At 37.5% G+C, this 211481-nt stretch overlaps 9 protein-coding genes and 3 long non-coding RNA genes across 16 annotated transcripts; 6 read left to right on the forward strand and 6 right to left on the reverse strand.

The window, feature by feature from the left end:
- Window positions 1–310: 310 nt before the first annotated feature.
- On the reverse strand, window positions 311–24171 carry LOC139980247 (uncharacterized). Of its 4 annotated transcripts, XR_011797482.1 has the most exons (12): window positions 23774–23873; window positions 22961–23064; window positions 21759–21859; window positions 21029–21119; window positions 20335–20423; window positions 10960–11033; window positions 10019–10105; window positions 9047–9093; window positions 6964–7047; window positions 5496–5651; window positions 2885–4233; window positions 311–2594 (listed from the first exon to the last, which is right to left on the reverse strand). XR_011797482.1 is itself a non-coding variant. In XM_071991789.1 (11 exons), the coding sequence occupies exons 2-11, from the start codon at window positions 23045–23047 to the stop codon at window positions 3424–3426; spliced, it is 1626 nt and encodes a 541-aa protein (XP_071847890.1). In that variant the 5' UTR covers window positions 23048–23064; window positions 23898–24171; the 3' UTR covers window positions 311–3423. The 4 variants fall into 4 exon arrangements, 3 of the variants coding, with proteins under 3 accessions (XP_071847890.1, XP_071847888.1, XP_071847889.1); XM_071991789.1 differs by lacking the exon at window positions 23774–23873 and adding an exon at window positions 23898–24171 and having other exon boundaries at window positions 311–4233; XM_071991787.1 differs by having other exon boundaries at window positions 311–4233.
- Window positions 11374–15429, forward strand: LOC139980265 (uncharacterized). The gene is made up of 3 exons (XR_011797491.1): window positions 11374–13378; window positions 13979–14204; window positions 14742–15429. It is a non-coding gene; the product is annotated as an uncharacterized lncRNA (long non-coding RNA).
- Window positions 24172–29491: 5320 nt separating the features above from the next.
- Window positions 29492–36818, forward strand: LOC139980252 (ribose-phosphate pyrophosphokinase 1). Its single transcript, XM_071991798.1, has 7 exons — window positions 29492–29898; window positions 30639–30822; window positions 31404–31502; window positions 32210–32334; window positions 32482–32655; window positions 33148–33310; window positions 33509–36818. Exons 1-7 carry the CDS (start codon window positions 29654–29656, stop codon window positions 33599–33601), a joined length of 1083 nt encoding a protein of 360 aa, XP_071847899.1. The 5' UTR covers window positions 29492–29653; the 3' UTR covers window positions 33602–36818.
- Window positions 36819–37673: 855 nt separating this feature from the next.
- On the reverse strand, window positions 37674–46187 carry LOC139980255 (coagulation factor IX-like). Of its 2 annotated transcripts, none has more exons than XM_071991802.1 (5): window positions 46007–46187; window positions 44570–44670; window positions 43307–43441; window positions 42265–42381; window positions 37674–41166 (listed from the first exon to the last, which is right to left on the reverse strand). In XM_071991802.1, exons 2-5 carry the CDS (start codon window positions 44631–44633, stop codon window positions 41096–41098), a joined length of 387 nt encoding a protein of 128 aa, XP_071847903.1. In that variant the 5' UTR covers window positions 44634–44670; window positions 46007–46187; the 3' UTR covers window positions 37674–41095. The 2 variants fall into 2 exon arrangements, with proteins under 2 accessions (XP_071847903.1, XP_071847902.1); XM_071991801.1 differs by having other exon boundaries at window positions 44570–44655; window positions 46007–46182.
- Window positions 46188–46448: 261 nt separating this feature from the next.
- LOC139980258 (uncharacterized) lies at window positions 46449–50293 on the forward strand. The gene is made up of 3 exons (XR_011797483.1): window positions 46449–46614; window positions 48205–48392; window positions 49152–50293. It is a non-coding gene; the product is annotated as an uncharacterized lncRNA (long non-coding RNA).
- Window positions 50292–56159, reverse strand: LOC139980257 (small ubiquitin-related modifier 3-like). The gene is made up of 5 exons (XM_071991803.1): window positions 56036–56159; window positions 54562–54609; window positions 53988–54065; window positions 52691–52762; window positions 50292–51764 (listed from the first exon to the last, which is right to left on the reverse strand). The coding sequence occupies exons 1-5, from the start codon at window positions 56051–56053 to the stop codon at window positions 51705–51707; spliced, it is 276 nt and encodes a 91-aa protein (XP_071847904.1). The 5' UTR covers window positions 56054–56159; the 3' UTR covers window positions 50292–51704.
- Window positions 56160–59496: 3337 nt separating this feature from the next.
- LOC139980245 (complement C3-like) lies at window positions 59497–122863 on the reverse strand. Its single transcript, XM_071991783.1, has 38 exons — window positions 122706–122863; window positions 108100–108272; window positions 104144–104359; window positions 99746–99798; window positions 97791–97946; window positions 97351–97393; window positions 96382–96466; window positions 95854–95953; window positions 95326–95556; window positions 94584–94799; window positions 93367–93513; window positions 92774–92842; window positions 91477–91662; window positions 89353–89523; window positions 88911–88985; window positions 88648–88705; window positions 87610–87666; window positions 86173–86494; window positions 85616–85841; window positions 80900–81109; window positions 80478–80577; window positions 79378–79479; window positions 78547–78735; window positions 76714–76789; window positions 75930–76089; window positions 75491–75571; window positions 74278–74443; window positions 72783–72991; window positions 72111–72263; window positions 71707–71775; window positions 70140–70318; window positions 69106–69193; window positions 67341–67524; window positions 66357–66443; window positions 63931–64008; window positions 62368–62451; window positions 61213–61363; window positions 59497–60166 (listed from the first exon to the last, which is right to left on the reverse strand). Exons 1-38 carry the CDS (start codon window positions 122765–122767, stop codon window positions 60061–60063), a joined length of 5118 nt encoding a protein of 1705 aa, XP_071847884.1. The 5' UTR covers window positions 122768–122863; the 3' UTR covers window positions 59497–60060.
- LOC139980249 (uncharacterized) lies at window positions 81245–84858 on the forward strand. Its single transcript, XM_071991793.1, has 2 exons — window positions 81245–84626; window positions 84758–84858. Exon 1 carries the CDS (start codon window positions 81354–81356, stop codon window positions 82893–82895), a length of 1542 nt encoding a protein of 513 aa, XP_071847894.1. The 5' UTR covers window positions 81245–81353; the 3' UTR covers window positions 82896–84626; window positions 84758–84858.
- LOC139979982 (uncharacterized) lies at window positions 113862–122171 on the forward strand. Its single transcript, XM_071991288.1, has 7 exons — window positions 113862–114577; window positions 116231–116340; window positions 116817–116967; window positions 117825–118006; window positions 118933–119077; window positions 119498–119622; window positions 120146–122171. Exons 1-7 carry the CDS (start codon window positions 114508–114510, stop codon window positions 120464–120466), a joined length of 1104 nt encoding a protein of 367 aa, XP_071847389.1. The 5' UTR covers window positions 113862–114507; the 3' UTR covers window positions 120467–122171.
- Window positions 122864–128116: 5253 nt separating the features above from the next.
- On the reverse strand, window positions 128117–130007 carry LOC139979671 (uncharacterized). The gene is made up of 3 exons (XR_011797255.1): window positions 129441–130007; window positions 128843–128907; window positions 128117–128270 (listed from the first exon to the last, which is right to left on the reverse strand). It is a non-coding gene; the product is annotated as an uncharacterized lncRNA (long non-coding RNA).
- A 6752-nt stretch (window positions 130008–136759) lies between these two features.
- On the forward strand, window positions 136760–145472 carry LOC139980120 (uncharacterized). The gene is made up of 7 exons (XM_071991509.1): window positions 136760–136934; window positions 138703–138798; window positions 141927–142003; window positions 142541–142621; window positions 143053–143241; window positions 144628–144720; window positions 145215–145472. Exons 3-7 carry the CDS (start codon window positions 141965–141967, stop codon window positions 145332–145334), a joined length of 522 nt encoding a protein of 173 aa, XP_071847610.1. The 5' UTR covers window positions 136760–136934; window positions 138703–138798; window positions 141927–141964; the 3' UTR covers window positions 145335–145472.
- A 6660-nt stretch (window positions 145473–152132) lies between these two features.
- LOC139980244 (A.superbus venom factor 1-like) lies at window positions 152133–209831 on the reverse strand. The gene is made up of 38 exons (XM_071991782.1): window positions 209676–209831; window positions 205232–205404; window positions 201841–202056; window positions 200962–201014; window positions 199382–199537; window positions 195665–195707; window positions 194691–194775; window positions 194157–194256; window positions 193629–193859; window positions 192878–193093; window positions 191440–191589; window positions 190811–190879; window positions 189970–190155; window positions 189029–189199; window positions 188574–188648; window positions 188315–188372; window positions 187093–187149; window positions 184995–185316; window positions 184442–184667; window positions 182812–183021; window positions 182391–182490; window positions 181195–181296; window positions 177273–177461; window positions 175405–175480; window positions 174620–174779; window positions 174195–174275; window positions 172984–173149; window positions 170919–171127; window positions 170238–170390; window positions 169835–169903; window positions 168632–168786; window positions 167855–167942; window positions 165704–165887; window positions 164226–164312; window positions 162076–162153; window positions 159105–159188; window positions 153915–154065; window positions 152133–152861 (listed from the first exon to the last, which is right to left on the reverse strand). The coding sequence occupies exons 1-38, from the start codon at window positions 209735–209737 to the stop codon at window positions 152756–152758; spliced, it is 5097 nt and encodes a 1698-aa protein (XP_071847883.1). The 5' UTR covers window positions 209738–209831; the 3' UTR covers window positions 152133–152755.
- Window positions 209832–211481: the final 1650 nt, after the last annotated feature.

Below are 211481 nucleotides of genomic sequence, written 5' to 3' on the forward strand. Positions count from 1 at the left end.
ACAGGCTGATGAATACTATTTCCCAATCAAAAAAGGTCATACGAGAAACGAACCTGGGCACGGAAAAATCAAGTCGAACGACTGATCCACTATCAACCCCACTATCAATCCACTATCAACCCCTTGCATCGAGACTGTAACAGTGTGATCATCGACAGGTGTGTATCACGGTTCCCCTACATGGGGAACATAACAGTACGCTGTAATCCACTAGGGATCGACTTGTGACATCTTAATTGAAGGTAATTTACAGCCTTATAAGATATATTTGCCTGTGCTGCACGTTAAATAAATATACCAACATTTTGTGTATTTCAGACATTTGTGAAAACTGTCCCTTTAATTTGAGCACAAACAACAACAGTTTTCATGCAATAAACAAGTGCATTCATATCAAGGGCAATATTTCTAAGACTCTACTTGATAAATTAGACACATTATGTGTATACGTAGGCAAATATATCACCTTAAGAGAATATCACCCACAAACGTTTGGGTAACGCTTTCACTAAGACTATGCAAATTTACAGTATCCTTAAGTAAAAGAAATGATACAAGACGGTAATAAAGGATAATTCCAGATTCACACAAATGGGTGTCAAGTTATTAAACCCATAATTAAAATACATTTTATTCTTAATTAACATTATGCAATTAGAAGTGCGTTCAACTGTTATTCTACGTACGACGGCTAGTACGGTACTTTTACGTTCATGTCCTGTTATTTTACAGAACGGGGAATGAACGTTAACTGCGATGAATTATGCACATGATAAATAACGTTTCGCGTAGCACTTTTACACTGTGTAAACGGCGTGCCAAGTAGTCTTACGTGAACATTTTACCTTTTTTAACAATGCACACCTCTCTTTCGTAAAATATTTGATACTCCTTAACCCGTCCATAAAGGTTCAAAGTAAATCGGGGTGAATGGGAACCCCTCCCGCACCCTTTGAAATTCTGTGCACTGTCATTGTCTTGTTGAGTGTGGAATATGCTCCAGTGAACTCGAAATTCCGTATTCAGTGCGCAAGTCAATGGAGAAATTAATTGTGGAACGACCCAAAATTGTTTTTTTTAAACAAAGCATGTCACACTTTAGCCTTGGTAACCTATGAATGAACTTGGACAGTGACGATGCAGTACCAACAGATCAGGACAAGACTTGTCCTCACCAAATTTGGCTATATAGGCCCAATGCTCTATTGACTTGAATCAAGTTTTGTTCCTATCTACTCATAACAGTCCCTTACCAATGTAGTTCATTCCCATATTCAATAAAGTTTCGCTCCATCAAGTTAAATATGGAAAGTCTTATCCGCTCGCCTCCCTTTCCCTTCCCCATCTTATTCCCCTTCTCCCTCCCCCCTGCTACCCCTCTCAAAAATGTGTGGAATCATCAACAGTTTTGCATGCCATGAAAATGGGGTTTATTCAACTTTGAGCTACGAGGTACGGAAAAAGAGAAAGTAATAATTAGTTTAAAGTGATTGAAGACATCATTTATTAGACAACATGATGCAAGTTGAAAGGAAATGTCAAAACTCCTGTCAAAACACAAAATAATACTCTCATGAAATAGATTATGACTATGAAACAGGTTTGTAGACATCATCCCAGGCAGCAGCAAACAGATTGTAGATATTTCATTGAGCAATTGTGAGATTAATGACTGCTGTAAAAACAGCTCTCAGAGGTATTCAGTGAATGAGGTATTGTGTAAGCAAGGCTTTAGCCAACCAACAGCTAGACAGTGAGTGTTGGGACAGTAAACAAGGAATACTAACAACAAATTCACCTTTTGCAATATTCAGACAGTCAAGCATTCTGCTTTTCTCCCTTATCGACCCTTCACACCCCATCCACCCTTCCCACCCAAGCCACCCTTCACACCCTCCTTCCTCATAAGCAAGTTTCTAAATAAACATCATGTTTGCATCACACATATTGACACATTTATAGGAAGACAGAAGAAAACTGTGTTGTTTGTTATTGGTTGTGATGAAAGTAAGATACAAACTGAATAACAGTTAGTTTACACGTATATAGATGCATGGGAAATGGATTCATCAACTTGAAAAGCTGCCACCAATTTTCACACTCAGTGCAGTGAATCAAATCAAAACAAAAATCTTTGTCATCCATGTCCTAAACACAAATGCCAGCTACACACTCTAACTGTTTCTCCAATGCCAATGCCGCTGCAAAAGCCTTGGAGACTTCCTTTGCTTTAACTTACAGAGGTCAAAGTTCCACAAATCTTAGTATAACCCCAACCCCTCACCCTCCCCTTCAAAATATGCTAAATCATCCCTTGCACACTACTGAGGACAAAGCTGTTCCTGTCATTCTCGCACACCACTGAGGGCAAAGCTGTTCCTGTCCTCCTTGCACACTAGTGATCACGAACCTGTTCCTGTCCTCCTTGCACACTACTGAGGACAAAGCAGTTCCTGTCCTCCTTGCACTAGTACCGAGCTGTTCCTGTCCTTCTTGCACACTAGTGAGGACGAAGCTGTTCCTGTCCTCCTTGCACACTACTGAGGACAAAGCAGTTTCTGTCCTCCTTGCACACTACTGAGGGAAAGCTGTTCCTGTCCTCCTTGCACTAGTACAAAGCTGTTCCTGTCCTCCTTGCATACTAGTGAGGACAAAACTGCTCCTGTCCTCCTCGCACAATACTGAGGACAAAGCTGTTCCTGTCCTCATTGAACACTACTTAGGACAAAGCTGTTCCTGTCCTCCTAACAAACCAGTGAGGACAAAGCTGTGCCTGTCCTCCTCGCACACTACTGAGGACAAAGCTGTTCCTGTCCTCCTTGAACACTACTAAGGACAAAGCTGTTCTTGTCCTCCTAACAAACTAGTGAGGACAAAGCTGTGCCTGTCCTCCTTGCACACTACTGGGGGCAAAGCTGTTCCTGTCCTCCTTGCACTAGTACAAAGCTGTTCCTGTCCTCCTTGCATACTAGTGAGGACAAAACTGCTCCTGTCCTCCTCACACACTATGAGGACAAAGCTGTTCCGGTCCTCCTAACAAACTAGTGAGGATAAAGCTGTGCCTGTCCTCCTCGTACACTACTGAGGACAAAGCTGTTCCTGTCCTCCTTGAACACTACTAAGGACAAAGCTGTTCCTGTCCTTCTAACAAACTAGTGAGGACAAAGCTGTGCATGTCCTCCTTGCACACTACAGAGGACAAAGCTGTTACTTTCCTCCTTGCACATTACTGAGGACAAAGCTTTTCCTGTCCTCCTTGCACACTACTGAGGACAAAGCTGTTCCTGTCCTCCTTGCACACTACTGAGGACAAAGCTGTTACTTTCCTCCTTGCAAACTACTGAGAACAAGACTGTTCCTGTCCTCCTTGCACACTAGTGAGGAAATCACCATTGTTATATCTTGAGGATTGTTTCATCATCTTCATCTCCATCTTTTAACGTCGTCCACCTCTTCCCCTGGCTTTGACAGTTTGACGCATGCGGTCTCTGTCGAACCAGGTTCTTCGGTTACTCTAACAACTGTCACTCCAAAGTTCCAATCCGGTGATGATTGGTCCACGGAACTATTGCAAAGACTCTCATCTGAAGTGGTTACTTCCATCTGCATAAGTCCAGAATCAAAAGAACTGTCAACTTCCTTACGACCAGTTCCCTCGGAACGGTCACTTTCCCAGGGCACGATAACATTACAGTTGATCTCGTCTCTTGCAGAAGCGTTTTGCTCCAAGAATTTCGAAGCTCTTTGACTAATGACATCCCAAACATGATTTGTATCTGCTTCCAGCTCTGTTACCACTTTTATCACTTCTGTCTGCGTACTGCCAGAGGGTTGACAAATGTTTATATGATCTCTCATTTCAACTGCCATCCTTTCACTGTCTGGCGTTTTATCGGAAACGGTACCTTTAGTTTGGTGTTTACTATCCCTTGTACAGCAACTAGTTATTTCGCAACTATCTCTTGAGTTTGAATTTGGAATCGAACTCTTATCTTCCACTGAATCGCAGGAGTTATCCTTGGACGAAGAACTCTTTTCAAAACCAGAACTTTTCAAAGTCGTCTTTCCAGAATCATTCCCGAGTAAATTATCTAGTTCAGTGTTTGGTGTAGTATCGAGGACAGTTTCTTCAAGTACATTTGCGGAAGGTCCCAAATTCGCAGCAGGTCTTCGTCGTGTAGCTGCATCTGGAAACCCACTTAGACGAGATGCAAGAGATCTTTTCCTCTTTGGCTAAAAGAGGAAAACAAGGAAGAAAAAAAGTATTAAAATAATTCCTGTAATCAAAATCATATTAATATTTAAATATATTATACCTATCTTCATACTATCATATATTTCAAACCAACTTCTGAACCTAGAAAAACCCCATAAGGCATTGCATTTGTTTAACATCAGTTTCGTGGCAGGCAGGACACCAATTCCAGGTATGTTACACCCTCATTTAAATGCTGCCATTTGTCACTGAGCCAGTAAATCAAACACTATTGTTACACCTTTTTGCTAGTTTCTGCTTAGTTTTCACTTATGTGAGAAGTACATCATTTAGCATTAATGGTCTAGATAGGTTACCCACAGGCCCATGCAGCCACACTAACTTTCAATCCAGGCTACAACAGACTGGCCAACAATCTTGTACTAACTTCACCCAGGTGTATAAATGGGGACTTGCGAGGTGACTTGTAAATATAGTTGCGTGCGCCGGTTTGTGGCTGTACCCTATTGGAAGTCACCCATGGGACACGTGGCTGTGGTGCACGATGTTGCCCCAGGAGAGATTGTTTGAACTGTGCACACTTTGGTGTGAAGATGTGACAAGTTACCAATGACCAGGGTAAAGTACAAGCGCATAGAGCTTTTGGATTATGCGCTATATAAATAACGGGGTAATAGTAATAATAATATTTATATTAACAATATTTGGATTCCTATGGCCTTAGGCTTGAACGCCCAGCTACTAGCTAACTTTACACATTGCTCCATTTAGGTGTACAGTGCTATTATTTGTTCAGTCTAGCAATTTGCTACAAACCAATCTTTTCCTCTGGCCTTCGTAGAAACTTGATGAAGAACTTGTAACCTCTTTATCTATTTTGAAAATCTTTTTAAACAGATTAAATGACATGCTGGCAGTTTTACAGCAAACTTACTCCTGACTATAAATATACTTGTGTAAAAGTAAGGTGGCCTGACATTTCGATCCTAGCAGGATCTTCTTCAAAGGCTAAATGACAAGTAACAGTAACAGAAGGGACAAAAACATGCACAGAATACAGACAGGTTAATGAGCATGGTGAACACAAAGAGATAGATGTAAGGGGATTAGTAGACGAAGTGTGAAGAAAGAAAGAAACCAGCAGGGGAAGAGGAGAGGTAGGAGATAAACAGTGGAGGGACAAAGAGAGGATTAAGGGAAGGGGGAATACAAAGACAGAAAGGTGTGGAGGAAAATGGGTTGGAAGAGAGCTCTCTTCCACAAGCTGTGTTCAACTTACATTGGACGGTGGCTTGCAGTACCCAGGTTCATGCACAACTTTGTGCTTCACTAGGGACACCTTGTTAGCAAAGGTCTTCACACATCCTTCATGAGAGCAAGCAAATGGACGGGCACCCTGATGGTAATTATTCACATGTTGTTGAAGATATGCAACCTAAATGAACAAAGAAAATGTCAAATTAATTTACACTAATTAATTAAACTCCATACGAGCTCATTTTTTTGAATTCTTTTTTGAAAGTTTTCAAACAAACATTGCTTGATACTGTAGCACTTCTAGTTTAAGTCAAATGTCAGGTATTTTTCTTTCAAAACAAATCCATTATTTTGCCTGATCAGGTGTCAACAACTGAATTACATTCAGCATGGTGTCTGCACAGTAAAGTGAAGATTCCTGCTGTTGAATGTAAGCTATTAATGTAGAAACATCCCTCTTTGACAATGGATGAACCAAATAGATTATTACTACAACACTAAACAGTTTGAAAGAAACAAACCCTTGTATATGACCTCTGGCGGTCCACATAGGGACACTCAAACACCTCCCTCTGCACTCTTTGACAATGAATGAACCAATAGATTATTACTACAACACTAAACAGTTTTGAAAGAAACAAACCCTTGTGTATGACCTCTGGCAGTCCCCATAGGGACACTCAAACACCTCCCTCTGCACTCTTTGACAATGAATGAACCAAATAGATTATTACTACAACACTAAACAGTTTTGAAAGAAACAAACCCTTGTGTATGACCTCTGGCAGTCCCCATAGGGACACTCAAACACCTCCCTCTGCACTCTTTGACAATGGATGAACCAAATAGATTATTACTACAACACTAAACAGTTTGAAAGAAACAAACCCTTGTATATGACCTCTGGCAGTCCCCATAGGGACACTCAAACACCTCTCTCTGCACTATTGTAATGGATGAACCAAATAGATTATTACTACAACACTAAACATTTTGAAAGAAACAACCCCTTGTATATGACCTCTGGCGGTCCCCATAGGGACACTCAAACACCTCCCTCTGCACTCTTTGACAATGGATGAACCAAATAGATTATTACTACAACACTAAACAGTTTGAAAGGAACAACCCCTTGTATATGACCTCTGGCAGTCCCCATAGGGACACTCAAACACCTCCCTCTGCACTATTGTAATGGATGAACCAAATAGATTATTACTACAACACTAAACATTTTGAAAGAAACAACCCCATGTATATGACCTCTAGCAGTCCCTATAAGGACACTCAAACACCTCTCTGTGCACTATTGTAATGGATGAACCAATACATTATTACTACAACACTAAACAGTTTGAAAGAAACAAACCCTTGTATATGACCTCTAGCAGTCCCCATAGGGACACTCAAACACCTCTCTCTGCACTCTTTGACAATGGATGAACCAATAGATTATTACTACAACACTAAACAGTTTGAAAGAAACAAACCCTTGTATATGACCTCTGGCAGTCCCCATAAGGACACTCAAACACCTCCCTCTGCGTATTGTGAACTTTTGAATGACTCTTCAGCTGAGAAGTAAAAAGAGATTAAGAGAACATGGAAATTAAAATATGCTCAATTTTTAAAAACAATTTCGAACAAATTAAAAATTAAAAATTAAATTTTTTCTATAAACAAAGTTACGCATCCATGTCCTTATTGCCTTGGAAGGTTAAGAATGTTCAATTTCCTTGTATGACACAACGGAACAACTAAACAAACATTGGTTTTGTACTGTAGTCTAGTAAAGTAGAAATGCTTTCTATAAAATTGAATATTTATACAACTGTGGAAGAAACTAGTCTCTACCATATCAGGGCTCTACAAATCCTATGTGCCGAGTGCCTTAACCCCTTACTACTGTATGTGGGCTACCTATTAAACTTCGGGCCCAAAAGCCAATTGTGCTACCAAAGATTCAATTTACTAACTTCCTTCACCATGTGGAGAAGTCAATTTCACTAGTTAGTCCAAGACTGCTTTGTACAAGTGTACACAGCAAAATTAATTGAACATTCCCACTGACACATCACACATGTCTAGCACTTGCCAAATTTATTGGCAATGATCCTTGAAAGTTCTTACACAATCAACAACTTTGTAAACAGCGCATATTCAGACATTCAAACAAAATACCTGTCACTAACAACAAAACAATAACCTTGTGACAAACTGAGGAAACTTGTGGAAAACTGTTTGATAAAGACACTGCAGCCTACTACTAACATGCACAGTGCTTCTCAGCTCCAGTGAGAATAAAAATTCCAACATGTGGGAAAACCCCTAGTAAATCACTCCAAAATATTGCATATTATTTCAAGAACTGCAAGGAACATCTTGGATGTAGCTTTGATTCCTTAAAACCATCAATGAATGATCAAACGATTGTACTGTGAGATTCAAGTTTGTGTATTGTAATTTGTTGCGGCTGTGGTTACGAAATATTTCAAACACAAAGCACTTGCTATTTTGACTAAGCTTATATGTCAGTATAGAAGGCATATGGTAGGATAGAACATTTTATGTCACTAGTATTAGTTAAATTCTTAGTAAGGATACCCAATATCTTTTCTACATGAAATCAGTTTTGTTTATCACATGATGTCTTTTTTTTACCATTTCTGCCAAGTATTTTGCAAAATAAAACAAAACTTTTAGCCAACTGACAATGTCAGGCACACTTACTTTTACACATGTATTTTCTAACTCTGTTTCATTAAAGTTTTCCATGACTTTCAACCTAAGTGTTAACTTCTTAAAGTGTTGAATGCAGTTAGTCAAAGAAAGCAACAAATCATACAACAGAAAATAAGGGAAGGAATAGGCTAGTAATTTTCCAAATACTTTACATGCAGAAAGTTTCATTCATATCAATTTGGTGCGGAATTTGATCGTTCACTTCCTGATGTGAAAAGCAAACTGTGATATTGCATTGTGTTTCTATGGGTACAAAGATGCAACAAGGTTTACAAATTTGTCATGGGCTCTCTCAGAAAGTAATTGGACCAGGGACGTAGCCAGAAGAGGAGGAAGGGGGAGCTATGGGAGCGATCACTCCCCCCTTTGAGTACACCGAAAAATAAATTTAAAAGCAGGAAATATCAATAAAGCCCTCTTTTCAGACTGAAGGAAGCTAAGGGATCCTTCTCAATCTTTCCCCTGAAAGTTTGTCTGCTATGTAATACATTACTCTTACTATTGTTTATTTCCTGCAACGTGTGAGGCATTTTGGGCAAAAATTTTCTTTATAAATCATAACACTCTGTTAAGTGTAATAATGCACCCTTTTAAAGTTATGCTCCCCCCCCCCCCTTCAAATTTCTGGCTAAGTCCCAGTATCAGGCTACCACAAACTCAGGACACAAAACCCAATGGACTCCGACTTTATAAAAAAAAAAATGGCAAGCACTGCATATGACATCACATACTATTGTGCAAGCTGCAATCTTCTCTCAAAACCAATTTTTTACCTCAAAAAATGATACAGTCAACCTTGAATGTTAAGCCATCTTCAGAGAATATTCTTACCTTAGAGTTTGTTTTGAAAACTTTCCCACATTTTTCACAAGGGAAATCTGAAAATAGAAAGAAAAGAAGTATATAAAACTGAAATATATAAAACTGAATACCAATAGTACTAAGAAGCATGGCTCATGGAAACCCCCGAGTCGAGAAGCATTTACACACTGATGGGGCCACTCCAGCGTTGCCATAGAGGGCGCTGGCCTACGGTTTTTAATCTGCATAGTCCGTACTGCATGGTTACATATCTGTGAATCATAGCGAGTCATGATCTTTTGAAGATTGCTCTTAAGCATGTGAACATGCTGGAGCACCTTGCATACAGTAGCACTGGGTGCTTGACTAAGTTCAAGGTTGTGCTGTTTGATCAAGCAAGAAACACAAGTTAATAATGTGCTTTAATAAACCAATTAGTTTGGATTGAAGCTTACCCTATCCCTACACCCTCCCCTCCTCTACCACCCAAGATATGGCTGCAGAGCTGCAAAAAGTATTACATGAAAAGAGAATTTCACCAGACAAGTTATTCAAACCGCATTGCCAGAGGATTTTATTCTCTATTTGTAGCAAAATTTCATCAACTTCCACGCAAACAGCTGCCGCAAAGGAAAAAGGCTTTATATATGTTTTTATGTTTGCACACTTAGTCAAAAGTTCTGCCAACCAACTAACTATTCCTAAAAATGGACATTGTGCTTCATCAAACTAAGACAATTTGCTAGGGTTTTCCTACTCAAAAATAATAGTGATTTGATAATAATTTTATGAAAGCCCAAAGTGGAAAAATTACAAAATGTTTGACTTAGACTTAGTACAAAACCTGATACAAATCTTGACAACCCAATACAATAAGTTTATTACATATCAAGTTCATAAAGGGAGTTAGTATAGGATAGCATCAAGAACTTTTTTCAAAAAGAATTTAATTAAAATGCTTGGTTAAGACAATTTATACCACTGTTTAATGAAAGTACTTACTTCTGTTATGGATTTCTGCTTTGTGCTTTCTCATCTGGCTCCACTTAAACACTAAGGTTTCACATCCAGGTACTTCACAGGTATACCCTGCAGGACGATTTCAATTTGTGTAATAAAAATAATGATAACTTAATATTTAATGGCCTGGCAAGCATGTGCATGTGTGAAAGCTGAAGATCTTATACAGTTTTCACACACTGCACATTGGGTGCTTCATCTATGGAGATTTGTATACAGTATACAGAGATGTGCCCAGGATTTCCTGAGTGCTGGGTATACTGATCGCCGTCCTTGGGGAGAGGTTTAAGGGGAGGGGGGGCCCCCTTTGAAGGTGCTCAGATGCCAAATGCTGGCACTTGTGTAGCTTTTTAAGCACATACACTAGTACTAGTTTTGCTAACAATTTACATTTTAAAAATTTGTTTAGTGAAATATATTACGTACCTGGTAAAAGTTATTAGTTTGTTTCAAAGAGATTTTACAAGGGACCGATTGAGAGCCGTAAGTAATGTTTCTAGCATGCGTAACTGATGCATTATTAGTCTGTTTAACTTTGGCATAGGCAAGGCCCAATTTAAGTTGAATATATTGTTAGGAATGTCCGGATTTTAGATGAAAATAGTCATGGGCGGGATTCACGATTTTTAAGACAGTTCTGAGCGGATATCTTTTAGTGCTGGGCGGGGGCCGCCCAGTATGGGCACATCCCTGCACAAACATTGTTGACATTTGTACCAAAGACATAACTACAATTGATTTTTATAGTTAAAGGATGCTTGTAAGATAATACAGATAAGTCTCCTGTTGTTCTCTCTCTCTTATCCAACCAGATTGTAGCTAAAGCTTTGGCATTTTCCTTTCTACAAACAAGGCCAAACTTGGAAAGGATGGAGAACATGGAGAATTCTCATTCAACATTGTTCAAATATGAGCAAACAAACCTTCATGCGTTTTCTTGTGAGCTTTCAGTTTACTTGGTACGGGAAATGCTCTACCACATCCTTCATAATCACACCTGCAAGAAAAAGATAATATGTAACAAAACATGTCCAAAGACACAACTGTCATATTTAAGGAATGGACACATTGCTGCCACTATGCAAAGAAACATGGCAAGTGTTGTGCCATCATAGAACCTTAGTAGTTTTGATTATTTCTGACAGACCAAAACTTAATGAAACCCTGCCAAAGTGGTTGCAAATTCTATGTAAGTTATCAATTATATTCCTGTAGAGAGTTTGTATAGTTAACAAAAGACATGTTAGCTCGACACCCAGTGGTCACCCATTCAGTCAGAGGGGGCGGATGCCCACCCCCCCCCCCCCCCCCCCCCGACAGACTAAAATGGACTGCTGGTGCCCTTTTCAGCTTTTTACCACTTATTCGCGTTTTTACAACTTATTCGCGTTTATTGACTTTTTTATTGCACTCTCAAATACCTATTGGCATTTGTCACATTTTGTTGGTGTAATTTTCTGACAAATGGGGATGACACCTATTTATTCTTCGTTTATCTGCAAATTAGCAAGGCCAGGAAAGGGTCATTTTAGGCGATCTAGGGAGTACCTTTACTTAAAAAATTGTTGTACGCTCCGCGCCAACCTGTGGTGGCGCTCCGCTTAGATAGTGTCCAAAGTGCCCCTACAGACCATTCTCGCCCCCCGTGACCAATACCACTAGCTCCGCCACTGTCGACACCAACAAGACTTTAGGGTGATACAGAGTGATACAGAAGACATACTGCACTGCAGTCGATGTGCTCACAGCAACCTTTTTGAGGTCATTGATTTTTTAAATGCAATCTGATTCTTAAAACTACTCACAATGTGCATCTATGTGAAAAAACAACAAGGAAAGTCTTGGTAAGGACATGATCCCAATGAGTTACCTCAGGGACACAATTAAATAAGCCCTGCATTTCTCTCAACTGAATTATCCAACCCTTAATGGGTGGCAATCCCTACATGGCCCTTTTTCTAACTGCTGAGACTGCAAGTCAAAAACAACAGAATCTTGGATGTCCTGAAAACAGGGATCACTCCCCAGTTTTATTTGATATAACCCAGAAAAGGGCCAGGTAGAGATTTCAAGATAAAACAGTTTTGATGTCCTTATGCCTAAGTGAACAATGGAAAATGGTAAAGAGGCACAGAAACTTTTGGCTAGAATTATTCGAACCCAGTGACCTCCTGGGTCAAGCCCTGTATTCTACCAACTGAGCTATCCAGTCCTTATTGGGTGCCAATCTTTATGTGTATAGCTACTTTTTGGCTGGGGTTGGCCACAGTACAAGTAAGTACCTTGTATTGACAACCCAAACTCAAATACAGCTGGAAAGTGTGGAGGTGAGTATAAAATATTTGATATACCAACAAACAGAGCATTCTTCTATTAAAGTTCTTCTATAATCTCTAGGTACTTGGAGGATAATGCAATTTCATGAAAGGTCTAATGTGATCTACAACCGTATTTGTAAACAAATGAGATTTTCAAATAGAGCAGAGTCAATTATTGAGGTTAAGGAAAACCTAAACACCTCAATCAAGAAAACTACTGCAAGCACTACCACACTCAGTTACTGTTAAAGGTCAAGTGACACATAGACTTGACTTTACATAATATTAAACTTAACAATTCTTACATTAAGAAAAACCCAACACCGCGATTTTTTCCCGTCTCCAAAGGGGTAGAAATCGGTAAAAAGTACTATTACGTAATAGATTCAGTGACGTCACGGGGGGGGGGGGGGGGGGAGCGCAGAAGAGTGCAAACTGTATATGTTCTGCGCAGTGCATTGGGTATGTAGAAATATCAAACATCTCGAAAATATTACCTTTTTCAGCAGTCTGTTACAAGAAAGTTAAGATTTGGATTAAGATGAAAAATCACAAATTGATACATAAGACATCGAACAAAACATCTTAATGACATCTTTTTGCATAAATTCCTTGCATTTTCTTCCTATCAAGCAACATAAACTCTGCAAAAATCGGCTAGATTGACTCGTTCAGGGAAAGTCGAAAACAAATGACGTCATTTGTTTACCAAGTCGAAAGTGCATGATATCGTCGCATGGAACTGCTTATTGCTACCACATACAGTTTCTATACACGCACTGTTGTACGCATATATACACAGCACAGCATACACAGCATAGCTTATACATATCGCGAAGTGGCTGCCGGTGGCATTGACACACAGTATTGAGATAGCAATTGATAGCGAAGAAGGCAGGGAAATGGAGGACATGGTCGACGATCGTGGGGAAGTTTTTCCCTACATGTTCGAACCGGAGACCAGCGAAGAGGAAGCGGGATCGGACAGCGATGTCGAAATTGATCGTCTTGACGGAACACAATGGTAACGTTACGCCTAGTGTACTATACTGTATATAGGATAGTTGTGTTACTAGTTAGGCCTAGAACCGATAAATGTTCCTAACTTTGCTCATACTCTTAGCTAGCCAATTTGTTATGGGGCAGCAAAATTAACATGAGAGTGGGGTCGAGTTAAGTTAAGGAAGTTACTACTTTCCTTAAAAGTTGTGGCAGCACATGCCCCAGGAACATTTCACACTAACATATTTCATTTGGTTAGTAGATTGAATCAGCCAACTGGAAGAGTGCACAACAAATTCGGGGGTGGTCTATTATTATATTCCTAGCATTTGTAGTGGCAAATTAGTGAAGTTACCACAAATCAGGGAAAGGGTGGGGGTGGGAGAAGGTGGCACCTGACACCAGCTTTTCGTCATTTCCGCTTAAGCTAATTTCATAACCAGATTTTCTCAATTGTCTAGGGAATGGATTCCGAAGTGGGAAAAAAAGAGTTGGAAACGAGGCATCATCGGCCTGTTTTTTTTCCTATTTTGACATGTTAGTATGCCCCAATAATTGAGGCCGGTATGAAGTCATTGAAAATTTGCTCTTTAGCATTTGAACTGGTTTGCATTGTTTACAGGTGTCATTGTGGCCAGTGTGCAGCTGTGATGCCTACACCAAGGGAGTGTAGATGCTGCAGGGAAATAGAAAAAGTAAGGAATGTGATGGATGAAGGTGCTGCATGCATCACCTTACACCCAGGTTTGAAGCTGTGTGCCTGAACCCATGAGTGCAACAGACAGCCTACTACTGTACATGTACCGTCAACAGTACGGATGCCGTGCACAGGAAAATAGCATCCATGAGTAAGTAGAGAATACATTATATTTGTTGTATACCTTTATTCATTGCTCTGACCTGCTGTTGAATGATGTAACAATACAGAGGGTGTGCTTGTATTCATAGTTTAGTTTTGTTGTGAAGGGAATTACATTAAGATATAGATTAGATCAAGAAAATGTGTGCACCATGTTCAAAACCTGCTTCTGATTAGGACATTTTGTGCAAAAACAAAAACTGGTGCAATGTCCTTGAGGTTAACCCTTATCATGCTGACTGACATAGTAGTCATTTACACTGAGCCACGGAACCAAATGCCACACAAAAACTGTCCACCATGCTTGGGCATGATCCATTTACAAATTTTAGTCACCGAGATTCAATGATCAGTTTGTGTAAATTGCATAGCTAGGCCTAAAACTTTAGGGGAGGCAGATTTAGGGGCCAATATAAATTCTGGAAATCATGTGGAGATTTATTTTAAAATTGACGTCCCCAGATGGCTACCAAGCTTTTGTGTGTCTTCATCTTTCATAGCTGGTTTTCATATGATTATTTTACAGGAAATACAGACACACAGCATACAGACAACTTGTACGGATGTGCTGGCAGTTTTTAGGGAAGGAGGTTTGTGTTGTTCTCCCATCCTGTTCAGTAAGGAGGATTCGAGCAGCTTTTCCATCTGAACAGTATGAATGGTTTAAATTACCAAGACTGTGAGAATGTGGACTTTGTATGCCAAGTCAAACTATCATTTCTGCAAAGTTTAATGAAACAGGGTTCGGTCCTGTCTGTTTTGTGGCTGAATGGTGAACATTTTGGAATTCCAGGATACATTTTTCTGGTTCATGGTATTAACTACAATCTTGGATGAAATTTTACTTTTTCAAGTTTGGGAAGTACATAACAGTAATAAATAATAAAAACTCAAGTTAATTTTTTGTATGTATTCTCTCTTGTAACAAAAAAGCTGTAACTTCTAGTAGCCTGCCAACAAAATCTGGATGATTGAAATCTCAAATATACTAGGTTAAAATAGAAGAACAGTTTGAATAAAGTAGCCTAAACCACTATGTCAATGGGATCTGGAGAGCTTAGGCTTTCATTTTAATAAAAGTGTAATGAAAATCAATCTGAAATTGTTCATTAATCCATGGAATATCAAGGTTACTTGATCATAAATGAGACAAAAAAAATCACATTTTATCCCATGCAGGGAACAAACAGCAAATTTCTGTCAATTCATTTTGAACTTTTGTTTAAATATAATGTTATCATTTAGTTAGTTACAATGGAAACCAGATGTAAGTAAAACTTTAATGTAAGACTTTAGCAACTTCCCTAAAGGCTGGTAGCAACCTGTTAATTAACACTGCTCTGCAGCTGTGCCAAAACATCATGTGAACAGACAATTCACAGAGTCGATTGCTCCCCACTACAATGAAACAAAATTAGAAATTGGGAGGCCATCAACCACTTCAGCAAAGCTTTTGAAATCTGCTTCGGTGTTGTTTTATGGCATCCTCATTGTTGGGATGAACATAGGAGCTTGCAAGTGGTGGTGGCTCTTTTCTGACAGGAACAGGACACTCCTCTCCCAGAGTTCCACTTCTGCAGAAGTTGTGCAAGCAGTCAAAAAGTTCCCATATGTAATCTGTAGAATAGTAAAGATATGAAGAATAATATAATAATAGTTCACAAAAACATACCATTTAGATAGAGGCATTCCAATCACTCCATTTCGGTCAATAGTCATGGCACAATGCACAGTTGTCAGTCAAGTCTTTGGATGCCCAACTAAGGCGACAGCTGATACACCTCGATCGGTGTGGATACATGGGTCAGGTTTTACCTGACAACTTGTGCCTGAACAATTCCAATATATTTTTTACTGATTACAACAAAAACCCTACACCTGTTTGTGCACCTAATATTATGGATTATGTAATCTTCAGCAGGATGTGTGGTCATTGTCTCAGTAGCTTAACCACTGTTTATGTAGTAAAGTAAACATGGGGACAGAGTAACATCCTGTCCCATCCACTTGTAATCCATGGTAAAAGAGTGTATAGGATGCAACTTTCACCATTTGTATTCAGTAGCAGATATCCAGCCAAGTGAAGATATAATATACTCTGTTAAATCCAACTACTTGTTTGTGCCTTTATTTCTTGTTCACATACAGCTGTGACAACTCTACCAGATACTGCATGTATATGCTAATTGAAGAAAAGACTGATGGCCTCACCACACATTCCAGACTGCCCCACAGTGTTGGTGTCAAAATTAATAATGATCCTCTTTCCAGAAAGTGATAGCACCAATTGATTTGCCAGACTAATCTACTATCAATCTTGAAAATTACCTTGAAGCATCATCTTTGTCATGTTCAGATTCATCAGATGAGTGAACTGATGGAGTGTAGTCCGGACTACCTGGCGGTTTTTCGGTGTATCCCGATGAGGATGCCACAGCAGCAGACGGACCATCATCGCCACTGTGAGATGGCCCTGGTTGCATTGATGGTGTTCTTGTCTCTGTTGGTCCAGTCAGCAACTTCAATGGTGGTAGGGGGACCAGTGAACACTGGACTTCTACATTCACTGAAAATTAGAATAAACGCTTATTATACCACACACATACAGTAGGCTGCTCTTGGACAGGGGTCAGCTGCCTAGATGGTTCACTTATCTTTTCTCAAGGAGAGCATATCCTCCTACTTTATGTGGCTGCAAAAATATGGGCCACTCACACCATGAGCATTGCAAATGACGAACAGCTTGGTTTCATATAGTATAACTACAATCTCCCTTCTCTCATGAACTATAGATGTAGCCTATATATTTTCCTGTGAAGCCATCAGGTATAGCCTCCTCAACCACTCTCGTCAGGCAGGCGGATATGATGGATAAAATACAATGTATGTTATCCCCTAGTCAGCCTGCCCTGATGTGCAGTTTTAGTTGCTGTTTTGCTTTCAACAAGTACTGTACTGTTTCTAAAATTTTGGCCCCTGTACTTACTTCTGCTATAGAATACTCTATAGATGTATGAAAGTTTTCCATTCTTCCTTGTATTACCCTAGCTTACACTTCTCCACATTTCCACCCCACCCCCCCCATCCATCACTCTATTCATAGGCGTACGGGACCATTTCAGTTTGGGGGGGCAGAACTTTTTGTGCCCGAAAGTTCCCGTGACACTATCTAAGCGGAGCGCCACCATCGGTTGGCGCATAGCGTACAAGAAAATTTTTGGCACACAATGCCTCTCAGATTGCCGGAAACGGCACTTCTAAGGCCTTGCAAGTTGCATCTAAACATTCTTTATTTTATAATCTCACGTTTTAGAAATTTACACTTCCCCAAAAATTTGGTAAATTAGAAGAAGAAAAAATGGTAAAATCACTTTGAAGGGGAAAAATGGGACAGTATATTTTTTAAGCTCCTATTTAGTTACCTTATTTATTATTTTAACACAGTACTCAGCTACCTCCAGAAAAACATACATTGTTCAACGACAGGTAGGCGGGATAATGTCGCTGTGTCGGGTGAGACTGCAATTTGTCTCACAAAAAAGTATAAAATATAACAAAGAATACGATAAACCTGTACTTCTAGGCTTGTATGCACTCCCCCCCCCCCACCATCCATGAAAAAGAAAATGTTTCTTATATACACTCATGTTGGGGATGTCCAGGTCAAGGGCGGCAGAAGCACTTTTAATCTGGGGGGGGGGGGCACCGACATCAAAGGGCACTTTGCAGAAATTCGATTAGACTGATGCAGCCTTATATTTAGAACCCTTTATAACTCTTATTGTATTATCTTATTTGTGTATACACATCACTCCATCAATGCCCCCCCCCCCCAAAGGAAAATATGCATACTAGCACTGCAATATCCAATGCGCAAATTGGGAAACAAGGAACAAGTTTTCTTTTGAGACAAAATGTGGTGAAATCATGCTAGTTGCTAATGTAGGAATCTTCCGAATTAGAGTTTTTTCTTGTTAATATCTTAACAAATTTTTTCCATTCGAAATAGCTTTGAGTTTGACCCACAGAAATTCATTAAAAGTCACAGGCTTAGCCAAGATTTGCAAAGTTGTATGCATGACTATCTGAGCGGAGCGCCACCATCGGTTGGCGCGGAGCGTACTAGAAAATTGTTGGTTTTACAAACCCCTCAGATGGCCGGAAACGGCCCTTCCCGAGTGTTCATTCTGGTTCCCTGGCCTCTTGCTAACTTGAGGCACCTCAATTTTTATGTAGAAAAAAGGCACAGTTTTAACCTGCTCCAGTGCTCCCTGTGCCCTCCCCCCCGGTTCCGCCGCCCTTGGTCCAGGTATACAATTGACTAGTTAGAAAAAAATGATCGTGCAAAAAACGTGGTAGCCCAGATGTACTGCGCCAACGGTGGTGTTACACGGAAATATTCGGGCATCATGATGCTAAATAAAGAAAATCATGGAATTGTCGCGCAAAAATTTGAAAAAGATTCGGGCAAGCTACTGCATATTTATATATATATATATATTTATATATATATATATAAATATATCCAGAGGACAAGAAATTCGGGCAAAAGTCCTGAAAAATTCGGGCAGCCTAAGAGGAGAAAAAAAAATATATATTTTTTTTTTCTCCTTTTCGGCTGCCCGAATTTTTCAAGCCTTTTGCCCGAATTTCTTGTCCTCTGGAAATTTGGGGGGGCAGTCTGCCCCCCTGCCCCCCGCCTCGTACGCCTATGACTCTATTTATGCCTATTTATGGGGACCTTTTGGGCGTAATACTGCTGCCTCCTTTTTGTCTGGTAGCTTGCCCCCCATATACATGCCTTGATGTTTTGCTAGTGGAGATTCCTTGTATCCCGTTCAAAACTGACTACTTAAATCTTTAATGCCTGTCACCACCCTCCCCTCACCCATTTCCCAACTGTTTTTCGGTAATTACAAGCACATGTATAAGATGATGCTACCTTTAGATGGAGATGTATTCTGCAGAATCCTGCCTTTGTATTTTTACTGCAGTTGGTTGGGGAACAGCTTGTAGTGAAAATTGGGAAAGAAAATAACAAGGAAGTTATGAAAGTTCATTTAAGAAAGCAGTTTGATTTTTTTGAAAGCATGTGCACCTGTCACAAGCGTTTCCTCTTGTAACAAAAATTGCAGCCCTACCACCAAAAATGGCAAAATATAAGGATGTCATTTACTGTGCAACATATGTGCTATGACTCTGAGTATGAAGATAGAAGGGAGCACATTATTGGGCAAAATGACATGTAAACATCTGATGCTTGTCATTCTGGATTCTTCATGATGTACCACTGATCAAATGCTTCAGTAAGCCCTAGCCTACGCCTAACTTTATCGTCGCCATACCTTATTTAGGGCCTAACTAACTGAACGAAATTATAAGAATTAGCCTACTGTAAGTTAGTAATAATACTAAGTTAGTCCTTGTAGTAGGCCTAGGCCAGAAAATACGCTTACTCTTTTCCGATCCAGCTTCGCAACTACTGGTCTACTTGTTTCTATATCTCCTCGAGATTTGAAGATACTTTCTCCAAATAGAGAAGGAACGGCATTGTCTTGTAGACGACGAGCTGTTGGTGTTCCAAATCCAAGTTGCGCGGAAAGGCGATAGGAAACGAAACTTTAACTAGTGAAGTGCGCACTGCACACATAAGATTCGCTCGAAGGTCCAAGCCAATCTTTCTTAGGCAGCTAGGCTGGCTGAGTGCACTGGTACTAAGGTATCGCTGTATACAGTGTTTGACGAACAGGAAACTTTCTTGTACTGTTGTGCACCCATTCTCATATGATATTTTGTTTACTGTCCGTGACATATTGTTTACGGCTTTGATCTCTGTTAGCATATTAGGCCTACTTAGTTTTGGTAACATTGGCGGTTCCCCCGTGACGTCATTATCTTACGGAATTAGCTTGGTTATTAACTTACTTAAAACAGCAAAGAAACAATAGTGGAGCTCCAAATTTGGAGTATAGGGTTTTGATATGGAGCTTCTCAATTTGTGCAAGTTTGAAGGGAATCTATTACGTGTCACTTGACCTTTAAGAAGTAAAGACACAAAGCATGATCTGTAGCTGTGATATAGAAAGCAAGTTACAGGTGATCAGCATCTGGATACTTACATGTGAGGCAGAGTACCAGAGTGTTGGCAGGTATGGTACTTCAACTGATGATGCTTCTTAAATGCTTTCCCACAATCTGGCCAAGTACACTGTTAAATAACACAAACAGGGTTGAACAGGGTTACAGATACGTAGCAACTACTGTAACTGGTTGCTAATGGGTAACCCGAGTAAGTATCCTGTTCTGTCCACGTGAAATTTATGATGACGGTAGCCGGATCTTCAAATCGACACAAAGTTTGGATAATCTCGATCACGCTGTGCAGATGTACTGTTAGAAACTTTCTATGTCACCTTGTTACAACTTTTAATACAAAAAGGAGAGCAAAATGATACCTGCCTTGGAATTGTTGGCAGCTGCTATACCTCATCATGTATTACCTGCATGCGATAAACCATATACTGTGCAGTGCTTGTGTAGTCACATCTGACTGTGATAGGCTGTTACTACTTACGTTATGGTATTCTTAGATACAAGCACATTGAAAACATTTCACAATCAAGTCAATTTCTTATTATTATTGGCATCTATTTTTTTTATTGTAATTATTTTCATAACAAATATAAGAATACTGTAAATGAAAATTTCATGGTTGCTTGTGTCATTATTTGACTTTAATCTTTAGACGAACTTTGATATCCATCGAAACTTGGAGGAAATCTACACATTTTGACCAAATGCAGAGATATGTACCTTAAACTGCCTCTCCTGGTGAACCCTTTTCACATGTCGTTTCAAGCTTTCATTGGCAGCAAACTGCATCGTACAACCTTCTTCCTGACATCTGAAAATAAAAAGTGTTAAAAAATTTAGTTTAAGTGGCTGTTTACAGTAACACATAGCTTTACTAAATCTCTATTACAAATTACGTTTGATAAAGGATATTTGGACCAAACTGTCACTTTTGGCTTCTGAGATAGAGACACATGTGTGATGGAAATCTAACCATCCCCTAACCCCCCACCACCACCACCACCCACCACCACCAAACCAACAGATAAGACACATGTTAAAGCATGATATTTAACACTTGAAGCAACCACTTCCTTGGTGGAATTATCAATCACAAGCATCTTTATCATTTATGGTCAAGATTAATGCTCAAGGCTGGTTCGCTGCCCCATTAATTTTTGACCACCTGACTCTACTTGAGAATAAAGGCAAAAACCACAGACCTTCTTGGATATTTTTTAATTGTTAGACTTAAATGTCAACTTTAAACTTTTAAGTTTGATATTATTCTCAAACATTTTTCCAATATTTTAAACTTCATTCATAATTTTATTTGTTAGACTTAGTAACAAATTTTTTACTTTCAATTCTAAATGACTCATGTCAGTAATTTAGGAACTTTGTGGAATAAACCTCTTTCTAAAAACCTGAGTGACAAGCCACCTCAAACCAGAAAATTTCTTGAACTTACTCAAAGTCCTTAGAGGCTGAATGGCTCTTCATATGTCTTTGAAGATGACTTTTTCTACTAAAGCTCTTGTAACAATCTTCAACTGTACAGGCAAATGGTTTCTTTAATAAAGAAATAATAACACAAAGAGAAAAAGCTTTAGTAGGATCCTCAGACATATTAGGCAAAATTACTCAAAACAGTCTGTATTTTTGTAGTCTTTCTTAGTACATTACCAACAAATCAGTTCAACATATTACTGAAAACCTCTCAAAGTACTCAGGTCCTTTCTCATCCTCGTGTAGGTATTTCCATACTCATGCTCGGAACTTGGTACTCATACTCATAGCAAGCAAATTTCAAGAACTTGTTTTATTGTAGTTTTGTACTCGCTCTCGTTCTCATGCTGTTGCATTCACACCACGATACATCTAATATAAAGGTGCACAACATTTTCTTTTACATCTATCAGGACATGTGTCCCAACTTGCAACTTGCAACAGACATGTCCTGCTCGAAATTATACTTTTGGCCAGTTAGTATCACTTCTGAGATTAAATGATAGGAATATAATAAACTTTAAAAACCATGTAGAACTTTGTAAAAAGAATTTTTGCAATGTTACTTAAGGTGTTGCCTCATGAATAATTGCACAGCACATTTAATTAAATGATCTTACCATTTAGGGTTCTATAATAGCAGGCATTAGGAAACTGTTGAATCATATGCTCGACAACCATGTTGTCATTTCTGCTAGCAATGTAGAAATAACCGGTTGGTTGATGCCTGTTGTATTATGTTATGTATCACTCTTAATTGTTACAGTTGCTTTTAGCATTACTGCCCTCTATTTATAAGAACTAAATTTCTGTAACAATCAAAAGCGATATATTTGTCATAATACAACATTGCCAACTTCCAACAGCACCAATGTGTTATTGAAACATTCAATTTCAATTTCTAAAAGCTTATAGGTGGTGTATTATCTTTTGATATCTGTCTTACAACCAAGATTTCATCACATTCCACAGGTCTAGTACAAAAGCAGTGTTAAAATAGAAAAAAGGAAAGACATTTGCGTATAAATCGAACAAGCACAACAAAGAAACAATGTTTGATATGAAAAAATTCTTAATCTATAGCAAAAGAAACCTAAAAACATCTCATGTTCCGTTAACATCTTACTACAGTTTTAGCTTTTGTTAGCTTTGAATTATACTCACCTCTCCAGTGTGTTTGACCATATGTTCCACCAAACGCCATCTTTTCTTGAATGTAGCAACGCATTCTTCATGCGAACACGAAAACATCTTCTTTATGGAGTCTTCTACCGTTAAGGAAAAAGTGGGGGAAAATTCAGAGACATGCATAATGTTTGAAGGTTGTGTAGCTATGCTTATGTAATTGGTCAAAATTGTAGACATGAAAATGGTTGCTAAACATCAGAGCTCAACTAGCTGCAGCTAGTGGGGAGTAACTATAGAATCCCACCACTATCGGAACACATCTATTGAAAATGAGGCTCAGTGACGCCACTAGCCTTTGGTTTTATTTTATTATTTTATTTTGAAAACGACAGGCAGCATGTATGGAGATTATGTTGACTGTATGTAGGCCTACAGATATACTACAAAAATATATCAAATTCTACTGAGCCTCCATCCTGATGTGACGAATTCACAGGTTGTGATAGAACATAGTTTATCTTATGTCTGCCACACAGCCACTGTACCTTCAAAGGGAAAGTGAGGTTTCAGATAGGTTGGTTCTACTTTGTATCACATTGTGGGTTCCATTATGGAGCACATAATACTTTGTACTTGAAAATTATACTCATTGTTGAATGATTATCTCCAATATCCTATGTAGGCCCTAACGCTCATCTATGGTAGCTTTTGCAAGTGTAATACCACCCTGTAATTTGTGAATCTAGCTTTATTGGGCTAGGCTAGCCTAGGCCCTACATTTTAATGTTTTCAAAAAATAAATAAAATATGATGTGCACGTTGTCCTGCTTTTTAGTCACGGCAACTTACTAGATGACCGCAACTCAGTCGCATCGCTTCTACTTGTCGTGTATGATTCGCGTCCCTCTCTTGTAATCTTAAAATTAAGGAACATTCATACGGTAGGTGGATAGAACTATCGAAATTCACTTACGCGTAATGTTCAATAAACGTTAGGATAATAGGTTGATATGATACGTTAGCTTCGGCCTAGCCTGTACTTGGCAGTTGCACGAAATACATGTAGTTGCTATTTTCTGCGTAGGTTTTTCTGTTGTATGACCACTTTCTAACTTTATTTTAGTGCCCACCGATCTTTGCGACTCTTTATTTTTGGCTAGTTTTCATCCTTTCCGAACGATCTGGGATTAGGATAAGTATCAATGTATCTCGATGGTTCAATGTGTAACTGTCAATCCAGTAGCTAGGCTTAGTATACCGGTGTGAAGTTAGATACTTATTCCCCCGTTCCTCGTTCGACATTCGCGAATGAGTAACTGCTACCGATTCAGTTACGTATTCGACAATGGTATCGACGTAACACCTCTGGCATGACGAAAGCTTTCTTACAAGATGTTCAACATTTGGTCGTGGAAAGAGGTTAATCTATGGTTCATATACTCTAATGAATATTTAGAAGGATACCGTAATGCATCTTTTCCTGTCCGAATAGTTCTTGACCAACTAAAATGACCACTACTTCATCAGTTTCTAAATTAATGTAACGGGACCTGAAAAAAATCACTCTAGGCCATAATCAAACTAGCACGCCTTGGACCACCTAACCAATGGGTCATAGGAATTCTTAACACATTGTAGAAGTATACCATAATGCGTCTTGACCGGTCCAAAGCGTGCTTGACCAATTAAAATGACCACTAAATCAACAATTTTTTAAATAAATGTAACAGGAACTGAAATAAAAACATTTGGGCCCTAATCAAAACCAGCACGCCTTGGATCACCCAACCAATGGGTCGTATGAACTCTTAAGTCATTGTAGAAGGGCACCACAATGCGTCTTGCCCCGTCCAAAGAGGGCTTGACCATTTTAAATAACCACTAAATCATTTACTTCTTTCATGAGTGCAACAGGACCATAATAATAATAAAAATAATAATAATACACAGTTCTTATAAAGCGCAAATACACACTTAAGTCTCAGTGCGCTGATTATTATTAACCCCTGGTCATTGGTAACTTGTCACACCCACACACCAAAGTGTGCACAATTCAGTCAATCTCTCCTGGGACACGACAGTGCACCACAACCACGTGTCCCCCGGGGGACTTCCCATAGGGTGCAGCCACAACCTTAGCTAAGAGTCTTTGGACCGGGCAAGACACATTATGTTACCCTTCTACAATGTCCTTAGACTTCCTATGATCCATTGGTTGGGCGGTCCAAGGCTTGCTGGTTTTGATTAGGGCCCAAATGTTTTTATTTCAGTTCCCGTTACATTTATATAAAAAAAATGTTGATTTAATGGTCATTTTAATTGGTCAAGCACTCTTTAGACCGGGCAAGACGCATTATGGTACTCTTCTACAATGCGTTAAGAATTCATATGACCCATTGGTAAGGTGGTCCAAGGCGTGCTAGTCTTGATTAGGGCCTAAAGTATTTTTGTTACATTAATTTAAGAACTGATGAAGTACTGGTCATTTTAGTTGGTCAAGAACTATTTGGACCGGGCAAGATGCATTATGGTACCCTTCTACATAGTCATTAGAGTTCATATGACCCATGGCCATTGATAAACCCCTTTCCACGACCAAATGTTGAACATCTTGTAAGAAATAAAAGGACCATTGTCGAATACGTAACTGAATAGGTAGCTCAGTTACTCATTCGCGAATATCGAACGAGGAACGGGGAATAAGTATCTAACTTCACACCGGTGCCAAGTAGTAGTATTGAAATAGTTATTTTGCATTCTATGTTACTATTGCCACAGTATATGACACAAGCAAAATACTGGACACAACACACCTGATGAAACTGCCAACGCACGTGCGCGCTGGCAAATAGAGCAACGGTATCGATCGTTAGGTGAACAGGTTTTCCCATAGCTACGGAAACGTAAAGGAATATTACATTGATGACCACTGACCAGGAGTTCCAATACATAACCGGTTTGTATAGTTAGGACTACTCATCAAACGTGTAAAAAATGCAAAACACCTTTGCTTTGCTACTCTGTCTTGTGCGTAATGAATTGCAACTGGTCAAAATGATCCGTTTTCTACAGATGGTAGGCGCAAGGGGTGGAAAAGGTGGGTAGATGGGGAGGGGGTTGAGGAGACGTCGCCAGAGCAACACCAAATGTCCTACTCCCCATCGGACGGTAACTGACAGTATGTGGCACTTGCAAGATGTCCATGATATTTACAAATTACAGTTTGAGTAAAAACAACACAATAACAAATTTCTTTTACTGCAACTGTTCCCTTTCCATTTGACTTTTGAACTGAATGCATTATTCATTCATACATCAGTAGCTGCAGGGGGTAGGAAGCTTCCAAAACGTGGGGGTGGGGGGCACGACATCAGAGGGGCACTTTCTCATTCAATAACCACCACTCGACGCATATTATAAACCATTACACACCGGCCATATCACTAAAATATATATGATGTGTTAGTATGCTATCAATACTTCTTTTTGAGATTGTTTATTTTTAACCGTACGGCTACAAAAAGATATGGGATGAAATTTTTTAAATAGCATGTACAGACTTAAAATAAATAATTAAAATTTACAAAGGCTGAAGATATCCAAAAGACAGTTCTTCATCAAGGGGCACATTTTATTTGCCTGTAGGGCACATTTTGCAATTTTTCAAGTGTGGGGGCACGTGCCCCAGTGCCCCCCGGCTCCTACCCCCTGAGTAGCTGCATAACTAAACGCCTTCAAAAATGAATATGTCTCCATCTGCAAACTTCGTTGAAAGTCAACCAAAGGGATCCTCTTAAACTTTGCATGGATCTTCATCTGTAATAAGAATTAATGGGTTCCGGGGGTCACAAATTAGCGGCCCTGCAAAAATCATGATAAGTGATGGCAATTTAGTCCAAACTATATCATGGCCTTATAGAGACAAACAAAGGCAGCGGCACAACCACGTATACTTCTGATCCCCCAACCCCGCCATTGCCATGACAGACAAAGTTGAATCTGAGTACCCTCATTTTTAACAACACTAATTGCACCACTCTCCCGGACGACACAACATATCGCATTCCTCTAATACACTGTAGGCCTGCTGCTTGAAACATGCATGGTATGCAGCGGGACGGGATTTGGAAGTGGAAAGTGGGGGGGGGGGGGACATACATATGGATGATATGGTGGTCTAAGGGGTAGAGGTCCCCCTCTCATTTGAGCAACTTTTGGCTTTTTTAAAGTCCCTAGAGATGTGATATGGTGCAATATTTATTGTTTATTTCCCAGTACTAGTTGAATATTTGAAAATGTTATTATACTACCTGCATAAAAGTGTTGCCAGATCAAACGAAATATTAATCGACATAAAAAGTAGCAAATTATTTAACACAATAGGTCATTCTTCTATAGCCTGTGTACGTAATGATATTATAAATAAGTATAAATGTATCTCAGAGTTGTCAGCAGTGGCGTAGGAAGGTACTTCTGAGTGGGGGGGGGGGCTGAAGATTGGTGGCCGGCCTGGGGGAGGGGTCTAAGGCGAGGGGGTGTCCCCCTCCCCTGTGGAATTTTTTGCATTTCCAGGTGGCCTCAGATGCAATTTGGTGCAATATATAGCACACTTCAACACCCACTCCATTTTGTAAACTTAATTTTGTATTTTCACCTGGCCTTAGATGCAATTTGGTGCTCCAAATGAGATTTTTTTTCTCATTTGGAAATGAAAAAGGGGTTTTCTGACTTGCGAAGCGGGGGGCGGAATGATACTTCCGCCCCTCCACATTTTTCACTGGGGGGGGGGGCTGGCGCCCCCCAGCCCCCCGGTTCCTACGCCCTTGGTTGTCAGTATTACCGTGTAATAGCCAACCAAATTACTGACCGAAAGTTAGATAAAATGCCAACTCAAGTTCTTGGTGAAAATGGGGCGGGGGGGGGGAGCAAATGCCCCCCTTGTCGCCCCATTATCTGGCAGATGATGGTATGTAGTGGAAAGTGGAAGGTGGAAGGGGCGAGTTATTATAGGGAAAATATACCCCAGCTGCCATCTCTTCCATGAATGACTAATCCTATTATTCCTATACGTATGCAAAGGTTTTGGATCAATTTTGAATTTTCCATATTATTTTGAACAGCCGGATTCTGCCATTAAGTTTAATTGTAATTAAAGGATGTGAAAAGTCGTTCTCAAAATAATTGGAGAATGACAAATAGCACGTTGCTGCTGTAAAAAGAAACCTATAAAAGAAGATGGAAGGATCAGAATGTTTGAACATATTTGAATCAATGAATATATAAGTGTTGCATCTTCCTACGGCGTAGTTCACGTTACATTCACTTCGACATTAACAGGGACTTTGGAACTCAGTGAATGTAAGTATATTGGTGGATCGGCCTAGTACCGATTGACTGGTTCGAAACCGGCAAGACACTGGTTACGAGGCGTCAGGGGTGCCGACAGCCTGAGGTAGAGAAGCTGAAGGTGTCGATGAACGCGAATATGCTCCTTACATCGGAGATTTCAACTCCGCCACCTGTTTTCAGGTCCCTGCTGGCGCAGGTCGTGGCCGGATTATTGAGCCGGTAGAACTTTATGCACCCCCACCCCTCCCCTGGTGACAGTGCGCCTATAGGACTGGCTGTTCAAGTGTCATGATGTACAGTAAGCGGAACCTTTGGGAGCCATGGGAGGGGGGGGGGGGTATGAAAACATTGCCACAACTCATTGAAAAGTGAAACACATTTCATTTCCCATCCACGTCGATGTGCATGTTGTAATTTTTAGCAGGTCCAGACTTTGATAAGGACTGCGGCATGACCCATAGTAATATTAAGGGCAAAATTGGTTTTCTTCAACTACCGGGTGTGGTGCTGCAATCGCCTGACATTAGTCGAGCTACACCGCACTGAACACTGGTGTGACTCCTGCTCACCTCCCACCCCTATCTCGAACCTGTATCATTAATCGGCCCAAAACATGGGACCAAACTGGTTTAACCAAATTTCAATACTCAAGACTGGGATCGAACCGGATGATATCGGTGCTCGAATCACGGTCACAAATTTCGACAATTAGCTCATGCTTTCCATAACAATAGGCCCGAACACGTTTCTCCTTCAAAACCTCTCAATTAGTGCCCCCCAAAAATAGTTATAATACACCCAAAAGTTGCCACATTATTGGGGAAAAGACATCTAGTCCGGCTGTTGTTATTGCACCGCGCCGTGTATGAAATGTTGATGCATTTCCCGCCATTAGGTCAGAATCAAATACCGCGCCAACTGGAAAGCAGCGTTTCCTGTCGATAAATGGCAGAAGATGGGACTTCCCAATAGTAGGGACAATTATGACATTTACGCAAATTGTCCAGACTGCTAGCAGGTTAAATAAATAGCATTATTTATATTGCATAAAATATTATTTCATTGTAATTCGATTAATAATTATTCATATATAAGAACTATTTCACCAAAAATCGTTGCCGTTTCGTATTACTAATGAAGCGTACACCCTGTGTTGAATTTGAAACCTTACTTTATAACTTGTGACCCTTCACCCTTGCATTTTTCGTGAGCGCATCACACACTTTCTTCAACTACCGAGAAATCTACCCATCGTGACTAATAATATAACTAGTATAAGGTAGGCCCCATGGCTACGTGCCATACAACGAGTTAACAAAGTCAAGCTCAGAAAATAAGCCTGCTGGTGATTATTCAAGAATCGCTAAAGAACATCTTTTAATGAAAACTGCTCGTGCATCATCAATATTAGGTACTGAAGAAAAGATTGGCACCAGAAGCGTTAAATCAGAAGACTCACTAGCAACTTTCACAACAAGTGATTCAGCACGTGTACAGGCAAAAATGCCAAATATAAAAATATTTGCAGGATCGTCCCACCAAGAGTTGGCAAACAAAATTGCTGATCGTCTCGGTATCGAACTCGGTAAAGTTGTTACCAAAAAGTTCAGCAATCAAGAAACATGGTGAGTGATCGCGCAACTGACACTACATTAGGGTTAACGGTATACCTAAGGGTAACAGTAGGCCTGCCTACGTTGTTACAACATTACTATATTAGTTGTACAGTGTTACTGTAGTGTTAGGCTCTGCTTTGTTAATGTCTTCGGCGGTCATACTAATTAGCGTCAACAGGCCCATTTTAAGTTTAAAATACCATCAAATACAATGTATGTAATCATAGTGTATCTGGAAACACGTTTAAAACTGACTGAAACCATCGTGCATACATTTTTTTCACGGGAAAAAATGTTTTTCCGTTCACGGAGTTATGCCTTATGCTTCAGTCCTATAGTCGTACTTAGTTAGGCTGCATAACACAACTATCAATATGCAATGCATGCTGAGTTACCCTGACTGCATCCCTCTAGTACTAGTATTACTATTAGATGTAGACATAAATGAATTGGCTAAACCATGATTAGTTGTCTTCCACTCTGTGATTGTTGAGTGTCATACGATCATGTTCAGCTGGGCAGCCTGAAACTGCATTAATTTTTATAGTGATAATGCCAGAATTTAAATTAAAATTAATAGGCTATTGCATGTTTATTTTCCTTTGCATTTTATAAGAGAGGGTTAGAATAGCTCCTACAACTGTCATTTACAAGTGGTTATGAATGGACATTTCATGACAAAAAAATAAAGCAGATGGGATAAAATTAGTGAACGACTTTGATTTTCCCTTTTACTGATATTTTAACAGTGTGGAGATCGGCGAAAGTGTCAGAGGGGAAGATGTCTACATAATTCAAAGTGGATGTGGAGATATCAATGACAATTTGATGGAATTACTTATCATGATTAATGCCTGCAAGATAGCATCAGCATCTCGTGTCACAGCGGTTATTCCTCTCTTTCCATATGCAAGACAAGACAAGAAAGACAAGGTAACTGACTGCACATGTATCTGCAGTCTATTCTATTCAGCCTATTCTGTATCTGCAGCCACTTATTCTATTCAGCCTATTCTGTATCTGAGAGCGTGGTGGCCAATTGACTAGGCGTTGGACTCGTGATCCAAGGATTGCTGGTTCGATTCCTGCCAAGTTCATTACGTTGTGTCCTTGGGCAAGATGCTTTATCTCACTTGCCTCTCTTCACCCAGGGGTTAAATGGGTACCTGTGAGGTAACTTGTCATTGGGCGACGTATATAACTGCTGCCGACTGTAGGGATTGTCTCTGGGACAGGTTATCATTGACCAGGGGTAATATAATGTCTGAAAAGCGCTTTGAGACGTATCGCTGGTATAAAGCACTATATACTGTAAAAAGCAAATATTATATATTGTTATCTGCAGCCACTTATTCTATTCCTGCCAGTGCTAGTAAGCCTATCCTAATTCTCATCTCACTCTCCCATTTCCATTTCATTCACCCTTTCCACACATTTCTTTTTTTGTTTTTCTTGTTGTGTCCACACTGTTAAATAAACATTTCAACGTTTGTTTTTTTTTGTCCATGATGCAGAGCAGAGCACCAATTTCGGCTAAACTCGTGGCCAACATGCTTTCAGTAGCTGGAGCTGATCACATAATAACAATGGATCTTCATGCATCACAAATACAGGTATTTTGATTTGATTGACTTTTGAAGTTGTCATGAATTGATGTAGCAGTCTCTGTTACAGTAGTTTCCAGTATGCACAGTGGAGAAAAGCAAGAAGTTATGCTACAGTCACATAAATAGTGACATATGTGCATGGTTTTACTCGGGGCTGTGTTTCTATCGGGGAATCATTTAGAGGTCAACACTGTACAGGTTTTGAATGCATGGTGGTACAGACAACTCTCCTTCCGTTTTATTTTTAATCAAACAAATAAAAATCAATTGTTATGTAAATGCCATTGAAACTAGGGGATCCAGGAGGGGGGAACTGTTATGGCACTGGGCCGCTCTTTGTTCAAGTCTATTTTTCGCTAAGTATAATGAAACAAAGAGATAACACTTTTCTTGATTTAATAGTTTTCAGGGCCCTCTTCCTGGAAACCCTCTTGTCAGGCCTGACTGGAATGTGTTTGTGAAAGTGAATTTTTTGGGTCACTATTACAAATCTTATGACTGAGATAATATTGAGATTAATGGGACTTTTGAGAGATCAGTTTCTTGCCTATTTTATGGATATTTGAAGTTTTTGCAAAGAAGAGGGGAAACTCGGAGCCAACCTTCCCCCGAGGCCGTCAGTTACAAAATGGCCTATTTGTGTTTATGCTTCCAGTTATTCATACCTTTAGTGTGACATCTTACCTTTCCTCTCTGGTTTCTGTTATGTTCAGGGTTTCTTTGATATTCCGGTCGACAACTTGTTTGCAGAACCTGCTGTCCTGAAGTGGATTCAGGATAACATTCCAGAATGGAAAAACAGTATCATTGTTTCTCCAGATGCAGGTGGAGCAAAAAGGTAACTTTCAAATCATCTTTCAAATAGATGATCCAGTCTCAAAGTTTGCAATCAGTAAAGCAGCAAACCTTTCTGTTCTGTTCTCATCATTTTAAATAAAAATAATTCAAATAATATTTTTTTGCATTTAATTCTTTTTTTATTAAGGGTGACATCCATTGCAGACCGACTCAATGTCGATTTCGCTATGATCCATAAGGAGCGAAAGAAGGCTAACGAAATCGCCTCGATGGTGCTGGTGGGAGATGTCAAAGACAAAACTGCTATCCTGGTAGACGATATGGCAGACACCTGTGGTACAATGTGCTGTGCTGCAAACAAGTGAGTACCAAACATGCATGCTGTGGTCAGATTTCTAGAGACTCACGTTGCGTTGAAGTCCCTACCACCCGCTCTCTCCAATCCTCAAATCAGCTACTGCTCCATGTACCTAAGTGGAAGCTCAAGGCATTTGGTCAAAGATCGTTTCCTAATGCCGCTGCTACTCTTTGGAACTCACTTCCACTGCACATCAAGTCGGCACCCAACGTTAACAGACTCAAAAACAGACAAAAAACTTATCTATTTTTGACTGCCTTCCCTGAGCACTAGCACCACTTAGCATTGGTTTTCCTCTGGATATTGGCGCTATATAAATTTGCATTTATTATTAATATTATTATTAAGTCTCAGACATCAAATGGTTTAAGTGGCATTGCAATGTCTTGTTCCAAACATGAAGCAATGACATCACTGACTTGGTACTGTGTTCATTTTGCAAGAATGACTTAGTTTCTACAAGTAACAATGTTTTGGTATTCATTCCATTCCCAGATTAAAGGAAGCGGGTGCCGTAAAGATCTATGCTATTTTAACGCACGGTATCTTCTCTGGTCCAGCCATCTCTCGTATCGAGAATGCCTGTTTTGAGTCTGTGGTTGTGACGAATACTATACCCCAGGAAAAGAATGTGAACGAAGCGAGAGGAAAGATCTCTGTGAGTATTTAAGGCGACGGTTTTTACTCTGGTGTGTGTGAAAACGCAAGTTTTCTGCCTTTTTTAAGTGTCAGTTTGTGAAAGTTCATTTCCTAGTGCTAATACCACTGTGTACTGTCTACAGATATCATGCTTGAAAGTGCTCATACTGACTGAATGAACAGTGTCTAACCTTCATTCATCTCTATTTCTTTCAAGGTGATTGACATCTCCATGATACTAGCTGAGGCTATCCGACGAACACATAATGGCGAGTCAGTGTCGTATCTCTTCAGCCACGTACCATTGTGATGTCACTGCAGAAATCTTCACTGGTTTTTACTTGTTATTGTCACGTGAGAAAAATACCATTGAGGTAACCATTGCATGGTTTCGAGTAAAACTCTTCCTGACACAACTTTTGCCTGAATGTCTGCTTCTTGGGAATTGATCTAAGTTGTTAAACCAATCAGGTGTTATCAGAGGTTGGAACAATGTTGTTCGACTTGACTGCATTGGTACATAATATGTCATTAACATGTTGAATGTTTGCCAGTCACTTCTAATGTTTGGATTTATAGAATATTGAAACACGGATCATTCTATTGACATGAACGGAGGTCATTGATGTACCCAAAACAAAAAACAAAAAACCAGAAGAAGAAAGTGAGCTTAAATGAGGGTAATAGCAGTAACACAATTCATGACATGCTTTCACAACTTTTGTTTTGCCTGATGCTCAGCAAGTTTAGAAGAATGTCACTTTATGTGAGCTTTATTTGTACACGATTATGCAGACTAAAATGACTTGAAAGCTTGCTTTGTTTGTGAAGCGTATTCCTGCAGCCAATTGACTGCTTTCAATTTGTATAGAAAGTTATGTCAATGGTGGCCCAAGCTTCAGCTATGCTGGTTTATGATCTAGATTATTTATAATTATTTAGATTATAAACTCCCTGTCACTCAAAGATGATCCACGGTGAGTGTAATGATATGCCAGGCATGTAAAGATGGTAATTACAGTTCACTTATTTTCACTCCAGTATTTTCGCTCCAAAAAATTCTGTTTAAAACCACATTGGGAACTGAGTCTCAGAATGTGTTCAGATGCCATGCTAAAAGTAATTTGCCGGTATGTTTTGTCAGAGGCAACTAAAAGTTTTGAAAAAACCAATATAACTGTACCCTTCATTTTGAAAAGTAGTGCTATAATTTGTTGAAAGCCATGTATGTTCTAAAAACAATTTTGTAAAACATGCAACTTTGGGGTATGTACTATCTTGGGGAGAATTAATGGTATGAAGGTCACATTGATTAAGCAAAATTTGTTACATAACAAACCCCAATAATCTCAGCTACATAAGAAACAGGTCGACAGCATGTACACAAACAAGAGACAGACAAAATACAATGGATTAACATAAAACATTAAGATCTAGACTGCAGGACTAACTTCAACACTGTAGCTGTCCTGAAGACATCACATACTTTATGTGACATCACGTTCCAGATTTCACATACTTTTTCACTCTCTTATAAAGAAGAACCAATCAATTGATGCTTCCAAACACTCCAGGCAAGACACAACATTTGCAATGTGAAATGATTAAGCATACAGTAGTCTCATCTGTTAACTGCAAACAATTTAAAATTATAATCCAATTGAAATCATGCTTGTCTGGCCATGATAATATGGTATGTTTCCACAAGCTATGAACTTTTGATTAACTAAAGATATCTAGAAAATGTACAGAGGACATGTTCAAAAGGTGAATCCAAAATATTGTCAGTTATAATGATGTCCTCAGGGGCTTTTTAAATGATTGCATGTGTTTTGCATAACCCATCAATTAGCTATCACTTAGCATTACAGTGTGCCTTCACTCTATTGGTAAGGATAAATGCTTTAGTATGCTAAATGTGAGGATGATAAATGTGAGGGTTGATGCTTTGTAAGTTTCGATGGCAACGAGAAGCAAGACAGTTTCTTCATTCACAAATGACATTCAATACCTTTTTTTTTTTTAAGTTTCAGGTGGAAAATATTGCATAGCATTTCTTAAAGCATTGTGTATCAGCCTTCATAATTCATGTAGCTTTTGGGATGGAAGTGATTGCAACTTTACTGAAACTAGTACTGTGGAGTACTGGTGTAATTTATATAATGTAGTCTAGTGACCTTGGATGCTTTTTTTTTTGGTGTCATCCAAAACTATCCTTGCAGCGGTCTGATGTGCAACAGTGTACTGTAGAAACTGCAGAAGCACAGTTTGCCTTTATCTTGTCGATCAACTGACCTCAATACTAGCACAATGTCTTTAAGAAAGTTCCAGGTTTTCAGAGAGACAGCTAGTCAGATGTGTTTAGTGCCTCCAGCTGTAGCCTGCTGCCATTTACTTTTTTTCACAGATTGAGTATTCTGTTTGGAAAAGTTTTGGTTTCAAAATTTGTCAAGAGTTACAACCATGGTTAGACACTTGTATTGATTAATCATGCTTGTATTGTTGACGTGATGGCAATATAATTTTTCATTTTCAGTGTCAATTGTTCGAATAAAAAGTAAGTGGCCTATGCCCCCCTCCCCCCCCAAAAAAAAACAGAGGCTGAGATGTAGCATTTACCAATGGAATTGACAGGATTCTTGTTGTGAACCCATTCTATTATTTTCCCTCCTTCTTCTTTGCTTACTCTTTGCTCAAATTTCTGAAATTTTCTGATTTTTGCTCTTACCAAGAAATGGTGATTAATCTTCCATTCTACTCACTAAGTCCAGAAAGTGCAGTATTTTAAAAAGAAGTAAACAGAATTTCTCCAGGCTCTGTAAGATAAATAATAATTGCAGGAGTATTTGGTACAAGCTTTCTCTCTTCAAGTAACTCCATATCTACTACGTAATATCTTCCAGTTTGTAGAGAATATCCATGCCGACTGAGCTTGACACTATTACGCCGTACTAACATGGTCAGTGCATGGATTTTATGCAACACCGCTATGAATGTTGTACATTCGATTGGCTTTGCACTAGGATTATCGCCCAAGTAGGAAGGGGTCTGGCTGGATGGATGGCCAAAGAGGTAACCTAAAGCCACTGTACATTATCAATTGCTTACAGTTTGTATATATATTAAATATTGCCACCTTTTACTGCACAAATCTAAACACTTTTTTGACTGGAGTCCATGGTAAGGGTAATGAGTTTTACAAAGTGGCAAGTAATCCAGATGAGTTTTAGTATTTCATATCAATTTATGCTATCATCATCTCATTTTGGGAGAGAGGGGGGAGGGGGTTGGAAATGTGTATTTATCATTATTTCAGCGATTTATCCAACAGCATGTCTGATTGAAATGCTTGATATTCCTGAGAATTTATCTTTGTCACTAAAGACTGAAAAAGCTTTGGCTTATCTTGTTTTTTGTTGTTTATGTTGATACCGACTGACTTGTGATAATTCACATGACTATATTGTGCAGTACAAATTTCAAGCTTTTTTTTTTACAATGAATAAATTTCTTCATTAAATGTGGAATATTTGTCTGGTATCTGTTTTTTCCTGTTGCGTTTGCTGGGAAGGTGATCCTTTGGTTAGAAACAACAATTACAACCTCCCCCCCCCCGCATAGAACTATCAAATGCAATTGCTTATACAGAGTTGCTAGGATATTAATGACACTGTAATACAAAGAAACTGATAATTTAGCTACAAATTTATATACTGAAATGATGACCGTATGTTGTCTGAGCAAAACAAAACCTGATTTAAACAAGTGATCAGCATAGCTTGGATTGTGGGGAATGATTGACACCAAGAAGAGTGCTGTTCAAGGCCAAGACTGCAGAAGAAGTTTACAGGAACAATATTGAACAATTGCCTTGCAATCTTGTAGCATTAAGCCTTTCTTCAAAACATTTAATCATTAAAACAGTTTAAATCCTGATGTAAGGAGATGGAGGGGATTAGGGTGTTGTTTGGTGCCCAGGCTTATTTTCGAGGGGTGCAAATGAAAAGAAAAACTTGTCATTTTGTTATATTATTTATATTTTCCAAACTATGAGGCAATGATATAAAAGCCATGCTGTTCCAGCTGGTACACTCTGCCTTAATCTGATGTTATGCAGCTATGGGCATATCCTAATAGTGGGCTGAAAACGTTTTGATGGGTTGTGGTATTTTTCCAAATGTCAAATAATTAATCTAGGAGCTTGCTGAATGCTGACATAGCCCAAGCTAGCTTTCATGCATTTGGAGCATTCATTATGAGGGGTGGGGTCTGATAGGATGTAGCTCAGTCCACATGGAGGTTTCTGTGTGGTGGGCCTAAAAGTTATTGCAGTGCATTGCCCTGATCTAGAATTGTAATGCAAAAAAAAGTGAAGAGAACTGTTTGTTACAAAATGTTATATTTTTATACTGCTTACATGGTTAAGTACACAAAGTCTACAAATAATTGTTTTTACGCATGAATTTAAGTAAGTACTAATGTGTTACCATACATAAATAAATTAGTTTACTAAATGGAGACAACCCTACTGAAATAAGCATAAAAATTCTTAATACTTGAAGATTAATAATAGTTATAGCACCAAGTAATGACTTTGGTAGTAGCACACTTTCAGGACACTGGATCTGTTAAAATTCAGTATTTCAGTTGCATAGTTGTGTTGGCTTGAAAAAAATGACTACTGTGGACAAATACAGTTGATTTGTATAACATGCTGACCACTTTGCTAGTGGACAATAGTCTGATATGTCATTGTTACTATGTCAAAAGAGAACCAGTAATATCATATTTTTTCCCCTATCTTGTAATAAATTTGTTGTTGCAGTAATTCCTTTCTAAACTAAAAAAACATTTCCCCCCAAAAAACTTGACCATTTTGTGATGAATTACCAGATAAGTTATTCCCTGGATCATGACAAATACCCCAAGTGAGGCAGCAGAACTCACAACAGAATAGATTCACAGAATGATGTAGCCAAGATGATTAGACAACAGGTACCCATGTGAATAATTGACAATTACAGTAAAATACCTTTATGTTTAGAAGACATGCACCAAAATAACATAAAAAGTCTCACAACTTGTCTGTAAATTTGTTTTTAGGCTATACAAATAAGCACCTTTTGTTAACAATTCCATGTAACACCCAGTGACAAAATTTCAAAAGAATTACCCAAGAGATCTGGCAGTACAAACAAAAAATACCATGTTGCCATCGAACATAATTGTAGTACACATGTTAATATTATACAAAATATGAAAATAACAACAAATGAGTACTTTTGAGTACTTTTCATAGCATCTGTCTTTCCTACTCCTATTTATCCATGACATCCCTTTCAAGAATTGCATAACATCTGAAAGGTTGTGGAAGTAACACAGCATTCTTATTTATCAAATTCTTCCACAAAATATTGATTTCATCAAACATTGGAAATGGAGGGGAAAATCTATATTTCTGTGCTGCTAATGTAGTAGTCACCTTTAATACTTGAGCTTTTTAACCACTGGAAGTACCAAAAAAATATCATTTTCCACAGGAAACAGAGAACTCACATCAACAGACAAACAACCTGGTAATATCTCGATGCAATGTACCTTCAATAACATCACAAAGAACCAGAATGACAGTTGGCTTTGTGATTCCTTGCAATAAAATTTGCTCAAATTACCAAACAACCATCTGACCAATGTAGGTAATATCCAGCTTTCCAGCTCTTATTTGTAGCACTTCTTTATGCTGGACTTCATACAAATTCACTGGTAAGGATTTTACAGTAAATGGAGAAAATGGCCAATATTTTCCACAAGTTGAGATAACCTGTTGACCTCTTGAAGCTCAGAGCATGAAAATGATAAGGGCTTGTGTGAGCATGTTAAAGCAAGATTGCTTCTTTGAAGTAGACTTCATTTCCTGGATATATGGAAGTTTTGTTGGAGACTTATTGAGGCCCTTCACTAAACTGAACTTGACCAATATATGTTTAATAGAAGAAAATTATAGCATAAGAGAAATTTACAGGTTAATTGTAGCTTTAATTTTGAATCACCTTGTTTAAAGGGTTTCCAGACTTTAAAACCTGTTGACCTTTGACCTCCACCAATTTCAATAGTTCTTGCATTCAACAAGCTGAACATATGAAGTTCAAGAAAGATCATTGTACTTTTTGAGTTACCGTATCGACAATATATTCAGACTTTTGACTTAAATGTTGACCCCAGATGACCTTATACCTCCACCAACTTCAATAGGGTTCCTCTACTCAATATGGGACATCAACATGCCAAACATAAGATTCATATCGTGTTTTCAATGTTTCCAGTCTGACCTCGAGTGACCTAGTAAGACCTTTGATCCCAGCCAAAAGCAATATCAGCTGAGAACTCACAGTGTTACATGTACGTGCCAAGTTTATAGTCCTTCCTACTTGTAATATTGAGTTATCGTATTTACAAGATTTTCACAGTTGACCTCTGGTGACCTAGTATGAAGTTTTATCCCAGCCAAAACAATACAACTGACAACTCAATATGGTGCATCTACATACAAAGTTTGAAGTCCATCCAACTTAAGAATATTGAGTTACCATGTTTATGAGCCAAAGCATCACAGACACACAGCAAAATGACAGTAATGATTCCTTTTGCCCTAAGCAGGAATCACAAACTGATTTTAAATTTATTTTGACATTAGGTGGGCTATTTTTAAATATGTCATTTCTAGAAGAATCATTAAAAATGTTTCAAGCATGCTGCTTCGAGATATGTCATCGATTGTTTGTTCCATCAATATGCCAAAAGTCATCTACATTAATCTTATCTCTCCTCACAATAATATGCTGCTTTAAAAGTCACAGGGTTATATAGTAGCTTCTGGCACAAAACAGTGTAATGGGAGCATAGTCAGAGGTGCTATTACATGTACTCCCATAAAATCATGACTTATGTGAAATTAAGAGATCTCCTGATCTCTAACTTGAAACATAAAAGATTGAAGGGTGTGAAGACTCGCGCAAAAAGAAACGTCTAATGCCAGTAATCTGACCTAGTTTTGAATGAGGTGTAACATAAGTGTTAGACACCACCATCGATCCCAGAAAATACACACACAGCTTGCTACTGTCGGTAATTAGACGCTAGTGTACAGTCAGTACATACAGGTGCGGTAAATACCCACAACAGTGTACATAGCAGTGATGGACATCTCAGGTCCAGCTAAAGATAACAAGGTATCACGTTTCATTACTGTTTGCATTTTGTAGTGACAAGAGAAAACCTTCACTTGCAAGCAATGGAAAGTTAACTTTTTCACAGGGCGGCACAAGGTTTGGGGCGAGTCTTCAATGCCTTTAAGGAGATTATGGCAGTGATCGTGGAAAGTATGTATTACAGCAAACAAGTATTAACTATATCTCGCAATGCACTTAACAGAGTGGTCATATAAGATTGCTACAGTCACAAGGAGACAAAAGGCAGCATATAGTAGTTTATGTAGGAATAAATATTAAGAAAATGTAAAAATAAATGTATGAGAAAAATTATGTTGTACTAGAACTTTACATTTCCATCATGTTATATCATATAACATTGACATGTTAAGAAATCCGACAGGTTTGAGCACACTTGTTTTTCAGGCACTACGGTGAACTGTAAATAGTAAAATAATAAATAGAAATATGCATAGTATTGGCTAAGCTAGAAATTAAGTTACTTAAACAATGGTCATTATCCAAACAAGGACAGGAAGCATCTCCATCCTGCTCACCGGGATATTGCTTCCTTTCTCACAGAGTTTAGAGGATAATTAAACTTTCACACAAGCTTTTCCCAGGTTCCACTTTTCACTTGGGATGGATGTCAAATCTGCAGGGCATTCTGTCAAATCAAAGGAATCATTTGAAACTGATTAGAAAGACTACTTTAGAAAAAAAATTGTATGAGATATCACAAGTGATTGGGGCCAAGTTTACTGTGGATGGATGATATTTGGGGTGGGAGTAAGGGGTGGTGGAGACTTCTCCAAATGCTGAGCTCACAAACCCTCCAAAGTGGACAGGCAACTGCTCAAACTTTTGAAACCAACAGTCAACAGGAACAACCACAAAAAACAGTGCTAAAGCTTATCACTTCCCAGGTAGCTGCACTAGACATGATATGTGAGTGTAGTTAGGTCTAATGTGACAGATAATCAAAGAGTAAAGCATATATTTCTAGAGTACCTTTCGTTCGTGAATGGAAACTTGAGCATTTGCTTCTTTAATTCTAAATATATCTGTCCGCCAGAAACTGACTGGGGTAACTGCATGATACCCTCAAAGAATCCTCTGCTGTCTGAAGCCTTTGTCGTTCAGTATCAATCATTGATAACATCCATGTGACACCTTTCATGTACTATGTTTGTTATTTCATTTTGAGAATCTTTTTCTTTCAATAAAGGGGTACAGCATTTGTGCCACTTATTTTCAAACTAGTCTTTTTTATTTCTTTCATTGTTGCTTAAACACATAATAATTAAAGGAAATTTTACCGTCATTAAAACAAGCAGTCCTTCATATCTAAAAATTAAAAATAAATTCACCAACCCAAGAAAGTTCTACAGGTCTGATCATGTTTCTATTCCAGTAAACCCTTAAATCCAGGATATGATAATCTAAATTCATAGTGCATAGGATACCGTAAATACTGTGAAATGTTGACCAAGTTTGCTACACAGTTTCAAGCATGACAGAATGTAGAATCACAGTGCTGAGCCTGTACTTTCAGTACTTTATGACATAGTATAAACAAAATTCAGACACCTTAAAATGATTATGAAACCTTTCATTTACATATATGTAAATGACTCCCTGCCATTTGTATCTAATGATCCAGTTTTAATTTCTCCAAAACTTGACATCACCTACTGTATACTAAATACAGTAGGTGAAACAACATGCAACAAAACACATATATACAGGCTGTATGTATTCTTACCAATTTCACAGTGCCTTCCATAGTAACCAGTTCCACAACACTTACATTCATAATGGTGTTCCTTTGCTTGTGAGCAAACACCATTATTCAGACATGGGTTATTCTTGCACACATCACCTAAAGTTTTGGCATAAGAAAAACATAGGTTACAAGGTTAATAGGAATAAAAAAATCCAGAAAGCCAGTTGGCTTTGTGATTCCTTGCCATGTAATTTGCTCAAAATTCCACATATATTGCTAATTGATCAAGTGAGTTAAATTTTTCCACTAGCAAAGTTCAGAGATTTCTGTCTATTATTTGCAGCACTCACTTGTGAGCATCAACCAAGAAGTTCACTGGTTAGAATTTTACAGTATAGAATTTTTATTCCAAAAATGTTTCAATATCCTGAAAGAACAGTCTTCCTAGGTGAAATATAGACAGATGATGTATGAGAAAATGAACACTTTCTATTGCCAATTTGGAGCTAGCGAATCAGCTCTGCCACCAACCATCCCTTTAATTGTTGTTATTAATGAATGAGAGTTACATTACACTGGTTATTGGCTACAGTATACATTGTGAAATATTTTCACAAGTTACTGCTGAACTTCACAGAAAAGATTGAAGTCGGATCCACATACCAAGTATGAAGTTACTCCTTGAGTTACCTTGTTTACGACCAAGTTTCACATACACACACATACACACACACAGGCTATCACCAATGGGTGTGATGCCTTTCACCTCTGAAAAGGAATCAAAAGCAGCACCCATTTAACAAATCTCCTGTGGTTACATCTGGTTTTGATCACAAATGGAACTATTTTGTGATAATTTATAGAGGCCACTTGATATTCCTTAGAAGGTGCATACAGTACCCATTGACATAGCATTAACACTGTTATATGCTTATATACTAGGAATGAAGATATGGATAAAGTGCACCATTCCCATGTCCAGTTGCTTCAATTTAAACTCACCCCAACTATATTCCCCTGACCACCTCCTTCTGCATACCAAAAGAAGAAAAACCATGTATTTAGTATACATGTTGCTTACCATAGACAGCATCTAGACATTCCTCCATTGTGTTATACTGATAAGGAGTTTCACATCCTTGACTCTCTGTACAAGAGCACTGTTTGTCTTCCAGTGTGCACCCCTTCCAGATGGTAGTATCACATGATGCAGTGGCTGTATATCAAAAGAAATTTAAGTACACATCAAGTAGTTTTAAAATACAGTATACTGTACAGTATATACTCCTACTAGAAAGAACCTGAAATGATCACAATTGAAAAGCCAACAGACAGATCGATTTAAATAGTATTCTCGTAGAACAGAAAGCACCAGCGTTAGTACTGTACCATTCATTATCAATTTAATACTATTATAATTACTTGTCATTTAATGCCTCCATTAGAAATTTTCCTATTTAATACAAGAACCATTTAATCCATATAAAATTAGAAACACTAACATGCATTACATTTTTGGGGGGATTGAAAAGTTTAAACAAATCTTCTGTGTTAAATTGAGGGCAACCCAAATAAATACTGTCCCTGTAACATGGGTTCATCATGTCATTAAAAATGCTGTTTCATAACTGTTCTGTGAGTGTCACTGTACAAAGTGTAAAATTAACAGAAACATATCTGGAATAGAATGCAGAGTAGTGTTCATCCATCCAACTTATGCAATTTTCACTCAGTTCATGCAAGCTCAGCTGCTTGATTGAAATAAACAAGTTGATATTTACAGAACCTGGACAAATATTTTTTGGTCCCCACTCGTCTGATTGTCTGAGACTACCAAATTTCAGTGGATACAATCAACTCTGCTTGGACGGTCGTCTGGCAGAGGGCTACAGTACTGTAGTTAATGGCATAAACTTCAGTATGCATTTTTACTTTAAATACTAAATACCCCTAAATACTGTAGGTAATTAAGCAATAAATTGGCAATAACGTTGCATCACTTTGTAGGTTCTGAAATAAAACTAGTGGTAGGCCCAAAGATGATGTTCTATTCACCAAATTGACATATCTCTTCTGCTGTATGTACAGTATGTATGTATAGTCGTCATTCTTTAATATTTGGCTACATTGTTGCGGGCAACCAAACTGTGCTGCTCGTATTCATGACCAAGAAGTATGACCCAGTTGTCCAAGTGACAACCAGAAAAAAATCCTTAAAACTTTGTCATGCATGAGTACACTCCATTTCTGATAACTGCTACAAACACAGTTCAGCTTGAAAACAATTGCAAAACTTTTTATTACAGATTGGTAACAGTAAACTGGACTAACAAGATGATCTTACCTCGATGTATACAAACTAGCACAAACATCAAAATTGCGCAGGCTAGGAGGGTGAAACGGGTCATACTGAATCCAAGGTGGGATTTGCTGAGAAAGAAGATACTGTCTTTAAATTATAGTCGAATAAAAGTTAGATCTTCAATGAATATCTTTGGAAGATACTAGATTTAATATAATTTAAAAGGGCTGGCAAGTAAATATTGCATGATAGAATGGCCAACAGGAGTACAAAATACAATTTTGCTTAAATATCCATGGGGTTTCCTAATATATTTAACACTACCTACTGCAAACCATTGCTACTTTTCAACCCAATACTCAATCAATAATAAAAAGACAGCATAGCACTGTTGACTGTACTTGAAAGGAACGCAAAGAAATTGGTCCAGCTGAGACTAGCGTGCATTCAATTTTTAACTGTTGAATAAGAACCAACACGTTTCGGAAGACTTTTCTGCTCGACACCAGTCCCCAGCTGTGGACGAACACTGTCACATTTCAATTTTAAGGAAATATACTGCTGCATCGATGTTAAAGATATACTGCAGTAAATATCTTCTTTGATGTAACTTATTGTTACAACCAAGATTCAAATTCTTCAAAGTTCCAATATCATGAAGTAGGCTACGTATATTATGGAAACTAAAGATGGATGTTTTGATTGCATGGCACTATTTTTGTTGGTTCAAAGGATCCGTGTGCTTAACAACCTATTCTTCATTGTAAAATCCTGCCTCCACAACTTTCAAAATCAGGTGAGCTCTCCCTCCTCTGCAGGTTATGAAATTTGTCAGTGTTTGCATTATTGCATTTTAAATGCCCCCATCTTCTCCAATTATCTGGTGTTGAGATGTCACTTTGACAAAAATTGAAGTAGGTACTTAAAAAAACCTGTTAACTTTTCTCACATTTCCGACTCTCTCTTTTACAAACATCTTTCTGGTTCACTGCAATACCATGGCCAATACACCAAGGGCGGTACATAAAAAGTCATACAACTTTACAAGCTAACCATACATACCCAACAACATAGGCCACCCAGGCAAAACATAATCATTACTTACTGGCTATTCTGCTTTGACTTCTATCATTACGCTGAGTGTCAAAAAAAATGGCAACAAAGTACCAGTTTGGGCATTTAAAGCTACATAAGAAATCAAATCGCCGGTAGGCCTAAATATTTCAACACCAAACTAATTTCCTAACGCCCTAGCTTACTACCGTAGTCTAGTTTATAGGGTTATCATTACAATTTACACTACAGTATTGTACGTAGGCCTACAGACACGGCCTTCAAGTTCTGGTTTAGTGACATTAGTGTTTTGCCTATTTCAGTCTTTACAAAACGACAATTAGCAAAGGTTAGACAATTGTTTCTATCATTAATTTCAATGATTCTGAACGTCACTTTATGATGACTGCAGAATTGTTTACTTACGTTTGGTCGGTATAAACAACGTAGGTCTTTGCCCTACAGTAGGTGACGTTTATCAAGTGAGTGTGGCACTAGCGCTAAAGTAACAACCGAAACCGCTAGATGAAGGTGGTACAGGACGATTCCCAGTACATGTCATAGGCACCGTGATGTTCTAGCCAGTTTTCACACACACGTACACCTTAACAAGTTATGTTGCTAGTGACCTTGCTCAGGTTATTTTGCCCCCAGCAAATTGTTCAATAGGTCAGAAGTATTTCATGCTTTTTAAAAATTACATGATACTACCTGGCAAAACAGGACTAATATTATTGTAAATGAAAAGTAAGAAGTCTATAATAATAGTATGATAATATAGAGTATAATAATTTTTGTTCCGATAAAAACTAGTGAACTTTAAAGTCTAAGATTGTACCATTTTTAATAAAGGGACTTGGTCTACTATTCTTGTCCATTGTGCAACTTGTTTAGGAAGCAATGCAGACGACTGACCTTGGCCTCCGATCCCGCTAGCAGCTAATTAACATCATCTGTTAGTAGTACTAATTCTTACTTATAGACATACGCATACTGGCTACAACATCACCGTTGGCTGCGAGTAGTAAATTTAGGTGAATTATGGAGCTTTTTTTTTTTAATAGCTTGTGCATTTTGTAACGTTGCAAGTCAGTACAAAAATAGCGATCAGCCTACAGTAACGTAGCGTAAATAATAGTGTTGTTTAAGCAAATTAAAGGCCTAGGCTATACTTTGGTAAGCTATGTCAAGATTGTCAATCTAGTTCAGCGCCTATAGCCCAATAGCATGAAAGGCGAGACCTAAAAATAAAAATGAAAAGCCTGCATTCTCTATCAGTGCTTACTCAAAAATTTAGTCAAGTGTCGTCAGTTCTACTTCTAAGTTCTTGGTTCAATGGGCCAAGGTTTAACCTAACTGTGAGCAGTGAACTGACTAGGCTTGGGTGACGCCTAAAAGTGGAGTGGCTCTAGGAGTTTGTGAGCCTGAGTTTTATCACAACTCCTTGGTTATGCAACAAAGTTGACATCTATATAAACAGTCAGTTCATTATGCAGATTTGACTTTAAAGGTCTGCTGTATAGACCCAAACTATAGCACGCTATCAATCATGGTAAAGTTTCTTGAGATTACGTAACCGACCTGCCTTGGTCGAAAAACGACCCCATTTTACCAATTATTCTGCAACTCCTGGCACTTTTTTTCAAAGAGCCTAATGGTGTAAAAAAGCTACGCATGCTAATTATAAAGCCTGAGGTTGATTTACGACCTTGACAGGTCGATTACATAATCACAAAACTTTCCTAGCTATAGCGTGCTATAATTGGAGCCAATAGAGCAGATCTTTAAGGCCTGCATAGCCTAGTACACTGGGCCTAATTGTGAAAGTTAAGTTTATAACGATTCATACCTTTCACCAATATTATATGGTATATAATTCAAAATTTCCCATGCAGTTTTCATGGTCATAAATGAATGATCATTGACCTAACAATCAGACACTTTTGGGATACGACAGAAAGCTACATTTACCCACACAGCCTGCAGCGTTTAAGAACAAACTGATTTGGTTTGCAAAACGGTTTGTTATGCTCGCCATAGGAAGGATGCAACATAACGCAAAATCACAATATTTTTTAAACAAGGTGGAACTTTCATAAGTAGTGATCCACATGAAAAGAATGAAACCCTCATTTTGTCATTTCTTTTTCTAAGTGCTTAGGCTTTTTCATGTCAACTAATCAATAAATCAATGATGGCATATTCTAGCATTTGTTCAACTATCCACCATTCTTGAATCTCTGATTTAAATTGCCTAGAATGGCCCGTAAAGAGATTCACAAAGAAGTTGAAACATAACGTACATATGTACCCTACACCAGGAGGGCAATTGAAATCAGAAACAAATGTAAACAGTACACATGTCTTGAGGAGTGCTAGTTACACCTACAGCTCCCAACGAATTTGGAGTGTGATTTTTAACATACAGTATTTTGAGATTCTAAATGACAAGACCAGACACTTTAACTTGGCACAAGTAGGGTGAGTAATTAGCTCAGGACTGTCAATAAATTATGAAAGATAAGGACTCTTGCAAGTCTTAAATCATTCTGGGAAGTTGGAGCATGAAAGCATAGAGTTCTTTTTTTTCTTTCATGTATCATGTTTCCCTTGATTTACTGTAGAGGCCCTCGTTGATCACTTCTGAAGCAAGGGTATTTCAAGAAGAGTATCTTACAGTTCAACGTGAAGATGTTTAGCGTCAAGCAACCCGAGAAAGCAGGTGGAGATCCGGATCTAGCAAAGCAGATGCAATGGGAAACAATTAAAAATGTTCTGCTTTTTGCAGGAATTGTTGTTACACTCAGACTAAGTAAGAAAGATTTTTATATTCATGAGAATACCCTTACCCAATGAAGGGCTCTCCTTCCATACAAGACAAACTTCCTCAGATTCTCTCTATGGTAAAAATTGTTCAAATTTTTTATTTCTGTAAAATTATCTGAAGGTGAAGAGACATTGTGCCATGGTGATTGACAGTGTGGCTCTTTGCAAAGTATGTCTAATTGGCTTCCATTTCAAAGTTGCATCAAGCATTCACGTATAGTGCAATATTCTGCTTGCTACACCACTAGAAGCTGAGCAAGAGTTAGATTGTTGGGAGCCAAGGGACAGGTGATTATGGGGCCTTTTCAGCATAAGCTTTTGACAATTTAACAAATAGAAATGACATCTTGTACACAGGTATTCAGATTGCAAGGAGACATTTAAACAGTAGTACTAGTTAATAGTATGATATGTCATATCGCCAATCTTTCTCAGATGGCAATTATTTCATTTAAAAAAATGTGGGTGCTGTAAGCCTGCCCTCAATATATCATATCAACCTTGTAGTGCTTCACTTGATTTTTAAGGCCTGCTGTAGTAAAACTGCAATTTTGTAATTAAGGGTAAGAACCCAACAGCCCACGTGTCAGCGCTCAAGAGACGGAAAAAAAGTTGAGGGCGATTACGGATTACCACTCGGTAGTTTTCATAGTTATTAGGTGTGATCAAGTAATGTCTGCAAATGACAGTCCTATTTAACAGGATCATTGCATAGATTTCATGTTTTGTTTCATTGTTTTCATAGCTCCCATTGTTTTGGAAAAGATGAAGTCTTAACATCAGCACAAGCAAGGTACCCTGGGGTTTCTGCTGGATGTAGCTTCCTATTGGAGCACCAGATTGTTGGATGTATAGCTAGGGCATGACCCTTGCAATGGGACATGCCAAGAGAGAAGAAATGGGCTTTGATTTATCGTTAATAAAATATATACTTGAGAGTAATTGGGTAACTTATTCAGGGACAAAGAAGAATGTGAAAGCTTCAGGAGCATGTTTAATCTTCATACATTAAGGAACATTCTTCCGACTTGTATCACAGCCCTGGACTGTTTGAAGCACTGTTTCCAGTGATTCCCAGCTATTATGTGTGAAAGAACCAATGCCAAACTACTTGTTTAGAACTAAGGTTGATAGCGGTATTGTTTATCTGTTGTAATGGAAACGGCAATAAAGTAGCACCGCTGAACAAAATTGTTCCGGGAGCAAATTCCCGTATATACCCATCAAACATTCTTGAACTTTGTATAGTAGCCTGTATTATTTGATGCATTATTTCTAGTAATATCTTGAAACCTTAGGAATCAAATGATATACACTAACCGGAGGAATACGGCATTTTTTGAGTTTTGAATTAGAGTCTATTCTTTTCTATTTTTGGGATGACATGGGGGAGGTAAGTTCTCTTTTTCCAATTGTCATTCTTTTCAACAAGTAAGCGGTGGCTTTTTCATTGTATCAAAAGTACAGTGATGTAAAACCTATCAATCCTTATGAGTAATAACACCAAGTAAATAGGGAAAATGATAGTGGAAGTTAGATGTTGTCACAAGAGATTGTAATATATTGTATGCATGATATTGCAGATCAGCTAATACAATGAGACAATTGGTGTTCACACATATTTGAAGATAAGCTGTTAACATTTAAAGATGCAACAAGATCTATTGCAGACCTCTACAACTGAACCAGGGGTTGCATACATTTCACGATCATTAAATTTAATGTAATATTATGACTGTTTGAATGAATATCTACATCATGCTCTTTTCTCAGTTTGGCTGGGAAGACTTCATCAAATAGTACCGTACAATGTAATGCGCTGCTCATTTATCAAGAACCGTGTTTTATACTTTTGTATGCAATGGAGGATAAACAATTCATCGTGTATGTGAAGTGTCAAGTTTATTTTTTGTCCATTTCACATCTTTGTTAAATGCTTTACTTACACAATGATACAAAGGGTCTCATCAGCTTCACAGGAAAATTATACGGATCATACATATCATCTTTTACATTCCTTAGGGAGTACCACATACCACAAAATATTTCTGCTCTCGATATCCACAACGTTTCCATATGACTAAACGTTAGTTTGTAAAGTTACATTTTGGCACAAACACAAGGATTGTTTATCCTTAAAAATGAATTGTTAGTTGTAAAGCAAAGAATTTAGCACTGGTTTTCAAGCTGCTGCAGCAGAAGTAGTAATTTTCATTCCAATCATCTGCCAGGATTTTTATTTTAGAAATAGGAGGATTCACAGAGAAATATGGAGGACTTATTCTCTGTACAACTGACAAAGATATACTAACATAAAGAAAATGACAAGTAGAAATATTTACATTAAGATGGGCTATTATTAACCCAAGCTGTATAGGCTATCCTTCAAATACCAGACCAGCATGCCATTCCCTGCAGCAAGTGACCCCATAACACATTAAATGAGAACTACACATATAACAGCCACCTAAAGATGAGACGTAGGGTACCATGCCTACCTACATACAGAGAAATATTTTCTTTTTTCTTAATTGATTTATTTTATCAATCATTTGTTTTGTACTAACAATGTTCACATAACTATGATGGATGAAGTTAGAACTAGATCCTTGGTGAAAATCAGGTCAATCCATTTACTTTTCATACGGTAAATTCCTTTTTTTGTACCACAGATTTTGCTTTTTGTTAGGTTTGCATTGTGTTTCCTTGGATCAATCAACACACTACTACTCACTATGAAGAAAGAACACTCATAACTTGTTTTCTCCCAATCCCCTGTAGTCTTCGGTTAAAACTCAATAGCACTTTTCAACACGCAAAACCACACTGCCGTTCCTTCCCACAGAGCAAATCATTTGACTAATAATTCCTAACAATTGCATATTATAAAATGCAAACTGGTACCATATTTCATGTATAAAATGTTACAACATTGATGGGTCTTATTGCAAGTGCAAATAAAGCCTTTTCCCTGAGAATTACATCTCGCATTCTATTTGAGCTCTCTCTGCTGTGTGCCACCTGCAACAAGTATTACCATAAAAGTACAATATAACTCGTCATTGTGATAACTTCTTGCCTTAAAATGTCAAACCATTCCAAGTTAAAGGAAGTAGTGAAATACCTTTGATTAAACCAAGAACACAATTTAAAAATCTAACAGAACAAAACTCGCAGTAGTATTGTGATCGTTATCTGATGTTTCCATTAATCTGAGTGCTGTTGAGATGCAAACAAGATTCCAGCCGGCATAATGTACATATCAAGGAATAAAGGCAAGCTAGTTAATCTGTCTGTCTCATTGTCCCCCTGTCTGTTGTTGAAATACTTCAATCTGGTCCATATCTTCCATGTCCAGCTAAAATTGAAAAAATATTGAGAGTTAGATGATTTTCATGATTTAATTTTAACCTTCAGAAATACATGTGTGGCAATTCCCAAGGGAGGTTGAATTGCTGGGTGGGAAGTGGTGGAGTCGTATGGTACCACAGAAAACGTATAATTCATCATCCAAACAGGTGGTTACCTGGCAACATCGAGTTGAAATCATTCCTTTTAGAACATACTGCAGAAACCAGGTCACTAATGTTAAGTTACAATAAGAACATTCTTCTTACTCTCAAGTTTGACCTGTTCTGGAATTGAGACTTTCAAATGGCACAGGGCATATAGATGGACAAGGCATGCTGGGAGGAAGCCCCCCTACGTCATATCATTAGGATCAAAGGGTAAATTGACATATCAAAGGAAACGTGCGGTACTGTTTGGGTTGTTCGAACAGCAAATTTGATTGTCCCATAGAGTAAGTCAAAATAAAAAAGCTCCCCCTTTGGTGGATCATAGGCCTAATATATTTCTTATAGTCAAGGAGGGTGATATTAATTTATCATTTTACTTATTTGGGGATATTGAGTCACAAATCAGAATACAATGTCAACAAGCAGTCGTTCAATCGACCACCACAAAGCTGACTGTGGTTGTCCAAACAGAAATTCGGATGACTTCAAACATTTTCCTGCCATGGCATAACTTCCTGTTATTTCTTACAATATGTAAGTTGCCAAAACTAAATTGAGCCCCTGTGGTGTCAGTCTAAAGAAAAATTCACACCAAGTGTTTTAGTCAACCACACACATTTTGTATAAACTAGCTATTTCTAAAAACAAAAATATCCCACAGAGTTAAAGAAGATGGATATATCTTAATACAGAACACTTAAAGATTAAAAAGATACAAAGAAAACAAACAAAAAGGGGGGGGGGGAGGAGGAGGGGAAATACCTACCACCTGTGGCGTGTCCTCATCAAGGATGTTTGATCCATCATACCTAAACCTTAGAGTGTCAATGGCTCCGCCCTGAAAGTTCAATGAAAAATATTTCATAGCCTTTTATTTTGTACCTTTGATGATAACCAAAATCTACAAATACATTGGTTTCTTTAAATGCTCTGGAGAGTGCCTTTGTGAGTGCCTTTGTGAGGAGGGAATACTACAGAAGTGTCAACAACAGTGTTATAGTACTCAATGCTGCCCAATTAGTATGGTTGATCTTCATTTTTTCCCCCTCAAAAAGTACTGGATTTCACAACATGTCATAAACAGAAATATATGCCCGGTCAGAAAAGAAATGGCTGCAAGACTAATTGCAAACTGACCTTGATTTGACCCTCAGAGTTACCCCGATAACATGTCCGCTATTTGTTAGGTTTGATTCCCATAAGCAATGTAATATTCAAATCATGGGTACAGTTAGTCTGACAGTGCAAAAACTTGTGTAAGTTTTGGTGGTTCAGTGTACCATTCACAGAGGCTATCATACTTGTTTGCATGGGGGAAGAAAAAAATTAAGACTTGAAAATTACTGCAAAGTATTTCTATAGGTTGGCAGCCCTGATAAATGGGTACCACAAAAGGTCAAACATACAGCAGCTGTACAGTAAAAAAAAATCCCAAAAGATGGATCTGCATCTTATTGGACAAAGTGGGGACCATAGAACTAAGTAATATGGCAGGGCTTGAAGAATTCAATGTGCTGGGTCCCTTAGGTTAATTCTTCCAGTATTCGAGTTATACCCATTTTGCCAGCTAGCTTCCTTCGAAGACATTTCTTGCTAACATTTTGAACGGTGTCTTTGGCATGAACAACACTGGTACGCTATGCATGCAGGAAAAGACAGTAAAGTACTTATTGTTGAAAGAAAAAAAAATTGATCAGAAAGCACCCCATGCAATTTTCAATGGACAATCAGGTAAAAAACGTTAAAATACTATATTTATTACAAATGAGAAAGGGGAACACCCTTGGAGATGATATTTGCTTAAAAATGTGGGTAACAAATTCTACTGTCCACATATATGCATTTGTTGTGAGCACTTGCAAAATGTATTGGGTTAACATGGCTCATGACAAAGCCCTGACAGGCTCCTCTGAAAAATATCGTCAAGTACTGGAGCAGACTATACCAGCCTTGAATACAGGCCCTTACTCAGTCTCTTGGTGAGATCCAGGTCAAATGTCTGTGGCCAAAGCCTGCAGACTCTAATTTGGCTAGGTAGACTAAAAACATTCCTGCTTTCATACCTGCTTATCACAGTAGGCTTTCTTCAGCTTCCTCAAGGGTGTTGACCTTTTGATTTTAAATTGAACGGTTGAACCTTCCTGCAAGAAAAAATATGTAAGATGGTGTTGGTAAACTAACAACATCCACTCGTACACAGGAAATTCTACTGTATAGTATACATTAGTGATGGGAACAGGTACCAGGGGACCGACCGAAAAGAAATTACTAACCAGTACACAGTAGTACATAGTGCAAGTATGATATCGTGGAGTCGTACTTTAAAGGTGCCAAAACTGTCTTGTAAGAAATTGTAAATTGTCTTGCATCAAATTGCTTAATTTGAGCAATTAAATACAAGTATATCCCCACAAATGCTTCAAGGAATTCAATCACTCAAATCCCATTTTCACGAGTGCTGTGGTTGATGTCATTACCTCATGATGTCAGCTTTGCATAAGTTGTATTAGATATAGCTAAATAATAACTGAAATGAGTCAAACGTTGGAATGATCAGCAGGCAAAAGGTTTGACAAGCTACAGTAAATGATGTTATGTTATTACATGTCTTTAATACAAAGAAAGATTGATACTCACAGAACCAACTACTCTCAGGGTGATGTGTTCTGATTCATCTTTCACATCCTACAGACAAAAAAAAAAAATTGGAGAAAGTAACATTTTTGACAAAAAAGTCAGAAAATATTATATACCCAGGTTATATACACCTAGCTCAGGTATGATAAATTGCAGTGCGGTATGAGTGCCATAACTATTGGTTCACAAAATATATTGTCATACTAGATCTAAAATTCATCACAGGGCAATGCTTAGGGCTATACAAAGACAAAAAATGATATGACCGAAAGGACTGGACCCCATTTTCCACTAAACAATTCCTTTAAAAGTTGAAGCGTTGGGCGTTATTTGTTATGTCATTTCTGTGTGCTGTGTACCGGTGTCAGTCCATTAGAATCCGAAGATCATTAAAGGGCTCGAGTAGTGAGAGATGGTTAAGGAACTAGTCTGTAGGTTACTTTACATTAAGTACTTTAAAAAGGAGAGAAAACACTTCATGTCAGATACAAAAAAAACAAAAAGAAAGAAAAAATTAGTATTACTCTAAAACGGAGAGACAATACTCCATTACTCTTTCGGCCATGGCGGAAAGGTACATTTAAGGTATGGATTTGACCTTGGTGTACAGGAATGTATCAGAGAAGCTTTCTCTGATAAGGATAGTATACACTTCTTCAAATGTGACATTTCGCTGGATAGCCTGAATTGTAGTTAAGACAATATTGGGGAGTTGATGCACTATACAGGTTGATTGAATAGTTTGAATTGTAAGTTCATAAGTGTCGATACATGATTGTCTTCAAATAAATAATAGTTAGTTGAATAAATCAAATTAAATAAGGCTGATAGTTTATTAAAAAGTCCGATTCTGATTGTAGGTTTAAATGGCTGATTTTGTGGATTTTTCGGGGCTTGGTATAGTTCATATACAAATTAATGGCGGAATGGCACATTTTCTATGGCGAAAAGAGCACATTTTCTATGGCGGAAAGTACCGATGGAGGAATGACACGTCCCCCGCCTATAGTAGTACAGGTAAAATAGTTGTAAATTGCTCAATCATTGATGGTATGTGCCTACTATCGTGAATTCATTTAGGCCTACTTTACTATGTCTGTTTCTAGATCATAACCTTGCGTTTGGAGAAAATTCATTTCAGTTCAACTTATATTTCCGAAAGGCATGGAATCGAGGTTATTGTTTTGGAAATGCTTATTTCGATTCGCGAATTTCGGATCGCTGCTGTGTGCATGTTGTAACGCTAGGCCTGTGTTCCTACCGTTGGGCATGTTCGAGCCCAACGGCCGGTTATAGGCTTCCTAGCCTAGGCCTATATCATTGTGACTAATCGGTTAGGCCTAGCCTAACTTTTGTTAGCTTTGTTTACGAGGAACAATAAAAATATTGTTCTCGATGTTTGGTGTAGGAGTTAGACTCATATATCACATTGGGTGGTTAACTCCTCAACAGCACATGCATGGTGATACATTACCTTTTTCTGCTCAGACATTTTGACAGGATAGATGAAATAAACGCCGGCGGTTGGTTGACTGCGTGCTGACTTCCCGCACTTCGTCTTCAGGGCATACACTAACAAGTATCAATGCCGCTTCACATGCCATAGGTCGGATCCGATCTTCGCGGTGCTAGAGTATGGCGCGCCGTATGTATTACTTTATTTATGTTGTCGTCGCGGAGACTTAGGTAGTCATATTGAAGTGATCTGGATAAATCCATGTAGATTAGATTCATAGCATAAAACGCGAAATGTCATGTCAGATGCATGCTCTCTAATACGAATATGTAAGAAAAACGATAATCCAAGTTCAACGATGATATTCCAAGTTTTTCGAGCGACGATACAGGTTTATCGTTGAGGAACCTGGATTTTCGACCTGTATTACAAGTTAGGTTTAGCGGTTGATGCTACAGATTTTGGGACCGATAATCCAAGGTTTTCCATTGATAATGCAAATTTATATGGACGATAAACCTTCTTTCTTTCTTTTTTCCTAACGACAATCCAGATTTATCGTTTTTGTTGAAAACCTGAGAGATAAATTTATTGGTATATATATCCGGGTTTTTCGACCGAAAATCGGTTTATCACCAGATAATCTTAGATTATCAGTCGAAAGCCTGGATTTTTGACGAAAACCTGGATTTTCGATGAAAAGCTGGATTATCGGCAAATACCGTTATTAACATCGTAATCCTGAAATATTCGAGATATTCCAGGTTCATGGGTTGGTAATCAGGGGTTTAAACTGAAAACCGGGAACATTCATTATTAGGCATTTGGCTTGCCATATGAGTATCAAGCGTAATAGCTGTTCCTTCCATGGGATTCGTGATTCACATTTAAAAGGAAAGGGGACTGGGGTTGCGAATGAATTAGTTAGAATTCGTGCCCAGGCTATATATTGGGTGACTTATCCTTAAAAGTATCACAAATATACATCATGACACAAACACACTTACACACGCATGAGAGCCAAAAATACGCGACGCATCGTCAAATTGATAATAGAAATTTTTGTATATTTCTGCAACAAACAACTGGTGAACATTAAACTATAACTATACCAAATCAGCAGTTAACGAGCATATTGCGCTTAAGTATCATCCCGGCCTGCATACCATTAACTGTGACTCACAGTTAATGGCCCGTTAGCTGCTCAAGTTAAACATGCACCTTACATATTTTGCGCGAAAATCGTCTCGAAAGTTACCAAATTTAGCAAAAGGAGGAACGTTTTCGTCAGCAGAATGGCTTATTATCTAACGATAAGTCATATAAACGTGATATGTATTACATATGCATTGTTCATGCATAAAGGTCACGTCGGGCTGCCTCAGTACTGCGCAATAAGTGTTAATTTTCGGGATTACTGACCACCCCTTACACTGTTCCAGTGTGCGAACGCCGTTTGATGCACACATCAGTCGCACATGTTCGGTTAATAGGTTTATAGGCTCCAGTTTGGCGACTACGGTTTGTCCTTAAGTTGCAAAATGGTTTCCGTTTGCTCCTTGAATCTCAAACATCGGTTGTTAAAACTTCTACCCAAATATGCTAGGTAACTCACACAATATTTGTCAGCCATATATAGTCCTGTTTTACTGCCTCATGATTTATCTAATCTCACAATCATATCGAGGTAATAAACGGATGATTTGGATTCACGAAGAGCAATGAAAAAGGCGGCAATATGTTTGATATCAATTCACCTAAATATTTGATTATACAATTTCACATGTAGTTTAGGCCACCTTGCTTAAAGTCTCTTAGTGAACCATTCACCTCGCAGTAGCTGTTGTATAGTGAAATCGTTATGACGATCTATTGTTTCATATCAAAGATTTATATGGTTAATGTTTATTTCCAGTTGCCATCGGAATTTGATTATGCGTAATATATCAATCAGAAACTAACATTGAAATATGTCATATTACTTCAGAGGTCTTTCTTAATTGTTTCATTGCAAGACGTTAGGTAAATAACACACCTCGTATTATGTTGACAAACTCCGGTGCAATTTTACTGTTTTAAAAACTTTCCTGCATTTAAATACAGAATTTGCCCCTACTTGATACTACAAGTCATAGTTTTACTTAATCAACATGATTAAAGTTAATCCAAACCCCTCTTTAATCGCATTCACCCTAGTTAATCCTTTCAATAATGTTTAGAGAACAAGTTACAAAACTGGTTTAAAAGGTGAGTTTTGATGTTGATCTATTTCCCCATATTAACCTGTCAGCCCATTCACTAGCTGTTGTGAGTTTCGTCTCAGATGACGTGGATTCAGCATTTAGTTGAAAATGTATACTTTTAAAGTAAATCTTATTTGTAAATATGTGAAATAATTAAGTATTTTTGTTAATTACTTAATGAGATGTCTTCTTTGTCGTCTATATGTAGACCTGATTCGTTTTAAGAGCCATCTAAAATAACAAAGACGCCTTTATATCATGAAAAGTTCATATTCGCGTATTTATTGTATTGTTATATAAGTCGGCACATCTTAAATGTTTCTATATTCTTCGTCAACTTGCATTCTCAAAGAAGATTTTTAGTACATATTCTTATATTTAGTACATGATCATAGAACCATCCCCTAAGAGCGTATGTGCCCAAATGCTAAAGGATAGTTGCGACATATTGCTAATAATTTAAGTAAAGTGTAGCATAAGTTAATCTTCGTTAGCCGAAATAAAGATAAACTTCATATTGAAAAAGAAATGCGCTTCGTAAGAACACCAAAACATGCATACTTTGGTCTCGTTCTGCCAACACATACTTTCAATTGGTCGTTCTGCGTTCAAACGGATAGGTACAGAGTACGTCAAAACAACGGATGCTCCTCTTGCAGTTTTTTTTTTTTGGAAGATATTACTCTGTTAAAATTCTTTTAATAATTGAAGTTAACTTCTGTAGTAATTAACGCGTCACATTCAGTTTTTAGATACGAAATCCGGCAGAGAGAAACAGATCGCTTAAATTGTTTAGGAAATGAAAACTTTTTAAAGATTCTTTTGAAGTCTTATTGTAACCTTATTGTGTATTGGACTTTTATACAGTACATATAGGTTGTTATAGAGAACGTGTATGTGTATACTTTTATGTAATATCTGGTGCGTTTGTTAATGCAGTATGCATGCGTAAAGCTTAACCAGCTCGCTTTCAAGTATATAAGGGTAGAATTAACAGGAAAGCTACCAACTCATGTTAATCAGCATTCTTGAAGCATTCAGTGTAAGGCATACAGAATTTGCTATCTGCAGGTTAATTGTGACGAATGACGAGGAAAGATATGAGGATTGAGGCTTTCGGGGCGTTTGGGCCTTGATAGATACGGGGAAAGGAAATGTCGGTTCCTGCCTGGAATCATGGAAATTTATATTTACCCCTTTTGCAGTTTGTTTGGAAAAAAAGAAGCTCATAGAAAATAGTTTTGAGAAACATTACTTTATTGTCAAAGACAAAGCTATATAACTATAGCACTGTTCATGAGATGTTTAGCTACCCACTCTACTACCACTTACACATTTAAAAAAGCTCGATTAATTAGTTTTCAAAAAATCATCGAATATCTACTTCAAACTAATAACTAGAAATATAGATTTCCACCTTCCGGTTGCAGTTTGCAATCTCGCTCATTGGTCCCAAAGTGATACATATCCTTAATTGACCTTACCTCTCTTGATATATCCTATTCATGGGATCAAACAAACGACAAAACGACACATTGATTTATAGCATGGCGACATTAGACTTAAAACAAAACTGCAGATTATTTATTGAAAGCAACTCTCCGTTCTCTTGTTATAAGAGGAAAAGAAATACAATGAAATCTAGGAGAAGTTGTAAGACGTGCTACCCGGCTAAGTTTAACTCTAAAATTATGGATAAAAGTGATTGGAAAATAGATACCAATACGAGCTGCCACATATTCTCTAACTAATTTTAATTCCACGTTGCTGCTTCAGGAGTTAAAATTCAACGCTTTTCAATTAGTTGCAGCCACTGTTTCCATCGCGGATAGGTATTCGGACTTCCCTGTTATATTTTTTTCTCCAACGTGTCATAATTGAATTGTTGTCAATGACGTAGCGATACCTACAGATTAATAAAAACAGAGGTTTAGACGGTTGATGGTAGTATAATGAGATGTTGTGATACTGGACCTAAGCATTTGTAATTTACACCCAATAAGTAGTGATTACCATCCACAAAGTATACATTATACTTTGTTGCAGTGATTAAGGATTATACTATAGCTAGCAAGGAAGCGTCTGGCAGACAACGCTTACATTTCTAACCAATAAGTGAGCTGTTGGTGTTAAAAATAGCTGCAGACATGTTCGGGTAATTTTATTTCTTTTGAAACTAAGGGAAAGTTTTCTCTTCATGATATCAAAATCTCATGTCTTATTGAAGTAAAGCACGTAAAGATATAGCAAGGATACACTGAAAAAGAGGCATTTGCGTACCAGCATTGAAGACCACACTGTATTCATATTATTCGTGGTGATTCCGGGAACAAGGCAATTTTCCTATGTGTGATATAACTGTTAGTCGAAATGTTACTATCACAAGCATTATATATAGTCATGACTTATTTCACAGAGTATCCCAGTAGTAGGAAGTACGACATGTACTTGTTATCTTATTATCACATATGAAGATTTTGTTTTAAACACTAGACATTGTTGATGGTTACTTATTTCCACCAGACAAACTGTATACTTTACTCAAATACATTTATCACATGCTTATATCTTTTCTTCTAAAATGTTAGCGGGTTTTACTTGAAATGTTTCAACGAAAAGTTCACAATTAGACATCATAAATTCAACAGACAGACAAGATTAAGTAGTATATATGGTATTTCCCTAATGTTGCGGTCCATTACTAAAGTAACAATAATAAACTTTCAATTTATACCAGTATTTTGCCCTTACCTGTCTATTTGCAAGAAAAGTAGCTACAATATGCTGTTAAGCGACATGTCTTCGCAAATGTGTAAAACAAATTCAGTTTGTCAACGGACAACCCATCTAATGAAATTCAAAGTTCGCCTCTTGTCATCGTTATATATATGTTACAGTATTACGTAACATAACATATCATGTAATGCTTCGTTGGAATCTACATACACTCACCCTTTAACCGCACCATTCCCGTCTGGCTTTGTATACTCCAATGTATTACTGCCAATTAACAAGTACTGCCTAATTCTTATATCGGGACAACGACAAGCTCTGCTGAGCCAGAACTCACGAGAGTCATGGATATGGACATCTCTTTCATCACCTATGGAATCGAAAGAAAGGCTTGTAATTAGATATCATTTTCTGTGGAATACTGGAAACATCATACGAATGGCAGCATTAGTTAAAACCCTTGATGGTTGAAATGTATAAATGTCTTCAAATATATACAGAAAGTTAAGCTGGCGCACGTATTGGACATCATGAGATATCGCAGAATTAATTTCAAAAAATTGTGTTGATTCTGTGCAACTTCGATACTGTTATAAAACTAAAATCAGACAAATCATAAATCGTACCAAAATCAGACAATTTCGATAGCAATGAGTGTAGCAAGTCAACACATGGGCTGCGATCGTTTATAACATCTGGTTTTTGGTTCCTGTGCGATTAAAGTCTTCTTTTTAATCTTTTGTGCTTATTTAATTTTCTTGGTTTCCATTTAAGGCTATTGTTGTCAAGACCACAACTATACTCACTGCAACGTGGAATTGATTTCAATGCTAACTTCTGGCTGCAGATTCAAGTTTACAGATTGCTTTGGTATCTGTCGGTTGTTTCGCACAGTATTTCTATAATAGTCGTTGCTTACTATTACAGAGGACCATCCAACATACAACGAAGTTAATACGTTGAATGGCAGCAATTAGTAACCAAATTATACCAGCAAGTCTAGTTTTGAACTGTACAAATTGGGTTACCACCACTAGCATTTTATAACACAATATAGCATTTAAATATTGTTGTAGTAATGTTGAATTTCCTCCATAAATCCGTCTGCAAATGTCTTTTTAATACTGCATAAACATTCAAATTATTAATTGTCGGCACAGCGAGTGGTAAGTCATAGCCTTTATACTTTCTGGTTTATTTTCAAGTAATTCAATGTTTGAATAATGCTGTGTCCAAAAATGTCAAGGCAACGAAAGTTTCTCTTTCGAATGTAACTTAATTAGTGCTATCTAAAAGATGTTCATTTGGTGAACGAAACTATATATTTCGTACTATTTTTAACGTATATTTCCTCCATTTGTCATTTGTCATTACCTCTCTTAATTGGATCCAAAATAGTTGCGTTGACGACTTTGTATCCGTCTTCCTCTCGTATGTTCGTAACCTGCAAATAGTACACTAAACGAAGAACAACAAAAGACATCGAAATATTATGAAAAAATATCTTGGACATGTTTTGAATAGACTGCAGGATAAACAAACACTATGGTACTGTGATAATTTTCAATATTTTCTGTATACAGTCAAAACGCTAATAATTTCTAGTCAAACTCAAGTGTGCGCTACCATGCTATTTGTTGCATCATCACTACTTGCAAGCATCGAACTAAAGGATAAACTTGAGACAGAATTTTAGTATGGATGGTTGATAATCCAACAAGAAATGCAATAATTTCAACGGCTGGTGTTAATGTTATCGGTTTTCAAGAAGTTCACTTTTAAAATATTTTGAAATGACCAGAATATATAAGTCGCACATTCTGATGACTCAACCACTATAGAAGTTATGTATCTGAGACCATATCTCCTTGAAAAATTAAGTCGTACATTCTGATGACTCAACCTCTATAACAGTAATGTATCTGAGATCCTAATTTCCTTGAAAAATTTAGTCGTACATTCTGATGACTCAACCACTATAGCAGTTATGTATCTGAGACCATATCTCCTTGAAAAATTAAGTCGCACATGCTGATGACTCAACCTCTATAGCAGTAATGTATCTGAGATCCTAATTTCTTTGACAAGTTAAGTCGTTCATTCTGATGACTCAACCACTATAGCAGTAATGTATCTGAGATCCTAATTTCCTTGATATATTAGGTCGTACATTCTGATGACTCAACCACTATAGCAGTTATGTATCTGAGACCATATCTCCTTGAAAAATTAAGTCGTACATTCTGATGACTCAACCACTATAGCAGTAATGGAGCTGGGACCATATCTCCTTGACAAATAACCTGTGAGTATCTTCTCGCTCACTGTAAGGTGCTAGTGAGAAGTTGCTCACTGTCATACTCATGAGAAGTTGCCCACTGCCTCAATGCTTTCTACTAATTAGGGATTTCGATTACTCACTGTTGGAACAAAAGAATTTACTCGGGAGGAATCTTCATTTTCTCACTTGCTCATAGTTGTGCAGTTGAGTTTGTGTTGAATACTCAGACTGCTCACTCTTTAGTAATGTCAGTTAATCTAGTTGGTCACTATGCATTTAGCAAATTCGATTAATGGTAAGGTATTGCGGCCCGTTTGCAGACTCGTTCCTCGCGTATATATCTCTCACTGGTCCAACCATTAAAGGTATCTCCACTCTTTTCTGGTTTCTCACATGCGCTGTGTTGAAACTGTTGACTTTCGGCGAGCGTTGCAATACCAACGACCACTTAGAGATTGTTTTTATTAGTAAATGATGATAATGAATAGGATATATTATTATTTTGAAATGAAAATTCATATCAGATGTTTAATACTGCTGTGTAGCCCATGGCCAATGTCGATGCTGTGAGGATTGCACACAACGTCTTCAGTGATGATGACAATTAAGGCACATTTGTGACAGATGAAAAGATCTTATGTCAAAATATACTTTACCATATGTTTGAGCACTAACACAGGCAGCGATTAATAGTTCACCAGTATCCGGACTATCAAAACAAGGAGGGCATTCACCTTGAAAGAAGATAGAAAAAGGTGATGTAAACACACGTATTCCCAAAGAACGGTTCCGTGCCAAGTTCGCTTCATACTTAGTGAATGAATTCACTCCAAGAAAAGACTGATCACTCCGAACACTTTCAATCGATTTCTCACATGTTTGCAGTTAAGAGTTTATTTTATATTCATAAAGACATATCAAAACTGAAGAAGTTAACTCATAAACATCTGTGCAGAAGTATTACTTTACTTTACTTCGATCATTTCAAATGTTTAGCTTTGATGACAGAATGATATTCTTATCACTCTTCATTTGCAAAGCTTTAAGAATTAGAATAATCTTGTTGGTTCAATTGATCGATTCAGCTCTAAAGGAGGCATTAGCTGATGTTAAAGAATGACCTTATGCCTAGAATGACCTAAGAATGACCTTAGGCAGAATTTAAAAGACTCGAAATGTTATAGTCAAAGACAAATTATTATATGTTACATTTAATGCTGAAACTTTGCAATACTCCTTTAATGGTATATATATGATGACTTCAGCTCCTCAGTCCGCACTGTAAGCATAACTTTTAATATTTACCCATTGCTTTAAAAATTAGAAAAATATTCTAGATTTCTAATGTACCATGAATACGCTTTTTGTGTCCATATGGATGTTTTCATTTTGAATCTTGTGTTGCATCTGAGGTACTAAATACGACACAATGGTCGCTGTGTTACACTAAGTAGTCCATGCTCATTAAATTGATGAATTCAGATGTTTAAATGGTCATTATATATATATATATATATATATATATATATATATATATATATATATATATATATATATGTTGATACTAGATGAGACTAGTGGAACACTAGTAGTTGTAACTCGGAGTTTCACGCGTTATAGCGATCTTCAGACAACTGGGTGTGTAGTCCTGCTCCCCCCCTGCCTCGTTACTTCCGGGCACTATTCGAAAAGAGAAGGCGAGATTCGCCGGTGTCCTTCCACGCACAAAAACTTGGAACCTCAATAAATTCCGGCTAAGGATTTCCTTAGTCTGCTGAAGCACCTTCGGGTGGAAGCGTAATACGAGGTGTATCCTATCATTATCTTGAAGCTACCAGTTGTCTGAAGATCGTTATAACGCGTGAAACTCCGAGTTACAACTACTAGTGTTCCACTAGTCTCATCTAGTATCAACATATATTCCACTCTGTCCAATGGACATAGAGCACTCTGCGCCAAGATAGACGCCAACCTACTCTCTCTCTCCACCTCTCTCCACCTCTCTCTCTCTCTCTCTCTCTCTCTCTCTCTCTCTCTCTCTCTATATATATATATATATATATATATATATATTTGTGTGTATATGTGTGTGTGATGGTGTAGACATTCATGTGGACGGATAGAACTATTTTGTAACGGTCTACAAGATTTGTTTTGTAGCTGGGTCATCCTTCAAAGGAGAATACTCCTCCTGAGAAATGGAGTAGTTTGCTTTCTTATTGCACTACTGAAAATCTGTTTTGAGATAACCAAGTTAAGAACGTCTGTGTGGTCTGATTTGCATTGTCATGCCATGTTGTGGATTATAGCCCCAATATTGTCTCTTTGCTTGTAGGTATACCATAGATAATACAATGGAAGTATGTACATCTCGTAATTAATCTACCAACTATGTTAATGACTTGAATTGTATTTCTTCAGGTAGATATAAAAGAGATCGTGGTACATTTTAATGAAGCACACTGTTCCAGGTTTCCTTATGTTTTAATGTGGTTGCGTTACAAGTCATGATAAAAAGAAGTGTGACAAACTGTAGTCTAATGAAATGTTTTTATTACGGGATAAACATTTACTCCGAGAAGGTATCTTTGCCTAGGTACTAAACTGATGTGGTGATGGTGCAGGGCTTTCCGCGAGAACTCTATTCGAGACAACCCCGCTCCCCCTTTCCCCCTTCCGTGCCCGCCTCCATCATAACAGATGCAACCGGAGATATAACCCCTGAATGATGCAATAATAAAACATATTTGATTATATTTTAAACTGTAAGAGATTATGACTATAATATATATGATTATAATGATTGAACGGTTTGCATCAGGATAGTGCCGATTAAACTGAGCCAATTAGAAGCACAATGGACCATTCATAGAATCGATTTACCTCCCTACAACCGGAATAATTATTCACTAGTGTAGAAAATGACGTGGGAATGGCTTTAACCTGCCGGTTAGGATAGTCAGTTGATCCCATGAGGATGTTTTATAGGCCTACTGTCACACGAGGGGTACAAACCTGACTTTTACATCACACATGAAATAAATTTCTATCAGCTCAGCCTTTATGACATGGATCGACTTACTTGAAATACAAGTACATTCGTCATCGTTACACAGCGTCTGTACAACATTTGAACCTTCCCCTGTATAGAATTGTATGCACTCCTCATCTATAAAAGAACAGATTGAAATGATCATAAAGAAAAACAATTGTGAAAACTCACTTCGAAACTAATGTGTGATATTTAAATATGCCTATATGATATGAACTACATGCTGTTAATTGTTGACATAAGCTGCCAGTTTGAGCATGATTAAACGTTAAATAGCGAAGATGCTTTTCGCAGGCTATGTAACTGAACAAATCATGATCATTATTCAATGCTATAGCCCAATTCAAGTCCTATATAAGACTCTCAGACGTCTGAATAATTTGTGTAACAGCTGCAATGGACATTGCAAAGGTACACCTGTGATATCATCAGATACGATGTGGAGTAATGATATGAGGCATCCTGTCTCTTAGAAGGGGGACATCTCCTCACTGACAACCATTCAGTCCAGATATGGGTATCCCTGGGCAATTTATGACCCGAGAGCAATAAAATTAAAGAAATACTAAGGGGTTTACGAGGCGAACCCCGGAGCTCTGCAGAGACGCTGCTAGAAATCATCGCAGCGTGCACAGAACTGAAAACATACGTGCAAAAGCTATGTGCACAACTAACGCTACATACAGCCTATTACGTAACAATCCATAAATATGCATAGGGTGCAAACCACAAAATTTGACTTCACTACAGTATTCTTGGAGTATAATATTGAAAAGTTGGGAAGTGCATGGATAGAAAGCTTAAAAGACCATGTAAGGTTATATGCAAATGTGAACTCGAAAACTTATGCCTGGCAAGTTGTGGCAACCGTATACATGTATAACGATTTAATACATTGGCATTGTATTCCATGTGTAGCCTAGTGTAGATACGAGGAACAGAAGCAATTTACAGATACGTTTAACTTAAAATCAGGAAAATCATCACGCTTTATAAGAATTATTAGTTACTAACCTGGATCGTAATAGTCATACACTGTAACAGCTGCGTGATGAATGTTGGTGACGTTGAATGCACACTCAGCCAGAAATTCAAAGCTTATAGAGCCTTCGCGTTGTATGGGAAAGTATTTAGTATAGAAAATAACTGAACGGTCTGACAATTCATATCTTGCGACAAAGCTATTGTCTTCTACGACCTGTAATTGGTTAAAAAGTTGCATGGATGAAGTTAACATTTAACTCAAGATAATGCGATCACGTGTTATAGCTGTATCAATAAATACTTACACAAAAACTTATAATAATAATTATTACAGAGATAATATTAGTATCACGAAAGAAATTATTTACGAGTGCTAGCCTGAAAATTGGTGTATGTATTACACGAAAGAAATAATTGGCAAAATATTAACCACTTGTGCAGATATGTGATTTGATTCATAAAAGTATTATCACATTTTCAAATATAGCAATCATGATTTAAAACAAAAACAAATATAGACATGCCACTCAATAACTTAAACTAGAGCCGTTCCAGAGTAGCTGTCCATGAGTTGCAGCAATTTGTCAATGAGTTGAAGTTCGTTTGATAACTTATTGGAAAAGATGGAATGTTTATGGTATGACTATAGGCAGTCATATGTCCTAGATCGACAATATCGTTAAATGTACGAGAAATCGATTTCTGATGAGTTGCGCACAACTGACAGTTTCCGTTTTCTCGTTTCATTCAAGTTCTATGATTATGATTTGACGAAATCGGCATATGTCAAATTAAATTGACACCTGACATTTTCTAGCAACTGTTTAAGAGGACTCTATCACATGTCATCCCCATTACGCTTTAGATTGGAAGAAACTGCCATATGTACGAGAAATTGACATATGTCAAATAAAATTTACATTTGTTTATTTCTCGCGCTCTTAATGGAGAACGCTTGTCACATCTCAATGTGTAACTTTCTTGACTGGATGTAAACTGTCATTAGTGACAGAATTAGACATGTATCGAATAAACTTGGCATTTGTCAGTTTCTCGATGTCTCATTTGGAGGATACATAATTCCTCTACGTCGATTTCAGAACTAATGGCACTCTATAGGAAAACCATAAACGTTGATACATGTTCCATATTCAATGATACTCCAAATAATATCTTATCTGTATTATATCAGCTGGGTGCGTTTCGCAACTTGATTCATCTTTATATTCCACTCCTCACCAGATTAACTCAATAACTAATACAATTTTGCATACAAGCAATGTGATTTATCTCAAGCTTCAAACTGTTTTCGCAATGATCAATAACAACGCACATCGAACAAAGACATGCTAATGTGTACCATTCGTAGGCCTAAAGGTTATCTTAACATGTGTTTGTTGTCGATATTTTTAAACCCTTGTCATGCAGAAAGAAATTGAAACGTAAACTATCATGAGTATAGTCACTGCTCCAGAAACTATAGTTCAAAGACGGTAAACGTTTTAAAATTGTAGGTTTTGTGATTTATTCATATTTCTGTAGTTTGAGGAAACTGCCAAGGATGTTCTTAAAACAGGCTTGTCTAAATATGGACTACGGTATACTCTCACTATTAATGAGATGTTTTAAACATATACGCTGGTAAAAACATAGCTACCTCGTTCATGCAGTCATTAATCAAACAATGATATCAATACTACTGACGCATACTGAACTTCATGCCTCCGAAGAAAATATTACAAATATAAATTGACATTGGTTGATTTTGTCACAACGAGTAAATGATCAACATTACCGTATTGCAGCTGTCCTTATCTGGAACAAAACCCGTGAAGAGTCCAAAATCTATAATACCCATGCTGGTGTTGGTGTCGCCCAAATAGCTACAAAAATCAGAACGTGCAGGTTTATGAACGATTTAGTTGGAGGAAGTAACTTGTTTATAATTAACACCGCTATGCACAGAAACAATAGAGATTTGCAATGTGTCAAATTTGGTCCAAGTGATGTCGGATTGGATAGTATAGGCTAACTACTAATTTTATCAACAAAATGAGCCTTAACCGAACAAATCATTTGTCTCTCAACAAAGACACCTAATGCTTTGAATTCTTACCATTCGAGAAACGGGATAACATTCTACTAATTGCAATGTGAATTAAATATTCCCAAACAACTAAAAACGTAGTTTTCTATTCCACAACCATCATGTACAATTTTATCGTTTCTTCATGTGCCATTCAAAAGTTATTTTTACCTAGCATTGTATGTCAAGTTGTTATATTCGTGTCCGATATACCTCTCATTTTAAATATATATTTGGGAGGCTTTCCTTTCACAGAAATCAACTCGAATATTCTTCAGTGAAACTCGTTAGCATGTTTTAAGAGAGTAATGACGTCAATTTCACAAGGAAATATGTATATATATACAGGGATGTGCCCAGGATTTCCTGAGTGCCGGGTATACTGATCACCGTCCTTTAGTCGATTTTTGAATGTGCTCAGATGCCAAATGCTGGCACTTGTGTAGCTTTACATAAATGTATATAAATATAAATATATATATATATATATATATATATATATATACATATATTTATATCTATATTTTTTTTGTTAATATATATATTTAAATATGTTAACATATATATTTATATACATTTATATAAAGCTACACTATATATATATATATATATATATATATATATATATATATAAATATATATATATATATATATATATATATATATATATATATATATATATATATTTATATTTTATATTTTTTTTATTTATTTATTGAAATATGAATATGTCAATGACTTACGAAACTTCAATGTTAATTAAAAGCTTGTCGCCCACATTGTATCGTATTTCTTCATCGGGGTCTTGATCCGGGTTTTCATCGGGGGCTTGATCCTTTTTAATTCTCCTGGTAGAGATGACCATATCAAATGGACACAGTTCTCTTCTATCGTTGCTATTTTCGTTGTATTTCACTTCGACCTATAGTGGAATATATTTGTTGATAATCAATCCAACACGCACAATAATATCATATTCACCAAGGAAGACAGTCGTTTGGATGAACAAAGAATGATGCCTTAAGCTACAATAGAAAATCTTTGAGGCTTTCCATCATCGCCGTCATATCGTTCCTAACAGAGCCGTATAGATACAGCTCTAGATAATTTTGAGCGTAATTATACTATATGCAGATCATTTAAAAAGCGCTGTAACATATGATACCTTAACCTTTGTGAAGGTTGTGAAAATATGCTTGAAAAGATGTCGTATTCAATACTTAAGAGAAAACTCGTAAGTTTCAAGTCCAGTATTTTCAACTTCACTGAAGCTCAAAGCTTAAACTAAGTTTGGCGGAAGTGATTGAAATGCCATTAAGAAGCTCTGTGGTTGGTTGACCATTAAGAAGCTCTGTGGTTGGTTGACGACCAGAAAAGTGAAACAAACGAACGAAATCAGTCTCGGGAAACTAGAAAGGGCTGATATGACAGAGCCCTATGTTACTTAAAGACGTGACTGGAGATCCCACGGTTTGAACAAAAGCGAAAAACATAAACAACATGTTACGTAATACGAAGCACACCTATACATACAGAACCTGAGAGCCTGCAAAACGACATATCGTCTTTATATGAAGTTGACGAAATTATAGCAAGTTTTCTACCAACCAAGTTATCACCAACTGTGATTTGGAGCCCCATTTCAATTCGATAGTAGATGATAGAACATGGTCCAAAGAAGTGGAAACAAATAATATAGCTGCAACATTCATTTGTACGTATACATTATATTTGATGCGACGCTGTCTTCTCTCTATTGCAAAATATAAGTTTTATCTTAAAATTACCGTCAAGTGTGAAGTTTATTAGAATAGATTACTTGTATCATACGATGATGTATAACCTCCACTCGGACCAATCTAATTTAACGTGCTAAAATACTTTCCAAAAATATATTTGCCAACGTTAACCTCCAAATGTGATGTTTACACAGTGTATTTTCACGCCACAGCATGCTCTGGTGTTCAAAATGACGTGATATGTACTTTACACATAACTAGTAACATAGTGCAAGTCATTCCATTGTATCTCAGGCTAATGCAATTAATATTTTTTTCGGGATTGGTTAAATCTGATAGGTTGGCACTTCTCTCATAATCCGTGAACATTTGTGTCTTGTTAATGAAGAAATCCAATTTATGATTTGGTTGCTGAACTCAGTCTTGTTCACAATTTAACTATCCTAAATTTGATTAAAAAAATTCTGCAAAGCTTACCTCTGAAATTTGTCTATTTGTTTACAATGTCGATTTATGTTTAGGCTGTTCGTTATAGTAGAGATACAAGTTAAAAATGAAATTCTTGCCGTACATTTAATGTTCCAGTTCCCTCTCCTTGCGTTTTCACCAAAAGTCGGTCTCTAATGTTCTCTTTCGTTACCTAAAAATAAATCAAGACAATCAGTTATTACAATTAACATTGATCTGAACTGTATATCCTGATTTCCCCGATATATATATATATATATATACATATATACATATATATATATATATATATATATATATATATATATATATATATATATATATATATATACACATACACACACACACACACATATATATATATATATATATATATATATATATTTGGTTGGGTGGTTTCTACCTTGGCGTATCGTGCTCTTTATACATGTGTGTGTGTGTTAGATGTACGAATTCCGTAAATGTGATTAAATATAGACCAATATAAAACACTAATAACATATATACCTCTACTGTCTTCTGAAGTAAGGTGTCTTCATTTTCCAACCGAAATATTGTCTTGAAGCCACTCGCACTTGATATGTTGCAGTGAAGGTTCAAGTCATCTTCTACGTTGAAGGGTGAAAACTCCGAAAGAGATTGCAGGGCGATGACCGTGTCCTGGAAAATAATCAGATGAATTTGATCATTAAATCCTGGCATTATGGAACGCTCAATGTACATGTTTAGTATTATCAACAGCAAATGGACAGACATTAGTTTGGGATCGACAAGACTCGTTATTTCGTTTACTTCACAAAACGTTTATTTTTGCTGTATTTTCACAAGTCGTCGAAAGTTTGTCGTAACAAGTCACAATTTCGATAAAACACTGAAAATTTATAGCTTGCTACGTCACTTCCGTGTAAATGTCTGCATGTTTTCAACACAACCCAAACATTCAGTCAAGCCATTCCTCTTAGTTTAACCTATATGTGTTGCCTATAAGAATGAGCTCTGTCGTGGTATGAACCGTATCGAGACCAATTGCTAACCAGCTGTGCCTTTTTGCAGGAAAAGAAAAGGCCACGTTAAGAAAATTTCCAGTAAATGTGATAAACTCAGTGAAAGTGATGAAAAAACGGAATAATTGGGAGGTTTCCAGTTAAAATATGGGAATTCTTGAATCGCTCATCTTACTTGTGTAGAAACAAATCCTCCACCATAATTTTGTTGCGTCGATAACCAGTTTGCAATTTCTGCAGCATATGTGATTTCATGAAGTTTGATCTGTGCCAAGAGAGCGTACCCGGTCGTCTCGACGGAAAGAGCTGAAGGACCGCGTTGAATCCAGAGTGGTCGCCCATCTTGTTGCTGGTTGCCTACACCCCAGGCACGAGAATTCGTAACTTATAGAAATATAGGTCGAAAAGAAGAAGACAAATTATTGTATGCCTCATAATTTGCAGGTTTCAAATCCACCAACACACTGTTATTACGCATGGAATAAAAAGCGTGACAGAGCGTTCTACAGGCACTTCTAATGTTCATCACACATTTTTTCTTATTGAGAGAGGTGTGGGGGGAGGCGTCTTATTTTTACAAAGGTACTGTCTTATAATACAGCAATAACTTGCATTATTAGGTTCATCATCACACGATGCCATTATGTCTTATTATGAATAATCTATACTGACAAACGTGTACAATTTATTAAAAGTATCAAAAAGATCTATCTATTTATTTATTCATTCTTATACCATTCATTGTTTTCTAAAAGTATGTAGCTGTCGTGACGGATGCTCCCGCTGATGATAAGAATATCTTCGCAGTATAGATGTATCTTTGTATTGATCTAGTTTAATTAAGTAAAAGTACTTGGTCGAGATATTCACGAAACGTTAATGCCGTTTACAGTGTCTAAGTTCTTATTGTCAGGAAATAGTAATACTACCTCTTTGATGTTCCTGAAACACTCCATCGAGAGACCGTACAGCCCCTTTAAATATTTATCTGGGTTGAGGATTCAGTTTTCCCACGAGAAGTTTTAACTATCTTATTGAATCATGTTACAGGGCCTTTTTCCTAAATAGATCCGATGTCTGTGGAACATTCGAGAAGGCTCCTCTGACGTGGTAGGGGATAATTTCCATAAAAAGGGTGGACTTCCAAACTCCCAACCAATCAGGGCAGATCAGTGCTTTATCCACTGATTTTTATATCGTTAGTTAAATGCAAGATGGGCAGGTTATCAGCTACCTTCTGATTATGCGCAGTGGGATTTTCGGTGGAAGTGTTTTATAAAAGGCGGCATGGTCTCGCAAGTTCGTCACTTTGAGTTGCATAATTGACGGAGTCAGATCATTGTATTTTTGTTTTTATTTTGCCGGCAAACTAATCATTTTATTAATTAGAGAAGAGAATCGACAGGGAAGAAAGTATAACGAATCACTAATCTAATCCTATCTTGTCAACTTGTTTTTTGTGAGAACTGTCATTGTTTTCTCAGGATTTACCGGCTACGTTGAACAAAGCACATTCCAACCTTTAAATGAGAAGGTGTGAGCATGATAACCGTTCGGAAATTTTGAATTCACATATTTACAAGAACATGAATTAGACTGTATTCCACATTATTATAATGTTCTCTGCTGCTCACAAATTATTTTTCCTTTTCTTATAATTGCTATCTTACCTGGATCGTGGACGGAGTGAGATCTTAGCTTAATATTGGCATCTGCACTCCTGTAACTATTCATTAGAGATAAGGCATAGGTCACCACAGCAATTACATATGGTCGTTGAAGTCCATCAAGTTGACTCTCCAAGAAAGAAATGGCGCCGTTCTTAGCAGCTGGGTACTAAAATATATAAGGAAAACCAACAAGTAAACTATGTTTAACTTGTTAAGATTTCCTTATTTTTTACGGTACTATAGCGTTACGGCATTTGTATAGTTACACCGTTACATAATATATTGATAAATATCACCATTAACTACCGAAAACACCAACAATTTTAAAATAGTTAACCACACGCGTTTTCGGTCATTTTCGTACGTGCTCAAGTTTGGCAAAGTCTGAAGCTTTGCCGCCTATAACTTTTGCGTTTTTCCGAACATTAGTGCACTGAAGGCATACAGAGACTAATATTTTGCATTTGCTGTCAGGAAATAGATACTACGCCTATTCATATATATCATTCAAAGACTAGTTGAATACGCTGGTTGTGGTTCGCCAGCATCGGTTTGAACAGAAGTTAGCATTCGTCGAAACAATCGTCTCGTAAGGATCTCAAAGTCTTCGCAGGGCGCTACCAGAAGATCTATACAGACCAACCCTTACGTTGATCCTTAGTATTATAGTAAGGTACATTTCATGGTATAACTTAAACGTATCCTGTAGCTATAAGCTTAAGTTAAGTGTTAAAGTTTTAACCCCTGCAATTAGAATTGTACAGATTGATGAAAGATGGTGATTGAATGAGAATTATATTTGATCGATACATTCCATTCCATTTATTGTCTTCCTGGATACGTAAAGTATTTGCAGACTTTTTTCTGTTGTCATTCCGTAACAGTAAAGAGGAAAGCACTATCCGATTATCCACAGAGGTGGAAGTTTCAGGAATAAATAAAACTACACTAACACGTTGGGCCCATCATCTATTTCAGCTCTGAATTTGACGACCGTTACTAGCTACACAGTATGAGTATCTGGCATGTGATATTGCATGAAGTATCATAGAGTATGATCCCAGTTTATTGATGTTTAGTACACCCTGAGAATACCAACGTAAACCAAATCATCAATCAAAAGAAAAAAGTCAACATTAATAATGTCTACTACAGTTAATAAAGCATAGTCAATTCTTGTTTTGTTTAAGATCATATAAAATGATGTACTCACCGCCTCACCACATGTAGACCTACATTCAGCCATAGTGATTAAAGTGAAGGCAGTCATAGCAGTGTCACCCTCAATTCCGCCCTCAATTCCGCCCTGAAAAATCGACAACAAACAGAGAATGTTTATAGTCCATAGGTGGCTCAGGTTTTAAACGCTCAACAAAGAAACTTTATTCTCTACTCCAATTATGTTTCACAGCTACAAATACTTGAAATCAATTTAACTCAATAGGGGTCTTACATATCAAAAATGACATCAATAACTGTTTGGGCAAAACGCCAATTTTTCCACTGTGAAAATGAATAATCTAGATTTCATGTACCGCTTCTCAGAATGTAACTATATATTTTCATTTTTATGCAGTTTTTATCTTAATGATTAATATGATGAAATAAACATCTAAAATGGTTGTATGATGAACCATTCGTTATATACTAACCGTCATTTGTTTGTTGACAACTGCTTCTCCTTCATAGAAAGCACCATGAGCATATTGTCTATTGTTCACAATCCAGCTAATGCCACTACATGGAACCATGGCATCAACCGCAGTTAGTTCTGAGGCTTGACAAAATACCTTAGCCACGAAAGCGGTCAACCTGTATAAATCAAGTCGCGACAAAGTAAATGATCTCTTTATCAGTGTATAATTGGGGCCTTCATGATTACAGCAATGGGGTACCATGCATGGTTGGTCAGCTGGTATACAAATTTCAAAACGAAATATACAAGAGAATAACGTGCCTTCCGAATTGATGTCTTTTGTGTGTGTGTGTCTGTGTTTGAGAGAGATTATTCAAAGGAAATAGAGACAGATTGAAAACAAACAGCTTATCACTTGGAACAATGAAGTCACTCTTACATTTTGAATTTGGTACTCGGTTAATAACTTAATGAAATCAGAACAGAATACTTTGCAACTACATTATCAATGGATCCAATGGTAGCCTATAGATTAAAAAGTTCAGAAATTTGGGCTAATTGGTTTGTTTTTTTTCTTTTCTAAAGTGTTAACCACTTCAAAAAACAATATCAGACACCAGACATATTTGAAAAGGAGCGTCTGGATAGACATTACTTAATTTACATTACGTAATCGATATGACTTAATTTGCGTAAAATCACGAGTCATCAACGAAAATCTCGACAACAAGGGATCTAATTCTAATTTTCTTGGCAATTAGAGGTCAGTTCCTGAAAGAATAACGCAATATTACACGCACCATGTGCTACCCAGTTCTCCACGATACGCTGTAAACGACCCATCTGCTCTGCGATATTTTGTTTCTCCAACTATACCTACAGGAAAAGCCAAGGAAATTATACGTTATAACAAACATTATCGATAGGAGTGCACACAGTTATGGGTAGAGAATGTCACTCTTAACCGAATGAACACAAAACATAACAAGTAAACATTTGATGCTAAGGATAGAGAGTTGCACTATTAAACATAATACTACAACAGAATGACTATGGAGTAACAGAATGACCAAAAACCTTCAGGTCACTAGTTCTAATCCAGTTCTACCGCCCCCACCCACGCCAATTTTTTATTTTTTATTACCAATCGATTTTTTTTTTTTGGTTTCGATGATATTCGTAACCATATGCATTCATGATGGCGTTTGCGTGTGTAAGTGTGTGTGCGTTTGTGACGCCCAGCTTGTAAACATGATATCTCAAGAAGTAAAGGTCAAACAAATTTCATATTTGATGTATAAAAGTACCACATTGAGTACAAGAAGCCTATTGTTTGTGGTGGAGGTCAAACGTCATTTGGGGTCACCAGGGGTCAAATTGTGAAAACCTTGTAATCACTATATCTCAATACTCCGACCTCTAATTTAGTGTGTACCACATTGAGTTAAAGAAGCCTATTGTTTTTGCTGGAGGTCATTGGGGTCATCAGAGGTCAAATCGTGTAACCCTTGTAAAAATGTACAACCTCATTATACATTACATCAGATTCATGAGGAAAACTGCTCATGTTACATCGTCGAAACCAAAATGCATTTTTGCGTTCTGGTCTATTTTATATTTATATATATATATATATATATATATATATATATATATATATATATATATATATATATATATATATTTGGATAAGATCATGTTTTCTGGTTCCTTTAAACTCTGGGGAACAAAATAATGACAACATGACTTAGGAAAAGTTAACCCTCTTCACAAACTTCAAACTTGTATAAAATATACGTGTTTGCTGACGAATTTCGAAAAACAAACTTCCGGAGTAGATTCCATGTTTCTTATTCTAAATGTACTCTGACCTAGTGGGTTAAATGGGGAAAAGCTGTCGCAATCGAAAGTAAGAAATTTATTTTCTATTGCCCTTATGAACGATTTACATTAAACTCACTGCTACCACCCATTTCATTACACAAATGTAAAAAAGAAAAAATAGTCCACACATGCGGCCCGATCAAAATTTTAACGCAGTCCTATATCCTTTTATCCATTTTTACAATTCCACAGAGGAAACGTCTGAAAACACCTGATCATTCATTGCAATGGAAGGTAATGACACAGTTTCGCAAGCTACATCGGAAAGACCGAGAGAAAGATACAAAAGCAGGGACCTAAGACAGGCTAGCTACGAAAGTAAAAGTAAGCCTAGGCCAACGGTCGTAAATATAACAGAGAGATTTGTTTGGCGCATGATCTGTTGGGCAGGGCTTTCAAATTTTGATTGAAGTTTGTAGAATCTACGGACTCTAAGAATAAGGAATATTAATATGAACATTGCATAGAACGGTGTCATTTTTAATGAACTTTTAGTGCAGTAGGCTGGAAAGGTCAAAATTTAAATTTGGCAACACATACTGAGACTTTAATTTCTGCATTAGACCTAACACCGTCATCATGATGTATCGGTCACTTTCCCAAGGCAAGGCGACTGGAATTGAGAATATATCATTGTACAGGGCATTTTTTCAGTAGTTGTAAACTTGTTCTTTTATGGGGCAACATAAAATTGATTGTACGGTAAAGACATAGCAAAATGAGAATATTCAAACGTTTTCCAAACAAACCAAACTTAATATTGTCCAGAGCAGTGCCGTCGATTTGTTCATTTCCTGAATATGTCGCTAGAAGGTATTTTAGGACGTAAACATTAGGAGCCAGTTTAACCATTGTCTGTTCTCCACAACCAGTTGGCAGATGGATCAAACGTCCCAGACCAGTCACAACGGTTGTCACAGCGGGTCCAAGAGGAGAACCTTGTGCATTAATTTTAAAGCAAGAGTACGATAAGCAATCTAAATATGTTATTTATATGTTATTATTATGATATGTTATTTATACGAGCTCTAAACAGTACAGAGTCCATTTATTTAAAGCAACCGCTCAATGTTTCTTCGAATTTACATCTCTTGTATATATATATATATATATATATATATATATATATATATATATATATATATATATATATATATATGTATATATATATATATATATATATATATATATATATATATATATATATATATATATATATATATATATATATATATATATATGATACTCAAATTTGGAACGATGCCTATAGAAAAAAATCTCCCCATTTGTGTTGTCACTCAAATCAGGTCTCACAGTACTTAATCTTTACGTTGTCTTTGTATATACATTTTCATGTGATTTGCCATTGTAACGGTTCAAACTAAAAACTTAAAACTTAACATATTGAGAGAGACTTAATCAATTACACCTTTCTATACTTTGTACTTTGAGATCAGCGATTAACCCGTCGATTATACTGATGATCCACTGAAAGTCAGCTGTCTGAAGAACAATAGCCATGAGGAACTATGAGACATTAAGTTAATAAATGCGTAAGTAATACGTGATTCTATCCTTACCTGTTATACTAATATGACATGACTCTGTTCCTGGCACAACTGTTGGAGGCAAGGCTATATCAAGACAGCTTAACTGGGCTGCATTTTCCGCGTCCCATATACCTGTATCAGGGAAGAAGAATGGGGAAAATCTAACACTTAAGAACTGTTTCATTATTTCTTAAGTTTCTTCCTATAAGTTTCTTCAACTCCTTGATTAGCATGACCTTTTTTTTGTCAAGTTTTAGATACATAATACAATCAGAATCAGGTACAAGGGGAGCTTTGAGGCTCAACAGTTCCTTGTTTTTTTTCTTCTTTGTTTTCTTGGATTAGTTGTAATTGTATAAGTATCTATATGTACTTTCACGGCACGGAAATATTCAGTTTAGTGTTTCTGAAGCTACATTGTTTGCTTCAAATGTGCAAACTAAATCAACTCTTTCATGGCAACGTCACAATATTTATTATATCACTCATTAACTCATTAACATTTTAGAAAGAATGTGATATTCGTTATAAGTGGTTAGATCATTACTTTGTATATTGCTGTAAACATGGCTATGTTAAAAGCTGTTTAATAATTTATTTTACTCCATTCAGCATATTGAGATGAGACAATTCAAAACATTAGCTTGCATTGTTCATATCACATAGATACTTACACAATTATAACTTGTGGATAAGACTAAGGCTTAAATATTGATAAAAGTCTATCCTTAGTATACGCATACTCACATAAACTTATAATGGTATGCGCCAAACGTTATGGTTACATCAATACCGCTCCAACATTTGCTTCACCCCTTCCCATACATGAAGTGATCCTCGATTCAAGGATACAATCCTGGAAAATTGGAGTTGTGATTCCGACGCAGTTATTACCGTTGCGTTTTCCTCTTTGTCAATCACAATTTTGTCTTTTTATTGATAATATAGTCAATTTAATCTCAATCGCTTGCAATGTATTTAACTCGAAATAATCAATTTTCGAACTTGCTTCTCTAAGTCAACTATTGTGGAAGAGGTTCTGTTATATACATATTTATACACGTTCTTGATATTAATCTATGGCTCGAGCCATAAGTAAGGAATGTGATTTTTTTTTTTAATATTCTTACAAGTTTCAGTCTCTCGAATATCTCTTCGCCTACGATTTCGTTCGACTCCTTGAGGATTCAGTTTCACTGAATGATGAAACGTTCTTTCGATTCCCTCAGCCTAATGGAATGAAATTGCATTGAAGCAATGAAGTGTTAAAGAAGTTCACAAATACGATTATAAGCAGAAAATACACTCTCCCTATTACTCTCGGCCCTTTCGCCTTGAGAGGGCCGAGAGTATCATGCACGCCATTTAGAAGCAATCCCCAATGTCATACCATGTTGGACGCGTAGTATTTTGGGAGCTTTATGCTTCACAAAGTAGTAACTTACATGCTATCGCATTGCCGGACCCGTACTCACTTTAATGCGTGATATTGGACTTCAATTATTCATCCTTTAATTGCCTTAATTTGAAGAAATATTAAGAAAAAACTCACGATGACGTTAAGTTTCTTTCTAACGCCGTCACTGCCTTTGGTGCTCCCAATACCTACGGTGATAGGCCATTCTCCAATTTTAACTCCAATCACAACGTAGGTGACAGTGAAGGTATCTCTGGGTTTAACCGTGAATTCCTTCTTAGCTGAGAAAACGTTAGGTGTGCCCTCAGAACAAATTTCTGGTGGTGTTTTTAGAACCATTTCTACCTGCCATGAGAAATAATACTTCTTTATAATAGTAACACATTTACCAATATCGGACATTTTGTTATACATGGTACACCAAAACTGCTGCATAATCAGAAATAGCTTCTTTTTTCAACAGAAACAGAAGAAAAAAAAAACGGCTAGCTATAATAAAGTGACAACGCAAGATCATTATGCTTCTTGTTCCTGGTTTCTGCAAATATCCCTTGCTTTAATATTCTTTTCTTTCTGTAAATAATGTAGCATGTACAGAGGACCTGTACATTACATTCCACATCATGCAGTTATTCGACCGGAAAAGAAGTCCACTCCTGTACGCATTGTGTTTAATTCTTCGAACAGGTACAACGGCGAGTGCCTCAACGATTACTGGTTCAAAGGCCCAGACCTCCTCAACAACCTTCATGGCGTCATCATCAGGTTCCGAGAAGACCCAGTAGCGATTTGCGGAGATATCAGTAAGATGTATCACCAGGTACTTATCCCGGAGGTGGATCAGCACGTACATAGGTTCCTTTGGCGTGATATGGATGACACAAGAAACCCGGATACTTTCATCAAGACAGTACTGACGTTCGGGGACAAGCCGGCCCCCGCAATGGCTTTCGCAGCCTTACGAATGACCGCAAAGGAGAACGCAGACATGTATCCAACTGCAGCCAAAGTCATCAACCACGACACGTACATGGATGATGTGTGTACTTCGGTGAAGACGAGCGAGGAGGGTGCAGAGCTGATCCATAGCCTGAACAACGTTCTGGACACCGGTGGATTCAAGATAAAGGGATGGATGTCAAACAGAGAGGTGAACGGAACGAGCACCAGTGCAGAGACGGTGAAGCTTCTAGGAAATACAACGGAAGAGAAGGTGCTAGGGGTAAAGTGGAATCCCAACAAAGACACGCTCGCGGTTAAGGTTAAGTTAAAGCAGACAGTTAGTGATAACATCACCAAGAGGAAGGCATTAGGTGCCATCTCACGAGTGTACGACCCGATTGGATTTGTAGCTCCGGTAATTGTCAAGCTTAAAATGGAAATGCAAGAACTGTGGAAAGCCGGTGTTGACTGGGATGACGATCTCTCTCCGGACATACAAGAAAACTGGAAGCATCTGTTCAGCGAACTGGAGAAAATCAATAATGTCACAATTGAACGATGCCTGACTCCACATAATGCGAGTGAGGAAGCTAGCCTGATGGTATTTTGCGATGCCTCCGAAAAGGCTTTTGGAGCTTGCGCATATCTCAGATGGAGATTAAATAACGACACGTTTGAGACTAGATTCGTGGCGGGAAAATTACGAGTCGCCCCTTTGAAGAAACTAACTGTACCACGGCTGGAATTGCAGGCGGCAATATTGGCTGCCCGCTTGGGACTGTCGATAACTGAAGAAATGTCTCTTACCTGTCATGAGAAGATGTACCTAACAGACAGCCCGATCGTCCTGGGTTGGATTAGAAAGCCCGCCGGGAGTTTCAAACAGTTCGTTGCAGCACGGGTTCAGGAGATCCAAAGCAAGACGAAGACTGAAGAATGGGGTCATGTTCCAGGAAAACTGAATCCCGCAGATGACATATCCAGAGGTGTGACAGCTGAAAATCTCAGTGCACGATGGCTGCATGGACCCTCGTTTCTGAAGCTACCAAAGAGCGAGTGGCCAAGTGAGAGTCTCAAGGAAGTAAAGGATGAAGGAGAAGAGAAACAAACCAAGATCTGTGGGCAAATTGACGTCGAGGCAACACACACACCAGTCGACATCACAAACTGCAAGACTTGTAAAGCCTGACTGAAGTCTACCGAAGGAAGGTCTATGATGAAGAGATACCAGCTCTGGATGCCGATAAAGAACAGGATGTAGAACTTCTGTTATTGCGAAGAATCCAGAAGGATTGCTTCGAAGAAGAGTTTGTACTGCTGAAAGGTGGGAAGAACGTGCCCAGTGGAAGTCGTCTGTCGAACCTCAATCCAGAGTTTGACCAGGAGTCGCAGCATATAAGAGTTGGTGGCAGACTCAGGAGAGCCAACAATTTAGATATTGACACTCACCCTGTTCCCTTAGACCCGAGTCACCATATCACTAAGCTGTTAGTTAGAAAGATAGATGCGGAGGTCTTTAACCATAGTGCCGGTGTTGAGCAAGTCTTTGCATACATGCGGCGCCAGTACTGGATCTTGAAAGGACGCAGTTCAATCAAGTCAGAGCTCAGAAAATGCACAGAATGCCAGCGCTGGAGGAAGAAGCCTGAGATGCCAGTTATGGCAGATCTGCCAGAGGCAAGACTCCGCATAGAAAAAACCTGCATTTCATTCGACTGGCATGGACTGCTTCGGTCCCTATACGATCAAAATTGGACGCCGTCAAGAAAAACGATGGGGACTGATCTTCAAGTGTATGACCACCAGAGCCGTTCATCTAGAGATTGTAGCAAGCATGGATGCTGACGCCTTCCTGATGGCGTTCAGAAGGTTTGCAGAACGACGAGGCTCTCCGAAAGAATAGTTCTGTGATTGTGGCACTAACTTCATAGGAGCTGAGAGAGAGTTAAGGGAATGTTTCAGAGATATGAGTGGGGAATTACAGGAGAAGTTGGCAGAACGACAGGTTAAGTTTCATTTTAACCCACCCAGTGCACCGCATTTTGGAGGGACCTGGGAGAGGGAGGTAAAGTCAATCAAGAATGCTCTAAAGTGTTGTCTCAAAGAACGAGTAGTACCGGAGGCAGTCCTTCAAACAGTGTTGGTGGAAGTTGAAGGTCTGATAAACTCAAAACCATTGGGCTATGCGTCGTCAGATATTGCAGATACAGATCCAATAACACCAAACATGTTGTTGATGGGGCGGCGAGACCCTATGTCTCCCCCTGTTGTGATCAATCCAAAGGAGGAAATCAGAAGTAGGAAACAGTTGAAGCACTGTCAGGTCATAGTTGATATTTTTTGGAGGAAATTTGTCACCGAATACCTGCCAGCCCTGCAGGTTAGATCAAAGTGGGTGACGGACACACCAAACTTGGAACGGCAGAATAAGGTACTGGTAATAGTCAACCAGGTCCCAAGAGGTGAATGACTAATTGGGGAAGTGGTAGAGGTCTATCCAAGTCAGGATGGAAAAGTCAGGGTTGCTGACGTTTCTGTCAATAATAAGATATATAAGCGGCCAGTGGCAAAGCTCATAAAACTACAGAAGTTTGTTGATTGAGACATCTCAGGGTGATGTTCTGTTTCTTCCTTATTCTTATTTACTAAGTAATGAGTTTCCCTCATTAAAGGGGGGAGTGTAAGATTAGAGCCATCTTCTTTATTTGCGAATTGCGCCACCACTTCACTTGGCAACGCTGATTTAACAAAACTTGCTGTTCGTTTGCCCAAGTAAAGCGAAAAACCGTTATGATTTCGCTCTGTTCTGCTAACCTGTATTTTAACTGAAACATCTGATGAACTGCTTCATGAATGATTCGTACTTACTCCTGCTAACCTGGCTTACCTGTAAATGAGGACAGCAGTCGCCGGCAAAGTGGTAAGTGTCTCCACCATTCTGAGAACGCTTCGAACAAACGATTATATGACATATAGACTTACACTTGAGTATTACGTATAATTATCATACCAGTCACTTATTATATTTTATTGTTTCATGTTTTACCATAGATTCGAATGAGACTACCAGAGAATAGATTCATACGAACTTTATAGCTGCTGCTGTCCTACTGTACTTATTTCTGTGTCGTCTGACCCTTTCTTACATACATGGAAATTTTTTAATTAAAAAAAAATATATCCAATAATTTGAGATTGAAATACCTGTCATGAGTTTGTAGTTAGAACAAGATCAAGGGCGGCGGAAGCACTTTTAATCTGGGGGGGGGGGGGGTACCGATATCAAAGGGCACTTTGCAGAAATTCGATTGGACTGATGTAGCCTGATATTTAGTACCCTTTATAACTCTTATCGTATTATCTTATTTGCATATACACATCAATCCATCAACGCCTCCTCCCCCCCCCACCCTCTCAAGAAAAATATGCATACTAGCACTGCAATATCCAATGTGAAAATTGGGAAACAAGGAACAAGTTTTCTATTGAGACAAATGAGGTGAAATCATGCTAGTTGCTAATGTAGGAATCTTCCGAATCAGAGTTGATTTCTTGTTAATATCTTAACAAATTGTTTCATATTCGAAATAGCTTTGAGTTTGACTCACATAAATTCATTAAAAGTCAGGGGCGTAGCCAGGATTTGCAAAGTTGTATGCACGACTATCTGAGCGGAGCGCCACCATCGGTTGGCGCGGAGCGTACAAGAAAAATTTTGGTTTTACAAACCCCTCAGATGGCCGGAAACGGCCCTTCCCGAGTGTTCATTCTGGTTCCCTGGCCTCTTGCTAACTTGAGACACCTCAATTTTTATGTAGAAAAAGGGCACAATTTTTAACCCTGAGGAAAAGTGGGGGGCACGTGCCCCCTGTGCCCCCCCGGTTCCGCCGCCCTTGTACAAGATCTTACCTTCACTTCATCTCCGCCATAGTTAAACACGACTGCTTGGATTTCCACGTGTTCATTTCTTTTCACAGAATACGGTAGTAGCAATTGAATGAAAAGATCAGAAGACACCACCAGCTCTGTTGGTTCAATGACGCACATTGGGAAATTCTCATGAAGACCAAACGCTTGAATGGACCATGTAGTTATACTTCCAGGTAGGGTGTACTCCCTATAAACTGGTTCGTCACTGTTGGGGAAAGGATTGTATATGCACGTTATCATCGCTTTTGTGTAAGGAAATTTCTCTCTTATAAAGAAACAACAAAAAGAGAAAACGGGACGATTAAACGGTTCCTGTTTTTGATTTGCAGGACATATGAAATATTTTCGATCGACTAATGTCGAATATAACATAACCTGTAATTTTGCTAACCATACATGTTAACGTAGAGTTACACTATGGTTAAACAGATAGAAATCATTCAAGCAATATCCAGCATCGCATGTTTCTAATTTTCTCATGTAAACCATCCAAATTTAGTACTCAATAATGCTACACGAAGTAGATTCAGACTTACGAGTCGACGTGAACCAAGTCAAAGGCCCATGACTCTGGAAAATCGAATCGAACTGACCCATCATCGAACGGATCAATATCAGCAAAAGCTGCAAAATCGAAACCAATATTTCGCTCACGGGATTCGTCACTCTCAGCCTTCTTACAGCAGGCGATAAAAATTCTAGTTAACTCATCGCCGACATCTTCTGTCATCTCAGGAAATCTTTTCCTAGCAAGTCGCTGGAATCTTTCCGACGTCTCATTACATGAGCCACTTCCAAGGCGTCGATGTCCTCTTGAGCAGGCAAATATCTTTCTTTCGTCGTTGTCAAATTCTTCAACTGTATGTTTGGATGAAATTCAACCAGAGCAAAGAATATCTAGAGGTTATTATTTTCACAGGATTAGAGACTACGCATCTTGACTTCGTGTTTATTTAAAGTGTAGCTTAGAACCACTTTCATTTCTCAATAGTGAGTGCTGTATGTTTGTCCCCCTGTATGACATATCCAACACCCCGCCCCTTTACTCTTTTACATTATACCCTTATCCCATCGTTGTTGTTCAAAACATGTAGTCATGTTTGCATGATTCAGTGACTTCATGTCTAAAAGCCTTACTGACTGCTCTGCTGAAGAGGAGCACACTGGTCCATTTGTAGTCTTTAGTGGTCTTTAGAACAAGATAATATAAGGCCTTGTTTGATGAGCGTCATAAGTTACTCCTAGGTTATCTTAAGTATTCGGCGAGAGAAAGGTGTTAGTTGACCGTGCTTTTCCCTTCCCTTCCGAGATTCCATTACAAGGAATCCAGCAAATAATGTTTGCTTTAGTCTTCCTTTAAATGTTGAAAGTAATCTGAGTTATTTCATGCTCTGTATAATCTCTAGTGAATAAAGTTACACCTGTCTATATTTCATAATCACTGTGTGTCGCCAGTGTAAAGTTAGCTCTTGTCTGGTAGTGTGGGGTGGGGTTTAGTTTCTCTTTGTTTCGAAATTGTTTAAGACGCCTCAGTTCGTAAGCAACTTTACCATTCACCAAGACACTTCAAACTGCCATACATCTTCAGTATAGAGACAAACCAGAAGATTAATAGAAACTGATCATATTAATTTCTAGACAGTAGGCTACTTAGATACCAAGAGTTGTTAGATACCTTGTGCTCTGAGGGACTGGTCGATGCTCTGTGGTAAACGACACAGTTAGGCAATTCTGTTTAGGAGAGGCTTGTATATAGACGCCGGCACCCTTACACATGGTTCTGCCATCCATGTTATGTACACCCCCCCTCCCCTCCCCGTTCACACACCCGCCCGTCCAGTGGATGTCACTCAACCGACTGATGAATTACTTGCGCGCGGCCGACCGTGGGCTCGCTTCTTCATGTAGTGGCAGATTATAAGTGAAAGTGTGTATAAGGAATATACACAAAGATACAAATTCAATAAACTCACGTAATTCTTCAAGGGACCGTCTTCTACGGCTGTTGGCATCAGCTACACAGTGAATACCTATCAATATCAAATTAAGTTTTATAGTTGTAAATATTATTTACTGGTTTCGATCCTCTGAACTGACAAAGTGTTCATAGCCTACGGTTGATTAGTGTGTGCGCATATATTGCAGGAGGCCCAGGTTCGAATCCCGAAGGAGGCTGGAAGGTTTTTATTGTTCTCTGTTTTTCGACCCATTACCGTTTTAAATATGTAGGCCTATATATTCTTTTGCCTTGTTCGATTTTATCCAATTTCATTAGAGATAGTTCTGTTCAAAGTATCTCTTTCGAGATCAGGCTGCAGCATTCACTAATGATTTCATGTTGGTAAGCATTATGAATTTTTTCTAAAGAATATGTCACCACAACAGAACTAGCATTGTTGGATACAGATAGCAAAAGCATACAGTGGAATTATAATCTTCCTTACTGAAATATATATATATATATATATATATATATATATATATATATACGGATGTGTCCACGCTGGGCGTCACTGGGCGGCCGCGCCCAGCAGTAGAAAGTACCGCCCAGCACTGTCCTAAAAATCGTCAGGATTTTAGATGAAAATAGTGCTGGACGGGATTCACGATTTTTAGGACAGTGCTTGGCGGTACTTTCTAGTGATGGGCGCGGCCGCCCAGTGCAGCCCAGCGTGGACACATCCCTGTATATATATATATATATATATATATATATATATATATATATATATATATATATATATATATAAATGAAAATCGTAATGAGTTGGAAAATCAAGAACAGTGAAAAAACTTTCAGCCTCCACCGGGATTCGAACCACGGGCCTCCCGTATATATATATATATATATATATATATAAATATATATGTGTGTGTGTATATATCATTATCATCATCATCACCATGATCCTTACTATTGTTAATGTTGACATAATGTTTCATTTCAGATATTAACGATAGTGATTTTAAACATGCATGCAGTGAAGTTTCAAGTTAAAAGTTTCTCAGACCTTCTCGATCACCGACGTTGAGTGATCCACCACTGGCAATTACTGTTACACCAGCATTCTGTAATAACAAATAACACAGGGAGTATATTCCTAGCAAACATTTGAAAAGCATGTTCATAGTTAGTTCAATATTAAACCTCCGAACTAGGACGGACAAGTCAACAATGAGTTTGGAATCCTGCCGTATGTGGTTTAGGAATCAGTTACTAGTTTAACGAAATTGCCTTTTTTGTTTATAATAAGTCAATTTTTCCTTCCAATACCTTGAAAATGTGTTCGGAGGTCCTTCCACCACCTGGACCGCATCCAGTGTCTTGTGCGTCCATTGTTGAAAACATCTAAATGAAAATATGAAACATTTTGGGATAAATCTTGACTGTAATTATCTCATCATCGTTTCTCTTAACCTTCTCTATCCTCCCTATACAAGCATTGATATTTTGTAAATGGTTGATAATTGCAGCGTATTATGGCCCTCTCAGTAACCAGACCAACGGTTTTTATTTTTGGAGAAACGATTGGGGGATCACCACATGGTTAAGTGATCGGAAAATCGGTTGTCAGGCTAAACGAGATAAAACGGTCTATATATTTCATACATAACCAACCTCTAAATAACGTATAGAGCTTTTTATTGTGTATCAGACTATGTAAAGTATAACCTTTAGTTTCCTAATTGCCAAATAGTCTTCCTACAATCGTTACCTTTTTACTAGTTAGCATGTGAAAATCTCTCAAAAGGAGGACTGCTTTATCTACGGCGATCAATGATACATCGGTACCAGGTTTAGCAGTTATCCGAAAATGGACTAGATTATTCGGTTCCGCGGCTTCTTGAATAGATCTTCTGTCAATATCCACAAGTCCTACGGTGACCTGTATTGAGAAAAATGTTGTGAAATATTTATGCATCAGAATATTGGTATCAGTAATCTTAACATTATACATATCTGTTCTGATAACATCACAAAGAAAGAAATGTTATGTTTTATTCTAGCCTGCATGGACGTCGCTAAGCCGTTCGACAACTGGGTAGTGGCGGTGGGGAGGGGGGGGGGTGTTGGCACGAAACATCTGTGTTGGTCATGTCCATGTCTCTCGCAATTTTAAATAACCCCTACTCCTAGCTCAGACACAATGGATTTGATAAAAAATCGACATACGTCGAATTATATTGTCATACGTCGGTTTTCGTGCTATGATTAAATTATATATGCATATTCATAAACCCCAGAATCCAAACACCCAGTTCATACGTTTCGGCAAGCTTAGTGGCGATTAGACATGTATGTTATTACATAGACCAACTACCTAGAAATGTATGAGAAACACATGTAGAAATGAATGTAGAAATCACATGTCATTCACGATATATTGTCGCTACAAGTCAAGCATCATATGGCATCTCTCTCCCAAGTATGACAATGATTCAACTTGTGTTTGTTGATAAACCTTGTACAAGCTTATATCGACGACTTTCCATTAAGCCGCATCCACTCATGATTATTAATGAGGTAACAATTGTTGTTGCAAAGAACATATTATGTTATTCATATTATGTAGTTACATCTCTATATCAAGTATGAACTAAGTCGGACGTATACGGTTGAAGAGATATTAACATTTAATAAATTTTAGTCCCGCCCACTTGGTAATATTCATGAGATGGGAACCACAAAAATATTTGGGCACATCTACACGTTATAGAAGTGATATTCTTAGATGGTAAACTTAATTGTGATTTTTTTTCGGAAAAGTACATCAATGTACATGCATGTTCTTAGTCTGTACAAATTTCATACCGACAAACCGGCCGACCACCCTTCTACCCAACATCCTGGGTGGATATTAAAGTTGGGTTTTCAACCATTTATATCTCTTACGTATATTAAAGTTTGAATTTCAACCATCATATTAAAATGTGTTTCTTTTTGAATTTCAACCATCATTTTACAACATGTTTCTTTTAAGTATATTAAAGTTGGGTTTTCAACAATCCTTTTAGAAATGTTTTTCTTTTACGTATATCAGAGTTGGGTTTTCAACCATTATTTTTGAATATGTATCTCTTACATATATTAAAGTTTGGTTTACAACCATCATTTTACAACGTGTTTCTTTTACTTATATTAAAGTTGGGTTTCAGCCATCATTTCAAAATGATTTTCTTTTACGTTTATTAAAGTTTGGTTTCAACCATCAGTTTAGAACGTGTCCTTTTTTTGATTTCAATCATCATTTTAGAAATGTGTTACTTTTACGTATATTAAAGTTTGGTTTTCAACCATTATTTTACAACGTGTTTCCTTTTGGATTTCAAACATCATTTTACAACGTGTTTCTTTTACGTATATGTTAAAGTTGGATTTCAGCCATCATTTTAGAATGAGTTTTTATTACGGTTATTAAAGTTGTTCAACAATCCTTTCGGAATGTGTTTCTTTTACGTATATATTAAAGTTGGGTTTCAGCCATCATTTTAGAAGGTGTTTCTTTTACGTATATTAAAGTTGGGGTTCCAACCATCAGTTTAGTAATGTGTTTCTTGTTGGATTTCAACCGTCATTTTAAAATGTGTTTCTTTAACGTATATTAAAGTAGGGGTTCCGACCATCATTATAGAATGTGTTTCTTTTAAGTATAATAAAGTTGGGTTCTCAACACCATCATTTTAGAATGTGTTTTTTTTTTACGTAATTTAAAGTAGTGGTTTCAATCATCATTTTAGATTGTGTTTCTTGAGGATATATTAAAGTTGGATTTTCAACCATCATTTTAGTAATTTGTTTCTTTTACGTAGATAGACAGTGGATATCTAGTTTAACTTACTTGATTAAGACATTCTCTTCGGACTTCAATTCTCACAGAATCTGCTATGATATGGTTGTTTTCCCCAATAAAGTAAGCGACGATTCGGGCGCTCGGTATCATTTCCGGTGTGACTCTGATTTCGTATCCGTCAATATTTCCAACCGAACTGCTTCCATCATGGATAATCTTACCTCTCGCAATTACCTGTCACACACAAGAAAGGATTATTATGATGGTATATATCTGCGAAATTAAGCGTTTATCAGTCATTTTATTAATCCTAATCCTATATATAACAGTAAACAACTAAATGAGAATAGCCTGAATCTTGAATGAGATACAAAAATATTGATCATTAATGGAATTGAAACAGCCATAAATAAAATACTTCACGTCCGACATAACAAAATAAGGAAGCTTGAAATATTGAGTTGGCGTTAAAATATATATTATGAGTATATATATATATATATATCAGGGTTCTGCCGCTGCCGGTCGGCGCCGGTCGGGCCCGACCAGCACGCTGAATTACCGACCGCCAGAATCTGCATGAGTGACTTTTCCGACCGGCACTTATTTTCGATAGGAACTCCAAAAAGCAGCTCCATAGCCGGAGGGTCGAACGTACAGTAACACTGCAGTAATAAACGCTGTTCAAAGGTTCACTGCATGATATCGCGCAGTTGATCGGAGTTATTCACTAGTTTACTGTTTATTTGTACATGAAATTACACTCAGATTTTGTATTCACTACTCGATACATGAGAAGCAGCGTTAGTCGCTCAGTGTGTATATCATAACTGTCGTAAATAACTGTCCATCTAAAATTATCATCTCAGCCTGAATGATTTATTTAATAGGCACCACCTAACTTTTTTCATTAATTATGAAAAATTCCAGACATGAGATCTCATTTCAAAGCTGTCTACATGTGGCTCAGAATACTCGGGAAGGGCCGTTTCCGGCCATCTGGGGGTTTCCAAAACCCCAAATTTTCTTGTACGCTCCGCGCCAACTGATGGTGGCGCTCCGCTAAGATAGTCCTGCCGGCACTCAATCCACCCTTGGCAGAACCCTGATATATATATATATATATATATATATATATATATATATATATAGGCTTACATATAGGCATATAAATTGGCTTATATATATATATATATATATATATATATATAAATATAAATATATATATATATATATATATATGTATATATATATATATATATATATATCTATATATATATATATATATATATATATATATATATATATATATATATATATGATATGATTTAGTTATAACACTTACGAAAACATGGATAAAAATATCAATTCTTTGTCGTTCCAAAAAGAGGTCCAGGTCTAGAGTATCTCCATACTAAAAATATGAAATATGTCATAGTTAATCACTGCAGGTCAGTAAACAAACATCATTTAACATAGAATATGGAAATAACTCATTCCGACAATGAAATACGTATCAGGTTAATGACATTTCTGTTATCACCAGACACGAGGTGAGCTACGACATTACGTTATAAATCAATATCCAATCATTTTCTGCAAGTACATTCTTAGTGCATGGACGGATGTTTTGAAGTCTCAGATATTGTTTTGTCCATGTTTTCAAGGATACGACTACGTTACATATTGTTATAGTCATATGATATACCTTTTACACCAGTTATTTGATCAAACACATGTAAGTGTCAGAAAATGAAACTATATCCAAATAAAGAATAAATACGTCACCGTTTAATTGTGCGCTGACCATTGTCACTCACGTGAAGACAAGACCCATGCTCAAGAAAAAACAGACTGGTTTACACATTGCATAAGTACGACATTAATACATTTTCTGCGTGGGTTCAAAGCAGTGCAGATTTTGTAAAAACAACATACTTCGAAAACTTGATCCTCCGTTCGTATGACTAGATACTCATTGCCATTCCCTGGGCTTTCATAAGGTCTAAGTACAAATGTCAAATTGGCGTTGCTGTTTATTTCTTCTGCTCCTCCTACTATTAAGTCTTGATCAAATGTGACGAGCTGATGAGAGAAAATAAAACATTGCTCTCTGTGCCACCTCATGGGTACCTGAAAACATTCATTGCTCGCAGTAAGGTATATTCGTTGTACTCTGAGTTAAACCTCAATACTATATAAATTACTTCATTATTCGCAGTGATGTGCATTTCGGTGCACTCTGAGTTACTGCATCTAAGAAAACATTCATTGCTCGCAGTGAGGTGTATTCGTTGTACTTTGAGTTATACCTCACTACTATAAAAATCACTTCATTATCGCAGTGATGTGCATTTTGGTGCATTATGAGTTACTGCATACAAGAAAACATTCGTTGCTCGCAGTGAGGTATATTTCGTTCTACTTTGAGTTATACCTCATACTAGAACACAATTCATTATCCGCAGCGAGTTACATTTTGCATAATTATGGGCTATATCACATACTAGAACATAGTTCATTATCCATGGATTACGTATAGTGTGTTGCATTTCAGTGTACTCTGAGTTACCTCATAGAATAGTACATTTATTGCTGGAAGTCCATGGGTGGATTACGTACAGTGTGTTGCGGTGCACTCTTATGTTACCTTATATAAAAATACATTCATTGCTGGAAGTCCATGAGTGGATTACGTATAGTGTGTTGCCGTGCACTCTTAGTTACCTCATATAAGAATACATTCATTGCTGGTAGTCCATGGGTGGATTACGTATAGTGTGTTGCATTACAGTTCTCTCTGAGTTACCTCATAGAAGAGAACATTCATTGCTGGTAGTCCATGGGTGGATTACGTAAAGTGTGTTGCATTTCGGTGCACTCTTAGTTACCTCACATAATAGTAAATTTATTGCTGGTAGTCCATGGGTGGATTACGGTGCATGACTAACGTATAGTACGGTAATAATTCAGCACTTCTATATATTCAACGCCCAACCGCGGACGAGAAAATGCGGTAAAATCGTATATGATCCTAACTGTTATAATGTTAATACAAAAAACATTTCGTCATAATGACGTGGAATTTTATAAGTCCTTTTGTGGACTATAAACACGATTGTAATTATAAAAAAAAACACTTCAATATTGCTTACATTAACGGTGATTTCTTCGCAACCGATTGGCACGTAAAGGTTGAAGTTAACCTCTCCTCGGCGATCCGTGTTGTCTCTGATCTCTCTCTCTTCGTCATTGATATTATGTTGTTCATCTCGTAGACTTACAAGCGTGTTGCCGAATAATTTGCCAGTTGCGACCACTATTACAGGTACCAGTGGTGCTGGCCGTCCATTTGTATACGTTAACTCAGTCTATGGAACAAGAAGTAAACAACTACACAAACACAACAGAATTTTGAGCGGGTTGGAACTTACGAAAAAAGTTGATTAACATAAGTAAAATTATAATATCGATAAATAAATGCCAATCATACTGTGCATTACCGGCGTTTCTTTTATTCTCCTAAGACTGGCGTAAGGTCACAATTAAGTTTTAATTTGTATACGTTAACTCAGCCTATGGAACAAGAAGTAAACAACTACAGAAACACAACAGAATTTTGAGCGGGTTGGAACTTACGAAGAAAGTTGATTAACATAAGTAAAATTATAATGTCGATAAATTAATGTCAATCATACTGTACATTACCGGGGTTTCTTTTATTCTCCTAAGACTGACGTAAGGTCACAAATTAAATTTAAATTTTTAAGTTACAGAAAACAAGCAGTTTCTTAACAGCCCCCCTCCCCCTCAATCCTCTCTCTCTGTATGGTAATCTTATAATGAGAGTTGCTTAGAACTCATTATAAGGTCATCCACACTAAGTCATTTTTGTACCTTCACTTGAAATGGCAAACCCTTCTTGAAATACTGCACAGTCCTCTCCCGACTGAAGATGTAGGGGCTGTTGACAATCTTAACTGATGTATCAGAGGCATTCTCAAAATGACCAGTGGCTTCTTCATATACGGTGGTCTCCAGGTACAAGCTACAGCCTATATATTCATCAAACCAGTTGTCTCCCAATATGTTGATATCTCGGTTGTGACGTGCTCTACCATCCACCAACTAACGGCAAATAGAATTAACATTAAAGTTATGTTCTCATGCAACATTATGAGTGACAGAATGATTTAATCAACTGTGACCTAACGTCTGCTTCATGACTTGTGACCAGGAACAAAGAACTAATCAGTTCGGTACCACAATGCGAATGGATTTCCCACGTATTTAAGTATTTATACATTATATACTCTCTTTGATTAAATTGCATCGCTATTGTTAGAGAAATAAACGTCCGTGGAAAATAATGAAACGTAAAGCTATATTAAGTAACAGATGTGCATGTGTATATGATAAAGTTACCTGCTGGACATCCGTTTCTTTAATTTCTATTTCACCATCTGGATCAATCAATCCTATCTTTAGGACGCTGTGCCCGTCAACTGGTTTGTTATACACGTATCTGTGGGATGGAAGATTCTCTTTCAATTCTAAAGCACATTGTAAATACACCTTTGTTACAAAATTTCGAGCAATATCACAGATGAATCCACAAGCGAGGTTATTTGGTAGGCCTATTAGTGTTTACGTATGACAAATTTAGTCCTGCCCACCTCCAACAACCATTCGACCGTCTTACAACTTGGGTACATGATGAGCCATATATACCGTTTACATACTATATCAGCTATGTGTTATTCCTACCATCCCCACTGCCCCCCCCCCCACCCCATCTTCCTCGCCCGGTGTAGTGATTTTTTAGGTGATAGCTTTCCATTGGTTTGATACTGTAATGATTACATATATCGGACATCTCCATAGCAGGTAGTGTTGTGCATAAACTGTTTAGTTTATGCATATAGGTTAGTTTTATGTATATGTATACCATACCTGCCATTCACTATAATATCGAGAAACCTAGTCGTTTGCAGAATATAGTTCGGAGGATGAATTTCCACGGAAAACGTGGGAAGCACTGTAACATGAAAAGAAACATGAGTAACGGTAGGTAATGTATTCAACATCCCATCACTTTCCAAGTATAGTAACTGTCTATGTTATAGACTGTCACAGCATAGCAAATATCACGTCTACTTTTTTTCTCGACATCTTATCCATTTTGAGGATTGATGTTCATTTTGAGAGGATATTCTAGTGGCAGACAATGTAACCTTTATCTAAAATAAAACAAAGACATTCCAACTGTGGTGCAAATGGTGACATCATCTATCATCCTACTGTTGCCAGATGCATTTACAAATCTAAAAAAATGGAAAACCTCATATCTTCGCGATACGAAATGCTAAGCAAGAGAATACAGCCACTAGTAAATCCTTTCAAATTTAACATGTTACCATTGGCTTTCCCCCCGTGTAACCTCGACAGAATTTAGTTCGTCAAAAGCTTTACTTGACTATCGTAATCTCGTCGTTGATTTATCCTTGAAGTGATAAGTTTGCTTAGTTGTCAGTGTTTGCCATATATAGAACTTCATAAAATTGCAACATTGTTGTAGAAATATTATTTGATTTAAACATTATAATAAAAAAATAAAAATCAGCTCAATTGCCTATAAGTATCACGGCATCATTTGCACTTCTGTTGAAACATACACGCGTTAATAATTTAATACACTGTAAAAGCTCCGTACAAAATGCGATTAGGTTATTTACCTATGCAGATACGTTTTAAGTCATTTTGCCTTGCAATCATTTTCAGCCACCAGAATATAGTCCTTTAACTGTTACCATTACATATAATGATCAATAGTCAACATCACTCTAACAACCACTATATTCAAGTAACCTTACCCACTAAACCCCATGCACAACCTGCTATAATAACAAATTTGGTACTTACCATATTCTTTCACCTCAAATTGAACTGTCCTGTTTGATTTCATCTAAACAAATTAGGTATGGATTAATGAAATAAGAATAAGTTTTTGGCCATGCACTCACATTATATTATATTTATATATTTATATATTTATATATATATATATATATATATATATATATATATATATATTTCATATATCATTATAGACTTGAACTTTACAATGACTTGCACTGTTGACCTTCCTTTCATAGCTTTCGATTGATGATAGGCATTGCGGCAGCCTTGAAAATTCTAACTTAAAAAAAGGTGTTTTATTCTCTAATAATAGCCTATATTTATCTTTTTCATAATCGTAATCTGACAGTATGACATAACAGCTTTAAGTTGTTACAGTGGTCTATTGAAACCAACAACAATTAACCAACTTTCAATTTCGTAAATGACAAATTGACACTCACTTGTTTTCCGTAATAAACAACAATACTCCAATTACCGACCATCGGTTCTTCCGGCAACCGAAAAATATGAGTGAAAACGCCATGCCTCACTGCTTCCGGTGCAATATCCTTCCTTTCCACAACAACATCCTGCGGGGTTCTGATGTTAAGCTGAATCTGCATAAATAAAGTGTCCATCAACAGTTTTACGAATCAATAGAAATGATGAATGTTGAAATGTCATTGGGTTGACATCACGTATAACTATATAACCACACCATTTCGGACATGATCCTTCAAGGCATTGAACTTCTAGAGTACCGAATCGATCCAGTTCGCCTCAGTAGAGAACGCTTGTGGATCCAACGCCTTCGCACTATATTCAACTAAATGGTCTCCACATCCAAGAAAGGAATGACTTTGCCTCTTGTCCCCCTTTTCCCTCCCTCCCTCCCGTCCCTATATTCTCTCGTCCTTCGTATCCATATTATCATATTTTCCTTCCTGCTGCATGCCCTTAAATCTTTCCACCTCCACTACTAATTACCTACATTACTAATTACCTCCGATACTAATTACCTCCATTACTAATGACCTCCCATTATTACACTCCTCAGAGTTTATCTGCATAGTTTTAATCCTCTCATCACTCGTTCCTTTCATCTTTCCCCTCTTCTTTATATTTGCTCTTTTCATTGATCATTTGTCCGATATATCTGTGTGTCCATCTGTAAATCTTAATGTATTCTTAGTTTGCTCTCGTTTTGGTTATGTAGATCTTGCTGGGTTCGAAAAGTCACGTGCCTCTAACTTTTACTTATTTGTTCTTTTGACAGTAAAACTCTGAACAACTTACCCCTGCCACCCCCCCCCCTACCTCACCATTTTTTAACGTATAGGAACCAGTTAAGTCTGTGATCGATGAATAAGGGTAACTTGCGTCTAATGAAACTACGGTGATTGTCTTTGTTTACAATATTACTTGGTGCTGTATAGGTAACATTTAGTCTTACACTGTCTTGTTTTGTGTTGAGTTTTTACCGCAAAATTTATGATATTGGCATTGGACATTCTCAAATATGCCTATATGTTGACCTGTAAGTATTCAAACATTGAAATAGGAGTGACGTGGGCTTTAGTAGTGAATGAACATGGACTAATTCAAGGGCGTAGGAACCGGGGGGCTGGGGATCGCCAGCCCCCCAGTGAAAAATATGGAGGGGCGGAAGTATCATTCCGCCCCCCCCCCCCCGCTTCGCAAGTCAGAAAACCACTTTTTTATTTCCAAATGAGAAAAAAATCTCATTTGGAGCACCAAATTGCATCTAAGGCCAGGTGAAAATGCAAAAGTTTTTACAAAATGGAGTGGGTGTTGAAGTGTGCTACATTGCACCACATTGCATCTGAGGCCACCTGGAAATGCCAAAAAATTTCCAAAGGGGAGGGGCAAACCCCTCCCCTTAGACCCCTCCCCCAGGCCGGCCATCAGTCTTCAGCCCCTCCCACTCAAAAGTACCTTCCAACGCCACTGGACTAATTTACAATATACAACACCTAATTGTATTCTGGTCATTTCATTGGTCAATTGCTCGTTGATTGCATGCAAAATCCGCTCTATTCCGCTCTATGAAATGGAACCATGGGTTATACTTTATTGGTAGCACTTTTTTCAATGGTAAGAGAGCAGAGAAACCTGTCTGTTCAAAACAATCTGTTGCATGAGTGCATTTTACCCATCTTAATATAATATGTTGTATAAAACAAATAATGAATGGTTTCCATTCGTCGAAATATTTAATTCGTTGAAAGATGTAATATGTTCCATTCAACGGGGCGGAACTCATGAAATATTTGCACTATTGCACTCATAACCATTCATTATTGGTGTAATAATCAACAAGGAAAGCTCTGTATAATTAACAAAAATAGTAGGTGTTATTAAAAGTTAAAACATAAAAACAGGAGTAATCTCTAACCTGTTGTTGTCGAGGTGAAAGCGTTTGGTTGAGTGAGATTATACGTGTCTTAACTGTCGATAAAAGTATTAAAAAAAAATAGTTACAGGGGCTGACGTTTCGACCCTAGCATGATCTTCTTCAAAGGCAAAATGATAAAGGACGTTCAAAATAGACAAATGGACAGATAATTAAAGGAAGTATATGAATAATATATATATATATATATATATATACATATAATTATATAGATTTATTGGAATTATCGGTCACCCTGGAACCTTCGTCAGCAATACTTGGCGGTCGAATGATATTTTTAAATTTGTATTTATTTATTTTTATTATTTTTTCGAATGAAAAAATTTAAATTAAAAAATAATCATTCTACCGGCAAGTATTGTTGACGAAGAGAAAACCAGAGGATTAAGATATGACTCATAATTGACAAATATGGAGTAATCTTTTAGAAAATATATTGGAATTTTCGGTCCGCTAAGTATTGCTGACGAAGGTTCCAGGGGGACCGATAATTCCAATATATCTATATAATTATATGTATATATATATATATATATATATATATATATATATATATATATATATATATATATATATATATATTTTTTTTTTTTTTTTTTTTTTTTTTTTTTTTTTTTTGGCATGGTCGCTGTTCGACAGCAGACCGCACTTTATCTCGCTGTGATCCGTTTTGTATTTACGTTATAAATTCACGTCCTGGCAGTTATTATTTCCTACAAACTTGATAGTGAGTGCTCCTGAAGTCCCTACCCGTCAATACTGAGCAAAACTGTGACTGATTGTACTCGAAATAAACGAGGAACTTCATGGACTTAGCCGGGTGATTCAGCTCGTTTCGTGGAACTGGTACATACAGTGTTTGTGTGTAATATTTTGTTCAGCTGGCGATCTAGCCTATACCCAATATGGATACAGTACTGTTCTTTGTCATGTGGATGCTCATTATATTGGCATCATTCCGCCAAACTGGCGCTGTGAACACGAACCAGGACATATACGGTATTCAGCCTACGAATTGAGATCCCTACGACCAGGGAGATCGAACCAGCACAAGATATTCGATTTGCCAAAGAAAATGCGACCACGCCAGCGGGGACACCGTTCTGGGGTAAGATTAAGAGCTTACAGGCGCTCGAACAAACCATTTCTACCTATCGTGACTGTGGCGAATACCCGCTCCCTCTGTAATAAACTTGACGAATTGCAAGCTAGTACACGGTATCTACATAACTATAGAAACTCTTCCATCCTATGTTTCTCAGAAACTTGGTTCCATCATGATATGACGAATTTGGGGGTAGATGGATTTCATTTGTACCGGGCAGATCGTACCCCAGAATCCCTGAAAGAGAGAGGGGGAGGCGTGTGTGCTTTCATTAACAATAAGTGGTGTAGTCCCAACAATGTACACATCAAAGAAACACTTTGCACACCAGACATTGAGCTACTGGCTTTGACAATCCGCCCATTCTACCTTCCACGAGAGTTCCCAGCCATCCACATTAACGTTGTGTATATTCCACCATCAGCCAACGTTGAAACAGCTCACGCAATACTGATCGGGTTAATTGCTGAACAACAAACCAAATCCCCAGACGCAGTAAGCCTCATTACTGGTGACTTCAACAACTGTCAAGATGGTTTCTATGGATACACGCAGTATGTAAACAGAGCCACGCGAGGGAATAATATGCTGGACTTATTCTATTGTTCGATAAAAGACGCTTATAAGCCGACTTTCCATCCACCCCTTGGCAATTCAGACCATGACGTAATCACCTTCTACCCAACCTACAGACCAGTGCTCCGACAGAGTAAGCCGATCAAGAAAACAATTGAAGTCTGGAACCAGGCGGTCCAGGAACGCCTGCAGGACTGCTTCGAAGAGACTGATTGGGACTTGTTTATGAACAACTGTAAAGATATCGATGAACTCACAGACACTGTTGGTGAATATATTAACTTTTGTAAAGGCATCGTAGTTGAAAAGAAATGGGTGACACTCTATCCAAACAACAAACCATGGGTAACGTCAGAACTGAAAGCTGTTATCAACGAGAAGAAAACTTGCTTCAGAGAAGGTGATCGAGATAACTGAGAACGGTGAACCGGCAATTAGATGGTGAAATACGGAAGGCCAAGGATAGATACAAGGACAAAATAGAAAGTCATTTCAAATCAAATGACACTAGCATGGTATGGAAAGGCATGAAAAGCGTGACTGGGTGGGAAAACCATAAAACCAATGATATCACTGTAGACAATATAACCTCTGACAACATGCCTGATGTTTTGAACAAGTTTTATGCTAGGTTTGATAACCATGAATTTTCAGCAGAGCTTCGGCGTGCCTCTCATAGACTAGATGGTTTTTGTCAATCTGAAAGAATAGAGTTTACCCGTGGTGAAGTCTCCCGGGAATTGAGGCGGGTCAAACCTGGCAAGGCCTCTGGACCAGATGGTATTAATGGTAAAGTCCTCAAAATGTGTTATGAACAGCTCTCTTACATTTATCATCATATTTTTAACATGTCTCTACTCACTCATCATGTCCCAGTCTCCTGGAAAACTTCCCACTTGGTGCCAATCCCTAAAAAATCTGCCTTTAGTGTTTTAAATGACTTAAGACCAGTGGCACTCACCTCGATCCCCATGAAAATCTTGGAACGTCTCGTACTTTCACGATTGCGCCCCCAAATTCTTGATCATGAGGATCCCCTGCAGTTTGCGTACAGGGAAAAGCGCTCTGTGGAAGATGCAATCTTGTTTTTTGTTGACTCCATGTATGGGCACTTGGATAGTCCTGGTAATTTTGCTAGAGTCCTATTTGTAGATTTTTCATCTGCATTCAACACCATCCTTCCACACATCTTAGTTGACAAAATGTGTGGTTATGGAATCAACTATAATCTGACAAAGTGGGTGTTGGACTTCCTGACAAATAGGACACAGAGAGTACTTGTGAATGGCAGAGTTTCTAGCGATATTGTGATGAATACTGGTGCACCACAAGGTTGTGTTTTATCACCCGTTCTTTTCACCCTCTATACCTCTGACTGTCGCAGCACACAACCCAACACGCATATTGTTAAATTTGCTGACGACACATGCATTTTAGGTCTTATTGAGAAGAGTGGTGACGAAACCGGGTATAGGCATGAAATATCCACCTTTACGAATTGGTGTGACGAAAACAGATTACAACTGAATGTGTCTAAAACAAAGGAACTTGTTGTTGATTTCCGGCGTAGGGGGCACCAACTAGAGAGAATTGAAATTAGGAACGAGCCAGTAGAACAAGTCCATTCTTATAAGTATCTGGCAGTTTTCATTACTGATAAATTGGAGTGGGGTGAACATGTGAATACTGTTCTGGCCAAAACTAATCAACGTATGTTCTTTCTACGGAAGCTCAATTTATTCAGACTAGACGCCTCTCTCATTTCTTTGTTCTACAATGCGGCCATCGAGACCATTATTACATTCTGCTTGGCTGCATGGGGTGGCAATACGACCGCTAGAGACATGGCTAAGATTAATACACTTGTTAGAAAAGCGAGGCGAGTTTGCCGGTCTGATGATCTCAGATCAGTAGATGAGCTGCTTGTCAGGGTAACTAAAAGAAATATTATGTCAATTACGTCGTCGGAACATCCTCTAGGAAATCAGGTTGATTATAGCAGTCGAACTGGCAGGCCAATTGTCATCAGATGCCAGACAGAAAGATACAGACGTTCGTTCTTGCCAAGGGCCATTCTTAGTCTTGCCAACGAGTTTTGTAGGAAATAAGGTTTTTTACTATATGCCAGTACATGGATTTTTATTGTCTTAAGAAATGTATATATTATAAATCTTATGTTTTGATGTATTTTTGACTGTTTTATGTATGTTATACTGAGATGGAGTGAACTCCAATTCCTTTTATGGTCAATAAAGATTCTTATATCTTATATCTTATATATATATATATATATATATATATATATATATATATATATATATATATATGTATATTTATTTATTTATATATATATATATGTATATTTATTTATTTATTTATATATATATATATATATAATATATATATACTTATATATATATATATATATATATATTTATATATATATATATATATATATATATATATATATATATATATATATATATATATATATATATATATATATATACTTGCTACGAAGCTTCAGTCGTCCAACTAAATACTTGTCATGAGCGCCACCCATAAAGTTTTTTGTAAAGGTAGGTTAAAAGATGCATATACTCTTCGTAATCATATGACATTCTTCGTGATCGTAATTTCCCGAAAGGAACATCCATCACATGGATACAACAGTGCTGTTGGCTTTTTCAATCCCTTACCTGTCTTTGACGGTGTGTAGATAGGCTTGTCTGTCTGTATGAAGACATATCCGCCCTCTAGACTTAAAAGAACTCGTTTGTCTTGCCTAAATCCCAGTAAGTCACAAGCCACTGTAACGGTTATATAACGAGCATCTCGCTCTCTAGCGTCAAAGTCTGGGATGTTCTCTGGATTAACGTACACATGGGCTGTTTCAGAGTTCACTCTATCTACACCTGCATCATGAGATAACAAAAAATCCGGCATAATGTGCATGCAGTTTAAATGTTGTTACTTTGGATCTCATGATCATCTCCGAATTATACGCAATACAATGTATTACTCCATTGACTTAGTAATTAAAAGTTCGTCACTTTCCAAGCCCAAGTATCGACAGAATATCGCATGATATAGCCGACGAATTGGCCTATTGTATCATGGCATTTGGAAATTTCCAAACCATTACCGCTTAGCCTTTCAGTTTACAGAGACGAGAGCAAGTTTAGTATGCTAAACGGCAAGAGCTCGCGCAGAATAGACTAAAGTGACATTTTGCGTTATAATATCTCAAAGACTTGCCACGACGTTTTTTCGATCCTCCTTAATATCATGCATGTATAACAAACCATGCTGATAACGGCAAGGGAAATATGCCAACACAATCTCAGCATTAAAGGGGCCAAGAAATGAACCCAGCCAACAGTTAATGCCAGTCGCCCTCTATTTTTTAAATTTAATTTTGGATTTAATTTTGAAGACGTCTTTAAAAAAAAGGAGGGGGGGGGGCTCAGACAGTGAAAGGTATAGTTTCACCTCATGCAGAGTACAATGACCGTGTAATTTTGATGGGAGAACGACCAGGGAGTTATGATATGTAATAATTGTAATGACCTGTTATAATTTGTATCTGTCGGACATGTGGCAATTTGGACACACATTGGAGGTTTACCTCTGCACTGTAGGCAAACAAATTCATAAAGATTTGGGTGGCCAAGTGCAAAGGTTGTGATGCTGATTTTACATTTTTAGTGATTTCACCGATGTAATGCATAGTGATAATTCAATATGAATGGGTGTAATATTCTTCACCATGAAAGGACATATTTTGTTTGGACATGCTGTCCCCTCAAAAGATCACCAGTAATTCAGCTTTTGACGGAAGTGTGACATAGTAGCAGATGATTGGGGTTGATAGGGAGGGGTGGGGGGGGCAGGCACATATTAACTACACAATGGTAAAGATAAAACGTAAGAAACAAAAAAGCGAAGAAACAAAAAACAACGAAGAAAGTAGAACTTACAAGTGTTTCAAAATGTTTACTTGTTTAATGTCAAATTGAGGATTCAGGGGCAAGGCTAATATCAACCACAGGCGATTAGCCAGGAATTTGCCAAGGGAGGGGCGAAACTGTAGATTCGGCATTGCAAACTATCTAAACGTAGCGCCACCATGATTGGCGCGAAGCGTACAAGAAAATTTTGGCTGAAAATGCCTCCCAGATCGCTGGAAATGGCACTTCCCAGGCCTTGTAAGCTGCATCTTAGCTTTTTCTCCTTTGAAAATACTAGCAATATCATAAAAACATTTAAAACAATTTTGTTTTAAATATGCTCAAGGGGGAGGCGGCTGCCCCCTTCGCCCCCCCCCCCCCCCCCCTTGGCTACGCGCCTGATCAACCACTCCCAGCAGCCAGAGTCTAGCACTCAAATAATTGGTACAATTTGTCCTACGTTCTTTTGTGAGAGTATATCCTACTGAAGGATCTGTTTAATGTGCTTGACTGACCAGATCTGACTGAAATTTTCTTTCTATTGTGAAACCTTGCAATGGATCCATTTTGGGAGGGGGATTGGGTTTAGTTTCTCCTCCCTATCCTCTGAGTTATTTTATTTTTGTGAACATTTTACAATAACGAGGCTGATATTACGGTGCGTTAATAATTTGCCATAAATATATTGAAGCAATATGTTGAAAACAACATCATATAAATCATGTTTTATCTCGGAGAAGTCATTTTTAAAACTTTTTTAAACTTTTTAGAATGTATATGGCAACGCTAATTTGACTGGGGCTTCGTGAGCGAAGACATCACATCAGTCATACAGAAAATAACTTCTTTTTATTACTTATGACAAATTTATAGTGGCCAATCACATCGTTTTATAAAAACATTGCATTCTGACGAAGTCTAAATTTAGAGAATTTCTGTACATAGGTTGTCGCTGGGGTATTTATTAAAACAGTTTCACAACAGATACCTTCATTGTATACAATAATTGCTAACTAATATGCTATAATAGTTGCAATAAGTTCTCTAGTTTTACATGCTAATATTTATTTGGGATTAGGGTTACAAGAGCCCCTTCATAACATTCATTTAGAACTCGAGAACCAAGCAGATCATACGGCAAGACGTTTGCTTCTTACATTAAACAAATGTACATTTCCGGTCACTAATACAATGGACCTGAAGCTTTGGATCTGGCAATGGTCCAAAGATATGACCTACTGATACTGGGACACATGTCATGTAATAGTATACCTACAGGTACACTGAATATAGGCCTAGGTCCTTTATTTACTGGAAAGCGGGCAGAACTGGACGTTACAACCGTGGATTCATGCAGTTTGGTGCATAAGGGACAGGATTCCACCAGAGGATGGTCACTACACAGGATTTAAAGTTGGCCGATTTTAGACAATCATTTTGAAATTAAGAAACATGTATGTGTTGCAATGTCTATCATGGACTATAAGATACGTTTCTTTATGGGTTCGGAAAGGACCAGGTATTGTTTTAGAGAAAGACAATTAATGCTATACAGGCTTATTTTGACATAATATGTAGGCCTATATATTGACCTATAGAGGCTATACTTCTCAATGTCATATGCATTAACAACTTTAAGAAAATATGATTTTAGGCATATTCCTGCCAATTGCTATAAACGGATGTACTATAATTGCGGTGTGGATCATCAATACATACCATATGTTACTATATCGCTCCATACATAATGGTGTCGAAAGTATATAGTTCTCCTATAGAAAATGTAAATTATAGTGTTACTCCGACAATCTTCAGATGCAATATAAAGTAATATAAATATCTCATATTCTTTATGCATCTGATGAGCACTGATGTATGCAAAATTGTCCGGGTGTCCAACTATTTTAATCTGATCGAATTGATTCAGGAATGTGTAATGGAAATCTTGTAGGCCTATATGGTGTTTAATTTCATCAATAGCAACGGTAACTTAAGAATAGCCTGATACCCAGTATAGGCTTTGCAAACTTGTCCAAAATTGGGCGACCGAATACAAAAAGATGCTTCGATTAAAGCTACATTTTGCGTTAAATGTTCTCTATCATGCGACGCCATAATCAACTTTAACTATACAAATTGAAAAATAAACTCATAACGAATTTGAAAATACGATACTTTTAACTCCCTATAAGATGGAAACCAGGAAAGATGGAATTATAGGCATAAAGTTCAAGGTTTTGCAAATGAAACATTAAAATTCTGATGAACGAACAGCAAGATTGCTCAGTATGTTTGACTGTAATTAAACAGTGACTAACTAAGTGGGAGCAGGCAATTATAGTGTTAACGTGACACAGCAGTGGCGGACCGACCTACGAAAACGCCTCCACCGCAGCGACACAGCCACACACCCCACTCGCCCAGCCACCCAATCCCACCTATAACCACTGCAACCTTCCCACTGCCACGTCCCTCTTACACAAGGATAATGCACACGACATTGGAGCAAACTTGTACGCAATCGTATCACCCCTGTCTCTGCATAACACTCTTATAGACTGAAGAGTGACCAATTATGTGTAAATATTACATCATAATAATACATATTTTGAAGAAAGCTTATCCAAACAAAAGCAACAGGCTGCTTTAATGATGACAATTTTGTGTGGAAAAAAAAGTGACGATAAAAAAGTGACAATATGTACCTTCTTGGATGTTGATGGTTTCTTCAGCGATGAGAGAATCATCGGCATTCTTGAAGCTGACGGTTACCGGTACACTGCGGGCAACACCGATGTTGTCTTTCTGAATCGTAACCAGTACGGTCTCGTTATCTCCCGCTCTTACAAGATTGGGAACGGTAGCTATCAAAATATCACTGTGGTGTAGAAAGCATATAGGACTCAATTGTTTAAGTTTCCGTTGTGAAAAAATCCAAGGGCGTAGGAACCGGGGGGCTGGGGGCGCCGGCCCCCCAGTGAAAAATATGGAGGGGCGGAAGTATCATTCCGCCCCCCCCCCCGCTTCGCAAGTCAGAAAACCCCTTTTTCATTTCCAAATGAGAAAAGAATCTCATTTGGAGCACCAAATTGCATCTAAGGCCAGGTGAAAATGCAAAATTATTTACACAATGGAGTGGGTGTTGAAGTGTGCTATATTGCACCAAATTGCATCTGAGGCCACCTGGAAATGCAAAAAATTTCCAAAGGGGAGGGGGACACCCCCTCCCCTTAGACCCCTCCCCCAGGCCGGCCATCAGTCTTCAGCCCCCCCCCCACTCAAAGGTACCTTCCTACGCCACTGAAAAATACATATTATCATATAGTTGATCCTCAAACTTCCCGGTGCCACTAATTGACAACTGGCGCCCTCTGCTTAAAGTCCCCAACCCCGCCCCCCCACTCCCTAAGCATGAAGAGCGTTAGTCTCTTTCTCTCCTAGTACACTCATTTGTAGCAGTCTCTTCAGGCCTTGACAATTTCCAATTGAGGTTTAAGTTCACCCCAACCCCACCCCACGACGGATAGCAAGTATAGGGGGATTGAACCGTTATGAATGTGTTTTTGGTGGATAAAATATAAATAGCGAAAGTGGTGTGTGGCTATGGAATCTTTGAATGCGACTCTCATGTAGGAAGGGCTGGGGGTCTTCCCTTATAAAGTTATACCAAAATGAAGTTTTCTGAGGCATATTAGGCACAAGGTATAAATTAGATCAAAAGGCAAGGTTTGTGCTAATAAATAATTTTGAATTTTGAAGAAGAAACTGAAAACAACAACGAAAAAACGTTTTTCCACGTACTGAAGGTGCATGGGAACATTCCACCATCCCCTTGAGCACGTCACTGGAACAATATAACAGCAAGTACTTTAAAGTTAGAAAGTAAAACAGCTGAAAGATTTTTTTAATGAAACTTTCGTGCTGCTATATATATATATATATATATATATACGGTATATATATATATATATATATATATATATATATACGGTATATATATATATATATATATATATATATATATATATATATATATATAAGGTATATATATATATATATATTTATATATATATATATATATATATATATATATATATATATATATATTTATTTATTTATATATTTATAAAGTCCACTGCCTTAACCACCTGACCACAAGATCGGACATGATTTACCTGTTAAATTGATCTCGGCTACCTATATATTGCTGTATCATGGAATACACAAATGTATGTATTGTAAAGGAACATGTAATTCCAAGAGTTCTATGTATGAAGATATGTTTAGTTTCTGCCCACATCTGTGGTGTGTTCTACAATAAAACGTACTACCCAGCTAACACATCTCGGGAACCCCAAGCCGGTGTTTATTTGTTTCACATGCAATGATACTTTCTGCGTTTTCTTATCGGAACTTTTGATACGGAAAAATTACCACTTTGACCGTTTTCAGACAAAATCACATTCCCATGTAATCACTCAGCTGAATATGTGAGGTGAAAACTAGTCTAGGGATTTCGGTATCACACAAGACAACTTACAAAAACACTGTCGATATTTCCCAAGAGCCTCAAGGACTATAACGACCTTTTTTGATAGCCCACAGCACAATGTAGTAGCTTTACTCAGAAAAGTACTTTAATGCGATTTTGTTGGAATAGGCCTAAGGTGTAACAACGCAGAATTTAGTGGTTTCTGGTCAAATTTACAATCTGATGTCGAGACAGCTATATCTCAATTATTGTGACATTACTTGTATTCTATCAATCTCTTTTTTAGTTTACCTTGAGAACACGTAGCAGCTTCTATAGATATATAGATAGATAGAGATAGACAGACAGGCATACCGACAGACAGGACAAACAGATAGATAGGCAAAAGTCTACAGTGGAATGAAGACCTTCCTTCCTGGTTTCGAACCTCTATGTATGTAACTGTTTAAAGTATTTATGCAAATGACCTTCCTTGCAATAAGCTTAATTCTGCACATTGCAGTCAATTCGCCGATTATACCTCGCTATTTGGCTCAGTAATACGAGAATTTCTTTGTGCATTAGTTCGAATAAAAAGTACTGACTGTATCAGCACCTGGTGTAGTTAAAATAAACCCAAATTAATCTAAGATTGTGATCTTTAAGTATCCTTACTCTAATGACTTAATATTGTAGCGGAAAGCTACGACTTTTCCTTAGTGAGATACGTTTCGTTCCCTCAGGGGTTACATCTGTTGCGCTCCGCGGAGGCAACGAGAGATGTTTATCCGAAACAGGAACTGATTACGTAATGTTGCTATATCGATGTATTCCCGTGACTGGCATAGGCAGGCACGGCGGTGGGTGTGTGAGTCGATCCCATTGGTCGCAACTCACCGTAGTTATATATACAAGTAGTCCCTGATTGGTCTAAGCCTATTTTTACAGTTTATGTACGGACGTTTGTAAACGGGGGTTATTTCCGGGGTATTTAACGAAGGGTTCTTTCGTCAATGAGAGAGTCAGAGGGTCGGAGAGTCGGTCGAGTGCAAGACGAGGAACTTTCCTTCCGGCGGCTCGTGGTAAAGCCTTTGATATTTGCTAAGTCCAAACAAATGTGTTTAAGCATTTTAGAGTGCCCACATCTCTGCGCTGCCCGAGTCCAGCGGATTGCCCAACCCCTGCGCTGCCCGAGTCCAGCGGATTGCCCGACACCTGCGCTGCCCGAGTCCAGCGGATTGCCCGACCCCTGCGCTGCCCGAGTCCAGCGGATTGCCCGACACCTGCGCTGCCCGAGTCCAGCGGACTGCCCGACCCTTGCGCAGCCCAGTCTAACTTAGCCATGTTTATCATTGGGTTGTGCCCGACCCCAGTACGTTATATTGGGCAAATGTAAATATTGTATTATACGCTGTAGATGTAGAACGAGATTAGAAATAATACTTTTATTAATCTTACAACTCTGGTGTCTGCCTCCTGATTTAGAGTTAATCTGTACCCGTCCCCCATCTACCTCCCCTACCCTCCTCCAGTTGGTTTCGACACAGGTTTTACACTACCAGACGTTGGCGGCGTTACAATATTATCTCCAGTAAAAAAGCTGTTTTCCTGTGAATTACTCTGGACAGTAAGCATAACTTTGGAAAACACCGGAAGAATATTTCTCTTCCGGGGAACAGCCCAGCCACTGGGAAGGATTTTTTTCTTTCTCTTTCTTAGTTCTCCTCCAGGGAGGGTGGTTTGCCAGGCCTGAAGCAGCCTTCCGGTAGTTTTGTTGTTGTTGAAGTTCATGAAGCTATACCATTCTGTGTGTATACATTGCTTGTCTTCTTACCCTTATCATTGTATCAATATAGATAGTCTGTGTTTAAAAACAATGTCTTTGCTAACACGGGCTCGATTAGGCCTACAGTGGAATGACGACCCTTAGTCGAATTTCTGGATCCCCCAACCCCACGGGAAATTCACGCATTCGATGCTCCGGTTGGCAAATGTCATTTACTGCTTTCATCGCCTCTGAACAAAAAATCCGCCCAACCCCATGGCTTGAGAAGGCTCCTCGCCGATGCTCAAACATTCCGACAAAACGACACAAATTTCAGTAATTGCAATGATTCTCAACAGAAGCACGATATGTGCCTCTCGTTAACCTTTTTCTTCATTTTTTCCACTACGGGGCACTGATTACAATTTTATATATTCAACAAAAGGCAATATTTAAACCAAAAGGCAAATCTTTACTACAAAAAAAGGGGACAGGGTACTTCTTTCCAAAAGGGCACATCTTTTCTTATGGAAAGGGGCAATTTGGACCTCCCCCCGCAAATCTGGAAAACGTCCTACTCCCCTCCCCCCGTGCCCCCTGGATACGCTACCCTTGTCTAATAGTTAACGGTTCATATTGCTACTCAGCGAGAGAGAGAGAGAGAGAGAGAGAGAGAGAGAGAGAGAACTGTGGAACGTGCGCATGAAATGCAATCTCTTTATATTTTATTTCACTAAGGAAAATGTCCGTGTAAGCTGATCAGTCGGAAGGACGTTAGACAAGTTTTGCTACACAATAGTTATAAATAATTAACAATCATGGAATTGGAAGTAAACATGCTACATGAAAGCTTGAATTCTCAAGCTTTTGTTTCCGTTTTGTCAAATGAAGCATATATTTTATACCTTTTCATACTTTTGCTCATTGTTGATGATGAGGTAACAGTTTTGGTTAAAATACAGTAATGAAAGCTTATTGTTAATATATTAGTGAGTATATATGTTGTTAGAAGTATTTCCAACAGGCGCGTAGCCAAGGGGAGGGGCGGAGGGGCAGCCCCCCCCCTTGAGCATGGGCGGCGATCATGGGGGTCCCCCCAATATTTTAGGTGGGGGGATATAGTATCTAATATCCCCCCCAATATTTGGTGGCATAATTTTTTTTAAGCATATGTTTTGTATGTTTCTATGATATCGCTAGTAATTTCAAAATAGAAAATGCTTAGATGCAACTTACAAGGCCTGGGAAGTGCCATTTCCAGCGATCTGGGAGGCATTTTCGGCCAAAATTTTCTTTTGCGCTTCGCGCCAACCTATGGTGGCGCTACCCTTAGAAAGTCTGGGTACAAGCTTTGCCCCTCCCTTGGCAAATTCCTCGCAAGGCCCCTATCTAACCGTGTCACAATTTGTTACTATATATGACCGAAAGTACCGTAGTTTTTACTTTTTTTTTCTCGAAATGAATAGCTAGACGGTACGCATCCGTAATGAAATTTGGTTTGCATCTTGTGTATGAGTGTAAGTACGTACAATCATACATATGATCCACATCGATATGGGTGCACTGGGTTTCCATTGTGCCTGTTTCCTACAATATTTCTAACCGCAGGTGCGTAGCCAAGGGAGGGGGGGGTGAAGGTTGGAGACCGCCCTCCCCCTCGAGCATATTTTGGGGGTATTTTCTATGATATTGAAGTTTTTTTTGTAGCCGTTATAAGAGGTTTGAATATTTGTACACCAATAATTTAACTGTCTAGTGAATTTTCGAAAATTCCTTGACCAACATTCTTCATCATGATACTTCCCTCTACTCGTGCAATTTTGACCGGTCTGTTAGGGGTTGAGGGGAGGGGGGGGGGTTCTATATTGGTTGTCCATAGATGAAATTTTGTGCAACATTATGGGTATGTTTTGAAGTGAATTTATTATTCAAATTCTGAGCAAATAATGGTCTTAAAACCTTGAAAAGTGGGGCTGACGGGTATTGTGGGGCGTTACGTAGAATTACCTACAAAAGCAATGATCCACAGGAGATACAATGAGGTCGAACATGATGTGTGACTGGTGACAAAAGGTTATGAATGAAAAAAAAAACTTAGGAAAAACTTGGTTCTCAGGCAAAAGTGTACATCTGGTTGGTCATTTTCAAGCCCGAGAAGCATGGGCGTCAACAGGTGGGGGACGGGGGGGACATGTCCCCCCACTTTCAAAAGTGGAGGGGATATCATATCATTTGTCCCACCCACTTTTCAGAGTAGTTATTAAAAAAAATCACATGCATATGCGCGATTTTCTATCATTACGGTCAAGAAATCTGGACTCCCTGGGCCCCTGCTATCTATCACTTGCACCGTCATTTATCTCCCATTCTCCCAATATCCTAAATCTGCCCATTTAATTCGTTCGGGGGGGGGGGGGAGAGACCATTCGAAAGTGTATTGAATCTTGCACACATGTTGTTTGTATGGGTTCCAAGGGATTAGGTAAGCCATACAGGTAGATGGTGATGAGTTACTATGTTCATATCACTACCTCCAGTCCCTTGGACTGGACGGACGAATAGGGGTGTAGGGGTTAAGTAATTAAGGCTACACGCTAAGAACTGTTGGGCAAATTTAGTTGGGTAATAATTTTTTTGGCAAAAATTGCCCAACTCCTGAGAGTCAATTACTATGTTTGTAAGCAAAATGTTGCTTCATGCACTTAGCAAAGGGTTTGTGCCAAATAGTTGAGCACAAAGAGTGTTGCGTGCAACAAATTCGTTTGGCCTTCATTGTTCTGCACTGCAATCGCGCCATACCGTACCTGTGCGCAGTCTCAAGCTCCGAAAAGCGAACGGTGATTTGTCGTAATACTTGCTCTATGGCCGTAATTCATCATGTCAGAGCCTGAAGTCAAATCAATTCTCACCAGATGGGGAATGGATGAGCTAATAGAGACTTTTGAAGGTAGTTATTTGTAATTTCCTTCGCCAAAACCGTAAAACTATGCATGTGCGGCATACACGATTTTAACTTCCGTCCGTTGGCCTAACGCGAGGCTAGGTCGCCGTTACTATTTGTTGTAGGCATATACGTTAGCCTAGAAGTAGTAACAGTAACGTTTTAAATTTTAGCTAAGCAAGTAGGTATTATTAGTGTTAAGATGTAGTGTGAAGTCTTATGTTATGAATATGATAATGGGCTAGGCTAGTACACAGAAACTGTGGTCACGCTCCACCGAAAGTATGCACCAAGGGCCTAGTCTTGGCCAGACATTTCGTACTCATTCTTTGTGATAGTGATGATTTGGTGAGCCTAACACCATGATTAGCCTAGGCCTAGTTACAGAGTTTTTACCAGTTGAAATGTTGCTTAGGCCTAGGTTGCAATTGAGACCTGTAATAGGCTAGCTATGCTGGATTACTGGAGGTCCAACATAGGACCAGGCCTTAGCCCAGCCTACCGCAAGTATGCTATATCACCACTCAGTTATGGTTTAGTTATTTTCCTCTAGTCTTATTGGGAAGTTGCTGCCACTGGGGGAGGGGGTGTCCCATGCATGACCACTTTGTAAAGCTCAAGCCTGTATAACATTTGACCTAGGCCGACATTGTGTGAATGAAAAGGACAATTACCCGTTCTTCGAGTTCTTTAAGGAAAATCTGTAAGTTTAAGAATAAATCATGTACTTATTTGAAAACCGTTAAGTATTGTGAGTTGCTACAGTATTTCAATTCTCAATCCGTTTTCATCCTGTATGGCCTAGTCTGTTCCTCGATTTGATGTAAACATTTCTTTATTAAACTATCTAATTAGCAGCACAAATATAGTGTTTAGATTACATTGATAAATTGGCAAAATCAGTCAAAATCCAAACCTACTATGTACAGCAGTTTCGCTGTTGTACATCTAGCCTCAAAAGCGCAGCGCACAATAGGTATAGTGTAATCAAATAGAACTTGCATATTAAACTGAGACTGCTCTGTTTCATTGTTATGAATCTGCTGTGCGGCAAATAGTAACACGTACAATACTACAATAGCTGTAGGTTGGTTACGCGCAAAGTATGTTGGCGATTGTAGGCCTATGTAGGCTAACTATATGAACCGATGCATTATGAAAGTTTGTTATTGTAGTTTGCATGACTATCATGATAATAAGATTAGTTTTTGGAAAATTATAAGAAACTATTAAAAGTAGAATTTTGAATTTTCTATCAGGAATACCTGTAGGCCTCTACGGTAGAGATTTGCCCGCACCAAGTAGATATAAAGCGCCGGGCGGGATTTTTTAATAATTGCCAGGCGGAAATTCCTAGGGCTGGGTGGAACCGCCTGACAGGGGCACATCTCTGGAAGAAAAATGGACAGCTGACAAGTTTGCTTGTTTTGATTTTTTATTCAGGAGTTGGCTTGTGCTTTGTTAGTATTTACAGGAATGGTGGTCTATGTTTTCTTTAATTTGCATTCAGTTCGTCTTTTAAAGCCACCTAGGTTACCAATTTCAAACATTGGTCAGTAGTTTTCTCAAATTGTTTTGATCACATTATTCACATAAATATGAATAGGTTTTAAAGTAATAATGTTTTCTTTCTTGTTTGTTGTTTGTTGTTTCTTTCAGACAATGAGATCGACCTTGAATCATTCAAACTTCTTGATGAAACTTCACTGAAAGAGCTGATTCCAAAAGTTGGGCTCCGTGTCAAGTTTGCCTACAGATTGAAAAGCTATGTTAGTATTATGACCACTGTTTCTGCATACTTTACTTTACTACTTATAGTTACTATCATGTTATTAGTATGCTTCAAGTGTCTGGCTACATTACAAGAGGCAAGTGTAGAAGCTCTTCTTGGTCATTTAAAATACATACATGGCATTCATTCCGGAACTGGAACAAAACTAGTGTGAGGGGGCCAATGGATGTGTGTGGATGGGGGGGGGGGGTTATTATCTACTTATAAGCCAGAGTGACACTATCTGTTGGTGCATATTGTACCCCCTGTGCTGGATTTGCCACAGGAAATATCCAAATAGACTCAAATTTTGCACCAAATGTGGGCATACTTACAAAACATCAAGTAATATTTGATAACCAGTGTCAAGTAAAAAGGGAATTATTGTAGTAAACACATTATTGCAGATATGTTTAACTTTTTGAAGGGATTGGGATAGTTAATTGTGAAATTGGTGGTATTTCATTTTCACAGGAGGCATTTTACACTAAAAGCACCAGTGGGAGACCAGCGAGCGGTTGGTTGGAAGAGCATCTTAAATACAGTAGAAAACGAGTGAAGAAATACAGCACAACTGAAGAAGCAACATCACCAGAAGGCAAGCATGATAATGATGAAGACACTGGTGAGTGTGAAACACTTAAGTAACTTAGTCAACACTGAATTGAAGGGCCCCTCACCAGTGGAGGGTAGGGGTGGGGGAATAAAGAAAGAACCTTGATAAGAAAGAATTATTGTACTGCAAACTTGGGATGTTCCATAGGTTTATGAAAGGTTTTGATCCCCTTGGGTTATAGGAGTGTAGTGGGGAGTGTAGAGAATGAGAAAATTCACCCGCACTAGGCAGTTGAACAATTTCTAAATGTTTTTTTTATTCTCTTGGTAGATGGAAGGGGCTCCCAATTGGCTGGTCAATTTTTAGTGAACATGTTGATATGTAAGGAAAGATTCATTGTGCTGCAAGAATAATGTTTCACACTAACACAGTTTTTAATCCTGATGTTGATGTGAATGGGGGGGGGGGGGGAGGGGTTCAAGGTGGACTTGGGGATTTGAATCTTGGCACTCCATTAATATCTGGAAAAAGCCTGGATGGATGAGCAAATAGGAGTAACCTGGTAGTGGGGTGTTAATATAAGAAAAATTTGTGCATTGAATTTCACTAAATTCAGATCACATTGCTGTCTTCAAAAAGTAGTCATACAATAAGAAATACTTTCCTCAACCAATAGTATCTGTTTATTTCGGTGCTAACATTAAGTTTCATCACAACTTAGTTTTATGGTTTCAATGTAAAGAGAAGCATATGCATTCATAGTGGCTTATGTGTGTGTGTGTGCGTGTGTATGCGTGGGTATATGCATGTGTGTATGTGCTCAAGACTAGAAGCTTAGTCAGATCTCATATTTAGTTGTAGGTGGACCATAGAACCCTATTATTACCTAATTAAAACCGCTATGCATTTTTGCATTCTGATTTCAGATGATTCTGTGTCTGAGGAGGACACCCAAAAGATGAAGACGTGGCTTCAACATAATGAGCAGCCACGTGCTACTATGGAAGAGTACATGCTAAAGACAGCAAAGAGAAGACAGATACTGATCAAATCAAAAGGCTTCAAAGAAGCTCTTGTGGAGTATCCAAAGATACTACTTCCAGGCATGGTAAGTATTGAAAAGTCAGCATATTGTAAATGCTACTAGGATGAATGGGTTTGTTCATTAATTTCTACCTCTGCAGCTTATCTTTTGTGATGTTTTATGGAAGTAGCTGTTTTCTAAGTCACAGCTGTTGAGAATGGGAGGGTTCTTATGTCTCAATGACAGTGCTCTTGAATTAATTGTGCTTGGAGCATAGAAAGAATGCAACTTTAACATAACTTTTAAGAATATTGTGCTGAACAGTGATTGACTCAGAACATTCCTTGATAATAGCTGTTTGACCCATTTTGTAAGGATTGTAGATGTTTCCAACATCTTGGAGCATTGATGACCTGATACCAGGTTTGTGCTATTAATTCACAAATGGTAATGGTTGAGTTTGGAAGACAAATATATGTCTTATTGTAATACTTTACATTTTGGCTGCCCTTGCAAATTCATTCAGGCTTCATGCACATCATTACAGGGGTGGTAAATGAAGGATTAGATATAGGCCTACAGATATATGCAGTGTGACAAGCTGAAATAAGACTAACCGGTATTCTCCAAAAAGATGAATACACAGTTTTGCTGAGTCAAAGCTGAAAGATTAAATGCACCAATTCTGCAAGAAAATGCTGCAAACATATGTAGTTATGGTCTACTTTCTCCAATTTGTGATTTGAACGATTGGAACGAATGGCAAACCTTCTGGTGAAAAACGGTTTCTCATGCCTAAATTCCTGATATGTGCTTTAACTACAATTTCTTGTTTCTCAATGCCTTTTTGCATTGTGTCTTTCTAGTAGTTTTGTGTGATTGACATTGCACTAACCTCAGCATTACGTCAGTGCAATCAGTGATTTACCAAATTATTTCCCATTCCATTCTCCAAATGCTCTCCTTTAGTGAATAGTTTTCTTTACTCTCCCATCTTAATGTATATACAGATTGAACAAGATTTCCAAGTACTTCAACCAGAATCAGCAGAAAAATTGTATGAGAAGTGGCCAGCTGTCTGCAAGGTCATTTTATCATATACGGAAAAGAACTTTCCAGGATGGATGAAAGAACTTCCTTGGGACTGCACACTTTGTAAGTTGGATTAAGCATCACAAACCAGTAAAAAAGTTTTGTGTAATGTTACCAAAGGAGAAAAATTTAGACAAACAGCTTTTGACTAATAGTATGAAGTATGTGTGTGTTTGTGTGTGAAAAGAAGGATGTAATTGTCTATATTACCAATTGTAAAATCTTGGTAAATTCAAGGTTCATATGACACACACAGGAGACACACACATTGAGCAATTCCCTTAATCAACTGCCTTTGACTTTTGTTTTAGCATATATTTTTCACCCCTAAAAATTTGGGCATCCCATCCCTGCAGTAAAATGGAAATGGCAACCCATGATTAAGGGCAGTGCACTCACGAGGGGTTTATGCAACTATTTATAAAACCCTGCAAGTTCGTATAACAGTCTATATGTACATTTTTATTTTCTGCGTTTTGACAGTGACAGAAGAGGAACTTGGATTTTTTGCTCTGCCATATGTATTTCAGAGTCGGCACAAGAGAAAGAAGGGCAGAGGATCTATGTCAGTTTCTGCCGGTGTAAAGGCATTCATAGACATCCGATCTGTAAGTATTGAATATTCATTCAGTTCATAGATGATGTAGGCTGGATATTTATGCAAATCTGCTGGCACCCTATGACCATGTGAAGCTACACTTGTGATATGCCACAATATGCTGTTAAACCAAGATTTATTCACAATATTTGTAGCATTATTTGTTATTACACAGTTAGTAGATATTGATACTTCAAGGTCAGCATCACAAGCTTTTTCATATCTTTGATGGTATCATCGGTCAACAGGGGATATCATGAATTTTGGTGTCACAAAATGTTTAGTATTGTCAATGTTTTTCATTACAGTGATGTCTACTCAGTTGCCAATATCAGTAAGCCATTTGTCTGATATGCATTCATTTATGCTAATAACAAAACTTTATTATGGTTATCGTGAAATAAATTATTGGCCTACACTTTTTCCATCGTTATATCTGCCATTAGTCTGTTGTCTGTCTGTCTGTTGGTCAGCTGTGTCTCTCTTTCAGTCAGCATTTATGTGAATGATTTATACATCCTTTATCATTACAGAACGTGACAAACATCAAGTCCTTTTGTGGAGATATAGATGAAACGGTACATCCACAGCCATTTACTGTAGTTCTTTGGGACTTAAAGCAGAAGTCTCGTCAATTTTTTGTGCTGATTGAGAGAAAGGCTCTACCTGCAACCTCACTGTTGAAAGCCATTGACACATGCTTCAAGATGCACTTTGTGTTCGATATTGAGTATCAGCCTGACTGTGAGGCATCATGGCAATTTCTGCAAAGCATTATTTATGAGTTGAACACAGCTATCACAAAGGAAATAAGCTCTGTGAAGGCTTTCCGTGCCTATTACAACTCAATGTAAAGTATTATACCACCAGCTGCTATACGTGTAACTGCCTGCATTGATATCCCTGTTCTACTGTGTTGGTTTGTAACTTTTCTGTTGTAAGTTCTATAATGGACTTTGTTTGCTGTAATGATTAAGTTCGCTTTTCATGAATATTATGTGTTAGTTTATCACTTTCATTCAACATGACTTGACTAGTTTGATGGTTAAGATTGAATTGTTTACCTGAATATTATTATTAATATAGCAGTTGATTATGATTGAATAGCTTGATTGTGATATTATGTATCATTGTTTATGACTGATTGGTTTGGTTACCATTGCCATGTTGGTACTGATTTATTATGTAAGCTACATGACTGACTAGTTTGACATCACAAATAGTATGATAGTTAATTACAATTAATTAGCTTGATCGACAGTCAGCATAAAGATATTTCATGGGTTATACATTGTAAGTTTGATCAACATAACATGTAATTACCATATAATGATTTATTAGTTCAACTACATGAATGATTCAAGTCTCTGACCATCAGGAATATGGTGGGTTTTGTTGGTCAACATTGTTGTTTAATTGATTGGTTTCTTAATTAGTATCGTGTGAAATCATATTGTTGTTGGGTTGTTTGAAGTCCTCAGATAGAGTGGTATTGATAAACCTGTTATTTTGATGAATTCTTTATTTAGGCATAGATACTTAATATGAGGTATGAAGTATATCATAAGTTGACATCAGCAGAGGCTATAAAAACTTAGGTACTCTGCCTGCACATGCAGGGATTGCAAAGTCAAGAAGCATTTGGATATATATAGCTCAATTTCAAAAGCCCTCCATGTATTGTGTTCCAGGCCCTGAGATTTTCCTGACCTAGCATTGCAATGAAAACTTAATTGTTAGATATGTTTGTTAAAACTGTCACTTAACATCTACCACCTCCTGAAAAACAAACAGTTATAATAATAACAACAACGATATAAGGGTTTATATGACCTCACTATGAAAAGGAATTTCATCAACATCATCAAACTCTTGCCATGTTAGTCAAAGATTTCAGGCCTGGTTTACTTGCAAACTCTACAAAATTTACAGGCTACATTTTACAGTGAATGATAACAATTTTTAATTTTTTGGTATCACATTTTTGCTTGTTCAATTTAAACCCAAGTGATAAATTCTTTTGGGGAATGTTTATGTATTCATATTATATATGTGCAGATACACTTAAAACTTATATCACAAGATAGAAAACAAAAGAATAAGTAACTGCAAGAGAAATTGTATAAATTGCAAAATGTTGCTTAAGAGAAAGTGAAAAATAAAGCAGTTTGCGAATCAGAAACTTACTTTGGTCCATTCTGTGATTTGATTTGCATGTTTGTAATTGCTGTATAATCTAAAAATCAACTGTAGCAAAAAGTGACCAACATTGGAGAATATAATAGTGCTAGAAATTGGGGAAACATAGCACGTAAGAATTATTAGCACTTTTTGCTGAACTGTGTTTAGCACAGGTTTTTCCTAAACTTTTTGGTAAAAATTTTCATAAATATTGGGTAAATGTGACATTGCCCATAGTTTAGCAACTCAAGTTTTGCCCAATTTTTAAGAAAAATGTTACCCAAAAGTTTAGGAAAAACCTGTGCTAAACACAGTTAAGCAAAAAATGCTAAAAAAGTTTCACGTGCTATGTTTCCCCAATTTCTAGTAATTATATTCTTCAATGTTGGGCAATTTTTGCTACATCGTTCTTAGCGTGTACATGTATTCGCCGGATATGGTAGATCTTTATTGTTGAGTGCCGGCTAGGCGCTACACACGCTCCGCGCGTGGTGCCTTTTTCTGATTATTAATACTAAAGTACCTGGGCACATAACAACTGACGTCTCGCACCTACATGCATGTATAATATATACCACTCCACTCATCCCGGAGGTGACGGCGCCACTTTTTCAATATTTCGTTTGAGATGGACGCTGTGTAATTCGTCTCCCTTGGTGTCAGAACGGCATATTTCTACCAGTACTTTCTGTCGGGATTTAGTTTTGTGAGACAAAATTTCTCCTCACAGATCTGGTTCTGATGTAACTAAAAACGACTCAGGAAGATTACAGATGTAGCCTACGTTTTATTCCGGTTCTATTTCATTGTATTTCTTATGAAAACAGATGTTAGGTACCTAACGTTAATTGCAATACCCACAAAGCATTGAGCAAGTGCAAAATAGAAATAAAAGATCGAAATCAAACTCACCGGCCGCAAACCGCAAAAACTTGCAAGGCAAAGAAAAAGAGGTATCTTGGTAACAACGCCATAACGAATGGCTTCCAAGGAACGTCTGAAATCGCTGCCGAAGAAACAACTCGTTTTGTATTTTCCGTGTGTGTTTGTGTGTTGTACAGTTCCGGGTCACGGCCTTTGAGGTGTTGTTTAATTTCCAGGGCAGATCCGTCTCTATGGGGCTGGTCGTAAACTTTTCCCGGAACAGGCCAGCTTTCCCTAACAAGAATTGATTACAATTCAATCCAACGGAAACGAATTATACGGAAGCCTCTCATGGATAAGGGACGTCTCTAGAGGGGGGTGTGGGGTGTCTCACCCCCCTCCCACCCCAATATTGGTAAAACTGACTATAGTTGGAACTGTCGCACTCTAATTTACCTAGGCCTATTCATATATTCTTGTAGCTGGTATGGCTGAGTGGAGAGCTGAGCCTCCCCCCTTTTCAATTTATATGGGGTAAAGACCCTCCTTGACGTATATGATTGGCCACAGTGGACAAAATTCGGGAATGTATGCCGACATATATTCGTGCCGACATAAATTCGATTTAATGGTAACATAAATTCGATTTTATGCAGACATTAATTCTGAGCTAATCAGTAGGCAGTATTTATGTCTACTTAAAATTGATTTAATGTGGACATAAGTTTGAATTCATAAAGACAAATATTCGAATTAATGCTAGCATATATTCAAATAAATGCTAGCATATTTTCGATTTAATATCAGCATATATTCGATTTATTGTCAGCATATATTCGATATAATGCTGACATAATATTTGACCAATGTGAGTGCAGGAATACAGGCCTATGTATTTCTGCATATAATCACTTCCGACAACAATTCCGCCTGATCCGTGGTTGGATAGTAATTCAACAACCATCCCCTGCACGGGGTGACAAAAAAAATGATCGACCCGGTTATCGACTATAGGTACGTCACTCCTCGTCACTATATATTAATTAATGCATGGTTCATTTATATGCGCAAATCAAACAACAGGTGATAAGCTTATAATTAGCCCTTTGTTCCTATTCCGCTTTAGGTACATGTTTATATCAGGCGCAGATCCTATAGGGGTAGGTTGTTACCACCCAACCCCACTACCCTTCCTTTTCAACCCCATACACATTTAATAAAATAGTTATAAGCAACTTTCCGGTCAAAAATTTCCATTTTATTTTTCTGTCGAACGATCACCAGCAAACCCTGGGAGTCGGCCTCACCGATACCAGGGCCAGCTATAGACCCGCCTTTAGAGATCTTAGGTTCCCGTTTAGGAACGTGCAGGTTAGGAAAGGAAGACTAAAGTTTAGCAAACACCATGGCAACTGCCAAAATATTGATCAGTGTAATATGACAAGCCATTTGTATTAGATCAAGGGCAATTTTTATATATATCGCCATACACGTACAACATTTACTGAAGAAACTAGGAATTTATGGCAAGGTTCCTTATCTACATACAGATGTTGGCCTGATTATCATGTTATTGTACCAGTCTGCGACCTGCGAAGTCAAGAATATGTTACTTTAAACTTCCTGTTTGTGTAGATTGTTTAGATTATGGAGGTGACTACTTGGAATGTAATTATATACAACGGATGTTATGTTTGACATGTGCTATATTCCTTATCGAATTCAATTTTAATCGTTTCTGTTTTGTTAACTGATTTATTAAGTTGGAATGAAACCAAAAAATTCCCCTCAAAAACCGGGTGAACTTTGGAGTATATTTGGTTGCATACGGATCACTGTAATACTTCCTTTGCTGGTATATGTATACAAAAGCTCCCGACATCTTTCCCGACTGGTATCTGGTTTCACCATATCTTGGAGGATGCCTTGGACAAATCGAGGGGTGATTTTGTGGAAATTCCGAGGGATCCATAAACTTGTACTACATCACTGTTAATCCGGCTGTTCTAACTCAGTTACGAAGTTGTCACAATATATAGACAAAGAATTGAACCGTTTTTAAGCAAAGAGTGGTTAGAGCTCTATGTAATCAAATTGAGAAGGAGAGCAAAGATTTCTTACAGATGTGCATCGAAAGGGAACCAAGCTTGAGAGTAGATCAAGTTGCAGGTTTTTGTGCCAAGGCTCTATCTTGGGTAACTTCTCCCTTGCAATATCAAACGGTCCGACAAGTCACTGACCAGAATTTAAGTCGCTTTCGTCCAATCAGAGCGCTAGAAAATAACATGCGACACTGGTCGTTAAATGAGAGCACAAGAAGCTGAGATATGTCAACTTAATTCTACATATGTCGATTTCAGGACTTATGGCACACTATAGGCTCACCATATATGTCTCTACTGGTTTACTAGAACCAGTGTGTCTTTATAATGAAATATGGAAACGGTTGCAGCAACAACAACAAAATAATAATGAAACAAGAAACAAGGCAAATGACATTCTAGGATTAGTGTGAACATGTATAGAAAGTTTTACAGACAAGTATGTACAATAGTCACATATCAGGGGCGTATCCAGGATTATCCAAACCGGACGTTGCACAAAATTTCATCTATGGACAGCCAATACAGAAAAACCTCCTTCAACCCCTAACAGACCGGTCAAAATTGCACGCAAAGAGGAAGGAATGTTTAGGAATGTTGGTCAGGGAAATTTCGAAAATTCAGACACGGTTTATTTGTTGGTGCATGGGCGCAGATCAGTCATGGATAATGGTGGGGACGCGTGTCTGTGCTCTGACTACTATCTAAGCGGAGCGCGACCATGGGTTCGCGCGTAGCGTACGAGAAGTTTTGGGCAAATATACCTCCCAGATCACCGGAAATAACACTTCCCAGACCCAATGATGCTCCCAAACCTCCTTAAGTCATAGATCTCATGGCTTAGAAATTTAGTTTGGGGAAATGCATGGGCATCTGCCGAAAAAAATCAGGGGACAAATAATCCAAGTAGACTTTTGTATATGATGGGTCTGGTTTCGTAACTCATCTGGAAAGCGATTAGAGGGGTGGGCGTAGTGTTGTGGGGCGCGCATTTTCATGAAGGTGGGAACAATCTTATGATGATGTGTACGCCCCCATCCCCTCCGGCAATGATACACCTTTTAGACTATGGGGCATGTGGCCAAAACAGCTTTCTAAATTAATTCTTGCAGTCATCTCCTGGGGGCTACATGAAATGTGGCTTAAAATGTAGGTATTGTGTGTCCTTTCAATATCCCAACAGTTCCCACTCCCAGAAATGGGGCACTTTTGAGTAAATCCCGCCTAAAAACAAAACACTAAAAAATAGGCCGTGGGCCAAAGTAGGAAAATTGATCTAAAATTTTTACTTTCGTTGCACAGTCACGGGGTCTACATGAAACCCATTCTATTTTGTTAGCAATATGTATTATTTTCCAAAATCAGTTGTTCCCAAGTGTCAATGTTGCACATTAATGTTTTTTAGGTCAAAATTGCGGCAATTTCCCCATACATATCCTGCACAAAATAGAATAGACAACAAATACCATAAAATTGATCAGAAGGAGAATCTACCTTCATGTTGAGGTCCCGCCGGCTATTTTGAACATATGTGGAATGATAATTTGTTTAATGGGGGAGGGAGGTCTACTAAAAGGTCACAAAGCACCAAAAACAGAAATAGAGGGCGCTGTCCATTTCAGTATATCGGAGCATTGCATATTGCTATGCGAAAAATTATAATTAAAATTACTTCGCGATGCTTTTCATTGTAATTACATGGAAAATCTGTCATAATTTCTGATCATGTGCCAAACATCATTCTCCCTAGCCCAATTCTATGCACTGCAATTCCCATACCTATGTTTGGTAGCTGGACATGGATATATTAAATGGTGCTTAAACTCCTACTCCTCTCCAAAATTTCAGAGATTGAAGCCCCTCTTGAATTGAAAATATTGAGGCAAAGTTAAGGGATTGGGAAGGTATGGGGAAGGGTGAGGTGGTGTAAGGAGAGGATATGTATAAATGTAGTTTATAAATGAGGAAAGCATATGGGAGTGAAGCTCCAATGTAAACCATAAAGTGTTATGTAAAGAAGGCGAGAAAGGTGTGTTAGTTTCAGTTCTGAAAAGTGTTATGTAAAGAAGGCGAGAAAGGTGTGTTAGTTTCAGTTCTGAATTATATTATTATGGCAAAAGATATTTTTTCATAATTTGTTGAAGCATTTCTATTTACAGTTACTTTATAAAGGGCCAAAACATTATAAATAAAGAAGTGTAACTAAAAACAAGCATAAAGCATATTTGGTCAATGGCATATATGAACAGTGACAGTATTCTAGTTATTGTTACACTTTTTGAACAAGACATTCAACATGCACTGAGTGAGGACATTATGTGGTACAATGATAATTACATTCATATAACCATTCAGAGAGTCAACTGAGTTGGAGATTCCTTGGAAAACAAGATTTTCAAAGCTCACACACTTTTGACCAAAAGAGATGTAGTTGGTGTGCACACATGCAAGTTTGAAAATGTACTTAAAATATTATGTGTACAATCCAAGACATCACAGGCACACACCATCACCAGTGCATAAATTCCTTTTTACAAATATTGTTAAACTGAAGTAACAATTGAAAACATTTACTATATCTAATAGCTACAGTATGTATACATTTTCATAGAACATGACCGGTAACTGTAGCCGTCAAAAATTAGGACCGAGTCTTCTACGGAAGGTTGCTCTTTTTTTATTCATCTGGTTTTCTTTGTTTACCTTCGTGAAAACTACAAATAAAAATAATAATTATACAAACAACTACAATATGCACATTCTATTGAATACATATACAATAACAAGTGAATATATCATCTATGGTAGTAAGGCTAGTCCATTCAGTGATATAGTCCCATCAAAACTGTCGCTAAGTTCTTACGAAAAGAATATTTACTATCTCTGTGATTGATGGATATACATATTACAATTGGACAGGAAGAAGCCTTTAGGTCCGGGGTAAACTTGCATCTAAACCATAATATAAATTAACGTACCTCTTTGGACTCTTTACAAATTTCGGCTCAGTTAAGCACTCTGATAGGTGTGGCAAAGATAAATTGTGTCTTAACAACATGCATGGTCGGCCTATCTGTACAAGGCTGTGCACCCTCTCTCGAAAAATGCTGAGTGAGAGACATCTCGGCCTCGTACACAAAACAATTTAAAGTAACCATTGTGCGGTACTGTAATGTGAAGAATTCCACATCTGGGAATATTTGCCATGCAGGAAAGCACGGGATTGCTGCCGAGCTCACAAGTTATGAATACGAACATGTTTAAATAACAATGAATAGATTTTACGTATAGAAATTGTGAATCAACTGTTACAGGACCTATGAAGTACATTGTACATTTTCATGAAATTTGCAGGAATTTAGACATGACAACTTTCCATCATGTCGTCTCTCATGCAGAATTGCAAATTTGAAGGTCTTGAATAATATAACTACTGGAGACAGAATGTGGCCACTGTGCAGTGTGTGGACTGATCTCAGCAGCTTTGGGGCAGGTCCTTGATCCATTGATTCTGTTGACAGATTTATTTGAAGATTCATTTAATATGTATTTGTGATACACAAATGGGCTTCTTTACTTCACCTCAAGTAATTTAATGTTGCTTTCAATCACTTCAATGTTGCATAGCTGATAGATAGTTTAAAAAGAGATGCAACATTGCAATAAATGTCCACATTAATAAAAACAGTGACTGATAAAGCTCAAATAAATTATTCTTATTAACTTATGCTGCATACCATGAGTTTTGCAAAATTGATTATTCTATATCAATTTTGTACTTTACAATTCAATTATTTCCTCCCTCCTCCTCCCTTCCTTATTTACTTTTAAACAGAACATGGACCTGAATTTCCATTGAAATACATAAAATAAGCAAGACAGTATGCATGTCTGTTTACTTACCGAACCATGTTGTCCTTTTTTTCAATGATATGTCCACACATGGAACGGGACTACAAGCAGTTATGTATGTTAAAAGAGCAACGTTTTGCATCATTACAGTATCATAAGTATTTGTATAGGCCTATATTCCAACACGTACATATTTGCACTCTATTTGAAGGCAACAGACGGAAATCTTACCTGATTGATCATTGTGTGTGAAGTCTCCAAAATCTGTGCAGTATCAGTTTTAGCTGGCAAATCCTCTGCAAGACAGAAAATAAAGAAGGAGATTTCAACAACAGTTTTGTTGAATTGAGCCTAGAATGACGATCATATATTTACTTTGTGATTATGATTAACTTCAAGGCCTGTATTTAAGAGACGGGTTGTAACTGTTCAGTTGGTTTAACTCGCATTAGTTCAAAAAATATATAAACAAGGCATCTTCAACAAGAAATACAGCATATTTGAAAGACCATACCAAGGGGAAAAAAAACTTTGAACTCATTGCAAGTTTTACCTGTACCAGCAACCCTCTTCGTTCCTGTGACAAATTGTACACAGAACGTACATTCAGCCAACCTTTTCTTTCAGCATAGCCTGGGCTATTGAATAACACTGGTTTAGTCAACGTTAGAACTTAGCTAGAGCTGTGTACAATTTTACCGCGTAGGCCTAGGCTAGTTGAAAACGACTGTGGTTACTGTAACTGTACGAACTCGAATGACACAGTTTCCAGTCGAATAGAGCATTCATTTTCAATGTAATATTTCAAGAATACTTAAATACAACTCACCAACTGATTGTGTAAGTTTAGATACAGCCATGGAGATTTTGGAAACGTCGGTAAACTTCATATAACATTGCCGATGATACCCGCACGTTGTTGTGTCCAACGTCAAGTTGAGTTCTGCATTGTCAGACAAAATAGTATTGGCAATATCCCCTAATTCTCCACCTAAAGCCTTCCATTCCTTAGCACATCTGATTACTTAAGCTTTGGAGACATTGGTAAATGCAGTCATTTGCAATGAGGCTGTCTTTGAAACATGGATAATGCATTATAATTTCATTTTCGTTCGGCAGGCCGCCTTATCACTAGTTGACGCCATGTTCAAATGTTGCCAGATGTTAAAAAGTATTGCGCAAGCCTGTAGACGCGATTGTGATTGGTTACTCGTGACATAATACGCTGTATTTTCGCCTTATAAACTCTCCAAATTTGATTAAAATGGTAACGGTTATTAATAACAACTGCAAAAATGTCCACGTTAGACAACTGGGAACAATCGATAATGGTGATTTCATATTATTTTCATAATTATAATGGCATTTGTTGGTAGTCCTCTCTGCGTTGCAACGAACTTAAACGATTTTGGACTTCGGCCCACGGTCTATTTTGATCCACTACATGATATTCACAAGAAATGTGATCAATTCTCAAATCGCATGCGGAATGTTTTATTTTTAGATTCATTGTATGAGTTACGGGTACTAGGGCACTATTAGAATTCAGTTCGCATTGTATAACATTCTGGACAGTGTTGCATCGAAGGACATATGTCTAGTGCAGTTCGCATATAGATCCTGGGCTAATACCGAAATGCGTCATGTTCCCCGACGATTCGGTCGAGTTCAAGACCAGCCACAGTTGGTTTCATAGCACAATTTTACAATTGTTTAAAGGCGTCCATACACACAAACACTTTAGCTTTGGTCGTTGAAGCGTATACACGTACTTTTTCGGTGCTCTTGCATTTCGTTCATTTTTGGGATTTTTGGGATCGTTTTTTTTTTATCAAACACCTTGTGATTCGTTTTGTTGTTTATTTGGAGTTATTTTTGTCTGTTCCTGTCATTCTGCATATTTTTTGTTCAATCTGTGCTGTTTTTTGTCTTGTGTCGGTGCTGTCCGTGGTTTAAGGTCTGTAGCGTCAGTGTATCCTATCGTACAGTGTATAGTCTATGTTGAGCCTAAGCTGCTAATCGTGAGTATCGTTTTTCCGCGTTCGCGGGTTTTTCTGTGCCTTAGTGTATTCGTTATTTATTGTCTGTAACTTTCATTCTGCATGTTTTTGTGTTCAATGTGAGCTGTTTTTGTCTTGTTTCAGTGCTGTCCGTTGTTTTAGGTCTGTAACGTCAGTGTATCCTATCGTTCAGTATATTGTCTCTGTTAAGCCTAAGCTGCTAATCGTGAGTATCGATTTTCTGTGTTCGTGGGTTTTCTGTGCCTTAGTGTATTCGTTATTTATTGTCTGTATCTTTCATTCTGCATGTTATTGTGTTCAATGTGAGCTGTTTTTGTCTTGTTTCAGTTCTGTCCGTGGTTTTAGGTCTGTAGCGTCATTGTATCCTATCGTTCAGTGTACAGTCTCTGTTAGCCTAAGCTGCCCGTCGTGTTTTCGATTTTCTGTGTACGCTGTTTTTTTTTTTTTCTTTTTCTTTGACTTAGTATTTTCGTTATGGCTGTGCCTGATCGTTTAGTCTGCTGTGATGCGTGTAATATGTGGATTGAGTTTGAGATTTCTGGCTTGGAATGTGATTTTAAATCAGCATCTAGTGAAGCTATTGTGTTTGTTTGCGATAAGTGTGTGAAACTTAAGGAATTAGAGGAGCTATTGAAAAGCTGTAGTTGTGTATGGACGGAAGTCGGGAATAGTAGGGCTGTGAGTAGTGCAGTTGCTGAAAGGGATTGTTGCGAGGTTGTTCCAACTTGTAATGGTTTTGACGTGTTACCTGTGGAGGAGTTGCGTGATGTTGATGATGGGAATGAAGTCTCCCAGGAGGGAAATAGTGAGTGGCTAGTAGTGGACGAAGTGCGTGGTGATTGTGATGTGACAGGAGATGGTAGTGTGGTTGTAAACAGCGGTAAGTGGGGACAGGAGAAGTCGAAAGGAAGAATGGTATTGTGTGGGGATTCATTAGTACGGTATGTAGACCGAGAGTTCTGCAGGGCGGATAAAGCAAAAAGGGTCAGGGTATGTTTGCCAGGTGCTAAAATCCAGGATGTCAGTAACAGGGTAAACAAAATCGTGTCAGATGAGGAGGTGGTTGTAGTCCAGGTAGGCACTAACAATGTGCAGAAGGAGTCGCAAAACATTATTCAGTCTAGGTACCACGAATTGATGTGTCGACTAGCATCAACTCGGGCTAAAGTTGTCATATGCAGTTTGTTGCCAAGATTTGACAGCAAGGTTCTGTCAGAAAAGATTGTAACTTTGAATGGTTTATTGTATAGTTTGTGTGCCGACTTCGGCTTCACATTTGTTGACATGTGGTCATCTTTCCAGGGTAGAAGGGATCTGTTCGCCAGGGATGGTTTGCACTTAGCTAATACTGGGGCCTCGTTGTTTGGTAGGATGGTGAATTACTCTGTTGAACAGCTATGTTTAAACTAAATTGGGGGGCGATGAAGTCAGGAATTAGTTTGGATAAGGATTATGTTCCTAGTGGAGGCGATTATAGGCGTTTTGAGAGCAAAATAAGTGATAGTCATAGTTCTAACTTTAGGAGGCATGCTAAGGTACATAGTTTCAGGGATAGGCTGAAGATTGTCTTTACCAATGCTAGAAGTATTCGTAAAAATTTTGCTGAATTTACTGTGCTTCTCGAGGATCTGAAACCGGATGTGTTTGGTATCACCGAGTCTTGGTTAAGGGAGGACATTGATAGTGCTGAGGTTTCTCACCCGGGGTATGTTGTGTATCGTCAGGACAGAAGGGATACTCATAATGGGGTTGGTGGGGGAGTTTTACTGTATGTTAGGGATGACATTGTAAGTGTTGAGAAATCTCAGTTGCAAGGGTCCTTTGTTAATTCTGTCTGGTGCGAGTTGTCCACAAACAACTCCAAGAGGTCCAGGGACGTTATCACTGTAGGTGTTGTTTACCGCTCTCCTAACAGCAGCGATGATAATGATGTCGTGCTGTTTGATTCAATTAGAAAGGCTGCTAAAGGTGATGTTGTTATAATGGGCGACTTTAATTTTCCTGACATTAATTGGATAGATGGTTCTAGTAGTAGGAAAGGTAGTAATTTTCTAGATGTTGTGCAAGATTGCTTTTTACATCAACATGTTACTTTCCCTACTAGGGGGGATAACATCCTGGATCTTGTTTTGAGTTCTAATCCAAGCAATGTTGTTGATTTGACCGGTCTAGGAAAACTAGGAACTAGTGATCATGATATACTAGCTTTTGATGTTGTTTGTAAGGTCGTAAGTTCTATTAGCAAGGAAAAAGTCCCTGATTTTTCGAGATCAGATACAGAGGCAATTGAAACTTTACTAAAGGGTACAGATTGGATTAATTTGTTTAGTGATATGAGTGCTTCTCAGTCTTGGATTTGTTTTGCTGATAAATTAAAGGTCATTATGGAAAATCATGTTCCGTGGAAGAATCGTCGTCGTAAAAGCAGTATGCCTCACTGGATGAATAAGAAAGTTAGATGTGCAATTAGGCAAAAACGTAGAATGTGGAAGTTGTTTAGGAGGACTAAATCTGAATCTCTTTTGGCCAAGTTTAAAATTCATCAGCTGAAAGTAGAATGCTTAGTCTCTGATGCAAAATTGAATTTCGAAAAAAGCATCGCCCTAAAAATTAAGGATAACCCAAAGGCCTTCTTTTCTTATGTCAGGTCTAAGCAGAAAGTTAAAGATGCAATTGTTTCCCTTAGGGCACCACAGGCTGATAAGATAGTTACTGATAGTCAGGATGTTGCAGATCTTTTGAACGACTATTTTGTGTCGGTTTTCACAAGGGAAGATACGAGTAGTATTCCAGATTTTCAGGGGGGCAGTGATAGGCCTAAACTGGATACGGTCTTATTTTCGGATGACGTTGTCTTAAAGGAGCTGCTTCGTCTAAATGTTTCTAAAGCTTCTGGACCGGATGCAATCCATCCGTATTTGTTGAAGACTTTTGCACACTATTTCTGCGTTCCACTCTCGTTGATTTTTAGTAAATTTATGGATGAAGGTTATGTTCCTAGGGACTGGAGATGTGCTAATATTACCCCAATTTTCAAGAAGGGTGATAAGACTAAGCCCTGTAATTATAGGCCCGTTAGTCTCACTAGTGTAGTTTGTAAGGTCATGGAGTCTATTGTTAAAAAGTCTTTGGTCTGTCACTTCAGCAGTCAGTCTTTGATCAGAGAGTCTCAGCATGGCTTTTGTCAAAAAAGGTCTTGTCTCACTAATATCCTTGAGTTTATGGAAGATGTAACAAGCTCACTAAATAGGCAGATGTCTGTAGATGTTGTGTTCCTGGATTTCCAGAAGGCCTTTGATAAAGTTCCCCACCAGCGTCTTTTACTTAGGCTGAAGAGCATGGGTGTCATAGGGAATTTACTGTCTTGGATCGGGAATTGGCTTGGTGATAGGGAACAGAGGGTGGTAATTAATGGCTGTGCTTCTTCTTGGCAGAACGTTACTAGTGGGGTTCCACAAGGGTCTGTATTAGGTCCCCTGTTGTTTGTTGCCTATATAAATGACATCGACGGAGATATTTTGTGTACAGCTAAGAAGTTTGCTGATGACACCAAATTGTATTCTGAGGTCTCTTCCAAAAGCGATTCTGAGAAATTTCAAGCGGATTTAGATAAGATTTTTTCCTGGTCTCAGGGGTGGCAAATGCTTTTTAATATCGATAAATGTAAGGTAATGCACATTGGTAGTAGTAACCAAAAGTTTACATACAATCTAAATGGTGTGGAGTTACAGGAGGTCTCTGTTGAAAGAGACCTAGGTATCTACATTAACTCGTCTCTGCAACCTTCCAAACATTGTCTTGAAGCTGCTAAAAGAGGTAATAGGGTTTTAGGTATGATCAAGAGGAACTTCAGTTTTCTGAAAGAGGACATCGTAGTTAGGCTTTATAAGCAGTTGGTTAGGCCTCATCTGGAGTATGCTGTGCAGGCTTGGAACCCTTATTTTGCTAAGGATAAGGAAGTACTTGAAAAGGTCCAGAGGAGGGCTACTAGGATGATTAGTTCCTTAAAGAGGGTTCCTTATTATAGGCGGTTACAACTGTTGAATCTCACCACACTGGAGCTTAGGAGGTTACGTGGGGACTTGATCCAGGTTTTCAAGATTGTGTATGGTTTCGACAATTTATCCTTTACCGACTTTTTCATGTTTGCAAACAGTAGTTGTACTAGAGGTCATTGTCTTAAACTTCAAAAGTCGCATAGTAGGATTAATATTCGGCATAACTTTTTTTCTAATAGGGTTGTGAATGAGTGGAATAGTTTGCCTGAGAAAGTTGTACTTGCAAGTAGTGTCAATGGGTTTAAGAATGCTTTGGACAAGCACTTTAAGCATTGTAATCGGGTCTGAGTGTTTGTGTCTTCAGTTTTTTTTCCCTCTCTTTATAGGGTCCTTGATGGGGACTTAAGTGTCCCTCCTGATCCTTTTTTCTACTAAACTAAACTAAACACACACGCGTCATGACACACTACATATATATATATATATATATATATATATATATATATATATATAGATACACATTAGTAAGAGAGGAAAAATAGAAACGTCAAAAATGTTGTTGTCGGTGAAAGGGTAGGCTGAGGCGCACGCCCCTTGCGAAATCCTCGATACATCACTGGCTACCCTGTGTATATAATAGGGATATATATATATATATATATATAATAGGGAGATATATATATATATATATATATATATATAATAGGGATATATATATAAATATATATATATATATACACACACACATATATATATATAGGCATATACATATATATATATATATATACACATATATATATATACATATATATATATATATTATTCCACGTTACTTTTAACTGTTTCTTAGAGGCTCTAAGAAACAGTAAAAACTAACTAACTATATATATATATATTGTTACAAAGTCCAGATATCATGGTTTGGGAAACGAACACAATAAAGTAGGTTAGATAGGTTTTGTTTTAAAAGAATCTAATGCGTGTCTCTTGGTAACAAAAATATATAATTTCGCATAAATACATTACGTACCTTAATACTTAAAGTTAACTTAGCGCGCACGCAAGGTACCTCGGCTACCGCTGGGCTCTCCGTCGGGGTGTCAAATCCCAGGGTAGTCTGTAACCGTAGTGCGGGTGTGTCTGGAAGCTTCCGGAAGGCGCTTTTCGTATAAATAACAGCTCCGGTATAGAGAACAGGACCAGGTAAGGTAAATAATAAGTTCAGAAGAATGGTATCCAAAAGAGAGTTAAGAGTAAGTCGTTTTCAAAATGTCAGTATCTCAGTGGCCTTATTCCAGTTTAGGATAGGAGAAGAAAATATACATCTTTGTGCATATTTTTTTTATGTTTCCATCCTTGCATAGTTTCATCACTGATATTGTAGTTAGACAACATGCAGTATAAGATCGAGTGAATTCAGTTACTATAGCACCGTCTCCCTTCTTATCATTTTGTTGACTAATTTTCTGTTGTCTCTTCATCTCCTTGTATCACTTATTGTGTGTTTTCTGTACGTTTCATTGAAATGTCCCTTTTTTGGTCAACTCTTGTAAGCTATTAGTTCGTTTTTCTCTTTGTATATATATACGGTACTGTTCATATTTCTGTCACTACGTTTTGATGTCCCTTTTTAGACTTTGTATGCTTTACGTTCTCTTTCCTATGCATAAACTGCTCGTTTACTGTCTAATTTTCAACCATCGACGCACTGTACTAATTTTGTAACTCAAGGCCTCTGGGAACATTCGCCCGGTTGCGTTTTTTTTTCCTCCAAAACTGAACTGACACTGACATTATTTTCCCGATTCTGATTGGCTGATCAAAACCGGAATGGTAGTCTGCGTTTATCAATGAATCCGAAGTGATCCTTAGGGCATGGGTTCGAGTCCTATTTAGGTGGTAGGCTTATTTTTAATTAAATATTATTTATTTATTTTTCTCCAATTCTTTTTCTTCCCATGTTTCTTCCCATATTTATTTTATATGATCATTTTCAAATTTTAACCGAGTTACCCCCTTCTATGCAAAAAGTTATAAATAAATCAGTTACAACCGATTATACAGTGTACAGCAAAGCAAAGCAAACAGCGTTACATAACAGCTTGTGGCCTTCCTTTACTATTGGCCGAAGTCAGCTGGCGCTGGATATTTAAATCTAGCTATCTTCAAATTAAAAGCTACAAATCAGCCGCGACAAGTAGAGTTCGAATTACGAACAAATATTGACATCGGCTGGCAGTTCGTTAGGTTATCATCTCTACATTATGTCCTTTCCAAAAGCTAAAAGATTTCTAGAAGTTAAAGGTAATGATAGATCACGAAAAGTCGAAACTTGTAGCCATAACGCAGACCGATGATAGGCACAGGCTAAGCCTAACGCTAGTAGCCTAAAACCTTTGCCTAACGCTAGTAAAACCTTTGCCTAACGCTAGTAAAACCTTTGACCGACATTTACTCTTCGCAACTACGACGAAATCTACACATAAACAGTAGCCTATCTTGAGGCTAATAAAAAGCAAGACTAGGCCTAGACTAGCTGTAGTAGTGGGCTATAGTAGTACTACCTAGTATTTTGTTTAGGATTATCACAACTTTTCGATGCTAAGCAAACTAGTCCTTGGTAGGTACTAATTTAGAATCCGTACCAATCGACCCTACTTCCTAACCCTACTTCCTTAACCTACTTGCCAACCCCTAACCATGGTAAATGATAATATCTTTGATTTTAGGCCGTGGCTATTCTTACAACTAGTCGTAACAATTATTTATAAACTATTCTTACGACAAAGGCGAATTCAAGCGCAGTAAAGTAAATAAAGCAACTGCGCATGTAGTTTACCCCAATTGGGGTAAACCCCAATCCTAAGACTAACCCTAACCGGAAATTATTGTTACTCCTGGTCGTAAAAAATAGTACTCCTGGTCATAAAAATAGCAACTGCGCATGCGTAATCGGAAATTATTCTTACGAATAGTCGTAAGAATAGCCACTTTGTTGATTTTAATCTGCGGTAGCCTATTACTTTAAGACTAGGCTACAGTCTTATGATTTCACAATTCCGTTGATCAGATTCAGCAAAGGGCATTGCGGGAAGTTTCAACTTTAGTTTAGGCATAGTGCTAGAACGTGGATGCTATGTAAGTGAACAGTAATAACATGTAAGCCTAGAATAACCAAAATTTCGATTTCCTATTTGCAGTTTTTATACAATTTATTGTCAGATTGTATAAACAAATTTTCTACCCTTTTTATACCTTACAATTATCGATTTATATATCATGTTTGTATGTATTTTACTGTAAAGCGCCTTAGAGCAATTTTTGATAGGATAAGGCACTATAAAAATTTTGTAAAATAAATAAAATACATTCATACTAGTACTACATTATAGGCTAGGCCAGGCTATGTAGCAACTGTCTTTATGTGAGTTCTCACAGATGATATACAGAAGTCATCTAAATTTCATATCAATTGATATGTGCTTTATTAGTTTTTACCAGTCTAGGCTAGACCTAACCGGTTCCAGTGCCATTCTGCCATTGGCACTCTACATACCGCCATACCATTCCTCCATCCTTTCTGCCATGGCGGAAAGGATAAAAATATATGACAGAAAGCTTCAATTTCTAATTTTTACACAGGAATGTATATTTCGGTGAAACTTTCTTTGATTTTCGTAGAAGGATAGGTACACCGTCTTCAAATGAAATGGTTCACTGGATAGACTTTAATTGTACAGTAGTTAAGTCTAGTTATAGTCTTTAACGTACAGGTTGAATGAATAGTTTTGTTTGAAAGTTTGTAAGAGTTGATACACTGTCTTCAAATATATAATAATATATATATATAATATATCATTAAACTGCAGAATGAAGAAATTGATTGACAGCGGACAGTCTTACTGGTGTGAATAGCGAGTAACCAGTTGTGATTGTAGGCCTATTTTGAAAGGAGATATATATATATATATATATATATATATATATATATATATATATATATATATATATATATACTGTACACCTTCCTAGGCAGCCCTAATATTCAACAATTGATTCTGTTTGTTCGTAGATACAACCCCTGCCCCAGACCAATACAATGTCAGTGCATCAGCTAAGCCATAGGGTGTGGCTTTGCCAACTACTGAGAGATTCAAGGAGCCAAAAGGTACAGTTAACACCTTCTGGGCAGGGATGTACCACATGCTTTTCTTCGTGCCCCCTCAGGCAGCCAGTAATTTGTTTCTTTCAAGTTTAAACCTTAAGTACCAGGTTGTTCACCTATGGAAGACTTATATGTGGTGGAAGGCGAGGCTTTAACTGGGTGCTTGTACGGAATGTACACTGATTGTGCAGTATATACCTACTGTAGCTGCCTACCATGGTAGACCTGCAGTAGATTCTAGTACAGTGCCTAAGTGATGAAAGTTTTCAATCATTAAATTACATGGAACATTTCCCTTACATTATGTTACTGAAGCAATGAAATATGTTAATGTGTTGTTTGTGTTTTTGGTGGAAGGCAATGCTTAACTAGGTGCTTGTACGGGATGTACACTGATTGTGCAGTACCTACTGTAGCTGCCTGCCTTAGTAGACCTGCAGTAGATTCTAGTACAGTGCCTATTAGTGATGAAAGCTTTCAAATATTAAATTACATTGAACATTTCCCTTACATCTACAGTATAGTCTTTGTAGTATGTTACTGAAGCGGGCAGGTCCAAGCTATTGTATCCCTAGAAGCCAAATTTCAAACTTTACTGAAGCACCCTAAATGTGGTGTCATGTTAAAGCTGAATTATTGAAGTTTCAGATTTTCATAATTTTTAAAAAAATTTTTGCCTATTCGAACAATTACAGCCAGCTAATTTGCATAAATTCAAGTTGCAGTGTGACGTACGGACATTTAGAATTCTATTTCCCTGCCAGCAATATGAACTTATGGAATATAAGTTATGTGGGACATGATACACCCTTCCTTCCAATAATTTTGACATATTATGTTTGGGGGTTCATCAATTATATGCTAATTAGCTAGTGTCCAAATACTGATGTCCGGTACGTCACAATTTTCAGCACTTTTTTTCAAGTTTTGATGTGGACGAACAATTTTTTTTGGTGATATTCTGTTAAGTTCTAATTAAGAACATTGTTCAACAAAATCCATCCCAAAAATATTGAAAAAATATTCACAGCAAATCTAATTATCAAACTTAAAAATGTGACGTACGGGACATAGTGTGGGGGAAACCCTGTATTTATACATAATAAACATGCATGGGCTCCAATGGGGACCTCTACTGGAAACCTTCCAATGCTTACCAATTTATTTTGTTGAAAGATGGTACAGTAGTTGCAACTTATAATCCCTGCATGCCTGAAGAGCACAACATGGCTTCAAATAAACCATTGACTGATGACCACCAACAGCCCAGGTGTTGTTCAATATATCGGGAAGTCAATTGTGTGTGTGTGGGATACAGAATCATCTACAATGCTATTCAACATTGACGTTGAATGAGGACGACTTAAAGAATGTTGAGTTTGCATTTCAACATTTCGTAGGCCTATTGTGAAGTGTGACTATCATGACTGTGCAAAAATGTTCTTGTGTCCTGAACTTAGATAGTAGACATTGAGATTTTTAGTTACAAGTGTAGAGTTTTGCTCGCCCAATTTTTGCAGAGGACAATCACTCATGAGTTTGTTCAATAATCAGTATTAGGTCTATAGAGTTTTCTTTGTTGTACTAGTTTCATAGATGGACATTACATTGACGTTACTGTGGACATTTTGATATGTTTTGAATGGGATGGATCATATTTCAACTTGAGGGTTAATAGTGGGGAGTATGATACAGTGTTGTACAGTATACAATATACCAAAACAGTTTTGCACCAAAACTTTGCATCTTGAATCATTTGTGGTCTAACAAAGCTAGAATTGATGTTATGACTATTTGGTCTGGTAACAAGTATTAGGTCTATAGAGTTTTCTTTGTTGTACTAGTTTCATAGATGGACATTATGTGGACGTTACTGTGGACATTTTGATATGTTTTTGAATGGGATGGATCATATTTCAACTTGAGGGTCAATAGTGGGGAGTATGATACAGTGTTTTACAGTATATATCGAGACAGTTTTGCACCAAAACTTGCATCTTGGATCATTTGTGGTCTAACAAAGCTAAAATTGATGTTATGAGTATTTGATGAATGTGTAGAGTAGATTTATACTTTACGCATTCCATGTTTTATGTAGTGGAATGATCTCACAAGTATAGTCACTGCTCTTTTCGATTCCCGAAAGTAGGAAATATGGCATTAAATTACCAATGACATTGTTCTGGCATATCCGAATTAATGTTTTTATGTAGAAATCAGCTTGTTATGGTATATTCAGGAATAAAAATATGAGTTTTCATAGTCAATTTTTATTTGGACAAATTGTCCCGTATGTCACATGTCCCGTACGTCACAGGACAATTTTCATTTGTGTAATCACTGAACTGGAATGGCTTCATATTTTTATTCTAATATGTTACAGCTTAGCCCTTGGAAGGTAAGGCTATTCACTAGTTATAACAGCTTGATCACTGCCCTCCTAATTTCAGAGGGATTTCAGATTTGCTCTTTAGCAAAAAAAAACACAAAATTCTCTGGTCCCGTACGTCACACTGTACATTAATTAAGATGGGACCTAATTAAAGCAAGTGTAGGAAATCTTCATGAGTTTGTAATAAAGTAGCAGCAATAACAAATATGAAAACCTTATAAAGTTTCTGGAAAATAGATTTTATATACTTTTAGACACATTTAAGTCTCTGAAATGTCCCGTACGTCACAGTGCAAGTAGCTTGGACCTGCCCAAGCAATGAAACATGTTCATGTGTTTTTTGTGGCCTTTGATTATATATTGTATGGGAATAACATAGTGTTTGTTACTGGAGCCATGAAACATGTTTCTTGTGGCCTTTGGTAATGTGGGAATAATAAAGTGTTTGTTACTGGAGCAATGAAACATGTTAATGTGTTTCTACTTGTGGCCTTTGGTAATAAATTGTATGGGAATAATATAGTGTTCAAGTTGTGCCGCAGCTATGTAGGCTCTGAAATTTGTCTCAGTTTAATTTTACTTTAATTAATGCTTGATGGTTCTTGTATTAACCACACTTACACAGCAACTTGATCGTCTGGCATCTTTGCGATGCAGTACTGGTCCTATACATTTTCCTTGTATACTTTGTCCACACAGTGTGCCTGTTAAATACTGTTTATTCTCATTTTCTCTTTAGATCTGGCACCAAAGTCTCTTAACAACACGTTGTTGTTCATGTCACCTTTAAGAAAAGTATCATCTACTGAGTCTCTCGTAAGTGAAGCATACATCAAATAATGCATTGTCACACAACTTTGGATGTTTTTTTTAATGAATTTGTTTTATACAGCCAGGTTCTCTACTTACTGTTCTCCATCAGGAGAGGCATCAAAGCTCTTCCCAAAATAGCACAGAAAAGTGGTTTCTTCTGCGTAAAGTGTAATTATTCACCCTCATTTTAGTTCAGTAGCCATTTCTGATGTGTCCATCATTGTGGAGTGACATGATAAAAATAGCACAAGTCCTATCTAGATATCTTTTTCATCTTATATATACACTAATATAAAAAATAAATAACTGTTGATAACTTACTATTAATGTCAGTTTAGAAGTGATAGAACTTTGGCAATGGAAGGGGGGGGGGGAGGAGAAGGATCATATGTGTCTTACTTTCTATGCCACTCCATGGTCTGACTGACATCCTAGAGATAAATGAGAATTGTGATTATTACTGACATATCAGAGCTGATGTAAGACTGCTGTTGTTGAAATGTCTGGATTTTTGAACATGCATCTTCATTTGCTCCACAGCCTCCATCTGGAAGTACACAAACAAAGAGGAGAGTTTCTCGCAGTCAAGATGACAGAAGACTCAAGGAACTGGAATCAGAGGTAAGAAGAAAACTTGTCAAATAAGTTTTTTAGGTGGCAAAATGTATTTCAGAATTCAATTAACATCTAGAACAAAGTGAACAAGTTTGCAAAGTTCCTTTGTTGTTAATATTTCCAACACATTCACTTTAGATTTACTTTGTCCTTTTCTGCAGAAATTTGATAACATTTAGTGGGTAACTTCCTACTTCTAGTACTACGGAAAATCAAAAGTTCTCCGTCTATATATACTCCAAACTTATTGCAGTACAGGTTTTAAATCATAGATATACAGGTGGCAAAATGTTTAGTATTCTCTACATTTTCAATCTTAATCATTTATCTCTGATGACCATTCAATTGTTGTGGCATATTTAAAGCTAGATCTTTGTGGATTATGTTAGGTAATCAACATGATCTTGGTGTACACTTATTTTTCATTGCTTTGAAAGGTACAAAGATTGGTTAAATACCAGGCTTACTTGGATCGTCAACGGCAGCAAGAGAAAAATGAAGTTACAAGACTGGAGGGTAATCTTCAGAGAACACTAAAAGAAAAGTCTGAATTACAGGCAACTCTGGCCAAAACCGAGAAAAAACTGCTTGACACTACCAAAGCAAGAGACACCCTGAAAACTAAGGTAACAGATTATTACCTTTAGCGATAGAAACTATCATAGTCTAGATGTATCAATACTTCAAGACTCCTAGATGTTAGGCATTTGTTCATTTAAAAATGCAGAACTTTGTATTTTTCCTTTTGTTCAATTTGCAACTCTCAGGTCAAAAGTCTTGTTCTTAGCTTCTTAGTTTAAAACCTCCTTCTCCTAAGTGAAGATGTTGTTTTAAACTTGTATAACAGTTAGTAAGGCCACATCTTGAGTACACTACACAAATTTTGGAGTTCTTTTAATGGAAGGGATAAATTAGTAGTACTGAAACAGGTTCAGAGGAGAGCTACTAGGATTATTTCCAATATTCGGCAACTACCTTGTGAAAGTTGTTTAAGAGCTCTTGGGCTAACTACACTTGACTTGAGGAGAGTCCAAGGTGACATGATACAGGTTTATAAGTTCCTCACAATTAGTGATTCTTTAGGTGCTTGTGATTTTTTGAAGGTTCCAACTATTTCTCATAGTTATAGTTTAAAATTAATGAAAGATTTTCTCGTCTGACTGTTAGAAAACTTAGCTTGTGAAAGAATATAATAACTTGCCAGATTGGGTTGTTAGTTCTGATTCTGTGCTGTCTTTTAAGAAAACATTGATAAGTCTTTACTAAGAGTGGTTGTATTTAATGGAGTTAAAGGTGTACTTTTTTATTAATTAATGAGTTTTTAAAATTTATTTCTTTTTATATATATATTTTTGTGTGTATTCCTGTGCTGGGGTTGCATGGTTGGGCTTTCAACGGGGCATGTGCTCTTCTTGGCCCTTTTACCTGTTATGTTCTGTGAAGTTCAAAGGAAATGTCTTGGTTGAGTAATTAGAGGTTAATTAAAACAATGGATTTCCATTTCAGCACATGACAGTATCATCATTTCAGCCTTAAAGGATCATGCCAGGGATTTAGCATATATTTTAAAGGTGAATAATCTGAAAACAGTAATAGCTAGAGAAACAATTCTTGCACTGGAATGTTCCTGTTTTTGTTGTAACTAAGCATTTCCAGACTAAACTTTTTGCCTAATCTCATCCTTTAAAAGTTATCTTGTAAGTCATCTTTTGCAATTACAACTTCCTTTGTTTTATAGAATGTACAAAATGTGTGCTTGGTATACAGCGCCTATTGAAAAGTGGCCTATATTTATTACACACAACTTTTCAGGCAGTGACATTTGGCTGTAATTAATGCAATATGCCCCTTTAACTGTTCGGCTTTTGAGAAAGAAAGAAAATTACACTGAACATGAAGAAAAAAAAACCTGTGTAACAACTCATGTAGACTAATTCCAACCTTCCAAGTGGAGATTGAAGATTAGAAACCATGAGTTCACTGAATGATACAAAACCATCTCTTTTGTACAGCTGGAAGGAATAGAAATATCACAGAAGCGACATGACGGCCAGCAAAACAAAGAAATGCACCTACTGCAGGACCAGCTGCAGAGTAAAACTGAGGTCTGTTATAAACCCTAATAAATAATGTCTGTTTTTACATCCTTTCCTAACATGCTACTTTCTGACATGCTGGGTATATATATATATATATATATATATATATATATATATATATATATATATATATATATATATATATATATATATATATATCTATATATATATATATATATATATATATATATACATATATATATATACATATACATATATATATATATATATATATGTGGGTGTGTGTGTGTGTGTGTGACCCATTTTGCAGTTTTTGGACTCATCAGGCAAAGGTAGGAATCTGACCTCAGACCTTTGTGTCACAGACTGGACCACAGTGAGTGTACTGGTGTGTGAATGCGTATGAACTGGCTTCCTATCAACAAGATTAGAACAGTCAGTTTCTGAAGTAAATAGAGCATTTGTACCAATATTCTGAGATGATACACTAGGTTCATTGACTTTGGATTAACTTTAACATATTTCTAATACTTTTCTAGGAGCTACAGAGACTGGAAACGCAGATGGGCTGTAAAGTGAAATCTCTGGAAGTAGACATCATCTCTTTGAAGTCGCAGATTCAGTCGTTGGAGGAAGACAGAACGGGTTTGGATACTTGATTTCTTTTTGTCTCGCTGCATTAAAGGACCTGTACTGCACTGTAAATGAACCTCAAGTTTAACGTTCATGGAAGTGATTTCAGGAAACATTGCGACCTTTACAATCTTTGCAGCTCCCGAGTTGTATGCCTTGGGCACTGTGCCATGTAGATAATAAACACACACACATACACACAGAGCCCCAGTTAACTGTAGTGACCAGAAAATACCGGAAACTGTATCAACAATATCTATTCAGGCAGGCGAACTCCTTTCGCAGATAAAATAGATACATCAAAATGTTTATTGGCAGCAAGAAGAGTCAGACTGATGAAACAGATCATTCAAACTTAGGAAGAAAAAGACAGACCAATACCATAACGGCTTCACTGTTGCTTGTTTGTTTTATAATCCATCTTGGAAACTTGAAGGAAGTCGAATTGATCCTTAAAGTACGTTCACACTGTCAGGGTCTCGATAGGGATATGGCTTTTCTTTCCGGGTTCAAGCACTTTGAACAGTCTGGGGCTTATGTGGACTAACATGATTTCAATCACTCTTTTTACGCCTGACGAAGGACCAGGGTGTCCGAAAATTTGTGTAGCGTGTAGTTATTTCTATTCTATTCTATTCTAAATATTATGTTGGATTTAAAGGCATAACATGTTGTCCTCTTCATTATATATATATATATATATACATATATATATATATATTTATATATATGCATTTGTTGTGAGCACTAACAAAATGTATTGGGTTAACATGGCTCATGACAAAGCCCTGACAGGCTCCTCTGAAAAATATTGTCAAGTACTGGAGCAGACTATACCAGCCTTGACTACAGGGCCCTTACTCAGTCTCTTGGTGAGATCCAGGTCAACTGTCTGTGGCCAAAGCCTGCAGACTAATTTGGCTAGGTAGACTAAAAACGATCCTGCTTTCATACCTGCTTATCACAGTATGCTTTCTTCAGCTTCCTCGAGGGTGTTGACCTTTTGATTTTAAATTCAACGGTTGAACCTACCTGCAAGAAAAAATATGTAAGATGGTGTTGGTAAACTAATTATCTCTCACAACATCCACTCGTACACAGGAAATTCTACTGTTTAGTATACATTAGTGATGGGAACAGGTACCAGGGGACCGACCGAAAAGAAATTACTAACCAGTACACAGTAGTACATATTGCAAGTATGATATCGTGGAGTCGTACTTTAAAGGTGCCAAAACTGTCTTGTAAGAAATTGTAAATTGTCTTGCATCAAATTGCTTAATTTGAGCAATTAAATACAAGTATATCCCCACAAATGCTTCAAGGAATTCAATCACTCAAATCCCATTTTCACGAGTGCTGTGGTTGATGTCATTACCTCATGATGTCAGCTTTGCATAAGTTGTATTAGATATAGCTAAATAATAACTAAAATGAGTCAAACGTTGGAAAGATCAGCAGGCAAATGGTTTGACAAGCTACAGTAAATGATGTTATGTTATTACATCTCTTTAATACAAAGAAAGATTGATACTCACAGAACCAATTACTCTCAGGGTGATGTATTCTGATTCATCTTTCACATCCTACAGACAAAAAAACTGGAGAAAGTAACATTTTTGACAAAAAAGTCAGAAAAAATTATATACGCAGGTTATATGTACGCCTAGCTCAGGTATGATAAATTGCAGTGCGGTATGAGTGCGGGAACTATTGGTTCACAAAATGTACTGTCATACCAGAACTAAAATTCATCACAGGGCAATGCTAAGGGCGATACAAATACAAAACATGATATGACCGAAAGGACTGAACCCCATTTTCCACCAAACAATTCCATTTAAAGTTGAAGGGTTGGGCGTTATTTGTTATGTCATTTCTGTGTGCCGTGTACCAGTGTCTTTCCATAAGAATCCCAAGATCATTAAAGGGCTCGAGTAGTGAGAGATGGTTAAGGAACTAGTCTGTAGATTACTTTACATTAAGTACTTTAAAAAGGAGAGAAAACACTTCATGTCAGATACAAAAAAAGAAAAAAAAAGAAAAAAAAAGAAAAAAAAAGAAAAAAAGAAAAAGTTAGTATTACTCTAAAACGGAGAGACTATACTCCATTACTCTTTCGGCCATGGCGGAAAGGTACATTTAAGGTATGGATTTGACCTTGGTGTACAGGAATGTATCAGGGAAGCTTTCTCTGATAAGGAAAGTATACACTGCTTCAAATGTGAAGGTTCGCTGGATAGCCTGAATTGTAGTTAAGACAATATTGGGGAGTTGATGCACTGTACATGTTGATTGAATAGTTTGAATTGTAAGTTCATAAGTGTTGATACATGATTGTCTTCAAATATATAATAGTTAGTTGAATAGTTGATAGTTTATTCAAAAAGTACGATTCTGATTGTAGGTTTAAATGACTGATTTTGTGGATTTTTCGGGGCTTGGTATAGTTCATATACAAATTAATGGCGGAATGGCACATTTTCTATGGCGAAAAGAGCACATTTTCTATGGCGGAAAGTACCGATGGAGGAATGACACGTCCCCCGCCTATAGTAGTACAGGCAAAACAGTTGTAAATTGCTCAATCATTGATGTTATGTGCCTACTTTCGTGAATTCATTTAGGCCTACGTTACTATGTCTGTGTCTAGATAATAACCTTGCGTTTGGAGAAAATTCACTTCAGTTCAACTTATATTTCCGAAAGCATGGAATCGAGGTTATTGTTTTGGAAATGCTTATTTCGATTCGAGAATTTCGGATCGCCGCTGTGTGCATGTTGTAACGCTAGGCCTGTGTTCCTACCGTTGGGCATGTACGAGCCTAACGGCCAGTTATAGGCTTCCTAGCCTAGGCCTATATCATTGTGACTAATCGGTTAGGCCTAGCCTAACTTTTGTTAGCTTTGTTTACAAGGAACAATAAAATATTGTTCTCGATGTTTGGTGTAGGAGTTAGACTCATATATCACATTGGGTGGTGAACTCCTCAACAGCACATGCATGGTGATACATTACCTTTTTCTGCTCAGACATTTTGACAGGATAGATGAAATAAACGCCGGCGGTTGGTTGACTGCGTGCTGACTTCCCGCACTTCGTCTTCAGAGCATACACTAACAAGTACCAATACCGCTTCACATGCCATAGGTCGGATCCGATCTTCGCGGTGCTAGAGTATGGCGCGCCGTATGTACCACTCTACTCATGTTGTCGTCGCGGAGACTTAGGTAGTCATATTGAAGTGATCTGGATAAATCCATGTAGATTAGATTCATAGCATAAAACGCAAAATGTCATGTCAGATGCATGCTCTCTAATACGAATATGTAAGAAAGACGATCAAGGGCGTAGGAACCGGGGGGCTGGGGGGAGCCAGCCCCCCAGTGAAAAATATGGTGGGGCGGAAGTATCATTCCGCCCCCCCCCCCGCTTCGCATGTCAGAAAACCCCTTTTTCATTTCCAAATGAGAAAAAAATCTCATTTGGAGCACCAAATTGCATCTAAGGCCAGGTAAAAATGCAAAATTATTTACAAACTGAAGTGGGTGTTGAAGTGTGCTATATTGCACCAGATTGCATCTGAGGCCACTTGGAAATGCAAAAAAATTCCAAAGGGGAGGGGGACACACCCTCCCCTTAGACCCCTCCCCCAGACCGGCCATCAGTCTTCAGCCCCCCACTCAAAAGTACCTTCCTACGCCACTGAAGACGATAATCCAAGTTCAACGATGATATTCCAAGTTTTTCGAGCGATGATACAGGTTTATCGTTGAGGAACCTGGATTTTCGACCTGTAATACAAGTTAGGTTTAGCGGTTGATGCTACAGATTTTGCGCCCGATAATCCAAGGTTTTCCATTGATAATGCAAATTTATATTGACGATAAACCTTGTTTCTTTCTTTTTTCCTATCGGCAATCCAGATTTATCGTTTTTGTTGAAAACCTGAGAGATAAATTTATTGGTATGTATATCCGGGTTTTTCGACCGAAAATCGGTTTATCACCAGATAATCTTAGATTATCAGTCGAAAGCCTGGATTTTTGACGAAAACCTGGATTTTCGATGAAAAGCTGGATTTCGGCAAATACCGTTATTAACATCGTAATCCTGATATATTCGAGATATTCCAGGTTCATGGGTTGGTAATCAGGGGTTTAAACTGAAAACCGGGAACATTCATTAATAGGCATTTGGTTTGCCATATGAGTATCAAGCGTAATAGCTGTTCCTTCCATGGGATTCGTGATTCACATTTAAAAGGAAAGGGGACTGGGGTTTCGAATGAATTAGTTAGAATTCGTGCCCAGGCTATATATTGGGTGACTTATCCTTAAAAGTATCACAAATATACATCATGACACAAACACACTTACACACGCATGAGAGCCAAAAATACGCGACGCATCGTCAAATTGATAATAGAAATTTTTGTATATTTCTGAAACAAACAACTGTTGAACACTTAAACTATAACTGTACCAAGATTATCAGTTTAGGAGCATATTGCGCTTAAGTATCATCCCTGCATACCATTAATTATGACCCGTTAGCTGCTCAAGTTAAACATGCACCTAACATATTTTGCGCGAAAATCGTCTCGAATGTGGTTACCAAATTTAGCAAAAGGATGAACGTTTTCGTCAGCAAAATGGCTAAGTATCTAACGATAAGTCATATAAACGTTATCTGTATTACATATGCATTGTTCATGCATGAAGGTCACGTTGGGCTGCCTCAGTACTGCGCAATAAGTGTTAATTTTCGGAATTACTGACCACCCCTTATACTGTTCCGGTGTGCGAACGCCGTTTGATGCACACATCAGTCGCACATGTTCGGTTTATAGGTTTATAGGCTCCAGTTTGGCGACTACGGTTTGTCCTTAAGTTGCCAAATGGTTTCCGTTTGCTCCTTGAATCTCAAACATCGGTTGTTAAAACTTCTACCCAAATATGCTAGGTAACTCACACAATATTTGTCAGCCATATATAGTCCTGTTTTACTGCCTCATGATTTATCTAATCTCACAATGATATCGAGGTAATAAACGGATGATTTGGATTCACGAAGAGCAATGAAAAAGGAGGCAATATGTTTGATATCAATTCACCTAAATATTTGTTTATACAATTTCACATGTAGTTTAGGCCACCTTGCTAAAGTCTCTTAGTGATCCATTCACCTTGCAGTAGCTGTTGTATATTGAAATCGTTATGACGATCTATTGTTCCATATCAAAGATTTATGGTTAATGTTTATTTCCAGTTGCCATCGGAATTATATCAATCAGAAACTAACATTGAAATATGTCATATTATTTCAGAGGTCTTTCTTGTTTCATTGCAAGACGTTAGGTAAATAACACACCTCGTATTGTGATGACAAACTCCGGTGCAATTTTACTGTTTTAAAAACTTTCCTGCATTTAAATACAGAATTTGCCCCTACTTGATACTACAAGTCATAGTTTTACTTAATCAACATGATTAAAGTAAATCCAAACCCCTCTTTAATAGCATTCACCCTAGTTAGTAATCCTTTCAATAATGTTTAGAGAACAAGTTATAAAACTGGTTTAAAAAGGTGAGTTTTGATGTTGATCTATTTCCCCATATTAACCTGTCAGCCCATTCACTAGCTGTTGTGAGTTTCGTCTCAGATGACGTGGATTCAGCATTAAGTTGAAAATTTTATACTTTTAAAGTAAATTTTATTTGTAAATATGTGAAATAATTAAGTATTTTTGTTAATTAATTAATGAGATGTCTTCTTTGTCGTCTATATGTAGACCTAATCCGTTTTAAGAGCCATCTAAAATAACAAAGACGCCTTTATATCATGAAAAGTTCATATTCGCGTATTTATTGTTATATAAATCGGCACATCTTAAATGTTTCTATATTCTTCGTCAACTTGCATTCTCAAAGAAGATTTTTAGTACATATTCTTATATTTAGTCCATGATCATAGAACCATCCCCTAAGAGCGTATGTGCCCAAATGCTAAAGGATAGTTTCGACATATTGCTAATAATTTAAGTAAAGTGTAGCATAAGTTAATCTTCGTTAGCCGAAATAAAGATTAACTTCATATTGAAAAAGAAATGCGCTTAGTAAGAACACCAAAACATGCATACTTTGGTCTCGTTCTGCCAACACATACTTTCAATTGGTCGTTCTGCGTTCAAACGGATAGGTACAGAGTACGTCAAAACAACGGATGCTCCTCTTGCAGTTTTTTTTTTTTTTGGGAAGATATTACTCTGTTAAAATTCTTTTAATAATTGAAGTTAACTTCTGTAGTAATTAACGCGTCACATTCAGTTTTTAAATACGAAATCCGGCAGAGAGAAACAGATCGCTTAAATTGTTTAGGAAATGAAAACTTTTTAAAGATTCTTTTGAAGTCTTATTGTAACCTTATTGTGTATTGGACTTTTATACAGTACATAGGTTGTATTAGAGAACGTGTATGTATATACTTTTATGTAATATCTGGTGCGTTTGTTAATGCAGTCTGCATGCGTAAAGCTTAACCAGCTCGCTTTCAAGTATATAAGGGTAGAATTAACAGGAAAGCTACCAACTCATGTTAATCAGCATTCTTGAAGCATTCAGTGCAAGGCATACAAAATTTGCTATCTGCGGGTTAATTGTGACGAATGACGAGGAAAGATATGAGGATTGAGGCTTTCGGGGCGTTTGGGCCTTGACAGATACGGGGAAAGGAAATGTCGGTTCCTGCCTGGAATCATGGAAATTTATATTTACCCTTTTTGCAGTTTGTATGAATTAAAAAAGAAGAAGATCATAGAAACTAGTTTTGAGAAACATTACTTTATTGTCAAAGACAAAAGCTATATAACTTCAGCACTGTTCATGAGATGTTTAGCTACCCACTCTACTACCACTTACACATTTAAAAAAGCTCGATTAGTTAGTTTTCAAAAAATCATCGAATATCTACTTCAAACTAATAACTAGAAGTATAGTTAATTGATGGCGAATCACTTCATTAAAATTCTTTAGGATGTCTCTTGTTCCAAAGATTTCCACCTTCCGGTTGCAGTTTGCAACTCTCGCTCATTGGTCCCAAAGTGATACATATCCTTAATTGACCTTACTTCTCTTGATATATCCTATTCATGGGATCAAACAAACGACAAAACGACATATTGATTTATAGCATGGCGACATTAGACTTAAAACAAAACTGCAGATTATTTATTGAAAGCAGCTCTCCGTTCTCTTGTTATAAGAGGAAAAGAAATAAAATGAAATCTAGGAGAAGTTGTAAGATATGCTACCCGGCTAAGTTTAACTTTAAAATTATGGATAAAAGTGATTGGAAAAATAGATACCAATACCAGCTGCCACATATTCTCTAACTAATTTTAATTCCACGTTGCTGCTTCAGGAATTAAAATTCAACGCTTTTCAATTAGTTGCAGCCACTGTTACCATCGCGGATGGGTATTCGGACTTCCCTGTTATATTTATTTCTCCAACGTGTCATAATTGAATTGTTGTCAATGACGTAGCGATACCTACAGATAAATAAAAACAGAGGTTTAGACGGTTGATTGTAGTATAATGAGATGTTGTGATACTGGACCTAAGCATTTGTAATTTACACCCAATAAGTAGTGATTACCATCCACAAAGTATATATTATACTTTGTTGCAGTGATTAAGGATTATACTATAGCTAGCAATGAAGCGTCTGGCAGACAACGCTTACATTTCTAACCAATTAGTGAGCTGTTGGCGTTAAAAATAGCTGCAGACATGTTCGGGTAATTTTATTTCTTCTGAAACTAAGGGAAAGTTTTCTCTTCATGATATCAAAATCTCATGTCTTATTGAAGTAAAGCACGTAAAGATATAGCAAGGATACACTGAAAAAGAGCCATTTGCGTACCATCATTTAAAACCACACCATATTCATATTATTCGTGGTGATTCTGGGAACAAGGCAATTTTCCTATGTGTGATATAACTGTTAGTCGAAATGTTACTATCACAAGCATTATATATAGTCATGACTTATTTCACAGAGTATCCCAGTAGTAGGAAGTACGACATGTACTTGTTATCTTATTATCACATATGAAGATTTTGTTTTAAACACTAGACATTGTTGATGGTTACTTATTCCCACCAGACAAACTGGATACTTTACTCAAATACATTTATCACACGCCTATATCTTTTCTACTAAAATGTTAGCGGGTTGTCCTTGAAATGTTTCAAAAAAAGTTCACAATTAGACATCATAAATTCAACAGACAGACAGACAAGATTAAGTAGTATATATGGTATTTCCCTTATGTTGCGGTTCATTACTAAAGTAACAATAATAAACTTTCAATTTATACCAGTATTTTGCTCATTATTACCTGTCTATTTGCAAGAAAAGCAGCTACAATATGCTGTTAAGAGACATGTCTTCGCAAATGTGTAAAACAAATTCAGTTTGTCAACGGACAACCCATCTAATGAAATTCAAAGTTCGCCTCTTGTCATCGTTATATATATGTTACAGTATTACGTAACATAACATATTATGTTATGCTTCGTTGGAATCTACATACACTCACCCTTTAACCGCACCATTCCCGTCTGGTTTTGTATACTCCAATGTATTACTGCCAATTAACAAGTACTGCCTAATTCTTATATGTGGACAACGACAAGCTCTGCTGAGCCAGAACTCACGAGAGTCATGCATATGGACATCTCTTTCATCACCTATGGAATCGAAAGAAAGGCTTGTAATTAGATATCATTTTCTGTGGAATACTGGAAACATCATACGAATGGCAGCATTAGTTAAAACCCTTGATGGTTGAAATGTATAAATGTCTTCAAATATATACAGAAAGTTAAGCTGGCGCACGTATTGGACATCATGAGATATCGCAGAATTAATTTAAAAAAATTGTGTTGATTCTGTGCAACTTCGATACTGTTATAAAAACTAAAATCAGACAAATCATAAATCATACCAAAATCAGACAATTTCGATAGCAATGAGTGTAGCAAGTCAACACATGGGCTGCGATCGTTTATAACATCTGGTTTTTGGTTCCTGTGCGATTAAAGTCTTCTTTTTAATCTTTTGTGCTTATTTAATTTTCTTGGTTTCCATTTAAGGCTATTGTTGTCAAGACCACAACTATACTCACTGCTACGTGGAATTGATTTCAATGCTAACTTCTGGCTGCAGATTCAAGTTTACAGATTGTTTGGTATCTGTCGGTTGTTTCGCACAGTATTTCTATAATAGTCGTTGCTTACTATTACAGAGGACCATCTAACATACAACGAAGTTAATACGCTGAATGGCAGCAATTCATCATTGGCCTCCGTCCGTCTGTGCAGACGATGGATTGCGTTCCGTTACTTTCGAGCAGCGTCTGCGGTGGCTGTACAGGCCTATCCTTGAGTGGCAGTCCTTAGCACAGTCAGTGCAGACATGGATGGTATCTTCTTTTGAGCTAGAGCTAGATTCCTTCCTTCTTTGGCGCTTGAGGTCTTGTTGCTCTCTTCTGTCTTGCTCTGCTCTATCTATTCCCTGTTTCACTTCATGTCTCCAGGAGGGGCGATCTACTACTATGTCGTCCCAGGTGTTGATGTCCATGTGGGCTGACAGGAGATCCCTTTTGCACAAGTCCTTGAATCTGAGCTGTGGGCGACCTGTGGATCTTGTGCCACACTCCAACTGACCATACAGTAGGTCCTTGGGGATGCGTCCTTTGTCCATACGGGAGACGTGTCCAAGCTAGCGTAGCCGACGTTCACTGAGCATTGCATAGATTGATGTTGACCTAGCCTTGCACAGAACATCGTTGTTGGTGACCTTGTCCTCCCATGTGTGGCCCATGATCTTGCGGAGGCATCTGAGATGGAAAGCATTTAGTCGGTGTTCTTGCCTGGTATATGTTGTCCAAGTCTCGCTGCCATAGAGAAGCGTACTGAGAACACATGCTTGGTAGACTTTGAGCTTGGTGTGCAGCGTCAGGTTCTTATTCGTCCAGACTCTGGTGTTGAGTTTAGACATCACTGAGGCTGCTTTTCCAATGCGCCCATTGATCTCACCATCCAGGGACAAGTTGCTTGACATCAGAGAGCCCAGATATTTGAAGTTGTCCACTACTACAAGTGTGGCGTCAAGGATCCTGATTGCTGGAATAGATGTAGTGTTCTGTGCCATGACCTCTGTTTTCTTTATGCTGATGGTTAAGCCAAATTCTCTGCATGCCTGGGAGAAGCAGTCCATAAGATGCTGGAGTCCCTCTTCGGTGTGGCTGGTAAAAGCTGCATCATCAGCAAACAGCAACTCCCTTATCAGAACACGAGTGATCTTGGTCTTGGCTCGCAGACGGGCTAGGTTTAACAGTTTGCCATCGTGCCTGGTGTGGATATAGATCCCATCAGTAGAGGTCTGGAAGGCATACGACAGAAGCAGAGAGAAGAAAATTCCGAACAGGGTTGGTGCAAGCACGCAGCCCTGCTTAACTCCACTTTTGGTCTCAAAGGGTTTGGATGTGCTGCCATTGAAGATGACTGTGCTCTTCATGTTTGTATGGAAGGACGTGATGATGCTGAGGAGTGTCGAAGGACATCCTATCCTCTGCAGCAGCTTGAAGAGTCCACTGCGGCTAACAAGATCAAAAGCCTTGGTAAGGTCGACGAAAGCTAGGAATAGTGGTTGTTGCTGTTCCCTGCACTTTTCTTGGAGCTGTCTCACAGAGAAAATCATGTCGATAGTGGACCTTCCTGATCTGAAGCCACACTGGGATTCTGGATACACCCTGTCAGCTAGCACCTGAAGTCTAGCTAGGACCACACGTGCGAACACCTTGCCAACAATACTGAGGAGGGATATTCCACGATACTTATTGCAGTCGCTCCTGTCACCCTTGTTCTTGAAGAGGGTCACTATCTTGGCATCACGCATGCTTTGTGGTACCTGTCCTTCTCTCCAGCAGAGGCAGAGAAGTTCATGGAGATGGGGTAGAAGTGTAGCTTTTCCTTCTTTGATGACCTCAGGTGGAATGGCATCATTTCCTGGAGCTTTGCCACTGGATAGAGCATCAATAGCTTTTTCAAGCTCAATCATTGTAGGCTCCTTGTCTAGGTTCTCTAGTACTGGTAGGACAGGGATGCAGTTGATGGCATCTTCGGAGACCGTGTTCTCTATTGAGTATAACTCAAGGTAATGCTCCACCCATCTGTCCATCTGCTTGTTTGGGTCAGTGATGATCTCACCTGATTTTGTCTTCAGGGGTGCTGACTTCTTTACAGCTGGCCCAGTTGCCTGCCTGATTCCTTCATACATGGCCCCGATGTTGCCACTAGTGGAGGCCTGTTCGATGGAGGTGCTCAGCTGAGTCCAATAATAATTAGCACATTTCCTGGCAATCCTCTGACTCTCAGCCCTAGATTTCCTAAGGGCACTCAAGGTCTTGGCACTTGGATATTGCTTCCATCTTATAAGAGCCTGTCTCTTGGCTATTGTTGCAGGTTCAATAACTTTCAAGTTGGCATCATACCAGTCGGTGTTTTGTCTTTTCTTCCTCCCAAAAGCATCAATGGCTGACTGGTAGATGAAGGAGCTAAGCTGACACCATCTTGATTCTGCAGTTTCATCAGGAAGAGCGGGACCAAAGTTCTTCATGGATGCGTTGAATTTGTGAGTTTTTACAGCATCCGCACTACAGGCAGTGTTGATCTTTGGGAGACCTCTTGGTTTGGCATGATGTATCCTTTTGGGCTGCAGTACAACTTTGCTGATGACTAGAGCGTGGTCGGTATCACAGTCAGCGCTATGGTAGCTGCGGGTTGTATGCACATCTCCAATGCGACTTCTTTTAGTGATGATCAGGTCAAGCTGATGCCACTGGTGTGAGCGTGGGTGCATCCAGGACACTTTATGTTTTTCTTTGTGCTGAAAGTAGGTGTTTGTAATGCACAAGTTCCTGTTGCAACAGAGTTCCAGAAGTCTTTGACCATTTTCATTGATCTTTCCTACTCCATGGTGACCGACGCATGTGGGCCAGGAATCATGTTCAGCACCGACTCTTGCATTGAAGTCACCTAGCAGGTAGAGGTCTTCCGATTCTGGGAGTTGACCAATGAGCTCATCGAGTTCACTGTAGAATTTGTTCTTCACATCAGGACTGGCAGCGAGAGTTGGAGCATATGCAGCCACCAGGTTAACTATGCCCTTACTGGTGTTTAAGCGGAGAGATAGCAAGCGCTCTGTTCCACCAACGAGAGGCTTTGTCATAGGCAGTAGGGATGACTTTACTGCAAATCCAACTCCATGTTCACGTCTCTCTTCCTTGGCTTTCCCTTTCCAAAAGAATGTGAAATCCTTCTCTTGTATTGACCCATCATCTGCAAGTCTTGTCTCTTGTAGGGCAGCAATGTCTATATTCAGTCTGCAAAGCTCAGCATCAATGGCGGCTGTTTTTCGGATGTCGTTGATGTACTGGAGATCTTCTGAAGTGCCTGGCGTCATAGTTCTAACATTCCAGCTTGCCAGACGAAGTGCTGGAAGTTTCTTCAAATTTCTTCTTGTGTTGCTGGGAACGTAGGTATTTCGGTCCACAGTTCAGGTGCTTAGCACCCTAGCCCCTTGCACCCAAAGAAGCATGTAGCCCGTGTCGGATCAGCACCTTACTGGCTGGGGGCTGCCCAGTTTTGGCGGGCGGTAGCTGATCATTGGAGTTACAATGACTCCTCCCACCGACAAAGACAACCCGTGGCGTCCATCTCTACGACAATTGAGAATTGACTTATGACCCGTAACTGCTGTCTTCCGTGTTGTGCCCTTGTGTTGCTAGCACAAGGATGAAGTGTCCTCTCCATGACGCAAAGCCTGGGCAGTTCATATGGGGATCCTGAGTTGCCCAAGGTAAATCTTATGCTTCAAGTTCCCCCTCTCGACCTCACCAATGTACTCCAGAGGAAAGCAGAGCAGTACGTCTGGCATTGGGCTGGTTGCAGGAGTTGCCGGAAAGGTTGCCAATGACAATTCAGACCGTCTACGGGGCTCCACTCCAAATTTTCTGTCAAGGTTAATTCCCTTAGCCTTACGCTATCCCTAGCACTCACAAGGCAGTGAGTAGGAGAATACTGTACAAAATGAACAGCTTTTGCTAGATGGCCGTTGGCTCCCAAGTTTGAGCTCGTCCGCCCTTGTAAAAAAATGGATCTTGTTTTTAATTCCATCAGGGTGTCCAGCCACCCTCCTCACCTGATTCCTCCAGGAAAAAGGTGGGGTTGACAGTTTAGTCGCTGACAGCTCGACCCTAATACAGGCGGTACTGGTTTTATAGGTTACCAGTAGCAGGTAAGACCTGACCTGACCTGAGGCAGGGAATTAGTAACCAAATTATACCAGCAAGTCTAGTTTTGAACTGTACAAATTGGGTTACCACCACTAGCATTTTATAACACAATATAGCTTTTAAATATTGTTGTAGTAATGTTGAATTTCCTCCATAAATCCGTCTGCAAATGTCTTTTTAATACTGCATAAACATTCAAATTATTAATTGTCGGCACAGCGAGTGGTAAGTCATAGCCTTTATACTTTCTGGTTTATTTTCAAGTAATTCAACGTTTGAATAATGCTGTGTCCAAAAATGTCAAGGCAACGAAAGTTTCTCTTTCGAATGTAACTTAATTAGTGCTAAAAGATGTTCATTTGGTGAACGAAACTTTATATTTCGTACTATTTTTAACGTATATTTCCTCCATTTGTCATTTGTCATTACCTCTCTTAATTGGATCCAAAATAGTTGCGTTGACGACTTTGTATCCGTCTTCCTCTCGTATGTTCGTAACCTGCAAATTGTATACTAGAACGAAAGAACAACAAAAGACATCGAAATATTATGAAAAAAATATATTGGACATGTTTTGAATAGACTGCAGGATAAACAAACACCATGGTACTGTGATAATTGTCAATATTTTGTATATACAGTCAAAACGCTAATAATTGCTATAGTCAAACTCAAGTTCGGAAAACTATTCAACTATTCAACTTATCTTGCAGCTATCGACTATATCATGTGGCTTAGATAAAAAAATGTCTACTGTTGGTATTTTTATTGATTTATCAAAGGCTTTCGATACCATTGATCATTCTAGTTTATTAAAGAAGCTTCTTGCTTATGGAGTACGTGGAATTTCCTATAACTGGTTTCAAAGTTATCTAAGTAATCGTATAAACTATGTATATTATAACGGAGTTACATCTGCAAGGTCCATTTGTAATGTTGGTGTTCCACAGGGTTCTATTTCAGGCCCACTTCTATTTCTTATATACATTAATAATATTTCTCATTCTTCTACTAAGGGAAACTTTGTTTTATTTGCTGATGACACTACAATCTTATTTCAGAAGGATAACATAACTGATGCAATTCTAGAAGCCGAAAAAGAGTTTACTCATATTATTAACTGGCTTAATGCAAATAAGTTGTCTGTGAATTTATTAAAAACTAATATTCTTATATTCGACAATAAATTACATGATACTACTAATATTCCCATCAATATTGATGGCACTATTGTATTAACCACAGCAACTACTAAGTTTCTCGGTACTATTATCGATTGTAACCTTCACTGGAAAAATCATATTTCATATATCTGTAGTAAAATTGCCGGTGCAAATCGAATTATTTATAGATTAAAACATGTTCTTCCGAAAGATACATTATTGACTTTATATAATACTCTAATACTTCCACACCTGAATTATAATTTACTTGCTTGGGGAGGTGCAAATAAATCACTGTTGCATAATTTATATAAACTGCAAAAACGTGCAGTTCGTAACATTTGTATTGCGCCGTATATTGCTCACTCGGGTCCTCTTTTTAAGAGTCTGAACGTCTTAACTATGTTTGATTTATTTGATTATCAGCTAGGTATTTTTATGTTTAAGTTTAATAATGGAAATCTTCCTCCTATTTACAACTCATATTTTCATTATAGATATAATATGCATCATTACAACACGAGATCTATGTATTCTCTAAACATTCCATATTCACGAACTAGACTTAGACAGACCCAGATTCGCTCAAGTGGTGTTACTCTCTAGAATTCATTCTCATCTAATCTCACTGAATTGAATATTACTTTATATACTTTTAAAAATAGGTTGAGGAAAAAATTGATGTCGACATCATATTACATATAATTACATGCATATTTAGACCATTCTTTAATGTTGCTGTTATTCTTTTGTAATTAGCACATTGCTAATTATTTTCTTTATTTCTTTTCCTTTCTTTTTGTAAGGGGTCAGACTCGAAAAGCTTTGCTTATTCTGACTCCTCTACCCATCATATGTATATTTATATATACTGATTTTTGCATATCATTTATTATATGTAAGTATATTAATTTACTATTAATCATGTTATAAAATATAAATTAATGATGATGATGATGGTACAAATAAACTTGAACTTGAATTTGAACTTGAAGTGTGAACTACCATGCTATTTGTTGCATCATCACTACTTGCAAGCATTGAACTAAAGGATAAACTAAAGGACAACTTAAGTCGTACATTCTGATGACTTAACCACTATAGCAGTAATGAATCTGAGACCATATCTTCTTGATAAATTAAGTCATACATTCTGATGACTTAACCACTATAGCAGTAATGTATTTGAAACCATATCTCCTTGATAAATTAAGTCATACATTCTGATGACTCAACCACTATAGCAGTAATGTATTTGAAACCATATCTCCTTGATAAGTTAAGTCATACATTCTGATGACTCAACCACTATAGCAGTAATGTATTTGAAACCATATCTCCTTGATAAGTTAAGTCATACATTCTGACGACTCAACCACTATAGCAGTAATGTATTTGAAACCATATCTCCTTGATAAATTAAGTCATACATTCTGATGACTCAACCTCTATAGCAGTAATGTATTTGAAACCATATCTCCTTGATAAATTAAGTCATACATTCTGATGACTCAACCTCTATAGCAGTACTGGATCTGAGACCATATCTTCTTGACAAATTATTTTGTGCATTCTGATGACTCAACCACTATAGCAGTAAGGTATCTGAAACCATATCTCCTTGACAAATAACCTGTGAGTATCTTCTCGCTCACTGTAAGGTGCTAGTGAGAAGTTGCCCACAGCCTTAATGCTATCTACTAATTAGGGATTTCGATTACTCACTGTTGGAACAAAAGAATTTCTTCGGGAGGAATCTTAATTTCTTGCTCATAGTTGTGTAGTTGAGTTTGTTTTGAATACTCAGACTGCTCACTCTTTAGTAATGTCAAGTTAATCTAGTTGGTCACTATGCATTTAGCAAATTAGATTAATGGTAAGGTATTGCGGCCCGTTTGCAGACTCGGTCCTCACGTATATATCTCTCACTGGTCTAACCTTTTAAGGTATCTCCACTCTTTTCTGGTTTCTCACATGCGCTGTGTTGAAACTGTTGACTTTCGGCAAGCGTTGCAATACCAACAACCACTTGAAGATTGTTTTCATTGGTATATAATGATAATGAATATAATATATTATAAGTTTGAAATGAGAATTCGTATCAGATGTTTAATACTGCTTTTTCACCCACGGCCAATGTCGATGCTGTGAGGATTGCACACAATGTCTTCAGTGATGATGACAATTAAGGCATATCTGAGACAGATAAAAAGATCTTGTGTCAAAATATACTTTACCATATGTTTGAGCACTAACACACGCAGCGATCAATAGTTCACCAGTATCCGGTCTATCAAAACAAGGAGGGCATTCACCTTGAAAGAAGATAGAAGAAGATGATGAAAACACACGTAATCCCAAAGAATGGTTCTGTGCCAAGTTAGCTTCATAATTAGTGAATGAATTCATTCCAAGAAAAGACTGATCACTCCGAACACTTTCAATGGAATTCTCACATGTTTGCAGTTAAGAGTTTATTTTATATTTATAAAGACATATTAAAACTGAAGAGGTTAACTCATAAACATCTGTGCAGAAGATTAACTTTACGCCGAGTATAGCAGTTTACTTCGATCATTTCAAATGTTTAGCTTTGATGACAGAATGATATTCTTATCACTCTTCATTTGCAAAGCTTTAAGAATTAGAATAATCTTGTTGGTTCAATTGATCGATTCAGCTCTAATGGAGGCATTACCTGATGTTAAAGAATGACCATATACCTAGAATGACCTTAGAATGACATTAGGTCGATATGTAATAGCCAAAGACAAAATTATATTTTACATTTAATGCTGAATCTTTGCAATACTTCTTTAATGAATAGAATATATATGATGACTTCAGCTCCTCACTGTAAGCCAAATTTTGAATATTTATCCATTGCTTTAAAAATTAGAAAAATATTCTAGATTTGTAATGTACCATGAACACGTTTTTTGTGTCCATATGGATGTTTTCATTTTGAATCTTGTGTTGCATCTGAGGTACTAAATACGACACAATGGTCGATATGTTACACTAAGTAGTCCATGCTAATTAAATTGATGAATTCAGATGTTTAAATGGTCATTATATATATATATATATATATATATATATATATATATATATATATATATATATATATATATATATATTTATTTGAGTGTATATGTGTGTGTGTGATGGTGTAGACATTCATATGGACAGAAAGCAGTATTTTGTAACTGTCTACAAGATGTCAAAAGTAGCTTTGTTTTGTAGCTAGGTCATCCTTCAAAGGAGAATACTCCTCCTGAAAAATGGAGTAGTTTGCTTTCTTATTGCACTATTGAACTTTGAAATATCAAGATTAACATCATTGTGATCCTTTAACTAGTAAGTAATTTATCACTGGAAAGACTGTTCATTAACTATAAAAACCATATGCAAGATGCATATCTGAAAAGCTGAAGAAAGGCAACAGTTTCTGGATTTTGAAATGCAACATTTACTATATATATATATATATTTAAGCTACTTAACGTTGTTGTTATTGGATGTCAGTATCAATAGAGTATTGATTTATTTACATCAACTGGAAAATCTGTTCTGAGATAACCAAGTTAAGAACGTCTGTGTGGTCTGATCTGCATTGTCATGCCATGTTGTGGATTATTGCCCCAATCTTGTTTCTTTGCTTGTAGGTATACCATTATTGTATACAAGTATAGATAATACAATGGAAATATGCACATCTCGTAATTAATCTACCATTTATGTTAATGAATTGAATTGTATTTTTCAGGTAGATATAGAAGAGATCGTGGTACATTTTAATGAAGCACACTGTTCCAGTTTTCCTCATTTTTAATGTGCTTTCGTTACAAGTCATGATTAAAAGAAGTGTGACAAACTGTTGTCTAATGAAATGTTTTTATTACGGGAAGTACATTTACTCCGAGAAGGTATATTTGCCTAGGTACTAAACTGATGTGGTGATGGTGCAGGACTTTCCTCGAGAACTCTATTCGAGACAACCCCGCTCCCCCTTTCCCCCTTCCGTGCCCGCCTCCATCATAACAGATGCAACCGGAGAAATTACTTTCATGGAAAATTTCCCCTGAATGATACAATAATAAAAACATTTGATTATATTCAAATCAGGAAATCCGATTCAACTGAGCCAATTAGAAGCACAATGGACCATTCATAGAATCGATTTACCTCCCTACAACCGGACTAATTATTCACTAGTGTAGAAAATTACGTGGGAATGGCTTTAACCTGTCGGTTAGGAAAGTCAGTGGATCCCGTGAGGGTGTTTTATAGGCCTACTGTCACACGAGGGGTACAAACCTGACTTTTACATCACACATGAAATAAATTTCCATCAGCTCAGCCTTTATGACATGGATCGACTTACTTGAAATACAAGTACATTCGTCATCGTTACACAGCGTCTGTACTACATTTGAACCTTCTCCTGTATAGAATTGTATGCACTCCTCATCTATAAAAGAACATATTGAAAAGATCATTAAAAAATAAAATTATGAAAACTCACTTCGAAACTAATGTGTGATATTAAAATATGCCTATATGATATGAACTACATGCTGTTAATTGTTGACATAAGTTGCCAGTTTGAGCATGATTAAACGTTAAATAGCGAAGATGCTTTGCGCAGGCTCTGAAACTGAACAAATCATGATCATTATTCAATGCTATAGCCCAATTCAAGTCCTATATAAGACTCTTGGAGACGTCTGAATAATTTGTGTAACAGCTGCAATGGACATTGCAAAGTTACACCTGTGCATCATATACGATGTGGAGTTATGATATGAATTAATATAGCATTCGATATGCATATGATATGATTCGCCGCCTAGAAAATAATACATTAATTGTGTTTTGTGGAGTATATGTCTACATAACTCACATATGCAAGGAAACCAATGTTCACACACACGGTTAACCTAGCCGAGTTTGTACACGTGCGTCATTACAATTTTACAGAATGCAGGCCTATATACTTCCCTATACGTCAGAACGCTATACATAAACTTACATATCTCCGTATATAAATGCGGGTCGCTTGCGCGGCCCAATATGGAAGGACCTTTCGTTACATTTTATGAACACAATGATGTATATAAGGACAAAAATAGTTCTTCTTGCATTTGGCAGAGTCGGTCGGAAATAAAGGAAACATTTACTGAATTGGATTTGATCATTTGAACGTGAAAAGCTACTACTGTTATTACTCAAGACGACATATTTGCATTTTATGGGATTTCTCGATTGTGGTTTTCGTATTGAAACGTGGCTTCTCGTCTGAAGCCGAAACCCGAGGCATCCTTTCTCTTAGAAGGGGGACATCTCCTCACTGACAACCAGACAGTCCAGATATGGGTATCTCTGGGCAATTTATGACCCGAGGGCAATCAAATTAAGGACTAAGGGGTTTATGAGGCGAACCCCGCAGTGACGCTGCTAGCCATCATCGCAGCGTGTACAGAACTGCCAAACACATGTGCAAAAGCTATGTGCACAACTAACGCTACACACAGCCTATTACGTAACAACACAAAAATATGCATAGGGTGCAAACTACAAAATTTGGCTTCACTACAGTATTATTGGATTAGACTATTGAGAAGTTGGGAAGTGCATGGATAGAAAGATTAAAAGACCATGTAAGGTTATATGCAAACGTGAACTCGAACCTTATGCCTGGCAAGTTGTGGCAACCGTATACATGTATAACGATTTAATACATTGGCATTGTATTCCATGTGTAGTCTAGTGTAGATACTGAGGAACAGAAGCAATTTACAGATACGTTTAACTTAAAATCAGGAAAATCATCACGCTTTATAGGAATTATTAGTTACTAACCTGGATCGTAATAGTCATACACTCTAACAGCTGCGTGATGAATGTTGGTGACGTTGAATGCACACGTAGCCTGAAATTCAAAGCTTATAGAGCCTTCGCGTTGTATGGGAAAGTAATCGGTATAGAAAATAACTGAACGGTCTGACAATTCATATCTTGCGACAAAGCTGTTCTCTTTTACGACCTGTAATTGGTTAAAAAGTTGCATGGATGAAGTTAACATATAACTCAGATAATGCGATCACGTGTTAAAGCATGTATCCATATATACACAAAAACTTACAAATATGAATTATTACGGAGATATCGGCAAATATTAGTACCACGAAAGAAATTATTTACGAGTGTTAGCCTGCAAGTTGGTATATGTATTACACGAAAGAAATAATTGGCAAAATATTAACCACTTGTGCAGATATGTGATTTGATTTATAAAAGTATTATCACATTTTCAAATATAGCAATCATGATTTAAAACAAAAACAAATATAGACATGCCACTCAATAACTTAAACTAGAGCCGTTCCAGAGTAGCTGTCCATGAGTTGCAGCAATTTGTCAATGAGTTGAAGTTCGTTTGATAACTTATTGGAAAAGATGGAATGTTTATGGTATGACTATAGGCAGTCATATGTCCTAGATCGACAATATCGTTAAATGTACGATAAATCGATTTCTGATGAGTTGCGCACAACTGACAGTTTCCGTTTTCTCGTTGTTTCATTCAAGTTCTATGCTTATGATATGACGAAATCGGCATCTGTCAAATTAAATTGACACCTGACATTTTCTGGCAACTGTTTAAGAGGACTCTATCACATGCCATTACGCTTTAGATTGGAAGAAACTGCCATATGTACGCGAAATTGACATATGTCAAATAAAATTTACATTTGTTTATTTCTCGCACTCTTATGGAGAACACTTGTCACATCTCAATGTGTAACTTTCTTGACTGGATGTAAACTGTCATTAGTGAAAGAATTAGACATGTATCGAATAAACTTGGCATTTGTCAGTTTCTCGCTGTCTCATATGGAGGATACATAATTCCTCTACGTCGATTTCAGAACTAATGGCACTCTATAGGAACACCATAAACGTTGATACATGTTCCATATTCAATGAAACTCCAAATAATATCTTATCTGTATTATATCAGCTGGGTGCGCTTCGCAACTTGATTCATCTTTATATTCCACTCCTCACCAGATTAACTCAATAACTAATACAATTTTGCATACAAACAATGTGATTTATCTCAAGCTTCAAACTGTTTTCGCAATGATCAATAACAACGCACATCGAACAAACACATGCTAATATGTACTATTCGTAGGCCTAAAGGTTATCTTAACATGTGTTTGCAGGGGCGTTGGAAGCTATTTGGAATTGGTACGGCAGATCAGAGTGTGGCCATCTATCATAGTTATCGGGGGGACGTTTGGTAGGTCAAACTACGCTACGCGCCACCATAGTTGGCGCGTAGCGTAATGGAGAAAATTTTGAAAAAAAGCCTCCCAGATTGCAGGAAATGGCCCTTCCCGAGCTTGAAAAAAGACTTCTGTGCGTTCTCCCTTGTCTGTTTGTGTACCCGATTAATCTTCTGAAACACATTTTTGAAGTATGTTTCATTTTGGTTCTTTATTTTTTGCCATTTTTTTCCCCTTAGTCCTACTTTTTTTTTTTGGCGCCGTGAATATTGGTCCGGCGTTCGCCGGACCTGCCGTACCGGCTCCGACGCCCCTGGTTTGTTGTCGATATTTTTAAACCCTTGTCATGCAAAAAGAAATTGAAATGTAAACCATTATGAGTAATAGTCTCTGCTCAAGAAACTAGTTCAAAGACGGTAAACGTTTTAAAATTGTAGGTTTTGTGATTTATTCATATTTCTGTAGTTTGAGGAAACTGCTGAGGATGTTCTTAAAACAGGCTTGTCTAAATATGGCCTACGGTATACTCTCACTATTAATGAGATGTTTTAAACATATACGCTGGTAAAAACATAGCTACCTCGTTCATGCAGTCATAAATCAAACAATGATATCAATAATACTGACGCATACTGAACTTCATGCCTCCGAAGAAAATATTACAAAAATAAATTGACATTGGTTGATTTTGTCATAACGAGTAAATGATCAACATTACCTTTTCGCAGCTCGTCTTATTTGGAGTAAAACCTGTGAATAGTCCAAAATCTATAATACCCATGCTGGTGTTGGTGTCGCCCAAATAGCTACAAAAATCAGAACGTGCAGGTATGAACGATTTAGTTGGAGGAAGTAACTTGTTTATAATTAACACCGCTACACATAAACAAAAGAGATTTGCAATGTGTCAAATTTGGTGCTATAGTTTGGATATTATAGGCTAACTGCTCATTTTATCAACTAAATGAGCCTTAACCGAACAAATCATTTGTCTCTCAACAAAGACCTAATGCTTTGAATTCTTACCATTCGAGAAACAGGATTAAATTGTACTAATTGCATTGTGAATTAAATATTCCCAAACTACTGAATACGTAGTTTTCTATTCCACAACCATCATGTACAATTTTATCATTTCTTTATGTGCCATTCAAAAGTAATTTTTACCTAGCATTGCATGTCAAGTTGTTATCTTCATTTACTTCTCATTTTAAATATATATTTTGGAGGCTTTTCTTTCACAGAAATCAACTCGATTATTCTTCAGTATAACACGTTAGCATGTTATAAGAGAGTAACGACGTCAAGTTCACAAGGAAATATATGTATATATTTATATATATATATATATATATATATATATATATATATATATATATATATATATTTATATATATATATATATATATATATATATGTATATATTTATATATATATATATATTATTTGTTTGTTTGTTTATTTATTTATTAATTTGTATATCTCAATGACTTACGAAACTTCAATGTTAATTGAAAGCTCGTCGCCCACAAGGTACCGTATTTCTTCATCGGGGTCTTGATCCGTTTTAATTCTCCTGGTAGAGATGACCATATCAAATGGACACAGTTCTCTTCTATCGTTACTATTTTCGTTGTATTTCACTTCGACCTATAGTGGAATATATTTGTTGATAATCAATCCAACACGCACAATAATATCATATTCACCAAGGAAGACAGTAGTTTGGATGGACAAGGAATGTTGACATAAGCTCAAATAGATTATCTATGAGGCTTTCCATCATCGCCGTCATATCGTTCCTAACAGAGCCGTATAGATACAGCTCTAGATAATTTTGAGCGTGATTAATACTATATTTACAGATCTCCAAAGATTTTGGAAAGCGCTGTAACATATGATACCTTAACATATGTGATGGTTGTGAAAATATGCTTGAAAAGATGTCGTCTTGTGATCAGCGGAAGTGATTAGTTTCGGGAAACTAGAAAGGGCTCATATGGCAGAGCCCTATGTTAATTAAGGACGTGTCTGGAGATCTCAAGGTTTGAACAAGAGCGAAAAACATAAACATGTTACGTAATACGCAGCACACCTATACATACAGAACCTGAGAGCCTAAACGTCATATCGTCTTTATATGATTGACGAAGTTATAGCAAGTTTTCTTTCAACCAAGTATCACCAACTGTGATTTATGTAGCTCCATTTCAATTCGATAGTAGATGATAGAACATGGTCCAAATAAGTGGAAACAAATGATATAGCTGCAACATGCATTTTTAATATGACGGTACGTATACATTATATTTGATGCGACGCCGTCAAAATATTAGTATTAAAAATATGCAAAATATTAGTTTTATCTTAAAATTACCATCAAGTGTGCAGTTTATTAGAATAGATTACTTGTATCATACGATGATGTATAACCTCCACTCGGACCAATCTAATTTAACGTGCTAAAATACTTTCCAAAAATATATTTGCTAACGTTAACCTCCAGATGTGATGTTTACACAGTGTATTTTCACGCCACAGCATGCTCTGGTGTTCAAAATGACGTGATATGGACTTTACACATAACTTTTTGGTTTGGTTAAATCTGATAGATCTGTCTATTTGTTTACAATGTCGATTTATGTTTAGGCTGTTCGTTATAATAAATTACAAGTTAAAAATGAAATTCTTGCCGTACATTTAATGTTCCAGTTCCCTCTCCTTGCGTTTCCACCACAAGTCGGTCTCTAATGTTCTCTTTCGGTACCTAAAAATAAATCAAGACAATCAGTTATTACAATTATCATTGATCTGAACTGTATATCCTTGATAAGTCACCTGATTTCCACGATATAATATATATATATATATATATATATATATATATATATATATATATATATATATATATATATATATATATATATATATATATATATATATGGTTGGGTGGTTTCTACCTTGGCGTATCGTGCTCTGTAGTGTGTGTGTGTGTGTTAGATGTACGAATTCCGTAAATATGATTATAATATATAATTAATTTATTCTTATTATAATTTATATATATTAATACCAATATAAAACACTAATAACATATATACCTCTACTGTCTTCTGAAGTAAGGTGTCTTCATTTTCCAACCGAAATATTGTCTTGAAGCCATTCGCACTTGATATGTTGCAGTGAAGATTCAAGTCACCTCCTACGGTGAGGGCTGAAAACTCCGAAAGAGATTGCAGGGCGATGACCGTGTCCTGGAAAATAAGCAGATGAATTTGATCATTAAATCCTGGCATTATGGAACGCTCAATGTACATGTTTAGTATTATCAACAGCAAATGGACAGACATTAGTTTGGGACCGACAAGACTCGTTTTGTTTACTTCACAAAACGTCTATTTTCTCACTATTTTCTCACTATTTTCACAAGTAGTCGAAAGTTTGTCGTAACAAGTCACAATTTCGATAAAACACTGAAAATGTATAGCTTGCTACGCCTCTTCCGTGTAAATGTCTGCATGTTTTCAACACAACCCAAACATTTAGTCAAGCCATTCCTCTTAGTTTAACCTTTATATGTTGCCTATAAGAATGAGCTCTGTGGTGGTATGAACCGTATCGAGACAAATTGCTAACCAGCTGTGACTTTTTGCAGGAAAAGAAAAGGCCACGTTAGGAACATTTCAAGTAGATGTGATAAACTCAGTGAAAGTGATGAAAAAAACGGAATAATTAGGAGGTTTCCAGTTAAAACATGGGAACTCTTGAATCGATCATCTTACTTGTGTAGAAACAAATCCTCCACCATAATTTTGTTGCGTCGATAACCAATTTGCAATTTCTGCAGCATATGTGAGTTCACGAAGTTTGATCTGTGCCAAGAGAGCGTACCCGGTCGTCTCGACGGAAAGAGCTGAAGGACGGCGTTGAATCCAGAATGGTCGCCCATCTTGTTGCTGGTTGCCTGCACCCCAGGCACGAGAATTCGTAACTTATAAAAAGATAGGTCGAAAGGAAAATTGTTCTGGGTATTTAAAATGCCGTGGAAGACGTCTTGGAAAAATGCAAGTAATACCAGGGTGTTTACTGGTTACAATTGTTTTATTTTCTTCTTATGTAATTCTGTCTCCATTTTTCTTATTTCTCACTTTTTAACGCGTTTCTTTTAAGTTTTTAATACTAATTCTTGTAGCTTGATTAATTAAACTCAAGCAAATACTTGTTTTCTCAACGTCCACCTATTTTGAATAAGAGTTCTCCAATGGGTTGCGATAGACGTGTGGGTTTAAGTTTTTCTTATAACACAGATAGAAAATATCAGGTTAGTGTTCGTCTTACTGCAAAATCACGATATTGAAGTTCACTGATATTCCGGGAAGTGGGGGGGGGGGGGGGAGTATTGATGTTGTTTCGTAATTAATGATGTAAGTAGACTCCTCCCCTTATAGTATCATAATATTATTTCGTGTTTTCGCGAGGGTACGTTTCTATCCTTATTTGGGTATATGGTTGGTGGTGCTGGTGACGTATGATCCTACAGGGTGTGTACGACACGAAATTATGGGATAGGTGATGGGGAATATGAGACCCATAGGATAGGAAGCAAGAAGGGGAGAAACAGGGGAGGGTGTCAAACAAATTGAGAGAGTTTAGAGTGTCGGCGAGAGAAAGAGAGAGTTGTTAGAAGAGGAGAGAGCGGAAGAGGTATATGAGGAGGGAGAATTGTTGGGGAGAGGTAGAGAGAGAGTGACATAGGGGGGTCTGGAAAGGGGGAGAGCTACATCAGTATTAATCTTTTACGAAAGGAGTTTTAAATTCCATTACGACTTTTTAGCTCCCGGATTCGTACAACGAAGGAACCGCTGTTGAACACCATAATACTTTTAATATCATAACATTTCATAATTAAATCTACGAAGGAACCATTGTTGGATACCGTATTCATTTATATCTTATTGTCATTATTCAATCCATTCTTTCATGGAGCACTATATATATTTTTTATATTACATTAAATGTTCGATTAAGTCGTCTGAAGTGAGGGCAACGCCTTCCCAGCTTAATACTTTTATTATTTCGAGGAAGCTCATGACTTCTTCTATACAATCTAAAAACTCATATTCATATAATCTGGAATAAGACTGTACAAGTATAATAGTGTGATGGGACTAAGAGATCATCGACGCTAACTTCCGGAAACGGAGAGAACTTCTTTTGAACTCTTAACCTAAACAAGTGATGGACATGTTACTGTTACCATTTGTGCGTGTGGTTGTGCGTGTGCGTGTGTTTTTTTATTCTGATAGTTTGAATCTTCTTTGACTTTGGAGTAAACCTGGGATAAGTATAAAGAGTCTCCCGTGAGCAAGTAATGTGTGAGTTCGTTATACCTTTGTTTCATATAATTATTTCACTTAATATCATTAGTTACAAGTCAGTATTCGGACAAGTTCAACTTACTATCGATACAGTTTGTAAACTTGAAAACGGTTCCAGTCTTTGCTTGAGTCCTCTTGTGTCACTACTTTCTTACCATCCCCGCGATTCTACAGTGATAACTTCACATATTCACGTAATACGGTTCAAAGTCATCTATACACTTTCTTAAAAATTACCGGTCTGAGCCTTACGGCGTACAATTGTTAAGATGCTTTCATTGTTTCTCAGGGTTTACCGGCTACATTGAGCAAAGCACATTCCAACCTTTAAATGAAAAGGTGTGAGCATGATAACGAAATTTTGAATTCACATATTTACAACAACATGAATTAGCCAGTATTCCACATAATTATAATGTTCTCTGCTGCTCACAAATTCTTTTTCCTTTTCTTATAATTGCTATCTTACCTGGATCGTGGACGGAGTGAGATCTTAGCTTAATATTGGCATCTGCACGCCTGTCACTATTCATTAGAGCTAAGGCATAGGTCACCACAGCAATTACATATGGTCGTTGAAGTCCATCAAGTTGATCCTCCAAGTAAGAAATGGCGTTGTTCTTAGCAGCTGGGTTCTAAAATATATATGAAAAACAAACAAGTAAACTATGTTTTAACTTGTTAAGATTTCCTTATTTTTTATGGTACTATAGCGTTACGGCATTTGTATAGTGACGCCGTTACATAATACATTGATGAATGTCACCATAAACTACCGAAAACTACAACAATTTTAAAATAGTTAACCACATGCGTTTTCGGTCATTTTCGTATACGTACTTAAGTTTGGCAAAGTCTGAAGCTTTGCCGCCTATAACTTTTGCGTTTTACCGTACATTAGTGCACTGAAGGCATACAGAGACTAATATTTTACATTTGCTGTCAGTAAATAGATACTACGCCTATTCATATATATTATTATTCAACGACTAGTTGAATACGCTGGTTGTGGTTCGCCAGCATCGGTTTGAACAGAAGTTAGCATTCGTCGAAACGATCGTCTCGCAAGGATCTCAAATTCTTCGCAAGGCGCTACCAGAAGATCTACAGACCAACCCTTACGTTGGTCCTTAGAAATATAGTAAGGTACATTTAATGATATAAATTGAACGTATCCTGTAGCTAAGCTTAAGTTAAGTGTTAGTTTTAACCCCTGCAATTAGAATTGTACAGATTGATGAAAGATGGTGATTGAATGGGAATTATATTTGATCGATACATTCCATTCCATTTATTGTCTTCCTGGATACGTAAAGTATTTGCAGGCTTTTTTCTGTTTTTGCCGTAACAGTAGAGAGGAAAGCACTATCCGATTATCCACAGAGGTGGAAGTTTCCTGAATAAATAAAACTACACTGACACGTCGAGTCCATCATCTATTTCAGCTCTGAATTTGACGACCGTTACTAGCTACACGGTAAGAGTATCTGGCATTTGATATTGCTTGAAGGATCATAGAGTATGATCCCAGTTTATTGATGTTTAGTACACCCTGAGAATACCAACGTAAACCAAATCATCAATCAGAAGAAAACAGTTAACATTAGTAATGTCTATTGCAGTTCATAAAGCATAGTCAATTCTTGTTTTGTTTAAGATCATATAAAATGATGTACTCACCACCTGATAACATGTAGACCTACATTCAGCCATAGCGATTAAAGTGAAGGCAGTCATAGCAGTGTTACCCTCAATACCGCCCTGAAAAAATCGACAACAAACAGAGAATGTTCATAGTCCATAGGTGGCTCAGATTTTAAACGCTCAACAAAGAAACTTTATTCTCTACTCCAATTATGTTTCACGGCTACAAATACTTGAAATCAATTTAACGCAATATGGGTCTCACATATCAATAATGACATCAATATCTGTTTGGGCAAACGCCGCAATTTTTCCACTGTGAAAATGTAATTTAGATTTCATGTAAACCTCTTCTCAGAATGTAACTATTTTCATTTTTATGCAGTTTTTATCTTAATGATTAATATGATGAAATAAACATCTAAAATGGTTGTATGATGAACCATTCGTTATATACTAACCGTCATTTCTTTGTGAATAACTGCTAGTCCTTCATAGAAATCACCATCAGCATTTTGTCTATTGTTCACAATCCAGCTAATGGCACTACATGGAACCATGGCATCAACTGCAGTTAGTTCTGAGGCTTGACAAAATACCTTAGCCACGAAAGCGGTCAACCTGTATAAAACAAGTCGCGACAAAGTAAATGATCTCTATATCAGTGTATAATTGGGGCCTTCGTGATTACAGCATTGGGGTACCATGGTTGGTCAGCTGGTATACAAATTTCAAAACGAAGTATACAAAAGAATAACGTGCCTTTTGAATTGATGTCTTTTATGTGTGTGTGTCTGTGTTTGAGAGAGATTATTCAAAGGAAATAGAGACAGATTGAAAACAAACAGCTTATCACTTGGAACAATGAAGTCACTCTTACATTTTGAAGTTGGTACTCGGTTAATAACTTAATGAAATCAGAACAGAATACTTTGCAACTACATTATCAATGGATCCAATGGTAGCCTATAGATTAAAAAGTTTAGAAATGTTGGGCTAATTGTTTTTTTCTTTTCTTTTCTTTTCTAAAGTGTTAACCACTTCAATAAACAATATCAGACACCAGACATATTTGTAAAGGAGCGTCTGGATAGACATTACTTAATTTACATTACGTAATCGATATGACTAAATTTGCGTAAAATCACGAGTCATCAACGAAAATCTCGACAACAAAGGATATAAATCTAATTTCCTTGGCAATTAGAGGTCAGTTCCTGAAAGAGTAACGCAATATTATACGCACCACGTGCTACCCGCTCTATTGAGAAACGCTGAAAACGACCCATCTGCGTGACGATAGGTTGTTTCTCGAACTAAACCTACAGGAAAAGCCAAGGAAAGTATACGTTATAACAATCATTATCGATAGGAGTGCACACAGTTATGTGTAGAGAATGTCACTCTTAACCGAATGAACACAAAACATAACAAGTAAACATTTGATGCTACTCGTAAGGATAGAGAGTTGTACTATTAAACATAATACTACAACGGAATGACTATATAGTAACAGAATGACCAAAAACCTTCAGGTCACTGGTTCCAATCCAGTTCTACCCCCCCCCCCCAAAATATTACCAATCGTTTTTTTGGTTTCGAGGATATTCGTAACATAGATGCATTCATGATGGCGTATGTGTGTGTAAGTGTGTGTGCGTTTGTGACGCCCAGCTTGTAAACATGATATCTCAAGAAGGGAAGGTCAGACAAATTTCATATTTGATGTATAAAAGTACCACATTAAGTACAAGAAGCCTATTGTTTGTGGTGGAGGTCAAATGTCATTTGGGGTCACCAGGGGTCAAATTGTGAAAACCTTGTAATCACGATATTTCAATACTCCGACCTCTAATTTAGTGTGTAGAAGTACCATATTGAGTTAAAGAAGCCTATTGTTTTTGGTGGAGGTCATTGGGGTAATCAGAGGTCAAATCGTGTAACCCTTGTAAACATGTACACCCTCACTATACATTACATCAGATTCATGAAGAAAACTGCTCATGTTACATCATCGAAACCAAAATGCATTTTTACATTCTGGTTTATTTTATATTTACATATTTATATATATATATATATATTTATTTCTATATATATTTTTTGGGATAAGATCATGTTTTCTGGTTCCTTTAAACTCTGGGGAACAAAATAATGACAACAGGAAAAGTTAACCCTCTTCACAAACTTCAAACTTGTATAAAATATACGTGTTTGCTGATGAATTTCGAAAAACAAACTTCCGGAGTAGATTCCATGTTTCTTATTCTAAATGCACTCTGACCAGGTGGGTTAAATGGGAACAAGCTGTCGCAATCGAAAGCAAGAAATTTATATTTTCTATTGCCCTTATGAACGATTTACCTTAAACTCACTGCTACCGCCCATGTCAGCATGTTCATTACACAAATGTAAAAAAAAAATAGTCTACACATGCGGCCCGATCAAGATTTGAACGCAGTCCTATATACTATCATCCATTTTTACAATTCCACAGAGGAAACGTCTGAAAACACATGATCATTCATTGCTATGGAAGGTTATGACACAGTTTCGCAAGCTACATCGGAAAGACCGAGAGAGAGATACAAAAGCGGGGACCTAAGACAGGCTAGCTACGAAAGTAAAAGTAAGCCTAGGCCTAACGGTCGTAAACATAACAGAGAGATTTGTTTGGCGCATGATCTGTTGGGCAGGGTGTGTAAATTTTGATTCAAGTTTGTAGAATCTACGGACTCCATACGGAATCTACGAATTTTATTCAGATCAAATTTTTACGGACAAATAACTCAATAAAAATAAGGAATATTAATATGCAAATTGCATAGAACGGTGTCATTTTTAATGAACTTTTAGTGCAGTAGGCTGGAAAGGTCAAAGTTTAAATTTGGCAAACACATACTGAGGCTTTACTTTCTGCATTAGACCTAACACCGTCATTATGATGTATCGGTCACTTTCCCAAGGCAAGGCGACTGGAATTGACAATATATCATTGTACAGGGCATTTGTTTCAGTAGTTGTAAACATGTTCTTTTATTGGGCAATGTGAAATTGATTTTACGGTAAAGACATATAGCAAAATGAGAGTATTCCAACGTTTTCCAAACAAACCTGAATTAATATTGGACAGAGCAGTGGCTTCGATTTGTTCATTTCCTGAATTTGTCGCTAGAAGGTATTTTAGGACGTAAACATTAGGAGCCAGTCGAATCATTGTCTGTTCTCCACAACCAGTTGGCTGACGGATCCAATGTCCCAGTCCAGTCACAACGGCTGTCATAGCGGGTCCAAGAGGAGAACCTAGTGCATAAATTTTAAAGCAAGAGTACGATAAGCAATCTAATCTGTTATTTATATGTTATTATTATGATATGTTATTTATATGAGCTCTAAACAGTACAGAGTCCATTTATTTAAAGCAGCCGCTCAATGTTTCTTCGAAGTTACATCTCTTGTATATATATATATCTCTTGTATATATATATATATCTTGTATATATATATATATCTCTCTTGTATATATATATATATATATAAATGAAAATCGTAATGAGTTGGAAAATCAAGAACAGTGAAAAAACTTTCAGCCTCTACCGGGATTCGAACCACGGGCCTTCCGCTCTGTACGCGGACACCCTAACCACTAGGCTATGGACGCTGATTGTATGTCCAGAGGTTCGAAACCGGTAAGGAAGGTCGTAATTCCACTGTAGGCGTTTGTCACCTGTATCGAACAATACTAGTTCTGTTTTTGGTGACATATATTTTGCCTTACTCTAGAGATCAAACATGATGCTAACCAACTCGAAATCATTTATATATATATATATATATATATATATATATATATATATATATATATATATATATATTATGATACTCAAATTTGGAACGATGCCTATAGAAAAAAATCTCCGCATTTGTGTTGTCACTCAAATCAGGTCTCACAGTACTTAATCTTTACGTTGTCTTTGTATATACATTTTCATGTGATTTGCCATTGTAACGTTTCAAACTACACTCAAAAAAATGGAGTGTTGAAAAGTAATCGATAAGTGTCATATCAAACACTTCAGCCTAGCTCGTACAGGGACAACACGCTCCTTGCTAATTTTACACTTTCCGAGTGTTGAAAATCTAACACCTCGCTGGTGTTGAATTTATCAACACTTGCAGGTGTCATTGTCACACCCAGTCCCCTAAATTTAGCTCTTCAAAGGTGTTTATAACTCAGTTGATGGGAGCGCTGTAGTAACACCACATGTCTGGCTATTCTTACACTTTTTGCGTGTCGAATATAGCCAACACCTTACTGATGTTCAATTGACACTTGCAGGTGAAATTGCAAACCCCAAATCCCATAAATATAACACTTACACTCAAAAAACGTGATACACAGGTTAAGTAAAATTATACTTAATTTTCATGTGAAATAAAAACACTAAAACAATTAAGTAAATATGACTTAACTGCTGCTTTGTACAGTTTTACATGTTTATTATGTAACGCAAATACAATACTGTTATGTAAAATTTTGCCAGAGAAGTTTACATAGCACCCATTTAGTAAATATTTTATACAGGTATTAGGTTAATTATTACCTAGTAATTAGGTAAACAATATATGGATGCATGTTTGAATCGCTCACAGCAGAGAGGTACATTTAAGAGAGAGCAAAAAGCAATGACAACACAAACAATTCAGAATGTGGGATTTTCAGCAATTAAACACCCTTCTACCTTCCTATTCCAGAGGTCCATATATTATATCCCATTAAATGTAAAATAAGCAATTTAAGCTATAAAAGTACTGTCTTGTGGAATGAAGTCAACTTAAAAGTGCCAACATTTTCAATTGCTACAGTTCAGTTACTTGGTCCTTTTTGTTTTCGCATGCCTTCTGGTATTCCAGATTAAAGACAAATAGACAATCCTTCCCAAAGTCAATTTCAAATATGCAACAACTTTAGATATATGCTGATCCGTGGGATGAGAAAACGTAGATTGCTGTCTCTGATGACTGCTACACTGCAGTTACTTTGTCTTTGTTGTTGGCTCGTACCTTTGGTATTCCAAATTAAACATAAAGAAACAACTCTTCCCAAAGACAATTCCAAATAAGCAACAACTTTACATACATTCTGATCCGTGAGATGAGGAAACGTGGAGTGCTGTCTATGACAACTGCTAAACTGCAGTTACTTTGTCTTTTTTGTTGGCACGGTAAGCATAAAAATCTTGAATCTGGTTGCACTTCACACCACCAGGCAACTGGTTGACAACTTTTTGGAAAAATTCCCAGGCACCGAAACTTGCAATTTGGTATAATTCAGATTTAACACCGTAGAATGATTTGAAGCAACATCAATGGCTTCATAAATGTCCTCTGGGGTAGGGCATGTCTCTCGATGATCACAAATGACTGCTGAGGATGTATTTTGCTTCCTCCAAGAAGTAACACATATTGCTGAGGTCTTTCTGAAATCTTTTGCAAATAGAATTCCAAGTTGATGCTACCTAAGTAACAAAGAAAAGAAAAGAAAATTCCCATCATAATGAAGTTGTGTTAAAACACTCTTGGAGCATAAGCAGTTATTTACATGTACCCCTCACAAAACATTGACATTCCTAAAGAAAATGCACACAATTTAATTAGTTGTGGTTGTCTTCTTCAAGCTCGTTTGAAACTAGAAAGCCAGATGGCCTATAGTGATTCCTTGTCAAAACAGGAACTTGCATTAAACTTTCATCAGACAATGTAGGCAACTTTTACAACCAATGCATCATGTTAACAATGCTTGAAACAATGCTCACTCCCATTGCATGCAATTGTGTAGATGGCTATGAACTATAACAGCTAGATCACTTCCATAATATCGCTAAATTATAGTTGGGCCTAGGTCTAAAAGTATCACCGATCCACATCAACTTCGGCCTACTTCCTACAACTTACAAGCTAAAATGGCAATTAGTGGTAATTATATATTGTATTACATGAATATATGTTTATCCCTTAGTAAGCATAGTACCAGCGTAACTATAGGCCCATGCCCGATGCTATTAAAAATGCATTGCCTTGAAATAGCCTAAGTAGTAAGTATATCCTACTAGTACTACTACTACTTAAAAAAGTGACTCGCAGGGTATACGAAGTTACGGTTAACGCCCAAAAGGAATAGAATGCACTAGGTTACATAAAAGGCCTAGACAAAAGTCCTCCGTCCGTCCGTAGGCAATTCCGTTTAATTTTACTTGTATGTAGGTAACACAGATTCGTTGACAATGAGTTGACTATGACAAACAGCACCTAGCCTATTATATTAACTTATCGTATGACTTTAACGTTAGGTCTACGTAACGCAAGCGATTCAAATGCATTCGTCTACCCAACTTAGTCGTGGGTCTCTAAGCATATCTCGTTCGTTTCACGTTCACTTACGTAATATCAAAACATACCTCCGAATTTTTCAATCAATTCTTCCAGGCCCCAGTCTCCTATAACGTCATTTTCCATGCCATTGTTGCTCGTTACCGCACACTGAATACGTAACGTTATGTGGCTTGCACGTATATATGGCCGTGGTTACTATAGTACATTTAGTAACGATAAATGTTGTCAGTGGTTTAAACACTTAACTTGCACTAAGAATCCAGCTGATGGGAGGTTCGACCAATCGGAATGCTCGAACTGAAAGTACACTTTCTGCAGGTGTAAAAAATACACGCTACATGAATTATGTAACCCTACTCAGGGTCAGAGTAACCCTTCAGGTGTAGGGTGAACGGTTACACCTGGAAAGTGTTCAAATTCAACACTCCATTTTTTTGCGTGTAAACATGCACTTAAAACTTAACATATTGAGAGAGACTTAATCAATTACACCTTTTTATACTTTGTACTTTGAGATCAGCCATTAACCGATCGTTTATACTGAAGATCCACTGTACGTCAGCTGTCTGAAGAACAATAGCCATGAGGAACTATGAGATATTAAATTAATAAATGCGTAAGTAATACGTGATTCGATCCTTACCTGTTATACTAATATGACATGACTCTGTTCCTGGCACAACTGTTGGAGGCAAGGCTATATCAAGACAGCTTAACTGGGCTGCATTTTCATCGTCCCATACACCTGTATCAGGGAAGAAGAATGGGGAAAAGCTAACACTTGGGAACGGTTTCATTATTTCTTAAGTTTCCTCTAAATTTTCTTCAACTCCTTGATTAGCATGACCTTTTACTTGTCAAGTTTAAGAACTTGGTAGATACATTATACAACTAGAATCAGGTACAAGGGGAGCTTTAAGGCTCAATAGTTCCTTGTTCTTTTCCTTCTTTTTCTTGGATTAGTTGTAATTGTATATATAAGTATATATATATGTACTTTCACGGCAAGGAAATATTCAGTTTAGTGTTTCTGAAGCTATACATTGTTTGCTTCAAACGTACAAACTAAATCAATTCTATCATGGCAACACGGCATTCCTTCCCCGTAGGAAAAAAAGGAGTCGCCGTTTTTAGAAAAGAAGGAAAAAACTACATTAGTTAGTAGTAGTCACATTATTACTTATATCACTCATTAACTCATTAACATTTTTAGAAAGAATGTGATATTCATTATTAGTGATAAGATCATTATTTTGTCTAAAGCTGTACACATGGATATGTTAAAAAGCTGTTTAATAATTTATTTTTACTCCAATCAGCATATTGAGATGAGACAATTCAAAGCATAAGCTTGCATTGTTCATATCACATAGAAACCTACACAATTATAACTTGTGGATAAGACTAAGGCTTAAATATTGATAAAAGTCTATCCCTAGTATACGCATACTCACATAAACTTATAATGGTATGCGCCAGACGTTATGGTTACATCAATACCGCTCCAACATTTGCTTCACCCCTTCCCATACATGAAGTGATCCTCGATTCAAGGATACAAATCCTGGAAAATTGGAGTTGTGATTCCAACGAATTTATAACCGTTTTGTTTTCCTTCTTTGTCAATCACAATTTTGTCTTTTTATTGATAATATAGTCAATTTAATCTCAATCGCTTGCAATGTATTTAACTCGAAATAATCAATTTTCGAACTTGCTTCTCTAAGTCAACTATTGTGGAAGAGGTTCTGTTATATACATATTTATACACGTTCTTGATATTAATCTATGGCTCGAGCCATAAGTAAGGAATGTGATTTTTTTTTAAAATATTCTTACAATTTTCAGGCTCTCGAATATCTCTTCGCCTACGATTTAGTTCGACTCCTTGAGGATTCAGTTGCACTGAATGATGAAACGTTCTTTCGATTCCCTCAGCCTAATGGATGAAATTGCATTGAAGAAATGAAGTGTTAAAGAAGTTCACAGATACGATTATTAGCAGAAAATACACTCTCCCTATTACTCTCGGCCCTTTCGCCTTGAGAGGGCCGAGAGTATCATGCACGCCATTTAGAAGCAATCCCCAATGTCATACCATGTTGGACGCGTAGTATTTTGGGAGCTTTGTGCTTCACAAAGTAGTAACTTACATGTTATCGCATTGCCGGACCCGTACTCTCTTTAATGCGCGATATTGGACTTCAATTATTCATCCTTTAATTGCCTTAATTTGAAGAAATATTAAGAAAAAACTCACGATGACGTTAAGTTTCTTTCTAACGCCGTCACTGCCTTTGGTGCTCCCAATACCTACGGTGATAGGCCATTCTCCAACTTTAACTCCAATCACTACGTAGGTGACAGTGAAGGTATCTGTGGCTTTTACAATGAATTCCTTCTTAGCTGAGAAAACGTTAGGTGTGCCCTCAGAACAAATTTCTGGTGGTGTTTTTAGAACCATTGCTACCTGCCATGAGAAATAATACTTCTTTATAATAGTAACAAATTTACCAATATCGGACATTTTGTTATACATGGTACACCAAAACTGCTTCATAATCAGAAATAGCTTCTTTTTTTGCAACAGAAACAAAAAAACGACTAGCTATAATAAAGTGACAACGCAAGATCATTATGCTTCTTGTTCCTGGTTTCTGCAAATATCCCTTGCTTTAATATTATTTTCTTTCTGTAAATAATGTGGCATGTGCTTTCTTTATTCTCAAATAGATTCATACTGTATTTCCTTGACTTTATATGAATATGTAAAGTCAGACAGATAAACGAATAGAATGGGTTTTTAAATGTTAACATACAGTCAAACTAATAGTCTTAAACAACACAGTACCACCACTTTCCCTTATTTACTTTACATTTGCATTTAGTAATTTACCTACTAGGCAATTTGGTCTGGGGAAGCATGCACCTTCTGAAGTTTATGCTATAATCCTAAGTTGCAAGTGCTAGAATTCATGTGGAGAGGGCTATCATGAAAAACATTCACATTATGCAAGGAACCTTGCCTTGAATATCGGTGCCGTTAGCAGATGATATAGTTATTATTTGTACTGCATTTGTAAACATGCAATCCTGGCCAATAGGCCTTGTTAATTAAGTGAAAGGTCATTATTTATCATGTATACTTTATAATCTATATCCAGGGATAACAACTTACTGTACTATGTGTGATATTCTATGACATTAGTAACATTCCTTGTGATTCCATTTTTTACCATTTATGTGACACATTGATCATGATGATTCACAATCTCGCTTCTATGTTGTACTGAGTACAACATCGGGACATTTGATTTTTAAAAATTCTAAAACAATAACCTAACACCCCACAGACTTTAAACTATGTTCATTTGAAAAAAGGCAGGGCTTTCATATAAATATAATAATGAAAGGTAAGAATAAAGATGCCTTCGGTGTATCTGGTCAGTAAAAAAGCACAGGTAATTTGACTTAGACGGAGACAAATTTTCAGCCGAAATTAGGCATATGCTTAGGTTTGATTACTGTATTTGTACAGTAGTCTCCCTTATACTCCATACAGTATATTTTTTATAGTGGGCACTTGTCCCCCACACCCCCCCCGGCAGGAAAAAAATGATACTTAGATAGTATCAAGTAGTGTGTAGCACCATGACCTACTGACCCCCCTCCCCCTTGTGAACATTTGTGCAGCCGCCCTTGCTTGGACCTCCTGATAAGGGGCCCCTTTGGGCCAGGAGCCGGGACTCTCATGCTCATCGTTACGCATTTGCCAGGAACTCCGAGATTCAACAGTCTAAATGTAAATTTCTGATTGAATGTTTTTATATCCAATAATTTGAGATTGAAATACCTGTCATGAGTCTGTAGTTAGAACTACAAGATCTTACCTTCACATCTTCTCTGCCATAGTTAAACACGACTGCTTGGATTTCCACGTGTTCATTCCTTTTCACAGAATACGGTAGTAGCAATTGAATGAAAAGATCAGACCGTACCACCAGCTCTGTTGGTTCAATGACGCACATTGGGAAATTCTCATGAAGACCAAACGCTTGTATGGACCATGTAGTTATACTTCCAGGTAGGGTGTACCGCTGATAAACTGGTGCGTTACTGTTGGGGAAAGGATTGTATATGCACGTTATCATCGCTTTTGTGTAAGGAAATTTCTCTCTTATAAAGAAACAACAAAAAGAGAAAACGGGAATAAACGGTTCCTGTTTCAGATTGGCAGGACATATGAAATATTTTCGATTGACTAATGTCAAATATAACATGACCTGTAATTTGGCTAACCATACATATTAACGTAGAGTTACACTATGGATAAACAGATAGAAATCATTCAAGCTTATCCAGCATCGCATATTTCTAATTTTCTCATGTAAACCATCCAAATTTAATACTCAATAATGCTACACGAAGTAGATTCAGACTTACGAGTCAACGTGAACCAAGTCAAAGGCCCATGACTCTGGAAAATCGAATCGAACTGACCCATCATCGAACGGATCAATATCAGCAAAAGCTGCAAAATCGAAACCAATATTTCGCTCACGGGATTCGTCACTCTCAGCCTTCTTACAGCAGGCGATAAAAATTCTAGTTAACTCATCGCCGACATCTTCTGTCATCTCAGGAAATCTTTTCCTAGCAAGTCGCTGGAATCTTTCCGACGTCTCATTACATGAGCCACTTCCAAGGCGTCGATGTCCTCTTGAGCAGGCAAATATCTTTCTTTCGTCGTTGTCAAATTCTTCAACTGTATGTTTGGATGAAATTCAACCAGAGCAAAGAATATCTAGAGGTTATTATTTTCACAGGATTAGAGACTACGCATCTTGACTTCGTGTTTATTTAAAGTGTAGCTTAGAACCACTTTCATTTCTCAATAGTGAGTGCTGTATGTTTGTCCCCCTGTATGACATATCCAACACCCCGCCCGTTTACTCTTTTACATTATACCCTTATCCCTTCGTTGTTGTTCAAAACATGTAGTCATGTTTGCATGATTCAGTGACTCCATGTCTAAAAGCCTTACTGACTGCTCTGCTGAAGAGGAGCACACTGGTCCATTTGTAGTCTTTAGTGGGCTTTAGCACAAGATAATGTAAGGCCTTGTTTGATGAGCGTCATAAGTTACTCCTAGGTTATCTTAAGTATTCGGCGAGAGAAAGGTGTTAGTTGACCGTGCTTTTCCCTTCCGAGATTCCATTACAAGGAATCCAGCAAATAATGTTTGCTTTAGTCTTCCTCTAAATGTTTAAAGTAATCTAAGTTATTTCATGCTCTGTATAATCTCTAGTGAATGAAGTTACACCTGTCTACTTCATAATCACTGTGTGTTGCCAGTGTAAACTTAGCTCTTGTTTGGTAGTGTGGGGTGGGGTTTAGTTTCTCTTTGTTTCGAAATTGTTTAAGACGCCTCACTTTGTAAGCAACTCTACCATTCACCAAGACACTTCAAACTGTCATACATCTGCAGTATAGAGACAAGCCAGAAGATTATAGAAACTGATCATATTAATTTCTAGACAGTACTTAGATGCCAAGAGTTGTTATATACCTTGTGCTCTGAGGGACTGGTCGATGCTCTGTGGTAAACGACACAGTTAGGCAATACTGTTTAGAAGAGGCTTGTATATAGACGCCGGCACCCCTACATATGGTTCTGAGATCCATGTGATGTACTAACCCCTCCCCACCCCGTACACACACTCGCCAGTCCAGTCGATGTCACTCAACCTACTGAGGAATTACTTGCGCGCGGACGACTGTGGGCTCGCTTCTTCATGTAGTGGCAGATTATAAGTGAAAGTGTGTATAATAATAATAATAATAATAAATGAGACTTATATAGAGCCAAATCAGTAAACAAAAGTTACTGCTCAAAGCGCTTTACAAAGAAAGTAAATTAATTTACAAAAGAACAAGTGAAAAAATGGGTCTTAAGTAGACTTTTGAAAGTAGAAAGTTTATAGCATGTTCGAATGTGATCTGGTAACTTGTTCCAGAGATAAGACCCAGAGTATTGGAAGCTTCTGTAACCATAGTTCTTCAATCGTGGTTTTGGAACAGTTAAAAACAGTTTGTTGGAGGAACGAAGTGTGCGAGTTGGAGTATATGGCAAGAGAAGTTGTGACAGGTACACAGGCCGTTCAAGATGATGAGCACAGAAGGTGAGAAGAAGTATTTTATACTGGATTCTGTAGCTGATAGGGAGCCAATGAAGTTCCTTCAGAAGTGGGGTGGTGCGGCACTTTCTTCCTTTCCTTTTCACAATACGGGCAGCGGTGTTTTGGATCTTTTGGAGTTTCTTGATGGTCGAATCAGGAAGGCCAAATAAAAGTGAATTAAGAAAATCAAGCTTTGATGTCACAAACGCATGGACCAGTATCTCGGAAGTCTTATTATTGAGGTGATTCCTCATCAAACTGATTTTCCTAAGTTGCCAATTTGCAGAACGACAGAGATTAGTAACGTGATTTTCAAGTGACATATACACAAAGATACAAAGATACAAATTCAATAAACTCACGTAATTCTTCAAGGGACCGTCTTCTACGGCTGTTGGCATCAGCTACACAGTGAGTACCTATCAAGATCAAATTAAGTTTTATAGTTGTAAATATTTTTTACTGGTTTCGATCCTCTGAACTGACAAAGTGTTCATAGCCTATGGTTGATTAGTGTGTTTGCATATAATGCAGGAGGCCCAGGTTCGAATCCCGATGGAGGCTGGAAGTTTTTTCATTGTTCTATGTTTTGCGACCCATTACCGTTTCAAATATATAGGTCTATATATTCGTTTGCCTTGTTCGATTATTTCCATTTCATTTGAGATAGTTCTGTTCAAAGCATCTCTTTCGAGATGAGGCTGCAGCTTTCACAAATGATTTCAGGTTGGTAAGCATCATGATTGATTTCTAAAGAATATGTCACCACAACAGAACTAGCATTGTTGGATACAGATAGCAAAAGCATACAGTGGAATTATAGCCTTCCTTACTGGCAGGACAAAGTGTCAATAGCCTCGATTTATAAGGTGTCCGCATATAAGCCTGGGATTGAATCCCATTGGAGGAGATCAAACACTATTCCAAACAACTCGAAGTATATATATAAATATATATATATATGCAGGGATGTGCCCAGGATTTCCTGAGTGCCGGGTATACTGATCACGGCGAAGGGTCTAAAATTTTTGAAGGTGCTCAGATGCCAAATGCTGGCACTTGTGTAACTTTTTATGCACATACACAAGTACAAGTTTTGTTAACAATTTACATATTTACATTTTTTTTGGGCGAAATATATTACGTACCTGGTAAAAGTTATTAGTTTGTTTCAAAGAGATTTTACAAGGGACCGATTGAGAGCCGTAAGTAATGTTTCTCGCATGCGTAATTGATGCATTACTGTATGATTTTGGCATACACTAGGCCCAATTTATGTTGAATATATTGTTAGGAATGTCGGGATTTTAGATGCTGGGCGGGATTCACGATATTTAGGACAGTGCTGGGCGGTAATTTTTAGTGCTGGGCGGGGTCGCCCAGCATGGGCACATCCCTGTATGTATGTATATATATATATATATATATATATATATATATATATATATATATATATTATCATCATCATCATCATCATGATCCTTATTATTGTTAATGTTGACATAATGGTTCATTTCAGATATTAACGATAGTGATTTTAGACATGCATGCAGTGAAGTTTCAAGTTAAAAAAGGTTCTCAGACCTTCTCGATCACCGACGTTGAGTGGTCCGGCACTGGCCATTACTGTTACACCAGCATTCTGTAATAACAAATAATACAGGTAGTATATTCGTAGCAAACATTTGAAATGCGTGTTCATAGTTAGTTCAATATTAAACCTCCGAACTGGGACGGACAAGTCAACAATGCGTTTGGAATCCTGCCGTGTGTGGTTTAGGAATCAGTTTACTAACGAAATTGCCTTTTTTCGTTTATAATAAGTCAATTTTTCTTCCAATACCTTGAAAATGTGTTCGGAGGTCATTCCACCACCTGGACCGCATCCAGTGTCTTGTGCGTCCATTGTTGAAAACATCTAAATGAAAAAAATAAAGCATTTTGGGGTAAATCTTGACTGTAATTATATCATAGTTTCCCTTAACCTTCTGTTTGCTTCCTATACAAGCAATGATATTTTGTAAATGGTTGATAATTGCAGCATATTTTGGCCCTCTCAGTAACCAGACCAACGGTTCACATGAAAAATGTGTTTTTTTTTTTGAGAAGCGAGTGGGGGGATCACCACATGGTTAAGTGACCGGAAGATCGGTTGTCAGGCTTAACGAGATAAAACGGTCTTTATTTCATACATAACCAACCTCTAAATAACGTATAGAGTTTTGTATTATGTATCAGACTATGTAAAGTATAACCTTTAGTTACCTAATTGCCACATAGTCTTCTAACAATCGTTACCTTTTTACTAGTTAGCCTGTGAAAATCTCTCAAAAGGAGGACTGCTTTATCTACGGCGATCAATGATACATCGGTACCAGGTTCAGCAGTTATCCGAAAATGGACTGGATTATTCGGTTCCGCGGCTTCTCCAAAAGATCTTCTGTCAATATCCACAAGTCCTACGGTGAGCTGTATTGAGAAAAATGTTGTGAAATATTTATGCATCAGAATATTGGTATCAGTAATCTTAACATTATACATATCTGTTCTGATAACATCACAAAGAAACTAATGTGATGTTATATTCTAGCCTGCATGGACGTCGCTAAGCCGTTCAACAACTGGGTAGTAGCGGTGGGGGGGGGGGGTGGGCGGTATGTTGGCACGAAGCATCTCTGTTGGTCATGTCCATGAGTCTCGCATTTCCAATCACCCATACTCCTCGCTCAGACACCATGGATTTGATAAAAAAATCGACATATGTCGAATTAAATTGTCATACGTCGGTTTTCGTGCTATGATTAAATTATATATGTATATTCATAAGCCCCAGAATCCAAACACCCAGTTCATACATTTCAGCAAGCTTAGTGGCGATTAGACATGTATGTTATTACATAGACTAACCACCTAGAAATGTATGAGAAACACATGTAGAAATGAATGTAGAAATCACATGTCATTCACGATGTATTGTCGCTACAAGTCAAGCATCATAGGGTATCTCTCCCCCAAGTATGACATTGATTCAACTTGTGTCTGTTGATATACCTTGTACAAGCTTATTTCGACGACTTTCCATTAAGCCGCATCCACTCATGATTATTAATGAGATATAAATTATTGTGTAATGTAATGTGTATCTCTGATGTTTATTAAAGTTGGATTTTCAAGCATCATTTTAGAATGTGTTTCTTTTACGTAGATATGCAGCGGATATCCGTTTAAGTATAACTTACTTGATTATGACATTCTCTTCGGACTTCAATTCTCACAGAATCTGCTATGATATGGTTGTTTATCCCAATAAAGTAAGCGACGATTCGGGCGCTCGGTATCATTTCCGGTGTGACAGTGATTTGGTATCCGTCAATATTTCCAACCTGCTTGCTTCCATCATGGATAATCTTACCTCTCGCAATTACCTGTCACACAAAAAAAGGAAGATTATGATGGTATATATCTGCTAAATTAAGTGTTTATCTTAAAAACATGTCAACAAGTTTCAGTCATATCCTAAACCTATATATTACAGTTAAACAACTAAATGAGAAAAGCCTGAATCTCGAATGAGATACAAAATATTGATCATTAATGGAAGTGAAACAGCCATAAATAAAATACTTTCACGTCCGACATAACAATTTAAGGAAGCTCGAAATATTTAGTTGGCGTTTAAAACTACACGGGGGAGGGGTGTCCTTCTTTTTCGATTTTTGAAGGTGCTGCAGATGCCAAATGCTGGCACTTGTGAAGCTTTTTAAGCACATACACAAGTATTAGTTTTTCTAACAAGTTACATTATTTTTTTGTTTGCGAAATATATTACGTACCTAGTAAATGTTATTAGTTTGTTTCAAAGAGATTTTACAAGGGACCGATTAAGAGCCGTAAGTAATGTCTCTCGCATGCGTAACTGTTGTATTATTAGTCTGTATGAATTTGGCATAGGCTAGGCCAATTTATGTTGAATATATTGTTAGGAATGTCGGGATTATATATATATATATATATATATATATATTTATATATATATGTATATATATATATATATATATATGATTTAGTTATAGCACTTACGTAAACATGGATTAAAATATCATTTCCTTGTCGTTCCAAAAAAAGGTCCAGGTTGAAAGTATCTCCATACTAAAAGAATATGAAATATTTCATAGTTAATCACTGCAGGTCAGTAAACAAAACATCATTTAACAAAGAATATGAAAATAACTCATTCCGACAATGAAATACGTCTCAGGTTTATGACATTTCTGTTATTACCAGACACGAGATGAGCTACGACCTTACGTTATAAATCAATATCCAATTATTTTATGCAAGTACGTTCTTAGTGCATGGACGGATGTTTTGAAGCCTCAGAAATTGTTTTGTCCATGTTGTCAAGGATACGACTACGTTACATATTGTTATAGTCATATGATATACCTTTTACACCAGTTATATGATCATGTGCCAAGGAACAAAGATATTATAAATATACATGTAAGTATCAGAAAATGAAAATATATCCAAATAAAGAATAAATACGTCACCGTTTAGTTGTGCGCTGACCATTGTCACTCACGTGAAGACAAGACTCCATGCTCAAGCATATACAGACTGGTTTACACATTGAATAATTGCGACATTAATACATTTTCTGCGTGGGTTCATGGCAGTGCAGATTTTGTATTAAAAAAAAAACATACTCTGATAACTTCTAGATCCGGCGTTCGTATGACGAGATACTCTCTGCCATCCCCTGGGCTTTCATAAGGTCTAAGTACAAAGGTCAATTCGGCGTTGCTGTTCATTTCTTCTGCTCCTGGTACTATTAAGTCTTGATCAAATGTGACGAGCTGATGAGAGAAAAATAAAACATTGCTCTCTGTGCCACTTCATGCATGGGTACCTGAAAACATTCATTGCTCGCAGTGAGGTGTATTCGTTGTACTCTGAGTTATACCTCACTACTATAGAAATCACTTCATTATTCGCAGTGATGTGCATTTCGGTGCACTCTGAGTTACTGCATCTAAGAAAACATTCATTCAACAGTGAGGTGTATTCGTTGTACTCTGTGTTATACCTCGCTACTATAGAAATCACTTCATTATTCGTAGTGATGTGCATTTCGGTGCACTCTGAGTTACTGCATCTAAGAAAACATTCATTCAACAGTGAGGTGTATTTTATTCTACTTTGAGTTATACCTGATACTAGAACACAATTAATTATCCTCAGTGAGTTATATTTTGCATAATTATGAGCTATATCACATACTACTAGAACATAGTTCATTATCCATGGATTACGTATAGTGTGTTGCATTTCAGTGTACTCTTAGTTACCTCATAGAATAGTACATTCATTGCTGGTAGTCCATGAGTGGATTACGTATAGTGTGTTGCGGTGCACTCTGAGTTACCTTATAGAATAGTACACATGGTAGTCCATGGGTGGATTACGTATAGTGTGTTGCATTTCGGTGCACTCTGAGTTACCTTATAGAATAGTACATTCATTGCTGGTAGTCCATGGGTCGATTACGTATATTGCGGTGCACTCTTAGTTACCTCATATAAGAATACGTTCATTGCTGGTAGTCCATGAGTGGATTACGTATAGTGTGTTGCCGTGCACTCTTAGTTACCTCATATAAGAATACATTCATTGCTGGTAGTCCATGAGTGGATTACGTATAGTGTGTTGCGGTGCACTCTTAGTTACCTCATATAAGAATACATTCATTGCTGGTAGTCCATGAGTGGATTACGTAAAGTGTGTTGCATTTCGGTGCACTCTTAGTTACCTCATAGAATAGTACATTCATTGCTGGTTGTCCATGGGTGGATTACGTACAGTGATGTGTTCCGGTGCACTCTTAGTTACCTCATAGAATAGTACATTTATTGCTGGTAGTCCATGGGTGTATTACGGTGCATGACTAACGTATAGTAATAATTCAGCACTTCTATATATTCAACGCCCAACCGCGGACGAGAAAATGCGGTAAAATCGTATGTGATCCTAACTGTTATGATGTTAATACAAAAAACATTTCGTCATAATGACGTAGAATTTTATAAGTCCTTTTGTGGCCTAACACGATTGTAATTAACAAAAGCCCACTTCAATATTGCTTACATTAACGGTGATTTCTTCGCAATTGGTTGGCACGTAAAGGTTGAAGTTAACCTCTCCTTGGCGATCCGTGTTGTCTGTGATCTCTCTCTCTTCGTCATTAATATTATGATGTTCATCTCGTAGACTTACAAGCGTGTTGCCGGATAATTTGCCAGTTGCGACCACTCTTACAGGTACCAGTGGTGCTGGCAGTCCATTTGTATACGTTAACTCAGTCTATGGAACAAGAAGTAACTGTGACAACTACACAAACACAACAGAATTTTAAGCGGTTTGGAACTTACGAAAAAAGTTGATTAACATAAGTAAAATTATAATGTCGATAAATTAATGTCAATCATACTGTACATTACCGGGGTTTCTTTTATTCTCCTAAGACTGGCGTAAGGTCACAAATTAAATTTTAATTTGTATACGTTAACTCAGTCTATGGAACAAGAAGTAAACATTACACAAACGCAACATAATTTTGAGCGGTATGGAACTTAAGAAAAAAGTTGATTATACATAAGTAAAATTATAATGTTGATAAATTAATGTCAATCATACTGTATACATTACCGGGGTTTCTTTTATTCTCCTAAGACTGACGTAAGGTCACAAATTAAATTTTAATTTTTAAGATACAGAAAACAAGCAGTTTCTTAACAGTCTCCCCCCCTCCCCCATCCTCTCTCTCTCTATGGTAATCTTATAATGAAAGTTGCTTAGAACTCATTATAAGGTCATCCACACTAAGTCATTTTTGTACCTTCACTTGAAATGGCAAACCCTTCTTGAAATACTGCACAGTCCTCTCCCGACTGAAGATGTAGGGGCTGTTGACAATCTTAACTGATGTATCAGAGGCATTCTCAAAATGACCAGTGGCTTCTTCATATACGGTGGTCTCCAGGTACAAGCTACAGCCTATATATTCATCAAACCAGTTGTCTCCCAATATGTTGATATCTCGGTTGTGATGTGCTACACCATCCACCAACTAAAGGCAAATAGAAGTTACATTAAAATTATTTTCTCATGCAACATTATGAGTGACAGAATGATTTAATCAACTGTGACGTAACGTCTGCTTCATGACTTGTGACCAGGAACAAAGAACTAATCAGTTCGGTACCACAATGAGAATGGATTTCCCACGTATAAGTATTTATACATTATATATACTCTCTTTGATTAAATTGCATCGCTATTGTTAGAGAATTAAACGTCCGTGGAAAATAATGAAACGTAAAGCTATATTAAGTAACAGATGTACATGTGTGTATGATAAACTTACCTGCTGGACATCCGTTTCTTTAATTTCTATTTCACCATCTGGATCAATCAATCCTATCTTTAGGACGCTGTGCCCGTCAACTGGTTTGTTATATACGTATCTGTGGGATGGAAGATTCTCTTTCAATTCTAAAGCACATTGTAAATACACCTTTGTTACAAACTTTCGAGCAATATCACAGATGAATCCACAAGCGAGGTTATTTGGTAGGCCTATTAGTGTTTACGTATGACAAATTCAGTCCTGCCCACCTCCAACAACCATTCGACCGTCTTACAACTTGGGTACATGATGAGCCATATATACCGTTTACATACTATATCAGCTATGTGTTATTCCTACCATCCCCACTGCCCACCCCCACCCCTCCCCCAGCTTTCTCGCCCGGTGTAGTGATTTTTAAGGTGATAGCTTTCCATTGGTTTGATACTGTAATGATTACATATATATCGGACATCTCCATGGCAGGTAGTGTGGTGCATATACTGTTTAGTTTATGCATATAGGTTAGTTTTATGTATATGTATACCATACCTGCCATTCACTAGAATATCGAGAAACCTAGTCGTTTGCAGAATATAGTTCGGAGGATGAATTTCCACGGAAAACGTGGGAAGCACTGTAACATGAAAAGAAACATGAGTAACGGTAGGTAATGTATTCAACATCCCATCACTGTCCAAGTATAGTAACTGTCTATGTTATAGACTGTCACAGCATAGCAAATATCACGTCTACCTTTTTCTCGACATCTTATCCATTTTGAGGATTGATGTTCATTTTGAGAGGATATTCTAGTGGCAGACAATGTAACCCTCATCTAAAATTAAAACAAAGACATTCCAACTGTGGTGCAAGTGATGACATCATCTATCATCCTACTGTTGCCAGATGCATTTACAAATCTAAAAAAAAAATGGAAAACCTCATATCTTCGCGATACGAAATGCTAAGCAATAAAATACAGCCACTAGTAAATCCTTTCAAATTTAACATGTTACCATTGGCTTATCCCTCCCGTGTAACCTCGACAGAATTTAGTTCGCCAAAAGCTTTACTTGACTATTATAATCTCGTCGTTGATTTATCCTTGAAGTGATAAGTTTGCTTAGTTGTCAGTGTTTGCCATATTTAGAACTTCATAAAATTGCTACATTGTTGTAGGAATATTATTTGATTTAAACATCATAATAAAAAATATAAAAAATCAGCTCAATTGCCTATAAGTATCACGGCATCATTTGCACTTCTGTTGAAACATACACGCGTTAATAATTAAATACATGCACTGTAAAAGCTCCGTACAAAATGCGATTAGGTTATTTACCTATGCGTTTTAAGTCATTTTGCCTTGCAATCATTTTCAGCCACCAGAATATAGTCCTTTAACTTTTTCCATTACATATAATGATCAATAGTCAACATCACTCTAACAACCACTATATTCAAGTAACCTTACCCACTGAACCCCATGCACAACCTGCCGTAATAAGAAGTTTGGTACTTACCATATTCTTTCACCTCAAATTGAACTGTCCTGTTTGATTTCATCTAAACAAATTAGGTATGGATTAATGAAATAGGAATAAGTAATGTTATATTTATATATATATATATATATATATATATATATATATATATATATATATATATATATATATATATATATATGTATATATATATATATATATATATATATATATATATATATATATATATATATATATATATATATATATATATATATATATATATATATATATAACCCTAAAGTGTACAGTACCAGGACACCGTCAAAAAACCCACCTTGGATGGACTTTCCATTTAAAGCCACATATAAGTCTTAATGCAAATGCGTCGTTAAGGATAAATTCACCGCAGACTGGAGGGATTGATAGCAGTGCATGGAACTTGGATCGCATCTTTTATGCAACTCATTGACAGATATATCAGAAAAGCGATAGTAACTGTGTCTTCTTTACGTACTTCAAACAATTTATAGTATGATAGAGGGACACTTGCATATGTCCCCCTATTCACAGTTAAGAGTACAGTACATATGTTCACATAATGTGTGCATTTATACAACTCTCCGATCGGTTTACGGTTTAAGTGTGTGTGTGTCATTCATTCATTGCATGTCATAGGAAAGAATCTTATATAAAAAAGTTGACTGCATTATCGGCAATTTTAAGCAATAAATTTGCTCAAAATATAACCAGCTAATGTAGAACTTTCAATTGTCAGTATACACATTTTATTAGATTATAACAACACTATTTTCCAATGTTACGGTGTGACAAAAACCCAAATTATGGTAAAGATTTCTTGATTAGAGTTCGACCTATTAAATGATAATCAGCTTTACCGAGTACCGATTAGTTTCTGTGACAATCGGGCCGATGCCTATTACCTTTAGTGGATAAGCAGTTTTATTTTAATATTTCATTGAAAAAGATAACACAATCCCGAACGTTTGCTTCAAGTTTTGCCATATGCAAGGGAAACCTTCCGATGGAACGTTGTTTAAACGATCATACACAGTAAGTCAATGGCGCTTCTCCATTGACATTACTACACGTGGGAAAACCACACACTAAAGTCCCATTGACGTTTTCGCTGGAAATCAGACATGCTTTAGTCGGTAAGTTTAATTACTGCAAAGGTGATATTTTAGCAGGTATAGTACATTAGGTCAGGGGAAAAAAGTTGCTTCGGGTTTTTCGCAAAAATATGCGTAAGAATATTTGCCTAATCAGTGATTAGTAATCACAAATGGTAACGCAGTAGAACTACCGAGGACTGTCGCCAAACATTTCTAGGGAATTTTAGGAGTATTTGGCGCCTTGATTTCATAATTTTATGGCATTTGTAGAAAATTGGGCGTATTTTCAAACTAAACAGTTATTAAGCTCAACAGTTCTCTAGCCAGACTAGCCTAATGTGCGTAGAACTCACAATGAACAAAGCGTAACGTCACTCTCACTTTCCAGTTTTCACCTACGGTGAAATGGCCAAAGTGGTTTAAAAGTATATTGATTTGGTTTTACATTTACTCGAAACAATTAATCTTTCATATCAATCGTTAATATTAAACCTGATAACAGGAGGTTTCGTTAGATGCAAGAAGCGAAGTGAAAAAAAAAAATAAGAACGTCGTCCCTCTAAGCTTATCGCGAGTATACTGTATGATGTTAACTGCTAAAACTGGATAGTATATCGAACAGCATTAGTACAAACTCGCGTGAGGGACTTGCGATACCGCTTCACGGCCGATTAGCGCACCTTCCCCGGCTATGAATAGCGCTGAATCGAACTTCTCCCGTTGTAGTTGTGGAGAATCAAAAGCGCGTAAAATACAATCCTTGATGTGGAACTTAATAATCGGTTCCAAATAATCGGTAGCGCAATGGATTTTGCCGATGCCGGTTACTGATTGTCTGATAATCGGCCCGATGCCGATTATCTAACCTGTTATCGGTCGAACACTATTCTTGATCAGAAAATGCTGTCAATGTATAATTAGCAAAAGTTAGTCTTTTACGAAGTTCTAGTCTTAGCAGTCTGTTTGTAGTGTTCATGGCACACTTCTACCTCTCTTATCTGTGTAGCTTTAACCTCAAACATAGCTTGCTCAGAGTTCTACCGAGGAAAACCTAATTAGCTTGGTCTTTTACAAAGCCAGTATACTTCAGGCATACTGTGGTCACCACATGACATTAAATTAGGGTACAAGTTGCATTATAAGAGGCATTCTTTTGTTGGTGGGGGGGGGGGTGGGGGTGTGGGTGGCTGTATTTATGGGTGTGAAGGTTTTTTTGCCACGGATTTTATTCAGTAAACTCTTGGCTCTATTGTTGAACCACTAGTGTGCATAGGGAGTAACATGTTGGGGTTGTGTGAGTGGGGTTGGGGGGCAGACTTGTGACTATCTTGACGGATATGGCTTTAATCCATTTGGCTAGATGGAAGATCCATGTCTAGCATATTCAATGACATTGGTCAGCAATTCATCAATCATACATCCTTTCCCTCCCCCATCACAGCCTATGTTCCCTAAGCCTTTTTCAATGTTACAGAAACACAATACATATGATCACATTTTGCACAAATTGTGATTGGTAATCAGCCAGCTGCAAAGGGAACTGAGGTCTACTTTATACTATTGCTAATTCTAGGCTAGTCAATAAAGCATTTCGTAAAGGAATTAATATCTAGCAATTGCAAGAAAGTATTACGGTATTACCTAGGCTTCCAAAGTCAATCTCGACGGCTCTCATTTTGATAGTGCAACATGGATACCGCGCCGATTCGCGAACAAAAGTTAGGTTTACCGTTCTTGCTTGCATACAGTGTGAAAACTTGCGGCCATACGGACAACACGTTTACCTGTACACACGTCCATATGAGCTCTACATTACACTTAGCGACATTGCGCGGTGATGACGTCACAAGGTTTGTATACCAAAAGAAACTGCGTCAATATGAACATGGATATCAGTATATGTATCACCGAAAGGGATAGGGATCGAAATTGTGACTTTCAAGGTCACAGTTCCATTGGTCAGTTTTACCAGCATTAAAAGAGCATCGATAGTAAAACATATACCGATAGGACGATAAAATAAACGAGATATATCTTGATGGGTCCCTAATAGCTAAATTTTGCACAGGTCACATATACTACTACAAAATTTGCCAAGCTATAAATATCCATTCAGATGTATAATCGTCCAATCAAAATAAAGGGGTGTAGAGGGCAGCATCCACGATCAATGGGTACTAATTACCTGTACACCGAAGCCCTCATAACAGAATGAATATACCCTTAAACATTAGGGGAACACGAAAATGATCCCCTAACGTTACTGTCCCTCTAAGGTAGCAATTTTCAATATGCAATGGGCACCTAATGTGCACTTTATATAAATATATATATATATATATATATATATATATATATGATCATATATCATTATAGACTTGAACTTAACAATGACTTGCACTGTTGACCTTCCTTTCATAGGATTGATGATAGGAATTGCGGCAGCCTTGAAAATTCTAACTTAAAAAAAGGTGTTTTACTCTCTAATAGCCTATATTTATCTTTCTCATAATCGTAATCTGACATTATGACATCACAGCTTTAAGTTGTGACAGTGGTCTATTGAAACCAGCAACAATTAACCAACTTTCAATTTCGTAAATAACAAATTGACACTCACTTCTTTTCCGTAATAAACAACAATACTCCAATTACCGACCATCGGTTCTTCCGGCAACCGAAAAATATGAGTGAAAACGCCATGCCTCACTGCTTCCGGTGCAATATCCTTCCTTTCCACAACAATATCCTGCGGGGTTCTGATGTTAAGCTGAATCTGTATAAACAAAGTGTCCATCAACAGTTTTACGAATCAATAGAAATGATGAATGTTGAAATGTCGTTGGGTTGACATCACGTATACCTATATAACCACACCATTTCGGACATGATCCTTCAAGGCATTGAACTTCTAGAGTACCGAATCGATTCAGTTCGCCTCAGTAGAGAACGCTTGTGGATCCAACGCCTTCGCACTATTCAACTAAATGGTCTCCACATCCAAGAAAGGAATGACCTCTTCTCCCCCTTTTCCCTCCCTCCCTCCCTCCCCTCCCTACATTCTCGAGTCGTCCTTCGTATCCATATCCACATATTTTCCTTCCTGCTACATGCCCTTAAATCTTTCCACCTCCACTACTAATTACCTACATTACTAATTACCTCCGATACTAATTACCTCCATTACTAATGACCTCCCATTATTACACTCCTCAGAGTTTATCTGCATAGTTTTAATCCTCTCATCACTCGTTCCTTTCATCTTTCCCCTCTTCTTTATTTTTGCTCTTTTCATTGATCATTTGTCCGATATATCTGTGTGTCCATCTGTAAATCTTAATGTATTCTTAGTTTGCTCTCGTTTTGGTTATATGTAGATCTTGCTGGGTTCGAAAAGTCACGTGCCTCTAACTTTTACTTATTTGTTCTTTTGACAGTAAAACTCTGAACAACTTACCCTTGCCACCCCCCCCCCCCACCTCACCATTTTTAACGTATAGGAACCAGTTAAGTCTGTGATCGATGAATAAGGGTAACTTGCGTCTAATGAAACTACGGTGATTGTCTTTGTTTACTATATTACTTGGTGCTGTATAGGTAACATTTAGTCTTACACTGTCTTGTTTTGTGTTGAGTTTTTACCGCAAAATTTATGATATTGGCATTGGACATTCTCAAATATGCCTATATGTTGACCTGAAAGTATTCAAACATTGAAATAAGAGTGACGTGGGCTTTAGTAGTGAATGAACATGGACTAATTTACATTATACAACACCTAATTGTATTCTGGTCATTTGATTGGTCAATTGCTCGTTGATTGCATGCAAAATCCGCTCTATTCCACTCTATGAAATAGAACCATGGGTTATACTTTTTTGGTAGCACTTTTTTTCAATGGTAAGAGAGCATAGAAACCTGTCTGTTCAAAACAATCTGTTGAATGAGTGCATCTTACCCATCTTAATATAATATGTTCTATAAAACAAATAATGAATGGTTTCCATTCGTGCAATAGTGCAAATATTTCATTCGTTGAAAGATGTAATTTGTTCCATTCAACGAGGCGCAGCCGAGTTGAACGGAAAATTCCATCTTTCAACTCATTGTATAATAATCAACAAGGTAAGCTCTGTACAATTAACAAAAATAGTAGGTGTTATTAAAAGTTAAAACATAAAAACAGGAGTAATCTCTAACCTGTTGTTGTAGAGGTGAAAGCCTTTGGTTGAGAGAGATTATACGTGTCTTAACTGTCGATAAAAGTATATATAAGGAAAAAATAGTTACAGGGGCTGACGTTTCGACCCTAGCATGATCTTCTTCAAAGGCAAACTGATAAAAGGACGTTCAAAATAGACAAATGGACAGATAATTAAAGGAAGTATATAAATAATATATATATATAGATATATATATATATATATATATATATATATATATATATATAGATTTTTATCTATATATATGTTAACGAAAATCCACGTTTACTCTAAAAGAAAATATGAATAGAGAAAACCAGAGGATTAAGATATGACTCGTAATTGACAAATATGGAGTAACGTTTTAGAAAATGTATTGGAATTTTCGGTCCCCTGGGACCGTCATCAGCAATACTTGGCGGTCGATTGATTATTTGTTAATTTTATTTTTTTCATTCGAAAAAAATAATACAAATAAATAAATAAATACAAATTTAAAAAAATCATTCGACCGCCAAGTATTGCTGACGAAGGTTCCAGGGGACCGATAATTCCAATATATCTATATAATGATATGTATATATATATATATATATATATATATATATATATATATACATACATACATACATACATATATATATACTTATATATATATATAAGTATATATATATATATATATATACTTGCTATGAAGGTTGAGTTGTCCAACTAAATATACTTGTCATGAGCGCCACCCATAAAGTTTTTTGTAAAGGTAGGTTAAAAGATGCATATACTCTTCGTAATCATATGACATTCTTCGTGATCGTAATTTCCCGAAAGGAACATCCATCACATGGATACAACAGTGCTGTTGGCTTTTTCAATCCCTTACCTGTCTTTGACGGTGTGTAGATAGGCTTGTCTGTCTGTATGAAGACATATCCGCCCTCTAGACTTAAAAGAACTCGTTTGTCTTGACTAAATCTCAGTAAGTCACAAGCCACTGTAACGGTTATATAACGAGCATCTCCCTCTTCAGCTTCAAGGTCTGGGATGTTCTCTGGATTGACGTACACATGGGCTGTTTCAGAGTTCACTCTATTTTCACCTGCATCATGAGATAACAAAAAATCCGGCATAATGTGCATGCAGTTTAAATGTAGTTATTTTGGATCTCATGATAATCTTCGAATTTTACGCAATACAATTAGTTACTCATTGACTTAGAAATTAAAAGTTCCTCACTTCCGAAGCCCAAGTATAGACAGAAGTTCTAACTGGCATATATCCTTCCCCACCGTCGCATGATATAGCCGACGACGTGGCCTATTGTATCATGGCATTTGGAAATTTTCCAAACCATTACCGCTTAGCCTTTCAGTTTACAGAGACGAGAGTAAGTTTAGCATGCTAAACGGCAACTGCTCGCGCAGAATAGACTAAAGTGACATTTTGCGTTATAATATCTCAAAGGCTTGCAATGACGTTTTTTCGATCCTCCTTAATAACATACATGTATAATAAACCATGCTGATAACGGTAAGGGAAATATGTCAACACAATCTCAGCATTAAAGGGGCCAAGATATGAACCCAGCCAACAGTTAATGCCAGTCGCCCTCTATTTTTTATATTTAATTTTGGATTTAATTTTGAAGACGTCTTTGAAAAAGGAGGAGGGGGGTGGGGGGGGGGGGGCTCAGACAGTGAAAGTTATTGTTTCACCTCATGCAGAGTACAATGACCGTGGAATGCGTTTTCTAATTTGTATGGGAGAACGACCAAGGAGTTATGATATGTAATACTTGAAATGACCTGTTATAATTGGTATCTGTCGGACATGTGGTTATTTGGACACACATTGGAGGTTTACCTCTGCACTGTAGGCAAACAAATTCATAAAGATTTGGGTCGGCCAAGTGCAAAGGCTGTGATGCTGATTTTACATTTTTAGTTATTTCACTGATGTAATGCATAGTGATAATTCAATATGTATGGGTGTAATATTCTTCACCATGAAAGGACATATTTTGTTTGGACATGCTTTCCCCTCAAAAGATCACCAGTAATGATGCTTTTGACAGAAGTGTGACACAGAAGCAGATGATCGGGGTCGATAGGGAGGGGTTGGGGGGGGGGCAGGACCATATAAACTACACAATGGTAAAGATAAAACGTAAGAAACAAAAAAGCGAAGAAACAAAAAACAACGAAGAAAGTAGAAATTACAAGTGTTTCAAAATGTTTACTTGTTTAATGTCAAATTGAGGATTCAGGGGCAAGGCTAATATCAACCATTGGCGGTTAGCGAGGAATTTGCCAAGGGAGGGGCGAAACTGTAGATTCGGCATTGAAACTATCTAAGCGTAACGCCACTATGGGTTGGCGCGAAGCGTATAAGAAAATTTTGGCCGAAAATGCCTCACAGATCGCTGGAAATGGCACTTCCCAGGCCTTGTAAGTTGCATCTTAGCATTTTCTTCTTTGAAAATTGTAGCGATATCATGAAAACATTTAAAAAAAAATATGCTCAAGGGGGGGGGGCGGCTGTCCCTTCGACCCCCCCCCCCCTTGGCTACGCGCCTGATCAACCACTCCCAGCAGCCAGAGTCTGGCACTCAAATAATTGGGTACACTTTGTCCTACCTTCTTTTGTGAGAGTATATCATACTGAAGGATCTGTTTAATGTACTTGACTGACCAGATCTGACTGAAACTTTCTTTATATTGTGAAACCTTGAGATGGATCCATTTTGGGAGGGGGATTGGGTTTAGTTTCTCCTCCCTATATCCTCTGAGTTATTTTATTTTTGTGGACATTTTACAATAACGAGGCTGATATTACGGTGCGTTAATAATTTGCCATAAATATATTGTAGCAATATGTTGAAAACAACACCATATAAATCATGTTTCATCTCGGAGAAGTGATTTTTAAAATTTCGTATACTTTTTAGAATGTATATGGCAACGCTAATGTGAGGCTTTGTAAGCGAAGTCATCACATCAGTCATACAGAAAATAACTTCCTTTTATTACTTATGACAAATTTATAGTGGCCAATCACATCGTTTTATAAAAACATTGCATTTTGACGAAGTCTAAAATTAGAGAATTACTGTACATAGGTTGTCGCTGGGGTATTTATTAAAACAGTTTCACAACAGATATACCTACATTGTATACAATAATTGCTGACTAATATGCTAATGGTTGCAATAAGTTATCTAGTTTAACTTGATAATTTTTATTTGGGATTAGGGTTACAAGAGCCCCTTCATAACATTCATTTAGAACTCGAGAACCAAGCAGATCAAACGGCAATACGTTTACTTCTTACATTAAACAAATGTACATTTCCGGTCACTAATACAATGGACCTGAAGCTTTGGATCTGGCAATGGTCCAAAGATATGACCTACTGATACTGGGACACAGGTCATGTAATAGTATACCTACAGGTACACTGAATATAGGCCTTTATTTACTGGAAAGCGGGCAGAACTGGACGTTACAACCGTGGATTCATGCAGTTTGGTGCATAAGGGACAGGTTCCCATCAGAGGATGGTCAGTTGGTCACTACACAGGATTTAAAATTGGCCGATTTTAGACAATCATATTGAAATTAAGAAACATGTATGTGTTGCAATACCTATCATGGACTATAAGATACGTTTCTAATAGGTTCGGAAAGGACCAGGTATTGTTTTAGAGAAAGACTATTAATGCAATACGACTTATTTTGACATATGTAAGCCTTTATATTAACCTATAGAGGATGTACTTCTCAATGTCATATGCATGAACAACTTTAAGAAAATAGGAATTTAGGCATATTCCTGCCAATTGCTATAAGCTTTCAAACGGATGTACTATAACTGCGGTGTGGATCATCAATACATACCATATGTTACTATATAGCTCCATACATAATGGTGTCGAAATACGAAATACGAAAACGCCTCCACCGCAGCGACACAGCCACACATCCCACGCACCCAGCCACCCAATCCCACCTATAACCACTGCAACCTTCCCACTGCCACGTCCCTCTTACACAAGGATAATGCACACGACATTGGAACAAACTTGTACGCAATCGTATCACCCCTGTCTCTGCATAACACTCTTATAGACTGAAGAGTGACCAATTATGTGTAAATATTACGTCATAATAATACATATTTTGAAGAAAGCTTATCCAAACAAAAGCAACAGGCTGCTTTAATGATGACAATTTTGTGTGAAAAAAAAGTGACGATAAAAAAGTGACAATATGTACCTTCTTGGATGTTGATGGTTTCTTCAGCGATGAGAGAATTATCGGCATTCTTGAAGCTGACGGTTACCGGTACACTGCGGGCAACACCGATGTTGTCTTTCTGAATCGTAACCAGTACGGTCTCGGTATCTCCCGCTCTTACAAGATTGGGAACGGTAGCTATCAAAATATCACTGTGGTGTAGAAAGTATAGGACTCAATTGTTTAGGTTTCCGTTGTGAAAAATACATATCATCTTAGTTGACCCCCCAACTTCCCGGTGCCCCTAATTGACACCGAACGCCCTCTGCTTAAAGTCCCCAACCCCGCCGCCCCACTCCCGAGGCATGTAGACGTTATTCTCTTTCTCTCCTACTACCCTCATTTGTAGCAGTTTCTTCAGACCCTGACATTTTGAATTGGGGTGTAAGTTCACCCAACCCCACCCCACGACGGATAGCAGGTAGGGGGATTGAATGTGTTGTTGGTGGATAAAATATAAATAGAGAAAGTGGTGTGTGGCTATAGAATCTTGAATGCGACTCTCAGGTGGGAAGGGCTGTGGGTCTTCCCTTATAGATCAAAATGACGTTTTCTGAGGCATATTAGACAATAGGTACAAAATTAGATCAAAACGCAAGGTTGTGCTAATAAATATACTTTTGAATTTTGAAGAAGAAACTGAAAACAACAACGAAAAAAACGTTTTTCCACGTACTGAAGGTGGGGAACATTCCACCATCCCCTTGTGCACGTCACTGGAACAATTTAACAGCAAGTACTTTAAAGTTAGAAAGTTAAACAGCTGAAGGATTATTTTAATGAAACTTTCGTGCTGCTATATATACTATATATATATATATATATATGCCTTAACCACCTGACCACAAGATCGGACAGGATTTACCTGTTAAATTGACCTCGGCTACCTATATATTGCTGCATCATGGAATATACAAAAATATGTATTGTAAAGGAACATGTAATTCCAAGAGTTCTATGTGTGACGATATGTTTAGTTTCTGCCCACATCTGTGGTGTGTTCTGCAATAAAACGTACTACCTAGATGAACGCATCTCGCGAACCCCAAGCCGATGTTTATTTGTTTCACATGCAATGACACTTTCTGCGTTTTCTAAACGGAACTTTTGATACGGAAAAACTACCACTTGGACCGTTTTCATACAAAATCGCCGAATTTTTGGAATTTAATCATTCCCATTCATCACTCAGCTGAATTTGAGGTGAAAACTAGTAGAGATTTCGGTATCACACAACATGACAACTTACAAACAACACTGTCGATATTTCCCAAGAGGTCAATTTTCTAACGACCTTCTTGATAGCCCACAGCACAATGTAATAGCTTTACTCAGAAAAGTACTCTAATGCGATTTTGTTGGAATAGGCCTAAGGTGTAAACAACGCAGAATTTAGTGGTTTCTGGTCAAATTTAAAATCTGATATCGAGACAGCAATTATTGTGACATTACTTGTATTCTATCAATGTCTATTTTAGTTTACCTTGAGAACACGTAGAAGTTTCTATAGATAGATAGATAGATAGATAGATAGATAGATAGATAGATAGATAGATAGATAGATAGATAGATAGATAGATAGATAGATAGATAGATAGATAGATAGATAGATAGATAGATAGATAGATAGATAGATAGATAGATAGATAGATAGATAGATAGATAGATAGATAGATAGATAGATAGATAGATAGATAGATAGATAGATAGATAGATAGATAGATAGATAGATAGATAGATAGATAGATAGATAGATAGATAGATAGATAGATAGATAGATAGATAGATAGATAGATAGATAGATAGATAGATAGATAGATAGATAGATAGATAGATAGATAGATAGATAGATAGATAGATAGATAGATAGATAGATAGATAGATAGATAGATAGATAGATAGATAGATAGATAGATAGATAGATAGATAGATAGATAGATAGATAGATAGATAGATAGATAGATAGATAGATAGATAGATAGATAGATAGATAGATAGATAGATAGATAGATAGATAGATAGATAGATAGATAGATAGATAGATAGATAGATAGATAGATAGATAGATAGATAGATAGATAGATAGATAGATAGATAGATAGATAGATAGATAGATAGATAGATAGATAGATAGATAGATAGATAGATAGATAGATAGATAGATAGATAGATAGATAGATAGATAGATAGATAGATAGATAGATAGATAGATAGATAGATAGATAGATAGATAGATAGATAGATAGATAGATAGATAGATAGATAGATAGATAGATAGATAGATAGATAGATAGATAGATAGATAGATAGATAGATAGATAGATAGATAGATAGATAGATAGATAGATAGATAGATAGATAGATAGATAGATAGATAGATAGATAGATAGATAGATAGATAGATAGACATACCAACAGACAGGACAAACAGATAGATAGGCAAAAGTCTACAGTGGAATGAAGACCTTCCTTCCTGGTTTCGAACCTCTATTTATGCAAATGACCTCCCTTATACAATAAGCTTAATTCTGCACATTGCAGTCAATTCGCCGACTGTACCTCACTATTTGGATCAGTAATACGAGAATTTCTTTATTCATTATTAGTTCGAATAAAAAATACTGACTGTATCAGCACCTGGTGTAGTTAAAATAAACCCAGATAAATCTAAGATTGTGATCTTTAAGTATCCTTACTCTAATGACTTGACTGAGGACTATAAAATTAGTCTTAATATTACCTCCAGTAAAAAAGCTGTTTTCCTGTGAATTACTCTGGACAGTAAGCTTAACTTTGGAAAACACCGGAAGAATAGTTCTCTTCCGGGGAATAGCCCAGCCACTGGGAAGGATTTTTTTCTTTCTCTTTCTTAGTTCTCCTCCAGGGAGGGTGGTTTGCCAGGCCTGAAGCAGCCTCCCGGTAGTTTTTTTGTTGTTGAAGTTCATGAAGCTACCATTCTGTGTGTATACATTGCTTGTCTTCTTACCCTTATCATTGTATCAATATAGATAGTCTGTGTTTAAAACACAATGTCTTTGCTAACACGGGGCTCGATTAGGCCTACAGTGGAATGACGACCTTCCTTAGTCGAACTTCTGGATCCCCCAACCCCACGGGAAATTCACGCATTCGATGCTTCGGTTGGCAAATGTCATTTACTGCTTTCATCGCCTCTGAACAAAAAATCCGCCCAACCCCAGGTTTGAGAAGGTTCCTCGCCGATGCTCAAACATTCCGACAAAACGTCACAAATTTCAGTAATTGCAATGATTCTCAACAGAAGCACGATATGTGCCTCTCGTTAAACTTTTTCTTCATTTTTTCCACTACGGGGCACTGATTACAATTTTATATATTCAACAAAAGGCAATATTTATATAAACCAAAAGGAAAATCTTTACTACAAAAAAAGGGGACAGGGTACTTCTTTCCAAAAGGGCACGTCTTTTCTTATGGAAAGGGGCAATTTGGAGCCCCCCCCCCGCAAATCTGGAAAACGTCCTACTCCCCTCCCCCCGTGCCCCCTGGCTACGCTACCCTTGTCTAATAGTTAACGGTTCATATTGCTACTCAGCGAGAGAGAGAGAGAGAGAGAGAGGTGGGTGGAGAGAGGTGGAGATAGAGAGAACTGTGGAACGTGCGCATGAAATGCAATCTCTTTATATTTTATTTCACTAAGGAAAATGTCCGTGTAAGCTGATCAGTCGGAAGGACGTTAGACAAGTTTTGCTACACAATATTTATAAATAACTAACAATCATGGAATTGGAAGTAAACATGCTACATGAAAGCTTGAATTCTCAAGCTTTTGTTTCCGTTTTGTTAAATGAAGTATATATTTTATACCTTTTCATACTTTTGCTCATTGTTGATGATGAGGTAACAGTTTTGGTTAAAATACAGTAATGAAAGCCTATTCTTAATATATTAGTGAGTATATGTGTTATTAGAAGTATTTCCAACAGGCGCGTAGCCAAGGGGGAGGGGCGAAGGGGCAGCCCCCCCCCTTGAGCATATTTGTAAAAAAAATTAATGTTTTTATGATATCGCTAGTAATTTCAAAAGAAAAAAAGCTAAGATGCAACTTACAAGGCCTGGGAAGTGCCATTTCCAGCGATCTGGGAGGCATTTTCAGCCAAAATTGTATTGTACGCTTCGCGTCAACCATAGTGGCGGTACGCTTAGATAATTTCAATACAGAATCTACGGCTCGGATAGTTTGCCATACATTTTCGCCCCTCCCTGACAAATTCCTGGCTACGCGCCTGATTTCAAAGATTACAGATGTAGCCTACGTTTTATTCCGGTTCTATTTCATTGTATTTCTTATGAAAACAGATGTTAGGTACCTAACGTTAATTGCAATACCCACAAAGCATTGAGCAAATGCAAAATAGAAATAAAAGATCGAAATCAAACTCACCGACCGTAAACCGCAAAAACTTGCAAGGCAAAGAAAAAGAGGTATCTTGGTAACAACGCCATAACGAATGGCTTCCAAGGAACGTCTGAAATCGCTGCCGAAGAAACAACTCGTTTTGTATTTTCCGTGTGTGTTTGTGTGTTGTACAGTTCCGGGTCGCGTAATTTTTTCCTAGGAGGGTTAGGGGTAATTATCATATATAGGCGTATACAAACCCTCGCGCATGCGTGTTACTCGTAAAAAGTTTATGACTAGTAGTAGCAGGGAGATATTATAACACCTTCCTAGGGAGATGTTATAACAAATCCCTGGTAGCAGTACATACATTTTGTGCTACGCGATCCACGTTTTGCACATGTATACATATATATGCGTTCATGCAGCGACGGAGACCTGTTCGACTTACAATCCTTGCGCCAATCTTTAGCTGGAATCTTGCCCTAGATTAGAAGTTACTCGATACAATTGTATATAATAAAGTAATCCTCTCACCCAGATTTTAGACACAATGTACGGATTTCATCCGTCGTTATCAATGTGCGCGACGGACATTAATTTAATGGTTTGGTTAATGTCATACGCAGACTATAAGTCCACCACATTAGCCATAACACCTTCAAAAATTAATAATTGATGTGACGATTTGATCGCGCTGTAATTTGTATTTCTTTAGCCCTCATCCCATCACTTATTTTCTTCAATTCTCACTTAGTAATCCTTGGCCAAAAAGCAAACTGCATTACGTGTAAAACTGTACAGCGGATATCTATTGCTTTGTACAGCGTACATAGTGCCCACACGGCCCCCACTCGTGTATTACAGCGATCGATGAGTAACGGTGTCCATGAGTAACACGCATGCGCGAGGGTTTGGATACGCCTATATATGTTAATTACCCCTAACCCTCCTAGGAAAAAGAATTACGCGTTCGGGTCACGGCCTTTGAGGTGTTGTTTTATTTCCAGGGTAGATCCGTCTCTATGGGGCTGGTCGTAAACTTTTCCTGGAACACGCCAGCTTTCCCTAACAAGAATTGATTACAATTCAATCCAACGGAAACGAATTATACGGAAGACTCTAAGGGATCAGGGACGTCTCTAGAGGGGGGGGGGTGGGGTGTCTCACCCCCTCCCCAATATTGGTAAAACTGACTATAGTTGGAACTTTCGCACTCTAATTTACCTAGGCCTATTCATATATTCTTGTAGCTGGGGTGGCTGGGTGGAGAGCTGAGCCTCCCCCTTTTCAATTTATTTGGGGTAAAGCCCCTCCTTGACGTATATGATTGGCCACAGTGGACAAAATTCGGGAATGTATGCCGACATATAATCGTGCCGACATAAATTCGATTTAATGGTAACATAAATTCGATTTTATGCAGACATTAATTCTGAGCTAATCAGTAGGCAGTATTTATATCTACTTAAAATTGATTTAATGTGGACATAAGTTTGAATTCATAAAGACAAATGTTCGAATTAATGCTAGCATATATTCAAATAAATGCTATTATATTTTCGATTTAATATCAACATATATTTGATTTATTGTCAGCATATATTCGATTTAATGCTGACATAATATTTGACCAATGAGAGTGCAGGAATACAGGCCTATGTATTTCTGCATATAATCACTTCCGACAACAATTCCGCCTGATCCGTGCCTAGATGGCAATTCACCAACCATCCCCTGCACGGGGTGACAAAGGAATGATTCACCCGGTTATCGACTATAGGTACGTCACTTCTCGTCACTCTATATTAATTAATGCATGGTTCATTTATATGACCAAATCAGATAACA

Source organism: Apostichopus japonicus, chromosome 14 (assembly GCF_037975245.1).
Source record: "Apostichopus japonicus isolate 1M-3 chromosome 14, ASM3797524v1, whole genome shotgun sequence".
Lineage (NCBI taxonomy): Eukaryota > Metazoa > Echinodermata > Holothuroidea > Aspidochirotida > Stichopodidae > Apostichopus > Apostichopus japonicus.

Coding starts and splice junctions, on each gene's coding strand:
- LOC139980247 (XM_071991787.1), bottom strand. CDS start 23,858: ATGTTCCTTAATTTTAAGATTACAAGAGAGGGACGCGAATCATACACG. Junction 21,120..21,758: donor TCAGCCTCTAAGGACTTTGA/GTAAGTTCAAGA, acceptor TTTTATTTTCAG/ATGTCAGGAAGAAGGTTGTA. Junction 7,048..9,046: donor TTTTCAAAACAAACTCTAAG/GTAAGAATATTC, acceptor TTTACTTCTCAG/CTGAAGAGTCATTCAAAAGT.
- LOC139980252 (XM_071991798.1), top strand. CDS start 29,654: ATGAAAACTGCTCGTGCATCATCAATATTAGGTACTGAAGAAAAGATT. Junction 29,899..30,638: donor TTCAGCAATCAAGAAACATG/GTGAGTGATCGC, acceptor ATATTTTAACAG/TGTGGAGATCGGCGAAAGTG. Junction 32,656..33,147: donor ATGTGCTGTGCTGCAAACAA/GTGAGTACCAAA, acceptor TTCCATTCCCAG/ATTAAAGGAAGCGGGTGCCG.
- LOC139980255 (XM_071991802.1), bottom strand. CDS start 44,633: ATGACCCGTTTCACCCTCCTAGCCTGCGCAATTTTGATGTTTGTGCTA. Junction 43,442..44,569: donor GCTAGTTTGTATACATCGAG/GTAAGATCATCT, acceptor TTTGATATACAG/CCACTGCATCATGTGATACT. Junction 41,167..42,264: donor TGGAAGGCACTGTGAAATTG/GTAAGAATACAT, acceptor TTGATTTGACAG/AATGCCCTGCAGATTTGACA.
- LOC139980257 (XM_071991803.1), bottom strand. Junction 52,763..53,987: donor AAGCCTACTGTGATAAGCAG/GTATGAAAGCAG, acceptor TTGAACTTTCAG/GGCGGAGCCATTGACACTCT. Junction 51,765..52,690: donor ATGAGGACACGCCACAGGTG/GTAGGTATTTCC, acceptor TTTCAATTTTAG/CTGGACATGGAAGATATGGA.
- LOC139980249 (XM_071991793.1), top strand. CDS start 81,354: ATGTACAGAGGACCTGTACATTACATTCCACATCATGCAGTTATTCGA.
- LOC139979982 (XM_071991288.1), top strand. CDS start 114,508: ATGTCAGAGCCTGAAGTCAAATCAATTCTCACCAGATGGGGAATGGAT. Junction 116,968..117,824: donor TGATAATGATGAAGACACTG/GTGAGTGTGAAA, acceptor TTCTGATTTCAG/ATGATTCTGTGTCTGAGGAG. Junction 118,007..118,932: donor AGATACTACTTCCAGGCATG/GTAAGTATTGAA, acceptor ATGTATATACAG/ATTGAACAAGATTTCCAAGT.
- LOC139980245 (XM_071991783.1), bottom strand. CDS start 122,767: ATGGCGTTGTTACCAAGATACCTCTTTTTCTTTGCCTTGCAAGTTTTT. Junction 72,264..72,782: donor GAGGATTTGTTTCTACACAA/GTAAGATGAGCG, acceptor ATTATTTTCCAG/GACACGGTCATCGCCCTGCA. Junction 70,319..71,706: donor AGGGAACTGGAACATTAAAT/GTACGGCAAGAA, acceptor ATTCCACTATAG/GTCGAAGTGAAATACAACGA.
- LOC139980120 (XM_071991509.1), top strand. CDS start 141,965: ATGTCACCTTTAAGAAAAGTATCATCTACTGAGTCTCTC. Junction 143,242..144,627: donor GAGACACCCTGAAAACTAAG/GTAACAGATTAT, acceptor TCTTTTGTACAG/CTGGAAGGAATAGAAATATC. Junction 144,721..145,214: donor AGCTGCAGAGTAAAACTGAG/GTCTGTTATAAA, acceptor ATACTTTTCTAG/GAGCTACAGAGACTGGAAAC.
- LOC139980244 (XM_071991782.1), bottom strand. CDS start 209,737: ATGGCGTTGTTACCAAGATACCTCTTTTTCTTTGCCTTGCAAGTTTTT. Junction 174,780..175,404: donor AATAGAGCGGGTAGCACGTG/GTGCGTATAATA, acceptor TGTTTTATACAG/GTTGACCGCTTTCGTGGCTA. Junction 165,888..167,854: donor ATAAGACGAGCTGCGAAAAG/GTAATGTTGATC, acceptor AACCAATTACAG/GTCGTAAAAGAGAACAGCTT.